Genomic DNA, 204,265 nt, shown 5'->3' with positions numbered 1-204,265 from the left:
TGGGCAAAAGCCGCTTGCTTTCTTTTAAAAGAAAGCGGCTTTTGCCCGTGTCCCGCCTCTATGTCGGACATAGCTGCAAAAGCCGCTTTCTTTTAAAAGAAAGCGGCTTTTGCCTCTTATGATTCACCTCTATGTCGGACATAGCGGCGGGGCAGGCAAAAGCCGCTTTCTTTCTTTTAAAACAAAGAGGCTTTTGCCTGCGTCCCATCTCTATGTCGGGGTGGGTCTTTCTTTTTGCCTCACCAGCCATAAACCTCACCGCACGTCACTGCGTCCCGTACATACCCAACTAACTGCTAAACAGGGACTTTGTTGCATTACATCAAGTTATATGCTATTTGTATCAGAATCTCATTAATTTCTTTCCCACCAGTCAGGAACCATAGATTTTTGCATATAAAAGTTTTATTCAGTACTTGATATTCTTAAGCAGAAGCAACAGTGCCTTTTATGCATATTTTACATAAATAAGTTTTTTTAAATATTTCCATTTGGAATAGTAAACAAAGATGTTCAGAAACAACTATCCTGTTGTCCTACATCTTCATGCAAGTTTTAAAAAACAAACTCCAAAAATAACATTCAGAATAAACCAATAATCTTTTTATTATTAATTTCAGTACAAATAGCTTACTTAATCTCTTTACATCTTGTTCAGAATAAACACTTATACATTACATTACATTACAAAGTACAAATATCTACCATAGGTTTAAAGCTTAATATGTATAGTTACTTTTAGTTTGCAAACACATCTTATAAATTGCATTTGCTTAACAGCACAGATTCCTTTTGTTGTTCTTTATTTACAATATACATATACAGTATAGTTTCTAATTAATTGTAACTGTTCATAGTTACAATGGCATTCAAATCACAAGGATACCATTCTCCACCTCAAGAATTCATGTAAAATGTTAAGTGGTATGTAGTGATACATATTTCAATCACTGAAAGACCTTTCATCATCCATCAACAAGATATGTTTACAAATGAGAAACACTGATTGAAGGACCCTACTTTTAAGGAAAACTAAAGCAGTGTTGCAGTTTTGTAACTCTCAGGTTTTCTTAGAATTAAAAATCCAGGAAGTAGAACACAAAAACCATTCTAGTATTACTTCCTCAGTGGAACTGTATTATATAAGGCCCAGTTATGATTCAGTCATTCTTGGTCCTACAAAGGCCAATGCTATTTTTACATTACCAATTGGAACATTATTCCTTTCCTCTACAGTTGTACTGTACAATAAGATTTTGATCCTAATTTACTTGATTGATTTATTTGATTTCTATAAGACACCCTCCCTTCCCCCATTTCCACAAGTAACTCTGGACACAATACATTGTAATAATACATTAATGGTATTCACTATGTTGGAAGGACAATTGTTTTCTGAGAACTTCAGAACATAGAATCACAAGAGTTGGAAGTGACCTTGGAGGTCATATAGTCCAACCCCCTGCTCGAGCAAGAGAGTTTATACCATTTCAGACAAATGGATGTCCAATCTCTTCTTGAAACCTCCAGTGATGGGACACCCACAACTTCTAAAGGTAAGTTGTTCCAGTGGTTTAGTGTTCTCACCATTAGAAACTGTATACATCCTTCTGTGTTTATATTTGTCAAGCAGTATAAACTTATAAAATATATTCTTTGGCTTATTGAAACTTCCTGCTCCTTCCAGAAAATACTGTTAGCATTCTTCTGTTTCTTTTCTCTTATTCATCAATTAGGTTGTTGTAACCCTGTTACAAATACAAGAGTTAAAAGTTAATATCATTTTTCTATTGCATTAAATAGCATTCTGGATTTATTATATTTAGTGTTAGTGTAACAAAAATGGGGAAACAGAATCAGGACCAATTTTGTCTATTTATGCTATGATGTCCATGACACGAAATCAGACATCAAAATTTATATAATGCTCAACAAGCATTTGTGAACAGATCGTATTGCTGCATATGTTGACTTTTATATCCCATTAAGGATGCTGTTCAAACTTGCTAAACGAACAATATACAAGAAGCTGCCATTCATACATTGGCACATACTTTCATTCAACAGTCAGTTCATAGTTTCAACAGGAACATTTCTGAACCAGTCCTTTGCCCATAAGCAAGAGATGAATGCTAAATAAAACCCTATGTAAGAATTATTTGACGAGAGTCGTTTCAAACGGTCTTTTCCCTATCTTACCAAATACCTGAATTGCTTTTACATTTTCTTTAAAATGATGGCTCCGAAGTTGATTGAATTTTTATCACATATGCTCTAAAAACTTTCAACTCTGTTGTTTAAATATACATTCTGTACCTCTCACACTATTTCCTCATGGGGTAAGCAATGCTATGCAAGGAGCAAGAAGTAGAGAGTGAAGCAAATGAAAATCAGAAGGTAAAATAAAAATCTGACTAAATCTGGTTTAGACAAACACCATTTCTTATACTTCTCCATACCTTCAAACTCATGCTTTCACCAGATCATGAATCGCCTTTTGTATTTAAAACTCTAATTTCTATATTTTTCATGATTGTCCATTCATTTCTTTGTGAAGATTGAGTTTCTTTATTTTTCCCTTCCTCTCAACCCATTTACTCTTTCTCCATATATTCCTTTTCTGATTTGATTTCTCATTCACTTGATTTATTACAAAATCTCAACTTTGTTCATACTGATTTCTCACTTTCATATTACTACATTCATTCATCAGCCTTTCATTCTTCACCACATAAGAAACAATAAATAATATTTTATGTTATTAAATGTGTTTTCCACCCATCTTACCATAGGGTGACTCTTGGCAACTTACAATGTCAAAATAATCCATTCCTACTGTGTAAGGGAATTAAAATAGGTCACTTCAGCAAATTCAGTCATACAAGTTTGCTTGTAGCAATATACAGGTAGTACCCACTTATTGACAATTCATTCAGTGACTATTCAGAGTTTTGACAGCACTGAAAAAGGAAACTTGTAACCAGTCCTCAAAACTGTGGCGATCATAGCATTCCCATGTTCTCACGGTCACAATTCAAGTGTTTGGCATCCCGTAATCATACAATTGTCATCTGAGACTTTCATAGCCAGCTTCTGACAAGTAAAGTCAATGGGGAAGCTGGCAGGAAGTAACAAATCATAGTCATGTAATGATGCACTTAATGACCCATGATGATTCACTTAACCACCTCACCTGGAAATGAAAAACTACTATTGTAAGTAAGGAGTGATTCCCTCCACCTTTATAACTGTTGCTTGGCGATAGAGTTACAAGTCTCTTTGGAAAATGAACACTTAGTGTACCCATTTTCAGGTAACATATTGATTTTGTATGCAAAATAAATTTTATACCAATACCTTAAACATCTACTTTATCATCAATAGTTAGTGTTCTATCTCGGTCCTCCTCCAGTCATTCTGACGATCTTCTAGTTCTATATCTTTAGCTCTGTAACAAGAACAAGTAAAAGATCCCACTATGAGGACTGATCCTTTAATAACTCCTATCATTCTACACAAAGTTGATCAAGATCCTTATTTTTTTCAGCAATGCAATAAAAGGTGTTCAAGTTCATTTCCATTTCTATCATCATTTTTGACCTATACACCTATTAACTTGGCCAATTTTGAAAACCCTGCCTCCCATGAGGTTAAAATATGCCTTTTTTGGTGAGCATAGAAGTCCCACACAATTTTTTTTGTCAAAAAATAGCTTGAGGTGTGGTATAATGTCCCCTGGGTGATTATTCCCTGTGATATAGATAATCCTCAACTTATAACTAAAGTTACAATGCCACTGAAAAGGTTGCTTACAATTGGTCCTTGCACTTACAACCTCTTCAGCATACCCATGGTCATGTGATCAACATTCAGCCATTTGGCCACTGGCATCCTGGGGTTATGTGATTGCCATTTGCAACCTTCCCAGTCAGCTTCTGATGAGCAAAGTCAACAGCAGAAGCCATATTTGCTTAATGGCCACAGGATTCACTTAGGAATGTGGTGACTTGCTTAACAACTGTGTGAACCAAGTTGTAAAACCAGGCACAGGTCACTTAACAGTCCCTGTTTATCAGTAGAAATTCTGGTCCCAGTTGTAGCCATAAATCAAGGACTATCTGTATATGACAACCCTTATTCTCCTTGCCTTTAGAAAAGCCACTAAAACCTAACATTTTAGCCAGATATTGTGTGGAGTCTTTTAGTTGTTTAATTATCAAGTTTGGTTCACTATTTTATACATTGGAGTGTTTTAATGATGTAGGTTGTTCTTTTTTTGGATCATTGCTCACAAAATTGTTGTGTGCAACCCACATTATTAGAGCTGAATAGTCTTATAAATGCAATAAATAGGATAAGAAATGGGATATGAAAACAGTATCAGGAAACAAAACAGGAAATATACAGCTTTGTACAAATGTATTGCTCATGAATGAATATATCACAGCAATAAAATGTACAAATGGTTTAAGATTAGGATTGACTATGATTGTCTTATCTCAATTCAAAGGTAAAAAGTATAAAAGGCTTTCCTTCCTTCCTTGTAAAGATTTCAAATCAGGATGAAAGTATGCAAGTATCCTTAGGAGATATTCCATCAAAGCCTTTCAGTAAGGATAGTATAAAAAATATTAACTAACTTTAAACGAAAATAAGAATGCATATGCAAGGGGTAATATAGCAGTTTAGCTCAGTAAGGGACATATGTATGCTGGAAAGAGAAAATCTTCCGACATCCATAAATATATACATACCATACAGTACATACGTTCTCACCATTGATGCAAACTGTCAATTCTGACTTACATGATCAAGAGTTCAGCTTCATAGCGCATCAATCTGTTCTTTTCCAGTACTAGTTCAAACCATTCATGTAATAATTCAGATTCATCTTGTGTGCTTGACTCTGTTTAAGAATTTTTAAAAAATGCCAGAATTAGTTTTTTCTCCGTCCCAAAAATTGCATCAAGTATAGAGAAATAGTGCTGATTAAAATGTCCTTTTCCAAAATATTCCAGTTGCATTTTCTAAGCATTTTCAAATATTACAGCTGCTGTAGTGAAAGCTAGAAGTCCCAAAGGTGGTTATTTTTTTTCAAGAGGCAACTGGACTTTCTGGTTTTTCTTGGAAGACATTTATTCAAAGCTGAGCTGAAGAAGCTTCTTGGATGAGAAGCGACATGTCTTCAAAGAAAAGTCAGAAAGTTCAGTTGCCTCTTGGAAAAAAAAAAAGCACCATGACTTGGATGACTGAGAATCTCCATAGACATGAGGGCTAGAAGACATATTATTAAAAAGTTAAATTCCAGTTTTGACCCCACCCCAAAGGGTTGTTTCACACAACAGCATGCAAGTGCTGTTATCCAGCATGGGAGCCAGCAGAAAACAATGCTGGCTTAACAAGGGGTTGATCACATTTCCAGCAATGAAACTGAATAGAGGTCTTGTCTGCACCAGAAAAGTGGGTAAATTGAGAAACCTGTTGAAGAATGTCTTCTTTAGGACAAGCTATGGCCATGTCTCTATGGGATTGCAGAACTGACACCAAAGGAGCCGGTCTCCTCCTCCCTTCCCTTCCCTTCTGCCCCCAATGATAATAAAAGCAGAAGACAAGTATGGGAGAAACAGGCCTTCTGCTCCCTGTTCTCCAATTGTACAAAATGAACACTCTAAGAAATTAGATAACTGGCACCAGGGGTGGGATTTTACTGGGTTTGGATTTGTTTGGACCGATTTGGACGAACCAGTAGTGCTAAAGAACAGATGGGAGCGAACCAATTTGGTCCCACGAGCAAATGGGCCCGTCCACCCGCCCCTGCGCTTTATCTACCTTTATCTTCTCAGCTGAGTCATGTGGCAGTGAATTGCCACACCTCAGCTGTTTTCCTTCCCAAGCAGTGATGTGGAAGGTAAGTCTTCTCTAAACTGTGCACATGTGCGAAGTGCACGCTCAGCAAACCGGTTGTTAAACTGGTAAGATCCCACCCCTGACTGGCACTTCTGTTCTTCACTGCAGCTGTTTCCCAATTTTCCTACCATGTGTGGCAGGAGAAACAACTTGCCACAGACTGACCACCTGGCATACCTTTTGCTACTACTTTTGAAGTGAAGCAAGGGGGGGAGGGGCTGTAATGCAGAGATAAGTCAAAAATAATATTGTATATTCATGTCCAGCAAGGATACATAGCATATAAACCCATACTCACTTATTTAAAATGCTTTTTTCTCCAAATAGCTTCCAAGACTTTTCAAATCAGATTTTTGAGAAACTCTCAAGTATATAGCATGAAGGCAGTTGATATTGCTATAGTTTGTTTCCACCATCTATACTTCAAAGATTATCTCTCTTTCTCTCGAATATGTTATACATGCTTAGTTGTTTACACAACCAGCCCCTGCATTCTTGTAGCAATAGCAATAACACTTAGGCTTAGAAACTGCTTCACAGTGCTTTTACAGCCCTCTCTAAGCAGTTTACAGAGTCAGCATATCTGACCCAACAATCTGGGTCCTCATTTTACTCACCTCGGTAGTATGGAAGGCTGAGTTAACCTTAAGCCTGGTGGGAATTGAACTGCCAAGTTGCAGGCAGTCGATAATCAGCAGAAGTGGCCTGCAGTACATCACTCTAACCATTGCACCACTGAGGCTCTTGTAAATGCGCAAGGGTTTGTCGCATGGTCCCACCTCAGTCAGGGACACTTCCAATTTGTGGGGTACAATACAGCCCAAATACAACCTTATACTGATATATCACATTACAAATCTCTACTTTCAGTAGCTCTCACACAAAGTGGAGATGGAGAAAGCAATAAAGCCAAACAACCAGGACTTCTCTTTTGATGCCCCATTGCTAGTGATGGAATATGAACCTATATAGAAAAGCTTTAGGGAAACTTTAAAAGAAAAAGAGGAACAGACTGATCGCAATTAACCTCCTCTGTGCCCCAGAAATAATTAAGGGTATTCATAAGGCTAAGATTATTTGAGGTTTTTCTAATGCATACGTGATTGTTACTCCAGTTGTGATCCCCTTAGACACATTTTACTCAGTGCCTTTAGAGCACTTTATTTCACCCTCCACAGTCTCTTATTCAGTCCAGTAGCTAATGAGTAATTCCCCCTAACAAAAGAGCCTTTCATTTCACTCTCACACAATTATTAGAGGGGAGTTGCATTAATGTCATGGAAGACTACTGTTTGCAGGCCTGTCTCTAAATTTGGTTATTAAGAACCTTTGCAGCTCAATAATATTGCTTAACTGTGATGATTTTCTAATTAGCATAATAACACCTATTAAATCACTTGAACTCCATAAGCACAGGCCTGCCTAAATACAGCTTAATCTAATAAGACCTGGATATTTATTAAGCAATAAAGTACTATATTTCTAAAGACTGAATGAATGGAACCGTAAGAGCTGTAACCATACATTAACAACCTAAACATGATTATAAACAACACCCCCAAATTAATAATTTTCTAAGGTTGTTTGCCAAATCTATGTGTAAGGTTGACAAATGAGAAATAATCAGTCCCTCTTAGAACACCAGCTTCTGTCAATCAATCGAGAATAGAAAAAGCTGACCCTAATTAAAGGAATTAAATTACTAATGACAGGGAATGGAGCAGAAATCTTCCATCTCCAAAGCCTTGCCAAGTAACTAATGGCATAACAACTTAGCCAGCCTAACAAGAAGTCTTACATTTTTGAATGCCACAAATATCCAGTTCTTAAGACTTTGGGGCAGCTTAACCCATTTGTCCCATCCAAATGAGAACCCTTGTTTTGCTTTTTGTTGTAGTAGATAGAAATGCTTTTGACAAAGACTCTTGTAGGAGGTCTTCGTATAATTTACTACATCTTCTTGTTTGGTTCCCCTTTTATAAGAAACTGTTGCTACCATTGACTTGGTGCAGATGGAGAAGTGAGATTCCAGATCAGGAAGAATGGAAATGATTAAGCACCTCTGATATGTAATTTTCAAGGTTGCATATGAACTGGAAAGATCAGCACAATTCCATTCCAACAAGGTACTCGGAGCAAGCAACCAGCCTTCTTTGGGGGTTCATGGAATAAGGCCAGCTCACAGCAAGAAATTTATGCTGAGCACGAGGCAAATCTAAAGTCTCTCACAAGACAAAATGCGTGATGAAGACAGGGATTTTTTAAAAGGTACCACCTGCTGTGGGCTGAAAAGTAATTTGGCATACTTCGGAGCAATTAAGTAACTGTTTGCTCTTCCAGCCATCTGGTGTTTTTTTTAACTACCATTGCTGTGCAATGAAGACCAGTATGCTGTCGTGTGCATCAGCTCTAAAGCTGCTAAAAACATATTCAGTCCTACCTATGGCATCTTCAAATTGCCTGTGGTTTAGATGTGCTGATACCAACAGTGATGCCCAAAGGCATCCTGATGTCTCCGGGCACTGCACTTCATTCTGCCCACTAAGCCAGCTTTGTCAATGTTAAGACTTGTGGACTTCAACTCCCAGAATTCCCCAGTCAGCATGGTCCACAAAGTTTTCAAGTTTGGAGACCCCTGCGCTAAGCAAATAGTCTCCAATGCCTACTCAGAGCTCCTCTTCCTCCTCCCTCTTCCACCCAGTCTTTCTATAATGTAATGTTGGTGTCACTGAAGAGAAAGGTGTCTTCTTAGGAAGGGAGGAGGAGATGTGAAAGTAATAAAAGCGAAAGAGGGAGAGGGTGGCTGAATGCAAAAGAAAATAGTTCCTTCATCTTTCTCTTACTCTTTTTGATACACAAGTACAATGTGTACTGGTCTTCAACCACAATAAATCAAATTGATTGACTGATCACAAGTATAAAGTGCTAGAATTCTATCCTCTTTTAAATTTTGCCTCCTTTGATAAAAATGTGTTGTTACATGTGATATGATAAAATAGCACATAAGAATACAGATTTATAGTCACTTCTGAACCAAGTAATATATAAAAAGTAAAGATAAAGATTCCACTGGCATGTGGAATGTGTTAGTCATTCCTGACTCTAGGGGGTGGTGCTCATCTCGGTTTCAAAGCCGAAGAGCTCATGCTGTCTCCATCTCCGTGGTCATGTGACTGGCATGACTAAATGCCAAAGGTGCACAGAACACTGTTACCTTCCCACCAAAGTGGTCCCTATTTTTCTATTTGCATTTTTACATGTTTTAGGTTGGCAGAAGCTGAGACAAGTAATGAGAGCTCTCTCCATTATGCAGCACTAGGGATTCGAACTACCGAACTGTGGACCTTTCTGATTGACAAGCTCAGCGTTTTAGTCACTGAGCCACCATGTCTCTATGTAATCTATGGAGCTCTTCTATTAAGGAGGAGATCCTTCAATAATACTGGTCTGGGATGTAGCAAAAATTCCTTTTCCATTCCAGTATGTATTTATTTCAATGTGTAGATGTGAATGCTTTCCTGCATTCATGTGGGGGGAAATTGGAATTTGCTGCCCAAGTTTGCTTGTTTGTTTATTTAATCATATTTATGCCTCCCATCTCACCTATAAGGTGACAATGGGCAGCTTTATCACTAAATAAACAGGGGCAGTAGATAACTGAGCTTGATTCTGAATGACTTCATGATTGCCATTTTCTTTTAATTCCTCAATCTAGTTTACAAGCTGGGATTTTCTTGTGGCTGCTCGAACACTAACTAAATTGCCATCTACTCTAGCTGCTCACTTGTGTTAGGTGGTTGGGCATTGTCCTGTACACCTCAAGATTAGCCATGTTGTCCCCAACAATCATCATATCATACCAAGGGGGAACATTCTCATATAATCAAAAACGCCCACAAACCTAAAAGCTTCCTGTATCCCATTCTATTTCAGTCTATTCTAGGAGGATAAAAAATTAAATGCAACTGAGTTTTCTTACAACTTCTCAAACAGCTTCAGGAGGGCTGCCATGTTCTTCAGATCACAGTTTTTTCTGCCATTCTCACCTGCTTCTCCTCGTAGTTCCCTCTCCAACTGAACGCCATATACCTCAAGAGCTCTCTGCTGCTCTTCCACTTCTTCCAATAACCGTTGGATAGCCTGAACAAGTGAATAAATAAATCTAAGAAATAAAATCTTCAAAGATGCTACTTTTGTATACAGATAGTCCTCGACTTACAATTACAATTGAGACCAAAATTTCTGTTGCTAAGTGAGACATTTGTTAAGTTAGCCTTTCCCCGTTTTACAACCTTGCTTGCTGCAGTTGTTAAGTGAATCATTGTAGTTGATAAGTTAGTAACAGGGTTGTTAAGTGAATCTGGCTTCCCCATTGACTTTGCTTGTCAAAAGGTTACAAATAACATAACCACCCTGCAGTGGTCATAAATATGAGTCAATTGCCACGCCTCTGAATTTTGATCATGTGACTGTGGGAATGCTGCAATGTCTTAGGTGTGAAAAATGTTGTCATAAGTCACTTTTTTTCAGTTCCATTGTAACCTTGAATAGTCACTTAATGAATTGTTGTAAATTGAGGACCACCTGTATCAATCTCATGGCTCTCTATTCAATTAGACAGTGATTCTTTATGATAATACTGCTATTTTCCTAACTGTTAAATGGAGATATGGGAGTGAAATGTAGGTCTTTCAGCATATGTAACATACACCTCTGAGTATTTTTCTATGTCTATCCCAAGAAAATGTATTTAAACATTAAACACTAAACAGACTAAGACATACTGTATATATCTACTGCCAAATATTGTCAGGAACCAAAATAGAACTAACAAAAGTGCCTAACTGTTCTTTAGCAGTCATGCAACTGTGATAATAGCTACAACCTATTCCATCAGAAAAAGCACTAAGATTACCCACAATAACAGCACACACTTAATTGCAGAGCTTCTAAGGCCCACACATTTTGTCAATAAAATGAATTGATGGACATTAAGCCATCATCAATCCAAGAAAAAAAATTACAGAGGTAAACATGAAAATATCTAAAAATAAAAAGAAAAGATATTAATATAAAATTTTGAGACCTGTGAAGAGGTGGATAGTGTATAAAGAGGCCTGAAGTTTGGTTTAGTGGTTAAGGTGTTAACCTAGGAACAGAGACTGTGAGTTCTAGTCCCCATCTTAGGCGTGAAAAACAGTCTGTGTGACTTTGGGCCAACTCACCTCACAGTATCGTCGGGGGGGGGGGGGAATAGGAAGAGGAAGGAGTTTGCAATAGTGGCAAATATCTGTAGCTCAGGTGTGGGTTGGTTTCTGAACATTTCGTTACCAGGCTAGCTAACATCTTCAGTAGAGTTTAGGGGATGTCAGTGTCACTGTTCTGTTTATAATGGTGTGAGTGTGTCAAGTCTTGTGATGCGTAGGTGTGAGTCATCAGTGAGAGTGTGACAGGTCTTGTGATAGGGAGGTTACATCAGGTCAGGGTCAATGGGAGGTGAACTGCTGGCGGAGGAGGAGCTACATGGTTTGGTTGAGAGTCAGTGCAGTTGATTTGGATTCTGAGGGGTTCGTAAGCTGGTTGTAAGTCAATAAGGCTGTTGATGGAATTGATTGTGGAATGCCAAGCTTTGCTGAACTCATAAGCATGATGGATGGTAGCATGGCCAAGGAGGGAGGAGGGAGTATTGGTATGTTTTCCACCTTGAGTAATTTATAAGCAATAATAAAGGTGGGATAAAAATCAAATAAATAAATCAAAACATGGAACAGATAGAAGAAATGACAAAAAAGGCTATGTTCTCTTCAGGATAGGATAAATAAAAATAATATCAAATTTCTTGTAAAAAGAACAGTGAAGGAATAGATGGATCCATTGAGCCATCTCCATAAAGACATACTAAGCATTAATGAAGGGGAATATTTTTGCAGTTTCCCAATAATACGGCAGAAGACAATGCATCCAAACTGGCCAAATGTTTTATGTCAAATACATTACACAAGGATAAGAAACTAAAATACCTGTGCTTTGTGAAGTCTTTTTAGTTCCTTTTGTTTAACCAGTTGCTTTGTTTCTTTTGCCAACTTTTTGTTCCTTCTAAGAGTACTTTTAACCTTCAAAAATAAACAACAGCACATATCAAAGGAAATCAATACTTTGTACTCAGCCACAGATTTCCATAGACTTTTCTTTTAATGTGAATGTTAAGTAGCCTTTGACTATGTTTGCTGGGCACAATCTGAGCCATTTGTTTTCATCAATAAAGGCCTAACCACAGTCTTAGTTAGTTAGGCATTAACATTTTCTGTCGATAATGGAAATGGTAATGTTCTGTCAATTAAGATAAAACACCACATTTATAAAACCAAGATAATAATCCTAATGGTTCTAAAGTAAACATAAGGGAATCTGGCATTACATTCAAATCTTCCTTAACTTACCATTGCGGCAAAATATTAAAGCATATACTCCACCATGAAAATAAAAAAAAATAGAGCATCTTCATGCAAAATGCAGGCAGATTTAATATTAAAAATGTCAATGTAGATGTTTTATTTATTATGCTCTATGCCTGTTCTGATTTCAAACTAATAGAGTAAAATAGCAATAAGATGCAATGCTAGCTATTTACAAGGAAAATGTAAAACGTATCCTGTCATAATGGTTGGTCTATAGAGATCATTCTGTAAGAGGTTTTGCTCAAAGGGTCTCTCTGCTCCTTGATACTGTAAAAGATCTGCAACCACTGAAAGGGTATTTCTGCAGTGAGATTCTGCATGGTCACCCAAACATCCATTTGGCTAGGATAAAATGATCTTTGAGCTTCTGTAGTTTCAAGGAGAAGATGCAGAAGAGTATTTTGCTAGTAAATAAAGTGTCTCTTCAAATTATTTTACACTTGGTTCCTCCTCCTCCACCTCATCACAGGGGTAGGCTTCAAAAATTTCAGCAGCGGATTCGCTGCCTCATTGCTAGGTGGGCATGGCCATAATGGGTGTGGCCTAGTTGTCCTCCTGCATCCTGGGGGGGGGCATTTTTCACCTTCCCCAGGCTCCAGAGGCTTTCCTCAAGCTTCCGGGAGGGCGAAAACTGTTTCCCCCAAGCTCCAGAGGCCCTCCAGAGGCTGGAAACATGCCCGTTTCCGGACTTCTAGAACTTCTGGTGGGCCTGTTTTTCACCCTCCCCAGGTTCTGAAGGCCTTCATCGAGCCTCTGGGAAGGCAAAAACTGCTTCTCCTGGGCTCCGGAGGCCCGCCAGAGGCCGGAAACTGGCCCATGTCCTGACTTCTGGAACCTCCAGTAGACCCGTTTCCCCCCTTCCTGAGCCTCCACGTGGGCCCTGCACTTACCATCAGCCTAGTCTGACTATTCTCAGCAGGTTCATAAATAGTACTGGGGACAAAGTAATGCCTTCTAGCATCTGCAGAAGAAATATGGCCACTCAACACTACTCTGGTACTGTTCCTTCCATAGGAGTCAATCTACTGTGATCTAATCCTTCAATGCATGACACAGTGTACAGGGATATCAAAGGGCATCATTGAGGCACATACATTCAGGGCTCAGCCAAACACATTAATTTTCTCAGAAAAGGAGCAGGCTAAATATTCTCATTTGACTTCTGATGATAGCAAGCCACAATACTGGTTCCAAAAGACCAGATGCTGATGTCACAGTTCTTGATTCTGGTGCCGAGGATTTAAACCTGGAATTAAAAGCAAACCCACCCAGTCTTTCAGAAGATAGAAGACCACAGCTAGAAAGCCAGAGTCTAGCCCTGTGAAAGACATGTGTTGTAGGTTCAGTCTGGGAACAATGTCAGATTCAGGTAGCATTTGAGAATTTCTGCAACCAGAATCTTTTTATTATCAGATATTCACCAAATAGTGCTTTTAAATTAAAATCTGAGGTTCCAGCCTTTTTCGTTTTTACACAATTTTCTACAGTTTAATTTACTTTCTATAGTTCTATTTTCTATGTCAAGACTTTTAATCCTGCAGGTTATGTCATGCATTGTAATCCATTTCCCTTTTTCTTTATTGTTTTATTGTGTCTATATTTTAAATCTTGCTCCCACTTATTTGTACATACTCTGGCACTGGGGCCCTCTCACTGCCACTAAGACTCTTTCACAGTCTCTTGTCTATGGTTATCACTCTAGGTCTTCTTGGAATAGCTGCCACACTGTTGGGCCTTTTTCAGTGCAGCCAGTGCTCAAGGGTTTATTACAATCTTTGTCAGCTGGGTATGCCAGTGTTCTGGGCCTCTGCTTGCCAAGCTAGGCTCTTAGTTTAGTCTCTGTGCTCTGAGCTGTTTGGAGTAATTGCTAACATTGAGGTCTTCGCTTTCTATTGGTGTCTAGATCTCCAGTGTAATTGCCGGTACATTGGGCTTAGTTTCCTGCCAGCACTCTGTGATTTTTATTCTGCTACCACTAACAATTTCCTGTTCACCTCCCTCCAAGCTGCTTTCCCTATCACCCCCATTTTCTGTGTCTTGTTCTTCTCCGTCAATGTCACCATAATCAAGTTCCTCTCTAAAAGATTGGCTCATCCAATCTAAAAGGACAGTCAGAATAGGTAAAGAGGGGAAGAAGAGAGGGTGATATTTGGCCACCATGTTTCCATCATGTTTCCTTCTGTGTAGTACCTCTCAAGGAAACCAACATAAGGGAAGAGAATAGCAATAGCAATAGCAGTTAGACTTATATACCGCTTCATAGGGCTTTCAGCCCTCTCTAAGCGGTTTACAGAGTCAGCATATTACCCCCACAGTCGGGCTCCTCATTTTACCCACCTCGGAAGGATGGAAGGCTGAGTCAACCCTGAGCCGGTGAGATTTGAACCGCTGAACTGCAGATAACAGTCAGCTGAAGTGGCTGCACTACAGCACTCTAACCACTGTGCCACCTCGGCTCTACAGAAGGCAGAGCTAGAGGGTGGGGGAGTGAGTTAAATATGTCATCAGCTTAGAGTCCTTACATTGCCACAAATTATCCAAGTCTAGCTTTCCTTGGATTTTGTTACCCTTATCTAGTGCCAATTTAGTGCTGACTGTTAGTTGACTAGAGATTTCTGTATAGATTTGAATGAATCTTCTGTGCTGCAAGTTAATGTATGGTCCTGATCCTTTGTGTCTGAAAACTATTTATCTTAAGCTGAGAATATGCAGGATCGAAACCTGAAAAAAATAAAGCTGCAGAGCTTCAGCTGTATCTGGTGGGGAACCTCGGTATATTTATGACTGCTAAGCAGTTTTATGCTCTGCTTGAGCAACATTTGGTGATATCTCATTCTTGGTGCTGAAAATCTTTTACCTGTTCCCTTGACTCTTTGATCCAGTGGATTTTACCACACTCTACCTTTCACCCCTTTGAATTCTCACAGTGGAAGGCCAACTCAAAGTCTGCAAAGTCTTATAATACCAGTGAAAGACTGTGGACTGATTTATAGTCTTACCATTGGCATGGCTAGTAAGAGAATTGATTTACAGCAGTTCTATTTAACTCCCTGCTAGCATCTCATTAGGCTGTGAAACATATTCCCTTTGTCTTTTCTGCAGGAGGTCATTTAACAGGGTGACCATAGCTGAGTTTGTTCCAAAATCAGGCTGGAAGCCAGACTGAGAAGGACTGTGTTAATAGGATTCTTCCAAGAATGTCAGCAGTTTTACAGGCAATATGTTCTCAAGCACCTTGCCTGTAAATGGGTTTTTGTAACATGGCTGTAGTTGGTGAAAGTTGCCTATATTTAGTTATCTTTTGCTTAAGGAATGGATGTTCCACTTAGTCATTCCCCTTTTGTAACACGAGCAAACCACAAAAGGGCAGGGTGTAAGAGGATATGTAATGGGCTAGAAAGTTGTAATCATGTTGCTATATCCTCAAGCCTTAGCAATCAAAAGTAGATTCATATAATTAGACCAAATTATGCCAGATATTTCAGTATTATCTGTAACATTCAAGTTGGATAGTAAAGGATTTTATCTTTAAAACATCTTTTTTTGTATATGTTTTCTTTGCAGTTTTCCTTTAACAACCAACATATTTTGTGGACAGTGTAATGACTGGGTCTATAAATATCTTTAAAACACCTTATGCAGATTGAGTTTGTTAGAGCAGATGAAAATAGACCCTTGAGCAAACTAAAGCATTCTAATAGGCAATTACCTGAGATGCAATGGATTAAGTAAGCCTTCTTTGTAATCTTCATGACCTACAAGAGACATGATTGTATCTACTCAACTGCATGTCATCTTCCAAGGGAGTCTAACACTCCTTTTGCTGTAGTTGTTTGCTGAAGCTGCGGCGCTTCATTGTATGAATCCCTCAGAAAACAAGGAAAAAAGCATGGATGCTACAGCACCAATAATAGTAAGATTGTGTCAATAGTCTCTTCTATTTTTCTATTACGGAATCATAGGTTTTGGCTTCTGGAAAATTTTCCCAGGCAAATACTATAGAGCAAGAGTGTCAAACTCACATTGTCACCGTGGTGTCATGTGATGTATAGGGACTCTCTCCCCTTCGCTAAACCAGACAAGGGCGGGGCCAGCATGTGACGCATCTGCCCTGTGGGCCGCAAGTCTGACACCCCCGCTATAAAGCAATAGAGGCAATGGACACTATGAGACCATGCTCTCCAGGTAGTGATCTGTCTTGGCCAGTTGGATAGCCTTAATACTCTTAATATGCAGCTGACCTAATTTGAAGGAAAAAAATCATCCTAAAGTTCTATAACTTTTCATCAAAGACAAGCTTAGCTTCCTCAGCCAAGGAGAATATCAGGCCACCAAATAATATCTTGACCCAACACTATGCAAAACCCTTTTAGCCAGCAAAATTAGGTTTTTGGACAAATGAATTGGCATTTCCAATGGATCACTGAGAGTCCATCCTCAAATCCCACTGCTGTGCTAAAGCTACACTGAAAATACAGATGGACAAAGCAGTGTCAAGCCCACACAATCCAGATATTAGTAATACATGCCACATCATTTTCTTTTCCCACACAGAGAGACACAGCCTCACAATTTTCTCAGAGGGGCAGCCCTCATTGATGTGGCCAAAGTTAGAGAGAGGGGGGAGGGAGAGAGAGAGGGAGGGGGGAGAGAGGGAGGGAGGCAAACTATTCCTGTTTAACATTACAATAATATATTATATAAAATCAATGCCCAAGCTTGGAACATGTTCTTGATGTTTTTTTTTACTATTCCGCACTCCCTTTATCCTTACTTTGGCTTGCATTTTTCCTGGGCCCAGCATGGCTTAGGGTTAGGGTTAGTGCCAATGTGGAAGGAGCTTTATGATTCACACAAAAACTTCTGACTCCGCAGATTGCAGTTTTCAGCACTCCCCACTTGCTTGGCCAATACTGGGAGTGGAGTTTAGCACCATATTAGGGTAACACCAACCTATACTATTAGGACAGCATTGGCAACTGCCTATTGTCCTAACTATCTTTTTAGAACTCTTTGGAACCTCTAAGTGCTGAAATTGAGAAATGAAATTGGTGCTGTTTCCTACCAAATCTCTGGAAAGGAACAAAAAAATTTGTCTACTTGAGCTTATCCACTCTGTTTTATCTCTTCCTGCCCACAGGCCAATTTAGATATTATTCCCCTTAAATGTTCTGTGTGCCTCTGGAAAACAAAAAAATTGCCAACCTTCATATTGGAATGTTCATAGGTTTGTGGAGTAAGAGAATGAGAGTTCCTGCCACTTTTTAGCAATTGATAAAGTTGCGTGAAAAAAGTGCTTCAGTAAGTAAATAGTTTCCAAATAGCTTCAACTTGCTACTTAATACTGTTTCCATTCTCAGTAGGTGATTTCCGATTGACTTTGGCTAATTTCAAAATACATTATGCAAGATTGGACCTGGTTAGGACCTAGTTGGAAAACCCCTAAGAAGAAACCCCAGGGCTGTAAGAACTAGATAAAAGAAATTGAAAATGCATTCCAGAGGAAGACTATGGCAAGCCACATTTACATTGCTGCCTAGGGTGAATTCTTGTAGTTCCCTAGACTCAAATTAGATTCCAGAGGACGTTACTTTTAAGATTTAGGTCCATCAAATAAGCTCTGCTGCAAAGAAATTGAAATCATATAGACTATTATTGCATATTTAATCATTTAAATTTGTTTATTATTTTGTTACTGCACCTAATGGACTCTCTTTAGCCAATTTTAGTCGTTACCTAAACTTATTAATGTGGTATTCCACTTGTCTGAAATGATATAGGGCTTCCTGCTTGAGCAGAGGGTTGGACTAGAAGACCTCCAAGGTCCCTTCCAATTCTGTTATTTGTTATCTTAAGGAGTTCTGTAGAAAAATAGCTGGTCTTTCCTGCTGCCTCTGTGGAAGACTAGTTAAACTATTATCCCCTTCCCCCCTTAAGATTCTTTAACATGCTATTAAAGAGACAAATAGATGATTGCATTAAATGTCAATCATTTTTGTAATCAAGTGAAAACAGCAAATGTTTGAGAGGAAATAGCCTTCAATAACTTACCGGGAGTTGAGGGGAAGGCTTATATTCCCATTCGTCATCAGAGGAGGATGAGCAATAGCCAGTTGTCGCTTGTTTCCTGGCAGGTAGACCTTTAGATCCTGAAAGAGAATCAAACTGCTCAGTGACATTTATTGCCTTTATTCTTTTCCTAGGATCTGACTGAAACTGCTTATGCTGCACCTGCTCATAGCTTCTCAAACATTTCTCGAATGACCATTTGTAAACTTGATTACATTAATTACATTTTGGCTACTGTTCAAGGCCTTCACTGCCTGGCAATCCTGTGCTCACAATATGAATATATCAAATTTTATGTGCAAACAAGGTCTCACCCTATATTAAAAATTAGGCCTGTTCTTAAAACGCGCATCACAAGTTAGCCACGTTATCTCACACCATGGGGCATAAATAAATGCAGCACGGCTGAGCCAGCTCTTAAACAAATTACTCTTATGTGGCTTGTAGCATCTGGCACCCATTTTTCTTCTGTGACATCTGCTCAGTGTAAAATAGCCGGCGTCAGAATGTCTGGTCATATTTTAAAAGAAGTCACAAATATAATCAGAAGCAAATGGACGCCCTGATGGAGGCTTTATCACTCAGCCTTCTGCAGCATAAATATTTCATTAATGAGATCTAAATAAATGTCACTTATATTTTCACTCCCTCAATCTCTACCACAGCAGGTATTAAACAATAGGTGCTGTTTATAAACACACAATGCAATTCTGGAGAAAACACGATGGGAAAGGAAGGAGGATTTCTGGGAATAACTTGCATTCCAAGCTGATTTCATTATTATGCCCTAACTCTACTTGTTACTAGGTCATCAGCATTATGTTTTAACAGGAACTGAACCTGACCTCCTAACAATTTACTTGTCTAATTCATATACCCTCCCCTTGATAAATTAAACAACAGAAGCACAAGGAACATCTGCTGCTGCACTTAATTTGCTGCAAGAGTAATGATTAACACCTGGATTCACTTATGTTCAGGCCATGAATGACAAGGACACGTTGTTTAAGATGATTGAGAGCTTCTTGCTTAATTTCAGATGAGTAAGTGTGAATTTGCTGTAACTGATGGCAGAAACGCATGTTGCACAGGCATGCAGAGATGTTCCTTTGCTTTGGAGGGACAACGCTATTTGGGAGGGCTTAGCCACACAATGGAAGGTTATGATCCAGGACGCTTATTTTTCAATGTGCTGCTCTGAACAGGTCATTCTGCTACCATGCATTTTAAGCCAAAGAGAGCCTAAAAGAGCAGTACCCAACATTAAGGCCAGGAACAATAGCTAGAGAAAATGTTGTGATAATTCACGGAGTTACAGAAAAACATACCAGACAAAAACTGTGAAGGAGAACAAAGCCCCATATTACAGGTTATGTTAAATAGGACCCTGAATCACAAATGGTTAGATTGGGTAATGGATAGGCACACACAGGCTTAACGGTAACAACAGCTCTTTATGAAGTATAACAAGTGAGAACAATCCAGCGAAGGTTAAGTTTGACAGCAGCCCTTTTATTGGGAGCTGTCAGACCCTTCAACCAATAGGATTAAACCTCTGTTCCCGCCGGAACAGAGGACCTTGGTGGAAACCACTGTAGTTAGAACAAGTATCTAACACCCCTCTCCTCTTGGATGGAACAATCCTACTTGTCATGCAGGTAGGCGGGCTTTTGGGTAGCTCTGCCTGACCTGCGCAGTTCAGTAGGAGGGGTTTCCTTGGACAGGTCGGACAGACCTGTTTGCTCCACAGCTCCGCTTGGTGGAAGCTCCTGGAACCTTTCGCAGGCTGTGGCTGGAGCTTCTAGAGCTGGTTCGCTCGGAGCTTGCTGTGGACCTGCAACATAACCAGATACATTTCCTGGTACTCTCGGGCTTGATCTGGCCGTGGAAGGAGTGAGTGTTTGCTCCGTTTGGGTAGGGCTTTGGCTAACTCGTGCAAGAGTTACCTCTGGTTGTCTAAGAGTGGAGTTGGAGAGGAAGCCACGGAGTTGGTCAATATGCCTTCTCCAATTCCTACCGTCTTTGAGCTCTAAGAGGTAAGAGCGAGGGTCGGTGATGCAGGAATCCACAGAGTTCCCCCAGTGTAGTTGTGGGCGTATACTGAATCCCCTATGCTAAATGTCCAAATCTTGCTTGTGGAGTCTGGGGGTGATGAGGCAGAATAATTGGGGTGTAGCTGGTCTAAGTGGGACCTTAGCCGGAGACCCATGAGAAGCTCGGAGGGGCTTCTCCCTGTAGTGGCACCGGGTGTGATGTGCTGAATTAGCAAATAGTGGTCAACCCGTGTTTGCCAATCTCCTGGGCCCATCTTAGAGAGGGCTTCTTTTGCAGATCTAACCATTCTCTCTGCCTGACCATTGGAGGCCGTATGGAATGGTGCGACCAGGGCATGCCTGATTTCCTGGGCTGCTAGGCGGGTCTCAAATTGCATCGCTGTGAATTGGGGCCCATTGTCAGAGACCAAGACGTCGGGTAGGTCGTGCATAGAGAAAAGTCTCTGTAGCACCTTGATGACCGCTTCTGCCATAGTGGACGTCATCAGGACTACCTCTAACCATTTTGTGTAGGTGTTCACAACTATGAGAAATTTCTGGCTTCAGCACCGTCGTCTTTCAAAGCGTTGATGCTGGTCACTTCTAGGCCCAGGGCTTGGAACCAATCTAGCCCTAGGAGGCTCTGCAGGTTGCCACTGACCACTGTCACTGGGAGTTTCCTGCTGAACTGCTTGAACTTCACCTGGAAGGTGCCTTGGCCCACGATGGGGACACAGTTTCCCTGGTAATCTCATAGACAGATGTCAGGGGTGATAGCCTGCTTTAGGGTAGACCACGGTATGATGGTCAGTGATGTCCCAGTGTCGATCTCCATCTTGCATGGAGAGTCCTCAATGACGACGGTGACCTTCAGCTTTTTTGGCCACCTGGAGCGGACTTGGCCGATTGACGTATGGTAGGTGACTCTATTGTTGCCTTCTGAGCGCCATGGTGGCTTCTGCCAGGTCCCTTGGTTGGGCCTCTGTTGGTGGTTTGGTGCGCTTCTAGGCTGCCAGGTAGTGGCAGGGAATTCGCTCCAGCACACCTTGGCGATGTGCTCCTTTCGCTCGCAGCGCTGGCAAGCCGATCTGGCATGGTCTCCTCCACAGCTAGCGCAAGGTAAGAGACGCAGTTTGAATTTGTGCACCAACTGGGAGTGGCTACTGCGCATGCGGCAGCTGTCATTTTCCTCGCCTCCTGAGCTCTTGGGCTCCGCAGCCTCACGATGTACGCGTGTACTCTTTCGCGCGTCTTGTGGAACACTTTTGTGCTGCAGAGTCTCAGTAGATTTGACGGCTGATTCGGACACCCTGGCCTGCTCCAAGGCGATCTGCAGAGTGAGGTTAGATTTAGTGAGTAACCTCCTCTGTAGGTTAATGTCCCGCACACCGCAAATTATGCAGTCCAGAATCAGCTTGTCCATGTCTCAGAATTCGCAGTACACTGCAGCCTTGCGAAGCGCCGCAATGTACTCATTAATCAACTCACCCTCTTTCTGGTTCCTGATGTTAAACTCGTGCCGGCGAATGTGCTTGGACGACTTGGGGCCATAATGGGTCCTCAGCATTTGCTGGAGCAGGAACCAGGCAACTGATTGCAGTGGTGTCAGCTCAGAGAGGTCTTTTGCCGTCTCGAACACTTCCCGGCCACAGTATCCGAGGAACATGTTCTTCTTGCGGCCTTCAGAAAGGACCATGAGGTCATTTGCCTCGAGGAAGCAGTCAAATAGTAGCATGTATTAGTCCCAGTGCTCGGTGACTGTTTCATACGGAGTCAGTGGGGCATGCATAGCCATGTACAGAGGACGTTTTGAGTTTACCGCTCAAAAATGGCTGCTCAAAGCTGCGCTGAGCTCCGGGCTAGATGTACTTGTTGGATTTCTACGCTCTTTTTGGTTCGCCTAGTTGCCTTCCAATCCCACCTTCGTCGCCAGTGTTAGATTGGGTAATGGAGACAGGCTTAACGGTAACAACAGCTCTTTATTAAGTACAACTGAGAACAATCCAGTGAAGGTTGAGTGACAGAAGCCCTTTTATAGGGAGCTGTCAGTCCCTTCGACCAATATGATTAAACCTCTGTTCCCGCCAGAACAGAGGACCTTGGTGGAAACCACTGTAGTTAGAATAAGTATCTAACACAAATCTTTAAGGATAACAGATTTATTCAAATAGTAGCAGAATATATTTTGTATTCTGGCAGCTTACAGCATGCTAAAATATGCAAGGAGTACTGAAGGACCCTTGAGAAAAGGCATTCCCTGCAACAATGCCATTTTTGAAAAGCATTCAAATAAATTTCATTAAAGAATTCCATGAAATCTTATCATGAAATTTTATCTCCACCTGGAGATAAAATCAAAGTTTGTTAAACATTTTACATTAGAACCAGTGGGGTAAATTTGCATATAAAGAAAGAAACTTCAGAGCAAAGTCCAAAATGAGAAGGAAGTCAGTGTCTTTTTGTGTGTACACTCAAAATAGGTTTGACTTAGCAATCAACTTTATAACACTTGACATTCCTTCAGAATCTCAAGCAATGCTAGAATTCTAGGGTAGGGGTTAGGTTATACTAAAAAGAAGAGATTAAAAATCAGGATCATGGCACAGTAGCAGAGCTTACTACAGCTATAGTCCTACCACATAAAGCTACAATCAGTTGTGGGTTCCTACCAGTTCAGACTAGTTCAGTCAAACCGGTAGTGGTTTGGTATCTGGGTTGTGGGCACCGGCAGTGACTCAGGCCTGCCATGCCCTCAAACCAGTTCTCTGGGCAGCGCCATAGGTGCCACAATCTTGTTTTTCATTTCTGCACATGAGCAGAATAATTTTTATTGCACTGTGCATACGCGCCCACAAGCAAACTGGCAGTAGTGCCTGTCAGAACCCGTGACCCGTCAAAACCGCGGTCCACAAAAGCGCGCTCAACGAAAGCGCGCATTTGACGTCATCACAGCGCGACGAAAAAAAATAAAAATTGAAATAAAAATAAAATTAAAGCAAGCTGATTCACATAAAGGTAAGGGTTAGGGTTAGGTTAAGGGTTAGGGTTAGGTTTAGAGCGTTAGGGTTACGTTTAGCGTTAGGTTAAGGGTTAGCGTTAGGTTTAGCGTTAGGTTAAGGGTTAGGTTTAGGGTTAGAATTAGGGTTAGGTTAAGGGTTAGGTTTAGGGTTAGGTTTAGGGTTAGGTTTGGGGGGGTTAGGGTAAGGTTTTCACTTTATTTTTACATTTTTCGATCACAGCGCGATGTTTTCGTCGCGCTGTGATGACGTCAAATGTGCGCTTTCGTCAAGCGCGATTTTGTCATCCGCGGTTTTGTGGTGGAACCGTCAGAACCCACCCCTAGTTACAATCACTGCTGAGACTAAAAATAAGAAGGGTCCCCTTGTCTATCTATATCCTGTGAATGAGTAGCCCCTCATTACAAGCAACTGATCCATGCCCAACCTAATGATTCCATGAGATTATTAGATAGCTATTAGATGAGTAATAGTTAAGTAAGGTGACCAGTCATCCCGATTTTGGCGGGACAGTCACGATTTATAACAATTTGTCCTGTGTCCCAGGGCGTTTTTAAAAAGTCCCGATTTTCTGGCTTCATGTTGAAAGCCCAGTGGATTTGCTTAAGAAATCCTAACCGGGGCAAGACAAAAGACACTCTGTCTAATCCCTCTCTCTGTCTCAGTACTTTCATTGAAGATATTAAAACGTTAAAGCAAGAAAATGGACCCCCCGCGCCCCATTTACCTCATTTTATAAGAAAAGATGACCCAGTACCATAGAGCTGCAGGAAATACTTGGCTAGAGAAGTCGCGAGTGTTCCTTCCTGGATTTTCCGGAGGGGAGGGGCATGGAGGTTGGAGGTCGGCTCGTGTGGAAAAAATGGTGGCAAAGTTTCTTTGAAAAATATTTCCCTGACTAATTTCACCATTTTAATTTGCTCAGTTCTTTGTATTAACATCTACATCATTCTGGATTGACTTGGAGTGCTCACTTGTGCCTGCTGGTAAGTGCACTGGGTTTTTTTCTTTTATTTTTTAAATGTATTTGAAAATAATATTTTATTTATTGTGCATAGGATTTTTTAAAATAGTTTTATTCTGTGTGGATTCTTTTTTAAAATTGTCTTAGACTATTTAAAAAAAGATTCTATCCAAAATAAATTGAAGTGAAATCATTTTTAAAAATTCTATGCACAATACTTTGAAATATATTGTGCATAGAATTTTTAAAAATAGTTTTACTATTTTTACAATTTATTCTGTGTGGAATAGTTTGAAATGTTTTACTTCAATTTATTCTGTGTGGATTCTTTTTTTAAATTGTCTTAGACTATTTAAAAAAAGATTCTATCCAAAATACAAAATACCAGCTGCAGTTATTCACTTAAGAACTGTGGCAAGAAAGGTGGTATAGTGACCAAAGTTACAATGGCATTGAAAAAAGTGACTGATGACCATTTTTCACACTTAGCGACCATTTTCACACTTAGCGACCGTTGCAGCATCCTCATAGTCACGTGATTAAAATTTTGATGTTTGGCAAGAGTTACAATTTATATTTGTAAATTGTAGTTATGTTGAAATAAAAAAATATTACAATACTATTTTTGCGTTTGTATGAAAATTTTTGTTGCTCCGTATAAAATTTTTAATCAAGCCCCCCCCCCTTCCCCCCCGGTCAAAGGTGTCCCTCTTTACCAATCTGAAAATCTGGTCCCTCTTTACCAATCTGAAAATCTTATAGTTAAGGGATGCAAGAATTTAAATCATTTGTCATCTTCAGAACTGAAAGAACATCTGGGCCTATCCTTTATATGTTCTACTAAACAAGGTTGCTAGGAATTCTCTGTCTCTCTGATTTTTCCATATTATTCTTCATTATTCTGTATTATTATGCATTTTTATGATTCCCATTCTATTTCATAGAAAAGAAAGTGCTTTCAGCCTACAGTTTTGGACAGTCAGGAATACTAGAGCTCTACATGTAACATCACCACTCTCCACTCTCTAACTTCCTACATTTCAATTATATTTCAAAAGAAGACATCAGAGAGAGAACATTTTCTATGAAGAAAGTTTCAGTCTAGGAGATGGGCAGCCAAGAAGACTGCAGAATGCTGGATAGATATGAAAAAAATGATCATGAGCCAATCCTCTGTTCCCTTTCAAAAATAATGGAAGTTCAAGTGCAGCATTGAAAGGAACTCTAAAAGACATTTACAAAAAATAGCAATAGCAGTAGCACTTAGACTTATATAGCAGCAGCCCCCAACCTTGAAATTCTAAAAAAACATTTACAAAAAATAGCAGTAGCACTTAGACTTATATAGCAATGACCCACAATCTTTTGGGCACCAGGGACCGGTTCCTTGGAGAGAGGTTTTCTACGAACTGGAGGGGCCATGGTTTTTTTGCAGTCTGCAGTCCACGGATGGGATTTCACTTGTTTGCACAGCCCAGTTTCTGGCACATTGTGGACCGGTTCTAGTCCATGGACTGGGGGTTGGGGACCCCCATTATATATCACTTTACAGTGCTTTACAGCCCTCTGTAAACAATTTCCATAGTCAGGATCTTGCACCCACAATCTGGGTTTACTAACCTTGGAAGAATGGAAGGCTGAGTCAACCCTGAGCTGGTCAGAATCAAACTGCTGGAAGTCAGCAGAATTAGCCTGCAATACTGCATTTTAACCACTGCGCCACCATGGCTCTTCTAAAGAACATTCTAAAGCATCCTGATCTAAAAATCCAGAATCTCTTTCACAGGGAAAATTGGAGAACAGATCCCAGTATGGTATTATAATAAAATACAACATATATTTCAAATGAATGATATGTCATCCTTAATTTAAAATTTATAAATTAATTTTATAAATTAAAATTTAATTTTTATTTTTAAATAGCATGCTTACCCAAATATTCTCCTTTGGAAGTATCACTTAGTACTTTATCAACATCAAAGATGGTAGTGGGAGACACAGCTGGCATTAACAAAGGGCTTTTAATGCTGTCATCTTCTTTATTCCTCAAATTGCTGAACAGATTCCACACATTGTTCCTCTGAACTGGACCATCTAGTATAGCATTATCACTTTTCTTTTTCTGCCTTAAAGATGGATGTAGCCTGTTCTTTTCATTACAATCAATATATGACTTCCGAGCATTTTCTTTAAGGGTAAATCTTTCTAAAAGCGTGGGAACATCAACTTTATTAGAGTAAGAATGTCCACGGTGAGTGCCACTGGATGATGTCAGATGCACATCGCATTTTGGAATATATGAGCTTTTATCATCATACCGAAAATCTTCAATTGAACCGGAAAAATTAGAGATAACTGAACTCCTAGGTTTAAGGTCCTGTTCTGTATTATTCAGCATACATAACTCTTGCATTTGTGCACTGGAGGCTTCCTGATACTCTGTGTTTTTCAGATTTTCAGAATGAGCCAGGTTATAAGAGAAATTAAAGGTATTTTCCAGAGAAGGTTTTGTATGCACATCCTGGCTTTTTTCCAGACCTTCTAATATGGATTTTCTAATGACATTAGCCATTAACTTCAGTGACAGTTTAGGCTGAGTAGCAATGGGACATTTATCAACATATTTTAGACATTTCTTCTCAGGGTCCCAAACTGGCAAAAGATTATCCGAGAATTCAGGAGACCTAACATAACTAGGTTGCTTTGGAATGTGTTCATCTCTACTAAAATACGAATTGTTTGGCCCTGGAATTCCTTGGCCTTGGTGAGCAATTCTTGCCCCTTCTGGTTGAGAATTCTTCAGAGTACGAGTTAACCTCCTCATTATTTTACTTTTAGCTTTGTTTATTAAGGGTTTGTCTTGCTGTTCCTTGGCAGGCACCGAAGCAATTTTATCTCCTTCATCAAGGTTTACGAAGGATGTATCTGAGTTTTTTGTAAACAGTCCTGAAGTCAGTTGCTGACTGTTTACTGCCTCATTTCCTAAATATTGTCCATCAGTACCATAGCGGTGGATGCCAAGTTGAAGAGAACTGGGAATGGTAGCCCAATCAGCATAAGAAAGGGATTCACTATGTGCCACTGGATAACTATCTATGCAGCAGTGATGAGGAACGTAGAAAGGAATCGGTCCAGGTTCGTTGGTGCTTTTTTCTTTGGAGTGAAATTCTGCGCTGTGAGGTTGGAAATGTGCTTTTGTTTCTGGAATGTTGTTGGGATAGGTCAGCTGTAAGAAATGCATAAAGTGATTATTTTTAGAGGAAAAATGTAACTTCTCAGCCATGCTTCTATCTGGGGGAGGGGGGGCTTTGAAACAAATCAGTTCTAAAAATGCACATATACATATCAAGGCAACAGAGCTGAAAACTCTTGAAAAGATGAAGATCCTTCCAATAAAAACAGAAAAAGGATACCATTGATGGTGATATTAGCCAAGGTCCTATGAGAGCAATAAAAACATTTGTAGAGTTGTAATTCTAGGTGTCTTTATTTGCAATAGGCTGCCTCATAGCTAGATAACACAAGATAAAGGTAAAGATTCCCCTCGCACACATGTAGTAGTCATTCCTGACTCTAGAGGGCCATGCCCATCTCCATTTCATAGCCAAAGAGCCAGCACTGTCCAAAGATGTCTCGGTGGTCATGTGGCCGGCATAACTAAATGCCAAAGGCATACAGAACGCTGTTACTTTCCCACCAAAGGTGGTTCCTATTTTTCTACTTGCATTTTTACATGCTTTTGAACTGCTAGGTTGGCAGAAGCTGAGACAAGTATGGGAGCTCACGCCATTTTGCAGCGCTAGGGATTCGAATCTCCAAACTGCCGACGTTTCTTGATCAACAAGTTCAGCATCTTAACCACTGAGGCAATGCGTTGCTCTAGATAACATTCAGCCCTCCTAATTGCGTCTTCCAACTATTCCTCATTATTAAAAGATGCTTATTCCTCAACTGCATGGCTAAAACAAACACAAAACTTGTCTAAGTGAAAAGCTGCCCTACATTGGCTGGCTGGCTGGCTGGCTGGCTGGCTGGCTGGCTGGCTGGCTGGCTGGCTGGATGGCTGGCTGGCTGGCTGGCTGGCTGGCTGGATGGCTGGCTGGCTGGATGGATGGATGGACAGACCTTAGCAATTTTCTGATGCACTTAGCTGCAAAGGTCTGAAACAAGAATCTCAGCCAAATTGAAGTAGGAACAAGAACTGTGAATTATGCAGTGTGGTTGAATAATCAACAGCATCTCTTTGACCCTGATTGGACTGGGCCTATTGGCCAGCTGCAATTCTTCTCACAACTTTCATTTTTTAATAAATTTATTAAAATCCCATAACTTGGATTCAAAAACTTTTCCCAGTACACAGAGTGTTCTTTTTCGAACTTTGGAGATATATCACCCACTAGTGAAAACCCAGCAGTGAAATGGAGGACAGAGAGGAATCTTCATTAATTTCCTGACCAATTCCTCCCAAAATCTCCTCTGGAAGGCAAATTTGGTGGTGATGGTGGGGGACTCTGTTGCATTTCTAAATAGGATCGCTAAGATATACAGCTCTGCAAATATAACTATGATAGAAAAGAGATTATATGTATAGTTTTCTTTCTGTTATAAAAAATCTATAGCAAATTAGATATTTATCAACAAAAGAACATTGTTCTGTGCAACTCTGCTTTTTCATTTCTGGACTAGCTACTCATATGAACCCCCATAACCTGAAGCAGTCCTCAAACAAATCTCAATGTTATCTGAAGTCTGTGTAGCCATCGTCAACTTCTATCACATCTCATCCTAATGGGCCCTAATTGTAGTAGTGGAAGAAAAGGTATTTTAACATAGAATGTTTCCCTTTTTTGCTATCTTATTAGATGGTTGTATGGAGGCTCTATTGAAGGAGATCAATGAAACTTGAGATGTGATTAACTCTGTTCCTATATCTATTCTAATAAATGGTCATAAGGAAACATAATGGATGATGTTTCCTGAATGGGAATGTTTTGTAACCCATGAAATATAGAAATATTTAAAGAATTAAAATTATAATTAGATAACCAACATCAATTGGCAATGGCCCCACTTAAAGTCAATGCTTGTTTGACTCCCATTTTCAAGAAACTAAAAAGTTTATAGTTACGTCCTTGTAAAAGCAAAACTCATGTTAAATATCACATGTATTACCATACTGTTGAGACAGGATATATGTTTTTTTTAATAAACTGAAAAATGTAGGGGATTCTTTTTCATTTATGTTTTCATGGTTTTTCTATTTGCAGTATATTTATTGTACCAACAAATGTGTTATACAAATTCTGAAACAGCTACCAGGAATTCTGGTTGCAGAAAATTCTATGGAATGAAACTGGTCCATCTCCAAGCAACAACTTGCAAATGTTCTATTTGAATTTTTAATATTTTTTTAAATTATTTTTTTTAAGAAATTGGCTTTCAAATAGATACTACATCTTGGCTTCTTAAACCTGGTGCAATTGACAAAGTCAGAGGCTATTAACAGTGTCCAGAATTTTTCAAAGGTCATTCTTAGAAAAATTATCAGACAATATAATGATGTCTTTCCTGGAGTTGAGACACGGAAGAAAGCAACGTCAATCTGTTTTTGTGTACTTTTTTCATAGCCTGCCCACCCTGAGTGCATCCATGCGAGTGAAAACAAAACAGAACAAAAGCAGGTTTGCTACCCTGCTGTTTTGTAAGATAAGCTAGCTAGGCTAACATTCTTCACCAACCTTGTTGGAAAGGTGCCAGACTGAAGTGGAACACTTTCACATTTTGGGAAAAGGGGGGTGTTGAAGAATCCATCAACTACTGTGGCAAATATTTGGAGGGGAGCAGCTGGAAAAATGGAAAAAGAGGATGCTAATGCTCAAGAACCTCCGGGAAAATAGAGTGGAAAGGGTTGTCAGGAATATGGAGAAGGAGGAAGGGAAATGAAGGTAGGGCTGGAAAAACAGACACATAAGAAAGGAGTTGAATTTGAGAGAAAGCAACTGAAAATGTGATGGAGAAAAAATGGAAGAGCAACAGTGGGTGAATGGGGTGGGGAAGGAGAAGAGAAAGTATGAACATCACAAGGATGTCTGCAGGGTAGAGCTAGAGCAGCTACCATCTTGATTTTTTTAAACCATGCCCTGTGGATACCCCTGGTATGGGGCGAGGGAACATAATGGGCAGAATCTAACCATTTGTACTTTTGTGCAAGGTAGATGTGGAGTTACTAGGCATAGAAGTGAGCAAGTGAACAGGGAAAGCCATCTGAGAAGTTCAACAGGGAAGCTGAAGCGATAATTATTTTTTAAAAAATAGTTTGTCTAAATTAAATCCACAATTTCCTATCCTACATGAGACGGGAATCCTTCTGCTCCCATGATCTTTAAAAACAAGCCTTAGGACAGAGTATTAGGCAAGCTTCTGCAGTTGTGACCCACCATATTTGTGATTTGTTTATATTCCTGGCATATATATGTAGCAACCATAGGCTCATAATTGGCTTGTGGAGGGGGGACCCAGGACAGAAGGATAGCCATACTTCAACTGATGAGAGGATGAAGCTGTATCAGATACAGAAAAGGAGGCACTAACAGGAACTCTTCAGGAGAAAATTGAACGAGGAAGCAAATGTAGTGAAAAAGAAGGGTATGGTTTTATCCTCACATCCTACTAGCCCCTCATGGTATGAAGATGCCCCGATAATGATCTTTGTAGGTCACATCACTGAAAACATTGCTCTTGCCCACCAGAGACACAGCTTGTTTAGCTGTTTCTGCTTTGACACATGCACAGAGAGACATGTCTCACCTATCATTTGGGTTGGTAAAATAAGTGGAGGGAGCTATTTTTAAAAACATCCTTGTTCTGTCCCACAGATCTGTGTTTAAAATCAGGGCCTGTGCAGAATATCTACTATCTCCTGGGAAGCACCCACTGGTCCTACAGATCAAACACTGCTGGTCATCCATTAGTTCCTAGAAAAGCAAGAGAACAAAAGCCGCCTACTTTACCAATTCTGCAGATCATTCACACCTGGGATGGTTAAATGCTACCTAATAAAGGAAGAGGGCATTGATTGCTATACCAAGCAGAAATAGCTTCTCTACTATGCACTCATTAGTTATATATTGGGAACAGGTTTTGACAGATGATTACAACCCTGGATTTAATTGTCTGTCAAAACTTGTTTCTTCCCTTAGGTTGATACCATTATAAAAATCCACTGACATTTTCATCAAATTGTTTTCCCCCATAAGTACATAGTCTGCTTTTTACAGATCAACCGAGTGTAGGACACCAGCCTTGTTGTTGTTGCTGTTGTTGTTGTTGCTGTTGTTGTTGTTGTGTCTCATAAATCAGAATACAGCATGGACTCAGGATTATTGTGCTAAATCTTGGATTATATAGGGAGTCAGACTTGATCATCCCTTCAGTCCCTTCCAACTTTATGATTATAGAATTCATATTACGGTATTTGGAGAAAAGCATAGTAACATTGGACAACCAATATTGTCCAACTATTGGTTGTCCAACCAATTAAGATCAGACAATCATTTGTCTGAAATTGTATAGAGTAAGGATGGCTAGCCTTTTTATCGTCACATGCCGACAGACCTAATGCAATGCATGCACAAGACCCCCCTGTGCTCTCTCTCGCACATGTGCATCACCCCCATACCCCATTTTGGGGTTAGCGGGGTCCCTAAAGCCTCTTGGGATCAAAAATGGCCACGGGGGAGGTGCTGCACCCCCCGCAAATGCACACGTGTCTGTCACATGCACTCTGCTCCCCGCACATGCGCAGCAGAGACCCGATAATCAGCTGGTCGGTGGGAGGTGCACACACATGCCTGGTGGAGCTCAGCTGGGGCAACAACTTGCATGTCCACAGAGAGGGCTCCGCGTGACACCTGTGGCATGCATGCCATAGGTTTGCCATAACGGGTATAGAGTCTCTTGCTTGAGCAGAGGATTGGACTAGAAGACCTCAAAGGTTCTTTCCAACTCTATTATTCTGTTATTAAGAATCGGCTATCTGACAGGGGTAGAGATACGGGGTTGGGAGAGATTTTGCCTCACTGGAACTCAAAACAGTATTCAATGCTCTTGCAGGATAAAAGGTTTCAAATGTTGAGGAAAGAAGAGCCTGGATCCCTGAAGGCCAAGAGCAGATGCACCCTTCAAGAAGTTAATAGAAAAGCTGTATAGTTAATTACTCACTCTACAAGCAATTACAACAAATGTGTGCTGGGGGACTGATTGGCTTATGAAGTGTCCCTGTCTGCTAACATCAAAACTCAGGGATGTAAGAGGACAATTTCCAACATCTCCACTGAAATGTTTATAGTCTGCTAATCCATGTATGACAAATGATACTGCAAGGAACAGTCATTTTCCCTTTCCAATACCATATTTCAAGTGCAATGATGCCCTTGGCTGCACAGTGCAAATGTTGTAACATCGAGTGAAGCCTTCTGAATGGCACATCTATCTCACGGTGTTTTAACATTGTTCCCTTAAATGTTAAACAATGTACGTTAACAAAAAAAATAATAGTAGTAATGATACAGCAGGTTCAAAACAGTGTGCTGCCCTCTTTTGGTCACCTACCTCTGTCTTAAAGCAACTGTCCTCAAACTCTTGCTGAAGATTGGCAGAAGTGTCCTTTGAAGACAATCCACTTCTCTTGTTGTACAAAAGAGGAAAATCTATAAAAGGACAAAGAAGTTGTTCGGTTAAAATTGATAATGGTGGACATTTCTACTAAGCATGCTTAATCTAAAGAAGAGAAAGCTAACAGGAGAACTGATAGCAACCTTCCAAGACTTGAAGAGTTGTCAGAGGAAAGAGATTATGGATTTATTCTTTAGGGATCCCTAAATGAAACAGATGGTTGGAACGTTTACAGAAGGAGATCCCATTCAAAAGAAGGAAGAATCTCCCAATTGTGAGAACTGTTAAGTAGTGGAATAATCATGGCAGAGGTGGGTTCCTACCAGTTCGCACCTATTCGGTAGAAACGGTTCGTCAAATCTACCGAACTGGTTAGAAGAGGTTCCACCAGTGGACCCGGAAAGCAGGCCACACATACAGAAGACGTTCCAAAATTTTTTGAAACCCACCACTGGCAAGGATCTTGTAACTTGACAGCTTTAAGACTTGCATGCTTCAATGCCAGAGTTTCTGAATAGCTACTTGGACCGACCTAAGTACTAATTCATAATTTCATATCCGGTCACATGGGCGGCAAGCCACTCCCATCCGATCACATGGGTGGTAGGCCACTCCCACAAAAGAGGCCACACCCACAGAGTAGGTTCCAACAATTTTTGAAACCCACCACTGAATCATGGGTGCTCCATCACCTAGGTTTTAAATAAAAAGACTGGACATTTGCTTTGGAAAGGATGAGAATACTTGTCCTGGGCAGTGGGTTGTTGCATTAGAAGGCTTCTGATACAATTACAGTTGTATCAGAAGCACTGAAGTGCTTCTAGTTTGAAAGGATTGAATTGTGACATCACAATTGCCTGGGGGATGCCCAATTGGGGGCTCCTTTCATTTCCCCATTAAGTTGCCCATTGAAGTGGTACCCATTTATCTACTTGCGATCATGCACTTTTGAACTGTTGGATTGGCAGGAGATGGAGCGTATCACAGGGGCTGACCCCACCCTGCAGCAGCAATTGGGTCTCAAACATGAGCCTGCCAATCATCAGCCCAGCATCATAACCTAATGAGCAACCAAGCTCCTCTGATGATTCTATGATTATGATTATGCCCTTAGCTCTGAAATGTGCAGCAGAGTGCATATTGGCTACGCGTATTGCGTTTTAGGAGACTTGGATATTTCATGGAGAAAAACTCTGAGAGGAAAAAAAAAAGCCAGATTTGGTATTTCTCTGTACCTGTTTCTTTAAAATCCAATTGCCTAGTATGGCTGCAGTCCTAACATGATGTCATATGCAGACCATCCAGCCACAGTCTAATGGTTGGGCGAGATTATTCTCTCCTATTGTAAATCTACGCAGCCTGTCATGCAGGCATTTTGTACTGCTTCCTCTCTCTATCCCTCTAACCCCGCCTTAAGAATTGTGGAGCAGAATTTTCACTGCTGGCCTGCTTCCCACCAACCTTCAGATTTCTTCACAATGGAATTCAAGGCCAGGCAGCTCTTCTCTTTATTGACTGAATGGCTCAGCTCAGCTTCTGGTGGTGCCAATTAAGCTCAGCGGGGGACACAAGCAGCAGCTGTCAAAGACTTGTTGTCGTCGTCCCCCTTCATGCACCAGTAATGGTGGAAATGTTTTGTTCTCTGCAACATGGGAAGCAAGGGACCCTTCGCCCTTTCAATAGGAATTCTTGGCCCACATACAGTAGTATGACTTATACTTTTTTTTTTGTTAGTGGAATAGTAAATGCCAAAAATATTTGTCCAGATTTGCATGCGTGCAATGCTTGTACTGCTTTTTGAAGCGAGTGACATCATTTCAGCTGAAGCCTGCCCAAATTATCTCTCCACCCCTTTGTCTCTTGTTTTTTTTCTGGTCATATACTCAAAGAATATCCCCAGGTTCAGTATTCCAGGTGCGTCTTTAATATATTGAATAAGTATTGGGGGAAGTCAAAAGAAAATGGGGCTAAATATGATGAATACCTGTCCATATATCCCCATGTAAATTAGGTCATAACAGCAGTGTACACCACTGATTCCATTTTCGAGCGCCTCCTGTCTTCTCCACCTATGAACATCATGTAATCTATGCAACATACCTAAATCTAAAATCTTTAAAGTTACAATTGTTTTCTGAATTGAGAACCAACACTTAGCATATTGAAAGCCATATTACAAAAAAGATAAAAATGCAAGTAGGACCAGGAGAAAACCTGAACCTACTTAACCTAATTTAAATATAACTAAACTTACATACAGTGAATAAGCTATGTATTTAACAATTTGCTTTTTTTATGTAGGCTTTGGGAACAGTTCCCAAGCTCAGCCCGATTTAGAGAGAATAATACAGATTTTACTTCCAAAAATTAAAGAGAGTAACATTCAAATATTAAAACAATGATGTATTTTGAAATTCTAGAAGTCTAACCACTAGGATTCCTGGTTTTCACCTAAATAGAATATAATTATTGAGTTGGGCAGAATATTTTAATCAAGGTAATAATTCATTCTAGTAAATAGATTAGCTTGAACACGTTAACATTCAATACCTTCTTCCCACAAGCTTTTAGCTCCCTCTGGAGACGCCTCATCAAACTCACAGGGGAAATTTTACAAAATACAAAATGACAGCAGAATTAATAAGCAGCATTTTAAACACAGACTTAATTGAGAAGAACAAATTAAAAATGAGGTGGCGGTAGTTTTGCCACCTGCCTCTCTCTCCTTTGTAAAAGCATTAAGATTTTCTTTTTTGCAAATTGTTTATTCGTTAGTTTGTGTGCTAATTGGACAGCTAGGGCAAACAAGGCTTTTTATATCTAAATCTAGTACAAAAATGTAATCAAAGATGCTGTTACCAATGAAGGAAAATATTTGTAGATACAAATAAAGGCAATGTTATTCATTATTTGTGGAATTGCCTTAAAGTGAACGTGCATTGTGAATTCAGGAATAAGCTGCATGTCAGAACATTAGATATGATGATGTCAAAAGCTGGGCTCGTCTGCTAGAATAAGGCAGATGGCCTCTGGTGGCAAATGCTTGAGGATGGGAGGGGAGCAGAAAATGAGGCAGGGTCATAATTCAGAAACGGTGGCCACTTTCTCATATTGCACCATGTGACTTAGGACTAGAGTAGCATGCCCTCCTTCCCTAACCCGAGTTCCAGAGTGCTTCAAAAATTAAGTGTGCAATGGGTGACATGGCTGGGAGAGACCTGATGAGATGGAAAACAGGCCCTGACTTGTAGCAATAGCAATAGCAGTTAGACTTATATACTGCTTCATAGGGCTTTCAGCCCTCTCTAAGCGGTTTATAGAGTCAGCATATTGCCCCCAACAATCCGGGACCTCATTTTACCCACCTTGGAAGGATGGAAGGCTGAGTCAACCTTGAGCCGGTGAGATTTGAACAGCCGAACTGCAGTCAGCTGAAGTAGCCTGCAGTGCTGCATTTAACCACTGCGCCACCTTGGCTCCATAAGGGCCCTTGAGGGACTGGAAGCAGAGTACAGGGTACCTCAGGCGGGTAGGGCCTGCACTAAGCCTCCCAGGGCCTCCCCTGAGGCCCCTGAGGCTCCTGTGCTCTGCTTAATGACCTGCACATATGTTTAGCAATCCAAACAGCTGTTAACATCTCCCTGCACTTAGCAGCTATGCAACTATGTAATGAGGAGGATCTATCCCAGTTGAGTCAGCGACTACCTGTACTGGCTGCCTAATCTAGGTTGCTTTTCAGATACAGGGAAAGCTACTCCTCCCCTTGCTAGTATCCAAGATCTAAGTATCAGTCCAGAACTTTCTACACCATTCTTCAGAAGGGGAAACAGATAGTAACTTTGCCTCAAGCAAAACATGTTTCCAGCCAGCCTTTTCTTAGAAGTCCAAGATGCTAAAGATGATACAACTTTTTTTCTCAGCACTAAGAATGGAACTCTTCTTAGGAAATAAAGAAAAGAACTCACTGGAGAAAAGCCTAATGCTGGGAAAGATTGAGGGCAAAAGAAGAAGGGGACGTCAGAGAATGAGGTGGCTGGATGGAGTCACCAAAGCAATAGGCGTGAACTTAAATGGACTCCATAGGTTGGTAGAGGACAGGAAGGCCTGGAGGAACGTTGTCCATGGGGTTGCGATGGGTTGGACATCATTTCACAGTTAACAACAACAAGAAGAAGAAGAGTGGAACTCAAAAGAGCTGAGAGGGATCAGACTGTACAACAGGTGATTTCCAGGCCAGGTGGACCAAGCTGTGTTCCATGGAGGAAAATCAAGAAATCTCCTATCTGAGGGTAATGTAAATGAATGTACAATGCACTTTAAATGCAAAGATACATTCATAATGTTTTCCCAGCACTTTGAATGGGCTCAAATGCTTGCTTCATTGATCGAGGCTTGGGAACAGCTGAAAACGAAAGTATTTATAATATATCAAAGAGTTTGTCGGTCCTAGTTTCTACAATAAAGCTTGTACATTCTTCTTGATAGGTTAGACTTATGGCCAATTGTTAAGAGTACATTGAAAAGAGAGAGGAGGAGAAATAAAGCAAATCAAGAAGACCCATGTTAGTTATCTAGTGCAACGATACTACAAAATTCATATTGCAAGTATTACAAAGTCCATCCTATGTGGCCCTCGTGTCTTTAAAACTTTGAAGAGGAAAAACTGCCTTACGAATTGCCAACAGGAACAGGGAAGCAAAATATATATTTTTTAAAAGATTAGGTATCTTTCCCACATGTTTTCTCTTATATCAAAGCCATTTCCTTAAAAAATAATTATAATCAAGTCATAAGACTAGGTAGACATTAGAGGTAGTTCTTGACTTACAACCATTCTTTTAGTAAGTGTTTGAAGTTATCACAGCACTGAAAAAAGTGGCTTTCAACTTGTCCTCACACTTATGACTGTTGCAGCATCCCCATGGTCATGTGACTAAAATTTGGGGGCTTGGCAACCATATGTTGCAGAATCAGTTGCAGAATCCCAGGTGATCATGGTTTGTTCCTTCCCTTCTGTGCGACAAGCACACTCAATGGGGGAAGCTGGGTTCAGTTAACAACCTATGTCAGTGATGGCGAACCTTTTTCTTATGGCATGCCAAAATTGTTTGTGTGTGTGCACGTTATTGGCGCACCCACGTGCCCACACCAATTCAATCTTCCCCACCCACCTGCACATGTGCACATGACGTTCCCAGCATGGATGCGCATACAACCCCTTCCCATGCTCTGGAGGATTTCCTAAAGCCTGGGGAGGGTGAAAACGGCCTCCCCTTGCCCCCCAGAGGGCCTCTGGAAGCTGAAAACAGATTGTTTCTGAACTTCCGGATGGCCTGTTGGGCCTGTTTTTCGCCCTCCCCAGGCTCCAGAGGCTTTCCTGAAGCCTGGGGAGGGTGAAAGCGGCCTTCCACGGCTCTCCAGAAAACCAAAAATCAGCTGGCCGGCATGTGTATGCACGCTGGAATTGACTGCTGGGGTTTCATCAAATATGGCTCCTCATATCACCTGTGGCACGTGTGTCATAGGTTCGCCATCACAGACCTATATGATTCACTTAATACAGGGGTGTCAAAGTCAATTTAATTCAATTGAGGGCAGCATCAGGATTGTGTTTGATTTCAGGGGGGAAGTGGATGTGGCCAGCTTGATGTCACTCGTGTCAGGGGCACCTGTGGCAGCCCCAGTGCTCTGTCAGCAAAAACAGGGTTCCGAGCTCCGTTTCCGGATGTGCTGGCCTCCTTCAACCCTCTGCCAGCGAAAACGGAGCTCAGAAACCCATTTCTGCTGGCAGAGGCACCACGGGCTGATCCTTCACTGTTTCCAAGGTGATCTAAGATCTAAGCACCCTATTGGCCAGACATGGCCCACAGGCCTTGAATTTGACACCCGCTAACTTAATACCTGCAGTGATTGGATTAACATCCATAGCACAAAAGTTGTAAAATTGACATAAATGAAAGTTGAACATAAATGAAATCATTATGGAAGAATGTAATTGCATTAGATGATTTAGTCAGGTTATATCTTACTTGACTGAATTTTCTTTTTCCAGTTCTGATATTTTTTTGACGAAGAAGAGTCACGAAGACTGTAGGCTCGTTGTAATGCTAGAGGGGAAAGATAGGGAGAAAACAGCTACAAAAGGTGTTTGTTAAAACACAGGAAGTTCCAAACCTTGACAATAATCACACTTGAGATTTTAAATTTGAATTTGCTTTGCTTGGATATATGTCTTGGAGTTATTCCATAATCGGAGAGTAAAATTTGACATCCTACTCCTCCTTATCATCCATATTTGGCAAATCCAGCTGCAGTTGGTAGCAATAACAAATTCAGTCAAGTCTTCTTCACAGAACAGTTCACTCAAGAAGTTTACATTTCAGGTGGAAGAGTTCAAAATTACAATTTTTCTAAGACAATGACGCCTCCTCGTTTCAAATGGACAGATAAATGTTTAAATATCAGGCACTAGAGGGCAATGTTCTCCAACCTGTTTTTCCCTTAGAAAGGCCATGGCTCAGTGGTTTAATTCTTAATTTATTACATTTTTGTAGAATGGCCTAGCACGAGAACTCATTTATGCCCAGCCATTTCTATATCTCTGTTGTTCCTCTTGCCTGTGTGGTTTTTCCCCCTACTCCAAAATGAGAGAGAAAATGAAACACTTGTTTTTTGTTGGTTGAAGTTACATAATTCTCACTACTGACTTCAAGGGAAAAAATCCTACTGATCAAGCAATGACGGTGAGAAACAGAGCAATGTGGGAGATAGAAAGCTAAGATTAAGCGAGGCCCAAAAGGGGAAAGTATGTTATGTACCAGGGAATCCTGTGGATCACTTTGGAAAAAAGCAGCGCGGAAGCTAAAGTGGCGGGTTGGGGGGGTGTAAGGAGGGGTTATGACTCTCTCTGTGTGTAAAACACAGTGTGTGGGAGAGGGAAGATGCATGGCTGTTACTCCAAAGGAGTGACTTAAGTGGGATACTTTGCATCTCATTGCTGTGCATTTCAAAAGCTTTCCGTAAAAAGGGAAAAATTTAATTTGTACAGATTTATTGGCTGCTGTACAGATAGCCCTCAACTTAACAACAGTTGGAATCAGCACTTGAAGTCAAAGTTCTATGAAATATACGTGGGTAGTCTGGTCAAATGTATTCAATGCATTTGTTTAACAAATCTTTATTGTTAATTCAATCCCATCCCCATTAAAAAAAAGTTTATAAAAAGATTATGTTTACTGTACACAGCAACAAGGTAGGGCCTGCATTCTAAAAACAGAATACTTATTTGTTTGCGGTGAATAACTAGTTACAGGTAGAAATTAAACAAAACATTGTGCTACAACTTCCTGAAATCTTTGCCTTTGCTGAATCTCATCCCTGTTCTTTTGAACTCCAAAATGATACTTGTGGTTTTCAGGCATGAGGTTTGGGGTCATGTATTCGACTATGGAAAACTGCTGTTTCCAGTCTGAGCTATTCCCAACATATCAAATTGAATCAGGAAGATGAAGTGCTTTGACTTTGGTGGTCAATAGAGGGCTATGAATTGTTTTAAGTGTTCTTTGTACAACGTTTTAATTACTAGCATTATTGTTCACTGCCTGGTCCTAGACTCACTCTTTCATATAATTTTGATAGAGAATAACAAACAAATAAATAAATGTTTACATCCCCCCGCCCCAAAAAACTTAATAACAGTTCCTTTAATGACCATTCGAAGTTGCAACCATACTGAAAAAAGTGACTTCTGACCATTTTTAACACTTATGACTGTTGCAGCATCCTCGTGGTCATGTGATTTACATTCGGATGCTTGACAACTGACTCACATTTATGACGGTTGCAGTGTCCCGGGGTCATGTGATCACCTTGTGTGACCTTCTGACAAGCAAAGTCAATGGGGAAGCCAGATTCACTTAATAACCCTGTTACTACTGGTAATTTAACAACTGCAGTGATTCACTCAGGGCAAAACTCACTTAACAAATGCTTCACTTAGCAGCATAAATGTTGGGCTCAATTGTGGTCCTTAGTCAAGGACTACCTGAATTAGGGTTAAAAGTGGAGGAATTAAAATATATTTGGAATGATATCTATTAAAACATATAAGCAATAGATTTGGTCAAGCTATTGCTTTACAATTGTATTGGGTATGGGGTGATCATAGCAAACAATCAATTTATTCTCCCCGAGCAATTCTATATTACAGGAAACTATTTTGAGAAGTTTGTAGCTGCAGAGAGCAGGTCAAGTTAAGAAAGTTCTATTATTTAAAAAAAAACATACAACAAAAGTTGGATGTATGGAAAGAACTCCTTTTCAGAGTTCTATCAGTATTATTTTATATAATGGTATATTTTCTAAATATATCAACTCAATTGTTTGCATTACTGTCACATTGGATCCAGTTGTTAAGAGGTACTTTACGATGCTATTATGCATAAATCTTCATGCCCCGGAGTCTACCTCTGGCTTAATTATCTAATGCTAAAGTGAATTTAGAAATGATTGCTAAAAAGTACTTGGGAAAATAGAGAGCCAAACATCCACAAGTGAATTTGTTTAATTCAACTGCATTTGTTTCTTTTTTAACTTTTAAACTCTGTAATCTCTTGATTTGGGATGGAGTCAGGGTGACTGAATAAGTTGAGCATTTGCTGGCCAGACACCCTTCCTAACGCGGAGTTCGCAGCAGATTATTTTCTTTTTGTTAGAGAAACATCTGTCATTACCTAGGAGTGCATTCTCAACCTTCTGAGTGGGAGGTGAGTGTCATCAACTCTAGGCCACCACACCACTCAATTCAACCGCATTACATCTTCTGAACTTCATCACACATTGTCAAAGGGGATGTTTTGAATTGTTTCAGTGCCTTTTGGTGAAATCAGAGAGATTTATAGAAACTTACCATTAGCAGCTTTGGATTTTTCAAGGCGATCATTTCTGTTCTCCAAATTTGTGGTGAATGGGGGAGATCTCTTTGAAGATGAGAGACAATTCCAGATTGGCTTAGGTGATGGCAACATTTCTTCTGAGGATGCAAACATGGCTGAATTTCCAGAAACATCAGATTCTAGTTCTGAGCTAAGAATCCAGGAGTAGAAAGATTTGGTTGTCTTAAGCATGACTAGCAAGTGGTACAAAACAACTAATCAACAATTCACACATGTATGGTATCTTTCCCCTACTTATGTAGTAAGCATTATTGGTTGACTTTGCTACAGTTTTTCTTTTGGCAGGTGTTCTATTTCTAGACATGTGCCCTCCAAATGTGTTGGATTACAACTGCCATAACTCTCAGCCAGCAAAAATGAACGAAAACAACACCCTCTCAAGCACTGTTCCCTCTAAGGTGCGCGCCTGCGCGGCCGCGCACATAAAAAGAAATCCCCGCGCAGAGGTTTCTAACTGCCGCGCAGAGATTTCTACCAAAGCAAACGTGGGGAAGTCCTTTGCAGGCGGCTAGAACTGGCCGCCCGAAAAGGACCTCCCCAGACTTGTTTTGATGAGCCGCCAGTCCTCTTGCTTCTTCTCCTTCACCAGCAAAGCTCCCGCTGGCTTCCCGGCCCATGGCAGTGGTGCCACTCCCTCCACGCGGAGCCCCTGAGCTGGCTCCCGCGTTATCCCTCCCCCTTCCTCCTCTGCCGTGCTTTTGAGGCCGCGGGAGCTAGTAGGAAAGCGGCCGAGCCCTCCACCGCTTTCCTACTAGCTCCCGCAGCCTCAAAAGCACGGCAGAGGAGGAAGGGGGAGGGATAACGCGGGAGCCAGCTCAGGGGCTCCGCGTGGAGGGAGAGACGCCAAAGCCATGGGCCGGGAAGCCAGCGGGAGCTTTGCTGGTGAAGGAGAAGAAGCAAGAGGACTGGCGGCTTTGAAATGCAACCCCTGCCTTGGTCCCGCCGGCCGTGGATTTGATTCGGCGTAAGTGGGGGCCGAACACATGCTGAGCCGACTTTGCACAGTGAGGCGGAGTAATTCAACCCCCCCCAAAGAACGTGTGTGTGTGTGTGTGTGTGTGTGTGTGTGTGTGTGTGTGAGAGAGAGAGAGAGAGAGAGAGAGAGAGAGAGAGAGAGAGAGAGAGAGAGAGAGAGAGAGAGAGAGAGAGAATTGGATCAAAATTGGTGGCCAAAGGAGTGGAGGGAGGGAGGGAAGGAAGGAAGGAAGCCCTCCCCCTGTAAAAAAAACTGAAGATGGAGCAGTGAATGAATAAACCATAAAAGCAACAAACAGTTAATGCGTAAGTAAGCTGAGGAGGAAGTTCTCAACTAAGGAAGAAATATTAGAAAGAAATATAAAAAGCTCAATATGCCAAAACACTTATTTTAGTCTTCATTTAATTACTTGTATTGTAGTCTGATGTAACATCTTTTTAAAGTTAACGTTAGAAAAGATAGGGTACAAAACTTAAATAATAAAAAAATGTACATTCATTTTGAAAAATAAATGCAATACTTGATTAATTTCATATCTTTATTTAAAATAGTTTTGGCATGGCATATGATTTTATTGACTCAGTTGGAAATGATGTGGATGTTGTATCTGACTCTGAGGTATATATATTCTTAAGTAACATAACATATAGCATATTGTCCAAACTTGCTAGACTATTTAATTGATCTTACTACTTTAAAGGGGGAGAGTTTCATGATAAATTATTTTATTACATTTATGTTGCATTTATATATTATATTTATTACATTTATATTTCACATTATATATTTGTATTGTTATTTTAGTGTTTATTGTCAATTTTGATAGATATTATATTGATATATCAATACTGATTTTACTCATACTAAATAACAATTACTGCTATTATTTATCAGCATCAAATATTTACAGTTTTTAATATTGAGTTAGTCGTATTTTAGAATAATAGGATTATCTTTTAATAGGATAATTGGCAAAATCTAATTCACATGTGATGGGTTGCATTCCAAAGAATGTGAGAGGACAGGTTGCCTGCAAAATGCCAGGACCCAGGACCCTGTTGGTGCCATGTCTCTCTCTAGCCAGTCTAACAATGTAAAAGCTGAGCAGAGAGCCTTTTTTTTTTTTCAGGGTGAGCGGAAAAGTATAGTGTTTGAGTGGCACTTTTCATGTCTGGCATTCATCGGGCTGAAACCTCGCTCGCAATTGGTGCTTGACGCTTGGAATGTTGCGCAAATGTCCAGCAGACGCGACAGCAGTTCAAACTGTGGCTCTCTTAGGTGCTCAGGCATGAAACTGTGCCGCTCACACACTGTACTTTTCCGCTCACACTGAAAAAAAATTAGAGGGAACATTGCTCTCAAGTCACATTAGAATATAGAATAACAGACCTGGAAGGTACCTTGGAGGTCTTCTAGTCCAACCCCCTGCTTAGGCAGGAAACCCTACACCACTTCAGACAAATGGATATCGAACATCTTCTTAAAACGTCCAGTGTTGGGGTATTCACAACTTCTGGAGGCAAGTTGTTCCACTGATTAATTGTTCTAATTAATTAATTATCAGGAAATTTCTCCTTAGTTCTAAGTTGCTTCACTCCTTGATTAGTTTCCACCCATTGCTTCTTGTCCTGCCCTCAGGTGCTTTGGAGAATAGTTTGACTCCCTCTTTTTTGTGGCAGCCCCTGAGATATTGGAACACTGCTATCATGTCGCCCCTTAGTGCCTAGTCCTTATTTTCATTAAAATAGAAATACCTAGTTCCTGCAATTGTTCTTCATATGTTTTAGCATTCAGTCCCCTAATCATCATTATCCCTAATCATCATTACTGAAAGTCTATCAAGTTATTGACAGTTTTTCAGAAAGATAGAACTGCTAATGATGGAACTGTAAGGACAAAAGTTGAAGAAACTCAGTGCAAAGGAAACCATGGTGTACTGAAGTTTATATATTGAAGTTTTCAAGCTACTTTCTTGAAAACTTCAATAGCTCTTACATACTGTGATTTTTACTGTTGTTTTCAAAGCTAATCTGGATTTAATCCCCCACCCCACCCTGTATGACTCAGACTGTGTGGGATGCAAAGTTTTTCTCTCAGTGAATCATATACCCATAAGATCTTTAAGCTGCAAGAATTGAGTGTTCCTGGTTCATCATTCTTCCTTCTCTCATATTATCTCCTTTATTTACTCTGACAACTGGGTTCTATCATTTCTGGACTCAGTTCATTCAAGAAAGTATATCTGCATCATTAACCAATACCTGCTTCCATCACTAGTTACCACGACTTGAACTGCCAGAGGTTTGTGATGAGCTTTTTCTTCTTCTGGGGTTACTCTGACCAAAGTCCATTCAGAAGAGGCCAAGGAGCTCCTCAAATCAAGATGGGGGATATTCTTCCACTTCTTTGGAGAGATGGATCTATCTACTGGATAGTTGTAATAGTCTAGAAAAATATATATAAAGAGCATTAAAACTTGTCCCACGTCAATTTAGAGCAATAAGATTGTTCATCTAGGATGCTCAAAATGTGGAAAAGTCAAGTCAACCACCTTTTCAACACAGTTTCTCTGTAGAGGAAGATATGCTTAAAATTAACTTATATGTCCATTGTTTAAAAATATCCTTCCTTCAATATGAAGGGTGTCCTTCAATATGTCCAACGATGAATATTATGCTGGAGTAATGAGCAAAATAGTTGTCCTCACTTCCTTTGACTTTCTCATGTAGCAGAGAACTGAAAGGTAACAGCCAATAGACAACCTATGCCTGAATTGGGGTCCTGCTGCTCCTGCTTCTAGGAACAATGATCCAACATTCCATTCTTCCTGATTTGTTACCCTTGTCTAATGTTCTCCACCTGTGCTGCTTCTGCTACCCAAACCTGCAGGATTATCAACATCAAATAGACCCTATCTGTTCAGTTTGCATATCCTGGGTAGATGCTGAGGGTTTCTCCCCATGCATATTTGTGGAGGAAGGGCTCTCGCTTATAGGCCTTAGACTCAGGAGCAGCTCTCTTCTGGAAAACTCTCATATATCTTCCCTCCCAGTATTTAAGAAGTCTGTAAAAACAGAAAAAATTTAGAAGAGCCTTCAATGATCATGTTCAGTTGGGAGATACCCAATGCAATTATTAACTAATAACAAGATTAATTATAATTGTGGGTAGTTTTACAGTATCATTATGTGGTTGAAAGTTTATGATGTAAGACTCAAAGAGCCCCTTGGGATTGTGGTGATACAAAAACAAGCAAACAAGCAAGCAAACAAACACACCAGGAGTTCTCTTAGCTAAAGACATATCTCTTTGTTTGACACAAATCTGACTAGTTTCTTTTCTGGTTCTCCCATCAGCTTTTCTAAGAAAAGAATCAAAAATGGAACTGGGCTCTGCAAGGCTGTCTCTGAACCAGAAGAGTTCACCATAATAAACATCTTAACTGCAGAAACTGCCTTGGCCATGAATTTCCACTCCCTACGGTCAAAAAGACCAACATTCACATGGCTATCTGTTGTCCCTGATGGGGGATCAAGATGGATGGATGGCACTGGTCCAGATCCACTTCAACTTCACACTTTGGGAGAAACTACTAGGAATCTTACAACATGTGGCAACCTATATGTGGAATCTATAATTTGCAGGTCCCCCCAGATTAAGATCATCCTCCACAATCAGATTTAATTTCTGGGCAATGCAGCCAACATGAATTAACTGAGTCTGACAGGTTGCTATTTATACACTGGATTCACTGTCTCTGACCACAAAGCGACCATTGAGATTTTCATGCCCAGACAGTCAGCTCCCTAGCATACAATTCATGGATACATTATTTTTTTTAAATGAACAACATCTAGCAACATGAAGCAACACCTATTTTTCAGAGTATAAGACTCACCTTTCCCCCCAAAAAAGAGGGTGAAAATCTGGGTGCGTCTTATACACTGAATATAGCATTTTTTGCCTCCTGAAATGCTGCCCCTGCACAAAAATGGACATGCAGAGGTTTTGGGAGGCCCGCAAAATCTCCTGGGGGTTGGGGAGGGCAAAAACGAGTGGAAAATGGGCCATTTTTCTCTACAAGCCTCTTAAAGGCTATGCATGCCCCTTTTTGGCAAAAAAGGGACAGCTTTTGTGAAAACCAGACTATTTTTCCTTGTTTTTGCCCTGCCCCCAGTTACCAGGAGGACTTTGCAGGCCTCTCAAACTCTCTGCATGCCCTGTTTTTCATAAAAATGAGGCATGCAGAGAGTTTGGGGGGTCTGCAGCGTGCAAAAACTTTTTTTTTCTTTACCTCTTCAAAACCTTGGTGCGTCTTATATTGAAAAAAACAGTATGTTTGACTGCTTCATCATTGGATGTGTCGGTGTCTACAACAGCAGCTTCCCTTCATTTTCAGCCTACTACCAACATTCCGTAATGAGTAGCAATAGCAATTAAACTTATATACTACTTCATAGTGCTTTACAGCCCTCTTTAATCAGTTTACAGTCAGCAACAATCTGTCTACCTTTTACTGACCTTGAAGGATGGAAAGTTGAGTCAACCTTGAGCCAGGGAGGATTGAGCATCGGCAGTGAGCAGAGTCAGTCTGCAATACTGCATTCTAACTACTGCGCCACCATGGCTCTTTGAAGGAGAGATGAGAAGTACTCTTACATTTTCAGGGGTGGGATTCTACCAGTTCGGACTGGTTTGGGTGAACCGGTAGCTCCGACTATCAGCTGGGAGCAAACTGGTTCGCTCCAACTTTGAAGTGGACCCGCCTGCCCACCCCTGCACTATACTCACTTATAGTTCCCTTTCTGAAGCCCAGCTGATTGGCGCGTCAGTGGATTGCCATGCCTCAGCTGTATTCCTTGCCAGCAGTAATGCGGAAGGTGAGTTTTCTGTAAACTGTGTATGCACGTGCACCAGTGGTGGGTTGCCAATTTTGTTACTACCAGTTCGGGCATGCGCAGAAGTGTCCGGATGGGTGGGAGGAGTCTCCCACCACCGCTACTACCAGTTTGGCCGATCTGGGTCAAACGAGCAGCAACCCATCTCTGGTGTGTGCTCATGTGCGAAGTGCACATTCAGCAAACCGATTGTTAATCAGTTGTCCCACCCCCGCTTACATTCTCCTCCTTGACTGGACTAAGTACCTGAGATGAAGGATTGAAGTTTGTTATTTACAATGTGATGGGCTAGAAACTGGTAGTTCATGAGTTCTCCTTAGGCATAGAACCCCAAGTGGATTGCTTTTTCTCAGCAAACTCACCTTACAAGGTTATTGTTGTGGAGAAAATAGATGGCACAAAGAACTCTTTTACCCTATTAAGAATGGGGTTCTGATAGTTAGGGGTATCAGATGGAGAAGCCCCCAAACTCCAGCTTTTCCCACCAGCTGATTGGCTGGTTATCCAAAATAATCACCTGCATGACAGCACATGTTACATCTCATCCTTTTGAACCACCTGCCGTATGCCATCGGATGCCTTTTTGAACCACTGCAAGGAAAAGAGCTGCCTCACCACTATAGTACCTGGTGCTTCCATAAAAGGAAAAGATACCTAGAAAAAGCCTGAACAGCTACTTGAATACCCTTGGCATTGAAAGATGGTTGAAGTTCTCACATCCCGTCCCTGCAACTATGTCTTGCAGTGGTGGCAGAAGGCAGAGCAGGGATCTGGTCATTTTGAAGTGCTCCTATACTTGCTCTGGTCACCCAGCATGTCAATTGGATAGTAATGGATGCTCTGCTGGGATCTTCACAACCATCACATGCCACAAACTAAGATTTAGGAAAGGGCAGTTCGTCCTGACCCTTGCCTTCAGCCCTACAGTCAGTGTTGCCAAGGGGAGGGACTTTATTGCCTGATGCATCCGTACTTTGAATTTTGCATGAAATAATAACTAAAAAATCCTTGATGGTAATAGTCAACCCTGCAATCTCTAGCTGCTTTGTGGCTTTATAGATTACCTTCTCCATGGAAATTTGGAATTTGGGTACCGTTTTCATGAAACCACTTCCTGGGTGTCCAAAACATGCCCAGAATGGCCATTGCTGCCACGTGCTGTGGAACATTTTATTTTGTGTAAATCAATTTAAGCAAAACAAAAAGCAATTGTCTTCAGTCTCCTTGATTAACTCCTCTATTAGTCTATTAGACTTTGGGGGATTTCTTAGCAGAAAAAAAATGTTGAGGCTCACCCATTTAGTTGAGTTTATTTCCACTGAAAGCAGCGGAACTAAAAAGACATTAATTCAAATTCTTCCATTTGCTCTTCCTTTAGCATGTTTATTCAGGATTTTCTGCACCTTAAAGCAGACTAACTAAAATCTCTGCACGGAATTGTATGTTACTCCCAGAAAATCTCATTTATTTCAGGGACAACTTTTTTCAACCAAAATATGACTCCCACATGTTTGAAAGTTTAAGCATGAAATGCCAAAAATATTAAGGAAATCCTATCATTATAAATATCTATAATTTATTCCATGTTGGTGATTATATGGGAGTGATTTACAGTTGCCTCCTTCCAGAAACACCCCCCCCCCAAATAGGGAAGTCTAGTCTTAGTTCTACAATTTGTCTCCCATCCAGTTTACTTGCCAGCTTAACATTCTTTAGCTTTAGCAACCAAGGCCAGCTATTTTAATTTTAATTACTGAATATCCTGATTTGGGAGATCCTGATTAGCATATCAACTGTAGAGATCCAGGTACAAACTTTCTGTTTTCTAAAGACAATGTCCAGAGTGTAATGCCTCATCTCTATCTTCCAAGTAGGCTGGTTTGCTTTTTTAAAAAAAACCCAAATTCCTTCTCATCTGCAAAAAAAAAAATTCTGGTTGTTGTTTTTACTTTTTAATAGTTCTCTTTTCTATCTGGGAGTTCTCTGAAATGAAGAGGGCTGAAAGAGTTTAAAGCAAACATTCAGGTTTAGTGCTGGGGCTTCTCACAGGAGGAAGGAGGCATTTCATCTTTGGCTCACTCACACCACAGCACTAGTGGGACATGATCTCATCTGGGGTTGTGATTCAGGGACTTCCTTTCCCTTAATTACAGGCATCTGAAACTGAGCATTGGGCTGCCAGATACCACACAGAGTTACAGTGTTTAGTTAGAGGATTGTTATGTATGGATCAAAGATTACTTTTCAGTTTTTAAAAAATATTTACTTCTAGTCAAATCTAACATCTGGCTTACTGTATCAAGGAATGTCCTCGGGGTATGGTTAAAAAAATTAAGATGATTGATTACAATGGTGCAATCAAAGCTCTGTCTATTATGTGTGACATAAATAACAAAACAGGCAGAGTTTCAATGGTGCCATTATGGCCGCCATTTTGACTTTTTCTTTTAACCACACTCTGTGGACACTCCTGACAATATCTATTACTTCAAAGACTTTAATCCAGGGATTCGCTGCTGGGGATTCGCATGGGTTTGGTCAATTCTCTAGCTAGGATTCTGCTCAATTCGGCAAACCACCAAATGCCAACACTGGCTGGCCCCTCCCACCCCATCCTGTCCCTCCCACCCTGCCCTTTCCAGGATTCCCATCATGCCAGTTAAGTGCAGGGCCTGTGTGGAAGCTTGAGAAGGGGGGAAAAGGAACTTATTGGAGGTTTCAGAAGTCCAGGAACAAGCTGTTTCCAGCACCTGGAGCGCCTCTAGAGCCCAGGGAAAGCAGTTTTCGCTCTCCCGGAGGCTCTAGGAAAGCATCCAGAGCCTGGGGAGGGCTAAAAACTCGCCCCCCATGCCACCGTGGTGCAGGGGGCCAACTAGGCCACGCCCATACAGCAACGGGGCAGCGAACCTATTGCTGCAATTTTTGAAGCCCACCCCTGCTTTAATCCAAATAATACTGTCTTCTTTTAGATTTTCCTAAACTCAAGCCCTATTTCTAAGTTCAGATACATTAAAACTGAAACAATTTGGGAGATGTTAGCCCACATGTAGCCTATCGCTGTAGCAGTGAGCACAGGACGAAAAGTTCTCCAAGATCAGCCAAGTGAGATGCAACATGCTGAAAGTCTCACTCTACTAAGAACATCTTCAGTAATGCTTTAGAGGTCTCAAAGCTTTAAAGTGCTTGGCTTTGTATCACAACACGTAATCCATACATCAAAGACAAGACCAGAGCAGAAAAGCAACAGGCTGAGTTTGACAGAGCTCAGATGTGGAACAATTCTGAGTGACTCTTTAAGCATATCATTATTGGTGTTTTTTTCATACCTTTTGTGAATGCCATTCTTTCAGATGGCACATGATAATTTGGTTTGGAAAAAGATGCTCAGCTCCCAAAGAAATTTGTGGCAAGGCTACCTATGAAGAAGTGCATACATCCTACAGATCCAGGCTGGTCTGTGACCATAGTTTATCCTTGCAATTGCTGTGATCACAACAGACTGCAGTCCAGTTATCCTAGCTTTATTTTCAGTAACCTCACATAGCCTCTTTGTTGCAAGTACTGAAAAAAACAGCAGGTAAGAAGATCCTAAACAACTGGTGTTTTTATGTTACTCTCCTTAAAAATAAAAAAAGACAAGGGTTGGGGAAAACAGTCCAAACCTGAAAATCAAAAATCAATACTGAGCATCAACAGAAGGGCTTTTCAAAAAAGCAATAGCTTTCTCTCCTCCAATAACAATTACACAACTTTAGCACCATTGCCAAGCAATAAAGTGTCATGATTGTAAACCAGAAACAATTAAGATGTTCTCATCATCAATGGATTCATTTAAATGTTACTGGTGCACTTCAGCTTCATTTATTCATTGGACCCGCAAATGTACTTAACATCGTCTAATTGGTCTGGGGAGCATATTAAAGCATTACAAATGCATGTCCCTGAGCATCAATCTTGTCTTACTAAAAGCTACATGATATGGAGCATATGTGGCAGAATTCATGAATTTGATGATGCAGAAAACTGAGTGTAAAAAGCTGGTGTCCTTAATTTAAAAAAAAAATCAAATGAACTACAACCTCTGCCACAAAAATTTCCAAATTATATGTGTAGCTAATGCATTGTAACACTGTCATTGAGCGAGGATACACTCACACTTGGAATAGTGTGCATAGAGGTTTCATGTGATTTCAGGAAGGTTATTGTACTGATGGAAATGTAGGAAAAAGCAGCTGAAATGGTGGGAGGAGGAGGAAGAGGACTGGAATCATTCCCCTGCAAAGACTATAACATGGTTGGAGGTGTTTTAGATGAGTAACAAGAAAGTCAAGATAGAGGAGTATCAAGTGAAGCATAATGCAATCAATCACTCAGTCAATCAATCACTCAGTCTTGCTCCCTTTCTTAACCAGTATAACTTGATTGACCCAGTCTATAACATTACAGAAGTGAAATAAAGTTCTTCATCACATAAAATTCATTGCCACAATATACGGTAGTTTAAATTCATTAGACAAATTCAGGGAGGATTAGCTATTTATGATGGATGTGGATAAGGAAATATTCAGATTCAACACCTCCTGACTGTCAATTGTCTGAGAACAGTAGCAGGAGACTTTCTTCTTTGGGACAACCATGACCTGGATAACTGAGAATCTCTATAGACCTTTAGCAGGAGAAGACAAAGCCCATTGCCTTTGTGCTGGTTTCCTGAAGACATCTTACCAGTTTCAGCATTAAGTTAGTTTTCTTTTCTTCCCCTCCAAAAGTTTGATTAATGGAACTTTGATGGGACATTATTGTTTTTCATATGAGAATTTCTTGTGGTGCCTTCAGATGTACTGAGACCAGTTTGTGCAGGTCTAGATTAATTGCATTCTATTTAGACCAGTGGTTCTCAACCTTCCCAATGCCATGATCCTTTAATACAGTTCTCCATGTTGTGGTGACCTCCAACCATAAAATTGGTGTCTTGGTTCCTAAGACCATCGAAAATATGTGTTTTCCTATGGTCTTAGGCGACCCCTGTGAAAGGGTTGTTCAATCCCCAAAGGGGTTCCGACCCACAGGTTGAGAACCACTGATTTAGACCATGATATTAAAGTTATGCAAAACAGTTGGACTGAGCAAAGGCTTTTTAAATATGGGACACATTACAGCCTTCTTTACAAGTCACGGAAGCTCTTCCTCACTTCACAAGTGTTGATTATTGTTCACTTGCAGTTTCCTGCCATCTCATGGGAGGTCTTGTGTAAATATGTTTTATTTTCATTTCATTTCGTACAGTCACATATATACTGTGCATAACCAGGGCCATATAACATTGAACAATAAACACAGCCATCCCTCTTGTCAACAATACCCCCCAAAATACAAACCCAATATACCACTTCGACCCTCCGTACACCCTTTCTTTCATCCCCCCCCTCCAACTTTCCTTTCTTCCCTCCAACATTCCCCTCTACCCTACTTCCCCTCCCCCTCTATCACTCCTCTCTCCCAATACACTCCCTGTGGGAGGTCTTAACCAGAGCAGGAATCCCCTCTCACAAATGGTGGAATTACACTGTGTAGAGTCTCCAGTGAGTCTCGGGAAGTCTCCCTTAGACTCACAGGCTCAAAATTACTCACAGGCCCAGATTACTTCAAAGATGTGGCCCCAATCATTTCTGTTTGTATTGTCCAACTGCTCTTGAATTTGTTTTGTTAGTCAAATGCTGCAATAATGTTTTATACCATTCAAATGGGAGCAATTTTCCTCTAAAAGGAAGTAGGTTTCTTAAAAAGGAACGTTGGATGGCATTCAGCCAATGATCTTTTTTAAGCAACTTTTCCTAAAAGGAAGCAAGCAACTTTTACTAAAGGGAAGCAAGTTTCTTAAAAAGTACCATTGAGTGGTATTCAGCCAATACAGTAAGGACTACAACATATTTATTTTTGCCTTTCAACTATCCACTTAAGTTTGAATGTGACTCAGACTCAAGATAAATCTTTTTCCAACTGTGCTCTATATTTCTCCAACACTGCTCTATTTCAATATACTATTCTGATACAATCTGGCCATTCCCTGCATGATTCTTTACTCCAGAGAGGGATCACAGTGTCAGGCAAACTGCCTACCAGATCTTCCCTATCTGAAAACTCACAGGGTCTATTAGATACCTGCAATAGAAGGACTCAATCTAATAGGTCCTCCCCCTCTGTGGAGGGGATGTTGCAAAGAATTACAGTATCTGCCCCTGATGAGGGACAAAGTTCAATGCCTTCCCTTTCAAATCACATTTTGTCTGCCCTAAGCTAAAAACTAGATTTAGCATATGGCCTTTAATGTGTTCTGGGTCCTTGATTCACATCTGCCACAGTAGCTATGAACTTCTGGACCATTGTAGACCCCTTGCTGTGGAAAGGTAGATTGATGTCCCCAACACTACTGGCTGGGAAACTCCCCCACCAGAAATCAGCTGAAGTAGCCTGGCAGGAACGCCATTGAATGGTAGGGGGGGGATGGTGCCAGTGGTGGGATTCAAATAATTTAACAACCAGTTCTCTGTCCTTATTGATTAATCATATTCATTAAAACCTTACTAGATTCCTGTGGTTGGGTTAATGTTATAACCAAATCATCCACGAAAGTAAGTATTCTATATTCTTGATGCCTAATCTTGATTCCTTGTAGATCATCTGATCCCCGTATTTTGTTCAACAATAATTCCAGAGTTATGATAAACAGTAATGGGGATAGGGGACAACTCTGCCTTGTACCTTTCTCAATTTTAAATGGATCTGTTAAGGTTCTATTGACTATGATTTGAGCTGTGTGTTCCTGATATATTGCTTTAATTGATTGTAAAAAGTGCTCTCCTATTTGCATTTTTTTTATTTTCAATAAAAATTGCCAATTCACTCGATCAAAGGCTTTCTCGGCATCTAGAAATATAAGCGCAGCAGGGATTTAGTTATTATTTCCCAAATATTCCAGTATATTAACAATTAGTCTTACATTACTTCTCATTTGTCTCCCTTGTATAAAACTGGTTTGATCATTATGAATCAATTGCTGAATAACCAACATTAACCTATTCGTTAGTATTTTAGTAAAAATTTTTATAGTCTATATTAAGTAATGATATAGGTCTGTTTTTCGTGAATTTTTCACAGAACTGTACATGAATAACAAAATACAAGGTTTAGATATAGATAGATACCTGGATAAAGAAAAAATACTTATAGTTAAAGACGAGTAGAGGGAGAGATTGAATCAACCAATAACTTTGGGGGAAATTCTCCAGGTAATTAAACAGCTAAAGGTAGGGAAAGATGGGCTGACATCGGCTTATTACAAAAATTTACAATTAGAAATGGTAGAACCTCTTAAGGAACTATTTAATAAGATCCAAGTGGAAGGGAAGGTACCCCCATCTTGGAAGACAGCCTTTATATCCCTGATACCAAAAGAGGATCAAGATCTTAGTCAACCAAAAAATTACAGACCTATAACCGGTTCTCTGTCCTAATGACCAGCTGGGTGGGTGTGGCTCTATGGTCATGTGACTGTGTGTGTGTGTGACCAACTCAACATTTCTCAAGTCAATGGGTGCTTCGCCTTGGCTGCTACAATGTAATAAGGGTTAACTGGAGAGACAGTTTCTGTAAACAGGGCAATAAAGATTAAGCTAGAAACAACACCAGAATGTTTCCTTCCTGCCTTCCTTATAGAATTAGCCCTGTAAAGTGGAAAAAAACAAAATGAGATTTCTCCCAACAACCGGTTGTCCGAATTGCTTATAAAGTTAACAACTGGTTCTCCCAAATAGGTGCGAATTGGCTGAATCACACCACTGGATGGTACCCAAGCAGCAAACCCGACTGATGCTTTTGGCTCAGCTGAACAAAAAAGGACCACATCACTACATCAGATTATTTGTGACATAATGCCTTTTGATGTCAACAGTCTTGGAGAGGACAATAACTCCCCCCACTTCCCATACACACTTGATGTCTTACTAAATCTAGAAAAAGTGTATATTTCCCCCAGCAAATGTACACTGTGTAGTTCCAGGCAGCAGAAGTATTATAAAATGAGATGAGGTTTTCTGCTATAAACTTTAAATAGGCTTTATTGCCCATAGAAAGGAATATCAGGAGCCCTATTAAGAACTATAAATAAATTAAAGAGGATGATTCCCTTAGGAGACAGAAAGCATAAAGCTGTGAACATCTTGGTCACAGCAAGATAAAAACTCAGATGCTGAAGAAATAGTTAATTACTTTACATAGGATGCATAACCTTGCTTAGTTACACACACACACACACACACACACACACACACACACACACACCAGATGGGCTGAAAGCCTCTGAGTCACAATCTTTCCTACTCATTCCTTATTCCAGACATTGCATTAATGGTAAAAAAAAAAGAGTCTGTGAGTCACAATCTGTCTCTCTCTCTCTCTCTCACACACACACACACGCACATGTATACATCAGCACATATGCATATAAATAGAGCACAATAGCTTTCCCAACTTTGTGTCTTACTAAGGGTGTGGAACTTCACACACCAGAATTCCCAGACAGGCCAAGTATGAATTGTGCAAGACAATTAAGCCCACATTGGGAGGCAACCAGCCTGCAGAAAACTTCCTAGAACAATGGGAACTTGACTTATTATGCCTCGAGATCACATAAGTGCAGACGCCAACAAGTCAACTTCAGCTTCTGTTCACTGCATTGATGCAAGTCTTTAGCCATAATCTGGGCATAATTTACCACTGTTTCCTCTTGAGCTATTTTCCACAACTTCCAATTTAGTCTACAGCCTTGGGATTTCAGGAAGTAATCAGTTTCAACCCTGCTAAGCTTTTTTGGATGTCAGGCTAAGCTCATAATATCCTGCAGAAATATTAAAGGACAAAGATTATTTAAAGAATAATTTTTGCTTAATATTGTACAGAGACAAAAGAAATTATACTGAGCTACAGGAAAAGTAGAAATCTTCCAGTATGTTTACGTATACTCTGTTACAACTTCCAGAGATGCCCACTGTTCAAAAACTATATCAATAGGAAGACATTAGATATTATGGTGCCAAGAAAGATGTTTGGTAAGCAATCTTCCAAAATTAAGCCAAACAATGATAGGAAGGAAGGAAGGAAGGAAGTGACAGGTACAGGGGTGATATTCAGTAGGTTCTGACAGGTTCTGCAGAATCGGTAGCGGAAATTTTGAATAGTTCGGAGAACCGGCAAATACCACCTCTGGCTGGCCCCAGAATGGGGTGGGACTGGAGATTTTGCAGTATCCTTCCCCTGCACATCTACCAAGCCACGCCCACAGAACTGGTAGTAAAAAAAATGAATTTAACCACTGGACAGGGTGATTGAGTATCTGGTGAGCAGGAAGGAAGTCCTGTGATACACAGTAAGTACATCACCTTCCTTATTTCCAGCCTTCTGTCTTTCTATGCTTTGTGAGGAAGAAAATTTCCTTCCTCCTCTTTGTCATTGCTTAGGCACACTCCTTTGTCATTAACTTAAAAGAGCTCCATTGCCACTTTTTCTAATGACCCTCATTCTATATCAAAGCAAACCCAAAACACTAATTCAAATGCTATAGACAGTTTAGATTTCTGTAAGTCATTATGGCTAGCAAAGAGAATATAAGTAGATTTTTGTGGTTCGCTAACTTTGAGATGCCATTTGGGGGCCTCAAGCTCTACATTCATTATTCAATTGTCCTGTTTGTTTATATAATTTAATTTGGGATGTGAGGGATGGGTTGACTAAGTATCATATTCTTCTACTTGGGACTGCCTTAGTCTTCCATATTTCCTATTGCTTGAATATTCTTCATTCTTTCTGATTTTTTTTTTAAAAAGCAAAGTCTGAATCTGTGCAATTTTCTGATTAACAATATTAGCTGCAGCAGGCCTATGTGGCTGGGTGTGGGATAACAGAAAGCAATGGTTTGTGTATAATTGAGTGTCAAAGGGAACATGGCGTCTGCACACCTTGAGTGTTTGAAAACTCAGTTTACTCTAAAGGGGTTCATTGGAGCACCACTGTATTTCTGTTGCTAATACACAAATCTTCTTTGTATAGTTAAATAAAACCCAAGCATATCCACCCATAACAAATCATAGCACAACATTTCCTTATACAGAAGACTGTACTTGGAAACATTAAAACATGCCCTATATATTATTCTCATTAAGAAGTCATGTTTATATTTTACTTCACCAGAACTTAACTTCATTAATCTTCTATAAAGGCATTTTAGTACCACGAAGGATTGCAGAGATTAAGGTGCTATAGTCCCCCAAATTTGCAAGCCATTTTTAATGGAGAGGAAAGACCAGAGAGAGAAAGAAAGAGATTTTGAGAACAAAATCACATTCTGCTGACATCAAAATGCATAAGTTATCAGAAACAGCCTCCTGGGTACAATGTCCTCACACCCAGAACATCCTAGAAATTATACAATAGTCTAACATCTGCATGAAGATGCATTGATGAAGAAAAAGTTCCTCGTGTGTGTGTGTGTGTGTGTGTGTGTGTGTGTGTGTGTGGCTGTTGTTCATTCGCATCACCCAAACTCCAATTCCAATGACCTTAAGCATTAGGGGGATTGAACTCCACACATTGGAGAACATTGGTACATGTTCTAAAAATTCCTCTTTCATATTTCCTTTAGCCAAAATCTACTCTGAAATTAAAAACAGATTGCATGTCTGCTCTCTTGAATGTCCCAACCCTTGTCACCTGGTGATACTTTAAATCTGGAAAAAGGATATCAGAAAGACTCTTCTCTGTCAGACAGTGGGTTCCAGAGGGAGCCTTAAGATGGGATTCAGAAAATGGTTATTAGCTATCAAGCCCTTCGTGGCATATGGCCAGCCCGGCTATTTGTCTCCATTTTTTTGTGGAAAACCTCATCAGATATGTCAGGGACGGCATGCTCCAGATGTCAATGTCATCTTGCTGGAGTAGGAGTCATGCCTTCTCTGTGGTGGTGCTTGCTCCAGAGAGCAGCCTCCCTCCAGAAATCCAGATGGCCCCAACCCTATTAACTCTCATAAAGGAAATTAAAGCCTGGCTGTTCCCCAGGCATTTGGATTGTTAAATGAGCTTTGCTCATTTGGCTGATTGATTTTATTGCTCTGGTAAATTTGGAGTTATTTTTCTTGATCCTGGACTTTGGTTATGTGGCTTATTGGCTCTTTAATGTTATTGTTTCTTCTTTTTAATTTCTTATAAATTGTCCAGAGTCATTGCTATGAACAGCCCTGTCTGTCTGAATGTACATTAATCCATCTGATCAATCTTTTCATGCATTAAGAAGCAAATTATTTTTTTTTAAATTGCATAGTCCATTCAATCAACATTGCAAAGAGAACAAGAGAATCCAAAGAAGGTATTTGGCAAGCCAATAAATCTTTCAGCTTTTTTGGAATTGAAACGAAGCAATGACAAAGTAGCTGTTGGGTTTCTGTGAACATTGCCTTGCAGCCAACTTCTAAACATGTCCGATACTTATTAACTATATTTTTGCTGCAGCCAAAATAAATCTAGCTAGACAATAGCCACTGGTCCTCCTTACATCCAACTGCTGAAAATAATATTTCAAATTATGCATGTATGCATGTGATTCACTTCACAATCTGCTCTCTGAACAAACAAAAATGAAAGACCAAGGCAAAAAATGCCTAGATGGAGAAAGAAATGCCACTCCTAAAATTCCTAGGACTTATCTGCCAGTGGAAATTAACATCAATGATGATGAAAACAAGCTTGGTTCTGATGAACATTTAAAGTATTCAGCCATTTATTCAAAGCGTCCATAAAGGAGTTAATTTACACTACACATTATCAATATTTCCATAAATATTTTTCTTCTGCATTTCTAACACGATTTCCTTTCTTTTTCTTATGAAATAGATTATCTATCATCATGCTTTTGCTCTGGAACCTGGCTTATTTCCTATCGTGTAATTTGGGTAGAAACCTTGAAATGTGAGACATGCCCTGAAGATCTCAATGCCCACAATTAAAGTTGTTATGATCATCTGCTGCAGAGGTGGGTTGCTCCTGGTTTGGCCACCTACTGCCGGTTTGGCCACCTGCTCCCGGTTCGGACATTTCTGCACATATGCAGAAGCATTGGGCGCGAATGAGCACACGTGAACCGGTAGTAAAAAAAATTGGTAACCCATCACTGATCTGCTGGTTTTTAAACAACAAATTGTGGACTCTGGAAATTGAAATTCCAATGCAGCCCAAACTCTTGTCTAGGGCTAAATTAACAGCCATGAAAACAGCTAACATGGAAGCCTACATCTGCTGGTTTGGGTAACTTTAGTCTCTTCTCTCAAGTGCATCTTTGACATCTCTTTAGAAAAACTTTGGGGATAGTTTCTGCATGTCTTGTACTTAGACATTGCCCTTCTCCTTGCTTTGTGATTTGTAGAAGCTAAGCTGCATGCTATCTACTTAATGCTTGTCTTTAACTGCATTTGAAATGGTTCCTAGCTAGCAACAGGTGCAGAAGCACCTGCTTCATTTTTTTTTACTTCAAACAAATATAAAATTTGGTTTATAATTTTAGAAATGTTTATGCAAGTAGTCAATTAGTATCCAGAGGATGCTGTAAAATCCTGCCCTACCACGCCATTCAAAGATCATCTTATTAGCAAGGTGTGGACAACATTATTTGCATACCGTTGGTTTGATCTTCTCCAGTTCTTCAGCTCATACTCTGTATCCAAACTTAACTCCTATTTTTTACAACAGAATATACAATTCTCAAGATTCTACTTCAACTAATTCCAAGTTTTCTAAAAATACAGTGCTGTTTTTCTTCCCTTGCTTCCTCCCACAAATGACCAGAAATGGAGTTGCCTCCTATCCCTTAAAACGCTCATCCAATGGAGGAATCTTCTTGCTCCTTATTGAATCTTTAGCATTTGATTTTCACTCTTTTCTCTATGAACATTTTGGGATGAGTTCTCCACATGCACAATTGTGAACAACCATATAATCTTACATATAAGAATGGCAAAATCTAATTTGCCTACTAAAAATAACTTAGGTTTTTTCCCCCTAGAATTTCACATTTTTGAAATGTGTCACTACTTTCCAGACATGTATATCCTCTTGAATATGCTTGCCTTCTTAGACCTTATCTGTTAGATTTATGTAGAGAATCCAGTTGTAAAATACATACTGGTAGAACTATATTCTTCATTTTAGCAAGAATATGCGAATATATCCCAATGGATAATATAATAAAAATCATCCAAATAATGCTTGGCCTTCTTTCTATTCTTAGTCAAAATTCTGCTGGAGAAATCTCATTCCAGTCCAATTTTCTTTAAGTCTATGAGAACTTGGTGACACAACCACTAGCCTAACACAATGGGGGTGTCTAGTTAGAACTCTTTGCAGCAGAATTCCAGTATCATGGCAGTGGGATCAAAGAATTCTAGTTCTCTACATCATATGCTTTCAAATTGTTTTTAAAGCATGTCCCCAAAAGAATATCCAAATCAGTAGTTTAGGCCAGCCAATATTTGCCATGCAGGCATGTTTGCTCTATAATATTGGTCTTTCATGCAAAAACGGAAAGAGGTGGCATCTTCCCACACATAGCAATAGCACTTAGATTTATATACCACTTTACAGCTCTCTCTAAGCAGTTTACAGAGTCAGCATATTGTCCAAAACAATTTGGGTTCTCATTTTACCCACCTTGGAAGGATGGCAGGCTGAGTCAACCTTGAGCCAGTGAGATTTGAACTGCCAAATTCTAGTCAGCCGGCAGTCAGTAGAAGTAGCCTGCAGTACTGCACTCTAACCACTGTGCCACCGTGGCTCATGATATGAAATATTCTCAATTGGTGCCATGTAGCAGTGGCCTATCAAAAACCTATGGCTTCCATGGCTTCCTTATGCATATCTTACAAATTCTAGTCCCCTCAGCAAGCTGATATAAATTCCGAAAAAAGTTGTCACTTGAGAATGTGACCCAGCAATCTGTTATGACTGAAAATTTGATCAGTTTAGTATACTGGGGCCTTTTAAGTAACAGTAGCAGATTTGGAAGGGACCTTGGAGGTCATCTAGTCCAACTCCTGCTCACACAGGAGACCTGTACTAGGGATTCAAACCGCCAAATGGCCAACCTTTCTGATCAACAAGCTCAATGTCTTAGCCACTGAGCCACCTAGTCAGGCTTTTCATACTGCAGAAAATCTGGTTACCTCAGATGGGTAGGAATAAATATGCTTCACACATTAAATATGCTTCACACATTCATTAAATCTATTTTGATCTCTGATACAAATAAAGCAACCATCACAAGGTTTTTAGATACATTCCGGAATTATGGACCTTCTAGTTCCAACAAATCTGGAGGTCACCAGGTTAAAGAATGCTAATCAAAAGTAAGTTAATGTCATCTTCCATTAAATACAACTTTAGTCTGATCCTAGAAAAAGCATTGGCTGGAATGTTGAAAAACATTTGGCAATAAGCTCTATTTCATGTATTCAATGTAATCAGCCGAGGGGAGAATCTCAGTCTCTAGCTTCTTTGTGAATACAAGTGGCAGTAACAAGAGATATGGTACTTTTCATCTGTTAAGAATCGCAGACTGTAAAACATATGTTTGCACATCAAAACCTTGCAGAGAAATATTCATCAACATAAACCCCATTTGATAGTATTTAAACTTAATTAGTTACCAAAGATCAGTCCTTCCTACCCCCTTTCAACAAATTAGAAGGCAGAACTCGCTGAATACAAAAATATAGGAAAATCTAAAATGTGTGTGAGAAATACAAGTTGCTATTAGAAATATAAATAGTCCTCAACTTGTGATTACAATTGAGCCCAACATTTCTGTGAAACATTAGTTAGGTGAATTTTGCCCCATTTTATGACCTTTCTTCAGAGGTGGTATTCAGCAGGTTCTGACCAGTTCTGGAGAACTGGTAGCAGAAATTTTGAGTAGTTTGGAGAACTGGCAAATACCACCTCTGACTGGCCCCGCCCCCATCTATTCTCTGCCTCCCAAGTCCCAGCTGATTGGGAGGGAATGGGGATTTTGCAGTATCCTTCTCCTGCCACGCCCACCAAGCCACACGCACAGAACCGGTAGTAAAAAAAATTGAATCCCATCACCGCCTTTCTTGTCCCAGTTGTTAAGTGAATCACTGCTGTTGTTAAGTGAATCTGATTTCTTCGTTGACTTGGCATGTAAGGAGGACACAAAAGGTGATTATAGGACACTGCAACCGTTATAAATATGAGTCAGTTGTCAAGTTCTCTGAATTTTGATCAAATGACCATGGGCAAGCTGCAATGGTTATAAGTGTGAAAAATGGTCATAAGTCACTTTTTTCAGTGCCCTTGTAACTTTGAAAGGTCACTAAATGAACTATTATACGATGAGGACTACATGTTAATTCTATATGATTTGGAAGTGTGTTAGAAGAACCTTTTGTTAAAAAATAAAATATGAGACTCAAGCATAAATAGTTTGGGGTGTTCTAAGTAATATTCTCAAACTGGCTTGCTGAAAGAGAAAATGAACAACATTATATGGTTTTCAAATAATAAATATGGGCTTGCAGAATAATACAAATGTAATAGAAAGTGTTTGTTAGAATAACTTCTATCAAATCAAATATAGCAGGCAATTATTACCTTATGTCAAGAAGTGGTCATTTTAATGTTTCATGATAAACGATTAAGCTCACCTTTCTGACACCAAATAGCAGGACACAAATGCAGTAATAATTAAGGATTTGAAACATTTAACAGTATTACACTAATGGCAGGTATCCCAACTGAACACACTAGCAATTTATTGTTAAAGTATAAAGAGAATCCTTCCCAAATTGTAAGTCACTTCCGACAATCCAAGGCAAAATATGATTGTATGTTTATATAACCAAGGGTTTAAGGGTGGAGATGTTAAGGCTGGGTTGGAAACAGGGAAATAGTCATTGTGGAAAGAAATCCAATATACACCGGAATTATTTTCTCTACAGTGTGGTCTAATTCAGGAAAAACAATACCTAAGAGACAAAAACCTATGAATGTTTTGACAAAAAATTGATTACACAAAAAAATTAAAGCTCTCCAGATGTTTAACCACCCTGTGTTGCCCTTGCACAGCTGATTCAAATAAAAGGGTTGGCACTGCACCTAGCAAAGCTTTGTAGTCTTGCAGAATCCTGGGAATGGAGGTTTATTGAAAGAAAAAAAACAGGAAAGTCTTCAAAAGAAGAAAAAAACAAGAAAGTCCAGTTGCCTCCAGAAAAACCACCTTTGAGACACCCATGACCTGGATGACTGAGAATCTCTATAGACTTTTAGGCCATTGAAAGGTTTGAACAAACAAGGAAGATCTCTCTGAGTAAGTACTGTATGAAACTGGAGCTCTTCTAATTAATACTGTTGTATGGGCACTGCTTTAAGTACTTTAGTAAGCCAGTAAATGCAGTGCAAGAGATGGTAGGTTCCCTTCCTCCACTAGAATGAACCAGCGATTGAGATGAACTTACACAAACGGACGAGCAGCTCCTGTAAGCTTAATATTTAACTTCCCTCAACATTACTGTTTTGTAGACAAAGGAATGCTCTGGTCACCCATTTTGCTTCTAAGAATAAAGTTTGGGGAAGATAAGACACTCTTATTGCAATTTATTTTACTTTGTTGGCTGGTGTGAAAATGATTGGTATCTGAACAATGATTGGCTAAGAAATCTCAGCACTTCTTTCTGGCAGGAAGGGACTGTTATGTTTGTTCTACAACAGGGGTGTCAAACTCAAAGCCAGTGGGCCGAAATTGGCCCACTAGGTGCTTAGATCTGGCCCGTGGGGCTGCCCTGGAAACAGCAAAGGACTGGCCCATGGTGCCTTTGCCAGCGAAAATAGAGCTTGGGAAGGTTGCGTGCAGCCCTCCCAAACTCTGTTTTTGCTGGCAGAAAGCTGCAGGAGGCCGTTGCAGCTGAAAACGGAGCTCGGGAGCCCGTTTTCGTTGGCAGAGTGCTTGCGCTCTGACATGAGTGACATCGAACTGGCCATGCCTACCCCAGCCCCGTGAGATCAAACACAACCCTGATGTAGCCCTCAATGAAATCAAGTTTGATACCCCTGTGCTACAGGCTTGCAACATAGAAGTGCCTTTAGCATCATGTTAACTAAAATTATGAAAACCCGATACCCAAGTACTCCTGTGTTTTAGTTCTACAGTCAGAAGACTAGATTTCTGAATTGTAGGTCATTTGCTTAACCCATCATGAGGATCTGAGCCCTTTTGAGCCTTAGTTTCCTGAACACATTTCCTGCTTCTTAAACCCAGTAAACTTTATTAGCACTTATAGTTGCTATTGAAACTAATCAAATTCTCTCATAGCTAAAATGGCAGTCGAAACTTTCATTATCTCTTTCTTTTTTAAAGAAAAAAAATACTTTACTTTGATTAAAGGAAAAAGTGATCCATTTAGTGAAAGTGAAAAGTTAGAAATGTTACCAAAGCCACAATTTCTCAAAATTCAGATGAGAGTCTGCAAAAAATTGTCAGAGTATACTCTATAATTACACTAAAGGCTTCCATCTCCAGATAGGAAGAAAGTGCCATATGGTAGGTTTGAGCACAACATTGTAAAATGTTACTACTCATACAACAAGGTCTGCAAATATCAGAGCACCCACCAGATGGCGGGGTTTTGTGGCTTCTTTCTGCCATCTAGTGGTTGCAAATTTTTTATACCGCATACAGGTAGTCTTTGACTTATGACCACAATTGAGCCCAACATTTATGTTGTTAAATGAGAGATTTGTTAAGTGAGTTTTGCCCGACTTTTCTTGCCACCGTTATTAAGTGAATCACTACAGTTGATAAGTTAGTAACCTGATTGTGAAGTGACTCTGCCTTCCCCATTGACGTTGCTTGTCAGAACTATGCAAAAGATGATCACATGACCCTGGGATTCTGATCACATGATAATGAGGATGCTGCAAAGCTCATAACTATGAAAAATGGTAATAAGTCACATTTTTCAGTGCCGTAACTTTGAATGGTCACTAAGTGAACTGTTGTAAGTCGAGGATTACCTGTACTTTGAAGTCATTTGGCAACATTTTAAATGTCTTTCACAAGTGTAGAAAGAAAGCCCACGCTGAGTGTAAGAAGCATTGTACCAAAACCAGAAAAGCAGCAAAGGTGAAACTGTCTGTCCCCAGTGCAGTTTGTTAAAAAGAAAGGAAAGATGCAACAGTATTTAGGAGGACTGAATTTATTTCTTAACAGCCACATTAGAAACTTAAACATCGAATCTGTGCAAAATACAAATTTCCATGTGAAATTCTTATATACACTTTTTTTTTTAAAAAAAGAACACTCTAACAAAAATGCTTAATTAAGTTCCAGAAACATTTTAAGTGACAAGGAGTAGAGGAAGAGAATTCCCACTGGTACTGCTTAAGAGATGAGTAGATCTACAATAGAAATAAGTAAAGCAGAGAGAAAATTTTCATTCAGATGTCCCCCGTAGCCCAAACATGCAGAGAATTTTTGTTAATCACAGCAAAAAAGAAAAAAAAAGGTACCATTCTGTTAGGACACATCTGCATCCATTCCTAATCTTTACTTTGGGAATCTAAAGGAAGAATCTTTCTAAGATCCTTCAAGTGGTATTTAAAAGCCTTCACTGATATTTTTTAAAAGTATCTTTTTTTTTTAACATGCTAGGGAGCCACCAAATCCTTCAAAGTGGGAACTAAAGCCATCAGTATAACTCCTAGAAGACTGAGGGTCAGCATATTTAAGAACAGAATTATGGTTTCTGTGTGTGCTAAGCTTTGGCTAATTCCCGATTCATTACAAAACATTAAGCAGAAACTAATCATTAAAAACCAGCAAAAATTTTAACAAAATCCAAGTTGAATATCAAAGTAAGCAGGAAGAGTGGTATAAATTTCTAAAAATTCGGAAGCCAAGAAAAATGGATTTTGTTTAGCATACTCAAGAGACTAAAATCAGTCTTTGGAAATAGGGACATGAAACATAGTTGGACGAGAAAGAATTTTAATAGCATTTGATTTGAGTTTGGGATTCTCTATTCAGAAAGTATCAACTAAGTCATCTGCAGTGCTATTTTCCCTAGCTTCTTTGTACTATCCATTACTTTTATGAATCATACAATCAGACTTCCAATTCCAGAATATTTAGAATTATTCTCCTCTTGAACAAGCAGAGATATTCTTCTTTCTATTCTCAACTCTTATCAATAATTAAAATAAACCTGGTGCATTATCTGTTCCATCCTTTCAGGCTTAATAAGGATGGCAGAAGGACAGGGAAAAAAGCCAATTGTAAACAAGAGAATCCACTAGCAAAAGGCAGAATTCTTTTTCTTATGAAAATAGCCTTGTCTCCTAGAGGGAAAACACACATCTTTTTCTTGCAAATACTGTTTCTCCTCGGGATAGGAATGGTAATAATGTCTTTTTGTTTCAATGTTCTGAGAGACCATTTTGAAAAAAGTAAAATAACATATTACCTCAGGCACTGTATTCGGTGTTTAAAATATGTTTCATAATAGCTTTCTCAATTCTCAGTGAAAAGAAGATGAAACAGGTTTGGGAGGGAGAATACATGGCGTGGTGGGGGGAGGAGGGCTGTTCTGTCTGTTTTGTCCTTCAGGCCTTTAGATTTATAAGCAAAAGCTTGCAAAATATGTCACAATTATGCTGATGTCACAGCAGCATGACACTGCATTTCAGATAAATGCACTGAAATTCCTTAAGGAATGAAATCTGTGTCTTTCCGTTTCTAGACTTAAATCTTTGTATTTGTACCAAATGAATGTTAAAAAACAACCAAGGATTCATGTTTTAAGATTACTTTCTATATAGTTATTGTCAAAATGATTTGTAAAACTAAAAGGCCGTTCCCTTAATCGTTTCCTCCCCCTAATATTTAGTAGACCAAGAGCTACAGTTTAAGAAAATGCAGATGGAATTTGAGCAAAACTTTAATTGTTGCAAAGAAGGAATTAAAAAAAACCCCATAGAAATGCCTTATGATTAAATTTAAATAATTTCTTTTAAAAAAAAATAAGTTTGGAATGCATGCAAAGATAAGAGTTGCAATGCAGAGAGGGAAGGAACACTTGGAAAGAAGCAAGCCAGAAGTTTTGGACAAAGCAGGGTAAGTGACCACGCAGATTCTTATTTTGTATTTAGTACACAACACAACACAACATAACACACACACACACACTCCTCTAGTATGTTTAAAGACTAGTAGGAAGTATTAGGCATTCATCACAACATGGAAAAAAAGAAGCATAGAGAATAATAATCTTACACCAGAAATGGTTCAGCCAGTGAGGGGCTGTAGCACTGGAATGTTGAAATGAACTAAAGACAATGTAAAATATTGGAAAAAGAAAGTAGTCAGAGCAAGCTAACTGTAAATCTTTGATTACACAGCAGTAGATACATTGCACTGATACTGTAAAGTAGAACAAATGAACAGTAATTGTTTCTGAACAGCCAAAAATATTAAATAACCACATTTATTAAATTTCAAGTATCAATTAATAGTAGTTATCAAAGACTCCTTGAAATAGCAACAGACTTCAAACAATCAACTTCAAATTTGACTAAGCCAAAATAAATGATTCTGCTTTTATCTGAGACTGAATTTGGATTTACATGTACAATATATTGGTCACATCTTTTTTAACCCCAAAGCCACCTCTAACGCTTCCCTAAGAAACCTTCATTGAATGTGCAAATGACAAGGAAGTAACAAAATACCGTAGCCAAATAGAACATGGTTATTTGTGTCCATGTGACTGGATATAACTCAAAAAGAAAATTCTGGCCTTTTTACAGTGATCCAACATACCTTGGGAAATGGTTCAGAAATAGTCCCCCTTAGAGTGAGATAAACAACTGGATAAACAAAATTGTATTGTGTAATGATTATCAGCGGCTTCGAACAGTGTAAATAGACCCTCCTTTTCTATGCATTGCTTTCAAACGATTAGATAATACTGGGAGCATTTGAAGAGTTTCATTGGTGATAAATTTTTGATACACAGTTGAAGTAATCATTAACTAATGATTGTGCAATTAACAAGTCAAATTGTAGGGAAATAAAATATGAACATAATTTAATATTTTTTTAAAAAAATGTAAGGTACACTGAAGCAAACAGTGCAAAACATATTTGTGTTCTATTACTTCTTCACCCTTGAAGTTGCCCTAAAATCATTCATACATTGGCCACTCTGACGCTTCATTCCCTGAGTCTGAGATATGCAATAGCTGAATTGCAAGAATGGCAGTAGATATATATATATTTGCAGAGTTGTATCCATCCAACAAGATGCTGCTAGATCAAATTTCCCTTCTCTTACACCTTCTTGAGAATTGGAAACTCTGAAAAAGGTGTTGGGGGGGTGGGGGCAGGGGGAAAGAACACAAAAAACTGTTGCATAAGCAGAAACTATGTGCTAGGGCAGTGATGGCGAACCTATGACACGCGTGTCAGTGCTGACACGCGTAGCCATTTGGGGTGACACGCACAGGATTTCATGCGATTCATCCTCGGCTCCTGCACGGCCACCGAGGATGAAAGAATCTGTGCTGGAGGAACGGGGGGGGCGGGACGTGTGATCTCCCCCGCCCACACTCACTTACTGTATCGCTGCCGCCCCTTTCTGAGCGCAGGGGCTGCTGGTAAGGCGTGCGTGCCGTGCGCACACAAGTCATCAGCGCGGCGAGGGAGGACCCGCAGGAGAGGAGCGCGGGAACAGTGCGCGCCTCTCTCCAGTCAGGCCGGCACAGAGAGTCTACTCCTGGGACTGTCAGTTACGACCGCACCACAGCAGGGAACAGCGGAGTGCCAACAGGAACTGTGAGCGCCATTATACATTTTTGTAGTTTAAACTATAAATTGCGCAAAATTATGTTTTTGTCGAAGTGACACACAACGCGAGTTATGCTCGATTTTTTGCCGATTTTTGACACACCACGCCAAAAAGGTTGCCCATCACTGTGCTAGGGAGACCTTGAAATAACTAGAGAAGTTTAGTGTGTGTTTGAAGAGAGAGGGAGGGAGGGAGGGAGGGAGAGAATCTCCTAATGCAGGAGGGTTTTATGAGGGATGGGAAGGAAACGGTGGGTTCACATGTTTAGAGCTTGCCTATCATAAACTGATAAATGGGAGGGCTGCAAATTGCAAGGGCAGGAGGAGAAATAATATATAGATAGCTGGGAAAACATGGCTAGGAAGCAGAGGAAGGGCAAGCAGAAAGGCAAGGCAGGAAGGGTGAGGAATGGGGAGTCATGATTTTACTAACTGGGAGGAAACAGACAGGCTTGCCCAGAGCCAGACTCAAAGCCATAGTGGGCAAGAAGGGATCAGAGCAGGAAGGTCCCAGAAACTGGTCTTGCAGGAGAGTGCTTTGGAAACATAGGTTGCCTCAGTAAGTGGCCTTTAGAAGTTTATATCGAGAAAAAATATCGAGAAAAACATGGCAATTAGAGGAAAAGGAAATTCAGTGATGCAGCTGCAGGTATGTTGAGACAGAGTAAGGCTCAAATGTGTAATCCCAGCCCAACCTGAATGGTTGTCAAATACCATCTTACTCTGCCTGGACAAATCAGTGGCCACACCATAGGAAGTACAATTGTATGCCAAGAAGAGGGTAGGTAGAGCAGCCTCAAAAGACTAGTTATGTGAAAGTAGGAAATGCTGTTTACAGCTTCCCTACCTCTGCTGCTCATCACTGCAGAAGAGAGGTGACCAGAAAGCCTTGATCCCAGGTCCAAGGGATAGAGGTTGGAGAACCAACAAGCTTTTCCATTGTTAAAAGAAGCCTTGTTTATTGGTACAGCAGTTTCCACAGTCCATACTGGCTTCTGATAATACAATTCCCTTTCCACTCTGTTCTTCCCTGGATCTAGTCCCTTGCTCCATGGCTCATCTGTCAGATGATGCACATTTGGGCATGCTTCTTAGGAATGGAGCAACATTGTGCCTAGGCAAGCTAACAGCAGAACCGAGTTCTCAGTGGGTTCTGGCTTTCTGGTGGCACAATTACTATTATAGCGAGGAGGAACTCATTGGTTTTATTCATGGAGGGGTGTCACACAAACACCTTTGCTGTTTCTGGGGGTTCACAATATCACAGCATTTGAGTAGGACCACCTAAAATTCTTACATGCAAGCAAATAATTATCAGAGCAAAAATTAACCCTCTTTTAAAAATAATTTTAAAAGCCTCTTTTCATCAGCATTGTTCATTTAATTAAAGATTATTGTCATGTACTGTGCTTAGCACTATATTTCTCCATTCTAATGAAATGAATAGGACAATTTTCCAAGTAGGAATACATGAGACTAAAGGGTGAAAATAGAACAGCATGTATATTTAAGAATAATTCCAATGTACCACTTAATCCTTTAACAGGCTGGCTCTAAATTAAATCTTTATTGATGGGTTTTATGAAGTTGTTTCTATTCTGTTTAGTGGTAAGTTAACATTACATTATACAAATAATATTTATGTAATTGGGTATAGAGAACCAGATATATATTCCAGGTGAGCTATTATTTTATCAGCCACAAGTCAAATTGGTTTTAGTTTCAGAAGCTATGATCATCCAAACCGTTTATAAAGTATACAAGCCTCATAGTTGGACTTTATTTTTTACAGCTATTTCCTAAGACTTTGAAGAAGCATGTATTCTTCAAAGATAAATTGGGACAATTATAACTAAAAGGACCCTATTAATTATTTTTATCTTAAATTTATCCGCAGATATCTCCTGTGTAAATCTTCTATAATGGCAAAATAAATTTAAGGCCCTATACCTTTTTTTCTCTTTCAGTCCAATGTGGCTTTCATATCAAGTGAATATACTATAATTCTCAGCCATATCCTAATTTCTATGGGACTCTATGGTGTCAAAAAGATCTATAAAGTCAATAACTGAAACATTCCCCCTCTTTCTCAAATTATTCCATTTTTATACTACTCTGATCCTTACAACTTTCAAAAGATGGATTGAGAAAAAGCATCCTAACATAGATACATCTTACTTTCCATATCAACTCTAGGTCATCTCTAATATAAATTAACAAAATTGCTCCTTGATTTGAGAAAAAAATAAATATAGGCTATTGTTGTACTTTGGATTACTTTAATTAATTAAAGTCTAATATTTACTCTTTGAATTCATTCATAAATATTACAGAAAATGCCCAGAGTTCACAAAGGCTCTATCAAAGAGACGTCAATACAACTATTATGGGCTAAGCATACATTGGAACTTTTTTAAAAACAAACAAACAAACGAATGCAGACAGTAGCCCCATAGATAAAGCAAAAGGTAGAAAAAGTATGTGCCACAATCAGTTTTCAAAAAAAACCTCCACGTAGTAAAAATTTGCTATTGCCCTATGTATGAAAGTTCTTCCTTTCACAGTCATTAAAATAAGAATATCAAAATGTAAACATAAAGGAATATCTGTTTTTTTAACTAAAAATAGATCAGTCATGTAATTTAAAAAAAATATCTATAAACTATCCTTCATATCTCCATGGTCGGGAAATGAATTTGGACACTAACATTCATAATCCAACAACAATAATAATAATAATATAAAGAAATGAATGATTTTATAATTGCACCATGGAGTTCTGGGCTCATTAAAGCACCTGCTGAATTGAAATACTTATATTTGTGCAAAACCCCAGAGCTGTTTGTTTTGGAAATCTGAAAGGCACAACCGAGATTCAGAAGAATTTTAAAGCTAGAAAAATTTCTTGAACAATTCAAGCATATCCTCATATGACAAGTCCACTTCCCTGTAAAAATTGCCAAGTAACTCCTGAAGCACAAAAAAGAATGGCATGCTAAAGCTTAGGAGTTCATACAAGTAGATATAGTTGTATGCATTGTCCCTGAAATGAAGTCTGGTTGTGTGCAGGAAACCATGCATCCAGTTAGAGAGGCGTCTTGGAAGGTCAAGCAGATCCCTGGTCACCTTAAGAGGCCAGCATAGAGCTTTCCCAAAGAATGAAGGCAGGATACCTGGCGACCGGTCTTCTGAGCTGCTACTAGTAGCAAAAGCACTTTCTGAGCTAGTTTCTTCGCACATGGGTTCTTGATGCCTCTGAAATCCTGCTTCCTCCTTTAAAGAGAAATAGGGTGTTCAACTTCAATATTTCAAATAAAGAAAAACAGTTATTGTCTACATTTGTGACCTGCCACGATTCTTAGACTCTCTAGAGCAGGGGTGTCAAACTCAGTTTCATTGAAGGCTGCATCAGGGTTGTGTTTGACCTCGGGAGGCCGGGTGGACATGGCCGGCTTGACATCACTCATGTCGGGGGTGCTTGTAGTGGGTGGACCTGGGAGCATCCATTGTTTCCAGCGAGATCAGGGAGAGTGCCATACCCTTGTCCTCCAGAGGAGCCTCACTGTTCCTCTCAGGCCCTCTGCAACCCTCTGTGTTTTGTCTGCAACAACTTCCTGCAACCCTCTGCCAATGAAAATGGAGCTTGGGAGGACCGTTTTTTCCTGCAATGGCTTCCTGCAACAGTTTGCCAGCGAAAATGGAACACAGCCCTCATGAGCTCTGTTTTCGCTGGCAGAGGTACTGCAGGCCGGTCCTTCACTGTTTCCAGGGTAGTCCTGTGGGCCAGATCTTGGCTGGATCCGCCCCACAGGCCCTGAGTTTGACACCTCTGCTCTCAATTGCAAAATATTTCTTTGCAAGGTAATCTCCAAAAATCTATTTTATGTCAGGGCTTCAACTTAGAAAAGGATCACCCTGATGGCCAACCAACTCCAAAATAAGTAAGAGAATATTTTCCATTGAGTTCAAGTTATAAATAGATCTCAATTTTCAGAATCAAGCTAGACATAAAGGTCATGTCTTATCTTATCTTTTTTTCCCTAGTGTCTTCTTTCAAAAACTAATAAAAAGCCTTAGAGAGGCTGCAAGAAAGATAGAATGAGAATGCAAAGGCTATTTAATACTTTCTCATCTTGATACATAGAAAAAATGGCAGCCAAGGGAAAGAAAGCATGTAATTGAGGTTAGTTTCTTTCTTGCTTATCACCATATGTACTACATTTTCCAGTCAAAATTGAAAAGGCATTAGAACATAGGTGAAATTCAGCAGGTTCTGACAGGTTCTGGAGAACCAGTAGTGGAAATTTTGAGTAGTTCAGAGAACCAGCAAATACCACCTCTGGCTGGCAATATCCCTCCACCAGGAGTGGGGAGGTAATGGAGATTTTGCAGTATCCTTCTCCTGCTATGCCCACCGAGCCACGCCCATAGAACCGGTAGTAAACAAAATTGAATTTCACCATTGCATTAGAATGTATTTAATATGAATAGGCTAGGAAAATAACAGTTGGGCTTGTTAAAATAATGGAACCATCAGAAATCTCATTGGTGCTTCGAAGTTCAAATAAGAATCATTTCTTACAATTCTTACATATTTTAGCTCTTCCTCTTCAGCATGTGGCACGAAGACATACCTTGATATAAATGTTTTAAAGCTAGGGTGGCCCACAGACTGAGCGAAAACATCTCTGAATGTATCAGTTCAATTCTGCTGAGTGACACATTTTGGATATCCAGTGATCACCCCTATCTAATTCAAGTGCAGAGGAGTCTCTGATAGAATAACATATATGGTTTCCCTTTTATGTATCACTTCCAATGAGCTGGAATTTGTCTCTTTATAATCTTCCTACTCTCTGTCATACTTTAGTAGAAATACGTATATACCTTTATTTCCATTCTTTTCTTTCTGTGCTTATTCTTTGTTTTACATTGTGCAAAATGAAGCTTGCAGTAAAAATTACCTGAAAAATAAAAGGAATGCCATTAGATTTTGTTCCTTCCCCCATGCAATCTGTCAGTTAGTAAACCCGAAAAATGGAATGGAGGAATGTTTAAAGGTAGTATACCTTCAAATTTAAGTTATTTTAAGTGACTTTGTTTAAAACCTTTTGGAAAGCAGTGGTTTCATTAAAGAAAAGTCCTTTATATGAGGAAGGTTTATTACCTTATTCTAGCAACTGAATGGTCTTATCTTGGGATACAGAAGCCTTGGCAAAGTGGCTAAAATACCACATGTGATAATGAAGATGCTATCCTTGCTTGGTTTCATATAACCTACCTTTTGTCATTTAGTTTAATCTTATCTAGGAACATACAATCAAAATATGCTTAGAGTACATCGTCTTGACATCAATGTGTAACTATTTCTGAGGGGTCCTTGATGTTCTCTGGGCTTGGTTGTTTCCTTGCAGATGTTTCCTTACCTAAATTAGATAGCATCATCAGTGCTAGTCCTATTATCCAACTATATAGTCCTACTCCTACTATCAGTGTGATAAGCACTGAGGATGTTACCTCGTTTAGATAATGAAATATCTGCAAGAAAACAACCAAGCTCAGAGAGCATCAAGGACCCCCTCATTTCAACCCTGAGCTACAAATATTCTCCTTTATCGATAAATCACAAAATACTTTATTGTAGATTTGCATTACCTTCTTCTGCATCAAAGGTATATGTAGCTAGCCGGAGAGTGGTTGCACATATGACACATTTGAAACATTCTCGGTGGAAGAAGTGGCCTTCTGCGCTCAATTGTTCCATGACATAAACTCTTTTCTTGCAGAAATAGCAGGTTTCGCTTCCACCTATTGTCTGAGGAAATTCTCTTTTCAAAGATCCCTATTGAAAAAATTAAGACACATTGGTAGTATTCTGAATAGCGTTTGTATAATTGTTTAATTTCATCACAAAAAAGTTCTTTCAGAAGGAAAGCTAAGAGTTTAATCAAGAACAGGCTCTCTTGATTTGCTTGACGATGATTTATATTGCTACTTACATTTTTTTTTTAAATCAGAGCTGTTTTATGTCATTTTGCATTTTCTTCCCAATTAGCTAAATTCTGCATCCTGGCAATATATTGTATGTTTTAAAAGTATACAGGTAGTCCTCAACTTATCACTATTTGTTTAGTGACCATTTGATATTATGTATGACTATTGTAGCATCCCCACATGATCAAAATTTGGACACCTGGCAACTGGTTACATTTATGATGGTTGCAGTGTGCTGGGAGTCAGGTGATCACTTTTTCTGACCTTCTGACCAGCAAAGTCAACGGGGAAGCCAGATGCGCTTAACAACTGTGTTACTAATTTAACAAATGAAATGATTCACTTACTATTGGTGACAGGAAATGGGGCAAAATTCACTTAACAACAGAAATTTTCAATTGTAGTTGTAAGTCAAGGTCTACCCATAGTGTCATAGCAAACCATGCATTTAGTGGGCTGTGTTTAGACTGCTACCATATAGAAGTAGTAGTAATTCAGTAGCAGAGGTGGATTCCTCCTGGTTCGACCGAGTAGGTAGTAACTTGGCCTGCCATGCCCCTGAACCGGCTCTCTCGGCACTGCCATAGGCACCGCCATCTTGTTTTGGTTTTTTTTTTAGTACTGTGGTTTTTTAGTACTGGGTATGCGTGCATAGCACACATAGCGCATATCAAGTGCACATGCACAGCATGTCCCTGAGCGAACCGATAGTAGGTAGGCTAAATGGTGGAGCAGGCTTTCCATATGTGGTGTGAGTGCCCGGATGAAGCTATCTACAGCTAGGGATAAGACCTTGGCAATAGAAGAGCCAAAAGCTCTGGAATTAACTCCTACCAGCAGCCTAATCAGCCTCTGTTATACATTTGACAAGAGCCTGGATGCAGTCAAATACTTTGTTCAAAGACCCAACCCAAATATTCGAAGCTCTTTACATTTGTCCGATGAGTGTCATCTGCAATGATTTTTGGTTCTATAGGTGGTATTTGGTACAGGTTTGTAAAGTACTCCAATCTTTTTAATGCTATGTTCAAATACAGAATCTGATGTATGCTCAACATACTGTACATAAAATAGCTAATTAACTAATCTTCAGATTTCCAGTATCTTTATAGAAATAGTATTATGCACGTTTATACAGACACAAATAAAAAGCACCACTTCCAATTTTCTTAATGTGCTAGACTAGAGTTGGGGAGCAATAATGTTTTTCATATTTTATTCAATATAATATAGCTAATTTTAATATTATAATTTATATTATATTCTGCATATCTGTATAAACTGAAAATTAATTTGAATGAATATTTGCTTTGAAAGCCTCTTGTTAAAAGGCAAATGATTAGTAAAATCTGAGAATAAACTATTTTTGGTAGAAAAATGGGATAGAGATATTTTAGCTAACTGAAAAAAGGGAAATATTTTCTGGAATTGCAAGCACATATTTTTGAAATCCGACTACATGAATGCACACACACACACATACACGGAACATATTAAATGTTATCAGCAAATTCTAAATTACTTTGGGCTACTTACGCTACATCTTATTCAAAGTGCAATACATATAAAGCGACTCAACATAACCAGGGAAACTATGCATAATTCAGCATTTTGATGGGCTTTGGAAAAGTCAATACTGTTATCTATAAAAAGGCTCCACTGTTTTCAACCCTTCAAAAATGGATACATTTAATGAATAAGATATTAACATTATCATCTTCATTATAATGAGTTGCACTCAATTATGTGTGGGTTAAGGCTTACCAATTGTAAAGATGCAGATAATGGATTAGGCTTGTGATCATTCCTGTATAGATTGACAAGGATTTGTGCTACAGCATCTATTCCATGAGACACCTTCCCTACTGTCATCTAGTATTTAACAAGGCCCGAAGAAGGGGAGAGGAAAGAGAAAAGGTGGAAAATGAAGAAATCTTGCCTTAGAAATTACAATTTAAGGAAAAGCAAAGCAAAGAAAAATAGTGAAGCAAAGGTGTACAAGCTCAAAGTAAAAAAAGAAGAGAGCTTAATAATGGAATGCCAACCCCACATAAATTCTAAACATTTATCCCTTACTATACAAAATATAAAATCTGTATAATACCATATGTTGACAATCTGCCACATCTCTAAAATCTAAGATTGTATGAATATCTGGAACAGATGAGTTTGTGTATATGCATACATTCAAGCACACTCTTCTTGACACAAAAGGCTAGAGAATTAAGTGAGAGCTGCATTTAATTCTGGGCAACTTGTTAAATGGCAAATGAAATAATGAAGGTAAAATGTTAAAGCAATGTTAGTCATAATATTATAGTTGTCGACACATATTCCTTTTGACTTCTCAAAAAAGGAATAGAGACTTTTAATAATTTGCCTTATAATGCAAACATTTACAATTATTATACCAAATAAAAATGCAAGAAGTATTTTGTAAAAGGAGGCATTCCTGATGAATGTGCTTAAGCATGTTTTCAAAAATGCATGAATTATAAATAAAGGGTAAGTTAACAACACCTTTTTTTGATCCTTTGAAGCAAATTATATCTATTGACACTATTCATATCAATGCTTTCATTTACCAGACATCAATCATGATGGGAGCTGGTAAAGCAACATACTTTTGCATCTTAAAATGATAGACACATCTTTATTAAAAAGGATGCAAGTTTGCCAAAAATGGGATTGTCTTACAAAAGCACAATTATTTTTGTCTGTATTTTATATAACTTGCTGTTTATTAAATTTTATTATTAAATATTATTCAACTTTTTTAAAAAATAGACAGGTTACTATCAAATATTTAAAATGTAATATGCGCAATCACTATCACCACCACCATCAGTGAATGGCTGGTATAAGAGTGTTTCTGCATGCTTTATTACATGAAGTGAGGGTTGAGTAAGTCAGGAGAAACATGAAACTATTATGAACACAGTGGGAACGGGATACTTAAGAAACTGTATGATCTAGGAGGAAAATAAATGATGGTGGTCTGAGTGCCGATTTGAGTGAGCATTACGATAGAAATATTAAAGGTAATTTAGTTATAAAGAGAGAATTAATGAAGATCCATAAGAAAAAATGAATAGATTGAAAGTAAGAGGAAAACTAGGAAAGAATGATTGAATACTTTTTCATCAAAATGAGCACTGTGAGAAGATTAGTATATGAAACAGGATTTGGACGTTATAGAAACTAGGTTGATTTGCAAAGACTGAAAATGGTTTCTGTGTAAACTAGATATATCTGTATTTCCCTTTCTTAGGTTACTATTTCTTATTTCTTTTCTATGTTTTGCATTCCTGAAAGTGAACTGTGGGATGCATATACTCACATGCATTAAACCATGTTTTCAAAGCACTATGTTCCTGAATGTTAGGCCCCAAGGAAACAAACTACATTATGGTGTTCTATAATGTGTTAATCCATTCTTTCTGGATGAAGTTAGGAAAACAGAGCTGCAATAGGATTAAGGATGAGACATTATCCTCCCCCCTCCTGGGTTTTTTGTTATATAAAAAATATGTTTCCACAGTAGTTTTGTGTTCCCGCTGCTTCAAAATCATAGTCATCATGCTACTTTCTGACAACTGCTATTAGAGAAAATTCTGAGGATTATAAATAACAAATTGGGAACCCATATGGCCCTGAAGCTCACCTGATAATAAGCACAATTTTATCTGAATAGCAAATATACACTCATCCTTTTCTCACTGTTTATGGAGCAAAATTATGTGATTTCCATTTTTAAAATAGTTTTTTAAACAGGATAAGCCAAATTCAAGTTCGGGTGCTATTTTAAAATTCTTTAATACCCCCATTACTTTAGCATTTTTTCAAATAAAATATAGCACACACAAACTGTTCTGTTGCGTGAAAGCCAATGTTGCACAAGCTTTTTGTTTTAGTGACAATATGAAGTTGAGAGGAAACCTGTTAAAGAATACCTTTTCAGAAAGAATAACAGAGGAAGCAGAGTGTATAGATGAAGAGGAAGCAGCTGTATCATGAGATGGCAGACAAGTGGGAGATGGGAGCTGAGAATGAGAGAGACCTTTAGTAGGAAGTGGATTCTGTGTAAAGCAGAAAGAGGAGAAATGGTCCCAAATTATTTACCTGCAAATGCATGTTAAAATTATGGAATTTGCCAACATGCATTAAATTACCTAAGAACGTTCTGTTACAGCCAGAAGAAAAAAAATATTACAGCCATAAACTAAGACAAACATATCGGAAAGAAATCGACATGTTGAAATTGGCCCATATCAGTTTGTGACAGACTATGAGCAAATTTCCAAATTTCTTTTTTAAAAAATCACATTTAATGAAATGAAGCAAAAGGGTTATTTAGCCATGAGCTAGCCCTCTTAACCACCAACACAGTTCCTCACCAACTTTGCATTCTCTGCTTATTTATTCACCTTGGGGATGTCAACGCAACCAAACAAGGAGGCCAGATGAGCTGCTTTCTCTTTAATGCTCTTTTTATGAAATTCTCTATTGGCTACGGACTGAGCTTTTTTCTGTGGCAAGAACAGCAAGGAGAGAACAAAAGTTTGAGTTAGGGAGAAAAAGTAGAAATGATAGTACAAAAGGTAGCAGTTTGGAGAAAAAAAGATTAAGTAACAAAGAGAAAGAAGGCATAGAAACCCAAAGCACTGTTATGTATACATGGAGTTATCTGGAATAATTAAAGAGAAAAAAAATTATGTGGGATTCTTTATGGAAAACTTTGTGCCTGATGTCACCCCAATTTGCACTTTTTTCTGGTGCATCTCACCAGTTGATGAGCTATGTTGCTCTTCCTTTTAAAAATTGTAATGTGCTTTTAAAAAAAGATTTTTTCCAGGGATTACATTCCATGAATTGTGTATGCACAGCAATCTCTTAGATGTCCCTTAGTGCATCCTCACTTTTTATAGCCTGGCTTTGAAATGTCTTGAAGGTTGTTGGTTAAAAAAGGGGAGCCAAATCTTTGCTTGATAAATAAAATTAACAATTATTCATGCAGGACTTAAGGAGACTTTGATAAGCAATTTGGCTTAATTGCTCTTACAATTGTTTCCCCTCTGAGACAGAAGGCAGGGAACTTTCTAGTCAAGTTTCTCCCAAGTTTTATTAATCAGTCTAAGGTGTATGCAATGTCAGTGCCATGTAGAAAACAAATTGTAAAAAGGTGAGGGATCTGTGAAAGGAACAAAAGAATATGTTTCATGATTACAGCAGCTAGGATTCCATGGTTCAGAACTGTCCTATATGATTGAATGTGTTTTTAGTAGCACAGGAAGAAACCAGAAGGGAAAAAAGAAGAGGAAATAGAGGAAAGAACGTCACCTGATTAATTTTTTCCTCCACATCCTGAAGGCGCTGAAGCACACCAGAGAGTGCAAGGGCAGCAGAACAGGAAGAGGCAAGAGTTTCAGAGATTCTAGACTTCGGCTCGCTTGGTTCTATGCATCTCAAAGGCTTGGCCAGTGGTTGCTCATCAGACAAAGGCTGCAAGGGTTTCCTGACAGAGCAGTCCATCTTAGCTATGGCCTGAGACTGGGAAGCACTGCAAAAGAACCCAGTGGTCTCTCTTCCAACAAAGGATATCTGCATTGAAATTGGCTAAAATAATCAAAATATATCCATGCAAGCGGGCACCTAATCACATAAACACAAGGCAAATAATTTATTTGGAATAAAATTCCTGTAACCCAATAGTCATAAAACAACACACATCTGATTATTATAAATTAGATTTCCATTGTCCAATTCTATACTAAAACAATCCTCAAAAATTATTTTGCTTTTTCTGACATTCACCCAGGATAGGGAATAGTGGTGTGAAATTTTGTTAGGAGCTAAAGCATTGCTACATACTATATCATTTCACATTGTTCTAAAATGACTTTCTAGGTTGTCTTGGAATGTATTCATGGACTTATTGCTAGCATCATCCAATCAAGGGTCTCTCCCCCCCCCCCCGAATAATGCCTACCTGTTTCTTTAGTGGGGATGGCAGATTATCGTTTGTCTCCTTGGGTTTAGCAAAGCGAGGATTTATAGGAGATTCAGAAGAAAGAAGAAAGCCTGGTCTATTTACCGGCTCCTTAAATTAAAAAAGAGGAGAACAGCCCAAGAAAAGAACATTTTAGAATTAGAACAGAAAGTGAGCATGGAGAAGAAGAAAGAAATTTTAAGAAGAATCACCAGCAGCAACATTTTAAAAATTTGTGAAGTTATTATAATTATATCATCATTAAATTGAAATTTTAATAATCTCCTCTAGAATCAGATGGGTACAAACTGGATTAGTAGTTAGTATTAAAATTTATAGAGCATTAGTTAGGACAGTGGGAAGGAGAAGATTAACCTTTTTTCTGTACTTAGGTCCCAATTAAAATCATCCCCCCGAAACCTCTATTCAAACAAATATGAAAGCCAATGGAATAAAAGTCTACATAACTAACAAAATTGGAAGGAAATTGTTTTCAAGGCATATGTAATATTAAATGCTTTACTTTAAACAATAGAACATCATAAATAGGGTTGTATGTTACTAACCTACAGGACTTATAAACAAGGTAAGATTGAAGTATCAACATCAACTGAAAGTCAACTAAGCAAATCATAAATTAAATCCATAAGTTTTCTGTAGAGCTCACAGTTTGTATAATCTTCAGACTGAAAGCTAAACAGAAGTCTAAGCAGGCTGAAAATCTGGCCGGAGTTCTTTGAATTAGGTGCTATTCAAATATCTAAATTCAGGAAACTTAAAAACCTCTAAAGAGAAAAGATAATATTTATAAATTACACACAATAAGCATTGACTCTTTAGATTTTTCACATTGATGGCCATTAGGAATATCATTACTATCTCTCCAGTCAAGCCAACTCTGTTTCAAACCTGATGACTTCTCTCTACCATATGCAACCATCATTTATTGTTGGAGCAGCCAATACATTTTCTTCATTTGAACAACAAATTGTCCAGAATTTTAAAAACCACAATATTCATTAGTCCATTGCTTCTTGTATTGACCTTAGGTGCTTTGGAGAATAGGTTGTCCCCACGGGTGGGTTCCAGCAGGCACTACTGCCGGTTCACTCATGGGTGTGTATGCACGCATGCACAGTACAATAAAAATAGTTCTGTGCACGTGCAGAAGCAAAAAACAAGATGGCGGCACCAATCAATCAATCTTTATTGATTAGCCCTTGGGCCATATCAAAACACCAAGTTCCAGAGACAAAAACTACAGTTTAAAATGAGATTGAAACCGACCACAATTTAAAATGTAAATGGAATAAAGTACAATTTAAAATATAATCAGAATAGAATGCAATAATTTAAGATACAAATTAAATATGCTTAAAGTTATATTACAATGTCACCCCTATGTCTACCCCATATTTCTTACAATCTACCACGTTCTGCTGCACCAACTTTGTCCTTATTTCCATCAACTTTACAGTAAATTTGGCAATCCATTCCACCAACTGCAAATTAGTACCTAACAAACAATGTTGCAAAAAGCGCTCTTTAGGTGCTGGTATAAAAGATCCTACCCAACTGATATTCCCTCAAATCTGAGTACAGGGGGCAATCAAAAATTACGTGGGACATTGTTTCAACTTCCCCCGTCCCACATAAACAGACTCTTTCACTTGCAGGGATCCCCTTATACATGCCCCAAAGCATGTTTGTTTGAAGTTGGTCCAATCTCAATTTGGAAAAAAATCTCCTTATGACGGGAGATAAAGGCGAAGTTAAATATTTTTCTATTTTAAAAATTTGTTTGTTTACTGATAACCAGGGGCAAACTTTTGCTCCTGTCACTTGTGCAATGTCTGATTGTGCACTTAAATCTCTGTGCAATCCAAGTTCTGATCTGCCTAAGATCGTGCTGCTGCCAGTTTAAAGGAATACCAAAGCTTGATACCTGCTTCAAAATTCTTGATAACCAATTAGTTTTATTACTTGAGATAATCTTCTCCTTTAGCGCTACCTTTACTAACCTTCCTTTCTCCATCTCGATTATTCTTAGCCAGTAATAAACGGTCTTCAACATGGCCCTTGTGCTAATCGCATGTACTCCCAATTCTGCCCTCACTGCGCATGCTGGAGTTCCAGGGGACACTGCCAGGATTCTCCTCAAGAACTTATTTTGAGGGATTTCCAATCCAGGCAACTTAACTGACCCCCATATTTCTGCCCCATAGGTAAGTTCAATTTTCACATGAAAGACCTTTAACACTGGGGTTAATGAAGATGGAATTTTCTCTAAGGTAAGTTTATTTAATTGGGCCGTCCGAGCCAGGGCCTTCTGAGCTCCGGCTTTTACATGTTTATTCCATTTACCATTTGTCTGGAATACTATCCCTAAATAAGTAAATGACTGAACTTGTTCTATTCTTCTGCCATTTAAAACCCATCTCCTCATCTTTTGTTGCCTGCTAAATATCATTACCTTTGATTTCTCTACGTTAATTATCAAGCGATTCTTTATATACTATGCTGCCAACCTCCTGAGTGATCTTCGTAGCCCCACCTGTGAGGCCGACATCAAAATTATATCATCAGCATATAACAAGCAATTTACCTGTCTTGTTCCTATACTAGGCCCATAGAGTGGTATGTCTTCCAAACATTTTGGCAAGTCATTTAAGTATACATTGAAAAGTGTTGCAGCTAAAATGAAACCTTGTCTTACACCCTTATTTATTGGGATTGCATTTGTTACCGATCCTGTCCTGTTCACTCAAACTCTAACCTGGATTTCCATGTATAACAATCTAATTAAATATAGCAATTTCTTTTCTATTCCCATGGCTTCTAATTTATCCCATAAAATTTGTCTATTAATTGTATCAAAGGCAGCCTTCAGGTCTATAAATGCCACATACAGTAGTTTTTTTCCCAAAACTTAAACTTTAGATGGTCCAAGACAAAACAATTGTCCATAGTAGATCTTCCGCTCCTGAAGCCTGTCTGTTCTTCAGCTAGAATGTTATCTATCTTTTATCCAATCTTCTAATTTATGAAGCAAATACTTAGCATAAATTTTTGCTGAAATATCGATCAGACTAATTAACCGGAAACGTATCTGGGTTATCTCTAGAGCTTTTATGTAGTGGAATAATTATTGATGTGCGCCAACTCGCAGGAATTTGCCCTGTTAATAAAAGTAAAGAGACCCGCCAGGACAGGCTAGGCGCTGCCCGGAGAACTAGTTCAGGGGCGTGGCAGGCGTGGGTCACTGCTGGTTCCAGTGACCCAGGCCGCCAAACCACTACCGGTTCAGCCAAACCAGTCCGAACCGATAGGAACCCACCACTGGTTGTCCCCTTCTTATTTGTGACAGCTCCTCAAATATTGGAAGACTTATATCATGTCACCCCAGTCCTTCTTTTCATTAGACTAGACTTTATCAGCTCCTACAACTGTTCTTAAGTTTTAGCTTCTGGTCCTTTAATCATCTTTATTGCTCTTCTCTGCACTATTTTATATAATTGTATACGTTGAATTTATGTAGCATGTTTCAAACAAGTTTTTATGGTGGACATTTAAGATTCTGACCAAAAAACCCAAGCTGACATCGAATTTTGTCTTATTTTCTGCATGTATACTAGAAATAGTTGCATATAGTTAAACAGCAATTGTCATGAAGTATAATGTTTCTAGAAAATCAATTTATTTAAGTAGCAATAAAAATGTGTAACAGAATTGTCACCACCTTGTTATCTTAATCAAAATATTGCTAACTATCTTAAGAAAGAAAAGAATTTACATCTTTTATATTGTTCTATTAAATTATGTTACCTACTAAGACAGCCGCCTGATCCCATTTCATCAAATTATTTCAAAAACTTTCAGTAACAGGGAAGGAAAGCATTATAAAATTACATCACACTATCTACTATCTGAAAGAAACCTTGTATATTTTGAACTAGCAGCAAATGTCTATGTTGCATTTTCATCATTATACAAAAATACGAAGACAGGAGGTATTCTGAGATGCTTCCTTTGATAATGTCAGCAATATTTGTATTATCTGGCTATCTGACTATAAATGTGTATTTTCTGTATATGTGAAGATTCTGAAACTAATACTGAACTGCATTACCCAGAATCATGCTTTTTGAGAGTTGATCAATATCAGTATTCCCTAAAATGCTGTTTGGAAGCAGAATATAATTTTAGGATCTTTCTCCTTGTACTGAAAACTTAAGATAGTAATTCCATGCACATATATTCAGAGGGCCTGTGTGCCAATACCTCAAAATAGCTGCTTATTCCTCCGAAAGATTTGACTCCATTTCTAAATGTGAGTTTTACTATTTGAGTTGAGACTCTAGAAAGAGTGCGGAGAAGAGCAACAAAGATGATTAGGGGATTGGAAGATAAAACATATGTAGAACAGTTGCAGGAACTGGGTATGTCTAGTTTAACAGAAAGAAGGACTAGAGGAGACATGATAGCAGTGTTCCAATATCTCAGGGGTTGCCACAAAGAAGAGGGAGTCAAACTATTCTCTAAAGCACCTGTGGGTAGGACAAGAAGCAATGGGTGGAAATTAATCAAGGAGAGAAACAACTTAGAACTGAGGAGAAATTTCTTGATAGTTAGAACAATTAATCATGGAGCAGCTTGCCTCCAGAAGTTGTGAATGCTCCAACACTGGGAGTTTTTAAGAAGATGTTGGATAACCATTTGTCTGAAGTGGTATAGGGTTTCCTGCCTAGGCAGGAGGTTGAACTAGAAGTCCTCCAATGTCCCTCCCAACTCTATTCTACTGGAAGCAGTAACAAAGCAGTAACAAGGCCAAAGGAAAGTCTAGTAACTAGTCAGATCAAAGTTGATTACATTAAATAAGACAGTAGAATCATTTACTCTACGAAAGCAGAAGATGTACACAGAAGATCTAAAAGCAAGCCAAAGTCACAAGGAGAGATCCAGAACATGTAGGCAGCAGCATCATAGGAGCTTTGCACAATCAAACATGAAACTTCTGCTGTAGGCTTAAACAGGATATGGGGAGTCCAGATTTTGTTAACTGCCTGACACTATTAGGGAATCTTTCATCCTACAAGATTTATGTCTTAGATGTTCCCTCCAACTTACTGCATGTTCTTTACTGTATGTAATTCACTTTACTGCACGTTCCATATTCCATGGTATGCAGAGGAGAGAGATAGGAAGAATTGAGCATCTCTACCTCATCTCTGCCTGTTTTTGGATAACACTGTCAGAATAGTCTTATTCCTATTTCTCAACTAACCAAGATGGTCTGTCCCTTGTCCTGCAATTGCTCTGCTTTCTTCTCATCTTCATTTATTAGCTTATTCACTCACCTGTCTCCTTAATGAAACATTGGGCGCATTTTCTTCAAACTTGGCTAAGAGCTGCGTTGCCATCGATTTCACTTTGTTTCGATTTATTGTTCCTTTCAAATCCCTTGGTCGATTACTAGAATTTCTTTCCTGATTTAAATAATTTGAAGACTATAAGCAAACAGGTGAAAAAAAAAGTGTATGTATTTATTCCATAACATTTATGTAAATTTTTGGTGTAGATTTTAAAAATCTATATAAAAACGTTACATTTTTAAAATAAGTAACTCAAGATAACAAGCATACTTTACTCCTCATTCCTCTACCTATTTTCCCCACAACAACCGTTCTGTGGGTTGAGAGAAGGTGACTGGCCCCAAATCACCCTGATGGCTTTCACACCTAAGGTGGGACTAGAACTCACAGTCTCCTGGTTTCTAGCCTGGCACCTTAACTACTAGACCAAATTGTTCTTTCTTCATTACATTTGTGAATTTGAAAATTGTTCTGTCACCCACATTAGAACAATGCATCTGTTACACACCACAAAAGTAATGCAAGCTTTGAGTTTTTGTGATCAAGCATGATAATAAATAAAACAGAAAGTGGGTGTAAGAGTATGTGAGAATGGAATGTGAAAATGGAAGAATGGGCGGAGAAAGATGCTTCCTAAGGAACAATCAGACAAAAGGGGGAGGAACTCACAAATGAGTAATAGGTAGAGAATTTCATGTCTCAGTAGTCATAAAGATTCATACAGAAACCGGCCTGAGCTGTGCAGGGCTTTAACTGCATTTTGTGCCCACATAAATGGGCATCCACTACTGTACTTTAGGTATGCAGTAAGCTAAATATGGACTGCTCATGGTCTTCTGAGACCAACCTGACTGCCTTGTTTTGTTCCAAATAAAATGGAACAAAGGTAGACCTGTGTAGCACCTGGAAGTTCCTAGGACATGTATCATTAATGTTAAAATCATTGTCTTCCAATGGGTACAAATTTTAAAACCGATAATCTGCTCCTGGCTATTTCTTTAATCTGTTCTTAGGAACAAGAGATAGATCCAAGTACAAAAATACTCCAAAGTATCTATGTGTCTTGCAAGGAGAGTGCAATCATGTTTAAAATATACATGTCTATGTGGTGGGATTTGAAAATTTTTACTACTGGTTCTGTGGGTGTGGCTTGGTGGGTGTGGTTTGGTGGGCATGGCAGGGGAAGAATACTGTAAAATCTCCATTCCCTCCACACTCCAGGGGAAGGTTATTTCAAAATCTCCATCTCCTCCCAATCAGCCTAGACTTGGGAGGCAGAGAATAGATCGGGGGGGGGGGGGCAATCAGAGGTGGTATTTACCAGTTCTCTGAACTATTCAAAATTTCTGCTATCAGTTCTCCAGAACTGGTCAGAACCTGCTGAATACCACCTCTGATGTCTATGCTTCTTTGGAATTATTGCCTTTAAAATTAGCACCTTCTGCTTCACTTGCAATGAATTATCCGTTATCTGTCTCACTCTCACTAGGCCATTCAGTGGAGTCATACAATTTCTTGAAAAGTTTATGGAGACATAGAATTGATTGTCAAAAGCACATTGATAAATCCAGCTGCATATCTCAAGTGTTTCAAGATGATATCAAATATTACTGGGAACAGAATAAAGCTGTAGACTTTCTTATACCTCCTGTTTTAAGGATCTGTGTCCAGGCAACATCATTTGAAACCTATCTGAGAGATGGGAATGGAACTATTACAAAGCCATTCTGCCTATTCCCAAATCTCTCAAATGATCCAGATGGTTGATGGTATCTAAAGCCACTGAAATACCCCTAAGAAAGAATCAAGTCAATTCTATCCTTGATATTTGACACTTCTCACACTACAAGTCTTCAGAGAAGTTTGGCTTCTGACAATGGCAGTAGCCATACAGATTTCCAACCCAGATTTGAAGAATCTAGTATTACTTGAAAGAGGCTACGTGAAGTCCTGTTTGTTCAAAGCAGGTTCCAAAACAATATTATTTTTCTTTTTTGCAGACATTGAACTGATAACAAAATGGGAGTTATTAATAACCTTCAACTATGGGGCAGTTTAAACCTTTTAATAAATAAATAAAATAATGCTTCCCGTCCCCTGACTTGTTATGGTCAATTTTAATCAGCTAATGTGATTAAATGTGAACTTCTTAATATCTACTTTTGGTAATGGAAAACAAATTTTCTTATACAATAAAAGCATATTTAATAATGAAATGTATACCAACCTCTTCAAAACTGACGAGACTTTTGCGGCGCCTTTTACTGGTTTCATTTTCTTCCACCTGAAAGCAATGAAATCAAGTTGAGAAAGCATTCACAACTGTAAATGTATCAACAAAATTATCTATTTAATAAAAGGGCAAATTAACATGCTGTGCATTAAAAAATCAAATTAGTTATAAAAGGAGAAAGGGCAAACAGTATAATTAAATCATGCACCAGGTACAATTCAAGGTTTCATTATGCATATTTCTACAAAGAATTAACTGGAGGACTAATTTTAGGTTACTTTTAATATGTTATAAAGCCAGCTGATGTTAATGTTTTTCTTTCTACAGACACCAACCTATTCTCAGCTATTGTTGTTATTCATAGTCCAAATTAGAGTATGTTTTTTTCAGTCTCCTCTATTCTATTCATAAGCTGTGGAATTTATATAATCTGATTTTTATGTGAAAACCACATATGACTAAAAGCCACTTTGTCTTCTGCCATTCTTCTTTGTATTATCTCAGCACGAGCACTTTTCTCATTAACAGCTAAAACACAAAAAATACATGAGAACAACTACCTGAATTAATAGATTTCAAGGCTTTAAGGAGAGCAAAAGATGAATTTTCTTATTATCCTTATCTATATTCTATGTTTGGTACAAAAGCAGCCCACACATATCAATGCATTTGGATTGTAGATTAAACATATGAAATTATTTATTGTATTTATCTGACATCTCGTAATAATGCAGGGTATCGCACAATTCCAATGTCACAGTAGCTCAGAAACCTGCCAGGAGATAATCTGGTTCCTGATTCAAGGTCTTTATGCATTATTTTGGGCCTAAAGATCCCAGTATTACACATTTTTTTAATGACACCACTCATTAGATTGTGTATACTGCTGCCTAATTCAGGTCCTGGATAAATCACCAGTTATTCTTTATATAAGGAAGACAGATGTTATCAGTGATATGAATTAATTTATATAGCTTTCTACCTCTAGAAGAGGTAGAAAGTATCCTGTGAATATTTCAACATTATGCCAGTTTAACAATATTTCATGCAAGTTTGAGTGGCATTACTGATAAAATTCAACACTCTGGCTGAGCTTGCAAGCCACATGATTTCACATAAGCATATTTCTGTTGGAACTATTTTATAGCTATGTGTAATCTTCTAAATGATGGGCAAAACCACTCTTAGGTCTCCTTTCCAAAACATTGACAGATGTATAATTCTAAAAACTGCCTTAAAAGTTTTCAAAGTTTTTAGTTTGAATCAGACTATTGTCTGTCTAGATAAAAATCATCACTAATGATCACATGAACCAGAATTACCCTTATGCTCTTGGAAGAGGCTATAACAGAAAATCCTCCTACTAATATAAACCAGAAATTGTTTTTATTTGCTCCCTGCCAAGCTATTTGTGTGATCTCCATTCCCTGTGAAGCAGGGAAGTAAGTAAAAGAACCATTTATGGGACAGCATTGCAGCTACAGTTCGTGTTACAGATTTGCAGATTTAATCCATAGATCATTAAAACTAAGTTTCTGTTTTTTAAAATTTTTCATATTCACTGTTCATTTAATAACAATAAATTTTGTTTGTGTAGCTGAGAGCAGGGAAGCTGGCATAGAATAACAATACAGAAAAAAATTAAGATGTCTTATTTATGTTAACTTGCGAGACTGGAAAAGTTACAATGAGCAACATCATGAAATATACTATATCAATATTTTAGCAGAGGAATCTACTATAAACTTGTTTTGGAAATTTGAGGATTTTTGTCCTATTTCTGCCAAATTGGATAGTTGGGTTTCAATTGAATAAACACAGCAGTTCTGTTTGCAAGGCTGAATAAAGAAAAGCTGTTTCCTAAAAAGGGCATATGACTACTGGTAGATAGCTTAATATTCACATGATTTGATGGTATTATTTATAGAATGGCTGGCATAAAAAGAATCTTACATTTTGTATTTGGAAGGCACTCTTAAACTGTATTCATTGGCCTTCAGAAGGCAGAGTTAATACAGCTTTAAAAGTACACAATGCATTCATTGTTTTTAGTTGCTAGTTATTGAAGATGTTGACCAAATATTTTGTACATTCTCTTACTTGATCAAGCAAGCTTTATAAAATGATGCACGCATGGTAATGTCTCTGGGGGCATTCTAGGGACACATAAGTAGATGTAGGGATAAATGTAGGGGGGAGAAAAAGGAGGGAAGTTACACTGTATTCGTGAAATCTTGTCACATACTGGAATGAGCCATTGTTAGCTGATTATAAAAATCAATGCAGCTAATTTGTGGTGGTGTAAGTTCCACTCATCACAGGAGCAATTAATTATAGTCAGATGGCAATTTTAACCAACATACACTCCATCAAACAGTACTATATGATGCAAGCTGATAGATGAATGATCTAAGCTACACCAATTTCATTATTAAAATACTGGGAAGCTTAAGCTTATATTTGAACTCAAGTAATATTATGCAAGATGGGACGCAGTGGCTCAGTGGTTAAGATGCTGAGCTTGTTGATCAGAAAGGTCAGCAGTTCAGTGGTTCAAATCCCTAGCGCTGCATAATGGAGTGAGCTCCCATTACTTTTCCCAGCTGCTTCCAACCTAGCAGTTCAAAAGCATGTAAAAAAATGCAAGTAGAAAAATAGGAACCCCCTTTGGTGGGAAGGTAACAGCGTTCCATGTGCCTTCAGCGTTTAGTCATGCTGGCCACATGACCACAGAATCATGTTTGGACAGCACTGGCTCTTCGGCTTTGAAATAGATATGAGCACTGCCCCCTGGAGTCAGGAATGATTAGCACATATGTGTGAGGGGAACTTTTACCTTTACCTAATATTATGCAAAGCTGTTTCTTTTTCTGATACATAAGAAATATGATAGAAGGCTTTATCTCAATTTAATTTTCATACATAGGATGAAATTTAATTTTCTAAATTTAATTTAAAATTAATTCATTTTTTTAAATTTAATTTTTAATACAAGTTAATGTTCTGGAGTTGTATCTCTGTATAAAACTGAACTTTCTTCCATTTCTGGAGCCAAGTATTTCTTGTACCAAATATAAAATTACTAGTGGGAAGTAAATACTCTTTCTTTCATCATTAAACTCACACATTCTGCAAACTCACACATTCTATCTCTTTTATTTTCCTGCTGCTATGCGGTCATACCATAGCTATTCCAATAAAGCATTAACCCGGGGGGGGGGGGGGCAGGGGGAACCACAGTGATCTCTTTCAGAAATGAACAGAGAATACTGGTCACAGATACGTAGATTCTCTTTTAGAAACTGTAGTTTCCTTTAACATTAGCTCAATTTGACATTTAAGAGCCAAGGTGGCGCAGTGGTTAAAGAGCAGCACTGCAGGCTACTGCTAGATCAGCAGGTCAGCGGTTCAAATCTCACCGGCTCAGGGTTGACTCAGCCTTCCATCCTTCCGAGGTGGGTAAAATGAGGACCCAGATTGTTGGGGGCAATATGCTGACTCTCTGTAAACCGCTTAGAGAGGCCTGATAGGCCTATGAAGCGGTATATAAGTCTACTGCTATTGCTATTGCTATTTGTAAATGGGAGAGCAGATTTATTGAAGAACATTTTTTAGCAATCTTAGGGAGAAATTGGCCTTAGGAGATCATCAAAGGCCAATTTCATACTGACCTCAAATGGCAACCAAATAGTCCAGGGAAATTTACAAACTTTGCATGATAGAGAAAGCCATTCACAGTGTGAATCTAAATAATATGTACCATATTTTTCAGAGTATAAGACGCACCTTTCCCCTCAAAAAAGAGGCTGAAAATCTGGATGTGTCTTATACACTGAATACAGCATTTTTTGCCTCCTGTCACCAAAATGGCCATGCAGAGCCTGTAGAAGGTTTTCAGAGAGCTCCTGGGAGCTGGGAAGGCAGAAATGAGTGAAAAATGGGCCATTTTTTGGTTCAATTTTGCCCCCCCCCCAGCCCCCAGGAGTATTCTATAAACTTCCTAAAGGCTATGCATGCAATTTTTTTGACAAAAAATGGGCCATTATTTGCTCATTTCGGGGCCCCCCCCCCCGGAGCACTCTGCAAGCCCCTAAATGCTATTCATGGCTTTTGGGGGGAGAAGGGCCCATTTTTGCAAAAAAAACAGGCTGTTTTGGTGAAGTTTGTAGAATGCAAAAACTTTTTTTCTTAATTTCGCTTTTCAAAACCTTGGTGCGTCTTATACTCCGGTGACTCTTATACTCTAAAAAATACAGTAGATAGCATAATTGAATACTGTCCTACTTTTAACTCTCATGAGTAACACAATATTTGTAAGTTTATAACTTTGCTGTTTATTTTGTACTATGCATGCATTTATTCCTTTATCTGAAGAATGGGGAGAAAGAAAAAAGATATATAATTTTACTTTTGGTATTCTCTTCCTTGGAAATGTCAAGTTTATGTAATTATTACAGCCGAATTTGGATGATTTGGTTGAACCAGGTTCAATTCTTTCTCCATTTTGCTTTACCATGGTACCTGTTCAAACATAAAGAAATAAAGTAAATTAAGGCATCATCCATTAATTTGGAAATCATATAAAGCAAGTCATTTATACTTTTCAAGTATTTTTCCTATAAAACTAATTTCTAATTTATTGTTAACTTCAGAAAGTCTTTCATTACAAAAAAAAAACCTGAACACTGAAAAAGCAACATTATTCTTCAAACTAAATATTACAATCACTCTGAACTTAGAATAGAGATGGACATCTCTCAAGGCACATTCAGCTCCCACTCAAATACCCTAAACTTCACTGCAAAAAATTATAGTAAAACAGCTGAATTTCAGCAGCCCTGGAAAAACAAATGAAGTAAAAATGGTTTGTCTCCTGTTCCCAGTTCCATTTTTATCCCCCACCATCACAACCCCAAAAACTTGAAATTGTAAAAAGTTGGACATTTTTATAATAACCTCTATAACTGTCCCTCTAAGAAATCTGGAAAAAAAGACCTAAGATGAGCCTGAGAAATGGGATATCAGGCCACTGTTGACTTTTAGGAAGTTTTATGGGTGAGGATGGAAGTGGCCTACCACTTCTGTTTCTATCCTTAACCACTACATGAAAAGGACATAAAATTTGGCCTTGTCCCTTCCAATGAAGTCACGGTTTCATTAGATGTCTTTCTGTGACTGTCTAGAAAGTTGGGAGATAGGTTTAAAGCCTTCAACGACTCAACCACTGACAAATGCAGACACAAAAATTATAACACGTTGAGCAGAACTGAGTCAAAGCATGATATATATCTGAATAAATCCATTACGATTAGCAGATTGTAATTATTACTTTACATAAAATATATTTGTGCATGCCTAAGAACTCTTCTACTGTACAAATTTTAATGCAAACTGAGTGAAGAGTGGTCCGGCCTCTTCTTTTCCACATTTTGCTTATGACTATGTGAAAGGGGCAAAAGTATATTGGATTATGTAGATTTCTAAGTATTACTGACCCATATCATAGCACTTGGAAGACAATAAACCGTATTTTTTTGGAGTTTAAAACGCACCAGAGTATAAGACGCACCAAGATTTTGAAGAGGCAAATTTTAAAAAAAAGTTTTTGCAGTCTGCAGACCTCCCCAAAACAGCCCATTTTTCGTGAAAATGGGCCCATTTTTTTTTTCAAAAAAAGGGCATGAATAGCCTTTAGGAGGCTTTTAGAGTGCTCCTGGGGGTGGTAGGTGGGGAAAAAATGAGCAAAAAATTGCCCTTTTTTTGTGTGCAAAAATGGTTCTGTTTTTTGTCAAAAATAGGGCATGCATAGCCTTTAGGAGGCTTATAGAGTGCTCCTGGGGGCTGGGAGGAAAATTGGGCAAAAATGGCCTGTTTTTTGCTCATTTGTGCCTTCCCCAACCCCCATGACCACTCTGGATACTTCATAAAGGTTATGCACAGCCATTTTGGTGAAGGGGCGGGGTTTCGGGAGGCAGAAAACGTTGTATTCAGTGTATAAGATGCACCCAGATTTTCAGCCTCTTTTTTGAGGGAAAAAGATGTGTCTTATGCTCCAAAAAATACGGTATCTAGCAGACAAGGTTCTCTGAAACTGAGGCAAATATGAAAACCAAGTGCAGAATCAGCAACTTTCATGAAACTTATGTGATCAATTAACCAAAATAAGTAATGGCAACAGTGTCTTCTGGCTTTTCAAAACCACTCAAGAATAAAACTGTCCATTTCCCCAATTTTGTTATAAAAACTGGTTGACATACCTAAATATAATTCGATATTTCAAAGCAGTTATAATTGCAAGAAACCTTGGGTTCAGGTTTAAGGCCAAACCTGAATGTAAAGTAACAAAAGCTTGCTGAGAGTAAACACAACAGAGCTGACTTACCCACTGCTCTCAGAGGTGTCCCCCTAAATAGCTCATAGAATTTCGAGAGATACATGACCATACTAAGTTTATCAGGCTCTTCAGCAGACACCATTTCTTTCCCAGTTGTGACAGGAGGAATTTTAAATTCATGTTCAGCAATGTCAAATGCTAGCTGGTTGTTTTTGACTGCATCTTCTTCATTCAGGGAATCAAAGTCACTTAAGAATTAGGAAGAAAAGTCGTATAAGTACAGAAACATCTCTTAGAGTAGTCTGAAAACTGAGTCATAGCAACTGGATTTATTTTCTTGCTGTTCATCTCTTACAGTACTTTTGAAAATGTTTTCTGCTATACTAAATCATTTTGGTTTCAAAGTTTTTCTAAAATATTGGGGGGGGGATCTGTGCTGGTATCCTTGATAAAAGATTAATTTAGTGAGTATTTATACCTACTTACTCTCTTCTGCATTATGTTTTTGCCAGAGTAGAACACTACCATCTCCTTACATTATTTCATTCCAGGTTATATATACAAAAGAATAGTCTATAATTATCCCTTAAAACTCTGGCCAGCCAGCCAGCCAGCCAGCCAGCCAGCCTGCCAACCAACCAACCAAAGAAATCCTGAATAAATATATGCTATAATAGAATATCCTTATTCTAGAGAATGATATTTGTTAAATAAGTATGAAATAGTTGCTAGTTCCAGTATAAGCCAATTTGATGTAGTGGTTAAAGTGCCGACTTAGAAACCAGGAGAGTGTGAGTTCTGGCTCTCTCTTAAGCATGAAAAACTGGCTGAATGACTTCAGTCCAGACTCTCAGCTCAACCCACTTCATAGGGCTGTTTAATACAATATAATACAATAGCAGAGTTGGAAGGGACCTTGGAGGTCTTCTAGTCCAGCCCCCTTCCTAGGCAGGAAACCCTATACCATTTCATACAAATGGCTATCCAACATCTTCTTAAAGACTTCCAGTGTTGGGGCATTCCAGGAAGTGGGAGCATTAGATATGTTAATTGTCTTGAGTTGATCAATATATGTAAAAAACAGAATAAAAATTTAATCGACATCATCTTCAGAATTTTGAGGAACTGGGATAGGAATAAAACATGCAATTTATTCTCCAAAGGCTTAGAGGTTAAGACGCTGAACTTGACAATCAGAATGTCGGCAGTTCAGCCGTTCAAATCCCTAGCGCCACATAACGGAGTGAGCTCCCGTTATTTGTCCCAACTTCTGCCAACCTAGCAGTTCGAAAGCATGTTAAAAAATGCAAGTAGAAAAACAGAAACCATCTTTGGTGGGAAGGTAACAGTGTTCCGTGCACCTTCGGTGTTTAGTTATGCCGGCCACATGACCATGGAGATGTATTTGGACAGCGCTGGCTCTTTGGCTTTGAAACAGAGATGTGCACCGCCCCCTAGAGCCGGAAACAACTAGCACATATGTGCTAGGGGAACCTTTACCTTTACCTACATTCTCCAAACAATTGACATAATATCCTTCCACAGATGTATTAAGATAGACATACACACACACACAAAGATACACATACACACAGTACTGGCATTTCAAAGAGCCTTAAGGACCTGGCTCTTTGCCTAGGTTTTGATAAGGACAATTCTTTCTTCCTTTTAATTGCCTTCAGGGTTTGTTTCCTTTGCTTTCATTGTTCTTTTGTCATGGGTTGTTTTTCTATTTTTTTTCCAGACATTATAACAATACAGATGGCACTCCTCAATTGTGAATAACCTCTCCCCACATTTGCATGTGAATATTACTCAGCACAGAGTATTTAAAAGAAAACACTGTAAAATAATGCTACGTATTCAGGAACAAATACAAGCATAAAAGATACCAACTTCTATAATACAAGCAAAAAACAGTATGGTTGAAACTCATACAGGAGTTCTTTGAATATGTAAACTTTGTATTTTTTAGTATAGAGCCAAAGACACTGAGGGGCAGAATCTGAACAAAAAGATGCAGAGAATTGCAAAATAGATGTTAAAAAGAGAAACAATCTTTCTTTACTGTTTTGATTGGCCTTATTCAAGTCTTTATTTTAAAAGGAATTTGGCAATTAGCAAGCATTACATACATGTATAAAAACTTACATGAGGTCAGGTTTGAAGCGATGTATAACTGCACATAAGGCAAGGCCACTTTTCCACGAACTGGTGAGATCTGTGACATTCACGTTCTTGTATCCTTCAGTCTGTTCCTGACACCAGGTTAAAAGTTTGTTGGGCCTTATGTCATATTCTGAAAGAATAATTTTCTTTTTTTAAAAAAAAATTACCGGTACAATCTTTACAACTTTCAAGCTGTCCCAGTATATTGTGTAAAAAAAGAACACTAATGAAATGTCTCTTACCACGTTTTAAAAGTCCAATTGATCTTCTAATAGTATTTGCTCTTTCTAGTGGGCAGGGCTGCAGCTCATTTGTAATATATAAATGTTTCACCTAATGGGAAATAATCATCGGTTAAGTTCAGAATCTTCACTGCTCAAATGTGATTTATCATTCAATTATCTAAACATTTATCTAAACTAAATGTCTATCTAACTCTAGTTTATATGTTAATTATTATATTTATGTGCTACCCTATTCCAAGATTCCAAGCATTTAACAAACATTAAAGCGCAATGAAACATCATTGTGGTAACTTACAGATAAACATCTGGGGGAAATAAATCTATCAAGACATGCATGCAAAACAGGCAGGTCTGCATTTTCTTCATGATCATATGAGTTTGTTTTCATATATTATAGGTCAACTATGCAACCACTCTGTTTATGGCAGTCAAAGTTGAACAGAAACATTCTTAAAAAACCAACCCTACCTTCCTAGTACCACTTTGAATATAAAGAGTTTTATTGTTTATATCTTGGCTTACCTGATGAGGTCGAACACAACTTGAGTTCAAATTCGGATATCGTGTGGCAGGATCAATAGTGTATTGGTCAAAATTCTTAGTAATATTTTCAGGTGTTGTCTGAGGTAAGAGTCTATAAATACTTTCCCTGAAAGACAGCAATAGAAAAACGCCTGTTTGATTTTAAGAGGCAGGCAGTTTTCAACCTCACCTGATGTGCACCTACCTTTATTTAGACAATGAATTTAGATTTGCCAAAATATGAAAAATGCTTACGATGACAATAACTCATACAGAAAAATATAGGTCTTCCTAAGGCAGAAAAATAGCTACAATGATGTAAGATTACATCACCCTAAATCATCTGGATTTAATTTTCCTCTCGCACAAGAAACAACTCCTCCTTTAGCCACAAAACAGCAGTAGGTAGAGATTTCACAGCCATTATTAGTCAGTCAGGTTTCCATTTACAGCTGTGCTGTCTTTTGCTTTCCACAAATATGCTTTCTCAGCCCTTATATGACCTTTTTCCAAATTCAGACACTTGACTTCATCGTTACCATACATAACATCTACCCCCCGCCCCAAAAAAAACCCTCTCCTCCTTGTAATTGGGCAAAGATTGCAGTGAAGCAAATGAGAAACAAATTGGTCACAAAATAAGAACAAGAATAAGATAATAGAAGCATTATCAAATATGATAGAACTAGGTCACCTAGATGCTACTGAAATCAACTGTAGCAACCAAGTGTCCAAGGCCAATAGTAAGGCATACTTGATATCTAGATAGCCACGGATAGTGGGGACTTTGGATCAAACTGGGATCAATTTACATTCTGTGAAAACATGGAATTTACTCACTTCTCTGGTATATAAACACAAGCACATATAGACTTACCTTTCTGCTAGGATATCAAGAGGGGACTTTCCCTGTGCCCAGCTTTTCACCATCCACGCTGTGTCAAATGCAGCTAGGAATCCTCTTGCACAACCAGTACCCATTGGCCAGAACGGCTGTGAAACACATTTTTGTTATAGATAACATCTAATATAATTCCAATGGAAAAAAATTCAAATTCTTTATTATAATCTAGATATCATCCAGCCATAATATTATGGGGAGAAAGCAGAGGATACAGGTAGGTAAGCAATTTACACAAAAGAGGAGAAAGTAGAGGAAAAACAAACACAATAGCTAAGAGCTGGAGAATCAGACAATAATAATAGTAATTTTTAAAAAAAACCATCTTGGTATAGATTGTGAATGCTTCTGAAGTTCCTACCATTTAAGTTAGAGAATAGTATTATAGCATTCAAAATTGCAATATTTACTAGATGATGGTTCATAAAACTGTTATTACAAAGCAAATCACTTTTGAAAGCTATCTTGAACAAATGTGTATTTCATCCTACCTCTACTAAACTGTCTCCAACAAGAGCAACCAACAGTTGATGTCGATGCCTCTCGCGTATTAATGCAGCATTTTCAGAGGCATACATAGAAGTAAAATCAAACATGGCCACATCTGGTTGCCCATAGTGATTAATTGCAAAATCTAAGGCAGGCAATTGATAATCAGTCGCAAAGTCGGCAGCTTCTCTTGCATAGGACAATAGATTGTCTTGGTCTACATTTTCCACACACAGTAGTATTTCAGTATCAATAAAATCCTAAATGAAATCAGAGATGTCTATTGTTAAAATTCCTAGACAGTCCAATGGATGCTAGATAAAACAAATAATTACATATAACAATACATGGTGAAGATATATGCATACTATATGCCAGCAATTTAATTTGCTCTAGACCAATGGTCTCCATATTTTCTGCCTTTGTGGACTGGTAGCAGGGGGGAAGAGCGGGTGGTTCTGGGTAAGCCCGCACATGCATATATAGTTCCATTTGCAGCTCATGCAAATGGAGTTTTGCATGCGCACATGTTCACCCACCGCTTGCAAAACCCGGTTCTGAATGGTACCGGGTCATGGTCCAGAGATTGGGGACCCTTGCTCTAAGCCATTGAGGGCATCTAAATCAAATATATCTGTACCTAACAAAAATGATTTTTTAAAAACATTTCTTTTTAAAAAGTATGAATTCAGACAGTATGTGGAACATAGAATAAAAGCATCGGAAACCATGCACCTCTCTTTAATGCTCTTCCACCTGTTACTGCTCGTCCTGAGCTCAAGTACTTTGGAGAATAGGTTGAAGCCCTCTGCCCTGTGACAGCCCCATAAGTATTGGAAGATAGCTATTGTGTCACCCCTAAACCTTCTCTTCAATGGGCTAGACATACATAGTTCCCTTAACCCTTCATCATATGGTTAGGCTCCAGATACCTTTCATCTTTATTGTTCTTCTCTGTACTCTTTCTAGGGTCTTAGTATCTCTCTTGTACTACAGCAACCAAAATTGGATGTAATATTCCAAGTGTGGAATATTAGTCAAGACTAGTTCAATATAGACTGGTACTATCACTTCTCATGATCTTGATTCTATCCCTCTGTTGATGCAGCCTAGGACTGCATTGGCTTTTTTGGCAGTTATAGCCCACTGCTGGCTCATACGTAAGTAGTTATTGACTATTCTATACCTATGCATTTGATTTTTCTTGCCTAGGTGCAGCTCTTACTTTTCTCATTTTATTTTTAATCAATAAAACTCAGTTGCCAAAGACATACAGTACATCACTCTTCCTCAATTACTTTCCAGAAAATTTGGGGTTCAACTCTCATAATCCACAATTATTATTAATGTAGCACAAATACAAATTCTATGAATTTATAAAATAGCTCAATTGAGATATAACAATTTTAACCCAGAACATGCCCTAGTTTATTAATACTATGATGAAGTCTCATCCCTGCATGTTTCCTCTCCATCTTCTTTGAACACTCAATTTCAGTGAAGTGTTCTTGAATACTTTAACACAATTTCCTGTTATATTTCAATTTGAAAATGCAGCTCAGCTTTGTCAAGTTGTAGTTCATCAGGTGTGTTGTGACTGCAACACTTAGAATTTCCACCCAGTACTTTGGGAATACAATGGCTGAGAATCCTGAAAATAATCTGTCCCAAATAATGTGGATAGTAGTGATTTTAAAAAAAAGACAATCTGGGTTTTAAGATTCTGTCCAGGCTCAGAGATCAGAATGTGTACTATTATACAGAGAAAAAAAAATACATTAGATACCTACATTAATAATGACACCCTTCTCCAGAAGGCTCTGTTTCTTTGCAGTCATCACAAAGTAGTGGGTGCTATCTTTATAGTAAACAATATTTTCCAGGTCAATTCCTACAGACGAGCAAGACATGAAAACTCATATAATAAAGCAGTGTATATTTCTCAATTTTTTTACTAAAAAAAAAACATTCAAAAAATTTGGAAAAAAACATTTTTAACCTCCTAAATTTTGAATTCAAATTCATTCATGCTCTTAACTTTCTCAACAATACATTTAATTAAATTCTAACTTGATGTTGACATTAAAAACATCAGGGTTTTATAACTTAAAGATGAACACATTAAACCATGTTTGTCCATAATCTAAAATCCTATCCTAGTTAAAAACTATGTCATATTAAATTTGTAAACAAACAGCATGTTTCAGGGATTTCAATTTCTCCTTGTATTCATGCCAAGTGTTGGGGGGGAAATTGAACCAGAAAATAATATGAAAAAGTAAAGGCTGGGAAGATTCTAAAGTAGAAAGTCATAAAACATTTTGCTATTTTTATTGCAACAAGTAGCACCTTTGAAATAACTATGACTTAGTTCATACTTAATGCTATGACCAGAAGTTCACAATCCATGTTCCTGATACACAAGCACCCTTGAAAACTTGCAAGCAACTTACATGTGCCTACAGAAATCATTGTAAGAGAAAGATATTAAATGTCTAACTAGTCAGCATTCATACTCAATTCCAATTTAAATTTAAATTTAATCAAAACAATAAATGAAGTCAAATCAGTTTATTCTTAATCCTTTATATTCCTACATCCACAGGAAAGGGGTGATCCACAACATGGAAAAAAATCCACATTACTGCGCAAATATGTGGCTAGATTGCTTTTGATTTAGCATAATAAGTGAAGCTGTCTATTATAGATTTTTGTGTAAATCATTGAAGAACAAAATCTTAATGCATATGAATTTAAGTACTATCTCTGATTTTATACCTCTGCTATTCAGTTTGGTTGCCAGTTTGCTGTATTCTGCCATGTTTAAAAGAATACCCACCTGTTTCTTCTTTCAAATCTTGGAAGAATTTTTGATTAAAAATAAAAGCAACACCACTAATCTCCTCCACTTTGGCCTCTGCAGTGGTATTTCTGTTTATAAAGTTGGCAGTAACGGCAATAGCTAGCTTTCCACGAAATTCCTTCCTTTTAAAACCTTAGAAGGAAAAATAACATGAGTTGATTAATACCTTTTTTCCATGAGAAATTTGGGCATTTACCCAAGAACTCAGGTGGAGATCACAAAGATTGCAAATTAATTTGGAGCAAGAAAACTCTCAAATGTTTGTTCTTCTCTCCTAGCATTTCTCTATTATGTCCTCTTTTAATTGAATCATACCTCCTCTAACTATATAATTTCCTGCATCAGATTCTTAAAACTGACCCCCTTCATTTTTCCACTGGGCAGCTCTACATATTTCATACCGAGTGTAAACATTTATTTACAAATCTCCTAAAGAGTTTACTTATTTTGCTATACATTTATTGTGAATATTCTACCACATTCTTCTGGTACCTCTACCTGAGATGTACTGGTTTTTTTCTCTCCAAAATTGGGTAGGCACAACTCTCTGTAGTGATATTAAGTTCAAAAGTTGTAAACTAAAATCTAGAAGTTCCAAAGAATTAATGTACATCTAATTAAATCCCAATAGGAATAGGCATGAAGATGTTCAATCATATGACATAGCAAGGGCTATTTAATTAATGTCTCACTGACAAAAGCCAACTTAGAGTTGTGATATTTATTATTATTAAATTCCTTTTAAAATATTTAACAGCTAGTACAACAGGATCTCTCTCTCCTTCCATTTGGTTACTCTATGCCAAATTCACAATGATTATCTTTTAAGTCAATTTATTGCTTCCTAAAGTAAACTGTTCATTAAATACATAGCAACAAGTATTCTGTATATTCATTTTGTGCACCTGCAGAATTGTGATCCAAATAGCACAACGTGTTCTTACTGGAATAATGAAAAGTTCTGCATTAGATTTTGCAGTTTTGAAAGTGCATGTCTCTTTCTTTTGATAATAGCCAAGTATATTTTTTTAAAATAAAAGTGTAATAATTTTTAAAAGTCTAATCTACTTTATTGTTCTTTATAAAGAAAAAAATGAGCAGGCTCTTTATTTCCATTTTAGATATTTGTTCAATTGAATTTTTATTCTATTTTTAACATACCTTCCAAACTATTTCTTCGGCCATCAGCTCCAATTATGACATCAAATTCAAATTCTGATAAGGGATGATCCATTGGGAGAAATTCAGCTCTCCAACCTATTTCTGAAATCAAGAGGTTAGTCAGCAAGTACTATGCCTATGTCTGTATGTCAGTAACATGTATAATGCAAATCATGTTAAGAAAAGGAAAAACTTCCCTACTTTCTTCTAGTTGATTTTTTAAAAGATTCAATTTATTAATTGATAATTATATTCATCCATACCACTTCTGTTAAACAATAATCAAGCAATACATGAAGAAAGTTAACACTAATATGATCATGAACCAAGTTTCTATAAATCTAACATATGTATTCTACTCAAAAGTGTATCATGTCATAACAAACATTTATAAGCAAGAAGATTCCAATTTTAATGTTGAATCACAATTTAATTAGTTACTAATTAATTAGTTAATTAATTCCTGTAATTAGCTTCTTTGTTCAATCCATCCTTAACTTCTTTGGAAAAGATCTTCAGAGTCAATCCTTCAGTTTGAGAGAAGGAATGTGGTACAACATCTGCTCTAAAACTTAACATTAGGCAAAATAAATAAAATACACAAAAACATGGATTTATTCAGGTCGCATATTGAGATGCACATAAAATGGAAAATTAATTTTGTTTCAAATCAAAACAAACACATACTGTTTCAGACGTTTTCCTTAACTGTGGGTGGACAGTAGTTCAACAACAGAAATCCAGAAGGATTTCATTGTTTGAAGATATGGTTGAGGCAAACTTTGGAAAGGTACTAAGGATTGCTATCTTCTCCTACTCCACATAGTTTAAGCTCAACCTTTCTTCTCTTCTCCCCTTGATGCTGCTTTTGAAGCCAAGGATAGTAGCATTAGCAGCTGAAGGGAAATAGGAGGAAAAACAATGGAAAAGATCGGGACAGAGAGGCTGGTTGTGTATGTTGTCCTTGAAGTCAGGATGAGAGCTATCGATCCACTCCTTCCATTCACTTGACTTTTCTCATACCTTCCTTCCTTTCTCATACCTTCCTTTACTTAGCAATCATGTATCACCAATAACTTTGGCTTTCTCTACAAACGTTTCTGCCCAAAACACAAGTTTCCATCTGTGCCTAGATCGAGTTACACAGTTTCACTACAGATACAAATCAAAAATACATATTATGCTCTCGACACAGATTAGCCACAAAAAATGCTTTGCACACCTCTACAGATATAATCAGTTGCACCAAAAATAGTTACCTGTTTTCTAATATTAAACATTCTTTTTTCATGTGAAATTCTTCCTTACAAAAAAACACAACTTACTTTGATTCTCTTGATCTTCAGGAGGTTCCAAAACTTTCACAAATTCTAAGTTCACATGGATTTCAACTCCCAGCAGCAGTGCAATCTTGAAGAGCATAAGCTGAAGTTGTCTAATGCCTATGAAAGACAAATGTTACATGTTAAGTTTTTGGTCGTAGCAATAGCAATAGCATTAGCACTTAGACTTAGATACCACTTCGTAGTACTTTACAGTTCTGTCTAAGCAGCTTACAGAGTCAGCATATTGCCAATAACAACCTGGGTGCTCATTTTGCCAATCTTGAAAGGATGGAAGGCTGAGTCAACTTTGAGCCGGTGAGATTTGAACTATCAAATTGCAGGCAGCCAGCAGTCAGTAGAAGTAGCCTGTAGTACTGCACTCTAACCACTGCTCCACTTTGGCTCCTGCATCATACATTATTTACCATTTATTTTCATTCTGGAAGATATCCAAGAAGTTTTTTTATGGTTTTCTTTTAATGTTAAGAAAGGATCCAAGCCTATAAATTGAAATCCCATTCCTGTGTTTTATTATGAATAATCCAGATTGTAAATGGAGGCTGTAGTTGAACTCTGACATATACATCAAGTCCTACTGAAAAATTGTACATAAATACAATTTATGTAAAGATAATTTCTGTCAACTGATATTGTTAAAACTCTGAAGGAACACTTTGACATCCAGGTTAGATAAAAAACACTTGAAAATACTGACAGGAAGGACACACTGTGAAGGAGTTGCAAAGCACTTAATTTTGTCTTCTTCCAAAAATACCTGTCAAAGACTTTCTCTGCAGTGGATCTTGTTTTCAGCATATGAATCCATTATAATAAATGTTATATCATATCAGGAAGAGCTGCAAATCTGTGTGCTGTTAACTATTCAACACACTACATCTACATCTTGGAATTAAATTGCAGCTAATATTTCTAAACAAAAAGTATTCACCATGGGTATAATGTGCCTTTTCAGAAAGAAACAATGATGTAATTATGACTTACTAATGTGATCAATTGATCCAGCACAAAACTTCCCATAAAACTTTTTAGCTCCCAGACTTCGAAGATCGTGAATTGTAAACGGCCAGAGGTGAAGTACATTGTTTCTTGAAAAAGTGTCTCGCTTTTCTACGACAACGACTTTGGCTCCAAGAAAGGCAAGTTCTATGGCAGTTCGCAAGCCACAGGGACCACCTCCAACAATCAAACACTGGAAAAACAAATAAGAGGAAAATTGGTTATAATTAGACTTATAGAAAAATTAAAATTTACACTCTCCTGCACAGCCAGCAAATAATGAAAGGCACATCTAAAACCTTGAGAGAAGCTAACCCTAACCACTTAAGTTGGTAAAAGTCAAGGGCAAAATCAATTGGATAGGATTCAAAATATTAAGCCTGAGCAACCTTGGCTACTGAAATTCCCAAAGTGACTGTGGGCCAAAATCACAGTCCAATGCCTTTCACAAAAATGTGATTGTGTGAAAACTTTGGAAGACAAAATGTTATACCTGCTGCTGTGAATTTCTTGAGTTATAAGTCTAACAAATAATATAATAACTCCATACAAAATATACTTCCTCAAAAACCTCCCATTTAATTCAGAGATGGATCCTTTGTGGTTGACTTTCCACCAATGGCCCAATTACATGTTCTTAGTTGTTCTCCTTCATTAAAATAGTTGTATATAACCTTAATCCAGATACTAATTTCTTCCTGTAAACTCCCCTTTCTAAAGCTATTTGCTCCAAAACTGCTTTATTGTATATAGTAAACAGCACTTTTGGGCACAGAAGATAGATATATACCAGTAGGTGGAAAATGATTCACAGCTAAGCCCTTCCTCAGTTGCTTTCCCTTCACAGCCAGTAGTTAGGTCAAAAACAATATTCTGACATGAATATACCCTGTTTCCCTGAAAATAAGACCTACCTGGATAATAAGCCCAATTGGGCTTTTGAGCGCATGCACTAAAATAACCCCTCCCTTGAAAATAAGCCTTCCCTGAAAATATTGCAACACAGCAGCAGCCATGAGGTGACCATGCTCACCACCTACTGCACTTCAAAAATAATAACACCTCCCTGAAAATAAGGCCAAGTGCTTATTTCAGGGGTCAAAAGAAAATAAGATCCTGTCTTATTTTCAGGGAAACACGGTAGTTTGGACCAAATTATATAGTTCTGGAAACTTGCTTAGAAGTATTAAAACAAACTTTGAAGCAAACAAGAACATTCAAATACCTAAAATCAACTTGAAAAATTCATTATTCTTTTGAGAACCAATCCGTTCTTCAGTACAGATTTGACATATAGGCATTCTCTCTCTCTCTCTCTCTCTCTCTCTCTCTCTCTCTCTCTCTCTCTCTCTCTCTCTCTCACTCACTCACTCACTCACTCACTCACTCTCACACACATACACACACACACACACCACACACACACACACAAACACACACACACACACACACACACACACACACACACTGTGCTGATGAATTGTTAAAACAGTTCTTAGGATGACTGGCAGAAGATAAGGAAAATGAAACTCCAAGTACTAATATAACAACCTATGCTTACTTTACTCTATGAAACCCAATACATTAGTTGCATTTCTGCATAGGTAAATTTTGGTCTTTCCAACTAGATTTAGCATATAAAGTCAAAACTACTAAATTATAAAAGGCAGAAAGAATAACCTTAACAAGAGCCAGAACCAAGACAAAAGTCAAATAAGAGAAATCTGAGTCTGGAACATGAATGTAATTTGAAAAGTGTTTCAGATATGACCCTCCACAGAGGGGAGAAGTAGTTTGGACTTCAAAAATTCTGTTACTGTAACTTTATAATAAAAGTAGCATTAGCATTCATAACTTTGATTTCCTAGTCTAGCCTACCTTGAAGGGCTGAGATAAAGCTACAAAGGTACTTTGTGTCAACTGCTATCATAAAACTGGTTCAGTTGACCTAATTATATGGATCAGCATTATGTAGTCCAGATACTATCGAGATTGAGGAAACAGTGGGTAGAGGTTTATGAGATTTGTCAGCACATTTTTGTTATGATTCACATGAGAACTCTGAGTTCTAACAAACATTGCTAAAGAGTGATATACACAGTTTAACAGTACTCAACACATATACACCATAAATAGTTTAATCTATTCTGGCCTGCTAGGCAAAGATGTGCGTATGCATATGTCTGTGCATATATACAAACAATTCCAGTTATAAAAAGTGACTCATTCAAACTTCGGTTTTTCAAGGAATATTCTTTTATCACTTAAAACATACATTCTTTTGAGCAGTCACAAGATAAACACCACCTACTTTCTCTGAGGCATGCGGTTAGCAACTGTTTTATGCCACAATCTGGGAATACCATCAAACATATTTACATTAAATTACTTGGGTTGTAGTTTTGTTTATCAAGATTTCTTACTAAAATGCAAAATACACGTGTTATTTGCCATTCATATTAAAAAAAATTGGAGGACAAAAACAATAAGGTTCTTAACTGCATTAAGCATAGTAGGGTTTAGACTCTTGCATTTAGCAAATTATGAACGAGACTGAACAAATTAGTTCTCAATTACATTTAAATCTGAAGATACATAAAGAAAGCCATTTAATATACAGTACAAACACCTAACTTTGTACCAAAGATGCTTTTTCTGGAGACAACTGGGGAAAAGCACCTTTGGGACAACTATGACCTGGATGACTGAGAATCTCTACATATCTAACTTTGTACTATATACTGATTCCCAGATTTTTCTCCATTTCCAAATCTAGTTAATCTATTTATGATGAAAGAAAGACATAAAGTGCTAGGCAAAGACTCAATAAAGAGAACAGTCAGAAAAACAGACCCAATAGCGTCATTGTGGGCTCATAGACTGACAGACAGCTTATATTAGCTTGAATTCTGGATTTATGCCTGGTTTACAAAATGCCTTCCTTTTAACTCATTCTTCTGTTTGCAAAATTGGAATCTAAAGGAGAGAATTATTTTTTAAAGTAAATCATTGCTTTAAGGCTGTTAATGACTTTGGTGCTTTTGCCTTGGCTGATTTGCAGCAAAAAATTCAGTGTGTGAAAAGAGAAGAGCTGACTGGCAGAATTTGCTATAGATAAATGGATAATACTCCCACCTTGGTTGACATTAAAGAACCACTTCCATCTCTCTTTCATCCAAAAAGATTTTAAGCTACATTGCATGAAGAAGAAGAATTTTGCTGAAAAGAAAGCAAACCAAAGAGGTTTTGTATGCACCCACACACAGGGACAACTGATAGATACAGCCAGAAAAAGATGCAGCTGTTTTAAGGATTTGAAAATAAGTGTTTCATTCATGTTCCCATGCTTTGCAAAGAATATCTTTCTGTGCAACTTTCATATAGTATAAACCATTACTTTGACAGAAACATGGGATACAGGAGAAGGGTAGAATGAAAAAATTGCTATGTTCTTATTAAGCAGGCATGCATATTTACAACTTGATTTATTGTGTCCAAGTTGCAGGATAGGATAGGATAGGATAGGATAGGATAGGATAGGATAGGATAGGATAGGATAGGATAGAACAGAACAGATTTATTTATTGACCAAGTGTGATTGGACACACATAATGTTATGTTCATTATGTGTTCTTGTTTTATGATTTTTTTTGGCCACTGTTTTTTTTTCTGGGTTTGCTACGTGGTTCAGTTCATTGCTCTGAAGGTTTCTACAGAGACTGCACAACACACTTTTAAATAAGATGAAAGATAACTATACTATTTTAAATAATAGACATTTCTAAAACTCACTGGTATGTCATACTATTGAATATACTGTAGAGCTTGAAGCAAAAAATGTTTTCTAGGTCAGAATCCACCTCCACCACTCTACAGCCAGGTGTATGAAGCATAATTGCCTTATTCAATATGCATCTGATATCATACAGATCTGATGCCTTATATTTACATCTAAGGAAGTACTTTAAGTAAGCATCAATTTGTTCCAACTTATATAGCAGATGTTATCAGATAAATTTATCTCACTCCTGATGTGAACTACAAAGGATTGTTTTAAAGAAATACTGTAGATGCCAATGTCCTCAAGGAAAAAAGCTCCTTTGTTCACATTAGTGCACAGGAATGCAGGGAAACATACCTCCAAGTTATTTTTGAGACAGGAACAAAGTCATCTGCTGGGACACTGGACTAAATAGATTGTATTTGGTTTGGCAAGTAAATTAAGCAAGTTGTGTGCATTTCTTATTAAAAGCTGTTAAGAAAGCTGCACTCTTGAGTTTAATAGGAATTTCTTCTAGGAACCTATATATATAGGATTACAGCTATGCCCCACAATTTTTGTGTAAGGTAGAATTTGGGCCTTTTTAAGACAAAGTTTTAAATCTAAAAATAAAATCCTTGTCAAATATGTTTTAGTTAAGCACTACCAGATATTCTGTGCCACCTATCAGAGTGACAAAATAGTTTAAGAATTTTATTAAGCATGGTTATAAATTTTGCTCACAGGTAATTAACATTCTCTTTAAGTAATTCTGAATGTCATTTTATGTTGATAAAAGAGCTGTTTTGCTTCACGTTACATTAAAAAGTTAAACATTCTCATTTAACAGACTTGATCCATTATATATTTTAAGTAAATGTTAATACAGCAAAATTAATATATCTTTTCTAAACTGTAGATATTTTAACTATTGTTGGGCCAAATATTTTGTTTCTATGGCATGTCTGTAAAATAAATTCTGCTCCAAAGCAAAATCTACCCTTTCCCTCCTCCTCTCCATCATATATATTGACCTATGCTTGGTTGATTTAAAATCAACAAAAGGTAACATTACCTGGCTTCAACAGAATTTAATACATGAGCCCTATTGCTACATACACAATCATGATTCTATTTCAATAAAGGCATCCAAATGTCAAAATTAATTACGGTGAATGTCCTCACCATAAAGCACTGCAAGAGAGATTGTAACCACTTATTTTCCCAGTCCTCTGCATTGTCAAATGAGGAGTAGTGAAAATTCCTTGCCTTAAGAGACATTCAATTACAATCTATTTTCTGATGAGCATGACAGTTTGCTTGCTTGGACTTTGATCTGTCCTTAGGACAACACATACTCATTCTATTGCTGGTTCACTAATATAGCTCTGTGACTTTACTCTGTCTTTGGTTCTTTGACCCAGTTTAAAATATTTGACCTTTATTGTTTGTTTGGTTCCTCTTTTACTCAATGTTATCTTTATCTTTTCTCCTATAATTAGTGGCAATGTTTTATTCTTTGTGGTTTGGATTAAATCTGCTTTCTGTTACTTTTGGGGTACTTAGATGTAAGTTGGGGGATTTAGATGTAAGAATCTGAAAAAGTTTTATTTTACTTTTACCTTTGTAATTGGCAGCCTACACCATTCTTCCTGAACTTGTCTCAAGGTAGCTCTGAGCTCCTGCAATAAGTCTTCAGTAGAACTGATTTCTCTCACTAGAAGTCAAACACTTGACTTGAATAGATAAGATCCTTGCTACAGATACAAGAACTTTCATTAGTATGACAGGCAGCTTCTGGCAGGCTAAATTCTAGATGCTTACATGCCCCAAGGTTTGAATATGAAGAATAATTTTCTGGCTGTTTTGTAATGTATACTAAGCTTTCTCAACATGGCCAACTGGTTTCATCTGCACTTTGTTTACAAAACAGCTCTTTCCATTCCCAACTTCTTTCCTCTCCAACTTGACCACTGTAGCAGTCACAAATCTCTTTCATTAGATTTTTTTTTTGTTTCTCACTCTATTTAGATTTTATCAAATATTCATATGGATAATATTTTTAGCGTTTTATTTCATAACTCTTTCATATCTAACGATCATACTGATTCCAGAGAAGCACATTGAATGTCATGTGCTAGCAAAGGGAGAAGCAACTAGACCTCAAGTAGGATAGGCATCTCACTCTAAGCGTACTTAGATGCATATGCTTAAATTTTATTCATTTTCTTTCTCATTCTTTTTCACATTATTTTCCAAACTTCAGACGAATACAAGAGCTTGCCCTGCATTAAGACAGTTTAGCTCCTGTTCATCTAATGTAGAACCATCTACTTAGATACGTTCTCTGGGTAATCAAGTAGATATGGATTTATAACTTTGAACTGGATGTGTCAAGTAATATTGGAATCCAACCTTCTGCATACTGTATGGAAAAATAATTAAGAAACCAATTACCAAGTGACCCGCATGGGAAATTACCTTCCATTTTGAATGGTCATTGCTGGTCATTGAATGAATAAACCATCGTTTATTTTCATTTCGGTTTATCTTCACTGAGAATAGAAGAGACTGTTGAAAAGATGCAGATTTCCAGTGAAGGAAATGGCTGCAGACATTATGGCTGGAAAGCAGGGCTGTCTTTGAAGATTAGCCTGAGGCTTGTTGTATTTGCAATGCTAATTTATATTTTTCTGTATCATCAAACAGGTTCCTATACTATCTTGTCCTATCCTAGCCACTTTTATTTTTCCCTTTTCTATCCAAATTTCAATAGCATTTAGACCCCAGAAAAATCTCAACCCTAACCCTAATCCTGGTATTAATTAGAACCTTTATGTTATTTTATTTTATATTTTTGAAGCTGTGTAGATGAATACTTTTCTGTTTCATATTTGGATTACTAAACTGATTTTTAAAATTCACTCACAACATAATTCTGGGTTGTCCTGCTGATTTAAATATTACTAGTTTAGATGGAAGTGTGTAATGTTGTCAACAAACTAAGTGTAACTTTAAAAGTAGAAAAATTATATTCCTTGTTTTCTCCTGGAAATTCAGCACATGCTATCTACCAGTTTATTACTTTGTCTTTTGCTAGAAGTGCAGTGGTGGGTTTCAAAAATTGTTGGAACCTACTCTGTGGGTGTGGCCTCCTTTGTGGGAGTGGCTTGCCACCCGTGTGACCGGATGGGAGTGGCTTGCTGCCCATGTGACCGGATATGGAATTATGAATTAGTACTTAGGTCGGTCCAAGTAGCTATTCAGAAGTTAGTGGTTAGAAGCAATCGTAAAGCAAGATATGGAATTAAAACCAGAAATATTTGTTGGCTATTTGAAAAGGAGTATAATATATATTTAATTTTACACATGTTAGCAGCTGCTGGAATTGTGTTTGCACAACAGTGGAAAAACAGAGATATGTAAATGAATAAATATTACAATGTGCAGGAATAAATAAATTGACAATTAAAATCAAGAAGGCTTTGAATACTTTTTCACGTGGGATTGGTTTTAGCAATTGCCTACTAACGGAAACAGAAATTAAAAATCCAAAAGTATGAAAGAAAACACCAATTATGTAAGGAAAGGTCCCTAAAATGTGTAAGGAAATATTACTAGATCATTATTAATGCTTAGATAACTGCGGGACATTACACACCCACCAGTGGTGGTTTCAAAAAATTTTGGAACCTCTTCTGTAGGTGTGGCCTGCTTTACGGGTCCACTGGTGGAACCTCTTCTAAGCCGTTTGATAGATTTGACGAACCGGTTCTACCGAATAGGTGCGAACTGGTAGGAACCCACCTCTGTAGTAGTGTAAGAACTGAGCTCCTTTCAGGAGCTTAAGAATTGCTTATTACTGGGCTTTAATCATACCTTTCTCATAGTCTGGAACAGCTTCCCCACAATGACTCATCAAGACCCACATCATCTAGCTCATAACCTTAAGTTTCCTATAACTTCATTGTGGCATTACCCACAGGTATTATCATCTCTTACTATTTAAGCATCTGACCCGACTTCATCATCTTCTAGGAATTCTGTCCTAGCAGTGTGTCAATTTTAAAACAAGTAGTCAGTATCAATAGTTGTCTACAATAAATAATTCCATTTATTTTGCAAAACTCTCTTAAACTGTCAAAACCATAGCTAAATATCCTTCACTATCACATTAGTGGAAGACTATAACCAATAGACTTAAAAAGTAACTGTACCAAGTTCATTCTGGAGGCAACAATCAAGTGCCAGAAAAAGCAGTTCTTAGTACTGATGGCATTAAACCAAAATTAATCTCTTCAAACAAGATGTTCCTGAAGTCAAATAAGTTGTTCTGTTCTGTTATCAAAAAAGTATTGTCTGTGGTTTTTTTCATCACCAGTGCTTGATAAAGAATTACTTCCTATAATTTTCTTTTTTTTAAAAAAAGAACACATATAAACCAAACCATTATGCAAATAATATAAATGGTAAAACTTTAACTTCCTTCGAGCATTTTTGTCCAAGTGACTTAATCTTTCTATTTAATGCTGTTAAAAGAGGTGTTTAATTATTCTGAGCAACTCTGCCCAAATTATTGGATTTAGTAAAATCAGCAATTTGTGACAACAGATTGGAATTTTGCAAATTCACCAAATGCACCTCCCATCAAACAATCTTAGGATTCTTCCATCTATAGTTATCACGAAGACCATTTGGTCATATCAAAGGATCTTGAACTAAGGAACGCAAGTCAGATCATTTCCAGGCGGTCTAAAAACTGATTCCTATGTCTCCATTGTCTGGTTTATCTTGCCCTCTCTACTTTCACTGCACACTGCTCTAATATCTCTAGCAGGCCATATAATTACTTGTCTTCACAGCTAATTCTTGTGCTAAAATTGCATACTTATTCCCCACTAACTTTATTTTTATTGAGAGATTGTCCTTACTGTCATCTGGTAATAATTGCAGTTGTTTTTCAGCGTGACCCGTCAAAAGCGCGGACGACAAAAGCGCGATCGACAAAATCGCGCCTTTGACGTCATCACAGCGCGACGAAAAAGATCGAAAAATTCAAATAAAAATTAATAAAAATTAAATTAAAGCAAGCCGATTCACATAAAGGTAAGGGTTAGGGTTAGGGTTAGGGTTAGGGTAAGGGTAAGGGTTAGGGTTAGCTTTAGAGCGTTAGCGTTAGCGTTAGGGTTAGGATAAGGGTTACCGTTCCGTTTTTCGTTACTTTAACGGTTAGGTTTAGGGTTAGGTTTAGGGTTAGGTTAAGAGTTAGGGTTAGGGTTAGGTTTAGGGTTAGGTTTGGGGGGGTTAGGGGAAGGTTTTAGCTTTATTTTTACATTTTTTCGATCTTTTTCGTCGCGCTGTGATGACGTCACAGCGCGCTTTTGTCGAGCGCGATTTTGTCCTACGCGCTTTTGTGGTGGAACCGTTTTTCAGGACAGCGTGTGCTTGCACATTACAGAAATCATCAGAGTAATGTCTTGATGTCTGCAGTTCTTGTGGTTTGAAATAAAACAGGTAATGCTAAATAAGCATAAATAATCGGAGGGAGTCCCAGAATTGTGTGTTTTTTAAAAATTGAGATGATGAAAGCTCTTTGGCTTTAAATAAGTTTCTTGGCTCTGGTTTTATTAGCTGAATCTAAGCATTTTATTCAAAGCAACTTGCAAATTTTCCACAATTTCTAAGCGATGTTGAATTCTGTTCTACATTATTATAATGTTTTGTTTAATTTACAGAGTACTTGCAGTCCTCAGAGGGACAGTTTGGTGCAGTGGTTAAGGCTAGAAACCAGAAGACAGTGAGTTGTAGTCTCATATTAGGCAAAAAAAAAAGTGGCTGACCTTGGGCCAGTTACACTCTCTCAGCCTTGGGAGCGGGGGGGGGGGGGGGGGAAACAACTCCAGGGATTTTTCCAGGCAGTCACCGGGAATCAACACCAACTTGTAGGCATCCCCTCCTCCGCCCACCAAATTCAGTCTCTAATAACAAAACAAGTATGATTTTAATTGCCTTAAATCCCTGGTAATAAGTTCTTTTCAGTATGCTAGTCCTCAGATAATACAGATGCTCATTTCAAACAGCATAGTTCTGATATAAATATTTTTTTAAAAAATTCACTCTTAGAAATGGTTACAGTTGTTATGAAACTATATGCAGAAATCACACTTTCAAATGTGCTTCAGAGTACAATGCAAAGTACTGTACGGCATGTACTGCTTATTTCCTCAATTTCACATCCACCTTTTACATCAACCATTTGCAATTCCTGTTTAATCCTGTCAGGAACTAAATAAAGCTAGTAGCTCATGTTGGATTTTGAAAAAAAATATCCAAGTTATCCAATTCCATTCTAAAACCTTGACCCTAATTACACCTCTATAGAATTTTAATGCATTCAAAATTTGTTTTCTTTTTGTACTTCACACAAGTGGTTTCAGCTTTTCTGAAATGATTTATCCCAAAATTCTCCACCAAAATAGTATCCAGGATTTGAAAGGTAGAGTTAAATATGGAACTCATATTAGCATCATTTATAACATGGTAGTTATTGGTGTAACATTTTCTTCTGATAAAATATCCCAGGATGCCTTTGACAGTCCCCCATGAACACCTCATCCCATATTTTAGTCTCAGACTATATAGAGGGCTATAGGGGAGAAAGTATGGTAGATATTTCATTACTTTAAACTTTTCCTCTAAGCCAGATTGCTTTAGAAACTCCTCAATGCCAAAAGCCATTAAATTTGCATTAAAATTGGGGGCGGGGGGGGGGAGTAGAACAGTGTGTGCTGTTCAAGAAACATTTACTTGAAACATGTACCTACAACAATAACTTCATTGCTCTCTGAACTAAATTTCTCAAAAGGAGGAAGGAAAATATAGGAAAGAAAGGAGGGGGGGATATTAAAAAGCCATGAAAAAATACACACTGATATCAAATGTGTTTTTTATAAATGTCCAAATCTAACTACATTCAAACTGATAGAAAATGGGGATGGGGGTGAAATTGTTATCATACATATAACAATTGTTGCTGTTTTTTCTCAGAATACCTTACTTTGTTTGAGTAGCAAGAAGATAGTCTTAGCTTGAATGGGTTTTTTTTCTTCCATTATAATGTACACTAATTCATATTTTTAAATATTAACTTCCTGAGAAAATGATCTATCATTTCAAGCCTTGGCTAAGAAACAATAAAGTTTAATGTTAAACTATCAAGGAGCACACTTGCAACATACAGTGTTTGTGTACCTTGATTCAGCTAGCTGGAAATGCATAAAGGGTATGGTGAAGTATTTATGTATCTTACTGTGGAAGTGCATTAAAAAAATTGCTCAGTTTGTATTCCAGACATTATCAAGCAAACCAAACAGATTAAGCAATATACTTATTGCCAGTCTGTCTGCTCTTGAAGCACTGACTGGGAAAAGTGATTAGGACTGCATCAGACAGTTGTGGGTGTTCCATTTGCACGAATTTTAAAGAGCCTGCCCAACCCTCTCTGTACATATCTACCCCATTGAAAAAGCCACCCATTGCTTCTACTGATATTAGATCAGCAGGTATCTGACAAGCAGGGAAATGGTGTGTGTGTGTGAGAGAGAGAGGGGGGGAGGGGAGGGAGGGAGGGAGGGAGAGAGAGAGAGAGAGAGAGAGAGAGAGAGAGGGAGAGGGAGAGAGAGAGATCAGAACTATAGCAAGGCAGGTAGTAAATCACTCACTTCCATCTGGAGTTTTGATCCAGATGAATCCCTCCATTCTGAATAATGCACAATTGACTTACTAGTAATGATAATGAAGTAATGTTTAGTTGGATACACCCCCTTCCCTTCCACAGTATGCAAGAGCTAACATTGCAAAATGGCTTTTACTGTCAAGATTATTGAATTATTGAAAGAGGTTTGGTCCTCTCGCAGGTGCTCTGCAGACCCATTTGTACAGTATTTAATAGACTAAATTCAGCTGTTTCAGAAGCATAAGTAATAATACAAGTGATTATTCTACCCAAAACCCCATTTTCCAATTATGACTACCAATCGAGTTCAGTAAAAATATGCAGAAATTCAAAGAAGCAATATTACAGAAAATACAATGATTCCAATTTAATAAATATGGAAAATGTGGTTCAGATTTTTTGCATTACTCCTATCTCAAAATTGATTTTAGACAGGCATTCCTATTAATTAATTTCATTGTATTTATTTTGTACAATGACAATAAAGACTATACTATAAACAGAGGCTAAAATAGAAATAGAAATGCTTACTTTGTCCTACAAAAGCAGAGATTTATCTGTCAAAGTTCTCCCTCAACCATTAAAAAGTTGTCTATTCTAATATTGCTGTAGCCAACATCTGAAAATATGTTTATTTAAAACTGAATGTCACTGTTTATTTCTTATAAATCTATTGATTTCCCTGTTTTTTTGTTTCAGATATTTTTATTTATTATTTTTTCACTACTGTATGTATGTAGTTTCTTCCATTCAATTATGTCTGATTCGTAAAGATCCCTGCACTTTTCCTGGGGAGGTTTTCAAAAGTGGTTTGTCATTGCCTACTTTCTAGAACTCAGAGAAAGTGAGAAAGTGGCCCAGAGTCACCCAGCTGACTTTGCACCTAAGGTGACACTAGAACTCACGTTCTCCCAGTTTGTGGCCTAATGCCTTAACCATTACATTTATTTTTATTTTATGTATTTTATACTTATATACCACATTATAAATAAGGCAATATATACATTTTAAGGCTACAAGATATATGATAGATAGATGATAGGTAGGTAGGTAGGTAGGTAGGTAGGTAGGTAGGTAGGTAGGTAGGTAGGTAGATAGACAGACAGACAGACAGACAGAAATAATGTAAACAGTAAGATGCAAGACTGCTGTGCTATTTATGACTACGCAGGAATTTCAACATGATTTTCTAACATTTAGCGAAACATTCTAGCTCGTCCACAAAGTTTAATTCTATGACCATTTATGATCAACATCAGAACCATATTTTATTCCAAGTATATTTGTTCTCGCTAATTGTATGGAAGATTTTAGTTCCACAACTGATTTATATACTGGCATGTAATGTAATCTTCTAAGGTGCTAAACCTAGTATATTTAGTATCTTAATACCAGTACTGCCTGAAATTAGTCACTTGGGATTTGTTCTTGTTTTGCACTTCCTATCACTCATATTTATATCATAGATATTTTTTGACAGGAAACAATGATTCATCAGCAAAGAATGCTTGCTTGATAGCTACATTTGGCTGGCAATTCAGTCAGTGTTTTCATTACATTCCTCAGATTAAGCATTTCCATACATACAGTCTGGTTACTCTGATAGTAGATAAAACAATTTTGGATCACTTTGGAGTAACTGAAATTTATTAATTGATACTATTTTCTATTAAAATGTCATTTTTGTTTTAATTTCTGTGGAATATTCACATTTTTAAAAATGACAAAAAGCCATTGTTAATAATAAAATTTGGGATAGTCCAATTCTTTTCTATCCTGGGAACAGAAAACACATTTTAAAAAATCCTTAATTAGAGAAGGATACTAACTACTTAAGTTGTACATATTCCATAATTCAACATGTAACTCAAATTATCTCATTTACATCAGTGCTACAGTTAAGGACTCAATTCACAGGTAGGACAGTGATGTATGAGGAAACGTATGGTCAGTTCTCAAAGCTGAGGTTGTCACAGCATCTCCATAGTCAGGCACTTGACAATCGGCTCACAATTCTGGACTGCAGGATCCTGCGGTCACATGATCACCATCTGTGATCTTCATTGCCTGCTCCCAACAAGCAAAGTCGATGGGAAACTGGCAGGAGGGCCCAAATCTGAATCTTGTGATATTGAGCTAAAATACTGTGCAGGATTCACTTAACAACTGCAACTGAAACTACATGAGTTGATGTGATCATGTAATGTTGTGTTTCACAACCCCTTTGTTTATCGACAGAGTTGCTGGCCCTAATTATTGTCATTAATAGAGGACTAATTGTATTAATTAGTCAGGTTCAAAGTGTAGAAGATGACCAGGATGAGGCTAAGGGGAGTGGGGGGGGGGAGCATGTCACAAATCTCAAATCCCTTCATGTCCACAAGGGATCTAAGTCCAGTTCATTTGAATTCTGTTGACTCTTTGTCAACAGTGTCAATTTGCTTTGACTGTAGTCATTCAGATTCTTGTAGAGAGCTTAAGCTTGCAATAAACCCTTATATTCATTTGAACTGCCTGGATTGCTGATTGCTGATTTCCTGCGTTTGAAACAAAGCATTTTAACCTAATTGAGTGCAAATGGATTCAGTTTTTCAATAAGGATGTTCCCCTTCCACCTACACAGTGATCATTCACTCAGAGGTTCTTATGAAAGCTGAGAGTGGAAACTAAAAAGCTGCTTTGGTTTCTTATTAAGTATTCCCAGCACACCTTGCATTTTTACTTTGAATGCATCGATTTTCAATGCAAGTTAAATATGATAATAATCTTCCTCAAAAGGTGAGTAGGTGAAGCAAGTGCATATATTTTAATATATTAAAATTAACACATGAATTTGTTTTTGTTATATTTACAATAGAGATTAAAATAACTGGAAATTTACAAGTATATATCATGCTCAACTTTCAAATACTAAAAAACAGATGTACGTTGGCTTATGATATAATATGTATGAATAGCAAAGCATAGGAATAGACTTTTGAACTTTTATCCATAAGGAGAAGTTTGTGGAGAAATACCGTGTTTCCCAAAAAATAAGACAGGGTCGTATTTTCTTTTGACCCACAAAATATGACTTGGGCCTTATTACCAGGGGAGGGCTTATTGTTTTGGGGTTGCCGGGCAGCTGCTTTTTTGCGAGTGGGCTCCTGAACAGCCTCAGGGTCGAATGGCTGTGTTATGCTGTCGCAGCAGCAGTACACAGCAGCCATGAGGCTGCCGAGCAGCCGCCCGGCATCCCCCCTTTCCAGCTGGGCACAGCGCCATTCATTAACTTAGGGGTATCACCAAGCCACGTGAGTGCCTGTTCGTCGCCCTCCGGCTCCCGCGGCTTCCCACCTTTGGAATTCCCCTAGGTCAGTGAATGGAGCTCTGCATGGCTGGAGAGGGGGGTCCGTGAGCGGCTTTTCTGCTTCCTGCTCAGGGACTCCCAGGGTCACAATGCCCTTGCCTAACTCTCCCTGCAGAGCCAGGGCATTTCCACTGCAGCCCACTGCCACCGCATAGCTTTTTCTGTGGCTTCGAAAGCATGGAGGTAGGATGCCGAGTCTTCCAGCAATTGCCACTCTGGGAGTATGCTCTATGGTTGTGGGCTAGCTGCCGGCAGAGCATACTCCCAGAGTGTACAACCATAGAGCGTACTCCCAGAGCGGAAACTGCTGGAAGACTCAGCATCCTACCTCTGTGCTTTGGAAGCCGCAGAAAAAGCGGGGGGTTGCCAGGTGGCTGCTCATGAGCATGGTCACCTAATGGCTGCTGTGTAGTGTTGCTGCGACAGTGCAACACAGCCGTTCAACCCTGAGGCTGTGCCCGGCTCTTCGGGAGCCCGCTTGCAAGAGAGTATCAAGAGAGTAGTTGCCCAGATGGGCACAGTGCCCCTCATTGACCTAGCGATATCTTGAAGACAACAAGCAATGCGAGCCTTTGCCCCTCACCTCGTTCCCACGGCTTGGCACTTTTGGGGTACTGCTAGGTCGGTGAGTGGCACTCTGCCTGGCTATAGGGGTGGTGGTTGTCCAGGGGGCTTATTTTCAGGGGAGGGCTTACATTTTTGTCCACCCAAAAAATGTGGCATGGCCTTATTTTCAGGACATGTCATATTTTTTGGGAAACACGGTATTATTAAACCTAAAGAAGTATCCCAAAATTTCTTCTATAAAACCAGAGGGTCACCTGATTTATATAAGCATGATCAGATTCAAAATAAAGTACAAAATTCACCTTACCTTTGTGCTTGTACAAGATTTTCCACGTTTATATTCCTTATGGCTTGCCCTTTTATCTAGCTTATTCCACAAAGCTTTGGCCTTCCAGCTGGTCACTTTTGATTTAAGTTTGGCATAAAAGTTCCTGTTGTCCAAAGGATCTAATTCAAGATGGCGAGTGAGAATATTAAAAGCCTGAATCGAACCTTTGCATGTTGAGGCTTGAACAAAGCTTTCAAATATTTGATTAGCTTGGTGGTACTTATCGTTGTCTTTTTCACCCATGTTTCAAGAAGATTGAGTAGCATGTACAAATGGCATACTTTTAAGCAGAGGTTCATCTGAGAGATACTGTCAACTTGTCCTAAGATGTAACATCTAGAAAGAGACAGATAAAAATCATTAGTGTAAATCAGGACAAAATTCCAAACCTTTAAAACATACTACATAGAATACTTCGTAGAACTCAAAGTGTTGTCATCGAGAAAAAAAGTACCATTGTTGAGAGAATTTTAAATGAAACTGCTACAACTAAAGAAGTTATATAAATGGATATGCTTATAGCAATGTTATGTTATTCTAACACATGTACCTTGTTTCCCTGAAAATAAGAAGAGGGTTTATTTCCTTTTGACTCAAAAAATAAGTGCTTGGCCTTATTTTGGGGGAGATCTTATTATTTTTGAGGTGCAGGAGGCGGCGACTGTCTTATCTTGTGTCATACAGTAGAAGTTTGTAAATATACTGATCTGTAAATCATTACTAGTGTATTCCTAGTGGTCCATGAAATATGCAAATGCAAACTATGGGCTTTATTATTATTAAAATAAAGTTACGAGTCAGCAATTATTAAAATAAAGTTACGAGTCAGCAATTACTTATGTTTAACACTGTAAAATAAAAAGAAAGAATAGTGAGGAAAAGAGTGGGCTAACTTTTTGCTTTCTACTCATTAACACCAATTTCAAACTGCTTGCCTATATACAAAATGCTACACTAATTTCCAGTCTTCCAAAAATATCTATTCCTAAAAAATATAAAGATATCAAACTTTACAGACTTTCTTAATAGCAACTGTAAATCCCTTTCCCCCTGTTTATCACTTCCACTACGAAATTAATTCATGTAGGTTACGATTTAGCAACTTTTTAGAATATTGTTCAAATAAGGGCAAAGCACACTTGATTCCCAATGGACACCTTGTATAGTTTATGAATTTTCTTAAAGATATCAGAAGAAAGGCCATTCTTATTCCAACATTCCATGCACAAGTTTTGTAATGGCTACATTTGTAACATTTTTTTTGTTTTGTTAAAAAACCCTATGAGTTGTTATTCAGTACAGTGTTTTATTCATGGTCAGTTTTGGATAGGTTAAAATAGTTTTAATATACAGGGAAGATACAATCTATTTGTCACAGACAAATCATAATAATGCATAATTCAATTGCAAAAGATAAATGAAACGTCTTAAATATTTGTATGTATATAAGGAACCAGAACCAAAATGTTTTGTTCTAGTCTACCATGTTCCAGCACAGAGTCATGGACTTAGTGGTCAGTGATATGAATACATTTCTTAAATATTTTTTGTAGATTATATCAAGAGATGCTATTCATATATTAAAAATTGTTAAAAAGGGAACAAAGCTCTATCAAATGAATATAACTGCAATTCCTTTTTAATGAAATTATTTTTTTTCCTCCTGGAGAACATTTTTGACAAATTCCTTATTACTTACTACTTTGCACATCAGGAATGCATTAAATACATTCACCATTGCTAATATTCTATTTCAGCAATGTTGCTCAATTACTGAGTACTGTATTCTACAAGATAAAGGAACAATGAGAAATTCTTCCTAAACCATCACAATGAATTAGAGTAACGTTATCATATCTTTCACCACTGATCAGTTTGCCAAACTTTCTTAATTGGAGTAAAATTGTTCTTTATTACAGAATGTCAACTCCATGAAATGTAACCTATGCTCACTCTCTTTCATAGTGGTGAGAAAGTTCCTTCCTCCATAGATGTCCCATGGATCACACTACATTTATTATTTATTTTTTAAAAATTGCATGGCTGCCCATCCAGACAATTTGAGATGGGAGGCTCACAGCAATAAAACTAAGAAACCTATATAAACATAGAGAACTTAAGAACCTAGCACCTCAATCAACCTCCAAAATGCCTCAAAACTCTTCACAGTCCACTTTTTACCCATTGCCTGGGCAAAGAAACAGGTTTTAATTGTCTTCTTAAAGGCTAAAAAGATTGTTAGTTGCTGGATAAAAGTGTTCCATAAGATAGGGGCAGTCATGGGAAGGGGCTTTTCCAAGTTCCCACTCGATTTAGGAAAGGAACCTGGACCCTACCTGGATCTGGAAGGGTGGGCAGATAGTCTCAGAAAGAGACTCATGGTCTCCCCCATGAGTAACCTGCCATTGTACCACAAAGAAGAGAAGGACAACCTATTCACCAAAGCACCTGGGAGCAAGACAAGAAGCAGTGGATGGAAACTTATCAAAGAAAGATCCAACCTAGAACTAAGGAGAAATTTACCAACTTAAGAACAATTAATCAATGGAACAGCTTGCCTTCAAAAGTGAAGGTTTTTAAGATGACATTGGACAACTATTTGTCCAGAATGGTATACGATCTCCTGCTTGAGCAGAGGATTGGACTAGAAGACCTCCAAAGTCCCTTCCAACTCTGGTATTCTGTATTCTGATAATGTATTCGCACAGATGTTGTAGATGGCATAACAGGTGCCCATTTATATTTCCTCTAGACCAGGGGCACCCTGTATTCAGCATACTACAACACTACAAGGAAAGGAGTCCGATCATACTTTTCATATATTCAAGCAGCTGTGTTTTCAACTGTTCCATGACCACTCAGAAGGAGGAAACCAGAAAGATTATGGGAACTAGGCCTTAAAGAGTCTGGTGCAATAAACGCCCCACAAATGCACTCAAGGGAGGGAGGCCCTGTATTTAATGCTGGATTGCTTGGAAGGTTGAATCAAAATGGTTTTTTTAAAAAATAGCCTTGAGTTAGAGAAACAAAAAAAAATGTTGAGTTTGTTTCCTTTGTCTTCGTTATCCTTTTAAAAAGAGATTGGCTGCTACGTTTCTTCTAGAATTACTGTTTAAACCAAGAATTGCAAGTAGCCATCATCAGTACTTTAAACTTTTCTTTTTGTCATTCTATCTTCCTTCTGTATATTTCTATTGCATTGCTATGGGTGCTCCATTTTTTAACATTTCAAATGCTAAGCACTCTGACTTCATTTCCTACTTTTGCTTTAAATCCTATCCAATAAAGCCAGAAAAGCCAACTAAATTTAATTTTTAAAGTTTAATAATCTTTAATTTAAAAAAAAATTAAGATGACCCATCAAGTTTATAAGGTACAAATATGTAACTGTTTTATAAATCATCTAATTTTGTCCAGCATCATAATTCACATGGGAAATAGTTTAAAGAAGTGTAGCAGTTTCATATAATTGATTTTAAGCTTCACTCTAAAACAGATGTACACTGTCTCTATGCTGGAATGTTAAAGGGCAAAATACAAGCTGGTTAAAAATAATTTCTTTAAAAAGGCATACTAATAATAGCTCAGATGCTTGAGAGGATAAAATAACTTAAACAGTCGTGATATATCTTTCTTCCACATCAGGTGTATTTCAGATCCTGATATAGCAACAGTTACATAATCACTTATATAAAAGTGTATCATTTGATACAACACTTAAGCAGTAACTTTTAAGGAATTTAACTACCACAAAATTATAGTAAGGAGAACAATGCCTGAATTACAAGCAGAATGAAACTAGTAGTACAGGTGAGCGTAGGGTTTCCATCAATTTCAAGTAGTGCTCACGTATGGAGTGTATTTGGCTCTATTTGCAACATTACTAAAAAATGTTGATTGGTTAAAATGATTAATTTTATTTCCTGAATTTCAGGTAATGTCTGTTAACAAATATTAAAATTACTATTTTTATTGTATTTTTAAATTTTTACTGAGACACCAGTCTCTAAACCACATTTTAAAAAAGTACATTACAAATACTTCTTTATGCATAGTGCTATCAATTGAAACTGGTACACAACAGTCACTCCACTTAATAAACTGGAAATTTATATATACTCCCCAAAACTCACTTAATGACTTACTTCTAAGCAGATACAAAGACTGTATCTAATTTAAAACTTTATTTATCTAAAACTTGGCCCTATATTCTATTAAACAGAATGCCTTGCTTAATGCACTGAAGTCGAAATACAAAACCAGAGTAATCAGGTTCCTTTAAAGTAGTATAAACCTAAGTCCCTGTGAGTGCACCTAGCTATATGAATTTCTCTAGCTAAAAACTTTCCAGATGGAAAGAACTACAACTTCTATTATCCTAAGCATTGTGGATAAGAATTGCTGTCCAACTGTTCTAGAGGCGATGGAAAGAATGAGCTTGACGCACACCAGTCTTCACAGAAAATGAAATGGATGTATGTACAAGAAAATAAAATTCTTTAAAGGCACTAAAGGTTTTAGAATTTGCCATTTTTGGCTATTTTTCACCATCTTGGTTTCAGAAATAGGAATAGCTTACAGTTACATCAAGTTGCATACTTTTCCAAAGTTCTGTTTGTAAGACGGTTAATCAAGTACACTTCACATAACAACTATGTTTTTATAAACTAATGAAAAGACAGAATATAAATTTAACAAATAATATATCTGAAACCTAACCAGCACGGAGTTTATTGAATTAAGTTCAACTTTTTAACAATTATGTTTGAAGTTGCAGTCTGTATCATCTTTGGAGGTGGGAGAAAGAAACTGTCAAATTATTCAGATTCATTGTATAATCAATACTGAAAGATTAAAGAATAACTTGAACCTTATGAAAGTCTTTCCAACCACGATCTTGCTAAAGAACTTAAGAAACAGGTTTGGTACAATCTTACAGGACAGGCCCAATCCTGCCCTCTTTTTTCTTCCATCTCTAGGTGAAACTCATATTTCTAGTTCCTATTTCCCAGTTCTTGTCCATGTATCCAGAGACAACAATGAAGATAAAATTATGTATGTATGTGTCAGTGGTGGGATTCAATTTTTTTTACTACCGGTTCTGTAGGCGTGGCTTGGTGGGTGTGGCGTGACTTGTTAGGCATAGTGTGGCTTGGTGGGTGTGGCAGGGGAAGGATACTGTAAAATCTCCATTTCCTCCCCATTCCAGGGGAAGATTACTGCAAAATCCCCATTGCTTCCCGATCAACTGGGACTCAGGAGGCAAGAATAGATGGAGTAGAGGTGGTATTTACCGGTTCTCTGAACTATTCAAAATTTCTGCTACCAGTTCTCCAGAACTGGTCAGAACCTGCTGAATGCCACCTCTGGTATGTGTGTTTTATATTTATATATTTACATACAGATAAAGACCCATCCACACTTTTTGCCCCCCTCTTATTTTAGAACTAAAAAGTAGGGAAATAATGATGTGCAAAACATTCTGACCTTGAATTTTATATTACTTCTAGTTCAAAATAGTTGTTTTAAATATAAAATATTTTGTTCTTGTGGATGCATTTTAAACTCATAATAGTTCTATTCAAAGTAACCTACTTCCAAATATAAAACAACCATTTCTCTCTCCAAATAACTCTTTTGAACTTAACATCAAGTGTTTTAAATTCAAAATGTTGAGTTTGCAAAATAATCTGAAAGCCTGTACATGACAGCCTTCTTTACATCATTTCCTACAGACAAAAGTCTTCTGTGTACTGTATTGTCTTCAGTTTCTTCTCAGGTTGGTCTCTGTATTTGCCAGCACCTGTATATTGTACAACATAGACTAGAACTGCAGAAGTCATAAAGAGAATAGAGCCACTCTGATACTTGAAAGGTAATGGCAAGCTTCAAAGAAACAGCTAGTGTGCTGACCAGCTTTTCAGCAGCTAGCATCATGGAGGCATTACAGGAACTGGCAGTATCAGTAATGTCTGTATATATTGTAGCAGTGGTGGGATCCGGATCCCGTTGCAACCGGTACGGTTGCAATGGGGCCCGGCGTCCTCCACATGAACGCGTGCAGTGCGCGAATGCGTCCTACCTTCCAGCGATGCCTCCGCAATGCTCCAGTTGCTCAGTGGAGCATCGTTCAGGCACTGTATGCGCCGTGCATGTGTGCGGAAGCCCCGAAGAGTTTAAAGACAGGTAAGGATGACGGGCGGGCAGGTGGGCACTGGAACAGAACGGTACCCACTGTATTATAGGTGCTAAGCAGCATGTCTTTCAGGGCCAAGATGGTTATAAAAACCTAGGCAATTGGGACAATGACTGGTGGCAGTAGGTTTGTTAAGTTCTCAAAAAATGCCAGTGGGCCACTCAAGATTGCTTGGCAGACCACAAGGCATGATGAGGGCTATAAATCAATCAGCATTACAGATGAACCATAAATAACTTATACATACCATATTTTACTGTGAAGAAGTACAGAGCTGAGTTGTTAATTCACACTAAGCCACTATATGGGTTTCTTGGTTCTAAAAGTGGATGCACATGTTTTTCAGATTACATTACTTTTAAAAGATAAGCATTTATCATCAGGAAGAAAGTGGAAGAAGGACTCACCCCATAAACCTTCAGCCATTTAATTCCTTACTCAAGCTGTCACTTGGACTAGCTTCAACATTTTACATGTATAAAATAAAAGTCAGTAACAGGCATAATAAAATTAATTTTATTTAAGGAGCAAGATCGTACATTAAGTCTAATTAAATTAATTCTTTGTAGTGTTGCCTTCTGCTAACAAAATCTTTATGTCCCTAAATCTTAACTGCTGTGGAGAAATACAGTTCCTAAAATGTAAAGTGATAGATTTACCTACTTACTAGATTTACTTACTTACACTTTTATTGTTAGCCACCAAGAATCACTGTTATCAGTGAGATGGGAGCATAGACATTTGATACATAAATAAACATATATTTGGGGAGGGGGGAAAAGTGCAAATATTAATCATTGATTATTTTCAACAATTTTATTAAACTCTTAAAGTGCTTTAACTCACAAATGATTTCATAAAATGCAAGTAAAAATAAGAAAAAAGTATTTTACAGATAAAAAATAGCTATGCTGACAATAATAATGGCACAGCGTGTATATAAACTCAAAACTCATTCATGCAAAATAAATAACCTTCTGATAGTATCTCTGTGAACCTATACAGGTAAGCAGATTCTGTGTTTATGAACAATTATTTTTCTATTTAAAAAGATTTTAAAAATAGAAGGAAAAAATTTGTACACACACACCAGTGGTGGGTTTCCATTATTTTTACTACTGGTTCGCTCATGCAGAGAAGCCTCCTACTGATTCGCCCAATCCGGGTCGAATCGGGAACAACCCCCCTCTGACACACACATACACACAAACACCATATATCCCATTAAGAATGAAAACAAAAGCAGCAAGCCAGTAACACTGAATCATTAAATGTCATCTGATTTCTGGGAATGATATTTAAAAGACTGCTTGAAAAAAATAATCATGAACTGCTTCTCTGTTCAGTTTTGACTATATGAAAACAGCCTCAGTACTACATGCTGAATATTTGTAATCCTTGAGTTTAAATGATGGATATGATGGTATGTGGGAATTACCTTGAGAGACAAAGAGATGCTACCTAGGAAATGGTAAGCTAAGACACAGCATAGCCCACAATTGTGTAGTGGGTGAGCAAAAGGCTCAGGACAGACCCTACTTAAAGTGTCAGAATGTAAAGGTGATGGCGGAAGAATTGTACTTTCACACTTGCAAGATTGGTGTCAGTTTTGCCTGCTCCACCAGACAGCAAACACAACTAGATGACCTAATTCTATATTCTAATAGTATATAGAATTATATTCTAATTCTATTATGACCATAATTGAGTCCAGAATTACAATCATAAGTTGTTGATGTCATGAGGTAAAACACTGCATGACTAGAACTGATTTTCTGACATTTTTGGCAGCAAGTGTATCAATTTTTCCCAATGGCATTTTTTTTGCCAAAAAACAGAAGTAAACTGGAAACTGTCAAACATTGCAAAGCATATCCAGGTAACAGTGGGGCATTGCAAACAGCCATAAATGTGAGCTTGTTGCCAAACTCTGAAAAGCAAAGTCTGTCTGCATATGGATTCATTAGTAGAGCAACCATACCATTTAAAATGGAAATACTAATTGCAAGTTCTTTCTTAAAGTAAGTAGGTTGTAAACATAACTTGAACAATTACACTGTCATCTGGGAAATGCCATATAGACTAATCCTGAAAATCTGTGTGATTTATTTAAGTTCTCCCATTTCATAACCTGTTAACCTAATCGTTTGTGTCACTATAAAAACATTAACCTCATCTCCAATAACACACATTATGTGAAGAGGAAGAGGAGCTTTAAAAAGGAGAGGAAAGCAGTCACATAATGTGAAGTAATATTAAGCCAATTAAAAATTACTTCCTGTTATGCCTCTAGATGTTAAAATAAGTGAATGTATGATGCAAAATGGAAATCACAGGAAATGTCATATTCTTTAAATAATTTATACTGTGTCATTAAGTATTGTTTTCAATGGTAATAATGAAGTAGGGATCGGTAAGTATACAGTATTGGTCACATTTTGTGAGATGGGTGGCGTATAAACATGACAAACAAACAAACATTTTTTTCTAATATAATATTTCAGTTAATACCATAACTTAATAGGGGTAAACAACATGGAATCCACAGGTGCCAACATAACCCTAGATAACTTTCTTAATGCTGACCAGGTTTCTTGCTTAGCTGGTTTTTTTTTTAAAAAAAAAAAAAACCTTTTTAAATAAAAGCATAAAATAATAAAACCATTAAAAAATCATTTGCAGCTCACTTGCTGCAAAACAAAATGCCATTCTCCGTCATTCTATATATTTGCAAAATGCCTTTGAGCACCACCAAAATGGTTTGTGAAATTCCCCAATCTGAGTCGCTCTTTGATTCTTGTTCCTTCCCACCCCTACCAATTAGTGATAAAATCTCATGTTAAAAAAATATTTTCCAAATGGAGATAAATTAACACAGGCAGATTCTACAAATTCTCATTAATAGCAACTAATTACTAATGAAAACTAATGTAACAATTGCTGATTAGTATGGTTATAATTGATACACTATATCACAGGTGTCAAGCTTGCGGCATCATGTTGCTGTCACATGACGTATCACGAACTTTTTCCCCTTTGCGGAGCTGGGATGGGCGTGGCCTATGCGTGATGCATCTGGCCCATTTGACATCCCTGAACTATAGATATAATTAATACTATAATTAAGACACTATATGACAGAATTAATGTAATTAAAGACAAAACTAAGTAAAACAATTAAATAATATGCTAATGAATTTGATATAATTATAATTAGTGATTATAATTACTTAATATAATTATTAAACAATTAATGTTATATGAACAGATGAAAGCCAGCTGGGTCACCTTGGGCCAGTCACTCTCTCTCAGCCCAACCCACTTCACCTGATTCTTGTTGCTGCAGAAAATAGGAGGAGGAAGGTGCATTGGATATGTTCACTGTCTTGAATTATTTGTAAAAATAATAAAGGCAAGATCGAAATAAATGAACAATTGTGGAATGCGTTTGACAATATCCTCGTGCTGTAGTGATTACAGAAGTCACTGGCAAGCATTTTTAAAGGTGGGCAACAAAGAAGCAAGAGCCCTGTCTTCTGTTAAATGGCAGTACTATGACTGGCCCATTATAGTATACATTTTCTCAAAATTCTGAATATGACCCTCTCCCAAAAGGGTACCTATTCATGATGCTGAAGAATTCCAAAATACTTTTCTAGAATTTTGGAAGTCAATTAAATGAATACAATAATGTTTTCTCCATGAACAAAAATTACAGTTGACTATAATGGGGAAAAATGGAAATTAAAATATTCTGTATATGCTGTTGCAGTGGATTAAGGGGGCTCTTAATTAGGCTTCTGGCTATCTGGGAGACTAAAATATTGTGAAATACAGAGTCTGTCCTACCAATGACAGTGAGGGAAGCAGAATTCAGTGGGAGAGGAAGTTAAAAGTTTCTTTATTCTCATACACATTTGGCTGTGGGCCCTGCAAGAAGCAGAGATTTAAAGAAGCTACTTGACTTAAGAAGTCAACCCAAAAGCCTAGAAAACCTTGGGGGAATTCGAACCAATAAAGTTGGTAAGGAACATTTAATTTAGTCATGTAAAAAAAAATATTCTGTTTATGTGATGTTATAGACAGTATCTGCTTCCATTGTCTGTTTCTGTATTACTTCGTTAACTCAGAATGTTTACAGATCTGTGCTAGGTTTTGAATGCAAATCTCAACCTTATTAGCTGGTTACAATTACACTGGCCTATGAAATCCTTATTTTGTTGCTATTACTAAAACAAAAATTCTTATTTTCTTCATTACTCCAATCATCTATCACCTAATGTCCCGAAACTGCTTGAGCCTGGCTGAAAAGGAAAAACTGGAGCCATTCAGTTTAAAAGTCGGTTCCTTTTGGGGAAGGAGCATTTCCTATGACCCACCAGATTTCAAGGGACAGGAACTTAAGAGTAGGTGGCTGCAGCTTTAAACAGCTCCGAGTAGAACTTTTTCATTTCAAATAGATGAATCCAGACTCCCAGAACTTAGATAAAGGAGGGTAGAGAGTGGAGATTACAGGAAAGGATCTGGCAGCCTGTTGTGGAGGTTGATAACAAGCTCCCTTCAGCAAAACAGGAAAAAAACCATTTTAATATGAGTGTTCAACTAGTAATCTGTGTTCATGATTCTCTGATAAATACTGCTGTGTTCACTGGTAATTCTTTAACACTCAGACTATAGCTGTCGCAGAATTAATGCTTGTATCAATGTGTTCTGATAAGTGTATTACTTCTTTTGCTTCAAAATCATGCATGCTAGCTATACTGCCTGAAAGAATCTGTAAAAACAGGAAAATATTCTTTTAATTATATCTCTGACCTCAGTATTCATCCATCAAAATCTTACAAAACCACAAAGTACAGTGTTTGCTTGTTATTTGTAAAGCTGGCATGATGGATCAAGCAAAATAACTATCTTTTCCTTGGATGGTTGGAATGTCAACATTTAACTCCCCAGCACTTACGAAAGCCACCACAAAGGCTTCACAAAATAGCTAAAATTCACTAATACTATACAGAAACCTCTAAAATCTAAACATTTCTTAAAAGAAACAACATAGAGAGAAAAAGAAAAAATGGCAGGATTTCCTCCCTTTTTCAGCATGTTAAGCTTTGAAGGCCTACTGTCTTTCCAGATTCAACCAGAGAGATTATCCAATAAATACTGATATATAACAGTTTCCAAGAATTACAATTTCTGGCAATCTGCAGGACCAACAGCTGCCCACTTTCCAACTAATAGTATTTCTTTTTCTTTACATAAATATTTGTTGCTTTCCTGGTAGGATTATAGATTTAGCTATCACCTATTTTACTCCCTAATAAAGTATCCTAAAACCTGGCCTTTGGGTGATAGGTATTATGGGGAAAAACACATAAAAAAACCCTCTCCATTTTCTTTCTACAGCATGTTCATCTTATGAATTAAAAGTTTAATACTACAGTAATTGGACTCATTTTATTGCAGATTAATTTTTGAACATCCACTTATAGATGTATTAATTCTATAATTATTCTCTTTGGCTGGTATTTAAAATGCTGTTTCAAATTACACCTATTGAAATGAATGAAGCTAAAGCCACAATACTGGGTGGAGGCTGGGCAGAACATAAGTAAATACCGTAGTACATAAGAGTTTCATAGGAAGCTACAGGGTAATGAAATAACAGAGTGTTTGCTTGGAATGCTTATTCAAAATCAACAAATATCTGGCTGCAATCCAATACTGCTAGCTTTGATGGCAATTTGATTCTCACTTATATAGAGAAAGCTCAGTGGAACACAGTAGAACTTATTTCTCAATCATTTGTTTGGTAAATTAAACAATTTACAAATTTTTGGGAGACTGCTTGTTTCATGACACTTGAATATATTTAGGAACTATGTTCATTATATGATTGATCAAACCCTATTTGTCTGTTTCAGATATAAAAGATACTGCCAACATTCAACAGTAGAGAGCAGGTATCAAATATTCTTCTTTGGAATAAAAAATGTTGTTTAAGTACACAAAGAGAAGCATCAAAGTCTCTTTATAGTATCTCTAGAATTTAAAGCAGAAGGGCATACAAGTACTGCAGCCCTCAACTTACAACAATTGTTTAATGACTGTTCAAAGTTACTGTAAAAATGACATATGATCAGTTCTCATAGTTATGACAGCTGCAGAATCCCTGTGGTCACATGATCAAACTTTGAGCGTTTGGCTACCAACATGTATTTACGATGATTGCAGTGGTCCATGATCCTGGGACTGTCATTTGCAGCCTTCCTAGGGAGCTTCTGACAAACAAAATTAATGGGGAAAGCCAGCTTCTCTTAATGACCACATTATTCATTTCACAACTGTGATGATTTGTTTAACAACCATGGCAAAAAAGATAGTTAAATGGGGCATGACTCACTTAACAACTGCCTGGCTTAGCAACAGGAATGTGGGACTCAATTGGAATCATAAATTGGGACTACCTGTAATATATTAGACCAGACAAGGTCCATTCCAACATGCATTTCCTTCAACTGTCCACAAATAGAAGGGCAACAATACTCACACACTTAAGTTTTCCATCCTCTGGTATTTAGAGGCATCCTACTTCATAGGAAGTACTGAAAGTAACATACAGGCATACATTGAAAGTTTCATCTTTGAGAAAATTTATCATGCCCCTTTTTAAAACCATTGCTAAATCTTGCAACTGTGGTTTTCAACACCTTAGCATGTATTACAGAAACAAATATTTGAATTCTCTGAAAGTTCTCCTATATATCTACTAGCTTCTAACGCTCCTAAAATTCATATTTATTTCTAAATTTTACTGGAAATTTTGCTCACAATTTGTTCTTTAAGTGATATCCTGACTACCGTCAAACACTGAACTTCGCACTACATATAGGTCCAAAGGCCATAATGATCAAAGTTATGTTTGAAACTATTCCCAATCTCATCTGTACTTTGCTTCTCTGTAACACTGTGTTACAGACACAACTAACATTGTTTAAGCTCAATATTAATCCTCCACAGAAACCCCAACAGCTGGTTAACAGATGATTGGCAAAAAGTTGGTGTTTCACACCCAGCATCTCACAAAAGCCATTTGCTTTTGGAAAATCAGGAGGAAATTGTAGGATAAATCCAGTTTTTAAACCTTAGTTACCCAGATAACATCATCAAATCATTTTTTTTTTAGACATGACCATGTTTTTTTTCTAACTCAATTCTCTCTTTGCATGCAGAGTAATAATACTGGAGGCAAACATTAACACACCGGTCGCTTAATATATGAATTCATAGTCATTAATCTGGTTATCACAGTGTTTGTAGAAATAAATGAAAAAAAATCAACCATCCTGTTAAATAATTTCAGGTGGTTTGGTTTGCATTATGGTCAAAGTAAACATAATGCTATAAGTGCAATGACCAACAATCTTTAATGTTATTCCATTGGCATAACTGGGAAGGCATAAATCCCTCAAATAATCTTCAGGAATAACTTTCAAGGTCTAGTGAGTGGTAAATGAGAATCAGATACTTTTATATACCCTGAATTTATTTTATCAATTTCCAGAAGTAACTTATTAAATGTATGAGTGATAGGTTTTAGGTGCAATGAAGCATATGTAATTTTATGATTAAGCCACAATTTAGTCAACTTGCTTTAGATTAGCATAATGGATGACTCCATTGTTTAGTGTTTATGTGTGACTATCTCTCCTTGTTCAACACAACAAAAATTTAAAAATCATGACCTAGCACTGTGTGAGATATTCTCCAATAAGGAGGTAGATGTGGGGGAAAAAAGATGTAATGTACATGGCGTGAATGAACAGGTATGGCCTTACAAACTTACTGTCAGTCAGATATGGCATCTGATTTGAATCTACATCTTCATGAGGAAGAGATGCTTTCTTTTTATATAGCAACAATCCCTCAGGTTTCCAGACAGAAGAGCTTTTATCCTTTAGGAAAGTGCAAATAATTATCCAAGGGAAAGGGAAAAAAATCAGTAACAGGGCTCCTCTGGTAAAAGGAACAACTTCAAAAAGATGGAGGGACATTCCCACCAAAAGTTTCAGAGCCTTCTATTTTCCTTTATAGTTTTCTGCAAGAAACCCATTTCATCTCCTTTACTATAGCTTTGTTTATAACTACTTAAATCCAAAAAGGGATCTTTATCTCTTTCGCTTTTTTAGAAGAATGAAGCTTAGTTTTGTTTTATTTCTTGTGAGATTGTTTTCTCTTTAAGGGGGCTGGGCAAGGAAAGGGGCTGATTCCTTACCTATGCCTCCATACTACAGGGTGCGCAGATGTTATTATATAGTTTGATTTTTCATTTCTCTCTTTTTCAATTTGTCCAATAAACAATTCAGGTTGTGGAGCCCTGCCTCTTAAATATCAGATGAAGGAGAAGATACTACTGATCCATTCACTAGAAAGACTAGCTGTATGAACATCCAAGCTGTATAGCAAGATAAAGGAGCCCAAAGGAGTTCTGGGAGGGGTTAATATCCCCAACGTTTCATATCACAAATTACAATGACTGGGTAAATGGTACCTGTCACTCAACCAATGATAAAGCTATCTCCTCTCAGTCAGATACCTAAAGAAGGGCATGTAGCATGGAAAAGCATGATGCTTTAATTGTTCCATCTGTCAACCAAGAAGAAAGGAAGAGTGAGATTTGGGTAGAAGGGCAGATCAAAGAGGAGCTCTGGGGCTACCCAAGTTATACCTACTAGTAATTAAAGTGAGTGGTTTAAATAACAGTTATTTCAGCTGAAGAAAAGTAAAAGCATTACTAAATAAAAACATCTGTATCCAAGCAGATATTCCTCGACTTACAACCATAACTGAGTCTGGAATAATGGCCTTAAGTCATGGCAGTTGTGATGTGTGTCACATGACTGACTGTCATTAAGTGTACACCATGGTCATTAAACAAATCCATTTTCTTCAATAAGCATTTTTGGTGGAAACTGGAAGTAAATGTTGGAAACTGGCAAAAAATACTGCAAATTGCAATTCCTTGATGGTAGGACATGGGAAGCAGGAAAATGTGAGCCAGTAGCCAGTTATCCAAAATAAAATCATTTGATTGTGGATGGGGTTGTGAAGCCATCAGAACCCTGGAAATGGGTCATAAGTACCATATTTTTCGGAGTATAAGACGCACCGGAGTATAAGACGCACCAAGATTTTGAAGAGGCAAATAAAAAAAAAAGTTTTTGCACTCTGCAGACCTCCCAAAACCGGCCTGTTTTTTGCAAAAATGGGCGCATTTTTTTCAAAAAAGGGGACATGCATAGCCTTTGGGAGGCTTATACTGTACTCCTGGGGGCTGGGGGAGAGCAAAATTGGGCAACAAATGCCCATTTTTTGCTCATTTCTGCCCTCCCCAGCCCCCAGGAGCACTCTGTAAGCCTCCTAAAGGAAATGCACGACCATTTTGGTGAAGGGGACGGGGTTTCAGGAGGTAAAAAATGCTGTATTCAGTGTATAACACGCACCCAGATTTTCAGCACCTTTTTTGAGGAAAAAAGGTGCATCTTATACTCTGAGAAATACGGTAACTCTGGTAAGGTTCATTGTAACTTGGAACAGTTGTTTAGTGACTGGTCATTAAGCAAAGACTACCTGTAACAACAGACTTACAATTTAGTATTGGGAAAAGCTAATTTCAAATGATTTTTTCAAGATGAACAATAAGGTTTGTTTTTATTTTTATTTCTAAAAACGTCTTAGCTATTCAATTTGCATCCTCTTTCATTTGGAAACTCAAGATAGTATATATGGTGTTCCCTCCAAGCAGCAACCTTGTGAAATAGTATGGCTGGGAGAAAATGAGTAGCTCATGGGCTGTGGCTGAAGGATGAGTAGAACCTGGATCTCTTCCCAATATCAGTTCATTGTCTTACCCTGCCCTCTGGAACATTCTCCCTTCAGAAATTAGGATGGCCTCAACTCTGTTGGCCTTTCATAAATCTTGAAAGCAGAGGTGAAATGCAGCAGGTTCTGTCAGGTTCTGGAGAACTGGTAGTGGAAATTTTGAGTAGAGAACCAGCAAATGCCATCTCTGGCTGGCTCCAGAGTGGGATGGGAATGGAGATTTTGCAATATTCTTCCGCTGGAGTGAGATGGGAATGGAGATTCTGCAGCATCCTTCCCCTGCCATGCCCACCAAGCCACGCCAGCCCACCAAGCCACGCCCCCAGAACTGGTAGCAAAAAATTTGAATTTCACCACTGCTTGAAAGCCTGGTTAGGTGCCCAGTCCTGGGACCCCAAGTATACTAAGGGTTCTGTTTTCATTATTACATTCATATTTATGGTTATAATTTCTCTCAGTAGCTATCTCCCTCCCTCCCTCCCTCCCTCCCTCCCTCCCTACACACACACACACACACACACACACACACACACACACACACACACACACACACACATATATATATATATATATATATATATATATATATATATATATATATATAAATTGAATTTTCTATTATGTTTCACTTTAATTGGTTTTACAATTATTCACTGCCCAGGCTCACTTGAGATGCAAACTGAATAAACAAACAAACAAACAAACAAAGATCACAAAGAAAAAACGTGGTTGCAAATTATAGCTTTGTTTCTTCTTCTATGGAACTAGATCACATGTTACACTAAGGCAGAAAAGGCACAATATGAAAACTAGCCTTGTTTCACTTGCTTGAAGTTTTATTTATATTTACTTCCTTAATGCTTTTTATCTATCTCCAGACTATTCACTTATATCTGCTTGTTATAGTATTGTGAGAATTTCTTTTGCTCTTTTGTATACATTTAATGCAGAGGAAGGCAACCATTTTAGTGCTGCAGGCTGCACACTTATGTGGCAAGTTGTAATAAAAAAAATAGGCACAAAAGAAAAAAAGTAGGGACAAGATAAAAGAGGTATATTATTATGTATTAATTTACTCATATCACTGAAAGCCATCTAGAATAGCCCCATGGCGACGTAGGCAGCAAATAAATTTAAGAAATAAAATTTAAAAATCTATAAAAAGAAAGATTTGTGGCATAGGGGTTGTTATGGGTACCTATAGCCAGGGTATATTTGATTTAAATCAAGTCAATTTAAATCATGATTTAAATCATGATTTAAATCACTAGTAAAAAGGCTTGATTTAAATCAACTCAATTTAAATCATAATTTTTAAAAAGCAACTGTCATATCTGTCCCGTAGCAGCTCCTCCTCTGACCCTCTGTTGATTCACCGACAGTCCCAATATTGCAGAATATACAGCCTCATGCTACACAACTAAGCTCCATTTCATACTGAATAAACTAAATTATTAATGTATCTTAAATAGAAAACTATCTTTAGATAGATTTTTACTCCAGAAGCATTTTTTAAAAATAAATTTGATAAAAATAAAAAAAATCCAATTTAAATTTAAAAATCCAATATTTAATTCTTTTAAAAAAATCATTGATTTTTATCCACCCTGCCCATACTTATGCATCTGAATTTTATTTATAATCTATTCATACAAGGATTTTTTTTACTACATTTATCAAACAGCTCAGCCTGAAAGAGAAAAGAATACTTTTCTCATATCACCTTGCATTGATAATTAGAGCTTAGTGTCCTTGGAAAGCCAGCCCTGCAAGTCTTATTTTCATATATAATAAACAGGAACCACATTAAACAGGTTTAGAAACTTGCTGCGCAGTAGTGCCTAATTTGCAGGGAAGGAGTGGGGGAGAGGCATCTCTTCGCTCCAAAATTGAATTTCACTAATTCATATTATGCTAATTTTACTTTATGCAAAATCATAAACGACACTGTCAACAACTACTCATAATTAGAGCAAGAATGTTTTTGCTCCCAAGACTCTCATTCATTTGGACTCTGAGAAGCCATCTCTAGTGACAAGAATCTTGTTCAGATTCCGTGCTCAAATGGAATCATCATCTTGGCTGTGACTATTGGTCTATGTGCCAATTATAAATCGAGCTTACTTACTTGCTGCACTTGAATATAAAATGCTTACTAGGGGGTTCTGGAGTTCCTGCACTGCTATGGTAAAACTTCTTTTGAAAACATCTAAAAACAGAAACCCATTATATATTAATGCTTTATATAACCCATTACATAAGTGCTAGTGCTGACTTCAGGCTCAGAATACCAGGTCACAATCCTAATCTCATATAGTTAGTCCTCAATTTACAACAGTTCATTTAGTGACTGTTCAAAGTTACCACGGCACTGAAAAATGTGACATGATCATTTTTCACAGTTATGACCTCTGCAGCATCCCCATGAACATGTGATCAACATTCAGAGGCTTGGCAAACTGGTTCATATTTATGACCGTTGCTGTGTCCCAAGGTCATGCGATCACTTTTTGGGACCTTATGACACACCAAGTCAATGGGAAGGCCAGATTCACTTAACAACCATGTTACTAAATTGCAAACTGCAGTGGTTCACATAAAGGTCATAAAATGGGGCATAACTCACTTAACAAAATGCCTCACTTAACAACAGTCGTAAGTTGAGGACTACCTGTATTTGAACTATTAATCTACTTTCTGCGCTAATAAACATATTTAGGATTTAGCCATCAAGGACTATGTCACACATTGGAGTCCAGGGCAGGGGTGTCAAACATGTGGCGTCACGTCAACATCACGTGACGTATCACGTTTTTCCCCTTCACTAAATCGGGCATGGGTGTGGCCATCATGTGATGCATCTGGCTGGCGGGCCGCAAGTTTGATAGCTCTGGTCCAGGGCATCTCTGCTGCATTATTGCATACAGGATACAGCATAACATGGCTCCCAATTAATGCATTATCCATCACTGTCTGTAGCAGCTTTTCTCAATCTTTTACCCTGGAGGAACCCTTGAAATAATTTTCAGGTCTCAGGGAACCTTTGCATAAAGGATTTAAAACTTTTTTTTAAAGTAGCACACACACACACACACACACACACACACATATATTTATATGAATTTTATAATACAACTCCCTTCCACTCTACACAATGTTTACAACAACAGCAAATTTGCAAGCCAGCTGTTGTGTCACGGCATGTAAAAATTTCCATTCCTGAGTGTTAGCATCATGTGGCACACAAAGTTCAAAAAATGATTTTTTTTAAAAAAATAACAATCCCTTACCGAACTCCTAGTGACCTCTTGAGGAACCCCAACTGAAAAAAGCTAGTCTATAAAAACATGCTGACATCTAAGTAGTGATACCAATCCAATGTATACCACCTAAGATCACCAATCCTACAGCAAGGATTCTCCCAGGGACAAAATGTTTGAGGTGAGTCCAAAGATGATCAATACAAGAAAATAAATGTCTCTGAGAGGGTCTCATTTGTGAAAAGAACTGAATGTTTAAATTGCCTGGGTGTAACTTAGAACTGCAGACAATACAAATAGCTAGAGAAATACTGTAATGAGCAGCAATCCACAATTCAGAGCCAGGATAATACCAGACACCTTTTTTAATTAGGCCCAACATGAGGTGAATACAGTATATTGAAGATCTGATTAAGCAAACAGACAGTCACAACTGAAATTACAGATTGGCATGACAGTATTACATAGTCACTCATAAAATATTGACATGCCTCATGTTGAGCAAGCACTGAAACTGCATTGCTCATTGAATAAACTTTTTTCCATTAAAGACAACAGCAGACATGAAAGGAAAAAAGTAAGAGTTTACATATTGACAAAAGGATTTAAAACTTTTTTAAAAAGTAGAATTTAAACAAAATGAACCAAAGCCCATTGTTTTTGACAGTTTCCATTTTATTATTATTTTTCTATGGTGGTTTTGAGATTTAAAACAGAAGCACCTAATCAATTTTAGACTTAACTTTTTCCCCATAAAAATTTAGAGTGAGCAGTTCTTATTGAAGTAACTGGTATCTGCGGTACATTTAGTTAAGAATGAAGTTTTTATTCAAGTGTCTGGAATAAAGAGTGTTGATTTCCTTGACGTTTCAAATAAAGAAAGTCAGCAATTTTGAACATGCTATGCCTCTAGGGGTCAAAGTACCTGTAGCTATTTGAAGCAATATATGAAAGGGAAAGTACAAAGTTTAGTACAATAAAGCAGGGATGCTTGAGGATACTTTAGAAAGTATAGGGTGCCCTATTCCATTCTTCCTGGATGTGTTTACAAATTAGAAGCTACCTACCACAGTCTGCCCTTTTCCAAAATTTTGCCCCATAGTGGTCAAGTTTTAAAATATATTTTATACTTTAAAATATTTCAAGTGCATACATTTTTGAGTCAAATGCAATGATTGCTTTTCAATCCCTTTTGGAATTTATTTTTTATGAATAAATAACAAACATACTAACTAAAAACACAGGATATCATACCATGCTTGCAAAAAAGAAGAGCAATGTGGCAGAACTTATTAGACTATTAGAACTTAAGCTGACAGTCACCCACTGATCTATTCTGGCACTTCATTCCATATAACAGTTATGTGGAGGAGGATCCAAAGCGAATTCATAGGAGAAATTCAAAGTCTAATGTCTGTTCCCCACTTGACTGCACAGGCATACAACTCCTTAAATAGGCACACTGTTTCATAGTGATTCATAGCATACCGGTGGCAAAGAACCATACTGATAGGAACCAAGACTGTGTTAGTGCAATACATTGAATCCAAAGCTAGTTAGCTTAGCATACTGAACCAAACTCAGTGCATGTGATTAATCTAGGGTTCAATGAGCTTGCAATTCAGGAAAACTTAGTTCCATTAACCTTGGATTTTCATGTCATATGAATACAGTCAAGAAGACATTGAAAGTTACCATATACAAGCTCTGTTTCTTAAAGCTCAAGAAGGTATTATGTAGTATGGCAAACATAGAGAAGACATTCTACTTGAAGTTAAGTGTCCTCAACGTGTTTTGTTTTGCTTGTTTATCATTACAGTATATGGATGTTTCTTCAAAGGTTATTATGAGGATACCTTCATGGTTTGTACTCTGTTTAGGCTGTCTTTCTTCATCCATAACTGGAACAACATGTTCATAAACCTCAACAGCTGCCAATAAGCAGCCTCTGACTTCCCTTCCACACCCAGCCAGTTTCTATCTTCATTCTTTATCTGCCACATTTCATTTTCCCCACAAACTTGACTACTAACTTCTAGTCTTTCCAATCAGCAACAGTATAACTCTTTAACACTACTGTAGAAGCAGCATAACTCCTTAAGACTACTTAGAAAAGCCTAAGAGCAATGAAATTTTAAGGCACAAAAAAAAATCACACCTCATTTTTAACTGTACAATAAAACCTTTAATCATATAAGGATTTGTAAGATAAGGATTAATCTAAGAAATAATGCTCAAATATAAAGCATCTTTCCTCAACTTTGCAACCTCTTCATGAATTGCAGTCCAAGCTCCCAGAATTCAAACCCAAAGAAGGATGGACAAGGACAACGTGGTGCAAATCACAAGACCCTGGATGGATGCTAGACTGGGGAAGACAGTACTCCCTTCATCCCCTTTAGATGGTGCTTTCTTGAGTCCAAAGTGTAGATCATTTACCCAAACTCAGTAATCAATATGATATGAATTGGAAATCAAAACATTCTGGGAGGGAGAACTGGAGATAACTGGTACAGAATTTCTTTTTCTCCGTACTGTATCTCTACGAATACATTCCACACAGGTATCTCTGCACTGCTATCCTTCATGTGTTTACAGAAGCAGGCTCTACTCAATGTTAAGATGCCAGAAGAAAATCTGTTCCATTGCAATGCAATCTGAAATTACCCAGAAGATGAATTCAACAGATTTTACTTCCGAATAGATCAAATTCCGCATTGTGCAAGAAAGCTTCACTCATCCTCCCCACAGAGAAACTTTACTGTCCTGGGGTCCTCTTTAAATTCCACTTATCTTTACTAGAAAGCAGCTGAAGGAAGCAAAATAGTAGATCTGCAAGATCCATAGATGGATAGATAGGTAGACAGACAGACAGACAGACAGACAGACAGACAGACAGACTGACTGACTGACTGACTGACTGACTGACTATAGATAGATGATAAGGAGCTGATAGATGATGGATGATAGACAGACAGACTGACTGACTATACATAGATGATAAGGAGCTGATAGATGATGGATGATAGACAGACAAACAGACAGACATACACACAGAAAGAGAGGGGGGAGGGAGGGGGGAGAGAGAGATAACTTCTCCATAGGCTTTTAAAGCTATATCCTTATTTCTTTTTTTAAAAAATCTATGAGAAACCTAGAGGAGGGAGCATCAAGAAACCACCTGCACTTAAAACGAATCGCATGCCGCCGGTTCAAGGAACTCCGAAGCGCCGGGGCGAGAAATATTTCGCCACCGAAGCCCAAACCGCAGATCTGCTTTCATTTCCGCCTCTGTCGGGATGGGGCGGAGGGAACATTTGGGGCAGCTTTTTCACATCCTGTTTTGTTTTGTTTTTTAAAAGCCCAACAGAACAGAACAAAACAAAACACCCCAGCAAAGCAGGTGAAACGCGTCTGGCGATAACAATTCTGAGGGTAGGGAGAGCGCGCAAATCCTTCGCGCCGGGCGGATCGAGCCAACCCAAACCTGGGCTCGCCTGCGCCTCCCAACCGAGCGCCACCTGCGTAAGCCGCGCTCCGGGCCAGCGAGAGAAATTGACCGGGAAAGCTGCCTCTGTCGGCAACGCTGCCTTTCCTGGAAGGACGCCCACCCGCCCGCCGACTCGCGCGGAAAAGTCCCAGCTGCTGTTTCTGCCCCATCCCCCGGGGACGCTTCAAGATCCCACGCTCCACAGACCAAAAAAAGCAGAAGGCGAAATCCTAAAAGCCTTACCGCCACAAGCCGGGGTCAGCAAAGACGGCCAAGCCCAGGAGCGCTTTGGAAAGCTCGCTCCGGCCGCGGCTTCTTCTCTTTCTACCCGGGAGCCAGGCGCATGCCGCCGGCTCCTTCCCCTCTGATTGCGCGCGGCGGAGTGCGCGCCAGGCTCTGACTGCCCTTAAACGGGACTCGCCTGCCTGCTCTGCTTGCTTGGCTTGGCTTGGCTTGGCTTTGCTCGTGGCTAGCCGAGGGCGGCGGGGCGGGGCTGGGCTTCCAGCGGAGCTCTTTCTGCCAATGGGAAGACGCCGAGAGGGAGTTCTGTCACAGAGAACTTGCACGCGGGAGCAACGAGGGCGGCTTTCCGCTTTAGGACTTTGGAAGAAATGCTCCCTGGTCATAAAAAACAACAACTCAGGGTTGCACCGAGGGAGGGAGGAGATTCAACACCTGTTAGCCAGTCCCATAACTCAAGATGACACCGGGGGCCTTTTTAAGACTGAAAGCTGCCCGTGGGCAAAATATTGATTTGACTGACCCCATTTATTCCTAGCACCATCCTGTGACGGGGCCTTGTTTGTCTCCTCCTAGTTTATCTCCCACTGAAGTCAACGTGCCAATAAAGAGGATGACTGGAATCCTCCATAGGTCGTGTTCCGTTTTAAGGTACTCTGTCTAAACGAAAAGTATCCATCCAATCTAAGGGTTGAGGATAATTCTTCCATACTGAAGACAAGTCAGTTTCTCCAGACTAAAACCAGTCTGAATGCTGGTTCAGTCTGAACCCTTCAGCACATTTTATTCCCTGTCAAAAATCTAAACTTTTACAAAGCAAAAGCAAATTACCAGGCATGTAAATTTCGCTGAACAACTATGATTCCCCACCCCCACCCCCAGTTCTCTTCCCAGATGCTGATTTGAAAGCTATATTCTGAAAGTACATCAGCCAGTTCTGACTAGTTCTGGAGAACGGGCAAATAGGATGCCCCTGTCCCCCCCCCCCCTCTGCCTCCCAGCCAATCTGTTTTTGTTGCCCTGAACAGGAGAACGGGAGCTGCAAAGTAGGTTAAAGAGCCGAGGTGGCACAGTGGTTAAATGCAGCACTGCAGGCTACTTCAGCTGACGGCAGTTCTGCAGTTCGGCTGTTCAAATCTCACCGGCTCAAGGTTGACTCAGCCTTCCATCCTTCCGAGGTGGGTAAAATGAGGACCCGGATTGTTGGGGGCAATATGCTGACTCTGTAAACCGCTTAGGGCTGAAAGCCCTATGAAGCGGTATATAAGTCTAACTGCTATTGCTATTGCTATTGCTATAGTGGGGTGGGGAGGGAATGAGGATTTGCCCACAAAGCCATATCACGCCCACAGAACCAGTAGTAAAAAAAATGACATCCTCTGACGTCCTGGCTTTTTTTTTAGATGCCATCAAATAGTTTTCAACTCATAGCAACCACCATGGAGATTTTTTCCATGATGATTTGTCACTAACCTGGTTTTTCAGATCTTTTATGGTTTATCCCTGGCCACTGTAACTAACTCCATCCACTTTGCTACTCGCCATCTTCTTCTCTTACCTTCCACCTTTCCCAGCATAGAATCTTCTCCAGAGAGCTGGGCCTTGCATAATACATATACAACATGGTAATTTGTGCCAAAGCTTTACTCTAGTAATTATAATTAACACAATGTATTATTCTTATATGCTGCTCTGAGAGAAATGGCTTCTTCCTTAATAATCATGCATAGCACAATGACATTAAATTGAAATATTTTACCATAATATGTGCAAGGCACCTGAATTTTCTGTTTGTAGCAAAAGAACTGGGAGAAGACCTCTCCCTTGTTTCTGTTTAGTTATTTTAACTTGCCTCTGAAACAAAGTTTCCTTTATTATTGTTTATGCCTCACTTTCACTGCAGATTGAGAAACAAGTGATAACATGACCTAATTATTCCTGGTATGTTTCATATTATCTCTTTCTAGAAATAGTTTAACACATTTGTGTTTAACATCACTGTGAAATATAAACATTTGAAAGTATAGGAATTCAGCATTTCCCTAAAATTAGTTGCACTAAATAATATGTTTTAATATCCATTGATTCCTACCAAATCTGGAATATAGAATGGTTTAGTTACAGTCAAATGAAGTTTTACAAGTAAGAAAATTGTAGCATTGTATTTCAATATTTCAAAAAGCAGGGATAGAATAAATTGTATGAATCAATATAGAGCTGAAAGGGACCTTGGAGGTTTTCTAGCCAGCCCCCTGCTCAAGCAGGAGCCTCTATACCTGAGATGTCAAACATAACAGGAGTCTCTCCCCCCAATCACTAAAGCGGGTGTGGGCATGTCCAGCACGTGAAGCATCCACCCCATGGGCCAGGAATTTGACAGCCCTGCTCTAAACCATTTCAGACAGATGACTGTCCAGTCTCTTCTTAAAAACCTCGAGAGATGAAGCATCCACAACTTCTGAATGCAAGCTTTTCCACTGGTTAATTGTCTTCACTGTTAGGAAGTTTCACCTCAATTCCTGATCGTTTCTCTCCTTGATTAGTTTTCATCCATTGTTTCTGGTCCTGTCCTTTGGTGTTTTGGAAAATAAATTGACCCCCTCTTCTTTGTGGCAGCCTTTCAAATACTGCAATACTGCTCTAATGTCCATCCCCCCCCCCAGTCCTTCTTTTCTCTAGACTAGCCAAACCCAAATCCTGAACCATTCTTCATATATTTTAGCCTCCAGACCTTTAATAATCTTAGTTGCTCTTCTTTGCACTTCCTCCAAAATGTCAACATCTTTTTTGTAATATGGTGACCAAAACTGGATGCAGTATTCCAGGTATGGCCTTACTAAGGCTTTATAAAGCGGTACTAATACTTCACATGATTTTGGTTCCATGCCTCTGTTTATTCAACCAAGGATTGCAATAGCTTTTTTGGCTGCTGCTGCACACTGCTAACTCATGTTTGATACTAGGACTCCAAGGTTCCTCTCACAGTTACACTGTTTTTGAGTCAGGTTTCATCTGTACTTGTACCTTTAGTTTTTCCTACCCAGGTATAAAACCTTGCTTTTCTCCACATTAAATTTCATTTTGTTGAATAGAGCTTTTTGGTGGACAGTATGCGTTAGATCTGACTTTTAACAGTTTTTAAAATCACACTCTGCCAAAATAACAGTAACTGTAATGAGAACATTTTTTAATCATTTCAGTGATGGCTGGATGATTTAATGAAGACACTTTAAATCACACAGAAGTCACAAGGTTTAGAGATACTGGCCATATCTACGTGATAAGGTTGTCTTGTCAAGAGTAAGAGTTACCAATTGTTTCTGGAGGCCAAAACACACAGTATGGTTTTGAGATTTGAGATTTGAGAAGTTTATTTATATGCCGCCCTTTTCCCTGGGGGGACTCAGGGCGGCTTACAACTCGAAAAGGGGGGGGGAAAACAAACATTTAACACGTAGGACAGTACGTCATTAAAAAACACAACATTCATACCATTTGGGTGGGTTACAGTCTTTAGCCCCAGGCCTGACGGGATAGCCAGATTTTGAGGGCTGTGCGGAAGGTCTGGAGGGTGGTGAGGGTACGAATCTCCATGGGGAGATCGTTCCATAGGGTCGGAGCTGCCACCGAGAAGGCTCTCCTCCGCGTGGTTGCCAGTCGACATTGACCGGCAGATGGGACTCAGAGGAGGCCTAATCTATGGGATCTAATAGGTCGAGTGGAGGTGATTGGCAGTAGGCGGTCTCATTTTACTTAACCTTGGCTCCCTGCCAGATTTTTCCTGCTCCAAGTTGAAAGTTCAATAGTAGTGTTTTCCAGCTTGTGGTGATTCTGGCACTGTGCTCCAGTTTGCCTACAAGTAGTCCTCAACTTACAACTTTTTGTTTAGTGATTGCTTGAAGTTACAATGAAACTGAAAAAAAATGACTTACAAACTGCCCTTCCACTTATAATCGTAACAGCATCCCCATGGTCAAATGATTAAAATTCTGACACTTGGTAATTAGCGGTTGCAATAACTCAGGGTCAAGTGATTACCACTTGGGAGCTTACCAGCTGGCTTCCAAGAAACAAAGTTTGTGGAGGACACTAGATTTGCTTATGATTCACTTAACTGCAGTAATTCACTTATGCATGGCAAAAAAAGGTCGCAAAATTGGCCATAACTCACTTAACAACCAACTTCCTTAGCGACAGTCGTAACTGTGGTCATAAGTTGAAGACTGCCTGTATTGTGTTCCAATTTGTTCAGAGGCATGAACATCCCCTTACCTCAGAGGTGAAATCAACTTACCATTACTACCGGTTCGCAAAGGTGAATGCGCGCCCATGCTTTGCTCGCACAGGCCATCTCCGCACAGGGCTTTCCACCCATGCGCAGAGGACATGTCAAAAACAGGACATGATGATGTTCAGGCAGGTGAGTGGAGTCTCCCGTTGCCACCGCTACCGATTCGCCCAGATCAGATAGAACCGGCTGAATTGCACCACTGCCTTTCCTCCTTTTCCCAGCTATTCCTCAATGAAGTTTGCTGCTGTTAATGTTTCAAATCTTTCTTGGAAGTTACAATATTTGCTTAGTATTGTTGAAAGAAATGTCCTCCTGGGTTCAGCTCCAAGTGGGGAAAAAGACATGGAGGCTGCTTGGAAAGATGGTTTTAATGGTGGACAGAACCACGTGGCTTGAGTCCTGAACAGAAAAGGTGATCACATGCTTCAATGTTGGTGGAGAAGAGAAGAGAAGGGAAAGCAAGGGAGGAAGAGAAGCTGAGTTCTGGTTTTATGCCCTCTCTGATCTTTGATCTTGAGCTTGTATTCTGATTGGTTGTCAGACTCCCATGGGCCCATGCAGGGACAACTCTCTAGGCTGCGTTTTGAATCCAGCTTTGGTTGAGTTCTCAGACGCCATGTGGCGAGTTGGGTAAAAGGGCCAATATTATCATGCCTTAATCCCATCACTCTGGAGCTGAAGGGGAAAACTCTTTATTATGTAAAGTGGACTAGCTCAGGCTTTAATGGCTCATTGACAAAGGGGGATGGGCAGGAAGCTGCAGGCAGCTATTCTGTCTTTTAAAACATGTTTCTTTCTTTTCACATCCAGAGAAATATTCTGCCCTTTCAATATTTCCTAGGATATTTCATTTTTCTGGGGGAGAGCTGGGTGATAACTTCCTACAGTATGAATAGGATTCTCAGTTAAAACTCAACAAGAACATTTTAATTAATATTTTCCTTCTCCTAAGCTACCTGGTGGTTGCTGTTTTTTCTTTTTCTTTTTTAAAAAAAGAGTGATTATTTGTAAACCATTTCATCACTTTTCCAGTCACTTAGTCTAGATAGAAGGTTTTGAGAGAAGTAAACAGACTAATTAAAAGTACATTCCTTTCAGGTTTCAAATCATGGACATTCTGCAGGTCAAGCATTATAATAAGCATGAGACTGAGAAAAAAACAATAAAACAAGCTGCAGCAGACCTTGAGGAAAAGCTAGAAAATGTAAGAATGTTTTATTATTATTTTATTTCAAAGTTGTTTGTTCTGTCTTTATATATATTTGACACCTTATTTTTATATATAAATCTATGTTTTTGATTTTGTATACCGCATGTATAAAATATTGTTTTGAATGATATGTATATCTAGTTTCTATGTAAATAATTTCAAATGACTAACAAGTAACCCAACACACAAAATTTATTTCAAAGTTAAAATCATTTCATTGCTTCCTCTTTCCTCCCTCCTTCCAGCATAACATAATGTTATGCCTTGAGTTATTTGTAAAAATAATAAAGCCAGGATATAAACAAACAAAAACATAAGTCTCAACAGTATTTCACACCATGCTTTAAACACAGATTTTGATTTTGCTAAAAGTGCCTTTAGAACATGGAACCACCATTTCTGGTTAGCTAATCAAAAATTTAAAACCAAGTTTAGTGACTAAACTTCAGCTGTAGCTGAAGAGCAACATAGGACAGGGATGAGTATTTAGCATTATTGTGTGAATCTACTGTCCCAGTAAAATGTTTTAAAGCACAAAAATGGGCTAGTAATAGGCAAGTAGCTTCTATTGTATTTCAGTTGAATTGTGATGGATGCATATTGTAAGTTCATGATGATCCATGAACTTACAATATGCATCCATCACATATTGTAAGACTTCACAAAGACTTCTGATCAGATGTGGATAAATGATAGAAATTCCAATGCTATATTATCAGTTGATAGCTTTCATAGAGCTGCAAGTTTCATAGAGTTAAAAGATGGTCTTTTTAAAAACTTAAATATCATCAAAGCTCTAAGTAAGAATAGCAAAAGTCCAGCTGAGAAAGAAAGAGTCATAGGATTTAGAAATGATTCATCATATGTACCAAATATATTTTATATAATACTGCATTCTTATGCACATTTTCTTAGAAGTAAAATCTATTGAAAACAATGGACCATACTAGTCAAAACTTCCACTTTAAATCTGTTAACATCTTGCCAGACGTCTGCAAGCTGCATATGTGCTACCAGATATTTCTCCCTGTAAATTGACACTTTTTTCATCAGCACAAATGGCGTTTTCATTGTTTTGTGTGATCCGAAGAATTAAACACCAACAAATTATTCAGCTTAAAAAAAACAAAACAAAAAACCAGTTCTGTGATATCTATGCTACAGGTTATGTTGCTCTTTGCATTTGCTCATGTTCCATTGTTATAAATAAGTTATTACCATTTATTTTATATCATATTCTCCATGCCCCCATGGGATCTGAACTTTGTAATTTAAGATTTTATACATACTTTGAACTTCTCATAATGTACCTAGAAGTTCAGAGTTTAATTATTAAGCACTTGCTTTTTAAGGAAGGTGACTACGCAGCTATGTATGCAAAATAAATGCAATGCAAAAGGGTTTGGTTTTTTGTTTGTTTTTACCAGGGAGGTGATAATTAGTCTGGTCTAACTGCCATTGCCACTCTTGCTTAAACTTCGTAGCAAGTTCTGATTAGTACTGTTCTTGACAGGTTTTCAAAAATATTGAGCTTGATGCTAATGGCCAATATGCAGGCTCTTCATTAACTGCTACCATAAAAACAGCCTATTGTAGCTTTTATGTTTGATCCTATGCTGTAATTTACAGTAGTGGGATTGCCGTGAAGAGAAGTGGGAGATGAATATAGGAGCTGAAGTGGTGTAGTAGTTAGAATGCAGTATTGCAGGCTAACTCTGCCCATAGTCAGGAGTTCGATCCTGACAACCTCAAAGTCTACTCAGCCTTCCATCCTTCCGAGGTCCACAAAATGAGGACTCAGATTGTTGGTTGCAATATACTGACATTGTAAACCACCCAAAGAATGCTGTAAAGCACTATGGGGGTGGTGGTATATAAACCTAAGAGCTATTAGCAATAGCAATAAGATTTATATACTGCTTCATAGTGCTTTACAGCCTTCTCTAAGCAGTTTATAGAGTCAGCATATTGCCCCCTACAATCTGGGTTCTCAGTTTACCCACCTCGGAAGGATGGAAGGCTGAATCAACCTTGAGCCTGGTGAGATTCAAACTGCCAAATTGCAGACAGTCGGCAGTCAGCAGAAGTAGCTTGCAGTACTGCATTCTATCCACTGTGCCATCACGGTTCTTAATAGTAATATTGCATTACTATTAAGATGTTAGCTTAATGAATTGTCATTGTTATTCCTTACATTTCCAATGTCATTCAGGACTATTTCAGACAGTTCAAATCTTAGCTCATTATACTTAGCTCATTATATGCTTAATTACATGAACTTAATTCTTTTTCTTAATTGTGGCTTATTCACAGATTATATTGTCAAGATAATTTCTAGTTTATGGTCTCCCAGCAACATTATAGCTGAATAATATAATCTTGCAATAGGAAAAACATTGTTTAAAACTCATAAAGATAAACAGAGGAAAAATCTATGGGAATTCAAATAAATACAGTTAGCATTAATCTCAGTTTTTTTTGGAATTGCAAAAGCATAACTGTTATGAAAGAACCAGATGAAAGCTTCTCAAATGACCACTTCCTTTTCTTTCTGTTGGCAAATAACAGCTCCATGGTGATATTAGACTTATTCTTTCTTATCATTAAGAAAGCAATGATGTATTCATGTCTGCTGGCGCAGTCTGACTGGTACAACTTGAAAACAACTGGTTAGTTTTTAAATTTAATGTGTCATTCAGATGCAGAACACATGGTACTTCTGCATTCAGCTAATCAGAAAAACATAAATTGCTTTATATTTGTTCAAGGCTATGTTTTTCTGGTTAGATGAAAACTAAGTCATATTCTGCATTTGAACCAAACGTGAAATCCCAAATTAAACATTCTCATCTTGGATGTCTTTTAGATACGTGGCCTTCAATTCCAAAATACTTTGTCCACCACTGCCTGAATTCTAGTGCTGAAGTCCAATGATTTGGATGAGACTGAGAAAACCTGCTCTGAACTCATAATTATTTTATTTTATTCAATTTGTTACTTAATCAGAATAACTCAAAGCTACCTACAGAAAGTTAGTAACAATCAAACCAAAACACTATACTAGAGATATACAAAATATACAAAACAGTGAAAGTGAAAGATCACAAAATGCCCTATCCCATTTTTAGAACCAGTTGTTGTTGTTTTTTAAAGGATCTCCAAATGGACGTTTGGCAGTAATTTTAAATGAGGAAGTAGAATTCATCCAAGATTAGAGATTGAGATAGGAAAGCAGATCAGTGGGTCCCTGATATCAGCAGCTGCTCACATCATGAGAGATGTGTTGGACTTCAGTTCCCATCAACCCTAGCCAAGGAAAACAATGTCATGTCTGCCCATGTATTACATAAGGCTCCAGATGGGGAAAGTAGTTCTACCCATTTAGCAGGAAGGAAGCTCTATTGTGCACAATGGGATGCCTCTTGGCATAAACTTCTATCCTGATCAAAGGCATTGTCCAGTTGTGAGTATGGAAGAACAATATTGCCTCTTGAAGGAGGGTGGTATTTCGATATATTTCTTTTTCTTTCCAGTAATTACTATTAAGATTGCAAGACAAATTTCTTGGGACTTACAGGTGTGAAAGCTATTCTCTGGTGAGAATGCCATATTCTTTGTATCATCTGCTGCTTTCTGAACATCCTGCCTTCTTTCTGTCAGAAGTGGCATTTCTTCTCTAATCTTTTTTTCTTTTGCTTACTTGAATAATTGGGAGAAATATAACAGGCATGAGAAAAAAGAGATAATTGGCCCAAATGAGAATGGATTGCACTCATTCTTCAAAATCTGAACTGGGTTTCTCACAGAATCAAACCACCTGGCCCAATTTCCTGTCCCCAGTGAGATCAAAAACATATCCTGGAAAGCATCCGGTTCTCTCTTCTGACTGCAATCCAAAGAGACAAGCATAAATGACAGATAAACTGTCTCTCAGGAAGCTCAGCCCTATGACAAGTTTTCCCTCTTGGTGTATTTCTTTTTTTAAAGTCTTTATAGCCTGCCCCTCTCCAGAGGAATTTGTGTCAGGATTACAATCCATAGAAATAAAATAAAATTTAAATGCAGCCCAGTTAATTCATTAATTTTAAAAGCCATGCAGTTTCAAACACAAAATAATAGCTATGTAGGCAGGGATTGGGTCCTATTGGTTTAACAACCGGTTCACTGAGTGCATGCACACGCACCAGGACAAATGCTGCGCGTGTGTGCACAGTTCAGAAAATACTTACCTTCTGGATTGCTGCTTGGGAAGGAAAGCAGCTGAGGTGTGGCAATCTACTCTGCCGTGCGACTCAGCTGAGAAGATAAAGGTAGTTAAGCGCAGGGGCAGGCTGGTGGGCCACTTACTCGTGGGAGAGAACCAGTTCGCTCACAGCTAATATTCGGAGCTACAGGTTCGCCCAAACGGGTTGAATCCCACATATGTAGGTACTTCAGGGGCAAATAAGATAGATGGACTCTGAATAGTAAATTCTAAATCTAGGAGTGAATGGTCAGGATAGCAAAAGATAGTTTGTGACAACAACAGCCTGGCCCCCAGGAAGGGAGTTCTCTAAAGCCAGGATGCCACAGGAGGCAAGGCCCTCTCCAACATTCCCACATAATGAACTTCTCTCTGTCATAGGATGCCAAAGATCTTAACATAGGATGCCTATGGGTCTTCATGTGCTGAAAGAACTGTTATTTTCATTCAGGTACTGTGTTTCTAAACTGCTCATGATTTCAATTGCCATTATGGAAATCTTGAAGTTATGTTGTTTCTGATAGGAGCCTCACTGCCTCATTCTGCAGTGAGCTACAATTTCTAAGTCCCTTTTGAAGCTAAGGTATGTCCTCAATGTACAGACTATCTGGATAAGCAGTGCTGGCATTGATTGATTGCTTATGAGTCATCAAGTCATTTTCAATTCTAGCGATCACATAGAGAGATTTTCTCAATGATATCTTGGCATAGCTGGCTGAATGTATTCCAAGCTATCAATGCCACATGGGATCAAGTCACTTTCCTCCACTGAAATAATTGTTTGTCTTTATTCAGTCACAAACTCTAGATACAAGATACAACCTCTCACATATGTTGGGTTGATGAAGAATTAAGAGAGCTCTGTAATGATCAGTGTTCAGTCCCACTCTAGCCTCATCAAAATGAGGTCTCAGTGGGGTAACCATTAAGCAGACTATGCATGTGCTTAGGGCACCAGGTCCAAGGGGGCGCCACAAAGTTGAGAAATTAAAAAAAATATGAAGATTCATACAGTATGTACAAAGGATGGGGGCACCAGGATTTGTCAGTGCTTAGGGCACCAGTGAGCCTTAATCTGCCACTGGGTCTCAGCATGGATATCAATATAATATCTGAGACTACATCATCTTCTCAATACATGTTAGAACAGCTTGTCTTGTTCATACAAGAACAAGAACATATCACAGAGAACAAGTATTGGTTCACATAGTAAATACATAGAAAGAACTAGTGAGAGCAAAACTCTGTCTTAGACTTTAGTAATGTAAGTAGTTCAACTCTTTTGATCTAGTATCAAATAATGATGGAGACTGCTTCCAAACTGACCTAGCATTTGAAAGTAGCTCTGTACAACCAGAAGGCAAACTGGCCTGGAAAACTTAATCTTGACAGGGACCAAAATTCAAAATAGTTTTCAGGTTTTCTTGACTTTTAGCCTAGCTCCTTTCCAGTACCGCTCTCTCTTCCCCAATTCAGATCAATAAGTATACCCTCAATATATTGAGATTAATAAACTAAAAGATAATTCTCATATTACAAGTAGATATAGTTTAAAATGGTTCACCGACAAATGCATGCATGACAAAAGCGCGCTGACAAAACAGCGGCGAGAAAACCGCGAGGTCAATATAGCGCCCACAACAGCGCGCCGACAAAAGTGCGCCTTCAACAAACAACGCCAAAACAATGTAATAACCCTAACTCACCCTAACCCTAACCCTAACCCTGAACCTAACCCTAACCCTTACCTTAACCCTAATCACGCTTCTGTGGGTGCGGTTTTGTCGGCGCGCTGTTGTGGGTGCTATATTGACCTCGCGGTTTTCTTGCCTCAGTTTTGTCGTCGTGCTTTTGTCGGGTCACGGTTTAAAATATAAGGTGAAGAACAGTGAATCTATACAGTACTAAATCAAGGCTCTAGGCTTTGTTGTTTGAGGCTTTTTACTTCTTTCTGTTGAGGTGGGCAGGTGTCCATGTTCAGAACATGCCAAGGTCTCTACAATCTCCATCAAACCACCAGCCAAATACCAGAGCAAAGAGAAGGATCAGCTGGTGAGGGCCAACTCCCTATGTTATCTGTTTGGAAATAGTCTGAGGTGGTAAAGGTCCAAGTAGGAGAGTCTGGTAAATGTCATAGATAAATGCTTGAAATTCCTTGAACCAAGGATAAAGAAACTGACATACAAAAAAGGTTACATATAATCTTCCCTCAATGGAAGCCGAGATAAGCAGCTTGGGAAACAGTGCAAGCAATCTAGTTTATAACTTGAACCTACCAAGGAAGCATTTCTTTGGAAGTTTTAAGCTCCTGCAAAGTACCAAGCATAGAAATATTTGTCACAAGTTCAGTCAGGCATGCTTGTACTTTATGAACATTATTCAGAAATAGTAAGGACTACACAAAGAAGCTTTTTTTAAAAAAATTGTTAGGCCCTAGAACACACTGTCATAAAATGAAGATCCTATTCAAATAAGAACATGCTTTTACTTTATGAACATTATTCAGAAAAAGGAAGGACTACCAGTGAGAGTTTTTTTTTAGTGTGTTAAGCCCTAGAACACACTGACATAAAATATAAGGAATAATAGTATTTTATATTCTTATGGATGACATACAGATTCCAAAGCAGCTTTTTCCAACCTGATATCCTCTTAATAAATTAATATGATTTCCAGAAATTGTAGGTTCATTACTGCCTATTTTTAAGATGATTGTAAGCATCACTTATATTATGTGCTGTTGTCATCTAAATACATGGACTGGAGAGTTGTAGACCATCTTCAAATTTAATAATGTTAGCAAAGCATTTTAGTAAAGCAATTCTGGATAAACTTACTTGTTAAAATTTTCTGATACATTTGTTGAGTGAGTCAGCACTTAGAGGTTTAACCAGCCTTGAAAATCAAGGATATGAATTACTTTAATTATAGATTTACAGTCTATATCTATCTATATAGTCAGAATCTTGCAAATCTGAACCCCTCCCCCTGCCTTTATCTATAAGAAAACTAGGGAGGATCAAATCTGAGATGTTTTCTCAAATTACATTTGTTTTTGACTCACACTTCTTTAATCTGACCCTTGTCTTGGTTGCAGCTTTTCTTTCTGTTCTTCAAGGTTATTCTTACAGCCCATTACAAGTATAGACTTAAACACAGAAATGATATACATCACTCTGATAATCTCTCCCAGTTGTTTTTATGTCACTCTTCTTTTTGTTTCCCAGCTCTGATTCTTAATTATCTAGTGATACTTCTGTTTTGTTTTTTGTTTTCATATTTTGATGTTTTGGGCTATTTGTTTTTAGACCGGTACATTATTAGGCTAATATTGTGAAGGATTCTAGAAGCTTGTGAATTTCATTAAATCCGCCCTCCCTATTTAAAATATGCTGCCCATTTTTTCTGGTAGGTGGGTAGCTCTTGAGGTGCACTTCTGACATCTTCCTTGGTTGTAAGAAGAGAGGGAACAGTTCTGCCACATAATAGATGATGGCCTGTCACCTTCAGAAATGGTATACCACTAGTCCTTTGGACTTTTCTGTTTTGCTAAAATGTTGACCTTGAAATAAAGTAGAATACTAGACAATTTTTCCTATACATAGAAGAACAGGCTATCCACAGTCTACATTTTCCCCAGAAAAAAAAAAGAAGAGAGAGAGGGAGGGAGGGAGGGAGGGAGAGAGAATGAGAATGCTTTCAAGCTTACACAAAGCCTACACAGTAGTGAGGCTCTGAGAACTCAAATTCTACATCATAAATGTCAGAATTTCAGTGTTGAAACACTCTTTGGAATTCTGGTACACATACGCAATTTTAGTTGCCAAATTTAATTAGAGAAAACCTTACCAATGGTATCTTTCCTTTATTATTCTCCCCTTGTTTTTTACATACACACGGTATAAGAAAACCACAGATAAAACATTTTAAAACATCCCAGTTGTTCATAGTGAGTAGTGTTATATCATTATGGAAAAGTATCAAGTGCTTGTTTGTCTTGGAAGACAGTCTTTATGTTTGGCATGTCTTTTTTGGGGGGTGGAGTACTTCAATATTGGAGGGGTGGTCCTACTGAAACAAGGTTGCAAAATAATCTAAATTATCTTATTTATTTATGGTAGTTCTTTCTGTTGCCAACTCTGTTGAAAGTTATCTAAGCAGATTACCTAGTTTAATACAAATTAAGTTATAGAATAACAGTTGAAATAATTCACAGGTGAATATTATTTTTCTACACTTGGGGCGGGGAAACCCATCTCTGTTGACCCCCATTCTTACAATCAGGAATTGCTACCTCATATGGATATCTAATCACTTGTAAGATTTGGTTTAACTATAGTTTATTGAACAAAGTACAAACATTTCTAAGCAAAATACTAAACCAAAATTAACAAGTAAAGCAGGCTTATATACTGGAGCATATGGAAGTTTGTATAATATGTTTCCTTTTGCTGTCAAAATATTTTACCTACCTTATTAAAAGTGGATTTGCTTATTGTCCTGTGCCCCTAGTACTGACTTTACCACAGAATCTACTGGAATACAGAAATTACACTACTATGATCCTGCAAGCAAGAAAACACTATTAACTTACTTGAAAAAGATCTCCTCTTGAAATTTATACATTGAATATTTAAATAAATAAGATCATAAATAATAACTAGTTGCAGCTGATATTCCGTAGGAATGAACTAGACAGTTTTCAATTATCCTGAAACAAATGAGTAGAGCTGGGTTTTTTTCTCCACATTTTCTAAAATGTCAAAGCTATAGTTGGAACCATATGCACCATTCTGGATCTCAAATTTATGGAAAGTGTGATGAGTATGCTAAAAAATATCTTATTTTTGTAACCTGGATTGTCTTCTGTACTATATCCAAGTACTAAGTATAAAAAGCGAATATTGATTGAAATCAAAAGCCATAGAACTGTGCCAGTGAATCTCATGGCAATTAGCGTTCTAATTTCAAGAAATGCAAGTAAATTTGAATTAATTGCCCTTCCCCTATTGCCACTGAGAAATATTATATTTGAATAGAAGGGAGATGTTTAGAATCTCTTGACAATCTACCACAAAAGAAAGCCTCTGAGGCAGTTGCTAGTATCTTATTACATTTATGTATTTATTTATAAAATTTATAGGCCATCCATTTTACCTCAAGGTACCATCAACATCAATTTTACCTCAATGTATCGTCAGCATCGACTTGATGCTCAAAATATCTGGCTTCTGCATCTATAATGCATATGTACAAAAAGAACATTAATAAGGGCAATTGTTCTCATCTTCTCCATGACTAATTTCTTCTGTATATGCCTTATTTCTTGAAAAAAATGGCAAGACATCACCTAAGGCTTCCTGTGGATTATGCTATCCTAGTAATGGCCAGTTAGCTATATTCACTTACTAACAAGGTGGCATAGGACAATAATATTATTTTAAAGGGTGCAGATTTTGCTGCATTCTTTAAACCATGTTCATCTCCATGGTTTTCAAACTGTCTTAAAAAAGAAAGGAATGCATATCAATGCATGACGTTGGGTCTTGAGTAACTCTGCAAGAATGGGCTTCAAAAACATCTTCCCAAAAATATTGAGGGGGGGGGGAAGGTGAAGGCCGATTTGCCCAAATGCATGAATCTTAAAAGCATGCACTCACTATAGCGGTGGAAGATTATATTAGTACTGAAATTGGATGAAAGGAAAACTTTCATGTGTTTGTTTGTTTGTTAATTTAATATAGTTTCTGGTTTCAATTCTGGTAACTATTCTTGTTATAAGCTATTCCTCTGGGGAAAAAAAATCATCAAAACATGGGTTATTTATAGGCTTGTCTCTTAAGCTTTTTGCAGTATACTTCCTATTTAGGCAGATGGTTAGTCATCAGAAAGTGGCTCAAGAATATATCCTGTTCCTGATTTTTTTAAATGAGAAGTTATTACCCCCAAAATGACTGCCTGCACTGCCAGATATATTCTCTAACCCCTTGGAGACCAGTAGGCAGCTCAAGCTATAAATAGAAATTTAGGTGAAGCTCAAGCTGAACAAGAAAAGCATATTTCCTAATGGAAACTAGTTTAGAATTGCTGTTATTCTTTTTGGGGCATTTTTGTTTTGTGTTTCTGTATCCTAAAATAATAGCCTGACTCAGTTTTCTTCAGCTTGGTGACCTCCGGAAATTTTAAATGCTTCCTTCCATTATCCCTAGTAGTCTTCACCAACTGGATTGAAAGTAGCAGCTGCAAATAATGAAATTTATGCTCACATCTATAATGATTTTCTTCTGGAACTATTTCCTTTTAATGGTCATGCATTGCGATTATGAATCATGAGTATTCACCCAGATACTGTGCTGCTTTACAGCTGTGGAACACTTGCCTTTGCTCCTATCAAATTCATCATACGATATTTCACTCTGAACCACATCATGGATAGGTTTTCTGAGAACAAGTATCCAAAAACGGGATGAAGAAGAAAAATCCTTAGGCTTATCATTTTCAAAAGGTTTCTTCTTTCCAACCATAGATCCTGGTCTAGAAAGTTTCAGTATACATTCTTCTACAGCTCCTTCATATTCCCCATGTTTCTTCCCATCATAAGTCTTTACATTGGTTTCCAACTAGGGCCAGAGCCCAATTTAAGATCTTGATGGCAGAGTTCAAGGCCCTGAGATTAGCCTTTCTTATTAAATGCCCCAGCCAGGGGTGGTATTCACTTACCTTCCCTATTGGTTCACAAATGTGAGCACATGAGCCACATGTTAAGAACTCACAGGCTGGGCCTCCTCCAGGTGCCGTCGACTAGACAATGCCGGCTGGCGGCCCCTCGGGGGAGAGCCTTTTCTGCAGCTGTTCCGGCCTTGTGGAACGATCTTCCCGCAGAGATCCGGACCCTTCCCACTCTCGCGGCCTTCCAAAAAGCCACCAAAACCTGGCTGTTCTGGCAGGTCTGGGGCTGCTGACCCATGAATGAGGTCCAGCCCCCAGCTAAGTCGAGTGTATGGTGTGTTCCTTTTAAATTGTTCTCGTCTTTCCCCTATTTTTTTTATTTTTTGTTTTATCTTTGTATTTGTAAGCCGCCCGGAGTCCTACGGGATTGGGCAGCATATAAATTTATTAAATTACGAATTATGTGCAGATGCATCTGCTCTTGCGCTTTTGGTGAAAAAATGGCCTAAATGGAATGCCATAGAGCCAGGCGTGTATGGACAGAGCCACACATGTTTTCTGCTATCAGTTTGGGCAATCGATCCGAGCTGGTAGAATACCACCTCTGGTCCCAGCCCCTGCCTTGCTTTGGTCTTCTTTTACTGCAATAGCATCAGCAGCAGAAAAGAGACTTTCCCTTCCCTTTTCACATGTTGCGTCTTTCTCATGTGCGTTGATAATCCATTCTATCCTAGAAGTTGAAATCCATGCATTTTAAGAGTTGCCATGGTTGAGGCACATTGATCTAGACCAGTGATGGTGAACCTTTTCGGCACCAAGTGCCCAAACTGGAACGGATGTGCATGTGTGCATGCTGGAGCACCAGAAACCATAAGACCAGCTGGCCAGCATGCGCATGCCTGTTTTGGGGGCATTTTTGGCTGGGAAAAAAGCCTGAAAATGCCCCACAAATGGCCTATTTTGGGCTGTTTCCTGGGCTGTTTCCAGGCCATTTTTGCCCTGAAAAACAGCCTGAAAATGCTCCCCAAAACAGCCTGAAAATGCCCCCCAAAACAGCCTGTAAATGCCCTGGTTTTTTGCTCTTTTCAGGCCATTTTACAGCACTCCAATGCCCGTGAAGACCAGCTAGCAATGGCGCATGTGCCCACAGAGAGGACTCTGTGTGCCACTCCTGTCATAGGTTTGCCATCACCGATCCAGACTAAGTAGCCTGGGATCATGGATTTCTCATTCAAAAACAATTTTTTTCCCCATTTTTATATTACATTACATTAGGATAGCCCATAAAATGTATAATCAAATTATCTTGGAGGTAATTTCAAATTTGCCTTGCGGAGACATATCGCAACTTGAGATAATTATTAAAGGCTCACCTACCACATATTTTTTTTGTTAAAGCAAGGGTGGTCTCCACTGAAGTGGAAATTCAATTCAACCAATTCAATTCAATTCAACCCAACAAGTTTATTTGCATTCTTGCATTTCTTGAAAAGAATTTTGGATTCTTAGCTAATTTTTATGGAGCTTCCTGCCCCCCCTTTTCTTCTCATTTTGTATGCGGATTATTTTCTATAATGTAGAATTATACTGTGTATAATGTTGTAATGTTGTATAATGTTGTACATTTGTATAATGTTTTAATTAGTTATTGGATTTTTAGAATCTAAATTTACCAATATTCCCACTCTCGATGGATAAAACAAAGAGTTAGGAAAAAGTCAGAACTAGTGTTTTCCTTGATCACTATGTTCATCAGAAAGAACCTATCACCTAATTCACATAGGAACTGAGCTGATGTAATTTCTGCTGTCATCACATCTTATATTGCTCTTTGCTGAGCCTTGGTGTCAGGACTTTGGACCTGACATAGTAATTAAACACCCTCCCTATTCCATACTCTCAAATCACCTCCAGAAGGTTTGAGATAAGTAGATTCCTTGCAGAGATACATAAGCTCTTCCTTATCAGCATTTTGGAATCTTATTTCTGATAAATATATATTACCCCCTAGATTTAAATAAATCCTCCCACATTTTCAAATGCCCGACCATGTCCTTGCTTGTTTCTCAGCCTTGAAGATCTGCCATCAGTCTTTCCTACCTTACAAAAGAACTTTTTCTGCTATTAAAAAAAAAACAAACCAAATTCCAGCCTCACCAGTTCTCATCCTTTCACTCAGTCTAAGCTTAAAATTGTTGCATGAATCACTTCATATCCTTTGATCCAATTTATTACAAAGTAATCAAGATCAAGTACATCACCAATAGCTAGCAAGCAATTTCCCTATCGCAATCAATGCTGAAGACAGCAACTGGAGTCATGCATACTGCAGCATTCCTGGACTGACCTCTTCCCCATAACATCAGTTCTCAGTCATGACCTCTCTGAAACGCACATTCCCAGTGAATCTTTCATTCCTTCATTCCCAATAGGACAAAACCATAGCAGCTGCCCAGAATCTTTAACCTAGACTGTCCTTGCATGAGATACAACTTCCAGAAAGTATAACAAGCAGGGTCAACACATTTGTAGAGGATCGTGTTGAGAAATTTGGTTAACCCTATATTTCTATCAATTTTCACTATTCAAGACAGGGGCTTCCTGGCAGCATTACTACCGGTTCAGCACACAAAAAATTGTGTGTGTGTGTGTTTATGGTTTCAACTGTTGCAATATTTTTTGCCACCCAGAGTCAGTTGAATTAAGGTGGACAGCTACAGAAATTGAGCAAATAAATAAAATAAGATCCTTTTTGTGCTTTTTGGAATGAGGCATGTGATTGCATGCTGAAAGAGTCAGGAAGATGTTAGTAATTAACTTCAGCTTTTCTTTCCTGGCCTACAATTGGACTGACAACTGGGCTCATGTGCATTCAGAGGGAAAATTTCCCTCAGGTTGAGCTCAAATCTGCAAAAACAGTTAGTTGCTTTAGGATTTTTAAAAAAATCCTCCATTTAGCTAGTAGTTTGTTTCCCCTACATCCAAACATAGTTAGATTTTTCAAGAATGGGGAGGTGAGATACTTACTATTGGAAGAAATGTCCATCTGGGTTCAGTTCCAAGTGGGGAGAAAGACACTGGAAACATGAAGGCTATTTGGAAAGATAACTTAATGGTGGACAGGACCACATAGTTTGAGTTCCTGGGAAAAGTGAGCACATGGGAGGGAGGGAGGGAGAGAGAGATTTATATTTTCTCTTGGGTCCCACTTGGATAAGGTGACCAGATTTTCAGATTGGCACACCTTTGACGAGGGCGGGGGGAGGGCTGGATTAAAAATTTTATACGGAGCAACAAAAATTTTCATATAACACAGAAATAGTATTGTAATTTTTTTTATTTCAACATAACTACAATTTACAAATATAAATTGTAACTCTTGCCAAACATCAACATTTTGATCACGTGACCATGAGGATGCTGCAATGGTCGCTAAGTGTGAAAATGGTCACTAAGTGTGAAAAATGGTCACCAGTCACTTTTTTCAATGCCATTGTAACTTTGGTCACTATACCACCTTTCTTGCCACAGTTCTTAAGTGAATAACTGCAGCTGATAAGTTAGTAACATAAGTGAATCTGGTTTCCCCATTTGACTTTGTCAAAAGGCAATTAAAATGACCCCAGGACACTGAAACCATCATAAATGCGAATCTGTTGCCAAACATCAAAATTTTGATCGCTTGACCATGAGGATGCTGCAACGGTCGTTAAGTGTGAAAATGGTCGCTAAGTGTGAAAAATGGTCACCAGTCACTTTTTTCAATGCCATTGTAACTTTGGTCACTATACCACCTTTCTTGCCACAGTTCTTAAGTGAATAACTGCAGCTGGTATTTTGTATTTTGGATAGAATCTTTTTTTAAATAGTTTAAGACAATTTAAAAAAAGAATCCACACAGAGTAAATTGAAGTAAAACATTTCAAAGTATTGTGCATAGAATTTTTAAAAATGGTTTCACTTCAATTTATTTTGTATAGAATCTTTTTTTAAATAGTCTAAGACCATTTAAAAAAAGAATCCACACAGAATAAAACTTTTAAAAAATCCTATGCACAATAAATAAAATATTATTTTAAAATACATTAAAAAATAAAAGAAAAAACCCAGCTCACTTACCAGCAGGCACAAGTGAGCACTCCAAGTCAATCCAGAATGATATAGATGTTAATACAAAGAACTGAGCAAATTAAAATGGTGAAATTAGTCAGGGAAATATTTTTCAAAGAAACTTTGCCACCATTTTTTCCACAGAGCCGACCTCCAACCTCCCCTCCTGAAAATCCAGGAAGTAACACTCGTGGCTTCTCTAGCCAAGTATTTCCTGCAGCTCTATGGTACTTGGTCATTTTTTCTTATAAAATGAGGTAAAAGGGGTGTGTGTGTGGGGTCCGTTTTGTTGCTTTAATGTTTTAATATCTTCAATGAAAGTACTGAGACAGAGAGAAAAGGGTTAGACAGAGTGTCTTTTGTCTTGCCCCGGTTAGGATTTCTTAAGCAAATCCACTGGGCTTTCAACATGAAGCCAGAAAATCAGGACTTTTTAAAAACTCCCTGGGACACAGGACAAATTGTTATAAATCGTGACTGTCCCGCTGAAATCGGGACGTCTGGTCACCTTACACTTGGAACTTCCTGTTCCTGTGTAAGAAATGTATTCTGATTGGTTGTCAGACTCCCATGGGGCCATGCAGGGGTAACTTTATAGTTTTCTTGAGTCCTAGGCTTGGTTGAATCTTGCTGGGTGATGTAGTCTTCCCGGGGGGGGGGCATGTGATGAGATGGGTAGAGGGCTAATCCTATTATGTCCTGAGGGTGAAGGTCTTTTGTGTTGTAGATAAGCTGGCCCAGCCTTTTGTCTTGTACATAGGATAGTCCAGTCTTTCTGGGGCTATTAACAAAGGTGGAGTCTGCTTTCTAAGAGCGTATAGCTCCTTTTCTCATCCAGGGAGATATAATATTCTTCTAGGAGAAGGGTAGGTGCTAACTTTCTACATTACCATGTTTTTTGCTGTGACTCAGTAGAATGTCGTTGTCCGATCTCCACTCCTATCCTAATTCCTCATCCTTTAAAAGCAGGCTGAACTATAGGAATTACATTTCTAATCTTAAACTAATCAAGGAGAGAGGCAACCTAGAACTAAGGAAAAATTTCCTGAGAGAATAATTAATCAGTGGAACAACTTGTCTCCAGAAGTTGTGAATGCTCCAACAGTGGAAGTTTTAAAGACGAGATTAGATAACCATTTGTCTGAAATGGTATAGGATTTTCTGCCTGAGCAGGGGGTTGGACTGGGAGACCTCCAAAGTCCCTTCCAACTCTGTTGTTCTGTTCTGTTCCTACTGTATTATAGAATGAAAATGTTTGCCTTCTGGAATTTGGCCATTTCTATTTTTATATAAATGCTATTAAATTTCTACACATAAAATAAACCTAAAATGCAATACATAAATATAAACCTACAAATACAAAATTAAAAACATCTAACTTAAAAAGCATATAGTCCTTTCTTTCACTTTTCTCACAGCACCATTAACCATATCTTATACATTTATACAATTGCAATCACTATTTAAATTTTCTGTTATTTAATCTGTCGAATCCTTTATCATCAAGCTTTTCCCCTCTACTTTAACATCAAGATTTTTTTCTCTACATTTGTAATAAAGCTTCCAATTTTTAATCCTCTGCAGATTCTTCCCTCATTAGACATGTCAGGTTCTTTTTCATTTCTGCCAAGTTCATAACTTTAAATATCCAATCTTCAACATGTGGAGTTTCTTTATTTTTTCCATTTCTGCACATATTTTCCAGGCAATTATCTTGCCACAGTGATTACAACAATAAAACACCATATACATATGCAACAATAAGACACCATGCTTTTTCTTTAGGTTTTTTCCCCCTAAACACTAATGAGTCCAACTCTGATTTCATCTGTAAAGGATTTCCTTTTATTTTCACCAACCCTTCACAAGACCACCACATATGATAATAGGTTCCAATCTTTTTTTCACATCTAAGTGTCAAAGGCCATCTACACATCATTTTATTTTTTAAAAAAATATCTTAAATTATTGCACGGGATAAATTTAACATTTCCCCCAAATATCCATGCTAATTCCATGCCCACAGTTAAGCATCCATCTAATATTACATTCTTTAACTTGCTCAGTTTCTGTAACACATTTTAACAGCAATGTATAAATTCCTGTGATTACATCTTTGTCATCTTTGCATAATTCTGTTTCAAATTCATTCTTAACTTCCTCCTTTACTTCCTTGTTGTACACCCTTTTAAAATTGTGCCTTTATTTGTATACAGGCAAATCAAGTCAAGTTTATGCCTTCTGTATTTCACTGCACTCTTGTCTTAAGTGTAGGTTTGCAACCTATAAGTATCAGCAAATAATTATAATGCAACCTTTTTTTCTTGGCTTGCTGCTGTTTCTCCTGTGAAAGCTTCTTGAGTTGAAGTATTTCCTGACAATCTTGGGGGCAATCTTTTCTTAAAGGGCATCTTTGACATAATGATTTTTAAACTCAACATTTACTTTACCTTGGACTGTATATAGGAGGCACGCTAGGCAATTGAACCACTTCCACACGACCTGCCTCTGTAGAATATTGAGGATCCGGTGCAGAAGTGGGTTCCTGCCAATTCTAACCTCTTCTATAGAAGAAGTTCTACAAATCTACAGTGCCGTTTAGAACCGGTTCCAGCTCCCCCCCCCTGCCCATCTGTACATCATCAAGATGAAGAGTGAGAGGAGGAATTCTGGGAGTTGAAGTCCACAAGTCTTAAAGCTGTCACCCCTGGGGTTTTTGTTCTAAAGGGTTAGGGGTGCAAGGGTCTTGTAACTTGACAGCTTTATGACTTGCATACTTCAATGCCAGAGTTCCTGAGCCAACATGACTGGAGGAGGAATTCTGGGAGTTGAAGTCCACAAGTCTTAAAGCTGTCACATTTGAACACCCCTGGGGTGTTTTTCTAAAGGGTGAGGGGTGCAAGTGTCTTGTAACTTGGCAGCTTTAAGACTTGTGTCCTTCAAATACCAGAGTTTCTGAGCCAACATTTTTCAACAAGAGCATTGTTAAGTAAGTTTCACCACATTTTACAAGTTGGCCACTCCCATCATGGCTGGCAAGCCACTCCCACTCAGTCACATGGCTAGCAAGTCACTCCTACCCAGTCACATGGCCAGCAAGCCACTCCCACAAAGCAGGCCACACCTACAGAAGAGGTTCTAAAATTTTTGAAACCCACCACTGATCCAGTGGCAGGACAAGGTGCCAGACACAGAAGGTGTCTCTCCAGAGCAGGCCTGCCATCAGTTCACACTCTGCTGAGGAAAGCCCAGATACACTGGGCAGGCCATGTTGCAAGGATGCCAGACCACTGCATTCCAAACACTCCTCCATGGTGAGCTGCCTCAAGGAAAGCGATCGCATGGGGGACAAAGGAAGCGATACAAAGAGACATTGAAAGTCTTCAAGTCCCTGGAAATTGACACACCGCCTCCTGGGAAACCCTGGCACAAGATCGACTGACATGGTGCATGCTGACCCACCAAGGCTGCCAGACATCTGAGGACAGAACAACCATAGCAGAATTGAAGTGAACACTCCACAAAGCAGAGCTGCAAATGCTGCAACAATGGTGCCCACACGTTTGCTCAACAGGTGGAAGAACTTTTTGTGCCCATATATGTCTTACCAGCCACCTGTGGACATATTGTAGACAGCCCACAACCTGTTAGATGTCAAGGTCTTCTTCGAACACGATGGACAAACATCATCATATCGGAGAAATGTAGACCATATCTGAGGTCGTGCCCTTCCAAATTTAAAAATTAGGCACTGCCAACCTTCCTGTTTAGCATCCTGCAAAACTTTCATTTTAACTTGTGTTGTTGTTATTTTTGCCCTGAATTTACTGAGATATTTTTGCCATTGTATCAAGGATACAACATTTTTCCACGAATTTGGCCTATTTCTCATCATTGGAGACAAATGTTTCTTTGCATCCAGCAGGACAGCTAGAGACAGAAAGTTCTTGATGGAGTAGCTGTAGAGGAATCATTGTGCTGCTTTTTAAGGTCAAGACAAGAAAGCATCTAGAGCAGGTATGTGCAACCTGCAGCCACATGCAGCCCAGAACAGTTAGTAATGTAGCCCCATAAGATTGTAAAGTTTTAACATTATTTTATGATTTATATACATTAATTGTATTATATATTTTATATGTGGCCCAAGACAATTCCTCTTCACTCAATGAGACCCAGGCAAGGCAAAAGGTTGGAAACCCAACCTCCAAACATGGCAACTTCAATCCCAGTGATGGGGTTCAAATTTTTTTTACTACAGTTCTGTGGGCATGGCATGGTTTGATAGGCATGGTTTGGTGGGCATGGCTTGGTGGGCATGGCAGATGAAGGATACTGTAAAATCTCCATTCCCTATCCACTTCAGTGGAAGGTTACTGCAAAATACCCATTTCCTCCCGATCACCTGGGACTTGGTAGGCAGAGAATAGATGGGAGCAGGGGCAGTCAGAGGTGGTATGTACCAGTTCTCCAAACTACTCAAAATTTCTGCTACCAGTTCTACAGAACTGGTCAGAACCTGCTGAATACCACCTCTGTTCAAACCCCAGAATTTTTCAGCCAGCCATGCTAGCTGGGAAATTCTGGGAGTTGAAGTCCACAGGTAGTTGCAGGCTTGGATACCCCTGATCTAGAGGATGGCCACTTAAATTCTTTTCAAATCCTTGATCAGCAGTTACCATAGAAGCCATCTGAATATTTTTCTGGGCAATGAAGTACTATAACATATGAGCATGTTCATTCCAGGAATTCATCAGGATATTACATCTCTGTGTCTCTTTTAGTTTTTTTCTTTGTGTTATTTTGAGTGCTCTACACATATGCTGGGGGATTTGAATGGAAAAATCAGTAGCTTGTCAGGTCACTACCTAAATGCCTCTCCTGCAGGGAAGCAGTGCAGAATCTCTTTTTCCCAGGTAATTTTTCCAGGGGTGGGATTCAGCCAGTTTGGACCGGTTTGGGTGAACCAGATGCTAATTTTGTATCTGGTTCACCAAACCGGTAGTTGGAAGGCTTGGCTGGCCCCACCCTCCCCTTCTCTCCCAGAAGTCTCCACAGGGCCCATTCATCATGCCTGGTAAATGCAGGGCCTGCACAGAGGCTCCGGGAAGACGAAAAATGGGGTTTCCAGAAGTTCTGGAAGTCTGGAAACGGGCCTCCGGAGAGCCTTCAGAGTCCGAGGAAGGCCGTTTTTGCCCTCCCGGAGGCTCAGTGAATACCTCCTGATAGATACCCACTCCCGCCATGCTGCAGGAGGTGAAGTAGACCCCCCCCAATGGCCACATCCACCCAGCAACCAGGCAGGGGACCAGTTGCTAAAAAATTTCAATCCCACCCCTGTCTTTTCTGGATCCTTCCATTTTACTTGTTCTTTCTTTTGTCAACTTTTCCAGCCAATTAAATTGATTCCTCTTCTTTTCAGTTTTAAGAGAGTTCTCCTGCTAGCAGACAGAGGGGGAGCTGAGAAGCATCTACCTCCACAGAAATTGTGAACGTTGGTTTTGTTTTTAATATGTTGTCTTTATCTCGTTCCCCCCTTTCCCTTGTCTTTTGTGAGCCGCCCGGAGTCCTCCGGAAGTGGGCGGCATACAAGACAAAAAAACAGAGTTTGAAGCCCATCTTTACATAATTTCTTTTCACTATTTTGCTGGGCTGGAAAGAAGGAAGATGATACTGACAAACCCTTTACAACATTCCTGCCCTTCAAATGAGCAGGAAAATTGTGCATTTGCTGACAAAGCAGGAGCGTCAATCACATGGAAACTTTTATTTACCTTCAAATGAACTCAATGAGAAGCTCCCTTTGGACCTTGACTAGATGAGGACAGGTATCTTGGGTGTTGCATACCTCATACAAACAATTGGAGAGCCTGCATGAAGTCTAACTAATTAAGGGCACTTTTTGCTGCCTTATGTAAACAAGACACTACTTTAGAGAGCTTTAAAGACAGATTAAACAAATTCATGGCAGATAAAGCATATTTTCCCAAGGTCAGGCAGCAGTAGCATAAGCAGCTGTGTGAGGTCAGGGAAAAAAGCAATTGCTTTAAGGTGTAGCTGACATGTTCTAGGCACGCCTGCACATGCTCTGAATCATACTTGGCCCTTTGAAGTGAGTTTATGCACACTTGCTAAAGAGCTACTGGGGTGATGACCAATATTTTTGCTACTGTGCTTCCCATAGGCATCAAGTCAGGTATTGTACATAATAGGTGTTGGATTTTTACCTAAGCTCTTCATATGTTGTTTAAAAAAGATTACTAGCGTTCCGTATAGGTTCAGCGTAATGCCGTGCTGCAATTTTCATTTGATGGAAAAATAATTAAGTTATACAATACATAAACACACGTTTGGGGCTAAACCTCGTAGGTAGGGTGTGAGGTTCAGGCCCTTTATCTTAGTTACAAGATGATGGTATGTCTGAGTGTCACTGTGGAGAAGGAATAGAGACAGGAAGAAGAGCTGCTAGCAAGGCAACAATCAGACAAACAGAGCTTGAGTCCATTTCAATAAATTAGTGAGAAACTATTCCTTAACTTGCACTAAGATAAAATGAAGCGGGGGTGGGAGGGGAGTACATTCAGACTTGCAAGTAACTCCTCTTTCTATATGTCTTATAATGTTATTTATTTGTACCCACCTTTATTATTTTTACAAAGAACTCAAGACAGCAAATATTATATATATATATATATGTATATGTATATGTATATGTATATGCATATGTATATGTATAAGTATATGCATATGCATATGCATATGCATATGCATATGCATATGCATGTATGTATATATGTGTGTGTGTGTGTGTGTGTGTGTGTGTGTGTGTGTGTGTGTGTGAAAGGTATATATTTAAAGTCACAACCCCTGGTATGCCCAAATATGGGAGGAAGGTCACACTTCCATTCTCTGTCCTTCGGCTCGTCACAAGAGACCATCCAGACAGAAACCCAATATTTTTTACTGTTGCCTTTTTGTTACATTTGTTATGTTTGTGCTGATAAATAAATAAAGGGAGACTAGTATAGATCTATTTCAAGCTATTTAGCTCTCATCAGCTAGCCATACCCTTGCTGGGAATCGAACCTGTGCTCTATTGCCTCTTATATTTAAAGTCACCTCTTATTACTTTAAATATATACCTTTCACCCTGGCCTGGCTGATAAGGAGTCGAGCTCTGTAGCTCAATGGTTAACACATCTGCCTAAGAGGCAATAGAGCACAGGTATATATAGTCACAACCCCTGGAATGCCCAAATATGGGAGGAAGCATACTGCCTCCTTTCTCTGTCCATCGGCTCATCTCAAGAGACCATCCAGACAGAAAGCCATTATTTTTAATGTTGCCTTTTTGTTACATTTGTTTTTGCATTTGTGCTAATAAATGAATAAACAAAGGGAGACTAGTATAGATCTATTTCAAGCTATTTAGCTCTCATCAGCTAGCCATACCCTTACTGGGATTTGAAAAATATATCCTATTTTTCCCCATAACACCAACCCTGTGAGGTGGGTTGAGCTGAGGAAGAGTGACTCGCTAAAGTTACCCAGCTGGCTTTCATGACTAATGTGGGACTTGAACTCATTATCTCACACTTTCTAGATATAACACTGATAGAAGCAGTGCTGACCTGAATGGCATTGGTTTCTTAGTCTGGTCTGCCTTATAAAACTGACACTGTGCATGCATCTCTCTAGCCATTTGCAGCTGACAGGCTTTTCCCACTTCAATTAAATTCCAGGAACTCCCTTCATGGACTTAAGAATAAACAAGGACGCTTCAAAATAGCAGAGATGTAGAATAGCAGAGGTCTGTAAGGGGCGTGCATAAGCTCACCAACGTGCCTACTGTTCCTGTCCTACTATACCCACTTATTCGTATCCATTTCCTGTATTCATAATCATGTTTATACTTATATCTGTTATACATGCTTGACAAAATAAATTAAATTAAAAAATTAAATTAAAAAGATGTGTGAAAAGTAGCAGCCGCCCCTGCTACCTGAAAGCATGGGAGGATAACCTCTCCAAACCACCCCAAAGTTACTTTAAAGCACTCTGGGAATGACCTAGAAAATCAAAAGTTACTTTCAAAGCAGGAACTAGATAGTAATTTTAAAACAGATGAGTTCGTCATGCTATTCCGTACATGACAGTAGCTAAGACTTAATACCAGTACATTTCCCCCCACCCACCCCAAAGACACACTCCATGTGTGCTTTTTAAGGCCATTTCATCACTAGTGATTAATAGCACGTTATGGCACCACCTAGCTATCTTTGTGCAGTATCAGCAGAACAAGGGCTTGGATGATGTTGTAAGCCTCTTTAAATCACTACTGTAAATCTGTGCTCTAGGATGGGATAAAAGGAGAGTTTGATGATCAGAACTCAGTGATGAAATTCTCTCACTCCACAAAGCCCTTCATTAATCTTTTCTGAGCGTATCCTTAAAGGCAAGAGTAACAGTACTCAGACTACAGACAAGAGAGACACATTCATTGAAAACTGTAGGGCTACCAGATCTGAGCTGTGAAAATCCAGGGGACCATTCCAAAGCAGCAAAGTTATACAAACTCTGAACTGCTGCTATCTAGTAGCCATCTGGACCAGTGATGGGATTCAAACATTTTTACTACTGGTTCTGTGGGCGTGGCTTTGTGGGTGTGGCATGGCTTGGTGAGAGGGGAAGGATACTGTAAAATCTCCCTTCCCTCTCCATTCTCTCCCCACTCCAGGGGACAATTACTGAAAAATCCCCATTTCCTCTTGATCAGCTAGGACTCGGGAGGCAGAGAATAGATGGGGGCGGGGCCAGTCAGAGGTGGTATTTACCGGTTCTCCAAACTACACAAAATTTCCGCTACCGGTTCTCCAGAACTGGTCAGAACCTGCTGAATACCACCTCTGATCTGGACATTTGTAGCTTAGGATATCTGTAATCCTAGAGGCCTATTTCTATGAGATATTGAATCAGAAGATTCTGGAAGCACCCTTTGAGACCAATTTTATTATAAGGAATATGCTTTCATACCCGGTTGTTTATAAGCTTGTATTAAAAATGGTTATCGTTAAAATGTGCTTCTAGATTCTCTTGATTTTCAGCTACATTGATTATTATGACTTTCCTCCTACAATACAAATACAGAAGAAGCTTTAGAAAGTACAAATTGTGCAGTTCTTGATAATCTGTGCTTGGTTGTTTGCTTACAGATGTTCCATTACCCAACTAGACAACATCATTGGCAGTAGTAAGTGTGGATTCTGCTTCTTTGGGAGTGTTGTAACTTCAAATAGTCACTAAACCCAAGGTTGTAAGTTGATTTTGCCTTAGGTTGTGAGAGAACTGTAAGCCATGGTTTAGCATGTGTGAATCTGGCTGACTGAGGTTATTCAATCAACAATGAGCTACCAAACAATGGTTTAGTATGATCAATAAGACTACCACAAAATCTCCTCACTGATTGCAATGAAAAATAAAATAAAATAATGTGACTTTTCCATCTTCAATTATTGCCTGACTGTAACTGGTTGAAGGGGTTCAGAAATCATGATATGCCACGATAATCTCTCTATCATCTGTCCTCCTTCATAACCTTCAGTAAAAAAAATGAATTAAATCACAGATTCTTGCTGTATCCAAACCAGGAAATCATGATTGCATCCCTGCATCATAGCCTATGATTTACTTAATCCTTACCATTTGATGAATTATTATTAACTGCCCAGAGTTTCTGGGAGTCAGGCAGCGTACAAACATAATAAATAAATAAATGTGCTGAATAAACGTTAACAGAAATCACAATAAACCATAATTAGCAGAAATCACATTGCACACTAGCCATAAACATGGGTATTTAATTAATAGATTGCATTCATACAACACAATGAGGCACCAAAAGAAATTTGTTTTGGTGGTATGAATCCAAATTGTACCTTTCCAAACCTGTAAGTGTAAATTATAATTTGATCCTGCTTTGCAAGCTCTGTACTTAAAATCATAGTTTCCCAATCCCCTTGTAAGGGTAAAATTTAGTTTGTCACATACTAGGAAGTAATTAATTTGCAATGAAACTATGAGCACTGGATACATTTCCATAATTTCAAAACAATTACCTTTACAGTTCTGATTACACTATATTAAGCTTTTGACTTAGAATATCAAAGGAAGCAAGCAAGATATAATTTACATAGAAAAACCCTTGGCTTAGTACCATGGTGGTGAACCTATGGCATGCGTTCCACAGGTCGCATGCGGAGCCCTCTCCGTGAGCACGCAAGCCGTCACCCAGCTCAGCTCCACCGTGCCTGTAAGCGTGCCTCCAGCTGGCCAGCTGATTTTTGGGTCTCTGCCGTGCACGCGGGAGACACGCGTGCATGCGTGGGGGTTGCATGCACATGCATGGGGTTGTGTGTGCATGCACAGGGTTGCATGTGCAGGACTGGAGAGTGTGCGCACATCCATGGGGGGTGGGGGAAGTGCAGGATGTGTGCACCCCCTGCACCCCATTTTTGGTTTCAGCAGGCTTCAGAGAATCCTGCTAGGCCCAAAATGGGGCATGGTGGGGATATAATGTCCCCACATGGCCCGTTTTGGTCCCAGGAGGCTTCAGGGAGGCCTGCTAGGCCTAAAACTGGGGATCACGCAGATGCATGGTGGAGCGCAGGGGTGATTTCGGCATGTGAGGAGAAAAGGGTTATGTTTTTAGGTTTTATTAGGATTTGTATGCCGCCCACTCCCTAGAGACTCTAGGCGGCTTACAGATAAAAATGGGGGGTGGGGGGGGTGGACATATAAAAATTAAAAGAACAAACATTAAAATTTTACAACATACATACAACTTAGAGTGGGGCTGGATAAACTCAACAGCCCCAGGCCTGCCGGAACAGCCAGGTCTTAATCGCTTTGCGGAAGGCCGGAAGAGTAGTAAGGGTCCGGATCTCCACAGGGAGATCATTCCATAGGGCCGGAGCAACTACAGAGAAGGCCCTCCCACAGGGAGTCGCCAGCCGACATTGACCGGCAGATGGAATCCGGAGGAGGCCTAATCTGTGAGATCTTATTGGTCTCTGGGAGGTAAATGGCAGGAGGCGGTCTCTCAGGTAACCAGGTCCTAAACCATGTAGACCCTGACCATCACTTGGTTTGCCTTACACAGGTAAATGGCCAAAGTTACCTGCCTGGAAATGACCCTGTCTGTAGGTGATTGTAAATGTTTTCAGAAGTCACAGACAGTTCAGCATAAGGCAAGGCAATGGATTCCTGGCCTACTACATGCACATGAATGGATAGTTCTGTCATTCTTCCAAAAAACAAAAGAAAAAGGGCAGATGCCCTATCCAGTGAAGTACTGATACTCCCTGACTTTCAACAGTTCATTTAGTGACTATTCAAAGTTACTACAGCACTGAGAAAAATTACTTATGACCATTTTTCACATTCATGACTATTGCAGCATCCCCATGGTCAGGTGATCAAAATTCAGTTGCTTGGCAATTGACTCATATTTATGACTGTTGCTGTGTCCCAAGGTCACACGACTGCCTTTTGCAACCTTTTGACAAGCAAAGTCAATGGGGGGAGCCAAATTCACTTAACAACCATGTTTCTAACTTAACAACTGCAGTGATTCAGTTAACAACTGTGGCAAGAAAAGTCGTAAAGTAGGACAAAACTCACTTAGCAACATAAATGTTGGGCTAAATTGTGGTGATAAGATAAGGACTACCTGTAGTGCATAGCAAAATGCAGAAGTTATACCAGTTAAATCCTCTGTGGGAGTTTTCTATTTTGTTTGTTTTGGCAAGCATTTTGGTAACATTATCTTTTCCATTACAGAAAGGCCATTGCATGCACAAAGATGGAAAGATTTGACTTTACCCACAACGGAGGATTGAATGGTGAAGATGATAGGACTTGTTGAGACAGCCAAATTTGACAGTTTTAATCTAATTAGAGATAAGATAAACAGCATTGTTTAATGCTGTTTAAAGTGGCTTTTTGAGTGAAGCAGAAAACAAATTATGATGTATAGTTTTGGTGGTTAGATTATAGGAAAAATATTTTTTCTAACCATCAAAGCCATAAATTATAATTTCATTTATTTTCTATTTCACTCAAAAAGCCACTTTAAACAGTATTTAGAAATGTCTTGTCTTTGTTAAAAACTGTCCATCTGGCCATCTCAACAAGTTCTATCATCTTACATTTATAAATATAAATGTAATTTAGGTCCTTACTCCATGGTTATATTTATAATTGCTGTAAAAAATTGGAAGTAATTTTTTTTCACTTTTGGCTTAGCTCTTCTCATTTCCTTTTTTATTTTTCTTCATTCTAAATATTAGTTCTTGCTAGTTATTTTTCATCTTAAAATTTTAATACAGTTTTATGTTAAAAAGTACTATTATCTTTCTGAAATAAATAAAATGAATAAAAGAGAGCCCAATATTTCAGATTAGATTTATGAAACGCCTTGGGTTCCAACATTAAAAACATGTGGAATAGAAAAATTTGAATAGGTGCATGCACTAATGATACTTTATGTATCTGCAAATGTATTTTTTGTGGACAAAAAACCTTTGAAAGTACTTAGCTTCAGCTATAAGGACACATGCTCTCTTAGTATGGCATATAGGCACAAAGGACCAACCAAAACTCAGCAACATATACATCACTTTCTGACTTAAAGAAGCTCATGATTCAAATCCAGAAGTAGGGGATTTGTTCCTTTACAGTATTGCACAAAAAATGTTTTGTGCATTTTTGTCCTTAAATGGAAAAATAAAATATTGTAAAAATATTTGAAATATTTCAAATTAATTCTCAGATGAGTAAGGACCAAATTATGAACACATTCTGAGCCAGGCAGGATATAAGTAGCTGCAGTAGTTATTCCAGATAAAGAAAGAATCACGTTGGTTTCCAATAATATTATACTTAAGAGGGATGACTACCATTAATCTTTTCCTACCATTATGGGTAATAACAAAGTCTATTAAAGGCACACAGAGCATCATAACAGACTAGTTGCTATTAACAAGAAAGCATTACAAATTGAACCTCCTACTTCCATAGTAGCATTTCTTATTATGAGAATTAAAGTAGTATTTATATAGCACTAGCTAAAAAAACAATGATAGGACACTTACTTCGATTTTGCTGTAGCTATCACAATGGATACTATTGTAAAATATTATGCTGTATAAAATCAGGATATTTACTAAAATGATGCAGAAGACCAGAAAGACAAAGGCAAAATGGCATACCAAGGAGAGGGCAGGGAATCGTGGGGCAGATATAGATATGGCCTATTTAGTAAATATCCTTATATGGTTTGCACATCCTCCCCCCCAAATGTTTGGGTTAACGGGAAACAGGATTGGCTACTGGGATTTCATGAAGAAGAAACACACCCAGAGAAATATCTCACGAGAAATATCCTGAGGCAGGGATATATACAAATCCAGAGTAATAGTGATAATAATAATAAAAACACAGAAGCAAGATGATAATTACCTTCTTAACAGTAATAATTACAAAATGACTTTTTTTTACTGGTGAACTGATGAAAATATATCTCTATTCAATCAATGGGAAATAGCGCACAGCCTCTCTATGTATTCTTGCTGAGCTGTTTTTTGAATTAAGCTGGCCTTTCTCCTGTGCTTAGATTTTAACATCTCGCAAATAAGCATGTGGGCGTCATTTGGAATGCTTGTAATTTAGGCCAAGTTGTCTCTAGTAGCACATAAGGCATTAATCCTAGCACTGGGTTGCACTGCGTCAGATAGCAAGCAGAGACTCCTCACTACATTTCTGTCCCTCTTCTTTATTTGTAGAGGAAAGTGGTTAGGTGAAGCATGAACTGCTGGCCCTGATCTCTCTGGAGTACCTTGTTGGAAGAAATGTTCATCTGGGTTCAGTTCCAAGTGGGGAGGAAGACACTGGAAGCATGGAGACTGTTTGGAAAGATGGTTTAATGGTGGACAGGTTCACATGGTTTGAGGTCCTGGGCAGAATGAGCACATGTGTGTGTGTGTGTGAAAGAGAGAGAGAGATATATATTTTTACCCTCTCTTGGGCTTTGAACTTGCTTCCTGTTCCTGTGAAAGAAATATATTCGGATTGTCAGACTCCCATGGGGCCATGCAGGAGTAACTTTGTAGGTTGCCTTGAGTCTCTGGCCTGGTTCAATCTTTCTGGGTGATGTAATCTTCCCAGGTGCTACATGGTGAGATTATGGGTGGAGGGCTAATCCTATTAAGTCTGGGGGTGAAGGTCTTTTGTGTTGCAGATAAACTGGCCCAGCTTTTTGTCTTGTAGAGAGAATGTCTCAGTCTTTCTGGGGTATTAACAAAGGTGGGGGCTGCTTTCCAAGAGCACATATCTCCTCACCCAGGGAGGTATACTATTCTGCCTTTGTAATATTTCCTAGAATATTTCATTCTTCTAGGAGAGGGGTAGGTGCTTACTTCCTACAATCTTTTAGAGGATTATGAATTTAGAGTTTCACTTTAGGATGGACATGGCTCTCCAGAATGGCTCACTGAGTCTGGTTCTTTACAGAGAAGATTCAGAGGATGGCAAACTATTGTAGAGGGTGGCTGCTTTCTACTCAGCTTCAATTTCTTGATAGGCCCACCTCAAGCTGATCCTTGTATCTATGCTGATTCATATTGTGACAGCTAACAAAAGCCAGATAAGCATCTCCATTGCTGTTCAGAGTAGAAAAGCAGGATACTTTGGAAGCTCTTATAAGAAGCAAGGCTTCTTGCTCTGTAAAAATATAGTCTGGTGGAAATATTTGCTGACCCGTTAGATCTGATGGGAATCTAAAACCAATTAGATATAAATAGGTTGAATCTCCTTGTAACTTCTCTGAACTTTTAAGCACAAAGTGTACTCGCATCTAGTCTAGTTTTTTTTAACTAGCTTCGACTGTGGATTACATATTATTTAATTATGTGTCCGTACTTAATATGTATATAGACATATATTTTATATAATGATATACAAGTGTTTTTAGTCACAAGTAAAAGAGTTCTTCAACTGTAATATAATACCTAAAAGTGTTATATTCAGAATGAAGGGAGAAATTACTGTATTTCTTTATGCCAAAGCAACACTTTAAAATTAGTTACGTTATTTAAATTGCGCACTTAAAATTTCTAGCAATATAAATTTAAAATCCATCTACTGTCCTTTCTGGCAAACATAAACTGCTGTTTTAATCTTACATCCCACAAATTCTCTCAGCTTCAAAGAAAGATACAACACAACCATTGCATAAGAGCTTTAAGCTCTTTTTATATGTTGGAGCACTGTGCCGCTTGTAAAACTTGGATTGCGAAATGCAAACTACTTCACAGCACCAAGTGCCTGCTATCAGAAAATTGCTTCAACAGCAAATGCACAGCTAAAAACATGCTTTGCTTTTCACTCTCTAGATTAATTTCACTGCTGTGACCCGAGCAAACTCTGTAGCTTTTTACAGATGAGTTAACAAATTGTATGGCTAAATGTGGGCTCATCCATCCCAAGAGCAAACTCTGCATGATATGGAAACAGAGGGATACATAATAGGTCCCTCCCCCCCCAAAGTAAATAAGGTTGCGGACTGTAGGAAAAATATAATCTGTGAAGTTTGAATTCTGCGTCTGAGAGACAATACAGTTTGTTTATAAGGTATGTAACAATAGCTGCTGAGACCAAATAAAAAACGGCAAACTGTTTGCTCTGGATTCAGTGACAAGAAAATTTACTACCGTGTTTCCCAAAAAATAAGACAGGGTCTTATTTTCTTTTGACCCCTGAAATAAGCCTTTGGCTTTATTTTCGGGGAGGTCTTATTATTTTTGACGTCCGGGAGGCAGTGAGCATGGTCACCTCATGGCTGCTGCTGTGTTGCAATATTTTCAGGGAGGGCTTATATTTTGGGAGGGCTTATTTTAGTGCATGCGCTGAAAAGTCCAATTGGGCTTTTTATTCAGGGAGGTCTCATTTTGGGGAAAACAGCGTATGTACTCTTTTGATTGACAATTTATGGAGCGCTTAGCTATAAATTTATTTTCTATCCATTTTTCATGTGAAATTTTGCATGGTACCTTGTACCTTCTTTCACTTTTTTTCCTCCCTATTTTATTTAATACTAAAGTTGAAGATTCACAGTTGAAAAGAAATAGGGTATAAAGTTTTAAAACTAGCTAAGTAAACTTGTTCTTGCCCTAGTCTTATCAGTTGAAAGATGAGTGGTGTTTACATTCCTTGCTACTGGTTTATTGCAATGAGACTTTTTCCCAGGTGCCTAACATGTCAAGCGAGCTCGTCAATGAGAATGCTCATAATACAACCAGACACCCCTATTATGATCTGGGCCTTATCACCTGTTGCTTACAGATAGTCCTCAATTTACAGCAATTCATTTAATGACCAAAGTTACAATGGCCCTGAAAAATGAGACTTCTGACCATTTTTCAAAGTTGTGACCTTTGCAGGTATTCCCATAATCATGTGATCAACATTCAGATGTTTCGCAAGTGGTTCATATCTATGATCTTTGCCGTGTTTCAGAGTTAGGGATCATGTGATCACTTTTTGGGAACTTCTGACCAGCAAAGTCAATGGGGAAGCCAGATTCACTTAACAAGCGTGTTACTAACTTAACAACTATAGTGATTCACTTAACAACTGTGGCAAGAAAGTTCATAAAATGGGGTAAAATTCACTTAACAAATGTCTCGCTCAGCAGGAGAAGTTTTGGGCTCAATTGTGGTCATAAGTCCAGGACCATCTGTACTTTTCTTGGAGATAATAAAATAGACATCATGTTTTATCAGATTTTATCAACAAAACTTCGGAGATTTTTGCATTTATGTTAATGTAAGCCTCATCCTGTAATATTATTTCCTTCTGGCTCTACAGTGTGTGAATCAGATGCTTGTGCTTCTGTACATACGTATATGAGCATAAGACAGAGAGGACAACGTGGCATATTTTTATCTAAGCTATTTTGAGTTGTTTGATACTCAGAAGCTGTGCTATTTTCAGTGATCTGAACCATCAGCATTTCTTGACTGATGTGTTGGGTTAAAACTTGTCTCATTTTTTAACAAACAAGAGCGCAAATAATGCTTAAACGGAACAATGGTGGATATAATCTAAATGAAACATGGATAATATGTAGGGCACTTCTACAAATATAGTGAAGATAAAACACAATGCTTGATTCAAAATAAAGCCTATCTTAAAAACTAGTGAAAAGCTTGTTATGAACAGGATGACACTACTGCTACCTAGCTATGGTTAAAGAAAAGGCAGATTAAAAGAGAGTTCATTAAATACAAAAGCACCACAGAATGAATAAACTGATTGTAATGGGAAACAAACTTAGCAAAAACTGTGGAAACTAGAATGAGGATGAATTTGAAGAAGTACTTCATCTGGATTTACACATTACCTTAAGACAAATCTGTTTGCACTACAAACAGCTGGATTCTCATACTGCAGGACTGAGCAAAGCTCCTATTTTCCTTTAGCATCACATATGAACGGAAAGATGTCAAGCTCAGACAACAAGCCAGTTAGTCAGTTGCTGTCACAAGCAACAGGTAGTTCCAAAGGTGCTTTTTCAAGAGGCAACTGGACTTTCTGGCTTTTCTTTGAAGACATTTCACTTCTCATTCAAGAAGCTTCTTTAGCTCTTTAGGTGAAGAACTTTCTTGGATGAGAAGCAAAGCATCTTCAAGGAAAAACCAGATGGTCCAGTTGCCTCTTGAAAAAGCACCTTTGGGACAAACATGATCTAGATGACTGAGACTCTCCATAGACATTAAGCAACAAGTAACATTTGATTGATAAAAAAAAGTGGATTCTGCACTTCTAGTGCCCATCAAAGCTGTTCAGATTTTTCTATTTAAGTGAGACAGTTAACAAAAAAACAATGAATAGCAAAGTATCAAATATCAACTCCTAAAGCATTTATGACTAAACAACTGCTGGTAAATTTTCCCCTGTGAGTGGAAGACAGACTTCAGTTATTCAACTTTTCCATGACACTCTCTCTCTCTTTCAAAAAAAAAAGGGGAGGGGAAACGAAATACTTTGCAGATAATTTCTGAATCTCTTGGAAGTATTTGAAAGAACTTTAGAAAGGACCATATTCAATTCTACTTTCAAGAGAATCCTACTTCACTTTGAAAAACACAAATTCTCTCTAAAGTGAGAGATTCATCTGCATCCCTGCCCATCCCTACCTAACAAGAAAGTCAGGCAAGGAAGAGGTGTAGGAAAATCCTCACCTCCCATTTTCAAAAAGATGTACTGCCAAATGCCAAATGATGGAAACAGTATACAACCCTGTTGTTGTTCTTAGGTAGTAATTACGTGTTTTTTTATTCATGCTAGAGTCAAGCAATAATGTGAGGTCAAATTAGGATAAGATTATACAACAACATGCAAAAGGAACTTCATCAAGTAAATGTTCATCATTTCCACCAAATGAGAGTAAGACATATGCAACCATCACACACATAGTTGATGAAACGTGGTTGGCAGCTCCACCTTCTGTGTTAGCTATCTTCTTGAAGAACCACCTATCATCACTGCTACTTAGAGGTTCTCGGTGTGAGTGATCTCCTAGTTAAGGCACTCATGCTTTCCATTTTATCTTTGAATGTAGATAGATCTGAGACCAAGCCACAAGAATCTTAAGATGCCCCAATATGAAAGCAACATAGTCCATCTCCCCCTTCTGTTAACCTCTATACCTATTGGGATATCCAGACTTTTAACTTGGTAGGAATGTCCCAAAGGTTAAAGAAATATTTTATTTTTAAAAAATGGAAGATTGATCTTTATTTTTTTATCACCCTGCTACTTTCCATTTTAAATATCAGCTAAATTCAGGCAACCCACCTCATTGCCTGTTGACTAATCTTCCATCATAAGAAACTGAAATTTAAAGTATTTATCACTTTCCTGGCAGGCATTCTAAATAAAAAGCTCAGTTTGAAGACTGTTGTCCTTCTAAAAAGAACAGTTTGAAGACTGATCCTCACATTGATCTACTAAATCTAAATCCCATGTGGGTCTACTAACTTTTTGATTTTTATCTCATAGCTGACATGGTGCACAATTCTTGGGACTTTTTCCTGTTTACAATTCCACTTGTACTTAGTATGTGCTGACTTAGCTTGCTCAGCCAATGATATATCTTGTGCTTAATCTAACTTAAGAAAGTGTCAGGCATCCAGTGTGGATTCAATTACATGTCAACACGGTTCAAATCTCAATCAAGAGAAATCACCCTTCACCCTGAAGCTACACCCTAAACTCTTGGGTTTGGTTTATTCTTTGCCTGCCTGAAAACAGGTAATTTAGAAGTTCCATCTGGCCTGTTTTTGTCCCAGCAAAGGGCAAGCATGGCGCAATATTCCAAGCAATCTAATCTTATTCTGGAAAACATTAAGTCAGTAGCCAGCTGCTCCCTGGAAGGTGGGACTGAATGACCTTTATTAAATTATCACACCTGTGATCAGGCACCATCGGAAAGTCAGGAATGGGGCCAAGGCTGATTTCCTATAGATAGTCAGACCTTGCCTGCTGCCAGAAAAAAGCTCATCCACATTGTCAAAAACATTGCTGAAAGCTCATCTTTAGAAGAATAAAAGCCTCTCTATCAGCAAAGGCTAGCAGAAAATCAAGAAAATGATGCACCTATTTTGTAAACGAAGATGCCTACGAGGAATTGTACTTAGGAATAAGTGTCATTCAAGCAGTTGTATTTATGTCTGAGTAAATCTACATAGGATTGCATTGGAATCCCCAATCCTTAATACACATTTTCCTCACTAAATTAATTTTCCTTATTTAGGTGTAAAACAATGCTATAAATCTTCTCAATGCAGAGGAATGCAAGATAAAAGTATTCAATCTTTAACACATTTTCAGATTATGCAAAATGCAAATTATGTCGATATCTATTATGAATGGTAATATATAGCTTTACTGTAAGTGTGTGAAATACTGTAAATCCTGCATGATACCCAATCAGAATAAAATATCTTAACTCTTTGAACAGAATATTCTTAAAAACCTAGAAAGTTTACAACTTATGATATGCTAAGCAAGGACAAAATAATTCAGTTGTTCATATTTTTGATGAAACTGGGCACAAATACTGTTAAACTGAATGTAGAATTTCATATTTGATTTTATACACCTTTGAAGAAGAGAAAATTTAAGTTTTCATTCTACTGTTGGGCACCACCCACTGGATTGTTGCAGAATTGTTAGGTTAGATTTTTATTCTTATAAACTTATACAATACAATAGCAGAGTTGGAAGGGACCTTGGAGGTCTTCTAGTCCAACCCCCTGCCTAGGCAGGAAACCCTATACCACTTCAGACAAATGGCTATCCAACATCTTCTTAAAGACTTCCAGTGTTGGGGCATTCACAACCTCTGGAGGCAAGCTATTTAATTGTTCTAACTGTCAGGAAATTTCTCCTCAGTTCTAAGTTGCTTCTCTCCTTGATTAGTTTCCACCCATTGCTTCTTGTTCTACCCTCAGGTGCCTTGGAGAATAGTTTGACTCCCTCTTCTTTGTGGCAACCCCTGAGATATTGGAACACTGCTATCATGTCTCCCCTAGTCCTTCTTTCTATTAAACTAGACATACCCAGTTCCTGCAACCGTTCTTCATATGTTTTAGTCTCCAGTCCCCTAATCATCTCTGTTGCTCTTCTCTGCATTCTTTCTAGAGTCTCCACATCTTTTCTACATCATAGCAACCAAAACTGAATGCAGTATTCCAAGTGTGGCCTTACCAAGGCATTATAAAGTGGTATTAATACTTCACGTGATCTTGATTCTATCTCTCTGTTTATGCAGCCTAGAACTGTGTTGGCTTTTTTGGCAGCTGCTGCACACTGCTGGCTCATATTTAAATGGCTGTCCACTAGGACTCCAAGATCCCTCTCACAGTTACTATTGTTGAGCAAGGTACCACCTATACTGTACCTGTGCATTTCGTTTTTGTTGCCTAAATGTAGAACCTTATTCTTTTCACCATTGAATTTCATCTTATTAGATAGTGCCCAATGTTCAAGTTTGTCAAGATCCTTCTGTATCTTTAGCCTATCTCTGGAGTGTTGGCTATTCCTGCCAGCTTGGTGTCATCTGCAAATTTGTTGAGTTCCCCATTTATTCTCTCATCCAAATCATTGATGAAGATGTTGAAGAGTATTGGGCCTAAAACAGAGCCTTGGGGTACTCCACTGCATACTTCCCTCCATGAAGATGCAGTTCCATTGAGGACTTACCTGTTGAGTGTGGTTGGTCAGCCAGTTACAAATCCATCTGGATCCAACTTGAAAGTGTCCGCAGGCCTGGGGTCGATGAGTTCCCTTCCCCTCTCGAATCGTGTGGCTGTTGGTTGTTTTAAATGCCCTGTACCTTTTGTTGTAGTTTTTGTGTTTCCCTTCCCCTCCTTGGGTTTGTGCGCCGCCCTGAGTCCCGCCAGGAATAGGGCGGCATATAAATAAAATGAACCTTGAACCTTGAACCTTGTCTTGGCAAAAAATCTTTTTGAGGTTTTTAGTATGCAGCTGGTCTTTGGTGTCAAAATATCAGTTATAAACAAACAGAACACTGTACAAGGTTGAAATACTTAATCAATCATTGGGTTGAATTTTATTGTTGAATTTGAATATCCTATAGCCCCGACTGGTATAGGATTTGTAAACAATTCCAGAAACTATGCTTTGCAGACTTCCTTTGGATTTATGCAATGATCCCTGTATTTTTGTGTTTTTGCAGCCTTAGTGAAAATGTTTTCCTTTTCGGGAGCCCCTTCTAACTCTGGGAGTGGAAAATTGCAAGCAATCCCTTGCTATTTTAAAGTGTGTTACAAATGAAATATTATAGTGCAGATCCTAAAACTAGCATTATCAGTGAAAAACAACTTAAAAGTGGAAAAACCTAATGGACCTGTCATAAAAGTGCTTGCAATTCAATAAAAATAAATAAAGGTCACCACTGCCTCCTGCAGCCTCAGTTTTCCAAAAATGTTAGATTTGTCTTTTGCTCAGAACAATTATCCATGCTGTGCTAAGCCATAATTTTTCATGAACACCGATTAAACAAACATAATGGCCTGATCCACACAATATGCTAAGCTGTATCCTATGATGTATAAAACCTCAGATGCTGGAGTCACAATTTCATTCAGGCAAAGGATATTGTGTGAACCTAATTGTGTGGTTTGTGTAATTAAGCGTTTGTAGTTCTGTTAGAGGATAGCACACTGAACAACTGAACAACCATTTATCTGACATGGATTTCCTGCTTGAGCTGGACTAGAAGACCTCCAAAATCCCTTCCAACTCTGTTATTCTGTTAAATTAACCTTAAAATCTGTGTTAATTCCACTCTTGCTTGAAAGAGTCATATTTCATTTTGCTTGAGTCATCTTGCTTGATCTCTAAATATGTTTCTGCTAGGTGGTTTTGCCCCACTTCATTTTTGAGGTGTAGATTTACTGAAAGATTGTCCATCAGCCCCACATGCATCTGGATTGGCTTTACACCTGGGACTGCTACAGCTACTACACAATCAATGGAAAGAAATTGTACCCTGATGATCTTATTACAGCTATCGGCAGCATTTGTGTTATGATCATTTGATCATGAGGTGACAACTTCAGGCAGAACAGCTGTTTGCACAACTGCTATGGAAAGATATTAACAGACAGGATGGCCTTCTCAACATAGATCAGTGGTGGTTTGTTACCCCCTACAGATGACTCTTATTTGAGCCCAGGGATTCTCCTTTGTTCCTGTTTGGTGAATAACAACAAAGGAAAATGAGATGCCGGATCACATAAATAAAATCAGTTCCTTCATTGCCTGCAACCTCCCGCATCATTAGATTTATGAGGCATCCGGTGCTTTGCTTAAAGTTAAGGAGTCATAATATTAATTCACTTGGCTAAGAATTTGCAAAATGTTCTATGCACAGAGTGTTCCAGACAGGGATCAGGCAGCATTGTGCAGGTTTAACCCAACAGCAGTACATGTGTTTTGTCACTATATAGGGCACATTTATGTAGTTTTAAATCAAATGTATATATTCCCCCTCCCCCAACTCACCAGAGGCAACTCTGGGTGGCAAACAATAGATTAAAAACAACAAATAAAAGCAAAAATATAAAATCCATTTTTAGAAATATTATAAAAGCGAGAAATACAAAGCCCGGGTGGGGGAAGATAAAAATGGCCTCCTCCTCAGTGAAGCCATCTGAGCAAGTCTCTAATTGTTGGGGAGCCCCATGACTGAGAACATAGCCAGATCTTAAAGGCTTTTTGGGATATCAAAAGATATGGAGATGATCTAATTTGGGGGAAAGAATATTCCCTAAGATGGGTATCATAGCATAGAAGTCATGTTTTCTAGCACCTACCGAATTAAGATCCCTAAGTGATGGTACTTGCAACATGCCTACTCTGCAAGATTTGATGGGACAGGTTGATGTAACCAGGGAGAGGCCAGATAACCTCAGATAACCCAGTTTTATGCCATGTTTTATACATGGATCTGGAGCATATTTATTTCAACAGGAATATTATAGGGTTGGAGACAGTAGGAGAAACAAATGGCTGGTGGCATATGGTAACAGGAAGGCAGAATGGATGCATGAAAGAAGTGGGGAAACTGACTGAATGATCCCATTGAATTTCTGAGATTCAGCGTGTTTGGTCTACGTATAAACTACCTGTAAGCCCATTTTTCACTTTGTGCACATTCCTACTTGATATCATAATGATTTTGCATGAAACACCATCCACTTATTGTATACTTTCCTATCAGGAAAGCTATGAAGCTACAACATTCTTGCTTTGTTATTAGGAAGAGGAAACTACCTTTCTATGTTTTGGCCCAAGCGTGCTTTTTTTCAAGAGGTAACTGGGCTTTCCAGTTTTTCTTTGAAGACGTTCCACTTCTCATCCAAGAAGCTTCTTTAACTCTAGAAGCTTCTTGAATGAGAAGCAAAACGTCTTCAAAGAAAAACCAGAAAGTCCAGTTGCCTCTTGAAAAAAAGCACCTTTGGGACAACCATGACTGAGAATATCCGTAGACACTTTCTATATTTTACTGTTAGATTTTTGGGGTGGGGAGTGATTCATACACTCAATTGGAGGAAGCATGACTCTCCAAAGTGGAGAATTTTTTTTAAAAAAATCCCAAAACAGAGTGGATAATTGAAAGTAATACAATGGTCCCTTATGCTTTGAAAGTAAAGTGAAGCATCGTTTGACCTCCTGAACTCGGATTCAAACAGATGGAAACTTTGCTTGCGTATCAGCACAATTTTTAGATATGTACTGGCTTTGCAGTAAACTGCTCCTGATGGTGTCATTCAAAGATGTGTAAAGTGCTAGCCCTCACAGTTATTTCTGGTCTGACAACAGTGTTTGTGGACATTGGAAGAAGAGACAGGGGAAGGCAGAGGCTGAATAGCACAGATGCCACAGATTGACGATGAAATGCTTTGGCAGGACAAAGATGAAAAACTTGGCACCTGTCCGCTCCATATGACCCTCTCAGTTTCATACTCACAGCTTAGCATTCTAGAAGGCAATTAAACTGTAACTGATAAATTTCTCCCACTTTCGTATAACCTTAGACACAGAAGTCCATTAATGATACTTCTTCGTGTAAAACATGATTTTTAGTCCATTATAAATAGGGTGACATTTTCTTGGATTTTTTTTTTTAAAAATCCCCCACAAATCTGAAATAAGTTCAGGATAAACATTTCCTTGTTTACAACTTTGCTTTGCAAAGGAAAATTCAAGAGCAAAACCAAGAAAAACTGAACAAAAACATATCATCTACTAAAATAACATGAAATTAAACAGTATATGTAAATATATTTAAAACAGACAATTCAGTTTCTATATTTTTCACACGAAAGACTGCATTAAGTGGTACCATTTGTACGGTAAAAATTAAATGAACACAATAAAGAAGAAAAATGATTTTTAAAAAAACAAATAAATCTAAGGTATCTTTCTGAGATAAAGGACTGTCCTTTATAATAAAAGATTTATGATCACTGGGATTATAAAACAAAGCAAAGCTTAAGTTCCAAGAAGCTTGCATTCTTTCTTAAACGTCTATCTGTGGATTTATAAAAATGCTTAAAAATTGAATAGATTTTTCTGTAGAAACAGGACATTAAATTTCTTCATAAGCATTTAATTGTAATTGCATAAATCAGACAAGATGTTTAAGCTTCGCAAATTATTGAACTATATCATAATCCAACAATTTATAATTTGGTATAAAATTATGTGTTATTTCCTGCAGTAAGGTGCTTTAAGCCCATGATCCTGACTCTGACACACGAATACATTTTTATGCTAGCAAGACCCATTTAAAGTATCAAAATGTAGGAGCATAATATGTATGTCTTGTGCTGCAAACAACACTGATGTAATTATATGGCATGTGAACACAACTCCATATGTTCAAATGCATTGCCTTTTCCTATACGAGCTTGTGACAATTTTCTCTGGACAGATATCTGTAAAGTTGCTTTCCAATTAAACTGTACACCCATTCTTTTCTGCTGCTGTAATGAGACATATATTTATGCAGGTCTATGGCCAAAAAAAAAAAAAATGATTTGATTTGCGATTCTATGGATACAAACTCATTAGCTACTCCATTTTGGCATTTTGCAAATGACACAAAGAGTAGTAAGGAAAAGAGATTAGATGGATATAGGGGCAAAGAACGAATTAGTTTACATCTCTCCATATCTTTGTATCCTCGCAAATTATCCTTGTTTCTGTTTATGCCTACATTGTTTTCTGTTCTTTAAATTTCTCACTATAATGAGTTGGGACTGCTGTAGATTCAGCTGGGTGTTTTTTGTAATTGCTAATCACAACCCAAGTAATGAGATGTAAGATTAGTTGCCATTGATGAAAGAAATGTCCTTCAGGGTTCAGCTCCAAGTGGGGAAAAAGACACTGGAGAAATGGAGGCTGCTTGGAAAGATGGTTTATTGTTGGACAGGGCCACATGGCTTGAGCCCTGAACAGAAAAGGTGATCACATGCTTCAATGTTGGTGGAGTAGAAGAGAAAGACTGAAGGAGGGGCTTGCTAGGCTTTTTATAACCTGTTCAGTCCCACCTCTCTGTTTCCTGTTCCTGTGTAATAAATGTATTCTGATTGGTTGTCAGACTCCCATGGGGCCATGCAGGGGGCTATTCTCTAGGCTGTGTTTTGGATCCAGGCAGTGGTGGGTTTCAAAAATTGTTCGAACCTACTCTGTGGGTGTGGCCTTCTTTGTGGGAGTGGCTTGCCGCCCATGTGATCGGATGGGAGTGGCTTGCTGCCCATGTGACCGGATATGAAGATGCCGACGACACTTGTCAGAACCACCTTAAATTACCTCACACACAGCACTGGCATGCATAAGAATATGATGTAAACTTGTTTTTTAAAAGGCATCTTTGGTTTGCGTTAAAACAACTTCAACGCAATGTTCTGATTGCACCACAAATGCAGTAGTCATCCTTACTTTCACAGAGGCACTGAGTTTTATAAATATGAGCATGATAGTGTAGAATAATCATATCCAAGGACCAGTGGTGGGTTTCAAAAAATTTTGGAACCTCTTCTGTAGGTGTGGCCTGCTTTCCGGGTCCACTAGTAGAATCTCTTCTAACCGGTTTGGTAGATTTGATGAACCGGTTCTACCGAATAGGTGCGAACTGGTAGGAACCCACCTCTGGATCCAGGTATGGATGAGTTCTCAGATGCCATGTGGTCAGTTGAGTAAAGTTCCAATATTATCATGCCTTCTTGTAGCTGCTGGCGAAGCCTTTATTATGTAAAGTGGACTAGCCTGGCCATCTTAATGGCCCATTAACAGTGGGGATGGGCAGGAAGCTACAGGCAACTATTTTGTCTTTTAAAACATGTTTCTCTCTTTTCACATCCAGAGAAATATTCTGCCTTTTCAATATTCCCTAGGATATTTCATTTTTCTGGGAGAGGGCTGGATGATAACTTCCCACACCATTAAAGCATTTCGATTATTCTGACAATTTTGGGGACTGAGTTGGAAGGATTTAGAAATAAGAAAAGGCAATTAATATTGCCAGAGCTTGACAACTCGAAGGTTAGCAAGCAACTAAAATTAGATCATTTCTTATGAGCAAATGCTTTGAGAGTGTGACTTTTCCTAACAATTTCTTACCTCATCCAACTATGATTCCCTTTCAGTCTACTCACTCTTCTGTCATAATCTGTGATTCAGTTTTCATTTATTCTCTCGATATGAACAACCTACCTCAGTTGTGCTCAATCACTTATGTATTCAGTTCACATTCATTCATTTAAGGCCATATCTCTTGTTGTTTTCCTTCACACCAGCTGAAGTATTCAGTGCATTTGTTTGTTTGTTTTCTCCTGACATACTCAACTCTCATATACAAATAATAAAGGCAGAAGCAAACTTATAATTTCATATAATTAAATCACTCATCCATCATATGGGTAAACAGGAAATTGTGGTTAAATGGCATCAAAGCTGTGTATAAAGAATCCACCAGGTGGCACTGTGTTGTGGTTTTTAATACTTTCTGTGTTCTTTTTCTTTTAAAGACTGCTTTTATGCATTGAATACCAAGAGAAAAAATACTGTAACAATACAGAAAGTTATAAAGAAAAGAGAAAGAAAAAAAAGAAAAACAGATGACAGACAATTTGGTGTAATGGTTAAAGGTACCATGTTAGAAACTGGGAGATTGTGAGTTCTAGTTAGACATGAACAGCTCAATGAATTATAGTCCTATTTCATTATTATCACACATAGCTCATTTACATTGATAATGCTTTATTCATACGTATCTGTTCTGACCCCCCTCGTCCCACACCAAAGCATGCCGAGCCAAAGGTACTTTAAGGAATTTATTAACAGACAGACAGGTCCTTGGCAGCAATCCAGCACAGACAAGCCTTGGCAGCAATCCAGCACAGACAAGCCTTGGCAGCAATCCAGCACAGACAAGCCTTGGCAGCAATCCAGCCTACCAAGCTAATACCACAGTTTTCCAACATTAGTGAATGCGTTGACTCCTGCAAAAGGACCATGTGCACAAGCATTCCTTTTATAGTCTTGAGAGGAGCCTAATTACCACCAGCTGAGTGCAATTACCTCCTGTAACTGCGCAACTGTTCCTTACGCCTATTAGCTCTCAGGTGCCAGGCATCCAGGAACAACTCCCTTGGCTCCTCCCCACTGCTGACCTCCGGATCACACTCCCTTGTCTCCTCCCCAATGGTCCAAGGCTCAGGCGCCTCCTGGTGACCAACCAGCCTCTCTGCGCACTGTTCGGAGTCGGAACCCTGTCCAGGGTCCTCCACTTCCTCCAAAGCCAACTCATAGGGCTACTTGCTGTCGAAGTCTGGTGGCAGCTCCAATGGCTCCTGCTGCGCCACAACACATATCTAATAACATTATTCTAGAAACCCCCCATATTTTTCTTTCTTTGAAGAGTAAGTCTTTGAACTGTGAGTAGGGTATTCAGAATGTGATTTCTTTGTCCATTATTATTTCAATAAGGCAATCCTGAGAAAAGAAGTAAAGCATGCATGTCTCATGACAATACTAATTTGCAGGATGTGTGGCACTGGTGGGTTTCCATTTTTTTATTACCTGTTCACTCATGCATGCACTCACTTGCACGTCTGATGCTTCTGCACATGCACAGAAGTGTCTAGGCAGGTGGGCGTAGCCTCCTGCTGCCACCACTACCGGTTCACCTGATCTGGGTCAAACCAGCAGAAGCCCACCTATGATGTGTGGTTGTACTAATATGCCACATGGTAGTGGTGGGTTGCAGATGGTACGTCCTGGTACAGGCGTACCAGAGCCTGCCCGGAGCACCGACTACCATTCTGGTAAGGTGCTCCGGAGGGCCCACCTGCCCGCCCATGCTCCTCACCTGTCTTTAAACTCTTCGGCGCTTCCGCACACATGCATGGCACATACAGCACCAGCACGACACTCCACCGAGCAGCTGGAGCATCATGGAGGCTCGCGGAGGCATCGATGGACAGTAAGACACATGTGTGCGCTGCGTGCGTTCATGTGGAGGACGCCGGGCCCCGTTGCAACCGTACTGGTTGCAACGGGTCCGGAACCCACCACTGGATTGTGATAACAAGAAAGGTACAAGGTTTCCACTTGGAAACCACTTCTGACCTTTCTAGTTGAAAGAGATAAAAATGGAAATCATTTTGGGTTTTGATGATTCAGTAGATTGTTGATATATAGCAGTAGACTTATATACCGCTTCATAGGGCTTTCAGCCCTCTCTAAGCGGTTTACAGAGAGTCAGCATATTGCCCCCAACAATCTGGGTCCTCATTTTACCCACCTCGGAAGGATGGAAGGCTGAGTCAACCCTGAGCCGGTGAGATTTGAACCGCTGAACTGCTGATCTAGCAGTAGCCTGCAGTGCTGCATTTAACCACTGCGCCACCTTGGCTCTTATATATTAATTGGTAGTACTTTACTTATAAATCACTGCTTTTTTTCCTTCTTCCCCTCTCTATTTCTCTTTCCATTTCCCTTTACCATCTTCCTCATTGTTTTTATTTTCATTTGTATTTTATATTTAGAACATTTTTAATAACAATAATTATATTTTTTTAAAGCGTTTCTGTGGGTAATCTTTCTCTGAATTTTTTGTTGTTTCCTGGAATAGGTAGATATAAACAGTTTTTTTTAAAAAAAAAGTTGCAGAATGTGCATTTTGTTCCCTGTGCAGTCATGGAATTATGTCGTATTGTTCTGTAAACTGACAATACTGCGAATCTGATGCAATTTGATTTCTATGATGTTGGTTCTTTTTCATAGAAATTTACTCATTTAGTTCCATGGAAAGAATCATTCGTATCATTTTGCCATCTCTAAATTAAACTTTTTTTCTGGATATATTCCATGTAAATATGTAATTTGATTCTTGAGAACTGTTTAACTTAACCAATAACGTATTCCATTTTCTTTTCACATTTGTCAAATACTTGAGTGGCAAGCTAATGTACATACTTGCAGATAAACTAAAATTTCAGGTGCTAAAATACACTCAAAATACATGGGTTCATCTTATTTACAGAAGGGCTTACCAACAAGTGCAGGTAGTTCTCAACTTATAACAGTTCATTTAGTAACCAATCAAAGTTACAGCACTGACAAAAGTGGCTTATGACCATTTTTCACACTTACAACCATTATAGAATCCCCATAGTCATGTGATCAAAAGTCAGATGCTTGGCAACCGGTTCATGTTTCTGATGGTCCTCGAGTTCTGTGATCATCTTTTGTGACCTTCTGACAAGCAAAGTCAACAGGGAAGCCAGATTCACTTAACGGCCATGTTACTCACTTAACAACTTCACTGATTCACCTGACAACTGTGACAAGAAAGGTCATAAAATGGGGCAAAATTCACTTAACAAATGTCTCACTTAGCCACAGAAATGTTGGGTTGAATTGTGATTATAAGTAAAGGACTAATTGGTATGTAGAAACACTACGGAGGAGAGCCTTCTCGGTGGCTGCTCCGACCCTCTGGAACGAACTCCCCATGGAGATCCGGACCCTCACCACCCTCCAGACCTTTCGCACCGCACTTAAAATCTGGCTATCCCGGCTGGCCTGGGGTTAAAGACTCTAACCCCTACTCGAATTGTATGACTGTTGAGTTCTTAAATGATGTAGTGCTTTTTATGTTGTAAATTGTTTGTCCTTCCCCCCCCCCCCTTTTGAACTGTGAGCCGCCCTGAGTCCCCCCAGGGAAAAGGGCGGCATACAAATAAAGTGAAACTAAACTAAACTAACTAAACTTTTTAAGAAGTACCCATATATCGTTTATATACTCGCCATCAACCTCCCAAGTAGGTCAGACTGGAAACATGACAAGATGGATTAATTCTATTTTATTGTAAGGCTACATTAACAGAATCTTACACGTCTGACAGTACAAATCTCCAACCTTTTCTTATTACCCTCTGACAAGTCAAGGCAGATTCTTTCTAGGTTTCTTTCTCTGCCTGTTGTTTGATTGTGGGCTCCTCTGCATTTTATCTGATCCTTCCTGCCCTTCGGCTGCCAGCCTTCCAAGGTCTTTCTCACATTCCATCACACTCACAGTTAAGCCAATCCACCGATCATCAGACCCTTGGATTTTAAATCAAAATACCATAAAAGATGTGCCACCGTCAATTAAGCCTGTTGTGAAAATTAAAACATTAAAATTCTGACGGTTGGCTTTTGCCTTCATTATCTGTCAATGAGAGTTGATTATGTCAGGAGAAAAGAGAAATAAAGGCAGTGGGGATGGATACTTCAGTCTCTGCATGTAGGAAAGCAACACAATTTTTGGCCTACATTAAATGGATAGTGAATGAATAAGAGTTGAATACAAAAGTGATTGACTAGTGATTAAAACAGTACAATGAGAGGGTCTGGCCATATAGATGGAGAGAATGAATGAAGATTGAATTACAGAACAAATGTATGACAGAAGAGGGAGTAGAGTGAAAGGTAATTCTGGAAAAAAAATCATACTGGAAAAAGTCACACTCTCAAAATATTGTTCCTAAGAAATGATTTAATTTCAGTTGCTTCCCAATCTTAAGAACTGTCAAGCTCTAGCAACGCAGCACAAGAATTTTTCATGGTGCAAAGTGCCATGTGCGGAGGAGGGCTGGGAACCAAGCAGAAATCTTTTCTAAATAATTGCTATGTATATTCTAAGAAAAATGTACCATTGCAACTTCAGAGCGGCAGTACCCCCTATCGATTCTATTAATCTACCTTTGATCCTATTATAAATGGTGTATTAGTTCTTTCAAAGTCCAAACTTGGTAACCGTATTCTCCAGAACCACAAGCTATATATGCATATAAAATATGTCAACATTGTAATGCAAAATATGAATTCATCCAACCATTCTATTCATTTATTTATTACTTCAAAGTATTAACTACATTTTATCAGTAATTTACCCAGGATGGTTTATCCATAATTTTGAAATAATTACTGTTAGCCTCTTGAATTGTTATTTTAGCAATTAAGCCAACTCTTGTAATTTATGGTACATTGGATCATATAAATGCAATTGGCCACTCCAATTGATCTTTGATACATTAGTTTTCAGATCCATATCCACACTGTATCATACAATCTAACTTTCATTACAAATCTATTTTTGAAAATAGATTTCATGTACTCAACTAAAAATTATTCTGTATACATTTTGTACTAAATGCATTAAACTACCAAGGGGATGTCATACTTCTTTGTAATACACCCTGATCAGTTAACCATTTGCTAAGTATTGCATTTGTTCTCATATATACTTTATTTATTTTATTTATCAAAATTATATAGCTACCCATCTCATTAATGTGATTTTGGGCAGCAGGCAATAAAAACAGAATAAAACACCGTTTACATTGTTGCAGAAAATGACAGGCTTTAGACTTCTCAGGATACAGGAAAAGTTTATTTGGCAGCCAGGTTCAGAAAGTTAGCAAAATGGCTAACATTGCAAATTCTGAACAATCTTCATTATCGAAGCACACATTCTTATACATTCTCAAAGGCAGCGTAACACGGAAATACTTAACTCATTTCTTATTGGTTACCTTGAGGAAAAAGCCTTATAAGGAGGTGGGGTCTTACTTCTCCTTTTGTCTTGAGCCATAGGTACTGACTACATGCCTTTATGCAAACTTTAATTGAACCTTGTGGTTTGGACTTTTGACATAGGATCATTGGCTGGAACATCTTGTGGTTAGAGACTGATGACATTTCCCTGTCCCTTTAAGCAAGCTTCTAACTGTCTTCATTCTTTTATTTTTAATCCATATTTTATTCTCCTTTAACATAACTATAAAATGATCATGGTTGCTTTACTTCCATCATAACATTCTTCTTGCACGTATCAATTAATTTTTCATAAGCATGTATAACATTCTATAATTCAAGACTATTCATTTTTATAAATCAAAAGGCATCCAGTAACCTTTCTCACATTCATCCAATGCTAAGATTTCCTGAAGATCTAAAAACTTCACAATCTCTGACTGGCATGAAGCCATGTGGTACTTTCCATCCTTTGGTCATTGTTACTTCACATATTCTTCAGATCCGAATTCTTCCAAACTCTTTTCAGGCATTTTTAACAGGCTGGGCCCCATGTTGTTTTTACACTCACTCTTACTATTTTATACAGTGTAGAAGAATCTTATTCTTCCAATTGTCAGACACAAATGTAATCTTAAAAAGCTATCCAGGTCTTGCATAAACATTCCTATTTTAATGCTTGTCCAATTCTATCAGTTATACTTACAGTCTTAATTTTTTTTCAGTAAAATGCTATTATTTTATGGTTTTAATTCAGGTCACACAGGCCTGTAGAACAGGAGATGCCCTCAGGCTACCCTACTATGGGACCAAGTGGGAGGTACATTTCCAGTTATAGATGAGATATCTACTTTCTATTTGGACTTCATGAAAACTCTGAAGGATTAAAGGGTGCCCAGGCAGTTTTAAAAATGGAATTACCAATCACAGAAAAACTATGTCATTCTCTTAATGTAATCCAGAAGGACGGCTCCTATTAGGGTATTGTGGAGCAGCCATTCTGAGTTATGATACTATCTATTGATAGAATTTCTGCCTCGCTATTTTTAACTTCAGAGATAAGAAATGAAGTGCCTGGCATCCCTCTGCTTTCACTGGCTTTACAGTGAGAGAGATGTTAATAATGGCAGTGTCATCAGTGAAACTTTTGCTAATCCAGAGATCTGAGACATCAAGCATGACACTGCCTGATCATTACTTCCTGTTTACTTTGAACATGGCAATTTTTGGAAATGAAGTCAGAACTTGCGTTGTGTCTCTGTAGTCATTCTTCATTTACCTAGTGTCTCAGTCATTTCAATATTTTTATCTGATTATTTTTAAATATCCATTTGATATTCTAAGACAGCAATGAGCTAAATGAGTACAAAGATTCAAACCCACAATAAAGGATTACAACATCCATGTAGAACAGAAAACCTTGATCTACACCCTCATGTATTGGTCACAGTGCAACAGAAGCACAGGTTTTGACTGAAACAAAGTTGGGCAAAACCCTGGGAGATTTGCTGGGCAAGTAGGGAACTTAGTGTGTGCCAACCATTTCCCCACATCTTCAGGGACGCAGTGGGCCAGAGACTTAATGATGCTGGATGTGCTGAGACATTGTCAGCACTCTGGTGGTTCGAGTCCAGCTCCACAGGACAGAGTGAGCCCCCATCTCTTCTCCCTAGCTCCTACCCACCTGTTTGAAAGCATTGTTTGCAAGTAGATAGATAAGTACCCCAATTTTGGTGGTAGGAAATTGCTGGCTCCATTGTGCAGGAAGAGTTGGAACTGGTGCTGGATCTACCTGGATGCAGCCAGCGGAGGAGCGTGGAAGGATATCCCAGATGAATTCCCTTTGAGAATGCTGCAGCCCAACCGGTATGAAGCTAGTTTGCCCTCTTGTGGTGCACTGGTGCAACAAACAGATTGGCACACAATAGTCAAAGAAAACTTTTAGTCCTGGTTGTTCCATTTATACAGCTTCCCATCCCAAAGCATTTACTCTAGGCCAGGGGTTGGCAACCTTAAACACTCAAAGAGCCATTTGGACCCGTTTCCCACAGAAAAGAAAACACCAGGAGCCACAAAACTCTTCCCAGGCCTGACTATTTCCTGAGCGGCTACAAAACTAGTATACGTAGTTGAATTAAACATTCTGTTTTCTTCAAAAACCTTTCTTTTTTTTCTTGGATTTATCCATTGTTGACCTACCAGGTTGAAAAGCTCAATAAATTGTGTGCCAGAGGGTGCTGGTTGTGATGCATAGTTTGAGCAATAGGGAGCTGCAGCAGAGGGATGAAAGAGCCACATGCGGCTCCAGAACCACGGCTTGCTGACCCCTGCTCTAGGCAGTAACAGAGAATTTTAAAAAAAACAGAATACAATATAAAATACAACACTGTACTACTTTTGAAGTTTGAAGCTTGTTATCTTTTGAAGAAAACCTAAAAGACTTTCAAGGTTTTTGTTTTTGTTTTAATGTAAACATATTTTGCATAATGCAAACACGTTTTAGCTTTTGATACAGCAACAGATATGCCAGAAATGTTTTAAAGAGCATTTTGACCGCATATAGTACAACAATAAGCTTTTAGTTGACATGGAATTTCAGCACATACCTGCTGCTTATATAATAGGAAAGAAAGAACCTACTTATTTCTGAATCACTTGCTATGGCTCAGATTAGGGTGCAATGCTATATGCTAGAAATAAGGATTTGGGGAAAACTGCATTTTCAGTGGGATTAGCATGAGAACATGTAAGCATCAAAATACCACAGCGGCACCGTTGTCCTAGAGCTTACAATACATCAAGAGAAAGGATGAAATACAGAGTTACATGGGTAGCAAATAGTAGAGTATTTTCAGTGTAATTTTATAGATTTTTGTAGAAGTATGGGTAAAAGTAGAACAAAAATTGATTGACCAAACTCGTAAATACAATTCAACCAGTTCAACGAATGCTAGTTTTTTTAAAAAAAATCACATTAATATAACCTAATTACTAAAATAGATTAAAAATAAAGAGAAAAATGAAATAGAAAATAGGAATATAATATATAAGTAATGATAATAATATAAATATAAAGTCTAAATTCCTCAAATACAATATTTTTAATAAGTTTTTTCTTTATTCGTATAAGATGCATCTTCAAATTATAAACAATTAACATTCATCACCGAACAAATAAGATAGGTATTAAAAAAGCACCACTCTGGTCTAATAAGTTAATGCAAGTTAATACAGATCAACTTTTAAGCAATGAATGAAATCTAGGTCATACGGAATTGTATTATTCAATCTTTCTTTTCTGTCAAATTTTCTTAAGAAGGTTCCTTTAGAGTGTTTAGAATCTGTTTAATTCTTTTGAGTGCATAGCAATTTCCCCGCAATTCAGCCACAATTTATCAGACGTTCCTGACAGATGAATTCCATATCTGGAGATATATTTTAATCAATATTAAAAAAAATCCTACCAAGGACTGACAGGTAGTCCTTGGTTAGCAACCACTTGTTCAGTAATTGTTCAGTTACATGACAGCTAACCGGTCCTTGACATTGCAGTATTGGTGCCCCCCATGATCATAATTCAGGTATTCGGCAACTAGCATGCGATTATGAGTCACATCATCCCGCAGTCATGTGATTGTGATCTTCACAGCTGGATTCTGACGAGCAGTCAGTGGGGAAGCCAGCAGGAAGCTGCAAGTCGGGATCATGTTTGCACTTAAAAATTCACAATGATTTGTTTAATGACTGAAGCCGTTACTGATATAAATTGTGCAGGGTCACATGATTTTCCACTTTATAACTGCATTACAGTTAAAAAGCAACAGAATGCCAGTCCAAATTATGGTCAGTAAGTGAGGACTATCTGTAATTCACCATAGATAGAGCCAAGGTGGCACCGTGGTTAGAATGCAGTACTGCAGGTCTAACTCACTGCTCACTCCAGGAGTTTGATACTGAGTGGCTCAAGGTTGACTCAGCCTTCCATCCTTCTGAGGTGGGTAAAATGAGGACCCAGATTGTTGGGAGCAATATGCTGACTCTGTAAACCGCTTAGAGAGGGCTGTAAAAGCACTATGAAGCAGTATATAAGTCTAAATGCTTATATACTGCTTTATTGCTATAGCAGTAAAGCTCAACCAATAAGGAATTAAGGAAGTAGGAATGCATGCTTACATTGTGCTCATCTATCTGGTCTCTATCACTACCCAGAGAAAGACCGAGATACAATGATGGCATATTCCCTGCAGCAGCAATTGGTATCTGTTGTGGCCCAGCAGGAGCCATTGGAGCTGCAAACAGACTCCGCCAGCGAGGGGCCTTATGAGTCTGGAAGAGGTGGAGGACCCTGGACAAGGTTCTGACTCAGAGCAGGGTGCAGAGAGGCTGGTTGGTCACCAGGAGACGCCTGAGGCATGGAGCAGAGAGCCGAAGGGAGTGTGCTCCTGACATCATGCCTTGGAGTAGTGATGAGGAGACAAGGGAGGTGGTCCTGGATGCCCGGCAAAGCCGGGCAGATCGATGGAGAGAACAGCTACGCAGTTACAAAAGATAATTGGACCCAGGTGATTGTAATTAGGCTCCTCTCAAGATTGTATTTAAGGAGAGACTGGGAGGAGTCTGGTTTTGCAGGATTCAACTTCATTCTAAATGCTGGAGAAGCTGTTATCTGTCTCTGTCGAAGTCTGACTTGCTGCCAAGGTTCTTATCTGTTTGTTATGCTTGGTCTTTCAGCCACTGAGATTTATGTTTCCTGCTATTAAAGTGCTGTGAAATTCCAGTTACACTTGTCTCGGCATTCGTTACTGAACAGAGGAGGGGGTCAGAGCAGGTATCCCTATTGTTTCCTCCTTTTCACTGAGTCACTGCAGCTGTGCATATCTGCATATATGCCCCACCTTACTTTTTCATCCCTTATCATAAAAAAACAAGTAGTGCACTTCAATACATTTTCTGGCCCAGGTGAAGGAGATATTTCTTTGAACGAAGCAACTTTTATGTTGAATTTTGAACACTCCTCACTTCTGGGCACCTGGGTTCTCTTCTTGCCAGTTGCAAAGATTGAGCGGGAACTGTTCCTTCTTGAAAATATTTGTACATCAGGTGTAGGTATGCTACAATACCTAGAGGCGTGTCTTTGAAAACAATGTTCTTTATCCTTACTACTACATAAGCTCTTAGTAGTCCAACTACAGTCTGTTCCAATATCAATAACTAATTATGGCAGTACGTTGACATGTATGTATGTATTAATTTATTTTATTTATTTATTTGTCAACAAGTACAAGGAAACAAGCAGGAAAAACACATGAAAAAATGGCACAAATAAATGGATATAAATAAGCAAGCATAGCCAAGAACACATAAAAGGAGTATATATAAATGGGACAGTAGGGCAGGGACAGTAGCACGCTGGTGCGCATATGCACGCCCCCTTAGGGACCCCTTAAAAATGCATAAGGTCAAGCTTAAGGTAAAAGGAGGAACTAAATACAGGATCAGGTAGGGTGCTCCACACATTTACTACTCTATTGCTGAAATCATTTTTCCTGTAATCAAGGTTAGAATGGATTACATTTAGTTTTAAATTATTATTAAATTATTTCTAGGAATTTCCAATCCTAATGACTCCCTCTAGACATGCATGAGTTTTCTGAATAAAAAAAATATATGCAGTATATCATGAA

General features: G+C 38.4%; 1 protein-coding gene across 2 annotated transcripts; it reads right to left on the bottom strand.

Annotated features, from left to right (window-relative positions):
* Window positions 1-3,338: 3,338 nt before the first annotated feature.
* On the bottom strand, window positions 3,339-145,509 carry MICAL2 (microtubule associated monooxygenase, calponin and LIM domain containing 2). Of its 2 annotated transcripts, XM_087718123.1 has the most exons (34): window positions 145,326-145,509; window positions 122,237-122,593; window positions 106,504-106,711; window positions 105,502-105,618; window positions 104,177-104,278; window positions 102,992-103,147; window positions 101,943-102,043; window positions 100,155-100,412; window positions 99,640-99,755; window positions 98,763-98,889; window positions 98,238-98,328; window positions 97,978-98,125; window positions 95,875-96,074; window positions 93,901-94,013; window positions 89,487-89,543; window positions 87,245-87,394; window positions 81,888-81,998; window positions 81,239-81,499; window positions 80,326-80,427; window positions 79,852-79,977; window positions 77,663-77,770; window positions 75,560-75,746; window positions 74,792-74,868; window positions 73,078-73,177; window positions 45,313-45,496; window positions 42,030-42,205; window positions 39,151-39,228; window positions 33,059-33,156; window positions 26,381-27,674; window positions 18,417-18,514; window positions 11,928-12,020; window positions 9,954-10,047; window positions 4,807-4,906; window positions 3,340-3,448 (listed from the first exon to the last, which is right to left on the bottom strand). In XM_087718123.1, the coding sequence occupies exons 2-34, from the start codon at window positions 122,498-122,500 to the stop codon at window positions 3,385-3,387; spliced, it is 5,559 nt and encodes a 1,852-aa protein (XP_087574249.1). In that variant the 5' UTR covers window positions 122,501-122,593; window positions 145,326-145,509; the 3' UTR covers window positions 3,340-3,384. The 2 variants fall into 2 exon arrangements, with proteins under 2 accessions (XP_087574257.1, XP_087574249.1); XM_087718131.1 differs by lacking the exons at window positions 77,663-77,770; window positions 79,852-79,977; window positions 80,326-80,427; ... (1 more) ...; window positions 81,888-81,998; window positions 145,326-145,509 and having other exon boundaries at window positions 3,339-3,448; window positions 122,237-122,517.
* Window positions 145,510-204,265: the final 58,756 nt, after the last annotated feature.

The sequence above is a fragment of the Thamnophis sirtalis genome, unplaced genomic scaffold (genome assembly GCF_051295495.1).
Source record: "Thamnophis sirtalis isolate CommonGarterSnake01/CBP01778 unplaced genomic scaffold, rThaSir2_p1.2 scaffold_1, whole genome shotgun sequence".
NCBI lineage: Eukaryota > Metazoa > Chordata > Lepidosauria > Squamata > Natricidae > Thamnophis > Thamnophis sirtalis.
Note: the sequence above shows the minus strand (reverse complement) of the source record. Positions and strands in the feature narration are given on the sequence as shown.

Coding starts and splice junctions, on each gene's coding strand:
- MICAL2 (XM_087718123.1), bottom strand. CDS start 122,500: ATGGGTGAAAAAGACAACGATAAGTACCACCAAGCTAATCAAATATTT. Junction 105,619..106,503: donor TGGATCAATTGATCACATTA/GTAAGTCATAAT, acceptor TGTCTTTCATAG/GCATTAGACAACTTCAGCTT. Junction 79,978..80,325: donor GTTGCGTTGACATCCCCAAG/GTGAATAAATAA, acceptor TGCTTTACACAG/AATCCACTTCCTACTAAAGG.